The sequence below is a fragment of the Hakea prostrata genome, chromosome 1 (assembly GCF_041222555.1).
Source record: "Hakea prostrata isolate BN-2017 chromosome 1, UWA_Hpros_2, whole genome shotgun sequence".
Taxonomy (NCBI): domain Eukaryota; kingdom Viridiplantae; phylum Streptophyta; class Magnoliopsida; order Proteales; family Proteaceae; genus Hakea; species Hakea prostrata.
This window is the reverse complement of record NC_142600.1, coordinates 17967368-18235217: the sequence shown is the minus strand read 5'-3', so window position 1 is coordinate 18235217 and position 267850 is coordinate 17967368. Positions and strand designations below refer to the sequence as shown.

General features: G+C 38.3%; 15 protein-coding genes, 1 long non-coding RNA gene and 1 pseudogene across 33 annotated transcripts; 10 read left to right on the top strand and 7 right to left on the bottom strand.

Moving 5' to 3' along the window:
• Positions 1 to 944: 944 nt before the first annotated feature.
• On the top strand, positions 945 to 35642 carry LOC149028025 (TatD related DNase). Of its 9 annotated transcripts, none has more exons than XR_016175495.1 (13): positions 945 to 1082; positions 1202 to 1222; positions 1331 to 1431; positions 1542 to 1608; positions 6171 to 6214; positions 6300 to 6380; positions 19210 to 19280; positions 19389 to 19499; positions 20115 to 20197; positions 23170 to 23386; positions 33748 to 33831; positions 34239 to 34410; positions 34797 to 35642. XR_016175495.1 is itself a non-coding variant. In XM_089167974.1 (12 exons), the coding sequence occupies exons 1-12, from the start codon at positions 1061 to 1063 to the stop codon at positions 34306 to 34308; spliced, it is 966 nt and encodes a 321-aa protein (XP_089024100.1). In that variant the 5' UTR covers positions 945 to 1060; the 3' UTR covers positions 34309 to 34759. The 9 variants fall into 9 exon arrangements, 6 of the variants coding, with proteins under 6 accessions (XP_089024100.1, XP_089024109.1, XP_089024080.1 ...); XR_016175493.1 differs by having other exon boundaries at positions 34239 to 34622; XR_016175494.1 differs by lacking the exon at positions 34797 to 35642 and adding an exon at positions 34494 to 34759.
• A 5911-nt stretch (positions 35643 to 41553) lies between these two features.
• Positions 41554 to 46025, bottom strand: LOC149028024 (P-loop containing nucleoside triphosphate hydrolases superfamily protein). Its single transcript, XM_089167943.1, has 8 exons — positions 45658 to 46025; positions 45293 to 45391; positions 45152 to 45184; positions 44987 to 45070; positions 44548 to 44641; positions 43545 to 43601; positions 42996 to 43075; positions 41554 to 42905 (listed from the first exon to the last, which is right to left on the bottom strand). The coding sequence occupies exons 1-8, from the start codon at positions 45876 to 45878 to the stop codon at positions 41777 to 41779; spliced, it is 1797 nt and encodes a 598-aa protein (XP_089024069.1). The 5' UTR covers positions 45879 to 46025; the 3' UTR covers positions 41554 to 41776.
• A 4221-nt stretch (positions 46026 to 50246) lies between these two features.
• LOC149028023 (Outer membrane OMP85 family protein) lies at positions 50247 to 71777 on the top strand. 2 transcript variants are annotated; one of them, XM_089167922.1, is made up of 11 exons: positions 50247 to 50506; positions 50659 to 50725; positions 50863 to 50898; positions 51019 to 51163; positions 51374 to 51532; positions 51641 to 51711; positions 51829 to 51907; positions 52005 to 52120; positions 52215 to 52362; positions 69471 to 69540; positions 71129 to 71777. In XM_089167922.1, the coding sequence occupies exons 1-11, from the start codon at positions 50473 to 50475 to the stop codon at positions 71284 to 71286; spliced, it is 1083 nt and encodes a 360-aa protein (XP_089024048.1). In that variant the 5' UTR covers positions 50247 to 50472; the 3' UTR covers positions 71287 to 71777. The 2 variants fall into 2 exon arrangements, with proteins under 2 accessions (XP_089024048.1, XP_089024055.1); XM_089167929.1 differs by lacking the exon at positions 69471 to 69540 and having other exon boundaries at positions 71129 to 71289.
• Positions 71778 to 76341: 4564 nt separating this feature from the next.
• LOC149028022 (uncharacterized) lies at positions 76342 to 98275 on the top strand. Of its 2 annotated transcripts, XR_016175485.1 has the most exons (6): positions 76342 to 76608; positions 81356 to 81717; positions 91830 to 91891; positions 91981 to 92344; positions 95007 to 95157; positions 97071 to 98275. It is a non-coding gene; the product is annotated as an uncharacterized LOC149028022 (long non-coding RNA). The 2 variants fall into 2 exon arrangements; XR_016175482.1 differs by having other exon boundaries at positions 76342 to 81717.
• Positions 98276 to 114521: 16246 nt separating this feature from the next.
• Positions 114522 to 121884, top strand: LOC149028021 (nuclear transcription factor Y subunit A-10-like). Of its 2 annotated transcripts, none has more exons than XM_089167895.1 (6): positions 114522 to 114723; positions 115287 to 115616; positions 117747 to 117865; positions 117984 to 118052; positions 119877 to 120017; positions 120554 to 121883. In XM_089167895.1, the coding sequence occupies exons 2-6, from the start codon at positions 115352 to 115354 to the stop codon at positions 120953 to 120955; spliced, it is 996 nt and encodes a 331-aa protein (XP_089024021.1). In that variant the 5' UTR covers positions 114522 to 114723; positions 115287 to 115351; the 3' UTR covers positions 120956 to 121883. The 2 variants fall into 2 exon arrangements, with proteins under 2 accessions (XP_089024021.1, XP_089024028.1); XM_089167902.1 differs by lacking the exon at positions 114522 to 114723 and adding an exon at positions 114735 to 114945 and having other exon boundaries at positions 120554 to 121884.
• Positions 121885 to 125668: 3784 nt separating this feature from the next.
• Positions 125669 to 128128, bottom strand: LOC149028020 (uncharacterized). The gene is made up of 3 exons (XM_089147634.1): positions 127738 to 128128; positions 126363 to 126470; positions 125669 to 126260 (listed from the first exon to the last, which is right to left on the bottom strand). Exons 1-3 carry the CDS (start codon positions 128047 to 128049, stop codon positions 125946 to 125948), a joined length of 735 nt encoding a protein of 244 aa, XP_089003760.1. The 5' UTR covers positions 128050 to 128128; the 3' UTR covers positions 125669 to 125945.
• A 3723-nt stretch (positions 128129 to 131851) lies between these two features.
• Positions 131852 to 135209, bottom strand: LOC149028019 (glycosyltransferase BC10-like). Its single transcript, XM_089167882.1, has 2 exons — positions 133582 to 135209; positions 131852 to 132986 (listed from the first exon to the last, which is right to left on the bottom strand). Exon 1 carries the CDS (start codon positions 134671 to 134673, stop codon positions 133597 to 133599), a length of 1077 nt encoding a protein of 358 aa, XP_089024008.1. The 5' UTR covers positions 134674 to 135209; the 3' UTR covers positions 131852 to 132986; positions 133582 to 133596.
• A 5003-nt stretch (positions 135210 to 140212) lies between these two features.
• On the bottom strand, positions 140213 to 172936 carry LOC149028018 (protein IQ-DOMAIN 5-like). Its single transcript, XM_089167871.1, has 7 exons — positions 171440 to 172936; positions 165952 to 166071; positions 159952 to 160200; positions 158881 to 159108; positions 146364 to 146477; positions 141117 to 141603; positions 140213 to 140494 (listed from the first exon to the last, which is right to left on the bottom strand). The coding sequence occupies exons 2-7, from the start codon at positions 166033 to 166035 to the stop codon at positions 140439 to 140441; spliced, it is 1218 nt and encodes a 405-aa protein (XP_089023997.1). The 5' UTR covers positions 166036 to 166071; positions 171440 to 172936; the 3' UTR covers positions 140213 to 140438.
• A 4439-nt stretch (positions 172937 to 177375) lies between these two features.
• On the top strand, positions 177376 to 180500 carry LOC149028017 (dnaJ protein homolog). Its single transcript, XM_089167859.1, has 6 exons — positions 177376 to 177853; positions 178564 to 178729; positions 178834 to 178975; positions 179073 to 179349; positions 179474 to 179672; positions 179794 to 180500. Exons 1-6 carry the CDS (start codon positions 177704 to 177706, stop codon positions 180114 to 180116), a joined length of 1257 nt encoding a protein of 418 aa, XP_089023985.1. The 5' UTR covers positions 177376 to 177703; the 3' UTR covers positions 180117 to 180500.
• An 8818-nt stretch (positions 180501 to 189318) lies between these two features.
• LOC149028016 (RING-H2 finger protein ATL70 pseudogene) lies at positions 189319 to 189862 on the top strand (annotated as a pseudogene).
• On the bottom strand, positions 189679 to 195578 carry LOC149028015 (Protein kinase superfamily protein). 2 transcript variants are annotated; one of them, XM_089167831.1, is made up of 7 exons: positions 195383 to 195578; positions 192937 to 193192; positions 191921 to 191973; positions 191773 to 191840; positions 191519 to 191608; positions 191331 to 191400; positions 189679 to 191225 (listed from the first exon to the last, which is right to left on the bottom strand). In XM_089167831.1, the coding sequence occupies exons 1-7, from the start codon at positions 195444 to 195446 to the stop codon at positions 190933 to 190935; spliced, it is 894 nt and encodes a 297-aa protein (XP_089023957.1). In that variant the 5' UTR covers positions 195447 to 195578; the 3' UTR covers positions 189679 to 190932. The 2 variants fall into 2 exon arrangements, with proteins under 2 accessions (XP_089023957.1, XP_089023965.1); XM_089167839.1 differs by lacking the exon at positions 192937 to 193192.
• Positions 195579 to 195919: 341 nt separating this feature from the next.
• Positions 195920 to 200583, top strand: LOC149028014 (protein FAR1-RELATED SEQUENCE 5-like). Of its 2 annotated transcripts, XR_016175475.1 has the most exons (4): positions 195920 to 196045; positions 199047 to 199127; positions 199211 to 199300; positions 200176 to 200583. XR_016175475.1 is itself a non-coding variant. In XM_089167818.1 (2 exons), exon 2 carries the CDS (start codon positions 197097 to 197099, stop codon positions 198327 to 198329), a length of 1233 nt encoding a protein of 410 aa, XP_089023944.1. In that variant the 5' UTR covers positions 195920 to 196045; positions 197074 to 197096; the 3' UTR covers positions 198330 to 198908. The 2 variants fall into 2 exon arrangements, 1 of the variants encoding a protein (XP_089023944.1); XM_089167818.1 differs by lacking the exons at positions 199047 to 199127; positions 199211 to 199300; positions 200176 to 200583 and adding an exon at positions 197074 to 198908.
• Positions 200584 to 202333: 1750 nt separating this feature from the next.
• LOC149028013 (uncharacterized) lies at positions 202334 to 207037 on the top strand. 2 transcript variants are annotated; one of them, XM_089167805.1, is made up of 5 exons: positions 202334 to 202442; positions 202530 to 202635; positions 203164 to 203265; positions 205162 to 205322; positions 206628 to 207037. In XM_089167805.1, the coding sequence occupies exons 2-5, from the start codon at positions 202542 to 202544 to the stop codon at positions 206733 to 206735; spliced, it is 465 nt and encodes a 154-aa protein (XP_089023931.1). In that variant the 5' UTR covers positions 202334 to 202442; positions 202530 to 202541; the 3' UTR covers positions 206736 to 207037. The 2 variants fall into 2 exon arrangements, with proteins under 2 accessions (XP_089023931.1, XP_089023923.1); XM_089167797.1 differs by lacking the exon at positions 202334 to 202442 and having other exon boundaries at positions 202450 to 202635.
• A 1814-nt stretch (positions 207038 to 208851) lies between these two features.
• Positions 208852 to 210385, top strand: LOC149028012 (uncharacterized). The gene has a single exon (XM_089147628.1). It carries the CDS (start codon positions 208993 to 208995, stop codon positions 210232 to 210234), a length of 1242 nt encoding a protein of 413 aa, XP_089003754.1. The 5' UTR covers positions 208852 to 208992; the 3' UTR covers positions 210235 to 210385.
• A 507-nt stretch (positions 210386 to 210892) lies between these two features.
• On the bottom strand, positions 210893 to 241094 carry LOC149028011 (uncharacterized). Its single transcript, XM_089147622.1, has 3 exons — positions 240737 to 241094; positions 212143 to 212293; positions 210893 to 212038 (listed from the first exon to the last, which is right to left on the bottom strand). The coding sequence occupies exons 1-3, from the start codon at positions 240836 to 240838 to the stop codon at positions 211251 to 211253; spliced, it is 1041 nt and encodes a 346-aa protein (XP_089003748.1). The 5' UTR covers positions 240839 to 241094; the 3' UTR covers positions 210893 to 211250.
• A 4740-nt stretch (positions 241095 to 245834) lies between these two features.
• LOC149028010 (uncharacterized) lies at positions 245835 to 262099 on the top strand. Of its 4 annotated transcripts, none has more exons than XM_089167786.1 (10): positions 245835 to 245921; positions 246037 to 246194; positions 247307 to 247367; positions 247462 to 247594; positions 248059 to 248182; positions 248778 to 248834; positions 248997 to 249093; positions 253720 to 253927; positions 260364 to 260424; positions 260967 to 261073. In XM_089167786.1, exons 2-10 carry the CDS (start codon positions 246078 to 246080, stop codon positions 261030 to 261032), a joined length of 924 nt encoding a protein of 307 aa, XP_089023912.1. In that variant the 5' UTR covers positions 245835 to 245921; positions 246037 to 246077; the 3' UTR covers positions 261033 to 261073. The 4 variants fall into 4 exon arrangements, with proteins under 4 accessions (XP_089023912.1, XP_089023904.1, XP_089023898.1 ...); XM_089167778.1 differs by having other exon boundaries at positions 245836 to 245921; positions 246034 to 246194; XM_089167772.1 differs by lacking the exon at positions 245835 to 245921 and adding an exon at positions 261546 to 262099 and having other exon boundaries at positions 245935 to 246194; positions 260967 to 261072.
• A 383-nt stretch (positions 262100 to 262482) lies between these two features.
• On the bottom strand, positions 262483 to 265323 carry LOC149028009 (cation transporter HKT1;3-like). Its single transcript, XM_089147618.1, has 3 exons — positions 264211 to 265323; positions 263403 to 263621; positions 262483 to 262887 (listed from the first exon to the last, which is right to left on the bottom strand). The coding sequence occupies exons 1-3, from the start codon at positions 265290 to 265292 to the stop codon at positions 262689 to 262691; spliced, it is 1500 nt and encodes a 499-aa protein (XP_089003744.1). The 5' UTR covers positions 265293 to 265323; the 3' UTR covers positions 262483 to 262688.
• Between the last annotated feature and the right edge of the window lie 2527 nt (positions 265324 to 267850).

Genomic DNA, 267850 nt, shown 5'->3' with positions numbered 1-267850 from the left:
AAATAACTTCAATGTCATTAAGATAACATTCATATGAGTATTACAATCTTAACTATCGAGAATAGAATGATAAAAGTACACAACCGTTAGAAGTTTTATATAAGTCATTAACGCATAAGTTCATAAGACAAGTAGAGGATGATTGAGCTTTCTTTGATGTTGTAGATGTGCTAAGAGTAGTTGCAAGTGAAACTTTGGCTGAAATCTACAAAAAATTTGGTAAAAAATGAGAGTTCCAGCGAGATATGGCGAGATTTGGGGCGAAATATGGCGAGATATGGCGAGATATGGCGAGATATAGCGAGATATGGCGAGATATGGCGAGATCTCGAGCGAGATATCCCATCTCGCAGATCTCGCCCTTGATCTCGTCTCGGTTTATGAAAAAACCGAGATATCTCGCGAGATCTCCCACCATGCTCTCTGTGCTCCCTGACGGCTTTATTACAAAAAGACATGTGGGGCCCACACGGGTTGATGACGATTTTTATTTTTTTATGTTTATTATTTTTAACCTGTGGGCCCCACGTATTTTGTGGTGGTAAAGCTGTCGGGAGCACTCTTTGCTTCGAGACGATGCCGATCCGGACGAATCCACATCCTCTGTAATTCCTTTCCCTACAATTCCCTGTAATTCCCTCATAGGATTGTGCCATGTAGCATTTAAGTAATCCAAAGGTTACCAAACAAACTATAATTTAAATAACATTCAAATTTATGGGTGGGTTTAAATAAAATATAAATGTAGTTTAAATTAGGTAATCTTTGGATTACTTAAATGCCACATGGCACAATCCTATGAGGGTAACTACAGGGAATTGTAAGAAAAGAAATTAGAGAGGATGTGGATCTGATCCGGACTCCTATAATGTGACTTCAATGCTGCACATAAAAAGAGGTACCGTACGCAAAAGAAAACCAAAAACCCCTCCGCTTCCCCTTTCGTTCGCTGGGACCCGGACAAGCTGCTTCTGGGCTCTGGGGTCAAGTTTTACCCGATTAAATTGTGTTCTCGCTTACTCCATCACTGATCATTCCCAACTTCGTTAGACGCAGGACCATGGCGACTATTCGGATGATAGGCAAGCGCGTCTGCCTCTGCAACTTTCGCATTTTTAATTTATCAAGCTGTACTGTTTGTTTCTTCAGCTATGGGCTCTATCTAACCATTTCCCCTCTGTGCCTTCCTTCTATCGGAAAGATATAGCGGTGAACTTCACAGGTCAGGCAATACAACGAACACATAAGTTCTTTAACGTATGCTTCTCCTTGTTTTCGTGTTGATGAATGTCTTTATTCCTTAAGAAGCTGAAAAGAAAATTTTGCACAGATAGTATGTTCAAAGGGATCTACAATGGCAAGCATTATCACGTTGCTGATATTCCAGCTGTTCTCAGTAGGGCTTGGAGTGCTGGAGTTGAACGGGTTATCGTAAGTCCAGCCGGCACCGCTTTCCATCTTTTAGTTACGAATCACGACTCGTACATTGGTTTTGTTTGTATAATTATATTGTCTAAGATTTCGGCAATTTGCATGGCAAGGTCACTGGTGGGTCGCTGGAGGAATCAAGGGAAGCTTTGGCTATATCAGAAACCGATGGTATTGTTCGTACGTTGACTTGCTCTATTCCCGTCTCCCATACATTGTCATTAGTTGTATTTGCTAAACCAGAATGAGAAAATGCAACTAATTGAATGATCGGAGCAGCACTGGTTCCCTTGTTATATCACCACCTTGATACCTTCTGAAGGAGTGGTTAATAGGATTTGAAACAATAGTTCAGTGTAATCAATCTGTTATCAATCAGAGGCTCAGAGGTACCACAAAGCAGAACCACTTCATGAGCGTAGATGGATATCCAGAAATGTTTGAAATGTTTTACCTACCCTAGCTTGCAATCCATTATTGTCTCACCCATGTTGCCAAAAGTACTGTGTGAGGCAGGCTAAGACAGCCACCAAGTTCATTTCCCCTTTCTAATTTAAATGGGTGAAGTAACTGATACAATAAAGCTTGATTGCTTCAACAGGGCACTGATGAGAGGGCTTCGGTTTCCTGGGCCTTATTGAACTACTTTTTCAAAGGAACAAACAAAATTGGAGATTGCCAATTTCTTCAAATAATCAATGTTGGATAGCTATCGCACCATGACCTTGTAGTTAACTATAGCAATATTGAAATTTTTATAGATAACCATGTGCTTATTGAACTACCAACATGTCACTACCAGTTTGTGGTGAGTTTATACACTCAACTGTTGGGCTTCAGCTGGGATCAGCTCCCACTCTCTCCACCACAGAATCAAGTAGGACACCTACCTCTAAAAGCCTACAAGGTAGGAACCCCCTATAGTATGGTGGTGGGGGTGGGGGGTACTGTGGGGTGGGTGGTAGTGTGCGGTGAACAGATACGGACTCGTTGGGCTGTCCTCGCTCATTGATCTTTTCTACATGCTTTTTGAGACTTTCATGATAAATGCTTGTTGTGTGCTAAACTAAGTAGAACAAAGATAGAATATCTAATTCGTAACTTTGGTTATGATCGGGTAGACGATGAAGTGGCGAAACTTGATGATAAGGAGATTCTTCAAAGCGATTGTTTTAGGTACCTTGGTTCAATGATAAATAAAAAAGGTGATATGGATGATATGTTCCACAAAGAATTAAAATAGGGTGGATGAAGTGGAGAGGTGTGTTTGAGGTCTTGTGTATCAATGCAGTCCTTTAAAGCTAAAAGAAAAAGTTCTATAAGACCATTGTTTGACCAGCTATGGTGTAGAGTGTTGGGTTGTAAAAGGCATCATATAGATTAACTCAATGCTGCAAAAAATGAGGATGCTATGATGGGTGAGTAGCAAAACTAGGAAGGATAAGATAAGGAATGATCATATTAGAGCTGGTCTGGGAGTAGCTTTGATAAGTGATAAGTTACGGGATAGTCGTTTGAGATGGTACGGCTACGTTGAGCAGAGGCTTGTAAATGGCCGGGTACAGAGAAGTGATATAATCCAGATTGAAGGAAATAAGAGAGCTAGGGACCTAAGGTAGCCTTAAGAGCAATTGTAAGAAAGGGTATGCATAACCTAGGCCTTGTACCCAGCACGGCCTCAAATAGAGCTGATTGGAAGGCAAGAATCCATGTAGCCAACCCCATTTAGTTGTGACAAGGCTTCTTCTTCTTGTTGTTGTATTCTTGTCCTGTGTTGAACTCAGGTTATTCTCTCTCTACTGTCTCTCAATTTCAATTAGCAAGAATCTACCATGATCTTTCTGGATTCAGTTGAACTTGACTTTAGGATCCGATAGATTGAGACTATTCTCTGGTTTAAAGTGCATGATGACATTAGTAACATCTGAGAGATGCTTAATGGCCTCCCATGAATCCTTCGACTCCCCCTCTGATCCCTTCGAGGAACCGCTGTCCCCATCCTTCAACCCTGACCCACCCCCTTCCACCTCTCCTGTTAAGCCCTGGACTTCCCTCTTCACCCCCTCAACCTCTAGCTCCATCAATGACTGTAACCTCTCTTTCATCCCCACTGCTCGCTCATTGACTAACTCTGTTGCTCATTGCCTTGCCTATACTACCAAGGAGGGCATCCTTCTTTGGCAATCTATCATTGTGGGACAATTTCTTGGCCCTCCTCCCCCCTCCAGGCATCGTTAAAACTTCCCTATTTAAGCAATGGAAAGTTTTTGACTCTTTAGACTTCTTCGTTCTCGACGTTGGCTTCTTTCCCTTCAATTTCCATTCCTTTTAATGCAAAGCCCCTGCTCTCGAGGGTTCCCCTTGATTTGTCAGAAAATCCCTATTTTCCTCCGGCCTTGATACCCCTCAATGCCCCTCAACACGGTCGATTTCAGCACAATTCCGCTGTGGATAAATGTCCCCGGTCTCCCTCTAGAATTTTGGAACATTGAGTGCCTCAGTCACATTGGATCTACCATCAGAAGACCTCTCCGCTCTGACCATAAAACTTTGAACTTCAAAAGACTATCCTATGATCGCATCTATGTCGAAGTGGCTGCTGCTCATCCTCTCCCATCCTCCATCTCCATGGTTGATCATAATGGTCTCAACTATAGTCAAGTCATTGTCTATGACTGGGTTCCTTCCAAATGCATTGCTTGTCGGAGATTTGGCCACGAGACTTAACTCCTGCTCTTCCGCTACCCTGGATGCTCCGTCAACATCAACCGTCAAAGAATTTATGCCGATTCCTGATAGCTCCATCATCAACAACTTAGAAAATTGCTCAATTAAAACCTCTAGCAAAATTGCTGCCAAGCACCTTGAAGAGGCTATCGCCACCACCATCGTCGTTGTTCAAGACCAAGCTAGCCCTACTGCTGCTCATGTCCTTGACGAAGCCATTACCGTCATTGCTGCTCAAGTCCCTTTTCCCTCTACTGGGTTTAGAGAAATTACCTCTACTCCAATTAGAGAAAACTCTCATGTTAAGCCCTATGAAACTCCAGCCCCTTCACCCTTATCTTTTGCTTCCCAAATCACCGCCGTCATCAAGCAACTTGGCCCTTCTTCTTCCATTGAAGTTTCGCCTGACTGTCGCTTGCCGCTGGTAGCCTGCACTTACCGGAGATGTAGAACTAGGCCAAAGCCTGCTCAAACAGAGACAACTCCTTGCATAGTTCACCTGGCTGAAAAGTCCTCTGTGGATTTCTGCCATTTTATTGCTGCCGAAGACTTTGCTACCCCTGTTGAAGCCTGGGGTCCTGCTTCTTCCACAGATACCGAGGGCTCTTCTTCCATAATCGGAAACCTCCAAGAGTCGTCGCTTCTCTCCCCTGCTCCTCGAATTGCACCTTTCCTCTTCCATGAAACCCTTACAGCTGAAACCTCTGTCTCTCCATCTTCGCCTCTCCTTCTTCCTATTTCAGTGAATGACTCTTTGAAAGATGATATCACCGACACCCCTAATTCCCCTCCTCTCTCCTCTCACGATCAATTCATCCTGCCCATTTTACCCTCCCCTAAGTGCTCCTTATTGGGCCCCATGGCCCATGGGCCTATGCCCTTCAATCCAAGCTCCGCGTGTGACTCATTCCCTACCGAGCTCGATTCGGATCCTTCTTTCTCCCCCCCACGCATGTCCTTGATTGTGTTGAGTGTAGAAGGAGTAATCGCCCTACTAAGGGGCACAACCCATTTGGAGACGACTTCTTGGTTGACCTCAAGTCCTCTGGAAAAAGAATAACAAGAAAAAATCCGCAAAATAGTCTCATTGGTCCTTGTTCGGCCCATCTTCTTTGGGTCCTGCCCATGTTGCATTGTTAGTGCTCTTTAATCTTTGCTTTATTTCTGCTATGTTGTAAGTGTGTCGTTGTTTTTTAATACATTTATTTATTCATCCAAAAAAAAAAAACATCTAAGAGAGTGGAGCAATAATGAGGTTTTTGCTAAGATATGCAGGCATGCAATAGGCACATTTTATGGACAACCATCAGCTGATCATATGATCTCTTGATCAAAATAGGCATGGGTTTTTTTATTCATATTGACTTTTGACAGGGAAAAAAGAAAGTCGGGAAATCTATAGGGGCTATGCATTAGTAGGTTTACACTTCTTTTATATGCTTCTTCACCCTTCAGGTTGTGTGTTTCCTAACAATTCTGTTTTTTTTTTTTTTTTTTGGTAAAGAACAATTCTGTTGAAGTCCATATAAATTGATGATGTTCCATTTTAGCTTATCAAGAGAAGTAATGTTGCATGGTAGGGTGCAAGTAAATTGGCGAAAGAGGGGAAAACAGATTAGGAACATGTGGCTCCTATGTGTATTTCCTTTTGGTATGATCTGTAAGAAACAATGTTGCTATTATAGAACTATCAAATGTTCAATAATCAATCTGCTCTGAGGTTTAACTAAGTTGCTGAATGTGCAACCTACCCGAAGGACACTTTGTGTGATCTTGGTTTAACATCTTGTCATGTTACTTTTATTGAATTGGTTGATGGAATAACGATTTATCTTTAATAATAACGAGTTTACCTACATGGGACCAGATTTGTGGTCTAATCTTTTATCCTATAGTTGGTTGGATCACTTAATTGGATGAACCGTACTTCCTTTTAGTTTTCTTTAGTGTATGCCATGGTCTATTTGTTTCCCCCCCTTATTTTTTTTTCAGTTTCTTCTTCTTGATTATTGCAGGGAGGCTTTTCTGTACAGTTGGGGTGCATCCCACCAGATGCATGGTGACTTCTCTTCATTTGTCATATCCTGACATGTTTTTGTATCCAGAATAGAATCTGCATCTCTGACATTGTTTATATTATTCAGGAATTCGATGAGAGTGGGGATCCAGAACAACATTTTCAGGCACTTTTGTCTCTGGCCAAGGAAGGAGTTGAGAAAGGAAAAGTATGCAATCACTTCATTATTACAGTTGTACCCTTCTGGATTTTTTAGTGTATCTTATAAATTTTTAGTTCAGCCATAGGCACTTGTCCAATAAACTAATTGGATGCTACAATTCTAATGATGTAACCGTATGTTTTGGGTTAAATAATTAGGATCTCCTAGAATGGAACCAGCACTCAATTCGGGAGGCTTTGGCTAAGGGTTTTACGGTTTATAAGGCTGTTGGATTTGGTGAAACAGGTCTGAATTTTGTTGAATTTCAAAATTCAAACTTGAAAATTCAAATCCTAGGTTGACTGGGATTTGGCTAGGGTTAGGGAATGGTCTAGGTTGCTGGTTTTGCAGATCAGATCTAAGATTGACACTTCTGCAATTCAGAAGTTACCTTCAGATAGTAGGGCCTGAAACTTGGGGGTTTTGGGGTTTCCTGGAATTTCTTAAATCTACTCAAAGAAGATGAATTGCAGGAATTTCTAAAAACCAGAAAATAGGGCTGCATAGGGGAAACTAATGTTAGGAATGATGTCTAGGGGTTTCTGTGATTCTAATGATGGTAGAATGGAGGGGTTTTGGATTGGGAACTAATGAGTCCTAAAGGGGCTGGGATTGGGTGCTGCAGGGAAGAAGGAGGAAGGGGGTTGGGGAGGTTGTGCAAGGTGCAGGAGGAGGTGGGGAAGCTTGCAAACAGAGAAAGGGGGTTGAGATTGGTGGGGAAGGCGTTGTACCTTACTTGGGCTGCTGGAAGCTTGAAGGACGTTGCTGGACTTGATGATGGAGGCTTCAAAACTTGAGTGCTGGAATGATTGCTTGAGTGCTTGAAGAAGAACAAGGAATTTGAAAATTGCAGATACAACAGCTCAAAACCAGCCGCAGTTCACCCCGTGGGCTCCCACAACTCTCACAGCCAATTCTCGATCAATTTTCATTCATAACTCAAGCTGAAAATTTACATAGAAGAATAGGCTATTTATAGCCTCCACAAACCATCCTAGACTCAACTAATGAATCCTTACCAAATTGGGATCCATTTACTTACTCAATTAAGACTTAACTAAAAATAGAACTACTTTAAGATAAGGTTTCTAAAATTAGGGAACTCTATCCTAACAACTCAAGACTAACTTAAGTGGATTGTAACTATTAAACTACCGACTCAAATAGACAAACAAAGATAGATCCTTGACCCTTGGATCGAGGGGATTCTATTAAGACCCATATTTAGCCCCAAAAAGGGGCTTGAAAAATGACCAAAATACCCCTGGGATATTCAGCCAGCTTTGAATGCCTTGTTGGGTGGGCCCAATTTTAGGGGGGGCTCAACCCTGGTTACATCATCTAATCAGGAGTTGGTACTTCAGGGGTATACAAGTGATATCTTCACTTGTTAGGGTCTTATCCATACGTAAGTTATAAGCAATTTAGCGCTCTCCATTACTGCTGAATGGGTGATTAAGATATTTTCCCAATTAATTGGTAGAAGTTTTGCTCTCTCTTCTTCCAGTTGTTATTGTGGTAATTGTAGTTCTGAAACTGACACATGGTATAGAGTATTGAACAGCGAACAATTGCCATCCATCTTATTTTGATTTGGGTGTCTCATTAGGACTTTGTTTTGGTGTTCCTTGCAGTACCCTGTGCTGGGTGGAGAATCAACCTTCAAGAGGAAGACCAAGAGGTACAACCTAGACCCTAGGTAACAACAATGAGGCTGTTCCTTGGGGTATCATCGACAGTGGGGCAACAACTGAAGCCTACAGGAGACGTGGAGGCAAATGGCTTTCTATATCTGTCCAAAGATCTAAAGTTGGACATCCATCTCCTAAGGTTTTGCTCTGACCATAAGTGATGAATGGTGGCACCCTAAACCAACTTACCGATAGGAAGCAACAAGAAGCAAACAGAGGAACCCGAGAAGGATCTCAAGATCTATGTCCAATCCTGAGCAAACCCGAAAGAACGTTTAGAGTGGTGCCAAATGGAGGACGATGCTTTCCCCCAGAGAAACGGGAGAAGAGGCAGGTGAAAAACAGAGATGGTCCAAGTCTAATGAGCCATTCAAATGAAAGAGCGTAGTTGGATTAGAAGGGATATGGCAGTGAATGAGAAAAGATTGTGTAGGAAGGCAGAGGTTAAGGGATATCCAAAACATAAGGTGGTGACAGGGAATGTGACTGTTGAACCATTACCAAGGGCAACCGGGGCACAAGCTGGGAATGGGCGTGGGTGAGGTTCTAGGCTGAGGATGGGAATGTAAGCCAAATGGTTCTATACTTCTATCCTAGGGGAGGAAGGCAATTACGAGTCAAGCTGTGAAGGGGGAGGGGGAAGAGAGGTCCATAGCTGCGTGAGACTCAAAGGGGAGATGGAAGTGGGGGATCTGCAGGCATTAATGATGAAGAGAGGAGGCAGGATTTGGGGATGCGGGAATCATAGACAGTGCGAGGACTGTAGATATTATAGAGAATACCCATCAGATGCCAAGGGTCAAGCCAAAAGGAGATAGAGGAGCCAGTTGAGACCAAGGTGGTTGGAAACTTGAAGCAGTGTTAGTATGTCGCCTGTGAAGATTCTACTCTGCTGTTGCTGTCTGCATCATATGTCGAATCCAAACAGAGCTTCCATCTTTCTTGTTTTTCCTCCTTTTGGCTGCAATGCAAGATTGGACTTATCTCCTTGTCTGACCATTGGTTGTTTTTGTTACTGATTGGCCAAGTGGAAGAGTTTCTTTTGGTAGTTTCTGAATTCTGGAACTTCTTTTCTTTTTTGGGCTAGTAAACCACCATTTCTGAACTATACTTGACCTGAGTTTGGCCCTCATCCAAGGTTATGTTTGGCTGTTATTCAAAATTTCCTTTTTGCTGTTTGGTTTTATATATTGTGGCTTTGCTTAGTAGAGATAATTTGTAGTCTATGGTTTTGCCGATTGCTGCTATGTTAAGTTTTTATGAATTGTGCTCGATGTTCTGCCATTTTCATTACTTTGGTATTGCGATAATGCAATTATATATTCCTTAGTGTGTTAGAGCTATGTATTTTATGGTTAATTCAAAATATTCTATGGACTCAATGAATGTTCAAATTACATCTTGACATATATTTTCCAAATATTGGAATTATATCTCTGTACTTGGTTAATACATCTCAGGCTGGAATTGGCTAAAATTTTGTCAATGTATACTGGAAATAGATTTGATTCAGACCATCCTTAGTGTGTTAGAGCTATATATTTTATGGTTAATTCAAAATATTCTATGGACTCAATGAATGTTCAAATTACATCTTGACATATATTTTCCAAATATTGGAATTATATCTCTGTACTTGGTTAATACATCTCAGGCTGGAATTGGCTAAATTTTGTCAATGTATACTGGAAATAGATTTGATTCAGACGTAATGGTCTGGTAAAGCTCCTACAGAGTTTCATACCTACAGAATCTGACTTGCTATGTCCTCATAGAAATGAGACTTCAATGATTCAGGAAATAATGAGAATGCAAAAAACAGTCACGCTACCGAACACAAGGATTTGTGTGGTTCAGCAAGATTGCCTACATGCATGGTGAAATGGGATCTGCTTTTCACTATCAATGGAGAAGAGGGATGCAGTTACTTGTCTTGACACCCCTTTCAGGTTGCACTTTGAAGAAAAAAAACCCTCGCTTCAAATTTATAGGGAAATGCTATACAGAAATTTTTTTCTTCCAAAAAGCCTGTATAGTGCTTCCGGAGTTTTCCTTGATGGTTGCCATATGGAACCAAACCAAAACCACCCCCCCCCCCCACAAAAAAAGAAGGGTTGACCTACTAATTTATCAAGGCCTTGCCAGTATGGTAGATTAACATGAAAGGTAGGCAAATTCCTCCAGGCCGATTAGAGGCTGGAGGAATTTCTGTGTTTCTATTCCATATGCAAATTTTGCTGTTTCTATGACAGGGCCAAGTTTCTTAACAGAAAAATGTATTTGGTAAGGTGTAAATTCAGGTCAGAAAAGAAATAGAAATGCATTTGTCATTTGTAGGAATTCCTATATCTGGATCTTTTATAAAATTCCAAAATGCCATTGCATGCGAAGTTTGATGGAAATATTGGTGACGTCAGTGAAAGTAGTGACTGTGGAGGTGGATTTGTTGTTGTTGTTGTTGGTGGTGGTGGTGGAGGATGATGGTTGTAGGAGTGCAAAAGTGGTGTTTGAGGCAGAGGCAAAGGCAGAGACAATGAGATTGGTGGTGGTAATGGTGGAGAGAAGGAGGGGTGGCAGATGTGTGGAGGATCAGGTCATGGTAGAGGAGGTGGTGGTAGTGTCTCATGGAGAAGAGAGCCGTGGAGATAGGCTGATACGTCCACGTCCACTACCATCCTCTTATTTCTCTGTTCTATTTCTGGAATGGAAAAGTCCCAAGGAGCTTTTTTTTTTAATAATTCTTAACTTTTTGTTGTCCTGCTTAATTCTAGGGGAAAAAAAATTGATGTTTAGTTGATAAACAAATCTTGATTTTCTCTTGGGGTACTGAGAACCCAATGGAAAAAATAGTACTAAATATGTTATCTTGCAGGCCCTTAATGGCCCTATGGGGTCAATTCACTAGTCCAAGAAATGACAGATAAGAGATCGTACCTCCCGACTCTCATCTGGTATGTCCCACTCTCAACTCTATTCGCTTGGGGATTCCTACCCTGTTGAATTAGCCACTGGTCTAATCATGCAATTGACATCTAATCATGCAATTGACATTCAACCTCCTTTCTTCATTACAATTAATCTCAGCTCAGCTTACTGAATCTTTTGGTCCTAGATTAGTTATTAAATGAACAGATTTCTATCACTCCCTTACTGAAACTTTCTCATCTGATTCCTCCAAAAAACCAAACTATCATCTCTCCTTCTGCCTTGATATTTTATGTACCCAAATTACCCCTTAGTTTTTCTAACCTTCTCCGTATCTCTCTTTTGGCTTGAATCGGTTCACATTATTTGGTTCATGCTTGAACCATTGAACTATCCTGTATCTTCATAAAAGACTGGGATCAACCCCCACAGGCAATGCCCACAAACCCCAAAACCTCCCTCGGAAAACATTCAAAAGACTTGAACCACAAACAAAATGGAACACCTGAAGTGCCATCTTTCAAAAGCTTCAATATTTCAGAGAACCACAGCACTCGAACTGAACAAGAAACCAGTTACAGAAAAGAAAAGAAATAGCACTAAAAGAAATAAAATGAAGCTCAAATGATATGCACGAGTGTAATAACTAGTAACCATTCTTTTTTCTCTTACAGTTACCTTAGTCTGCAGGGAGAATTCTCCAGAGAAACAACTCGTGGAGATGGAGTTTCAGACTTCAGATACCTCAATAATACTAATTGAGGGCTTTTCACCAGAAATGAGTGGATTTTTTCTGGCTTTTACTGTTGTATTTTTTTTCTCTCCCTGTCCCCATAAAAAAACCCCCCCCCCAAGGCCCCCCCCCCCCCCCCCCCCCCCCCCCCCCCCCGCAACTTTTTTTGGGCCAAACCCCCCCATTTTTTTGCCTGAAATCAAATGATACTGTTAGGTACCTGAATGAGGTTACTTAACAAGGTGGAATAACTCAAGAAGAAAAACGAGACTTTGAATAAAAGTTGAATAAGAAACAATATAATCTACCAGCAGTAGGTGATTCCTACGGCTACCCAAGAGCAATGGCTCTCACATAAACTTCTCTCTATATCCTTTCTACTCATCCTCCCCCCTATTTATAGCAATTACATTCCTATCGAATTAATTAACAAAATCAGCCTACTTCGAGTAGGACTCTTCAAAAGAAACCTAACTGTAATGTAACTCTAACCTAGATGTATTATGACTCTTGACTCTCTAAATCTAATTCTAATAACCTTAACGCAGAAGGACTCTTCATGCTTCAAATTTGCCCGCTCCTTGAATGCACTAGGACTCTGCTGAAAACGACAGGACTCTCTTCACTCTTCAAACTGTCAATCTTTTCCTTGGGAGTGCTTTCCTTGTCGAATATAGACTCTTGATATCAGGGGCTTATCAATACTCCCCTCCAAAAGTTTCACCTTGTCCTCAAGGTGAAAATCTGGAAAGTGGGACTGTATTTCAGCATAAGATTCCCAAGTATTTTCACAAGGCGGCAGTCCTTTCCATTGAATCAAAACCTCCAGCAACCCTTGAGTAGAGAAACGAATGTTGAGCAAGGCTTCGGGTGTGAGCTGCAACTCGCCATTTCCCTGCAAACAAGTTGGAAGCGGCTGCGGCTTAATGTGCTGCCCCGAAGCCTCGCTTCAATCGTGAAACGTGAAACACCGGGTGGATCCGTGAATCATCGAGTAAACGTAGACGATAGGCGACTGGTCCCACTGGCTCAATGATCTGGTACGGCCCATAGTAGCGATGGCTGAGTTTCTCATTGGGCCGTTTGGCGAGTTTCTGGAAGCGATAAGGTTGTAGCTTAAGAAAAACTTCATCCCCCACTTGATAATGCACTTCCCTACGCTTTGAATCCGCGGAATTGCACATCCTATCTTGGGCCACCCGCAGATTTGTTTTGAGATCCTCCAACACCCGATTGCGCTTTCGGAGGAACACATCAACCTCATCCACTTTAGATCGACCATCCTCCCAACACAGAAGAGAGGGGGGGTCTCGTCCATACACAACCTGAAAGGGAGTCATTTTTGTGGCTGAATGAAACGTCGTATTGAACCAATATTCGGCCCACGGTAACCAATTAATCCAGTCCTTCGGTTGGCGAGCGCAAAAACATCGTAGGTAAATTTCAAGGCTGCGATTTACCACCTCTGTTTGACCATCCGTTTGAGGATGGTAGGCACTGCTGAACTTGAGGTTGGTACCCGCTAATTTAAAAAGCTCCATCCAAAAATTACTAAGGAAGACACGATCTCGATCGGAGACGATGGTTCGAGGGAACCCATGCAAGCGGATAACCTCCTTGCTGAACGAGATAGCCACATCCTTGGCGGAATAAGGGTGTGAAAGAGCGATGAAATGCGCGTACTTGGATAGCCGGTCAACTACAACAAGCACGGTATCTCCACTCTTAGTCCTGGGTAACCCACCAATAAAATCCATGCTAATGTCTTCCCAAATGCGATCTGGAATTGGTAGTGGTTGAAGGAGTCCAGCGGGTTTCATGGCTTGATATTTACTGCGCGACGACAAGCATCACAACTAGCCACAAATTCGAGGACAGCAGCCTTCATTCCTACCCAAGATACCACAGCTGCTAATCGCCCGTAAGTCCTCAAAAACCCCGAATGCCCACCGAATGGGGTAGAATGATACTCGAAAGTAATTTGGGAATTAATGGTGACCCATCGGGGATGACTAACCGATTCTTATAGAGTAAGGTGCCCTTTTGAAGCCGGTAGTCGGGGTAGTCCTGGGATCCCTTCAGCAAAGGCTTGAACGATCTTCCGGTAACGGTCCGAGGCGTGTACCGCTGTATCTAGTCCCTCACTTTCCTGCCAAGTTGCTGTTGTCATCGAATAAAGCTGCTTATCATCCTGCGACCTTCGCGAGAGAGCATCGGCGGCTTTGTTTTCGCTACCCGGACGATACAATATCTCAAAATCAAATCCCAAAAGTTTCAAGACCCACTTTTGTTGATCAGTAGCCACAATGCGCTGTTCCAGCAAATATTTCAGACTTTTCTGATCCGTTCGTACTTTGAAATGTCTCCCCATCAAGTAATGACGCCATTTTTGAATGGCAAGTACTATTGCCATTAGTTCTTTCTCATAGACAGACTTGGTTTGTGCGCGAGGGGACAACACTTGGCTCCAGTAGGCAATGGGATGGCCCTCTTGCATCAAAACCGCACCCAGCCCAAAACCCGAAGCATCGCCTCTACCAAAAACTCTTTCGTGAAATCTGGCGTCACCAATACTGGAACGGTTGTCATGGCTGTCTTGAGGGCATTAAACGCCGCCGTTGCCTCGTTACCCCACTGAAATGCATCTTTCTTCAATAAGTTTGTGAGTGGAGCGGCAATTTTACCATAATTTCGGACGAATCTGCGGTAATACCCGGTTAATCCTAAAAACCCTCGCAAGGCTTTAAGATTGGCGAGGTTGGGGCCACTCCACCATGCACTTAATCTTCCGTGGGTCCGCCGTGACTCCGTCTTTAGATATGATATGTCCTAAATACTCCAGGTGTAGCAACCCCAAACATGCATTTTTTTCGGTTGACTACAAGGTGGTGCTGTGTGAGAAGTATAAAGGTGGTTCGCAAATGGGCCACATGTTCCTCCATGGTCTTGCTATACACCAAAATATCGTCAAAGAACACCAAAATAAATTTTCGCAAGTGTTCTCGAAATACCTCATGCATTAGTGATTGAAATGTGGCTGGAGCATTCGAGAGCCCAAACGGCATCACCAGGAACTCGTAATGCCCATTATGTGTACGAAAAGCCGTCTTTTCTTCATCACCTTCCGTCATTCTAATTTGGTGGTATCCTGCTTTCAAATCAAGCTTGGTAAACACTGTGGCTCCGCCTAGCTCATCCAACAGTTCGTCAATTGCAGGAATGGGAAACTTGTCGGAACTCGTGAGTTTATTCGAGGCACGATAGTCCACGCAGAAACGCCATCCGCCATCCTTCTTTCTAACCAACGATCTTGGACTGGAGTAAGGACTCACACTAGGTCGTACCAATCCTGCTGTTAACATTTCCTGTACCAATCTTTCGACCTCGTTCTTTTGAGAATGTGGGTAACGATAGGGTCGAATATTAGGTGGGTTACTCCTCTCGGCTAACCGTATCTCGGTGGTCTTGCTTCCTTCTTGGCGGCGATTCGGTTGGTTCAGCAAATAATTGAGCAAAGTCGGTTAATAAATGTGACACTGCTTTGTACTCTCTTGTACCTCTATATCATCTCCGACGGGATGCTTGAGGTTGTAGCCGATATCCATCACCACCGCTTGAACCGACCGTAGCACACTCTTCAATGTTGTTTCTAATCGCAGCAAGGTTGGATCCCCATTTAGTTTCACGGGTCGTCCCTGCCACTCAAAGCTCATGGTTCTCAAGCGCCAATTACTGCGTACTTCCCCTAGTGTCTGCAGCCATTCTACGCCCAAGATTATATCAATGCTACCCAAATTGAAAGGGTAAAAATTTTGCACAAAGACCTCGCCGCCTAGCTGAATCGGAATCTGTCGACAAATCCCCGTACCTTTGCTAATCGTCCCATCGCCCAAAGCAACCTGAAATTTTGTTTTCTGGATTTCCAATCCCAACGGCTCCACCAACTCTTGAGCGACGAAATTGTGCGTTGCTCCACAATCGATCAGAATGATGACTTCATAGCCATTTATTTGTCCCGTTAGTTTCAGTGTGTGTGGTGAATCGATCCCCACCAAAGAGGTATGCGAGAGTTCCGTCTCAAGCACCGGCTCCATATCGTCATCATTGATCACTCCTTCCGCTGCTGCAACTTCCCGGACTATCATCGTCGTGGAGTAACAGCAACCTTAGTTGCTTCGAGAGGGCATCGATGGCCTTTGGAGTATGGGCCGTCACACCTGAAACATACCCCTTTGTCCATTTTATCTTTGATTTCTTCCTGGGATAACCAACGTGAGCGTCCTGAGCTCCCCGTCGCAGCTGTAGTTGCAGGTCGAGATTGTGAAGAGGAAGACGCGGGTTCACTTATTTGGTTTGGCCGAACTGAACCGTTAAAGCTTTGGTTCATTCCGGTTCCCTGAACCGTATTGGTTCCTTTAATATTGGTGTTGGGTGGGCTGAAGTTAATAACACGTGAGGTTAGATTTTGGGCTGATTGAGTGGGCTGGGCCAAAAGAGGTTTCTTATTTTTCCCCACTCCATTTTTGTCCTCCACGGCTTGGGCCAGGTCCATTATTTGGCCCAAATTGGTGAGCCCAAATAATCGAACTTCAGCCCTTACTTCTTCATTTAAACCAGCGAAAAACACCCCCTTCAACCATTCTCCATCTACCGCTCCGGCTGCTGCTGCTAATTTCTCAAACCCTTCTCTATATCGCTGCAAACGTTCCACTTTGCTTGTGATTAATCAATGCTTCTTGGGGAGTCTTCAGGTGTCTTTGAGTTAAATCGATAGATCATTGATTCTTTCAAGTTTCTCCATGATGACAATGGCTGCTGCGGTTCTCGGAAGCGTATCCATCCTAGTGCTGCACCTTCAAAACAAAGGGTTGCGGTTCGAGTTTCTCTTCATCGCTGAGTTTGTACGGATCAAAGTACCTTTCAGCTCGTGCGATCCATCCCATCGGATCTTCCCCCGTGAAAATTGGCATCTCAAGATGTCTAGGAAGGAAGTCTCTCGGTTTCTCTGGTTCGATTGTACGCTTGCTGTAATCTGGAACTCCATCGGTTCTAGTCACCTCCGGCATTAAGGTATGCATCTCTGCTGATTTTCCTTGCGATAACATGAACCTTAATTCATCTCTAAACTCGTCATTGGCCTTTTCTCCTTTCTCTATGTTTTGTGCTAGGAGTCCCACTTGACCTTGAATCTCTTTCACGATACTTTCCAATTCCTCTACCCTCTGCTCCATTCGACTCTTGACCATTCCCCTAGAATCGATGGCTCTGATGCCAATTTGTTAGGTACCCGAATGAGGTTACTTAACAAGGTGGAATAACTCAAGAAGAAAAACGAGACTTTGAATAAAAGTTGAATAAGAAACAATATAATCTACCAGCAGTAGGTGATTCCTACGGCTACCCAAGAGCAATGGCTCTCACATAAACTTCTCTCTATATCCTTTCTACTCATCCTCCCCCCTATTTATAGCAATTACATTCCTATCGAATTAATTAACAAAATCAGCCTACTTCGAGTAGGACTCTTCAAAAGAAACCTAACCGTAATGTAACTCTAACCTAGATGTATTATGACTCTTGACTCTCTAAATCTAATTCTAATAACCTTAACGCAGAAGGACTCTTCATGCTTCAAATTTGCCAGTCGCCTGAATGCACTAGGACTCTGCTGAAAACGACAGGACTCTCTTCACTCTTCAAACTGTCAATCGTTTCCTTGGGAGTGCTTTCCTTGTCGAATATAGACTCTTGATACCTGGCGTACCCCCCCCCCCCCCCCCCCCCCCCCACCCCCCCCCCCCCCCCCCCCACCACCACCAACACCCCCACCACCACAAAAAAAAAACCCCCCCCCCCCCTTTAAAAAAAAAAAAAAAAAATAAATTTTTTTATTTAAAAAAAAAAAAAAAAAAAAAGAGAAAAAAAAAAAAAAAACAAAAAAAAAAAAAAAAAAAAAAAAAAGGCGCCACAAAAGGTGTAGAAAAAAAAAAAAAACCCCCCTAAAAACAACCCCCCCCACAACCCCACCAAGAAAAACAAAAGGCCCCCCAAAAAATTTTTTTTGGGGGGGCCGGGAAGGGCCCCCACTTTGTGTTTCTTCATTAGAGGATACGCCACAATTTTCCTGCAACTGCTACTAAACAGAAAATGGCTTAGACTTTGGGATTTCTTCATCAAATGGGTACATTGTATACCACAATTTCTCGTGCTACTACGACAAAATGACTAAGCTACTTAGATGCATTATATGTTCGTATGGTCTTTCTCTAACTCATCACTTCCTCAATTCCCTGATTGGTAGATCCGACTTTTTTCAATATTTTTCCATGAGTTAGGGTTTTTGAACTTTTATCCTTTCTTTATTTTTTTTGTTTTCTTAATTTTTCTTCCTTTTTGTGATTGAGCCTCCCATTGTGGAAGGGTTGGCATGAGCGCTCAATCAGTCAGTAAAATGAGAAGATTGGAACACATCTGAGAAAAAAGAAAAATAAGAGAAAAAGTATACGGCCATCTTCGAGAAGATTTGAAGAGGCAAGTAGATGGTAGGGTTGATTCCAGTTTTTGAGAAAACATAGGATAGTTCAGTGGTTCAAGTAATAAGTTTGAACCAGCTCAAGTTGAAAAAGAGAAACTGATTGGCTTAGAAAAATAGAAGCATAACATGGGTATTTAAAGACATGAAGGGAGAAGAAGAGATGAGAGTGTGGTTTTTTGGGGGGAATCAGATGTGGAAGTTTAGAGTAGGGGAGTTTAGTAAATAGAGTCTTAAGTTTAGGGGAATGATATAAATTTGCTCTTGTTAAATTAAACTTGTCATGTAGTCTTCTGTTGCACTGTTTGCTACTGAAAGACTCTCTGAGATTTATTCTTACCTTAATGTTAAGCTGTTTTGTACATGGGTACATCCAACCTTTTTCGTAGCTACTTGTGCTGCAGAATAGCTAGGAAGGGGTTAAAATTTATGTGAAGAGCCACTGTACATGTAGGTGTTATATATCAGTAAAATTTAGATTTCAAGATGCATAATTTTCTTTGAACTCAGTAAAGTTTAGATCTCAGTATGTATAATTTTCTTTGGTATACGATAGGAGCATTTTAGAGGGCAGGCATTGTGCAATAGCAAGGTTGCTCCATTGTGACCTTGTGGTTGTGGTTTTCTAGCTGGGAAACGGCCTCTCTGTGAAGCAGGGTAAGGCTGTGTACGCTATGACTATCTCTGACCCATAATGGCGGGAGGCTTGTGCAATGGATACACCCTTTTTTAATCAAAGTCCATTCTTCTGGGTCATGAAATCCTGCAATATTTGAACTTTCAGGGGGAACTCAGATTCCTTTGCTTCAAGTTGAATGGCTAGTTTCTTATTGCAAGATGAATTTTAGCCTATGCTTTTTAGTTGACTTCAGGGTGTTAGTATGAGTTATCTGGCTACTCTCTTGGCTTCAAGATATGCTTCATATTTCTGTTTGCAAAATTTATGCTATTCAGGTGGTGGCTATTGGTGAATGTGGGTTAGACTATGACAGGCTTCAGTTTTGCCCTTCTGAAATTCAGAAAAAGTAAGTTCAGGAACTGTGAACTTTTATTGGAATTATTATTTAATTTAGTTAAGAGTACAACTAAGTGCTCTTTTGACATATTTTTGCCCTTTAATATGTCAACCCTAGGTATTTCGAGAAGCAATTCGAATTAGCTGATGCTATGAAACTACCTATGTTCCTTCACATGCGAGCAGCTGCTGAAGATTTCTGTGAGATTCTGGCACAGAAGAAGGAGAGGTTAGTTTCTGATATCCATAAACTGCAGCATAAATTCAGACTGAATGGATTATCATTGGAAGATGATATCAAGGCAAAGGATTCATATGCAGGATGTTATAGTGCATCATTTTATAGACAAGCCTCAGAGTGATCTGGATCAAAATAAATCTGGTCTCAAGATACCAACTATCTAATCTACTTATCTATGTAGATGTTCATTTTGTACATTGGGATGGTTTATATTGCCTGCCAAAATGGATGTACTGGATGTCATTCTCATATTTTTCTATTTTTCCAAGTGGGATATAATCTGGAAGTGGATCTAGTTGCCTTGTGTACCACATTTCCCAGTCTATTAACTATATTTGAGTGTTGCTTGTGATGAATTCAACCCCAAAAAAATGTTGCTTCTGATGCACAAATTCAGGCTGGGCAATCCATCAACAGTCTGCTTTTATTCCCCCCCCCCTCAAACAAAAAAAAAAAAATAAAATAAAAAAAGCCACATCCTTTTGATCCTTCTGAAGTCCTGGATGAAGTGTGCAGCTATTCGGAATCCAATTTTTACCTGCTTATGCTATGTAAGGTTGATGTGAATAGAGAGTACAATTTGCCTTTTTGCTTGTTTGACAGGTTCAGGTCAGGAGTTGTGCATTCCTTCACTGGGAGTGCAGAAGATCGAGATAAGCTCTTATCCTTCACTAATCTATTCATGGGTAAGCCCCCCACCCCGCCCTTTTTTTTCTTTTTCCCTGATGATGGTGCTAACAATCCATTCCGTCCCTATAGGTTCTTTGTATTAGTTGTCCTAGAGTTTCTACTTTGTTCTGGAATTTTTTTCAGTCTGCAAAGAATAGTCTGATAGGCAAAGTTGGAGGGCTATGGAGGGTCTCACTTGAAGAGATTGTCTACAACATAAGTAGGCTGCAGTTGGTATATAACCTGTACTGTAATCATTCAAACTGCGATTAGTTGTAGATCTATGGTTGTTGAGAGAAACCAACAATAACCTGTCCGGGTTGATTCTTCAACCCCCCCCCCCCCCCCAAAAAAAAAAAAAAAAAAAAACACACACACACACACACACAAATATGTATATATAAACCACACATTCTTCGGGGAGAATCGCTTTGAATTTAGTGGAACCCCATACCAGTTGCCTAGAGAACGCTTGAGGAGGTTTATCAGCTGGCGGAGGATACATTATACATTTATTCACGTAGTGGTAGGTCATCGCTTCCCTTTGGTTCTCCTGGAAGAAACTTTTTTCCCCACCTTTTTTAAAGGAACTTGGGGTGAAAAAGGGAGACCAAAGGAAACCTTTCATCTCCTCAGAGATTTCAGGTTAACCATTTGAGATTTGAAGTGGGAGAGATCCACATTTCTCAAGGGATTTTGAACAAGGAAACCCTAGACTGAAAGGGGGCACCCCAGGAAAGAAAGAGCAGTCATCCTTTACCCTTCTCCTCAACAGATTTAGGTTTTACTTTTATTGATTTCTCTCATGTAATTATTGTCATTAATTTTAGGACTGTATTCTATTGATTAGCTAGATTGCTTTACATTTAGTTTTCATGTTAGAGAAAGATCAGATTGTAGAAGGATTTTCTTTCCGTGCAAGGAAGGAACTCGGTTTCTGTTAAAGTAGGGTCTGTATCAACAAATCTGTGATATGAACGAATGAGAATAAACTTTGTATTACCTATAAGCCACAGTTACTGTGCAAGGCAGTGTGAGGTGAGAGGCCTAGTTGACTGGGAGTCTGAACCATCTATCCCTTCATCCATCCTCTAATAGCTAAAGTTGAAAGGCAAGAAAAAAAAGAAAAAGAAAGATAGCTGGATCTTTGCCCAGTTGAAAAGAAAGAAAGAAACAAGAAAAAAGATAAAGAACAGCAGCAGGTTCTGCCACACTGAGAAGAAAACAAGAAAACAGAATAAAGAAGGAAAGAAGAAAGAAAGCTGTAGAGGACTGCCAGGTAGAGAAGAGAGAGAGAGGCGGAAATTTTTGTGCACAAGAAAGTCTTTTTTTTTTCTCTTTTTCATTCAATATTCCAATAGCTTTTCTTTCATTTCCATGTAAAGTACAATACCTTTTTATAAAAAGAACCTTACCCAACCCTACATTTAAAATCCCTCAAGAAACCCTAGATGACTCACTGCTACAAAACTAGAAACCTGAAGTACACATAAGTGAAAATAATCCACGAGCGAATTATAACCCATGGATCAACCCAAAACCCAACTAAATTGAAACAACCCAAAAATGAACCAACTAAACCAAACTAACCCACAAAAAACTGAAAAGAATCAAACTGAACCTAAATAAACCAGTAAGACTACCTATGGGCGGTGCTCCTCATTAAACCAAAAGACTCTGACAAACCAGTAGCCTCTAAACTCGTTGTCAACCAACATAGGTGCTGTTGTGGTGGTTGATCTCTACGTTGGCATCGCTGATAGACTCGAAACTGTTACCTAAGACTGATGTCCTTTTCAGTTCCGTGTTTTATAGCTGTGTACACTATTCCTTCTCATCTTCTTAATCTGTTCCCCTAGTTTGTTAGTGATTCTGATCATCTGTTTAAAATTCCTTCTATTACCTTTCACAGTTCCAAGTCTGATTTAGTTTTCTGGTTTCAAAACTCATATTCCAATCGATATCTGAAGATCCATAGAACTCCACTTTCCAGATTTCTGGGTTTTTGATTCATGAATCTAGAATCTGATTCCTGATTATTTCATTTATCACTGTACCATTGCATTATTTCGATAAGATAGCTCACTCTGGTAGCTAAATTTCCTGGTATTGATCTGCTGGTCCTGGAAACCTGTTCAAGCATCCCACTCTTAGCAGCTTTTCTTAAATTTCAGGAGCAGACCTGGATGGCATTTTATAGAGTTGTCTCCCAGTTCATCACTGGCAATATGTGAATTCTTGATCCTCTAGAAATTGTGTTCTCTTGAATTTGGGAATTTCCCTTGTCTGCGGCTCTGGTTTTCTGCACACCCTGTTTATTGAGTGGGTAGATCTCCCATAGAAGTTGTTCCTGTCCGGCTTAGGAAGGCCTCTTCCTGGGTGGTGAAGTATCTCCAAAGTGGCAGGTTAGAGTTTTCCATTGGGTTGATGTGGGGAATTCTTTGTCGCAACTAGACCTAAAGGTCATATGTTCACATGTCAAAGCCTAATGGAGTCATGGAAACACACTAAGGTCTTGATGTGACATATTTCGCAATGAAACATTCGACCTTAGTGTGATTCCTTTACCGACATCAACCTAATCAACCTTGTGTTGCACTTCTATAAAAAATTCCCTTGAATATCTTTGGTTTTCTTGGAGAAACCATGCTTGAAGAAGTGGCCTTCCCACCAAGCCCCCCAAGAAAAACAGAAAACTTCTTAAGGAATATAAGGTTTGAATTGCCGCATGGAAAGTGTATTGCGCATTAGTTCCAGCCAAACTATCCGCATGTCATCAAGATCTTTTGAGTGAACCGCTATGTTTTGTTCACCCACAAAAAAAAAAGGGCTGTTACTTAGCTGTTCTGCAAAATTCGTTATGGTATATTGCACATTTCTAACCACCAACACCCCCCCCCCCAAAAAAAAAAGAAAAAGAATTTACACATTTCTCTGGTTCATTTATTCTTCCCTATTCTGTCTTATCAATTTTTTTGGTGTGAAATAGGTGTGAATGGTTGCTCCTTGAAAACAGTTGAAAACCTTGATGTTGTAAGGGGCATTCCTGTTGAAAGAATGATGATAGAGACAGATTCACCATACTGTGAAATCAAGAATACACATGCTGGAATCAATTTGGTAAAATCTGTGTGGTCTTCTAAGAAGAAAGATAAGTATGATCCAAACTGTATTGTTAAAGGTCGCAACGAGCCTTGTTTAGTTAGGTAAGTGGAAACTATTTCTCATTGGAGCCTATAAGTTGACTTCGTCTTTCTGTTATTCATTTTCATATGGATGTGTTGTTCTTCTTTTTTCCTTTTCTAGATTTCCATTAAGAAAACCCAGTAACTATTTGTACCACATTCATCAGGATATGTGCAATTCTTGTAATTGTTATCTAATTCATTGGGTATTTACTAAGCTTAACTGCCCACAAAATTGGCCTGTCATATACATTATATCATTTAGTTCAGATCCATCATTATTGTCATCCCACGACTAATTTCATCATCATCATACACAAGGTTTGAGGTCGTAAACCCCACACCCCATAATATGCTAGGCTAGAGGTTAAGTAAAGGTTTTGGACATTTTAGATAATTGTTCCAATACCTTGCATGCTGTTTTGTCCTCTCTTGTATGGCATCTAGGGATTGGAGAAGGCTTGATGGTGGCCGAGTTTAGCCAATATTAGACCAAGTTCATTTAAGAGACTACTTAATATGGATCTTTCCCACTTGTCAATGTTATGAGACATCTTGGTGGAGTTAGGGGCGGAGCCAAGTTCAAACATTGGGGGGGAGGGGGCGAATAATAAGTCCGAATCTCCTCCCTATTGAGCGAGCATTAAGCCACTGCATTGTTGGATTATTTTATCATATTTTAGTTAAATTATCTCAATAATTTTTTTTAATAGAACAATTAGTTCAATACAACTATACAAATATACAATATTAGAAAACAATTAATTCAATAATTTAATTTAAAAAATAATAATTCAATTAGGTCGTTGTTTTCTAAAAAGAATAACAGAAAAAATAGAGAGAAATATGAATTGAGAAAGAAAGAGAGAATACATATTACTTAAATAATTACTTCAATATAATGTTAGAAAAAATAATTAGTCCAGTAACTAAATTGAAAAAGAAAAAATCAATTGGTTCATGCCTTTGTGATTTTCTAAGGTTTTCTGAAAGAATATTAGAAAAATTGAGAGAGAGAGAGAGAGAGAGAGGGGGAAAATTGAGAAAGAGAAAGTGAATACCTGATAATTGTGGAGATGATTTAGGAAAACTCCAATGTGTACTAGTTTTTTCAAATTTTTCCTAACTACCTAAGCTGTTTGTGTGAGGTGTGAGGAAAGAAGAGAGAAAAAATAGGAATAAAAAAGGAGACTCAGGAGAGAATTAATAAGAATAGAAATATGAGGGAATAAATCGGGAGAAATTTATGGATTGTGGGTTAGTTTCTAATTAAGTATTAACATTTTGTTCATTAAAAGTAGGGGTTTAACGGTAACTGTTGGATAATGATTAAGAATGACATCTGTTGAAGTATACGTAAATTTGGGTGATTTTACTATTCACATTACTGTTGTGTTCACAGTTTTTACTGTTCACGTGAACAGTATTATGCTATTGTTTTGATTATATTTTCTATTTCTAATGTGGGAATCTTGCTACATAAGTTTTGGGAGTTTTTAGAAAGCATAGTTTCTATTTTGGTGATAGTTTCTATTTTCAGAACTTTCTATTTTAGGAGTCAAGAAGTTACTAAAGCTGTAATATTTTGTTTTCTTCTTCTAGAGGACAATTACTTGTCTCTCAAGTTGTATTAGATTCATTAGAAGCTATAAATAAAAGTGCTCTGTGATTCTAGACTCTTTATCTAAGAATCACAGGTCTTTTCTACTGGTTCTTCATCTCTCTTCTCTTATTCTTCTTCTCTCTTTTCTCTGTTCAAGTTCAACTGCTATTTTGATTGTTTAAAACTTGTTTTCTAACATGGCATCAGAGCTTTTTTGAATCAAAATAGTGTTGTTCTCAATATTCTCTTCTGAAAATCTTTTTTTTTTCTTCTTCTGTTTCCTTGGTGTGCAGCCACCTAATGCTGTATATTATGGACTATTAGATCAGATATTCATGTGAACTGATCTTCTCTACCTATTACCTTACTCTTACACGTTCCAAAACTTGAATACCTTTGTTACCTCTCTTTTTTCTCCTATTCTGTCCTAAGGTTGCAGAATTTTTTTTGTGTTCTTTTTACTTCAAGTTTCGGAAAACTGATTTAAGTGATATCTACCTCAGTTTAATGTCTTCACTTACACGTGACTCAGTTATGAGTACGTCTGAATCAAAAGGATCTCAAGGAGATCATGTAAACATTCAAATTACATCTATCAAGCTCAAAGTTAGTTTTAATTACTTGTTGTGGTCACAAGTGGTTCGGGTGTTCATACTTGCAAAAGGTAAGCTTAAGTTCATTGAGGATGAACCTCCTGCTGAGACTAACAAATCTTATTTTAGTTGGATCCAAGATGATGCAATCATCAAAATTTGGATGTGGAATAGTATGGAACCTGATATTGCAGCGAATGTTATGTTCCATAAGACTACAAAGGGAACATGATATGATTTGCAAGAGACTTATTCCCAAGCTAAAAATATGACTCGGATTTTTAGTATTTATGAAAAGCTATTTCAATTTCAGCAAGTTGACAAGTCTCTACAGGATTATTACAACTCCTTTAAAGGCATGATGGAGGAGTTGAATGTCTTTCAACCTCTCACCACTGATATAGAGAAGCTTAAGGCCCAACGGAATGAATTTTTTGTGTCTAAGTTTCTTGTAGGATTGAACCCTGAACTGAAATCTGTCAAAGGACATCTTCTTGCTGGTGAGCATGTCCCTAATCTTAGTGAAGCATATTCTAGACTTCAACGTATTGCCTTGCCTGAAGGGAGTTCTCCAAAAAAAAGTTCTAAAGGAGAAAATTCAGCCTTCACTACCTCTTATGGAAGGGGACGTGGTTGTTGTTCAAGGGGAGTTAGTAGGTCTTTTGGAGGTCGTGGTGTTCAACTATCTGATAAGACATCTCGACTTTGTACTCATTGCGGTAAAACATGGCACTTAATAGAAGCTTGTTGGGCCAAACATGGAAAACCAGAGTGGGACAAGCACCTTGCCAATCATGCCGTTTCTGATGGTGGTACTGATGCTGTAGCAAACAACGATAGTGGTTCTGGATCTTCTTCAGGGGACTTGTCTAAGACTCTAAGAAATGATGTAAGCCAAATCCTTCGCCTAATGCAAAATATTGAAACTGGCGCTTCCACATCCACTAGTACTTCTGCTGCCTCACTTTCTCATGCAGGTAACACAACACTTCTCACTTCTACTCCCACCCCTTGGATCATCGATTCAGGGGCCTCTTCCCATATGACTGGTAAGTCATCACTTTTTAGCTCTTTTTCTAAATCTACCACTAAAAATTCTGTTGTCATAGCTAATGGGATTTCCACACCTATTCTAGGCTCTGGAAGTGTTTCTCCTACACCTTCTCTTACTTTATCATCCGTACTTCATATTGCTAACTTTCCTTTTAACTTATTATCTGTTAGTCAATTAACTAAAGCACTAAACTGCTCTGTGACTTTTACTCCCACTTATTGTGTTTTCCAGGACCTTCACACGAGGAAGACGATTGGTGGAGGGTGTGAAAGGAACGGACTCTACTATCTGGACTATGCTACCCCTATTGCGGCTCTTTCTGATGATTGTGTAGATGCTCTCCGGTGGCAGCACCGTTTAGGCCATCTGTCTTTACCTAGATTAAAAATTTTATTTCCTTCTTTTAAATCAGTGTCTAGATTAAATTGTGAAGCGTGTGAGTTAGGGAAGCATCATCATGCCACCTATCCTCCACGCTCTATCTCTCGTAGTGAAACCTTATTTTCTCTTGTTCATTCCGATATTTGGGGCCCTTGTAGAATTAGTAATAGGCATGGTTTTCGATATTTTATTACTTTTGTGGACGATTTCTCCCGTCTTACACAGTTGTATCTTTTAAAGGATCGGACAGAGTTCTTAACTACATTTAAAAGTTTTATTCATGAAATTCGGACTCAATTTTCTCTTCCTATTAAAATTTTTCGGTCTGATAATGCTTTAGAATATGTGCAACATGATATATCTAACTTGTGTGATTCTCTTGGAATCATTCATCAAACCAGTTGTTCATTCACTCCCCAACAAAATGGAGTGGCTGAACGCAAAAATCGTCACCTCTTGGGGGTTGCACGCGCTATTTTGATTCAGATGAATGTTCCAAAGAGTTACTGGTGTGATGCAATTTTGACTGCTGGTCATTTAATTAACCGCATGCCTATGCCTTTGCTTTCTAAAAAATCTCCTTTTTCAATTGTTTTTCCCAATAGAGAACCGTTTTCAGTTCCACCCAAAATTTTTGGTTGTGTGTGTTTTGTTCACATACCACATCCTTTGGATAAACTTTCCTCCCATTCTATTAAGTGTATTTTTCTTGGGTACTCACGCACTCAAAAAGGTTTTAGCTGTTATGATCCGGTTCTTCGCAAACAATTTACAAGTGCGGATGTGAGTATTTGACCTTTTTTGAAGACATCCCTTATAATCTAAGTCAATATGTGTCTGTTGAAAACTGTGTTTTGGATGATACTCCTCCTATTCCCTCTTTAGTTCCTTCCACTAGCAATGTTCCTCTACAGGTTTATCAGCGAAGACATAAGTTGCCAGAACATATTGTGGATAGTAGAGTTCCTCCTACAAATATTAGCGGCTCTCCTTTAGTGGAACCTGAAGCTGGCCCTACGGATGTTCCTTCTTCATCCTCTCTAGCAGCGGGTTCTTCTAGTGGAAATCCCACTCTGCCTTGAGATGACTTACCAATTTCTTTAAGGAAAGGTACTCATACTTGCACTTTACACTCTAATATTGTTTATCATGTTTCCAATTTTGTTTCTACCTCTCATCTCCCTCCTAGCTTTCGTTGCCTTGCTTTGTCTATGTCTGCCGTTCATATTCCAACCCATCATACCGAAGCTCTTAAAATTCCTGGCTGGAAAGCCGCTATGGATGTGGAAATGGATGCTTTACATTCTCGTCATACATGGTCTTTAGTCAACTTACCTCCTGGGAAAGATGTGGTCCACTGTCGGTGGGTGTATACTATTAAGTACCATTCTGATGGTACGGTTGAAAGGCTTAAGGCCCGCTTGGTGGCTAAGGGCTATACACAAACATATGGTGTTAGATTATTTTGAGACTTTTTCTTCTGTGGCAAGACTTAATTCTGTCCGTGTCTTGATATCTTTGGCTGTGAATTATGATTGGACTCTTTTTTAGCTTGACATAAAAAATGCATTCTTATATGGTGATCTTCATGAAGAGGTTTATATGGAGCAACCTCCAGGGTATGTTGCTCAGGGGGAGGACAATGTTCATGTTTGCAGGCTTCATAAAGTGATTTATGGACTCAAACAGTCTCCACGGGCTTGGTTTGAGAAATTTAGCAAGACTGCGGAGTCTTTTGGTTTTGTACAGTGTTATTCTGATCACTCTATGTTTGTTAGACGGCAGGGTGATTGTGTTGTCATTATGGCAGTTTATGTTGATGATAGTCCTTTCAGGCAATGATGTTGATGCAATCCATATAGTTAAGGCACACTTACAAAAATCTTTCCAAACCAAAAATTTATGTGATCTACAATATTTCTTAGGGATTGAAGTGATCCACAGTAAAAAAGGAGTAAGTTTGTCACAAAGAAAGTATGTGTTAGATCTTTTGACTGAGACTGTCATGTTTACTTCTAAACCTAGCGACATTCCCATGGATCCTCAGTTGAAATTAGGACGTGATGATGGTGACTTGTTAGATGATGTCCTTCGTTACAGGAGTCTTATTGGGAAACTTATTTATCTTACTGTTACTCGTCCTGATATTTCTTATTCTATTGGTGTGTTGAGTCAGTTTATGCAATCTCCTAGGAAGGCTCATTGGGATGCAGCGATGAAAGTGCTTCGGTACCTCAAGAGTGCGCCCGGAAAAGGGCTCATCTATCGACCAAATCGGAGTATGGACTTGGTTGCCTTTTCTGATGCAGATTGGGCTAGATCCATCATTGATCGCCGGTCAACCACAGGTTATTGTACTTTTCTTGGTGGAAATCTTGTGACTTGGAAGAGTAAGAAACAATCCACCATTGCTCGATCTAGTGCTAAAGCTGAGTATAGGGCTATGACCCACACCGCTGCTGAATTGATGTGGCTTCGTTCATTGTTAGAGGAAATAGGATTTCCAGTTTCTGCCCCTATGAAAATGTTTTGTGATAATTAGGCAGCCACTTACATTGTTAGTAATCCAATGTTCCATGAGAGAACGAAGCATATAGAGGTAGATTGTCACTTTGTACGTGATGCAGTGAAGAAGAAGCTTATAGCAACTCCTTTTGTGAGCTCTACTGATCAACTAGCTGATTTGTTCACCAAAGCTCTGTTCAGACCAAGTTTTCAGTCTATCTGTTGCAAGCTGGGCATGGGAGATTTGTATACTCCAGCTTGAGGGGGAGTGTTGAAGTATACGTAAATTTGGGTGATTTTACGGTTCACGTTACTGTTCACGTGAACAGTAAAAACAGCTTTTACTGTTCACGTTACTGTTCACGTGAACAGTATTATGCTATTGTTTTGATTATATTTTCTATTTCTAATGTGGGAATCTTGCTACATAAGTTTTGGGAGTTTTTATAAAGCATAGTTTCTATTTTGGTGGTAGTTGCTATTTTCAGAACTTTCTATTTTAGGAGTCAAGAAGTTACTAAAGCTGTAATATTTTGTTTCCTTCTTCTAGAGGACAATTAGTTATCTCTCAAGTTGTATTAGAGTCATTAGAAGCTATAAATAAAAGTGCTCTGTGATTCTAGACTCTTTAGCTAAGAATCACAGTTCTTTTCTACTGGTTCTTCATCTCTCTTCTCTTCTTCTTCTTCTTCTCTCTTTTCTCTGTTCAAGTTCAATTGCTATTTTGATTGTTTAAAGCTTGTTTTCTAACAACATCTATATCCGTCATATTTATCTTAAAATTTTATTTTTAATATTGAGGGGGGGGGGGCAAATAGTGATATTTCACATGTAGAGTGAGAAAAAAAGGGGAAAAAATAGGGAAGTAATCAAATTTTAAAAAAAATTGGGGTGGGGGGGGGGGAAGTGAGTCAACAAATAAGGTGGTCCCAAGCGGAACCTGATTCTAGTCATCCCACACCGATAGTTCATTAGGGGCAAACTGAGCCAGGGACCATTTAACCCACCCCATCATGGCCATAATGGCCTCTGATCAATCTCAAGCATCTTAATGGATGACCGCTGTTGGTCTTCATTTTTCATGACTAGACCATTCTCAGCAATACTAATGATGTGGATTGATCTGGCCTGGCCTTAATGTGTAAGGACTACTGGTGTGGATTAAAATCAACACCACGAGCTCTAGTATTATTGGTCTTGGTGGGCCAAGGCCAAGCCCAACTTGAGTTTATGTGTTTAACGAATTTTCGGTATATGAAATTCTAGCAAGAATGTAACACTTTCTGAAAGACATAATATTCATCATTATTGCTTTTGGGTTCACCACATGAAATGATTACAACTCTTTTAGTTTATAAAAGAGAAGTGTTTCTGGGTTCATTTTATGAATTTGTTGGAGATCTATGAAAGAAATAATCTATTGTAATTGGCAGCTTGGGGTTATGTTAGAGATATGAATTTGAGATATTATGAAGTAACACGATAGGGGGAGTCCCGCTATCATGGTTTCCTTGTTGCTTTAGGTCTTCACTTATCAATGTTCTAGTCTAAGTGAGTTTCTTGTTAAGCTTTAGGCATAATTGGATAAGAATAAGGAGTTATATTCCTAATGTAATTCTACTTTGTTTATTATAAATATGTGTTGGCTGTTTTGATAGATATAGATTCTACTATCGAGCCTCTCCAATTGTATGTACACTCTTCTTCTCCTTCAGTCTCCCTACCTGGCACTGGTTACAGATCTTGAGATTGTTTGCATGGTTCATAGCTATAATCCATTGCCAGTCTGAGAGTCATTTCAGCTTTGTTGCTGCCTTATCAGCTTCTTATTTTCTTGCTTGAGTCGCAGATCCATTGTCGCTGCTACTAAAAGCTTCCATTGCTGTCAAGGTTTGCAGAACCAAGAACTAAGGTTGATGTGTGTTTCAATTTCTGGGATTCAGAACTAGGATGGTTCAATGCGTAGCCTTCATCTTTGATGCTTTTCCATTGTATCTCTTCCAACTAAATCTCAAACTGCTTCTGGAATTTCAGAGTCTGAGCTTGCATAGTTTCTCATGGCTGTGGTGTCGTCCTTTTTAACTCTCAGATTCTCCTTTTTTTTAGTAATCTGGAAATTATATATTTTTCGCCATCTTCTTGCTGTTGCTTTCGATAAGCATATGAGAAAATTTGAAAATTGAGAGACTGTCTCTGAAGAGGTAGAGATACACTGGTTGATCTCATGGTTTTGGCTATATGATATTGGCATCTATTGAGGATGTGAATAACAACTCCATTGGACATTTCAGATTCTTTGGTTCATGCGGATTTTCGCTGAGTTGCAGAATTTTTACTTTGCTTGCATCTTGTTGGAACCAATTTGCCTCCTCAAGGTTCCTTTTGTTTTCTGCTATTCATTGGATGCTGCTAGAAATCGATGGGTTGAAGACAATTTCTGCTTTGGATTCTGTTGCTTGTAGCTGGTTGTGAGTTTGAGGAAGGCAATTGTGACTCCTATTTAAAGGTTACTGCCTTGTTCCACTGGATTTTCTCCTCTTGATCAAAGTACTGAAGAAGTTTCCCTTGGTTACTCTTTTTTTCCCGTTGGTTTAGATCTTAGAGCCGTGACTATCAGAAGGTAGAAGACAGCCAACTCCAAGACCAATCCTGTTTCTTGGTTTTGGGTTAGATTCCTTTAAAGTTTTTTTAATTGATATTATTACCCCTATTCTTTCTTTTGTTCCACCTTTTATATCCCTAATTCATGATTTGGCTACATATTACATCCTTCAGATTTAATTTATTTGGTATTTATTTGTGGGATTACCATCCTTAATAATTACCCGCCTCTGTCATGCTATATTACAATCTTGACATTAAGAACTTTTCCTTCCAAGTCTGTTCTCTACCTATAAATTTGATTCCTTTCATATCCACTACTTCCTTATTTGCTAATACCCCTTTGAAGTTTGAAGAATATGGTTTTACAATATTGCCGTTATTTGTTTAAGTTGAGTGGCAATTTGCTGATTTTGTAAGCCCATAAGTTGTCAAAATGGGTTTGGAACCTAAGATTTATGTTATTTGTGTGTTTTCCAAGACTCAACCAAGGATTGAATTGGGATTGGTGGATTAATGACTAATTTGCCATTATACTACTTTGGTGGACCATGGACCTCGTGGTTTGGGATTTTATTTGTCAGTGTGAGGGGTTGAAGATATATGGGGCTCTTCTTTTGAGTTTTATTTCTTTTCTGATCATGTGTAATTTTACACATGAGGGAGAATTGTCAAGAAAATTTGTTTGGATTTTATGTACTTAAGAGTGTGATCGTTGTTAAGAGTGTCTTTCTTGGGCTAGGCTTTTGTGTAGCCACAGGAGTTGCACTTTTATAGGATTTTTTGGGCAAGCATTGGAGCTGCAATTTTATGGACTTTTATGTAGCTAGTAGGTGTTACATTTGGTGGACTTTTTTGTAAGCGTTAGCTGCTACATTTAGTGGACCTGCATGTTGCTACCCGATGCTGTATTTTGAGACCTTCACTGGAAGGGTGTTTGATGTTGTCATTAGGTGCTAGATTTTATTATTTTTACATTTATGACAATTGATTGGACTTGGAGTGTTGCTTTGAGCTTGTTAGTATCTGCTTCTTACACGGTTCAAGACCGGTGCTGCCTTTCAACTTTATCCTTATTTTTGCAAATTGGAGCTTTCTTTGTGTATACTCCAGCTTGAGGGGGGGTGTTAGAGAGAGGAGATATTATGATGTAAAACGATAGGGGGAGTGGTTTCCTTGTTGCCTTAGGTCCTAGTCCAAGTGGGTTTCTTGTTAAGCTTTAGGCTTAATTAGATAATGTTAGGACTTAAGGAGTTATATTCCTTTATCTAATTCTATTTTGGTTCATTATAGATGTATCTGTTGGCTGGTATGATAAAATGTAGATTCTATTGCCCAGCCTTGTTCTCCTATTGTTCTTTCTTCTTCTCCCTTAGTCTCTCTACCTGGTACTTGTTACAGATCTTGAGATTGTTTATAGGTTACAATGTTGGTGGAGTTTTTTCCCCCTGGCTTGTGTGGTCGTCTTACCTTCAAAACTGCATCTATTACTCCCTGTGTGTTTTTTTGTTGTGCTTCCGGACCTCTTCATGAAAGTTAATCCTTGATTGCCAATATCAACTATATGATAATATTATTCAGGTAAATTTAGGTAGGAATATATATCTTACGTGCTTGGGAATGTTTATGTTATCATTATTACCAGGCAAGTCCTTGAAGTAGTTGCTGGTTGTAAAGGAGTTGTTGATGTACATCAGCTGAGCGAGACTTTATACCACAATACCTGCAGGTAATCACATTAATGGGTTTCAAGTTTGCTTTGTTTCTGTGGATGTTTATACCTCTAAAAGTTAAGAGGTGCTCGTGCTCTTGATCTTTATTAAGAGTTAACATGATCCTAGCTCATAGTTTGTATTGTTCAAGCCTGTATATTAGAGTGTTATTTCACTATGTTCTCATCCTACCTCCAGCATTGAGAACATCTGGTAGCTTCACAGAAAGCCGAGTTTAGTGATCAATAGATTTAAAAGTTCTTTTAGCTAAATTTTTGTCTCCCGTACTTCCCTTTTGTGCACTTCTTGTATTTCCTTAAATGTCCTCCTTTTGGCAGTGAATGGCTGTGTACCTTGGCCATTATTTTGTTCAATCATCTTTTTGTTAGAAAGTTGTTCTGAGTAAAAGTGCTTTGTTTTTCAGGGTATTTTTCCCTCATGACTTAGATTCCATGGCAGATGCTCTTCTTACTGAGAGACATGATATTCAGTGAAAAGCTTCTCCATGTTTACTAGATGCAAAATGTTGCTGGTGTGCTCTTTTTCAGTTGATGTGGGTTCTGGCAGAGTCATGATATTCAGTGAAAATATTTATGGTATGCTCCTTTTCAGTTGATGTCGGTTCAGACACTAGGAGAATTGGTCACGATTAATTTTAATTATACTTTTCACTTTTCAGGAGAGAAACTAATTTTATTGGGGTTATAAAATTCTGGCATGGATGTATAATTTTTTTTTAACTATTGTATTCTGCCCTTGAGTGGGAGCCGAATTGCTTCTAGGGTGTATTTGATGAAAGAATAGACAGGTATCTCATTTTTGCCCCAGTAGCTGTGACCAAATCTGAATCAATCTCCATCAAAATAATCACTTGATTCAATTTCCATTGTTTGTGAGACAATACACCGAGTTTCTCAATTTTCTTTTTCATCTTCTTTCAACAGATTCTTCCCGTAATTATGTATTAAATGCCTTGCTGCAGGGTGGTAAAGATGGTTACTCCATGTTGATCTGCTTGCTGACCGCTCTAAGAAAGTTCTTCTGCAAAGATGCACTACAGGGATTTTATGAGCGGATGCTAGCATAATGGGAAATTGGCGTATGCTATAAATTTGACTCTTGGTGTCAGATGCCTGTGTTCAGTGTTTGTTCGGTTCAACTTCAAAGCAAGACAGACAACCTTTGGCATTGTTTTCTTGCTTGTTAAACACTAAAATCAGAACGGCTGTTCAAGTCTCAATTTAGTAGGGATGGGTTGCAAGCAGTAATCTTTGGACCAAGTGACAGCACCTAGCTATTACCAGCAAGGTTTAAAGTATCAGTATTGAGTATCGTATCGGTCAGGTGATTTTAAGATATGTATTGTCCTGTATCGAGTATTGTATCGCTTTGACTAATGTATTTTAGTGTAATTTAGTGGAGAGACGTATCGAGATGTATCGTATCGGTTGGGTCAAATATAGATACGTATCGACTAGTATCGGATGGTATCGTGGGATACTTTAAACCTTGATTACCAATACTCTTGCCTATAGAATGGCTAATAAAGCCAAATGAGGGATCTTCAAATTCCATGTTGCTGAGCACAAGTTCGCATTAACGTGTCTGAATAGTTCATTCAATGTTGTTGTTCACTTATTACTTCGATGTACTTGACAGTCCATGCTATCTAGGTTCTCGCACCCTGTTTTAGCCTACTGGGATCAGCAGCATCCGTATACCTCTGCTGGTACCTACCAATATCGCAATAACTTATGGTTTGACCCTTTATAAAAATCTTCATTCGAAAGGGGAAGGCAAAGACCTCCATTTAGTGTCACAATGAATTACGAGCAAAATGTGCAACAATTATTTAATGTCTCAATAAGTGCGCCTTTGGTAACGATCTTCTCTGAAATGGATGTTTTTTGCAAGAATCCTTATCAACAAAGAACAACGGAGGTATAAACACAATTTTGACCGTTTGGAAAACTTTGTGCTAAGCCCACTTAAGACAATGGAGACTTCAAAAAGAAAGAAAGAAAAAAGAAAAAAAAAAACTTAGGAAGGCGAGAAGGAGTTAGAAGTTGTGTGAATGAATTTTAGATTGAAAAGTCACTCTTTGACTAATTTTGAAGAACTTTTTGTTTTTGAGAACGACGAAACAAGTCAAAATCATCTTGCAAAAGCCTTTCCAAACATGAAAATTGGACCTCTTTGTTTCCAAAAACGAAAGAACGACTATTTTACCAAACGTTTTTTGGCCTTTATTAAGGTTCCGAGAACAAAAAATGCCAAAAACTGTCCTTTGGCCCGTTACCAAATGCGCCCTGTATACTCATCATACCCACAGAGAATTATGCGTTCCATATCTACTTCATCAGACCTCATTGCTTTTTGTTTAGTGACAACTTCAGAATGTTTCAAGACGACTAAAGCTGCAGTAGTAGAAGGAAGACAATGAGCTAAGAGAGGCAAAATTTTCTGTCACATTGTTTGATACTCTCCTAATGCCATGGGGATTTTTATTCAGTTGGGACTGACACTAGATTGCATTTTAGTGTTGCACATCTGGTAACCACAATAATTCATCAAATTTTTTGGCAACAATATAGTTTCAACGAGAAGTTGCATTTGCCACGTGAGGCTTACCATTTCATTAATGTAATCCAGGGCACACACTGGCTCCACTGCAGATGCAAAGGATACAATGAAATTCAAGTTGTTCCTCTACAAAAATCTCCAGTATCTCCGAAGTGGTTACCAACTCACTGTAAACTCAAATTCCTTAATCTTGACAATCAATATCAATTCTCTTCTCCAAGAGGTTCAAACAGATTGGCACATACTGTCACCGTGCAATTTTCTTTGGGCATCATGTGCTTTTAGTCTTATAACTGAATTCCTTAGAACTTCAAACAATATTGTCTTCTAGATGATAATATGTAGTCATCAGCAATCCAGAGTTCTGTAGAAGTAAATTCTATCCTTGACTGGCCCTTGCATGCTATTAACTATTCCATGAGTTTTGTAGGAACATCTAATCGTCTATAACATCAAACCGAACCCTATCTTGTTAGGGGCAGTGGGGGGCATGATCTCAAGTTTATCTCCAAACCCAATAACAAGGGCAATTCACAAACCAATCAGCTCATTACAGTACCTCATCGACAACAACAGACCTTGCCCCAACTAAATGGGGTCGGCTGCATGGATTCTTTGCCTTCCAATCAGCTCTATTGGTGGCCATACTAGATAAGGCCTAAACGATGCATATCCTTTCTCACCACTTCTCTTAGGCTGCGTTTGTTTGCAAAGGTGGGGTGGGGGAAAAAAACATGTGGGTCCCATGTGTAGTGGGGTAAGAGAGAAGGAAAGGAAATGAAAGGGTTTTGTGGAAAAGTGATAGTGGTGGGTTCCACTTTTTACTTTTCCCAACTTTCCCACAAAGTCCCACCAAATATGTGGGGTTTTAAAATGGCTTGGGATGGAAAAATTCGGTTGCCACATCACCAGACAAGTTTCCTTGATTCAAGGAAACTTGTCTCTCACTTTCCCACCCTAAGCAACCAAACAATCTACCATTTTGGGATTTAAGGGAAAAGTAAGAAATCTAAACTTTTTTCAAGAATTTTCCCACCCCACCTTTATTCCAGCAAACAAACGCAGCCTTAAGGTTATCTTAGTTCTGCCCCTAGCTTTTCTAATTCCTTCAATCTGGATTTTAACAATTCTCCATATAAGGGTATTTACAAGCATACGTTGAATGTAGCTATGTCTCATAGCTTATCACCTATTGGCTACACTCCCGTACTAGCTCTAATATGATTATTCCTTATCTTCTTAGTTTTGCCACTCATCCATCTTAGCATTCTCATTTCTTAATAACCCAATACTCTGCACCATAAAACATGGCTAGTCGTATGACAATCCTATAGAATTTTCCTTTAAGCTTCAAAGGCATACGTTGATCACACAAGACCTCGGACGCACCTTCCAACTTCATCCACCTAATTTTAATTTTAATTTTTTACGAAACATAATCCTCTATATGACATTTGTTATTTATGATTGAGCCAATGTACCTAAAATAATTGCCTTGAGGAATCTCCTCATCAAGTTTCACCACCACATCATCTACCCGATCATGACCAAAGTTACAAACTAGATGTTCCATCTTTGTTCTACTTAGTTTGAAACCTTTTCATTCGAAAGTTTCTCTCCATGATTCGAACTTGATATTAATCCCCATTTGTGTCTCATATATCAACACAATATCGTTGGCAAAAAGTACACTCCAAGGAATCTCATCTGGAGTGTTTTTGGTTAATTCACCCATTATAAGCACAAACAAATGTGGGCTTAAAATTGATCCTCGATGTAGCCCAACTATAATTGGGAATTCACCATGTTGTCCCCCCACCATCCTTACGCTTGTCATTGAACCATCATATGTTCCTTTGACTATGTCTACATATTTACTTACAATACTTATTTTCTATAGTACTTGCCAAATCAACGCTCCTGGGATTCTATTATAAGCTTTTTCTAGATCAATATAAGACCATATGAAGATATTCCTTATACCCTCTATACCTTTCCATAAGTTTTCTAATAAGGTAAATAACTTCCATTGTAGATCTTCCAGACATAAAACTAAATTGGTTCTCTGTAACTGTGGTTACTTGTCTCAAACGGGTTTTAATTACTTTCTCTTATAATTTAAAGCATGACTCATCAGTTTGACGTCTTTATAGTTATTACAGCACTGAATATCTTCTTTATTTTTGTAAATTTAAACCACGATCCTTCTCCTCCATTCATCTGGCATTTGCCTTGTGCTCATAATCTTATTAAACAACTTGGTTAGCCAAGCTAGCACATAGGTTCCTAAACCCTTCCATACTTCTATTAGGATTTCATCAGGAACTTGTGTCTTGCCTACTTTCATTTTCCTTAGAGTTTCTTTTACTTCGAACACCGAGACTCTCTATATATGTGTTTGGAAAATTGTGCCATGGCAAATGGTGTAATCATCCGAAACACAGATATCTGAAGTATGTTTGTTTAGTTGACTAGAAAAATAGATTTCCCATGTCTTCTTGATGTGCTCATGACGCACTAGTACCTTACCATATTCACTTTTAATGCATCTAAAATGGTCTAGATCTCTACTTTTCATGTCCATTATTTTACCTATCTAATAGATAGATTTTTCCCCTTCTTTTGACCCAACTTATTATATAAATCTTCATACTTCTTCTCCCTTGCTTTTTCTAAAATTTTCTTAACATCATTTCTAGCTAACTTATACCTTTGCATATCCTCTACATCTTTAGTCATTTGCCATGCCTTAAAACTAAATTTCTTAGTCTTAATAGCTGCTTGAACCTTACCACCCCACCACCAACTCTCTTTATAAGAATGAAGCTCTTGTTTTGATTCATTTATAACCTCTTTAGCCAACTTCCACGTAGCCATCTCATTCTACATTGTATTAGTGTCCCCTCAAATTCCCACTTTACTTATTTGACTACTTAATTTGTGAAGGATTTCAAGGAATCTCCTTTTAAATTCCACCATCTTATCCCAACATAGTTAACCTCACATCTTTTATGAGTTTGTGGAGTTAGGCACATATCCAAGATCACTAGTCTATGTTGTTCGGTTAAGCTTTCCCCTAGTATCACCTTACAATCCTTTCACATCAATCTATCAAACCTTCTAGCTAGGAAGAAATCTATTTGGCTTCTATGATGTCCACTTTTAAAGATAATTAAATGCTCCTCTTTTTTTGAAGTAAGTATTTACAATACACAAATCAAAAGCAACAATAAAATCTAAAATTGAGATCCCTTTCTCAATCCTCTCTTCAAAACCATAACTTCCACATACACTTTTATAGCCTCTTTCATCATTCTAAATATGTCCATTTAGATCACTCCCTATAATAATCTTTTCTCCTTGACAAATTCCTTGCACTAATCCATCCATATTTTCTCAAATTTGTAACTTAAGACTTTCATCTAGTCCTACTTGTGTATATGCACTAACTATATTTACAATCTCTTTCTCCATTATAAGCTTAATGGCAATAATCCTATCACCTAATCTCTTAACATCCATCACATCGTTCTTCAAATCTTCATCTACTATTACACCTACCCCACTTTTATTACTTTTATCCCCACTAAACCGAAGTTTAAAGTCATTTAACTCTTTTGTGTTTTTTTAACCCTTCAATCAATCTCTTGAATGTAACCTATATTAATCTTTCTTTTCCTCATAATATCTATTAATTCTAAGCTCTTACCTATTAAACATCACATGTTCCAAGATGTCAGTCTAATGTTACATTTCTAGATTAGCTTCTTTGTCTGCACTCATCCATGGAGCTGGAGCCTTTCGTACTTGTCATTGCATCTGGGCGCCAACGCAATGTGTCACTTACAGGGGAACACCCGAGCTAATCCTTTCCTACTAATCACTACATCCGGGCCATAGTGTAGCGCATTGCTTCTTTTGTTGGGGAATGCCCTAGCATAATGTTTATCATATAAGATCAAATCCATGGAAAAGGATTTCGGTGAGTTTTCCTCGTGCCGATTGCCGACCTGAAGCACCAACCCTCCTCCTTTATCTAGGCTTGGGACTAGCAGCAAACACTGGTGGAGTTCTTGAACTACAATACCTCATGAACCTTGAATTTGCTTGGTATTCCTACTATAATCATCCCATTGTAGTACTAGAGCTGTTAATATAGTGTTTAGAGACTAGAATTTGCTTATTATGTTGCATATTTGGAATTAGGAATTAATATATCTTATTCAGCTATTGTAGTTATATTATCTTATTACCCACAGTCTTTAGTAGTGTGTAGGAGTACTTATGGATTATAGTGACATTCCCATATAAATGAACCAACATGGATTGTAGAATTGGTTTATCTATAATTCTAATCTAAGGAGAGAAAACTAAGGAATATAAATTTTATAATTTTGCCTACCAGGTAAAATGGAGGCTTCTTCCCTAGGGGACATCCGTTAAATTACTTAACAGGGTAAAATGGAGGCTTCTTCCCTAAGGTGGACATCCGTTAAATTACTCCACCAGGTAAAATGGAGACTTCTTGCCTAAAAGGGATATCCATCTTCACCTGTAAGGAAGAAACACTCATTTATTCACTTTTTCTTCTCATCTTCCTTACTTCACCTTTGATCCCACTTTCTCGTCCGTCAGCCCATTAACTACAGCTTGAACTGAACAGAGATCAAACCTATAAACCAGACCAAGTCAGTTTACGATTTTGTCACCACCAGAGAGTATAAATGCAATTGCCACCATGAAATGAAGAATTGGCATTACATCCATGGAGAAAGTTCAATCTGTTCCATCATTAAATATCTGTTACCTCCATCACAATCCACAATAGACTTTATCAACCATAAATTATAAAATCGAATTCACTCTCATAGGTCTTTAGATAAAAATAATGGGGGCATGCATACACATTCACTCCTGTTGTTCAAAGATCCCTCTAATGTTGTTTGAAACCAATCAGCTAATTATCTCTTCTAAGTCATTCTGCATGTACTTACCTCTTCAATGCATCCTTGACATTCTTTCCTGATCCTCCCCTGGGAGATCCTTCAGGCAGATCTAGTGGTGTTGTCTAACTGACTCTTTCTCAGTGTTTTTTTTTTTTTTTGGTCTTCGACCCCGTTATTATATCAACACACCCCCCCCCCCCCCCAAAAAAAAACAAAAACAAAAAAAACAAAAGGCATCCTTAACCAACATAGCACAATATGAGTGGACTATAAAGTAGTGCTAAATATAACGAGCAACTGTCTTCAGCCATGGACATGCTTCAGAGATACTTACAGAGGTTACAAGACCCTAGACTAGCAACCCCAGGCGAACTTTTTCTTAGTGATCTCGATAAGTAGGCTGGAGGAAAAACTGCTACTCTGATGAGCGACTTCATCCAACCCTGAGCGGACCAGCATTCACCGTCTTCTGAAAAACTCTAACCACTGGCATTCCATCACCATCATCGTTTCTGACTCTCCATGATCGGTCCTTTTTTTTCTGCGGCTTTTTGTGATGTTTGTGGGATGTGGCTGATGGCTTCTTGTTGACAACAACAGCCTTTGTGGGCGCTAGCCCATTAGATAAGTCAAATGACCGGAGATCATCCAGCACATGCTCCTGGTTGATGCTTGATTCTTCATCTGACGGATGATCTTCATCCTCAGAGGAATCAGATTCATATTCAGCAGAGTAGCTAGGTTCAGCAGCATCGAGGTCCTTGGTGTCCCCATCCGATGTTACATTGGGCATTTCAAAGTGAGGCAACTTCCCATCAATGTAATCTTTCAAAATTAGTCGTGCAGCCCTAGTCTCATCTGGTAGTCCACTGGAAGCTACATATCCACGAGAAGCGCAGAAAGCCCTCAAAAGCTCAGATGCCAACGGTGGCCTAGATTGCAGTTCATATGACTTTGGTTTAGGCAAAGTAATATTATAGATAGTCTCGACTGCATGCCTAGGAACTTTATTGGCTACAACTTGTATGGCCTCCCTCTGTTCAGTCATCCGATCAATTGGCAACACCCCAGATGCAATCATCTCATATCTTGAGCTGGAGAAAGACGGGAACACCAAACCAGGACAGTCACACAGCATCAACTCATCAGATATTATTAATGTCTGGAAATGTTTCGTCTTCCCTGGAGTTGAGGTTACACCAGCTCGCTTCTCACCCACCAAGGCATTAATTGTGGAGCTCTTCCCCACATTAGGATAGCCCACAAACCCCACTACTGCATGCTTAGAAGGAACTGGTGAACTACCATCACTGCCAGTCTCAGCATGATTTGCACGTATATCCCTTCTTGTTGATGCTATAGCCTCTGCTTCAGCTTGTAAGCGGGCCAAAAGTTCATCCCTTCCATAAATTTTGGTATCGGTGTAATCTGCTCTATCTGATGTGGTTTGCTTTTCCAAAAAACCACTCAAATTTTTCCCTTCCAAAGCAGCAGAAGCAGCTTTTGCTGACCAGAATGCAAACGGAATCCCATGTTGATGAAAATACTCTGCCCATTTCTCTCTGCGGATTCCAAGGTCGGCAAAATCATTATAAAAATCAATCTTGGTATGAACTAGGTGACAGCACAGAAATTATGAGGGAGACTCTCACCTGGCAGAAAGGGGTAAAAGGTCTGCCTTGTTAACAAGCAGCAAAGTTTTTTTGTGTCTATCAATCTCACGTGCATATTCCTAAGCCAGAGAAGAAGAAAAGAAAAAAGAGAGATGGAATGGGATGGGGAGAATAAAGTAAGAAAACAATAAGTTAATAATGCATAAAAACATACATGAATAATTAAAAGATAGCAATCTCAAGAAAACAGCTCAAAAACAAAACCAGCTGTGACCCCCCAAAATTCTTGCAGCATATGGTAGATATATGAAATTTTAGGATGTCTAAGGTATAGTTGATAACCCATGATGCTGAGAGGTTTATGAAATGAATAAGTAGGTCAACTATTGCCTTCAGTACATCCTGGTAAATTGACTAAGAAAAATGTTAAAAACCATTAAATTTGAATAAGACACGAGTGGGCTACCAAGCTCTGCTGTACAAAATGTATTAACACAATTTTGTTTGACTAATTTTTTATTATTTATGTCACACTATGCTACTCAAAGAAACCAGAAATTTCCATAGAAAGAAAGGACCAAAAAGTACCTCAAGATCAGGGCAGCGATAGAACAATGGATCACGTGCATCAACAACCATAACAAGCTGGCAGACAAAACAGTGAGGTTAGTCTTATCATCTGGGAGTTCAGTAAAGATGGATAAAACCAAATAAAAAAAATAACACTAAAAAATAAACAACAACAACAGTAAGCCTTGTCCCAACTAAATGGGGTCGGCTACAAGGACTCTTGCCCTCCAATCAGTTATGTTCGAGGCCATGCTAGATACAAGGCCTAAGCTATACATATCCTTTCTCACCACTTCTCCTAAGGTTATCTTAGGTCTACCCCTAGCTCTTCTAGTTCCTTCAATACTAAAAAATAAAATAAAAAAGAGCAAATTGCACTTGCACACCCCAAAAATGGAGGCCTTAAAGCACTGACACCCCACTTTATGTCTGAAAAACACAGACACCCCAAAATTTGATTTTCATTGGACACATTAGTCCAATTTGTCATTGAAAACTGTTAAATCACTGTTCCCCCCCCCCCCTTCATATTTTTTGAATTGAAAGAAAATAAATAGTGATTTAACAGTTTTCAGTGACAAGTTGGATTAATGTGTCGAATGAAAATCCAATTTTGGGGTGTACGTGTTTTACAAACATAAAGTGGGGTGTCAGTGCTTTAAGCCCTCCATTTTGGGAGGCCGGTGCAATTTGCTCAAAAAAAAAAGAAACACACCTAAAAACAATAACTAAAACAAAAATAACTAGGGAAAACAAGCTGTCCAGCAAATATGATCGAAGCAAAACAGAAAGTATCCCCTTAATGATCAAGCTTCCAAATGTGCCCAATCTATTTCACTTTAACAAGGATAAGGTTTTCTTGTAACCTAACAGAATTATTCTATTTTATTTATCTTTTTGGATAAATAACTCACAGAATTATTTTTTAACAGTACAATAGGAAACTCTACAAATTACAAGTGAAAAATAAATTTCATAAAATTATTTAATCTAAACCAGTGGAAAAGTACATGAATTTTACCAAATCACTTCGTTCAAGCACCCGCCAGAGCTGCCTCCAGATATCCAGGTTCTTCTCAAAGGGTGTAAGGACAAGTTTCTCATTCTCCTCAAGTCTGAAGCAAATAAACTGTCTTAGGATAGAATACACAGCTAACTCTACATGCAGATGCAGAAAAGTCTACCATGGGCATATAATGAGCTATAAGTTGTTCGATGACAAAATCACAAGAGGAAAAATGGCCAACGATAGTGTGTGTTGGGGGTGAAGGAGGGAAGAGGAAGGGGCACATAAAGCTCGGATGCAACATCATGGAGTGTGGATGGTGGAATAAATATGTAATGGGATAATATATTTCTAATTTCATGCTTCAACCGATGGGGCGTAAGAATTAAACAACATTATTCAAGGAAACATCTTATAGTAATTTGTCAATTATTCCATTTCATATGGGCCTGACCTTGCAAGATTTCTTCGCCATATCAAGAAAGACCGTCTCTCATTAATATCAACCTCCTCCGGTGACAAAATTTTCCAAGGTGGCCTGTAGATAAACAGAGGATGAGAAAAAAGAAAAAGGTCATACCCTTAGCAGGGTTTGGGAATCATATGTTCGCAGCCTTACCCCTGTTCTCCGACAGGCACTTTCCATGGTGGCCTGTAGATAAACAGACAATGAGATAAGAAGAAGATTATTACATATAAATAGTAAACTTTCCTCATACTCGCAAATTTATAAATCTATTAGATAGAGAAAAATACATGCCTGCGAGGTACTTGAAGACTGCTCGCATACAGTGCCTCCTCCATCTTCTGTTGCTTTCTCCTTTCCTCGGGCGTCATTTCAGGTGAGGCTGCAGCATCTCTGTCCAAACATAACCAGAATATTGACATCAGAGGCAAATATCGAGGCAAGAGAAATTAAAGCAAGCGACCAAAATCAGCTCAACGACCTAGTAATTGGTCATACTAGTTGAAGGAATTAAAGAAAATGCTTGCTTTCTTCATCTTTAATCCTCCCTTTTCTCTTATTAGAAAGAGGAATTATGAAGTTCAATATATTCTGATAAACTACAAATAATAAGAAGAAGAAGAGTTAAATTGAGCATAGAAGAAACGAATTGAACTTACACGTCGATGAAGTTAGGGACGGGGTTCTCGACAGAGAAGAGGCGCTCAGCTTCTTCGGCATTGTCGATGACGGCTTCTATGTCGTTTACATCCGTCACAGACTCAAGGATTCGCTTCTGCTGATTCCTGTAGAATTGGCCCTTCTCCTTGGTTTGCTGGATCATCTGGTTGTGGTGCCTCACCAGCGCTCGCCCTAGCTTCGTCTTCTCGTTCTTCCCCATCGCTTTACAAACCCTAGAATCCACAGATAACTAAGAGATCCTCTTATGCTTCAGCCGTGCTCCCTCTTCTCGCTCGCGCCTCTCTTGCAGAGGCGATTTTCCGTGTGAAACCGTAATGAGAACTTGAGAAGGTCTTTAGAGAAAATAAAACGTCGATAAAATGGCTTTCTAGCCAAGACGCTGGAACGTCTAAAAATCGGAATTAGATCGGTTCAACCAAACGATTCGGCTCGGAATTGGACAGCAAATTTGATCCCGATTTTATAGGTTCGTCTCTATTCGATTGCTTTCTAGGGACAATGAAACCCTTCTGTAGATCCAATTCAAAGTCACAGTAAAACAGGGTTGTTTGGAGCAAGTTAATGGAATCCCACCCAAATTGGTCTCCAGCTGCTACAACTTGATTCCCAAAATCATCATCTCCAGACTTGCACTGAAGGTTAGTTCTTCTCCCATTTCCCAGCCTGTTCATTACATAAACATGGATTTTGCCAAAAACAATGGAGGTGGTTGATAAGTGAAGCAACAAGATAATTACAATGATATGCATTACCATAGTCTATCACAAAATTTAGGGTGCTTCAACAAGATTGCCTACATCCATCATAGAGAAAGAAAAATAAAAAATTTCTACCATTCTTGAAAATGTCACCACTCTGACACCTCACAAAACTTACATTTACTTGATTTGCTACTTAGATTATTCTACACTACTTTTTTTTTTGTGAAAAACATGTCAGTCATCAAACCAAGCAAACGACAGAGGAGGTTGGACATGATGAACCCCAACTTCTAGAAAGGACATGGGCCAATAGGTCCGGCGTGAAACGGGAATGGCCCTCACAGCTGGAGAGTGGGCACAACCATTCCCTATAGACAAATAAGAGGAAAAATAAGAAGCAAACTCATCTCTGAGACTTGTACATCATCCATAAAACAACAACAACCAACGAAGGTGGACCTTCACTATGACCGGCAAGGAGTTGATGCAAAGTCAGTAAAGACCTTTACATTTGACTAGCCTTGCTATTTTGCCCAACTTAGGGACTCTCTAATTGCCAATGCCTCACCTGCAATGGTCAATGCCAAAGTTGCAGGGATGGAATAGGCCACCTGAACGTCATCCAAATACCACACAGCAAAGCTCACACCACCTTCTCCCGAATATGTACAAAATGCATCATCACAATAGATGTGGCACTCCTCCCCATCCTAAACCACCCTTGACACCTCCTGTCACAGTTAGCAGTAACAACTAGGCCCTCCCCCTGAACTCCTGAAAAGAAGCATTGGCTCTAAGAGCAATCTCCATCAGTGTCTTCTTCCCTCATTTAAACAATACTTACATTCCTATGAAGCTATAAGTGTCAACAAACAAATGATAGAATGAAACTAAAATGAGTCCAAGCATCAAGTATCCCAGGCAATGGCTGCTCATGGACTGTTTGTAACCAAAATTCCAGCCAACTGCCCTACCAAACTGCTATAGAAAAATGACTTTGTATGAGAATATGATTGCTTGTTTCTTTAGCTTGACCGCACCACTTACACACAAGATCCACCTTGATTTGCCTCCTCAAGTTACTTTCCAAAGCTATGCCCTCTACGCACACTCACCACGTGGAATTGAGGACTTTAGGTAGCATGTAGCACTTCCATAGATGCTTCCAATCCTTCTTCTTCTTCATCTCATCACATCTATGACTTATAGAGGTCGATGGCCTACTTGCCATCTAAGAATCCTTGCAATTGAGAAGAAGGTGATATGTTGACTGAGTAGAAAACACTCCATTTGTAGATGCACCCCATACCAACTTATCCTCACTTCCTTATAAGCATTTAAAGGTAGAATAATTCTTTTAATAGTTAGCACCTCACTGGGATTAAATAACTCCGGCAACACAGGTGCTCTCCAAGTCATATTGAGAGGATCAATTAATTCCTCCACCAACCTCTGATCACAATCCACTGGTTTAGGAGATGAAATCCTAAACCCCAAAAGTGAGGGAATCCAATTTACACCTTATATAGGAATTTTGTCACCCTTACCTACTTGCCAAATCAACCCCTCCTTCAAAACACCTCGACCAACTAAGATGCTACTCCATGCCCATGATAGGCGATTCCTAATTTTGGCCTTTAGAAAAGTGCATTTAGGAAAGTATATGTCTTTCATAAATTGAGTTCACATTGAGTTAGGGTCAGCCCATAATCTCCATGCTACTTTAATTAGAAGAGCCTTATTATGTATGTGTGGATCTCTCAACCCAAGGCCCCCATCCTCCACATACCTACACATCTACGTCTAGACACCCAGAATCTTGTGGTCGTCCTCCTTTTGTGCCCAAATGTAGTTTACCATGGCCTTACACACCTCATCATGACGAGAAGAAGGAAGGGAAAGATGCAAGGCTACATACGTGGACAAAGCACTTGCCACTAATTTGCCCAAGGTGACCCTACCTTCGGTTGATAAAAATGAATTCTTCCAACCCTTAATTACGTTGCAAGTTTTATGGGTTACCTCCTTCTTTGAGACCCCAAATTATGTAGGTAGTCCCAAGTACTTCCCAAACCCTCTCTGTATCGAACCTTCAACACTCTAGAAAACCAAGCTTTAAATCTCATTGGTGTATTGGGGCTAAATAATTACACTTTATCCAAACTAACCTCAAAGAAAAATATTCAATCATCGGCAAAAAGAAGATGAGATATGGCTTCAGTCCAATTCTTGATGCTGTTATCTCTCACCATTTGATATGATTTTGCTTTCTGGATAATAGCTGATAAGACCTAGGAACATAGAATAAATAAGTAGGGAGATAATGGATCCCCTTGTTTGATTCCCCTGGTAGGCACAAATGAGGCTCTATCAAACGCATTAACTAACAAGGAGTAAGATATCGATGTAATACATCCCATGACCAAGCAATCCACTTTTGAGAAAATCCCAATTTGAGAAGGGTTGCACGAATAAACAGTTATTCTAACCGATCATATGCCTTCTTCATGTCAATTTTAAGTGCAATAAATTTTTTCTTCCATTTCTTACCATGCTTGATATAGTGAAAAAAAGTTCATGGGCCACAAATATATTATCATAAATTACTCTTTTAGGTGCAAAGGCCGACTGGAAGGGAGATACAATACATATTCTACGCTATTTATTTATTGCAAAACCTAAAACCCTAATCTTCAAACAATTATAATTTTATCCTTTTACAAGCAACTGACCTTAACCTATAAATTATAAACAACAAATCATAATTATATGGAATTGCAAAATTCAAGATATATCCAAACCCAGCAACACACACATCTTTTATATCAATAAAAATATCAAATTTCTAGGGTTAGGCCATCGAGAGTTCAATCTTGAAGAAAATCCATTAGAAGAAAGTACATTTTAGACTAATTGAACGAACTCAAAAATGGAAGAAGCCAGTAGACAAGCAAAGGCAATGAGTGCAATTAATATAAATAAGATTTGAATCCCTAAAAAGCAACATAGAATCGTCTTTCTACATGACGAGAGGCATGAAGCATGTCAGGTCTTTTATGAGTGAGGAGGATGGGGGCACAAGTAGGATTGGGTGAAGAGGTTCTAGATTCCAACGAGAGAGCACGGAATTTGTTGGAGTGCAATTCTTAGGTTTTGTTTTGAGATCTAGATCCTCTCCACCAAGAATCCGGATCCTCACACCGTCGGGTAGCACAGAGTGCTTCCCAACAGTTTCCGACCACACAAAACAGTGGGGCCCCTGGATGAAATTAAATTATTTTTTGTTTTTTCTAAAAAGTGTTTTTTCACCCTGGGCCCCACTGTTTTGTGTGGTCGAAAACCTGTCGTGGGAGCTGATTCGGACTCCTCCACCAAACCTACTCATGTTAGATTTTTGTGAGTGTGAGATGATGGAGCACCGGCAGATTGGGTGGAGAGAATCGCCACTCTTCTTTGAGCTTGGGGACTAGGAGAAGGTGAAATCAGTTGCTTCAAATGTTCAATTCAATTTCAGAGCATGAATGGCCAAATCACAAATGGCATTTGTGGATTGCGGCTTTTACTGAGTCGGCGAATAACGTTTATTGAACCACGGAAGACCGAAACGATTCTATTTCACTCGACAAGGATAAATGGAAAAACTATCCCAAGAAAACAAATATAAACGTGCCAAATACATTGACCACTGGATCAGAATCGGTAACAGAATATCAACTGTCAACGCAGGGCTCATGCGTTCGTTTGATCTTCTTCTTGTACGAACGCTGATTGTGATCACATTAGGGTTGCACGTGCATCGTAGTCCATACGCATCACCGTAAAGACTAATCTCTCCTCTCTGCAGGCTGATCGTGTAGGAATGAATACCCAAGAAGTAAAGCGCAAGTCACAACTGTTCCCATGGGACGGTTCTGAAGACTTCTCCCGTGACAGACGCAAAGAACAAACGCATCTCCGCTCGGAAGAAAAACGGAGCTGATAATCCTACCACCCTCCAGCAATTTAACGACACCCTCTTTCTTTCATCATTCCATCTGAAGTTTGTTTATACAAAATTGGGTTCGTTTAATTAATGGTAGCAAAAGTAATGGGATGGGAGCTCAAAAGAGCATCCATGCCGGCAAAGGTTAGTTCCCCCTTCATTACCTTCTCGGAGATGCATGGAAGATGGAGACTATGCAGGCATTTCTACAAATAGGTCTTAAAAGAAATTAGTTTTCTGGTAATATTTGTGGTTGTGGTTGTGGTTGTTCTCACGCCATTGCCGTTACTCTGCAGCCAAGATAGACGTAAATGTGGATTTCACTCACAAGCTATGTACAGCTTTATTGCTTCCTCCTTTCAGGTTTTCGTTTACTTCTCTTTGCTTAAATCCCGTAGTTGTATACAACTCATATTTGGTTATGAATTTTTTTTTGGTAATCTATTTGGTTATGATTCTCAGACCTTCTTATTCTTATGAATGTGGGCTCTTATTGTCAGGGATTCTAGCCATCCGTTTTCTCAGATTATCGGAAGGTACTGTATTGGATTCTGTTATTTTTCGATTTCCAGGAGAAACTAGGTTTCTGGGTTCATGTTCTTTTGAAGAGTTCCCTTACCGAATGTGATGGGTACATATCTTTCTACGTATTGTAGTCTTTGTATCAAACACCCCAGTTTGTTTGGCGGAAGTGAGAAGCTTGACGTGTCTGTAGATAAGGGACTGTATGATTCCAATGTCTTGATAGCTTTCAGAAGGCCGAGACCCCAGGGTGTCGCCCAGCAGTCTTTCATTGTGCAGGTATGGCTTGTTATTTTTTTAATTGCAAACACAAATTTATTTTATTTCTGTCAGAGGAATTTGGGTTACATAGGAACTTCCTGAATCATGTCTGCACAAATTGATAACTCAATCGGTTGATGTTGAGGATAATTCAGTTATAGGAATGATAGTAAAGTTGACAGTACAACGTTGGTAACTTAGAAAGTGTTTTGATTCCCCCTACCTCAGCACTCAATATCTCCCGAGATTGGAGTCCATGGGTTACCAGTCGACAATTTCTCCCGTTCAGGAAGTGGTGGTGTCAACTTGTGCCGCTTGTCAGCTGGAGTTGAGCTAAATGAACCTGCAAGTTCAAATTGGACCAGCACCACCAGCATAAAATTTGAGGTGGGTATCACTTTTTAGGATATCAAGGACTATTATGCTCCCTCACCCTCCTTATTCTCTGGATTCAGTAGCTAAGGAAACTGACTTATCCATTGTATTTTGTAATAGCATGTCAGACCAGTTAATGATGATGGCCGCTTCATAAGCAGAGACCTTGATGGGTTTCCTGTGACCTGCAGGTGATTGGTTTTCATGAATAGATAAACTTGAGGCATCATGAATGGCTTATGTATTGATTTTTTGGGATCAATTTAAAGCCTGCTGATTTTCGATTTGTGGAAATGCTTCTTGTGCAGTGGCACAACACACGACAGTATGGTGGTTCTGAAGCAGGAATCTCATTATGTGAAGGCCAATGATCATAGTTTCTCACAAGTAAACTGCCCTACTTTCTGGTCTGAGTATCTATGTTCTATTAGGAAACCTGAGGAGACTATCTTATACTTAACAAGTGTATTTATGTATCTTTTAGTTAAAACTTCAAATAGAACAAGGTATTCCCGTTCTATCCAAGTGGCTGATCTTCAACAGATTCAAATTTGTTGCATCAAAGGGGGTTAAACTTGGGCCTACATTTTTCTTGGCAAGGTGAAGGAGCTTTATTTGGTGTATTGAAGAGAAGATAACTTTTGCCTTCCTTTTTAGTCCTCCTCTGGCACTGGTCTTACCTTTTATCTTACAGCCTCACAGGTGGTTCCATTGTAGGGGACATGGCACCTTACCAAGCATTTGCAATTGGCGGTCTTGGTAGTGTTCGAGGATATGGTGAGGGTGCTGTAGGATCTGGGAGATCATGTCTCATCGTGAACAATGAATTAACATTCCCTATGGTATGATATAAGTTGGTCCTTGTGTTTCACTAGCTAGCATAGAAAGTTTTCTTCCTATTGAGTTGTATATCTATGGTCCTGGTATTCCTATCTGATTTCCATCCAAGCATTGTAGGTTGTCTTGCTCATATCTTGCTAAAGCAATGTTGAGAATTCCTGTTGTTGACATATGAAGTTGCTTCCTTGAGGCATTATCTGATATCATTGAACTTGGTAATCATGCATTCACTTGCATTGTGCAGCTAGCAATTTTGGTTATTTGGTAGTATTACTGTTCATGTTATTCTATGAAGTGCCACAGTTAGGAATATTTCTGGGGTGATAATACCTGAATTGTAGCTGTTCTCGGAAAATTTATATTATGCTTACATGGTTGTTGTCTTTGAGTTATCTGTATTTATGCTTAGAGTTGCCCAATTGCAAATTCCTATGGTCACCTCCCCAATCCCTCATAAAAAGACAATATATTAAATAAAATAACCTCTGATTATCGTGGTTTCAAAAGTGGGATTGGATAATTAGAAATGAGCTATTTGAATTGTAATTGTAACCCCCAACTCTGGTTGTTCCTGATTCTCAACAAGACAAATGGTAATGACCCAAAAAAAAAAAAAGAAAAAAAAAAGAAAAGAGCAGAGCTCTTGTTTAGTAGTCATTATTTCCTTCCTTTGGTTTACAGAAGTGCAGAAAGTGAAGTAAGGTTACCTCTTACAGTGAGACCTTAAAGGATTTAGGCCAATGACTTCAAATATCTAAGATCTTAGAAAATCAATACACTCATCTCCCAATCTAGAATTTGGCATTTCCTGATGGTTCCTGGCTGATGCAAATCAGGATTGAATAGGAACGAACGGAGTCTAAACCCTGTGCTGGGCCTGACTTTTATAATCTTGCATATTATTCTAGCCTGACCAATATGTAATATGCTGTGCTGAACCATATAAAGAAATATGAATAACAAAGAATGCATCTGGTTATGGGTTTTCTATACGCTGTAAGCATGTAAGTAATGCCTTGGTGCTCCTGTAGAGCAAATGCCTCACATGTCATGATTTGCTGGACGGAGCAGTGGGTGTTATCATGGATAACATATAAATTCCTTCCTTACCCAATTGTGGGCAAAAGGAAATTAATACTTTACAGGATTATGGCTCCTCATGTTAGAATCCCTTAGAATCTACTGGTGGTAACATTGCTAGGTGCTTCTAAACTCTCAAGACATTTCAAATGTTCGTACAAAACCCTGACTTCATATATTGCTGAAATGGAGTACCAAGTGATTCACTGACTTCATGCTTGGCTTGAGATTTGAATATCTTTTTTTTCAAAGGAAGCCCACGTAGGATATACATTCTTTCTTGATGGGATTTTAGTTTTTGAAGTCCAACATTCCTTCTTAAAATCTTATGGTAGGTCCCAATTACATGATAAACTTCATGTATGTTACTTCAATACTTTGGAATATGATAGATCCTAAAGGCTTCGCTTTTTTTTATTATTTTATTGAGGATGGTTTTGAGACTTGAGACACAAGAATATTCAGGTTTTGGGTGTTAGGTTGGAAGATTAGATTCATCAACCCTGTTCTTAAGGGAAAATAATTCTATATTTTTGTTGGGATGGGAGTCACATATGCAATGAATAAGTACTACATCCTTTTTGTTTGCATTCTCCTCCATCCTTCCTCTTTTAAGGAGTGGGAGAGGTTAAAAGCAATCCTCCATCCTTCCTATTTGAAGGTGTGGTAAAGGTTAAAAGCAACCCTCCATCCTTCCTCTTTTAAGGAGTGGGAGAGGTTGAAAGCAACTTCTAAGCCAAGGATGGGATCAAGACTTTGCAATTGCATTTCACATCAACCCTCACCTAGAGCTTCCATTATTGATACACCAACAGCAGTATTTGACTCTCTCTCTCTTGCTCTCATACTTCTCTTTTCCTGGGGAAATCTTTTCTCTTAAATAGAATTTCTTAACAACTGGCGAGATAGAGATTTGTCCTTTAAGTTGAATATTGTGTTGTATCATACATTGAAACTCCTATGTCTTAATATTGGGATATTGTTAATGCAGACAGGATGATGTAAGCAAGCCCACCCCCTCTGGCCGAACCAGCAAAATGGGCCCTAGATGCAAATCCATTGGTGCACCAAGTGTGCTGCCCAAACCCTACCAGGGGTAGTTTGGTCATTTTCTGACTTATTTTGGTTCTTAATCTAGTCCAGTAATTTTTGTTATATTTTTGTGAGTCCAGTTTTAGAATGTTCCTATTTCTTGAAAGCTTTGGCAAAACTATAATACGCCCTTTCGTTAACAGAAGCATAGACTTTGGAGAAATCGAATTTCTGGTCAAGTAGCTTCAAGTTTGGAGTAAAATCCTTGTTGCTGGGATAGCCATAAGTGAGAGACCCAACTCTGAAGGCTGCGCTAGCCCAATCCCTTACCTCCTTTCTCTTATATCTTCTCTTCTACCTTCTACTACTGTTGTGTACTCCACATCTCAAAGCAGTATTAATTGAAGATTGCTAGTGGCTCTTCTTCAATCATCAAGGCTGTGCTTTATGTTGCTAGTGTTGCTGTATCTTCCAATCAAACCAAGCTGCTGCTGCTACTTCTTTCAATCTATCCAGGCTGCTACTGTGCCGAGTTTTGGTGGATTACTGCAAGAACAGGATCTCCATCTCTTTTCCTCCACTCACCACAGCCTGTGGGTTTAAGACTACCATCCATCCTACCGTTCTTCATTCATTCCACCTATCCACTCGTGCCACCCATTCATTAGTTGTTTCAACATTCATCCAGATCCCTTGAACCTTCTATTTTCATACCGCCTCCGTTCGACTCGAAACTCTCATATTGGAGTCAAACTTGCAGCAAGTTTTCATCACTACAGGTACACCATTAGATCCAATCCTAAGAGCATTCCACTTATTTGGTCTGCTGATTCATGGTTATTAATATAGGAACTGCTTCCATGTCTTCTCATTGCACCACCAGAATATGGAAAAACTTCCAGCATATCTTCCCTGTTTTACAAGCAACATTTGACCTGACTTTGGTGCCTTTCTGCTGGCGGTTTCATATTCATTCACTAGGTCGCTAATTCTTATTTTTGCTTCTATTTTGGTTTTGTGCCTGAGTTTTCCCACTAAGTTGTTTGTGCTTGAACAATGTATGTAGGACTGCTACCATTGGGTTTACAGTCTCACATTACAAGGATTTCTAGCTCAGTCAACCGTGATTTCTTCCTAGTTGACAAACATATTTGTATCACATGGAAGGATGAGATGGGAATTCTGATGGATATTTAGGAAACATCTGTTATGGGTCAGATTTGAGACCCACATTCAGTCATTCTCCATGTAGGTTCCATGCATTCTGTCTGTCACCCTATGCATCCTCTTGGTTTCCAGATATTCTTGTTTGGGCTGAAACCTGATATGTGAGGGGACCATGGGGTAAATAGTTCTTGCCAGTCAAGGATTCACATGGAGATATGACCATCTGCATAGAGAATATTCTACCCACTTTTAACACTCCTAGAACTATGAAACAGGTGGCCCTTCAAGTTTCTGAAGAAATGTTTAAGAAACCTAAGAAACCTGATGAAATATATAAATCAATCATCATGGTGTCTAGGCAAACGACATTAAGGCAGCATCACCAAATGCCACCTGGCTGAACAAGGTGTGGAGCAAGAATTGTCAGGACCCCTAGACAACATCTTGACAACTATGATGTATATCGAATCCGGGTTGACTCAATGAAGTAATCCGGGAAAGGGTGTTTCTTATTCATGTTTTTCCCCAATAGGTCTGTAAGGAAACATAAAAGAAAGTTTAAATTAAAAAGATTAAGGTTCTGAACTACCCTAGACACCTAATTACTAAATCTAGGACTTCCTTTTCAACTATTTCAAGCATTAACAGATGACAGATTGAAATAAATTTGACACCAAAAAACGTGGATACTAATTATGATCCTGTAGGCTTTATATTCAGCCCATTAGAAATTAGGCCCAATGTTATCCCATGCCTAACAACCCTTCGTAGAGGTTCTCCTGCATCACTTGTTCTCTTCTAAACCTTGTTGAAAGGACATGGTGTGGTTTGGTGGGTCCTATGTAAAGCTGACCTTAGTCTATGTTCTCTGATTAAAGTACAGTGAGACACTGCCCAAAGATGTGGGATAGCTGTGTATTGGTTGCAGGCTTGTTTTGGATTATCACATTTGATATTTTCCTTTCATTGACCACCTTAATCTGGGAAAAATTATCCATTTGGTGGTGCGATGTGCAGGTTTTTACCTTCCCTTTTTTTTATTTTATTTTATTTTATTTTTTTGGGGGGGGGGGTTTGGTTGGTTGGGTTTTGTTTTTGGGGCCTGCCCTGGGGGGGGGGTGTCCAGACCTTTTCACTTAACCCTAGCAGTATGCCTGTGGTTATCCAATGTTTGCTTCCAGATTTTATTTAATGTGATGATTTTTCAATTATACTTCTTAGGTTGAATTTGTTCTTGGGATAAAAACCATGTGAAAGAGGAAAAAAGTTATAGTAAAATCCATTTTGCTATTTTTAGAAAATTTCATTTTATGGTTTTACCCAGATGCAAATAGAGCCTTACAGAATATCAGCTTTTTTGCTGATGTGTTGGTTTTATTATTCACTGTGGAAAAAAGTTTGTACCTTATGCACAAGGCTCCCACATTTAGCAGGTTTTGGGGAGGGTCAGATGTATGCAGCCTTACCCTTGATTCCAAAGTGACTGTTTCCAGGAGTTGAACTGGTTACCAAGTGTTCAGCATATGTTGATTTTAGTTTTCACTATTAGTTGTAAGATAATAATATATGCATTTACATGAAAAACCATTCAGCTTTATCCCATCTAAATGAGGTTGGCTACATACATCCTTGCCTTTCAATTAGCTCTATCCAAGTTGCCATGCCTGTATTTCCTCATCACTTCACCTAGAGTCATTTTAGGCTACTTAGCTCCTTTGGCTCCTTTAATCTTAGTTAAGTCACTCCTTTGTACTGGAGCATTAAAAGTTTGGAGCAAATGACTGACACTCCCCAAGTTGTACCTTTTACTCGTTGGTGCCCATTTTAAGTTTAAAATATACAAGTCCCCTTTTCTGCTTGAACTGTTAGTATTAGAGACGAGTTACACCTTTTAAATTTTTTTGGATGAATAAATAATCAATTAAAGAAACGAAAAAAAAAACAAACTACAGAGGACAAAGGGCCAGGATCAAATGGGTGAGAGGAATTGGGAGTTGAGCCCTCAGGAAACAACAATGAGCTTGTTCTTTGGGGAATCAACAATCGGGGGAAGGGAAAAAGAAGAAATCCTAGAAGATACATCAAAGCATATAGCATTCCAGATAGTGTCGATAGAGCGGGATTTGGAGTTCCAGCGTCTGAGATTATGCTCCCACCACAGATGGTGGAATGTGGCACCAAAGACGAGCCTACCAATCCGATCACAAATAGAGGTACCTGGAAATTTACTCAGAATCCAAGACTAGTCACGGGCAAACCCAAAGGAGCGACGGGAGCGTGGCCAAATGTAGCTAGGGGCTTTTCTCCAAAGAGCACTGGATAAAGGGCAAGAAAAGAACAAATGCTCAGTACCATTCTAGCAAATGATGCAATTCGGGTTCACAAGGATGTGGCGGGAAATAAGGAATGACTAGGTTGGCTGGGCTAAGTTTAGGGCTCTCCAAAGAGTGAGAGAGTGACGGGGTAAATGACCTTTAAACCAAACCAAGGGGGGCCAGGGGGAAGCGGAGGGGGAGAGAATTCTAGACTTGTGTGAGACTATGATGCGGGGAAGGAACCCATGTACCACTAGAGATGAACTCCGAGAGAAGGGTAGATTTGGGAATACGAGTCTCATAGATTGTGCGAGGGGAAAGAGCGTGAGAAGAATACCCATCGGATGCCATGGATCCAGCCATAAAGAAGTAGAGGAACCGGAAGAGATATGGGTGGTAATGGCAGTGAGGGTTCGAGGACAAAGAAGGAGGAGCTTCCTCCAAGTCTTGGAGGGATTAGGGGGGATAGAGGCAGTCCAGAAAGAGTTAGATTTAAGAAGGTAAGAATGGACCCACTTGACCCAGATAGAATCATTTTGAGTGACAATTTTCCAAATGAGTTTGAGCATAGCAGCGGAATTAACTTCTTGGATCCGACGAATTCCTAGGCCTCCTTAATATTTGGGCCGACAAACGTTGGATCAACTTATAGGGCGAAGGAATTGCGTAGATTCCTGGCCCTTCCAAAGAAAGGCACAAAAGAGAGATTCCGTAGCAGATGAGATGGCCTTGGGTATCGGGAAAATGCCACACCAATAAAGGTAGGAAGGTTGGAGCACAGATCGAATGAGTTCAACCCTACTGGCGAAGGAGAGAAGCTGGCTTTTCCAAAATTGGAGACTTGCGGATGTGATCTAACATAGGGGAACAATGATGATGAGAGAGTTTACCTGGGATGAGAGGGAGACCAAGGTAGATAATAGGGAAGGATCCAGGCTTGAACCCCGAAAGATTCAGGATATTAAAAAGAAGAGAGGCTCAGAAACTCCAATGAGGAAAATAGTAGATTTATCAAGATTGACCTTAAGGCCAGAGATAGACTCGAAGAAGGAAAGGGCAGAGGTGATGGAGTTAAGGTCGGCTTTTGAGAAAATCATGAGATCATCGGCAAAGGTGAGATGAGTGAGATTAAGGGTTTTGCACTTGGGAATGGGAGAAATCAGGAGTTGATCAGTCTTAGCTTGTAGGAGACGAGATAGGACTGCCAAAGCTAGAGAGAAAAGAGAAGGAGAGAGGAGACAATCTTGGTGAATGCCGACACTAAAGGGAAAGAAGCCTGCTTGCGAACCATTGGTAATAACTGAAAAGAATGGGGTGGAGATGCAGACTTCAATCCAATGGAAGAAGGAAGGAGGGAATCTCATGGCAAAAAGAACATCACTAGTAAAATCCCAACGGACAAAGTCGAAAGCTTTGTGGAGATCCACATTGAGGAGAGCTGCAGGGGAGTGGGAAGATCTTTCGAACCCCCTTACAATCTCTGCACAAAAGGGAATATTATCCGCAATGCTACGATCCGAGATGAAGGCTGTTTGGTTTGCACTAACTAGGTTAGGCATAATCTTTTTGAGCCGATTCGCTAGGATTTTAGAGATGAACTTGTAGAGGAGATTACAAAGGGAGATGGGGCGAAAATTAGAAAGGGAGGACGCCCCAGCCTTTTTGGGGATGAGACAAAGAAAAGTTTGGTTGATGGAAGAGAGCTGAGACAGATTGAGGAAGAAGTTGCGGACATCTCTGATAAGATCATCTTCTATGAGTTCCCAGGTATTGGAGAAAAAACCCATACTAAAACCATCAGGGCCGGGGGCTCGATTTGATTTGTGGGAACGGATGGCCTGAATGATCTCATAATGGGACGGGATAGAGAAAAGAGAGGGGAAAGATTGAGGGCTAACAAATTTGTTGATCAGGCCAGGGGGAGAGCGGGACGCGGCGGGAGAGAGGAGCGAGGGGGAGAGAGGAGATTTGAGAAGTAAGAGACAACCTCGGTTTTGATACCCGGAGGGTCATAAAATCCACACTCCATTGCTAGAGAGGAGAGCAGGAATGGAGTTAAGATTATTTCGCTCTTTAAGGGAGCGATGAAAGAAAGTGGTATTGGAGTCCCCAAGTTGGAGCCATTTGATCCTGGCTTTTTGGCGGAGGAAGCTCTCTTCAATAGAGACAAGGGAAAAAAGCTCAGAAGAAAGGTTCCTCTCACTTTCCGCAAGCAAAGGATTGAGTGGGTCACTTTGGAGGAGGACCTGGGTTTGCAAGAGATTTGAACTGCCATCAGAAACCCTAGAGGAAATGTTTCCAAAGGTGGAATGGTTCTAATGACCAAGAGCTTCCTTAGTATTCCCAAGCCGGCGAGCAAAGCCAATTAGGGGAAGAGAGTGGCAATGAACAAGCTTAAAGCTTCTCCCAGGCTTCCTTAACAGTGGGCAAGAAAGAAAAGTTGGAGATCCACGTATCAAAGAACTTGAAAGGCTTAGGATCGAAAGAAGAGAGGGGGTAAATATGGAAAAGGCAGGGAGAATGATCCGAAAGACACGCAGGGGAAAATGAGGCACGGGAATCCGGGAAAGTGGAGAGCCAATGGTGGTTGACAAGGAAACGGTCAAGTTTTGAGGCAATCCTATCCTCACCAATACAACGGTTATGCCAAGATAGAGAGTGGCCCGACCACCGAAGATCAGTGATACAATAGTCATTGAGACGAGTTAAAATTCTCAACTGCAGTTGGATTAGATGGACGCCCACCCACCCTCTCATGGAGAATCGAACAACATTAAAATCCCCTCCCACACCCCAGGGATGATTAACATGGGAAGAGGAAAAGGAATGAATGGAGTCCCATAGAGGCACATGCTCAGAAGCCCGATTAAAGCCGTAGACTGGTGAGAAAAAAGGTTAAACTGGAATTTGAAGGGGAAATAGAGAGGTGCATGAATTGGGGAGAATAATCGATGAGGGAAATATTGAGGGAGGAGGGGTTCCAAAAAATCCAGATTCTACCCTTAGGACAATGGGAATAATTGGAAAGAAATGACCAAGATGGGGCTAAGAAACTAGGAATCCGATGGGAATTCTCAACTTGGACATGAGTCTTAAGGAGGGCATAAAAGTTGGCTTTTGAATCCAAGAGAAATTTCTTGACTTCGCTCTGCTTAGCAATTGCATTCAGACCTCTAACATTCCACACAATAGAATCAGACATAAATACTACCGGGGGGGGGGGGACACTAGCAATTAAAATTGGGGTCAAGAGAGGCATTTTGGTGGGGCGAGCTTGAAGAAATAGTCTCACGCAGTGGGGAATTCTAAGGGGAAGGGGTTTCAAAGATGTTTGGGGCAATGGAAGAGGCTGAGTTGGGAGATGATGGTTCAATTGAAGGAGATGAAGGTTGGCTAGCAGAAAGCGGGTTAGTGGGGTGATGGGTTAAAGGAGGATAATTTGGGAGGGCCAAATGATTTAAGGCTTCAAGGCTAGGGGTTTTAATTCTGGAATGGACCGAGGACAAAGGAGCATTTGGGGAAGTGAGCTTAGCTTTAGAGTGCAAAGACCTTTTGGACCGAGGCCTATAGTTCAAAGGCCCAAAAGAAGAGGTAATGGTTGCGATGGGCTTTGGCCCATTAGTGACGAGTGGAATGCTGAGGGAAATAGGGGTATGGCTGTGCGATACTGAAGAATGGTTAAAAGCGGTCCCCAGGTGGATAAGGGATGGGGTATTAGAGGTGGGCCCCAGCTGGAGATATGGCGAGGGCAAAAGCGATTTAGGGGAAGCGTGAGGGTTAGGGTAAGCAGGCTTTGGGAGATTGCAGGACGAGAACCAATTACCTTTACCAATCGGTCAATAGGACGAGAACCAATTACCTTTACCAATCAAGTCTTGGGCTCGGTGGTAGCAACAACATCGTAGGCAAGGGCAAAGTCGGCAGACATCTCAGGAGCTTCGGAATCTTCATCCGCAAAGTAACAATCAGGAATTGCAGGCTTTTTCGAGTGGTCATCGTCAGGAGGGTTGACGAAATCCGAAGCAGTGATTAGAGAATCATGTATGGTAACGGCTTTATTACACCTTTTAAATTGGTTAGGATTAAAGATGAAAAGACTATAATACCCCCATTTTCTTGTTTCTCAAGTGACCTTGTCTGAATAGTGAAACCTGAAATACGAACCTGGTGGTGTTCTATGAATTTCTTGATTCTATAAGTCACAACAAAGATCAATCCAGGTTTGAGCTTTGGATATTTAATTACTTTATGGAAGTAAAGTTGTATCCATGTATGAAAATGAAAACAAAGGGATTGAAGCAAGTGATCATGATTTGATTAAGGGGGATTGATCTCAATTCTTCAGCCATTTACTTCCTCCTCTTTGTTTTTTTTGTTATCTTCTTTGATTGCTCGAACCAAAATCCCTAATGCAATGTGGAACGAATAATCTAAACAAAGATGAATAAGAAATAAGAGACGATAAACCCAGATTTGGGAATCTAATCCCTTATGGTTCAACGATCGGCAAATCCCCCAGCAAATTGTTTTGCAGGTTGCAAAGAAAGCGAATCGAGAAGAGAGATTCAGTAACCCATCTTCCCATCTAGGGTATCATTTGCTATTCTGTTTCTTAAAATTCTCTACAGAGTGATTTCAAAATTCTCTTTGTTGAAGTATATGCAAGTTTGGACTATTTTACTTTTCATGTTATTGTTCACGTGAACAGTAAAACTGTGTTACTATTCACGTGAACAGTAAAAACTGCATAGTTTCTATTTCTAATGTAGGAGTGTTGCTACATAAGTTTTGGGAGTTTTTAGAAAGCATAATTTCTATTTTGGTGGTAGTTTCTATTTTCATAATTTTCTATTTTAGAAGCTAGGAAGTTACTAAAGTTGTAATTTTTTGTTTCCTTTTTCTAGAGGACAATTACTTGTCTCTCAAGTTGTATTAGATTCATTAGAAGCTATAAATAAAAGGGCTCTGTGATTCTAGACTCTTAAGCAAGAATCACAGGCCTCTTCTACTTGTTCTTCATCTCTCTTCTCTTCTTCTTCTTCTCTCTTTTCTTTGTTCTAGTTCAGCTGTTGTTTTGATTATTTAATGCTTGTTTTCTAACATGGCATCAGAGCAAGTTTAATCAACCTAGGGACTGTTTTCTCTCTCTTGGCTGCCTAGTTTTTTTTCCTTTTTCTTATCTAGGGTAGCCCCAACCTTCGCTACAGTAATTGTGCATGGCTGTCCTTCTTCTTTAACTTTTGAAGCACCAAGTATCTATGTATTAATACTACAAAAATGCCCTAAGCTTTCTGGGGATATGTCTACCTATTTGATTCAACTGAGGCTGCTACTAGCCTACTACCCCTTTTTTTGGTGTGCAAATCTGAAGTTCAATCTGCACTATACTGATGTCTTGGGATTCTTCTTGATTCTTGCAAAGATATGCCCATAATTCGGATTGCAAGACCTAAGTATTGTCTTCCATTGTTTGTGCTATAAGTTTAGTTGCAAGTCGTATATTAGTACCCCTGTTTCATTGAATTTCTCTCTTTTGAAAAATTCTGCTGCTACCTTCTTGCTTTACTACTTCTTCCGTTGTTTATTTCAGAATCAAGTTTAGCCTGCTTTTTATCTAATACTTCTACAAAGACCCAGAGGACTATTTTTCCTTCATATCGAGATCTGTTAGAGTTTCAAATCTAGCAGAAGTTTGCTGCTATGGTCCGAGATCTGATATTATCTGCTCCTGCAGCAACTGTTATTGCACTTCTTCCGAGTGGATTGCTGCAACGACTACTGCAATTTTGAGATTCCAAGCTGGTTCAATATATATATTTTTTCCTGATCTAATTTGCTCCTGCCTAGAGGGTTGCGGTGGTCCAGAATTTTTTTCCCCCCTTGGTGCACAAGACTTTGTCCTGTGAGATGATTTTCTGCTGCTTGATCAACTTTATTGGTGAATAATACACTGCTCATCATTAATTGTCCACGTGTAATGCTACACGTGAGGGGGAGAATGGTACCTTATTCTATATTTACTCAAGATGTGCTGATGGATATTATTTGTGAAGATCTTTGTCCTCAACTTATGGCATTCTACAACGATATCATTACATGTCTTTACCCATATTGTCTTTTACCTTACCTACTTGGTCCGCAGTAACCCATACTGTCTTTTACCTTATCTATTTGGTCCACAGTAACTCATACTGTCTTTTACCTAATTACTTGGTCCGTAATAACCTATACTACCTTACCTACTTGGTCCACAGTAACTATACTGTGTTTTACCTACCTACTTGGTCCACAATAATCAATATTGCCTTTTACCTACCCATACTTTACCTATTACTTGCCTTCTTGCGAAGCATTTATTTGGACTTTGGAGTTACAATTTTGAAGATTTAGTGTGGATATTTCTCCTTACTACTGGCATTATATGGATAGTGTTTTTGATCTTGCTATACTTATGGACTTTGTTCGTCTTCAACATCGTCGATTGTTCTCAATATTGGATGGTACTATTGACATGAAGAATTAAAGTTTTTTTAAGTTGGTGTTGATTATCTCCTGGGTGAAGTTTTCTCAGTGTTTATCGACATCTACCATTGCTACACGATTCAAGATTAGTGCTACCTTTCAAGTTTATTCTTATTGTGCAAGCTGAAGTTTTCTTTGTGTACACTCCAGCTTAAGGGGAAGTGTTGAAGTATATGCAAGTTTGGACTATTTTACTGTTCATGTTACTGTTCACATGAACAGTAAAACTGTGTTACTATTCACGTGAACAGTAAAAACTGCATAGTTTCTATTTCTAATGTAGGAGTCTTGCTACATAAGTTTTGGGAGTTTTTAGAAAGCATAATTTCTATTTTGGTGGTAGTTTCTATTTTCAGAATTTTCTATTTTAGGAGTTAGGAAGTTACTAAAGTTGTAATTTTTTGTTTCCTTTTTCTAGAGGACAATTACTTGTCTCTCAAGTTGTATTAGATTCATTAGAAGCTATAAATAAAGGGCTTTGTGATTCTAGACTCTTAAGCAACAATCACAGGCCTCTTCTACTTGTTCTTCATCTCTCTTCTCTTCTTCTTCTTCTACTCTCTTTTCTTTGTTCTAGTTCAGCTGTTGTTTTGATTATTTAATGCTTGTTTTCTAACACTCTTGAAGCATGAAAAAGATGATATAGCAATAAAAGAAAAAGAGGGAACTACTATGGGAGTCTTAGGATTGTAGATTTCCTAGGAGGTCCAAAATAGAGATCAAAATCTTGTGTTTGATCAGTTGCATAACTGGAATGTAACAAATTCATTATTGGGTCTGGCCCCATTTGTGATGATTTATTTATGAAGAATGCTGGCAACAATTCTCTTCCTGAGTGAGGCATCTGTTAACACCTTTAAAAGATAATGGTGAAAGAGTGCGCAAACGTAGAAGACTGGTTTGATGTCCGGCTAAGCAGGTTCAATTTCTGCCACCAACCCATTTTCTCCTTTTATCTCACCATCACTGAATCCCAGAACTACCTTCTCTCTGTTTATCTCTTCTCATCCCTTACTTTCTTTGATTGCTTAAAATGAAAACCAAAATTCCAAAACGTTATTGTTTCTCTCCAGTTTAGCAAGTAAAATCAATGGCAGGAAGATGATGAAGGTGATGTAAACCCAGGTTTAGGGTTTGTTAACCAGGACCCTCTTAATAAGAACCAGCACTGATTAGGGTTTATGGAGGCTTTGGCTAGGGATTTTAGGGTTAAACTTTTGAATTGAAAGAACTGCAGAATGCTTGGATCACAGTATTGCTGAAGCTTGAATGAGAAGGAGAAGAACTAAAGTTGCAGAAACAGAAACAATTTTCAGCCGCAGGTCACCCTCCCAGGGATCCCACGACTATACCAGTCTATTCTTCAAAACTTAGTTCATTCAATTAGTCCAATCTGGAAATAACTTACCCTAGAAAGGCTATTTATAGCCTGAAAAAATGACAAAGACTCATACTAGGTTATCCTGACTGTTAGGGTCCCATCAACCATGGTACAACATATTGCTGAATTTCGGAAAAAATTCGCCATTTTTCCCCCGGTTCACCAAATACTGAAATAAAAAAGGCACCGAAAATTGATATTTACTAAAATCGCTGAGAAAATGGCCAGAAGAGGAAGAAAATGAAGAAAACAAAGAAAACCTTCTTCTCCGTCTCATTCACAATTTTTGGATCGAGAAGGGCGAGGAGAGTGAGGAGATGCAGAGTTGTTTTCGGTTTTCACCCTGCACTAAAACAATTTCTATCTCGACTTCAGCTCTGCCTCTTCGTTTTTGGTTGGCATCTCCCCATCAAAATGCAGAGTTGTTGTTAGTTTAACAGTTTCAGCAGTCGAAATCACAAGGGAAACTCTAGCCTCTTCTCACCTATCTCGGCCATGGCTCTGTGCCAGTTTGGTGCCTTCTGTTGGGGATTCAATACAAGACACAGAAGAAAACAGAGAGATTGGCTCTGCGCCTTCTTCTTCGCTGTGAATGCAGTTTATGAGAATTACCTGCTTGTGGGAATTGGTACAAACAAAAAATGATGCTCGGGTTTGATTCTCAGATTCTTTGAAAGCTTAATAGCTGATAAACTTGGGGCATGTATCAGTGAAACTGCTGCTTAAATGTCGGTGAAAGTTAGGCGAAATTTGCCAGTTCTCTAGGTTCACCCCTTGGTGAACCGGCGAATTTCGCCAAACTTTTGTACCTTGATCACAACTTAACTTGGACTCTGAAAAGGTATGTAATTACCATGCGATCTCAGCCCTTGGATCTGAAATCTCACTCAAGTCACCTAATGCTAATTAGGTAACAAACAAATTGAACCCAAAAAGGAAATAACTCTTCCTAATTTAAGTTATCCTTAAAAGTAGGACTTCTTAAACAGGAAACAATGCTTTCCTAAATTAAAACAACTCTATGACTCTTTCCTATTGCAACTTCAAAACAGATAACTTGACTCTCAACACTTCAAAATAAACTAAACTACTGGATTTTGGTCTTTATTATAGCTCAATTCAGGGGTAGAAATTGACCATTCTACTCTTGGGATGGTTTCAACCTCCCTGACTCACAGTTGGGCTTGGGCCCTTTTTTTTTTTTTGGGGGGGGGGGGGTTCCCAACCTTGGATACATCAGAAGGTAGCTGGGTTTCTGTTCTTTGAATGTTTAAGGCTAATAGGGTAATCTTGTGCACTTCTAGCAGTTATTCAGGAGTTATAAGATTTAAAATGACCACTAAAGAGAAAATACTAGCAGACTGAACTGAAGTGTCATTGATTCAGGTCTGGCACCAAATTGGCCAACTTTCCTTTAAAATCAACTTAGGTTTGATAGATATGGGTGTTGGGCCTTTGTTTAGTAGTTTTATGTGGTCATGGGCCAATTCTATGAGCCCATAGGTTTAGTGTTTACTTCAAGTATGAAAATAGGTTTTTATTTTAGTCTAATTGGTTTACTTACGTAAATTCTGTCCAACTTAAGTTATTAGGGCAGAACAGTCTTTTTATGTTAGTTTAAGTTATGTTTGATAAAGCTAAGGATATGATAAAGAATCTAGCAGACTGAACTGAAGTGTCATTGATGCAGGTCTGGCACCAAATTGGCCAACTTCCCTTTAAAATCAACTTAGGTTTGATAGATATGGGTGTTGGGCCTTTGTTTAGTAGGTTTATGCGGTCATGGGCCAATTCTATGAGCCCATAGGTTTAGCGTTTACGTCAAGTATGAAAATAGGTTTTTATTTTAGTCTAATTGGTTTAATCATGTAAATTCTGTCCAACTTAAGTTATAAGGGCAGAACAGTCTTTTTATGTTAGTTTAAGTTATGTTTGATGAAATTAAGGATATAACGAGTCATTTTTTATGTTTAGTTATAAGAGTCCCATTTGAATTTAGATTAGTATGTTGAGCATGACTAGGAAAGTCAGTTTCTAAGTCTTAATTTCAGTAGGACTTCTTATGCAAGGCTATTAATAAAGCCCTGGGCGTGTAACAGGACTGATTTGAGATTAGAATTAATAAAGAGTGTGTTTCTGCTTAAGAGCAAGATGTCAGTTGAGGTTCTCATCAATGGTAAGGGACCTCCATGTGATCAAGTGAGCAACCTAGGGTTTTCTATTTGAGGGGTTCTTCGTTGGCTGTGCTTTCAGCCTGCCTCCACTATTCCATCTCCATTTCAGCCCATTACCAGACTTGTATTAAAAATTCAGGTCAGATCTACTCCAATCTAACTGTTAGATCTATCCCAAACTAATTGTACATCCCTAACCCTAGATCATTAAAACCCTAACTCTAAAACCATAAAACCCTAGTCCTAGGTTCCCAAACCGTAACCCTAAAACTGGGAAACTGTTACCTGAGATCTATTCAAATCCTAACACAAGACCCTTGATACCTAACCCTAATTCCAGCATTCAAAGGGGAACAGACCAGCTTTCGGGTACCTGAAATATTCAGCAATAGGAATCCTAATCTCATAAATCAGATCCGGTTTAAAATTCAGTTCAACCCAAAACTAAGACCTGAACAAGTTCTGGCCGACAACCTTTGAAACCTAATTTGAACCTCAAACTAATGTTGGTTTTGTTAAGATCCTAGGAGAACTGGCCTTCATTCACTTGAGGCTACATCAGTCATCATCTTCATGTCCAACTTGGGGGTGTCTGTTTTTTAAACTTGAAATGGGGTGCTTGTGAGTAAAAGTTACAATTGTGGAGTGTCGCTGTCATTTGTTCTAATATTAACAGGAATTTACTATGTTCGGATAATGAGCAATAAGGAAAAGAACGTCACTAATATCAAATGTTGGACTTCTAAAATTATGATTGGTATGTCTATCTAAGCAGGGAAGTGAATAAATCAACTAGCAACTCATTGTATGATTGTCAAATTCCAATTATGTGTTGGTGAAGTTCCATCAATACTGACATTGACTTGAAACAACTGATAAGAGTTCGACTTAGGAGGTAATACCTAAAACTGACTCTTGTCATAACTGCTTGCCTTTTAAATTATCTGGGTATGGAGCCAAGATCCTGTCAAAGTCGCTTTTCAAAACCTGCCACGCTGGACAGGAAACTGATTTCAGAATAACCATGTTTTCTGTGTCTTCATTTCCAATGGAAAGATTTAAGCCTGAATAAACCATTACCTCCATGCCTCCATTGTTTTCTGTTCTTGATTTTGAGTTCCACTAACCATTGACCTCTCATTTGAGATATCAGAAACAGTCAAGATGTGAGCCATAATATGTTCAAGTTGTAAAGGATTTTTTAATCATTCAATCCTGTAGTATTGAAACTATCAAAAGGTTATCTTTTTAATCGTCTAGTAATTTTGTATATAGTATTATAAATCATCTTATGATTTTGTCCTCCAACTCTTCCAATAAAACTTGTTCCTGGTGTCTTTCTTGTGAACCCAATAACATCTTTATTTGTAAAATATACTTTGGGCTGTATAAACGTGCTAAATCGTAATTTTATTTCTTGTGGTGCTTATTTTGTTCAGAACAAAATTTTGGAAGGTGCTGTTTTCATGGATTGTGGTACGGACCTTTGCTCTGGTCGCCTTGTTCCAGGTCACCTACATGCTCTCATGATTATCTCCTCTGCTTGAGTTCTTACTTGTTATTTATATCTATACCTGCCTGTGTTTGCTAATAGTTTTGTATATGCATTTTGAGCATTCACGTGCCTGGGTAATTGCTTCTGGGTAGGAATTTACTTGGGCAGTTAGGTTCCAGAAACTCAATAAAAACTCCATTTTAATTTGGCTTCAATGGTGATTTGTTTAATCAAGAGGTTACCTGGCTTCCTTTTTCTTTATTTGGAAGAAAGTGAAGAAGGGCTATGGAGAGAGCCGTCTCTTCAGTCACCTGTTCTGCTACATGACTTGATTGGATAGGCTCAAATCTTGTGGCATTTGGCCTCTAGGTCTCTGTTTGCATGTCAAGTTTCAACTTTACAGAGACTGTCAGTGGCAAAATAGAGCTTTGAAGATCCAGGATTATGAGAGACTATGCTGAAGTGATCTTAATAGGGTAGGCTTGCATGACATACAAGTGTGTGCATGGCAAATACATGGGGGTTATGTGGTTAAATTTCATTTGGAACATTGACACGTAGCTCGGTAGCTGGACCCGTCAATCCCTGCTCTATTCATTGTCCGGAGCTGCTACATCACCCTGCAACGTGGCAGAAGTGTAAATGCAAATTATCTGATTGTCTGAGAATTCTTATGCCCAAATACATTCTTTTGAAATTTAGCTCTATGGGTTCAAATAGAAGAGAATGAACCTATGCCGCTTGTGCAATTTTAAGAAGCTCAAAATGTTCTACCTTTAAACAAAATGCAAAGATTTTTATTTCAAAGTATTTTATTTCAATGTGGTCCAAGCTTTTAAGTAGGTGAATGTGCCAATCAAAATCAAATAGATAGACCCCTGCCCACCCTCCCACCTCACCCAATATATATATATATATATATATATATATATATATATATATATATATAAAAAATATAAATAATATATAAAGCAAGGAGTTTGTGTCAGTTTGTGAAGGGTGGGATCAAGCTTAAAACTACTTGTTTCAAGCTGAAAGAATTGGATTTTGTTCAGGTTTTTTGTAGCCAAACCTAAGTAGTTGTGATATGGAGTTTTTGAGCTTAGTTTCTGTTGGTATTATAATTTTTATCATCTATCTGAATTGTTTAGTTTGTATCTCTTAGGCTCCCATTAATTCCGTTGACATTCTTTTTTGATATCAGGAATTTTGTTGAAAGAAAAATGAATTGTTTTACTGAGAGGAAATGCTAAAATTTAGAATGAAACTATCAGTTTTGTTGTGGTTCCTCCTCCCAGAAAAAATGGTTAGCATTAGAGATATTTGGTTTTTTCTTTACATTATCCTTAAAACCTTCATATTCTTCTTGTTTTTATTTTCATCTTTAAGTAGTTAAGAATTTTTGGTTTTTCCAGGCTTAGGCCAAGTAAGTTAGCATATATGTCTCAGCCCTCCTCATAGACCTATCTATTGTAGACTGATTTACAATATTGTTCAGGCTTCTTGAAATTTCAATTGATTGGATGTCTTAGCCCTTTTATTTTCAACTTACCTCTTGTGAGGGTAAAAAGATATCATTGCTGATACTCTGTTTGGTTTCAGGAAATCCTTCTCTTAGGCATGGAAAACCTGGGTTTGGAGTTGGATTCGGATATGGTCTTCGGTTAAAGTCTAACATGGGTCAGTTTCAGGTTGATTATGCCATTAATGCCTTTCAACAGAAGACTCTCTACTTTGGCATCACCAATGTTGTGGGATGAAATTTATCTTGTGTAAAGATATGTCATTGATATTTATGTTCCATTGAATTTGTATATCGTCAAGGACAATCACTTGTAAAAACAATTTTTTGAGAAATGACCTAGAAGGGACCAAAGCATTTATTCATTGAGGCTGAAAAGACCAGACCTGTGGTTTATTTCTCTACAACACTTGTGCCATCTAGATAGCGTTTGTTGATGGGCAAGTTAGCTTTCCTTGGTTTGGGAGATCGAAGCCTCACCAGTCCCTGTTGCAGCACCTCATTTCTTGTAGCTCACACGCCCTCAAATTGTTCTTATGATTGATCATTTCAGCCGACTCGGTTTCGATGCTGTAAAATCTATCTTGAAGTAATGGTCTTGCATATCACCCACAGCCCATATAAATAAGCCCAAAGCACCTTTGGTGGTGACCAGGGATATTGGTTGGAATCCGGAAAAGCAACAATGAATCAATGATGTGGAATTTTATCAAGTCCATCTTTGACAAGGAAATGAACCATTCATTTTCCTTTGGATAAATGACACATGTCCATAATGGAAAAAAATCGTTTTTGCTATGCACATCTCTTTGCTGTGCACTGGAGTCTGGAGTCTTGAGTCCGGATCAGCTACCCCACAACTTCCCAACAACCCCTCAAAAAAAAAAAAAAAAGTTATTCTATTTTTAAGAGTATTGCTTAACCTAAATAACAATAAAGTTATTATCTTATTTATGTTATTCTAATTGGGGGAAAAACTCCTAATGTACATAGCAGTACACTTTTTTATACTAAATAGGTGGCTGAAATTAAAATCTAAATTTTAAAATAAAAATAAAAAAATTCTCAAAAGCCTTGTGGTTACTTTGCTTTTTTAGCCACTATTTGATATATATGTACACTACTGTGCATAGCAGAGAGTTGTGCATAACTGATGATGTTTTTCCATTATAATGTTTGAGTATTTCTTTGGATATATATATATATATATCTTTTGTTCTTACGTAATACAACTCTTTTAATGTATAAATAATATTTTGGCTTTGATATACAAGAGGGTATTCACAAAGATTTAGTAAAATACGATGTGTTGCAATATTTCAATTTAGAAAAAATATGATAACTTAACAAGTATTGCTTAATTAACGAAAGACCAATACTTCATAATACAAGGTCAAGAGTTTAAATCCCCTTCTACCTTAAATTATACGTAAAAAATTAACATTTGAGAATGTAACAAATGTGTGGCATACATTGACCTTGTTAACTTGTAGATTACGAAATCAAAATTTACTAATCTTTAATTTAACTTACAACCTATCCCATAAAACATGCCAATTAAAAATTAAAGACTTCCTATGAATAAGGGCATCAATGGGACCTCCTAGCTTCTCTTCAACACTTCAGTTGGCTTAGGCTCTCTATGTATCATTTTCATCTTTTATTTCTACTTATTTGGTAAAAATCAACAATGAATCATTTTTTTTAAATATAAAATAGTTTGAAAACCGTATATGATATGGAATGATCAAGTGAAGAGTATGTTCGCTCTTCACATATTTTCTACCTCAATTCCTCCGGAGAATAACAAGAAAAATCTGTTCCTAGAGAGTAGAATATGGCTTGCTCCTCTTCTACTTCTCTAAAACAAATAAACAGAAACCCAAATAAAGCATTAAAAACATCCAAAATCCACGGAAACATTCAGATTCTAACAAGAGCGAAGGCTAGGGTTTTTAAGCAGATTACTCTGCTATACATACCTAACTTCACATCAAGATTTTCAGACCAACATCCCTGGACTCACTGTTTTGCTTGCATTACATTTTCTGAAAGAGAATTATGAAAACAAAAAAGAGGATTCGTTTGGGAATGAGCTATCCACCAGAAAATCCTTTTAAGATTAGTTTGGGAAGAAGATAGCTATCCACCAGAAAACATTTTTTCTTGAAAAGGTTAATTCAAAGAAAGAAAAGTAAAATATAGATTCTAAATTTACTCACTCACTGGGAGACAGTGGTCTATGATGGGCTCAATCAATGCATTTTTGTTTGAAATGAAAAATGTGAACCGAGACAGATGGAGGGAGAGATTGAGAGATTTGAGATCTAAAAATATAAAAATAATAAATAAATATTGAGATGAAAAGTTATTTGAGATTATAATAATAATAATAAAGTATTGAGATCGTGGTTTATTGGAAAAGTTGTTTGAGATTTTTTGGAAAAAAGTGATATATAGGGAAGGTGGTTTGAGATTAAAAAAAAGGGAAATAAATATTACCTTTTACTCTTATTTTTATATAAAAAAGATTCTTAGTAAATAAAATGAAAAAAAAAAAAAAAAGAAGAAAAAAAAGAAGAAGGTGGTTTGAGATTGGAATAAAAGAAAAAAAGAAATAATGAAAAAAATATTGTCTTTTACTCTTAATTCTATAAAAAAAATTATTTCTTAGTTTGAGATAGGCTTTGATCATTTAAAATATAAAATAAAATTCTATCAAAAAAAAATTATATATATATATATATATATATATATATATATATATATATATATATATATATATATAAGAGTAAATAATTATTAAAAAAAACTTCAAATTGCCGTTAATAAGAAAAACTATTTGAGAAGAAAAGAATAAAGAAAATAAAAAAGAAAGACTGAGATTGTGGCATGTAGGGAAAGTTGTTTGAGATTTTTTTAAAAAAAATTGATTTATAAGGAAGAAAAAATATTATATTTTACTCTTATTTCTATAAAAACAAAAAAGAAAGACTAAGATATCTTTTACTCTCCTTTTTAATAAATATTTCTTTCTTGATTTTATTTTATGCATTTTAAATAAAAAAAACATATGAAGGGTACCAATAATTTGTAAAAAATAAAATAAAATGACAGATAAATTAATATAAAAAATATGACATTTGATCAAAAGTAAAGGATATAATAGTCAAGTGAAAGATTTGCGAAAAAAGATAAGTATATGCTTTTATAATATAGTGTATATATATAAAGATAAGTATATGCTTTTATAATATAGTGTATATATATATATATATATATGGTAATTAATTAGTTTTCAAATTTTGTGTACATAATTTTTAATATATCTCATTATACTTTGCCTGCAGAATTTCGAACATTCAATAAAACTTGTCAAAACTAAAATTGGATCAGCTCTCAACCAAATACACCAATTACAATAAATACTAATATATGACATTAATTATAAGGTTGTTGGATGTATTATGAAGGCAAATAATATTTTGAATTGTATATAATGTGAAGTAGTGCATTAAATGAACATAATAAAATGTTTAAAATTATGATGTTTATTATAAATGCTAATTATGTGAGACATTTTAAGAGTATATCATTTATTTTTTATTGTTTCTAAGTCATTTTGAACTACTTTGTTCATACACTATGCATGATGTTTATTGGAAAAACTTTAGGGACATTTCAAGATAATTAGCGAAAAGCATAATACCCCAAAACTATGTCAAATTGGCAATGACTTCATTTTTTTTCATTAGGGGCCTGTTTGGTTACATGAATCTATAGATTTAAAATATCTGGATTCATGAATGCGAGATTTATACCCGTTTGGTCGTGAAAATCTCTAGATTCATGAAATCTAGAGATTCGTATTTTTACACTAAAAACGTGAATCTGTAGATTTATGGGTATGGAGTGAAATCCAGAGATTTCATTCCTACTATAAAAATACTAAACATTTGTGCATTCATAAAAATCACTGATGATTCCACATAGTTCATTCCACATATTCGGTTAACCAAACAGTTAATTTTATAAATTAGAACTCCATAGATTTGAAATCTCTAAATATTTGAAATCTCCATATTCATGTAACCAAACAAGCATTATAAACATTGATTTGTTGAAATAAATAGCAAATATACTTTAGTTGTATTGTTCTAGATCTTATAATATAAAATGAATAATTAAAGATAAATAAGATAAAATTAAGGATTCAATATTTTCAGGGACAACATTGTAAAGTAACAATAAATTAATAGTAATGTATGAATTATAAGATTATCTAAGGATGACTTAACGAAATTCGTTAACGGGAGTGTACCATTGTGAAAATTTAAGAAACATCTTTGGTTGTTTTTGTAAAGTTGATATTTTTTTTTGTGTCCATCATTTTTTTCAAATGTTTTGAGGTGTCTCTTAATTTTTTAATTTTTTTAAATAAATAGATTATGCATGATTGAGAATAATAAATATGTTAAGAACCAAAATGTTTGCCGCTATTGTATTTAGTTATTCTATGAATTTAGTTATAATTCAACACAATGATTTTCAATTTTTCTTTGTTTGAATAATATGATTGACATACTGGAGGAAATTGAAATACTACTAATTTATAAGAGAAAAATCTCAGGTAAATTTTTATTTATAATATCATAATAATATGAATTAAATTATACTTTTTATTTTTAATTAGTTGAATGATTTTCCAAATTCTTCAATTACAAAATGTATCATATTTCAATATATATTATGTACTTATAGCCTATTCTTTTTATTATGAATTATAACTTTGAAGTTCAACTAAAATAGAAAAAAAACTATAATTAGAGTAAAGTTATATTGAAATGATTGTGGTATAAAATTAATTTGATAAGAGGACTTCATATATATATATATATATATATATATATATATTATTAAAAATTTAAGATAATTTGAGCTGATGATCCCTAACTAGTTTTGTGGATGTTTAAGTTAACATTTTATCATGGCAATGATGATTTAATCCCTATCATATTTGGCCTTTAGTAGCAAAGAATATGGCGTTTGGTTCCGCAATTCTGTGGAATCAGATTCTAGGGAGCCATGATTCCAGAGATAAGAAATACCGTTTGGTTAAAAATTGAGTTGGAATCCACGTGATTCCGTGAGACTCAAGTGATTTTTTAGTGTAAAATGATGATTCTTTAGAAACCACCTACTGAGGTGGTTTCCAAATAGAATCACCCAATTCCAGGGTCGATATAAAAGGGAGAAAACCAGCGTGACTCCGCCCAGACTCACTCTCCATCGAACGAATTCTGGAAAGTTCTCCTCACTCCCGACTTCTGCAGTCCTCACTCCTGCTGCTGAGAAGAAGCACTTCCACTGCTTCTCCATTTCTTGATCTGAAGAAGGCGACGAACACCACCAACCCTGCAAAGAAGGATCCCTATCACAGATTCACTTTAGCGTGGTGTTTTTGGCAAATCTGGAAGAAGAACCCTAGCTTCTCTGCTCTGCAACTCCAGCGTTCCCAAAATTTTCAACTGGACTTTTGGCTTCGGCATCGAAATAGGCGGTGGAGTCTCTGCATAGTCTTGATTTTCCCTGTTTGAATTAGTTTTGTGTTGAGTTTTTTTATTATTCTCTATCTTCGTTTTACTTCTTTCCTTGTGCAATAAAGCCTTTTATTTTTGCTTTGCCTGTTTCTTGTGTAGGAATATTGAATCAGACATATTTTATTTATTCTTATTGTTGCCTTCTCTTTGAATGGTTGTCTCCGTTTTGCATTACATGCTTCTGTTTACTACTCGGATGCTTCCTTTGCTTCTCGATCCCTTTTTTTTCTTTATCTTTATCTGCATCTGGATTTTTATATACAACTCGAAGGCATGTTGCTGGACAAGGTGGTGCTGGTGAAAGACCTGGTAAAATACCAAAGCCGTGGTGCATAAAGTGCATGTATCCCGGTATCTTGAAGGTTGGCGTGGTTGTGGAGATGGAAGCCTTGGAATTCCCATGAATCTTGGTATTCTTAACTGCAAATTTGGTGGTTTTGACCATCTAGGTGTTAAATGTCGCGTCGAATAATTGGTGGCTTAACCACTGATCAAGATTTCTTGTTCCTTCTAAGTCATAATAAGCCCTTCCAACAGAGTCCAGTAAGTTAATTTTACCCAGTTTAAAATATAACTTCTCTGACATACTTTGATCATCTGTGATAGAAGTGGAGAGTTTGAGCCACTAGGATCCACCTGTTTACCCGTATAGAGTTTCATTTATATGCCTTACTGTACGCCTACAAAATTGTAAGGAGATTTGGGTTTTCAAGCTGAAAGTTGTGAAGAAAGCTTCTAATGCAATTTTGAGTGTGTTCTTCAAAAGGTCTCCATTATAAATATAAATCTTCTCCAAGTCACTGATGAAAATAGCACATCATATTTGTTTATCGACCATGTCAAATCTTCTTCAGATCTATTTTGTTTCTGGATGGATATCATATATGTTTTGGTTAGTGCAAGATGGAATGAAGTCTTACCATGTGGTGTATGTGATTCGTGGTATTTTGCAAGTATCAATGTAGCTCTCTCCATTCAGTTGGTATGAGGCTGAGTTTGTTATTGTTGTTGTTTTGTTTTCTTGTGTTTCTAAATTTAATTGGAAGCTAACATGCCTAGCCAGCATGTATTTCTTGGGACTTCTGAATGAGTAATTCTGTTTTCGGGGAATAGATTTGAGCAGATTTAATAATTTCTGAATGAGTCCCATCAGCCATTTATTCCAATCATTCCTCTTATCTCTTTCTATTCTTATCCCTGTTTCTCTTTTTTTCTTTTTTCTTTCTGACCTACTGCTGACTGTCACTCTATCAACTCATTTTGTTAGTTACTAAAACTGAAGCTAATCCTTTTCCACCAGCATTCCTGGTTGGAGTAGAGGATGTGGCCAATCTCAAGATCATGATTGAGTTGATTGCAACACCTATGGTAGAGCAGGCACCTAGCAGAATAATCATGTAAACATCATTGAATTGCTACTTACAAGCAATTTACTATATCTTTAATTTTTTTTTCCACATACGAATATGATTCAAGGCATTCAGGTGCCAATCTTGCATTTCTAGAAAAATCTCCATCAAATTTTGGTCACTCATGAACTGTATTAGTTTTTCTATTGAGGTGTTTTTTAGACTTGACTTACGAATGTATGAAGATTGAATTATGAATGTATGAAGATTTTTGAACGATAACAGCCCACAGAATTACGAATGTATGAAGATTGAAGGGTATTTATAAATGCTTTTTCTATTTAATACGTTGCGAAGCTGTTTGCCTAATAGTAAAATCATTATGTATAATGTTGATTGATTTGGTTTGTTACTGTAAAATATTGTTAGTTGATGATCCAATCATAGTTAGTGAACATGGAATCTGGAATTATTTGGATGGAAAATTGTTCAAAATAATTCGTATTGAATTTAGGGTTGGGGAATTAATCTGTTATCAAAAGATTTTGATATTCCATATGAGTTATAAGTAATTTCATATAGGTTGTTAACTGTCTCCTCTGTCTGTGTGTGAAACAAACCAAATGGGAAAGATTGACTCGGTGAGTCCTGATGTATAGGGTTGACATGGGACTTGGTTATTTATTTATTAGGGTTACATGGCATAGTTCTAAAGTCGGAATTATTTATTTATTTATTTAATTGGACTTCTCAATCTCTATAGATTTGAGCAGTAGATCATCATCAGCTTTTAGGAGGGTTATTTTTTTTTCTTTCTGGCCTATGTCTAGTGTGAATGAGAAATTGGTAGGCAATCTTTGCATTTTGGTGGACATGCTATTCCATGAGCACTTGATGTCGTTGTATTGCTCCCTTTTTTGTAGCTTATACTAATTGGCTACTCTGGAAAGATTGATTTCTTGAATCGAAGTGTGGAGATCTTCATGTACCCAAAAGCTTGCTTCTTATAAGAAAAATAATCATAACAATAGTAAATTGGGTTAGACATTGGTAGCTGGAGGGGTGGGTGGCTTGTACTATCAATGCTATGGTATTTCTACAAAATGCATATAGATATATAGAGTCTTGCTTGTGATTATCATTATCATCCTGTCTTCTTATGATATTGGGCTTATTCTATTATGCTATTGGGCTTATTCAATTTTAAAGATCTTTTCCAAACACTAAGGTCTCTATTAATAAATTCATGCATAATTAGTTTCAACCAGCTAGGACTCAGCACCTATATCAGTTCCAACTTTAATAATGATTCTCAAACAACTCAATTTAAGAGAATAATGTTTAGGTACATATAGAGACATTACCTTCCGACTCTGATATCTCCATTGATAATCCTTTGCTTTCATTTCAGATCTGTATCCAATTTTAGTCTATATCCAATTTGACTCTATATGATCACATTTCATGACCTAAATTTAGAGAAGGCATACTCACCTTGTTCAACATGAATGACGGAGAGTTGATAGTTGCTCTGGTGGCCGCATCAGTTCTCAACGTAATTGAATACATTAGAAGAACATACCTTGGGAGGCAACCATATCGAGTAGATGTCTGGTGTGGGTTTCTTGAAACGATAATGTCTAACGGGTATAAAGAACTGGGGAGGGGCTCTTCATCTAGGTATTTGGCAGCCTACATCCCATCCCCCTTTCCTTTCACCTCCTTTTTTAAGTTTTTTTAATTTTTGGACTTCCAAGAAACCCAAAATTTAAGTTAGACTCGCACCCATTTAACCATCAACATTGGACCATACTCTGACCATCATCTCTGTACGCTATTCCCTACTCTCAGACCAAGTTACAGCCTGATTCCATCATCCTAACCCTAAAAAAAAAGAACCCCCAGATATTCCAATTTAGCCATCCAAACCCAATCAAACTTAGAGGGTTATAATCGCATATCCTTACCTACATTCCCTCCAAGTTTCAGCCCATTCTGACAAGCCAAACCCTAGATCTAATGGTTCTAGGGGATATTCTTGCTGTAATTTAGGGTTTAGAATGAAGGGACAGCAGTCTTAGGTTTCCTGGTTTAGAATTTTCCAAATTCTTGCCGCAGGTAAGAGAGAAGAGACGGGGAACTGGGCGGGGCTCTACGGTTGAATTTGGGGTTGGGGATGGATACTTGCTGCTTCTTGAAGGAGAAGGAAAATGTAAGCATTTGCTAATGTTAGTGATCAAGAACCAATCAAGAATTCAAAGAGAAGACTAATTCCCCATGTACACTAAATTCCCCTTCACACCCATCACTAAACGGCAGCAACTCAAAATGCTGGAACTGAAACAACCCCATGCACTGTGTTGGATTTTGCCCCATACAAGTAAACAGAAGACTAACGATATTAAGTATCCAGATATATAAGAGCCTTATCCACTTGATTATGATGGTGATGAAGATGGCGAGGGAAACCATAGATTAATATATATGTGGTTCAATGAAACCGAAAAAGTCAGTATGAAAAAAATCATAACATTAGAGCAGTGGCAGTTGAATTTTTGAAAGTTAGACCACACAGTTGAGGGAGACTTCCAGGACATTGCATAAGAGGCTATGTATGTTACATAAGCTATTCTTGGTGAGAACATTATTGAGTTCTTGATTCCGCCTCACTATGACTCCTAAATTGAAGATCATCATAGTTATGTTGGGAGTTGGGACTGGTCAACATGTTCTTATTTAACTTAAAGTCTTATTATTAGCATGTGTCTTTTAGTAGATTCCAAATCAAGAGTTGAGGTCCTTAATAATTAAATTCCATTCTTCCATCAACAGAAGCCTCGTCAAGTACAACACCAATTCCCCTCCCACTCCCTCCTATATCACCCGCAACCTACCCCTATCCCTTCTCTTCCTTGTACAGGCCCTAGAAACCCCTCCCCCATCGCAGCCCCTTAGGAACCTGCAACACCCTTAAACCCCTCCCCCCACCTCCCCTAACTCTTGCAGCACCCCCCTAATTTTTTCTCTCTTGGCCCCCTCTCTTTCCCTTTCTCTGACTTGCGGCAAGTCTAAAAACAGATAATCGAAAAGAAAAGAAAAGAATCAAAGAGACTGCCCAAGATTCTTCAGGACTCCAAGGCTTGACTCCTTGTAATGTGTTGCATTGATGGAGAAATGTGTTTTTTTTGATATTTAACTTTTTTTTTGCAGTTTAAGAATAGATGGAACAGCACCAAACAAAAGTGGATGTCAATGTATTTAGACATACAGAAGTTTGTAGTTACTTAAAACTTGTGACAAAGTAGCATACCTTAGGTTTTTTTTAATATAATAACACAAGATTTTGCTTGCCTTACAGAAATTCATGAGGCGATCTTTCATGGATCAGCATTACCGCTGTGCTTTGACATTAAATGTTCTCAGAGATAATGGATCCACTCTCACTTTCGAGATCACGTGAAGTTAACTCATCTAGAGCCATTGCGGAAGATTAGGGACCGTGACCTGTTGTTGGAGGACGTCCAGCAGAAAATGGAATCCTCCATTTTGGAGGATTTTTTGAGGCGGCGATATTCAGTTAACCAATGCCAACTCTGTGATTATCACATGGTGGATATCAAGGCGTTTCATACCCATTTGATAGAGGATCATCCTCAATATTACTTACAGGTCTTTGAAGAATTCAAGGAAATTTATCATGATGCAATGTTGCTAAAATAGGTTTCTTCCCAAACATCTCTATCTTCTTATTTGATAAGTCTGTATGTACTATGGCCCCATTTGATCAGACGCTAGGTGGAATAAAGTGAACTGTTCACTGAAAAGTGAAATCCGAAAGAAATAGAAAAGAAATCTTAAATGGCATGCTTGGTTGGAAGAAAATACAAACATATGAGGACCCCCAAAGAAAAAGGAAGAAAAACTCGAAATGGTAAGAATGGTAAGGATTGAAAATTTTCAACTGTAAAATACAGCCCCCCCCAAAAAAAAACGAAAACATAGAAAATAGTTAAATAATGTATTTCACTAGCCATAATGACACAAAAATCACTATGTTTTCTTTCGAAAAAGGTTTCACTTCCTACACTCGTTACAAGCCACAAGTTGCATGGGGTAGTGGTCAAATAGTGCATCAGACACAAGAAAAGAAGATTCAAGTGCAGAAAAGTGACAAATTAGCATTTACATCTAAATTAAACCTGACACCCTCATATCTATGATCTATATCTGTGTGTAAGGATCATCAATGTACTTAACTGTAGGGCACCTCACTGTACCATGAAAGTAGGACAACTTGGGGCAGTGATTAGGAAGAACATGCCAGTAGCACTTACATGGCTTGGATCCGGATCAGGGAGACATTATGGCATATAACTTGGGAAGAGGACAATAATTAATTACTTAACTAGCCATTAATTAACCATTAGTCATAATCTTAATGGAGATTAGACAATAGATTGCAGCAACCCATGTTCTTATTTAACAATTAATCCTTCTTGGGACAAGAAGAGCTACTACTACTATTTGGTATTTGCTAGAGCTAGCTAGCGGTCCCAAAATGCACCAGCTTGATTGCTTAGCCCGGTCCCAATTAGACCATATTTACTAGACTGGTCCTCCTTCTTGTATTAATTATTTCCTAGCCCTTGGACCACCTTAATTAATTCTTTTCTTTTAGTTTAATTTAATTATTCTCAACTTGTTTATTTGAGTGGTGGGAATTGAGAACAAAAGGCAAAAATGAAGTTAAAGAAAAAATGAGGCCAAGATCCTATAATATTAAAACCCTATACTTCAAATGATGTATATTTACTAGTAGACTGGAGGTTCAGTAATGATGTATAACTATTTTAATTAATTAGCATCTGATAATGAGATTAAAGAAAATGAAGAGTACTTAGAAGTCAGATGCTTAAACATAAAACAACCCTGTTGGTTCATGAGACACCACAACTTCACAGGTGACAATTTTGGAGCTGAGACACCAACATGCATTCTAGTAAGCTGGTCTTTCAGAACAGCTAGCTTTCAATAAACTCCAAGTTGGATTAATTAGTCTTACTTCTTAGTTTAATCACCCCTTAAGCATTATAAAAAAAACCAACCATTGCTTGCTTCCAATTTCCAATACATATGGAGAAGAACCTAACAGACCATAAGAATATGCTTGATGATTAAACCTAGGTTTTCCACGAATCACTTTCCTTAAAAATTTCTTCATTATCACCCATTTCTTCGTTATCACCCCTTAAGTATCAGAAGAAGAAGAAAAAAAAAAACTACTTTTTATTTTTATATTAGGTTTATTATTGCTAAAGTTAGTTCTACTTCTAGTACAGTAGTGACAACCTCTTATGTAAATGCAATAAGACCAATGAGATTTTGTGTTTGAACCTCCATCCCTCCACATCTTCCCCCAGTCCTTGTGACATGCCTAATGATGATAAACTTCACATCTTATCTTATGATATTACTAGAGTTTATGCTTCAGATCTGAAGATAAATCAAGCAGAACAGTCTTTTTATGTTAGTTTAAGTTATGTTTGATAAAGATAAGGATATGATAAAGAATCTAGCAGACTGAACTGAATTGTCATTGATGTAGGTCTGGCACCAAATTGGCCAACCCTTTAAAATCAACGTAGGTTTGATAGATATGGGTGTTGGGCCTTTGTTTAGTAGGTTTATGTGGTCATGGGCCAATTCTATGAGCCCATAGGTTTAGTGTTTACGTCAAGTATGAAAATAGGTTTTTATTTGAGCCTAATTGGTTTAATAATGTAAATTCTGTCCAACTTAAGTTATAAGGGCAGAACAGTCTTTTTATGTTAGTTTAAGTTATGTTTGATAAAGATAAGGATATGATAACGAGTCATTTTTTAAGTTTAGTTATAAGAGTCCGATTTGAATTTAGATTAGTATGTTGAGCACGACTAGGAAAGTCTGTTTCTAAGTCTTAATTTCAGTAGGACTTCTTATGCAAGGCTATTAATAAAGCCCTGGGCGTGTAACAGGACAGATTTGAGATTAGAATGAATAAAGAGTGTGTTGCTGCTTAAAAGCAAGATGTCAGATGTCAGTTGAGGTTCTCATCAATGGTAAGGGACCTCCATGTGATCAAGTGAGCAACATAGGGTTTTCTATTTGAGGGTTCGTCTTTGGCTGTGCTTGCAGCCTGCCTCCACTATTCCATCTCCATTTCAGCCCATTACCAGACTTACATTACAGAGACCTAAAATTCAGATTCAGGTCTACACCAATCTAACTGTTAGATCTATCCCAAACTATTTGTACATCCCTAACCCTAGATCATTAGAACCCTAACTCTAAAACTTTAAAACCCTAGTCCTAAGTTCCTAACCGTAACCCTAAAACTGGGAAACTGTTACCCGAGATACTATTCAAATCCTAACACAAGACCCTTGATACCTAACCCTAATTCCAGCATTCAAGGGGGAACAGACCAGCTTTCGAGTACCTGAAATATTCAGCAATAGGAATCCTAATCTCATAAATCAGATCTGGTTTAAAATTCAGTTTGACCCTAAACTAAGACCTGAGCAAGTTGTGGCCGAAAACCCTTGAAACCCTAATTTGAACCTTAAGCTAATGTTGGTTTTGTTTAGACCCTAGGAGAACTGGCCTTCATTCACTTGAGGCTATATCATTCATCATCTTCATGTCCAACTTGGGGGTGTCTGTTTTTTAAACTTGAAATGGGGTGCTTGTGAGTAAAAGTTACAATTGTGGAGTGTCTCTGTCATTTGTTCTAATATTAACAGGAATTTACTATGTTCCGATAATGAGCAATAAGGAAAAGAACGTCACTAATATCAAATGTTGGACTTCTAAAATTATGATTGGTATCTCTATCTAAGCAGGGAAGTGAATTAATCAACTAGCAACTCATTGTATGATTGTCAAATTCCAATTATGTGTTGGTGAAGTTCCATCAATACTGACATTGACTTGAAACAACTGATAAGAGTTCGACTTAGGAGGTATTACCTAAAACTGACTCTTGTCATAACTGCTTGCCTTTTAAATTATCTGGGTATGGAGCCAAGATCCTGTCAAAGTCGCTTTTCAAAACCTGCCACACTGGACAGGGAAACTGATTTCAGAATAACCATGTTATCTGTGTCTTCATTTCCAATGGAAAGATTTAAGCCTGAATAAACCATTACCTCCATGCATCCATTGTTTTCTGTTCTTGATTTTGAGTTCCACTAACCATTGACCTCTCATTTGAGATATCAGAAACAGTCAAGATGTGAGCCATAATATGTTCGAGTTGGAAAGGATTTTTTAATCATTCAATCCTGTAGTATTGAAACTATCAAAAGGTTATCTTTTTAATCGTCTAGTAATTTTGTATATAGTATTATAAATCATCTTATGATTTTGCCCTCCAACCCTTCCAATAAAACTGGTTCCTGGTGTCTTTCTTGTGAACTCAATAACATCTTTATTTGTAAAATATACTTTGGGCTGTATAAACGTGCTAAATCGTAATTTTATTTATTGTGGTGCTTATTTTGTTCAGAACAAAATTTTGGAAGGTGCTGTTTTCATGGATTGTGGTACAGACCCTTGCTCTGGTCGCCTTGTTCCAGGTCACCTACATGCTCTCATGATTATCTCCGCTGCTTGAGTTCTTACTTGTTATTTATATCTATACCCGCCAGTGTTTGCTAATAGTTTTGTATATGCATTTTGAGCATTCACGTACCTGGGTAATTACTTCTGGGTAGGAATTTGTTTGGGCAGTTAGGTTCCACAAACTCAATAAAAACATCATTTTAATTTGGCTACAACTGTGATTTGTCTAATCAAGAGTTACCTGGCTTTCTTTTTCTTTATTTGGAAGAAAGTGAAGAAGGGCTATGCAGAGAGCCTTCTTTTCAGTCACCTGTTTTGCTACATGACTTGATTGGATAGGCTTATCTCTTGTGGCATTTGGCCTCTAGTTCTCTGTTTGCATGTCAAGTTTCAACTTAATGGAGACGGCCAGTGGCCAAATTGAGCTTTGAAGATCCTGGATTATGAGAGACTATGCTGAAGTGATCTTAATAGGGTAGGCTTGCATGGCATACAAGTATGTGCATGGCAAATACCTGGGGGTTATGTGGTTAAATTTCATTTGGAACATTGACACGTAGCTCAGTAGCTGGACCAGTCAATCCCTGCTATATTCATTGGCTGGAGCTGCTACATCATCCTGCAACATGGCAGAAATCTAAATGCAAATTATCTCATTGTCTGAGAATTCTTATGTCCAAATACTTCCTCTAGGGATTATTGTTCTTTTGAAATTTAGCTCTTTGGGTTCAAATAGAAGAGACTGAACCTATGCCGTTTGTGCAATTTTAAGAAGCTCAAAATGTTCTACCTTTAAAACAAAATGCAAAGATTTTTATTTCGAAGTATTTTATTTCAATGTGGTCCAAGCTTTTAAGTAGGTGAATGTGCAGATCAAAGTAAAAAATAGACAGATCTCTGCCCACCCCCCCACCCAACTCAATATATATATATTTTATAACCCGTGTTCAGGGTTAGCTAGTTTTATACTAGACTGACCTAGTTTACCCAATGTTTTACACACACACACACACACACACATACATATATATATATATATATATATATATATATATATATATATATATATATATAAAATAAAAATAATATAATGCCAGGAGTTTGTGTCAGTTTGAAGGGTGGGATCAAGCTTAAAACTACTTGTTTCAAGCTAAAAGAATTGGATTTTGTTCAGGTTTTTTGTAGCCAAACCTAAGTAGTTTTGATATGGAGTTTTTGAGCTTAGTTTCTGTTGGTATTATAATTTTTATCATCTATCTGAATTGTTAAGTTTGTATCTGTTAGGCTCCCATTAATTCCGATGACGTTCTTTTTTGTTTCACTGAAAGGAAATGCTAAAATTTAGAATGAAACTATCAGTTTTGTTATGGTTCCTCCTCCCAGAAAAAATGGTTAGCATTAGAGATATTTTGGTTCTTCCTTTATATTATCCTTAAAACCTTCATCTTCTTTTTGTTTTTATTTTCATCTTTAAATAGTTAAGAAATCTTGGTTTTTCCAGGCTTAGGCCAAGTAAGTTAGCATATATGTCTCAGCCCTCCTAATAGACCTATCCATTGTAGACCGATTTACAATATTGTTCAGGCTTCTTGAAATTTCAATTGATTGGATGTCTCAGCCCTTTTATTTTCAACTTACCTCTTGTGAGGGTAAAAAGATATCTTTGATGATACTCTGGTTTCAGGAAATCCTTCTCTTAGGCATGAAAAACCTGGGTTTGGAGTTGGATTCGGATATGGTCTTCGGTTAAAGTCTAACATGGGTCAGTTTCAGGTTGATTATGCCATTAATGCCTTTCAACAGAAGACTCTCTACTTTGGCACCACCAATGTTGTGGGATGAAAGTTATCATGTGTGAAGATGTGTCATTCATATTTACGTTCCAAGGTCCATTGAATTTGTATATTGTCCTTGCTTGTAAAAACAATTCTTTGAGAAATGACCTAGAAGGGACCAAAGCATTTATTCATTGTGGCTGAAAAGACCAAATCTGTGGTTTGTTTCTCTACTACAACACTTGTGCCATCTAGATAGTGTTTGTTGATGGGCAAGTTAGCTTTCTTTGGTTTGGGAGATCGAAGCCTCACCAGTCCCTGTTGCTGCTCCTCATTTCTTTTAGCTCACACGCCCTCAAACTGTTCATATGATTGATTGTTCAGCCTACTCGGGTTTTGATGCTGTGAATCCTATCTTGAAGTAATGGTACTGCAGATTACCCACAGCCCATATAAATAAGCCCAAAGCACCTTTGGTGGTGACCATGGATATTGGTTGGAATCTGGAAAAGCATCAATGATGCTCTCTTTGAGCCCAGATGGTGCCTGGGCCTGGGGTTTTCAAGCCCGATGTCTGCTTGAACCCAGCCCATCTCAACCCTGAGTTATTGTTATCGTATATATATTTTTTCCAGTTCAAAGATGGGCTAAAAAGCCCAAGACAAACGGAAGAAAAACCTATTTCAGATTGGGGGTTAAATCTGCCTGAAGAATCTCCCTAAGATCACAAGGGGATCTTGAAAGAATACCAGAGACAGACGAACCTAAACACAGATTCATTTTTGACATCCAATCAGCAGTTTTATTGGTTTCACGACCAACATGGTAGAACCGAACACTACCCACTCAATGACCAAACTTCGAATTTCATTTACCACCTTAACCACTTTTCCTTGAACGTGAAAAAAATTTAAGGTTAAAAATTATTTCTATGTTTCTTTAGTTACTAAATATAAAGACCAAATGGAAAACGCAAGGCAAACCTAGGTCAACTTGAACCATCTTGGCCTTAACAGTAATGGGCTCAATCCCAATATGGCCTAGCCATGGCTTGGGTGAGCTAGGAGGACCTGGTATTGGGCTGATGTTCTAATCAACCAGGTCCAATGCAGTCCAGTCATTGTGGTTATAACAACAAAGGATTTCTGTAGTTGTAGTCCAAGTTCCACTGGCAGACTAATCCTATTCTTGTTTTGAAATTTGAATTATCCTAGGTTTGAGTTATGTGAGAGTCCTTTGTAGAATGAAAGTCTTGAGTGAAGTAGGAGTTCTAATTTGGTTTGCTTTCTAATTGTAAGTCCTAGTTTGATTTGTTTTCTAATGTTGAGTCCTAGCATGAATTCTTCATGTAAGGTTAAAAATATAGCCCTTTGCTTATAAAGAAGACAGCTTATGAATTATTGAATGAAGGATTGTTGAAGGTGAAATAGTGAGAGTCGTGGATTTCCTGAGGGAGGAAGCTTGCGTCTTCTGGTGTTCTCTTATTTTCTGCAATTTTCGAGTTCCTCTCCCCCACAAGTAAGTTCTAAGATCTCCCACCCTTGCCCCTAACCTTCTTCTCCTTTCTTCCCATCGCACCTTTCTTCTTTCCCCTCGTCCTAGTCTAAGGTAACCCCTCTTCACCCCCTGACACCAGTTCTCCTAACCCGAGTCCCCTACACATTGTGGTCCTCATTCGACCCCTCCCCTAAGCCTGCAGCAGTTTTACCCCCCTTTGGCTACCCTAATTCATCCACTCCTTCCCATCCCCCAACATCACAGCCCCCTTTCTTCCTTTTTCCCTCCTCTTCCTTCCTTGTGGCAGCATTAGTTCTCCAAACTTCTAAACCCTAGGTCTCCCTTCCCTCAACCAAACCCTAAAATCTGGACTTCACAAACAACAACAAGAACAACAAGAAGCCTTGTTCCAACTAAATGGGGTCAGCTACATGAATTCTTGCCTTCCAATCAGCTCTATTTGAGGCCATACTAGATATAGGGCCTAAGCTATGGATATCCTTTGTTAGCACTTCTCTTAAGGTCATCTCAGGGGTGCCCCTAACTTTTCTGATTCCTTCGATCTGGATTAAATCAGTTCTCTATATAGGTGCATTTACAGGCCTCCATTGAACATGACGGTGCCACCCCAAATGACTATCTCAGGCTTAGACACCCCAAATTCCATGAAAAGGCCTAGATATTTTGTAGGCCTAAATCAGCTTCCTTGAGTTTAGAAGCAGAATACTGTCAAATCAACTCTTAACATGACTGAAGCTGCCATTGTATGCATATAAAATAACGAACAAACATTGCTACTACTTGGTAATTTAAGGACTAGACGACCTTGAAAATTTTCAATAGAACCGCATTCCAGTGCACCAGAAATGAATTAGAAGAATGAGTATTGTTTTAAACGATTATTTTCCACATAATAGATAAGTACATTCGTTAAGACACCAGTTGTCAATGAACTCTAAACATTAAATTCTCCCTAAAACACACTCCACTCGCTGTCTTTCCATTTCTTAAGAACTCAAGTAACAACATCCACATTGGAAAGAAACCCTAAGAGTTAAGACATCCCAATTCTTCGTCATCAACATCTCTAAGCCTTGCTGTCAATGCTCATTGGCACGGCATCTTGCTTCCTTGCTTTCTGCAAGAATGTTTGAAATAAATGTCAGCCCTAGCAATGTTGAATAAGAAAAACTTAAAAAAGAACACAGAAAAGCTAGATTTCTCATTCTAAAGGAGTCTCAGCAACATACATTTGCTTCAAGCTGCTCCAGCTTACTCATCTTGGCAAACATGTTGCCATACAACTTAGCATCCTTCTTATTTTACTCTTAGACCTTCTCCTTAAGAACCTTGTACTCCAACTTCACATCCCTGTGTTACATACATCATAATGAGAAAATCAATGCCAACTAGCAGAAAGAATGCAATGTGCAAGTCTTATTCCCAGTAAAAGATACTAGCTCTATAAATAAGATCCCAAGGTTTACACGCAGTCCCACATTATCAGAAAACACACTGTTAAATTCCCAAGCTCAGTTAAATCCCTCCTTTCAACCTTCTATTTGTATACGAAAATAGGCAGTGCTTCTGTAGGAACATACCTGTTATCGGGCTCAATTTCAAGAGCCTTCTTGATATCTAACTCAGCCAAGTCCAGATCTTCCATTTGGATATATGCTTGAGCACGCCTGTATAGGGCCTTCACATTTGTACTCTCCACCTCTAGAACCTGTTGGATTAAGAAGTTAGTATTTATTGATTCCAGAGTTACAAAACAAGAGTAACTACAAAGAGCCTTCTTTGCAACAAGAAAATGGATGTAAGCTCAATTACGTACCTTGGTGCATAGCTTTTGTGCTTCCTTGTAATGTTTCAGCTTAAGCTTGCAAGCTGCGTTGTTAAGATTACAAGAAACCTTCAATGCCTTGGCTTGTTTCTTCTCCTTCTCACCAAAGCTACTGTCATATTCAATGTACTTTGCAGCCTTTGTTCCAGCAATAAGATATTTCAACATAAAGAACATACACATCACTTCAACTACTAAAACATGGAGTACTGTAATAAAATAAAAAAAAAAAAAAATGAAACCTAAAACTGCATCGTATGCAGACAACCAGTGCATGAACTTCTTCATTGAGACTCAGCTACCTTCTTATAGGTAAACCACTTGGCAATCAAGAGATACACCAGGAAATTGATGACGCTCAGCACAGCCAAGAGCCAGTAGAAGTAGTCGAGGACCTCGAGGTGACCCCTGTTTAAGTTATCCGGTATCCAACCGAGGCTACCATGCCTAGTGGTCACTTTTGTGATTATAATTACAAGCAGAGTGCTTAAGTAGTTCGTAAAGCAGTTGTTGTGAGTGATAGAGAGCTGAACTCAAACTCCTCATAGCATCAGGTGCCTGTTCATAGAAGAATTCTATCTGCCCAACAAAGGTAAAAGCCTCTGCACATCCAATGAGGAAGTACTGTGGAATCTGCCAGAAGATTGTCATGGGCAGGTACTTGTGATCATAGTAATTATGCTCTCTCACCATATTGAGCCTTGCAACCTCTGTAATTCCTGCAGCCAACATGGCAAAAACAGAGATAACAAGGCCAATTCCCATCCTTTGAAGTTGGGTGAAGCCATTTTTGTGGCGAGTATACTTTCTAGCAAGTGGAATGATTCTTGTTTCTGCTCTTGTTTGATGAACTAGCCTTACCTGATCCATTTTATGAGTCATGATGCTTGGGTTTGTGATTGTATACTATACTAACTTTGTCGGCACTTGATATAATCATGTTTCTGCTGCTATATTTATAGAAGCGATTATCTGAACGTTTATTCTGTATGTGTTGCTATGTTTAGGACTCCAAGGCTTGATTCCTTGTAATGTGTTGCATTGATAGGGAAAGGAGCTTATTACTTGTAGTTAAGAAATGTGTTTTCTGATAATCAACTTTTTTTTGGCAGGTTAAGAATAAATGGAAGAACAACAAAGAGCAGTGGATGTCAGCTTATTCAGACATACGGAGGTTTGTTGTTACTTAAAACTTGTGACAAATTAGCATACCTTAGGTTTTTTTTTTTTTAATAATAACACAAGATTTTGTTTGCCTTACAGAAATTTCTGCGGCAATCTTTGATAGATTATTATTACCACTGCAATTTACATTCAGATGTTCTCAAAGATATAGGAGCCAATCTAATTTTTGAGATCACGTGAGGTTAAATCACATAGAGCCGCTTCGGAAAATTAGGGAACGTGATTTGTTGCTGGAGGATGTCCAGCAGAAGACGGAATCCTCCATTTTGGAGGATTTTTTTTAAGGAGGCGATATTCAGTCAATCAGTGCCAACTTTGTCAGTATCGCACGGTGGATATTAAAGCTTTTCAGAAGCATTTGATAGATGATCATCCGCAGCATTACTTGGAGGTCTTTCAGGAGTTCAGGGATGTTCATCATGCTGCAGCCCTGCTATTATAGGTTCTTCCCTTCATGATTTGTGTCAAATTTTTTTTTGTTTTTGTTTTGTGGAGACATTGTGGAAAGGAGGTAGACATCCTTAATGACCTCGTACAACTTAGCAGTATTGATTTTTTTTTTTTTTTTTTGATAGTAAATTTTTTTTTTATAAAAGTTAAGCAAAGTACTTACAGCATACATTCATGGGGCAGTCCATGTCTGCTAAACTAGCTATGATAGAGAATGTTTCCAAGAGGGTTGGGGATTTAAACATGGTAAGCTGGGTCTTAATACAATTATTTAGGTCAATCAACATGGGAATAATATGTAAGGGCCATTTAAAGTTCTTCCATCTTGGAGTTAAATTGTTGAGTTCTTCATCATTGCACCAAATTTCATGTAGTGTGATTTCCTTTTGATCTGCAAATCTGATGCCGTCAAGAATTCCACCAATTATCGCTTCTGCCCTTGTTCCCTTGCTGATGATGCCTTTATTTAGATAATGTATTGTCCCATTCCATATGATCCCAACGCTCCATGCCACTGTTTCTATCTCTGGTTTATGAACCCCTGCACACATTAAAATTGGTAAGTGGATTTCCTTAATGTTTTCACATATGCACATGTTGATATTTTTAGTAGACCACTCCAATCTCCGTTCTGTGTCTTCAAGTTGATTTGGCCAAGTTGAGTTAAGTTGGAGTTCCCCCACCCATCTATTTATGGTATTGAGTACCATATCTAGATTTGGTTTCTTTCCCTCAAAGAAAGAAATATTCCGTTCCTTCCAGATAAAATAACAAGTAACGCTAAACACTGACATAGTCCATCTTTGTGTTGTGTTATCCATCCCCCAATGAGTGATCATGGTTTCACACAGTTGAAGAATAGAATCAGACTGGGCCATGAGATTTTCTGTTCTGAGACCCAGGAGTCCTGCCGCCCATAATCTCTTGGTCCATTCACAGGAGATAAACAAATGCCAATATGTTTCATTACCTTGAGAGCATAATTTGAAATCAATAATACATCCCAAGCAGTATTGATTTTTACTTTCTTCAAAACAGTTCTGGGTTTCAACAGAGAATTTAGCAGCCTTGTATTGCTAGATATAATATTTCCGGTGTCTTTAGTTTTCCAAATTCTAAATGACCATCATATCAGATTGAGTAGAGATTAGATAATGGCATTCAGGAAAAGTTAGTAACTTGGATTGGATAATTCCATTATTCTCTTGAGTTATTCAATCTCTCTCTCTCTCTCTCTCTCTCTTTTCTTTTCCTAAATGCAAATCAATAATCATCCAGTTTGCGGCTTTGTCCTTGGTGTCTTTAATTATAAATCCCTGTTTCCTTATTTCATCATCCTGGTAGATAACAAATTACTCTACTGCGATATTCTCTGAGCTGTTTTGAAAATTCCCCCCTCCTACCAACACCTCAAAAACATAATGAACCATTTGTCTGATCTTTGTGTCTGACATGCTTTAAAGGAGTTAAAACAGTGGACCCTCTTTTCAAATTTCTGTAAGAGATGCATTTGGAAAGGAAATCAGTGAATTATCATTGCCTCTGTGCCTTAGTGTCTTCCATATGGCCTTGCTGGTTCCTGAGGAAGTTTATTGACCTCATGTCAGGTTGGAACCGTGCTTCTTTTGACAAAACAAGTAAGCTTTATGGTGATACTTTTGCCGGTGAAAGTTGCACTGCCCGTCCTATCATCAGTTATTGTGGGGGAAGGAATCAGCCTGTAATTGTCATTTACAGTAGGCAGAGCTGGAGAATATGGCCCAATAGGAGCGATGAGGAAGAAGTTATGACTGAGAAGAACGTCTTATGATAAAATTTTAGAGTTCCTATTAGCAATATCACAACTGTCATCAATGAAAGGCTTGTGGATGGCTTCTGGTATAATTCTTACCACTTTTTTGGGTGGGTATGATTTTCTGGAAGTATGAGGGACCTGTACCATGATTTGCCTTCTCTGAATTGTTGGCGTCTAAATAGTCTTAAACCACTAGGTCCTCTTATAATATGCCCCATCATGCTTTTCTCCTGTGATTAAAATTCTGTCCGTTCTAACATTATATTCTAGAGAGAATACAAAATTAAAAGAGGGAGTATCTACCCTCCATAGATCCTGTCTATAAGATTTAAACATGCCCATACTTTAAAACTAGAAGGATAGTGCATCGAAGAGTCTGGAACACAATCAGTTTTCCTGAGCCAGAATATGTGATAATACCACTAATACGTTGCCTTTAACTTGTAAGAAATTTTAGATCAATGTGTACGGTCCTTGAGGATGTTTCACCAAACAATTTTAACATTGAACTGATAGACTAGTAACTACATTGGAATGAACTTATGTCTCCTGCTTGTGGGGTGCTTTTACCTGTGGTGAGTTATTTTAATTTCATAATCACTAATAATGACATAAATTAGTTAACATTGGAACTAAGTAATGAATTTACATAGTTTTGGATATTACTTAACATAGTAATTGATGACTTATTTGCATATTTATATTTTGTTTAAATTTTATTTAGCAGAAGCAATGAGTATAGAGTTTTACATGCCCATATTTATATTTATCATATTGTAGTATTTGCAATTTCCAAAAATTATGTGTCTTGTAGCTTCTTTAGTCCAAAACGTTTGATGACCATTAATTCTGTTTGCAGGTGTTGTCAAGGTTGTGCTGTCAGCCAATTATTGTGTACATACCCGAGCATGCGGTCTATCTCTCTCTACTGGGAAAAATCTTACATAACTAATTGGTTTATTCCTGTATTCGATTCTTTGGATGAGATACTTCAACATACACATTCTTAGGTAAGAGGATAAAAAGTTAATTCAATTTAGTATCATTCCGCTGGTTCTGATTTTCTATCTGAAGTTTTTGTCACTTCTATTGCAATTAATCCGATGAGGGCAAAGTCCACAAATGTTGAGCTTATGGAGTTATGCCATTACTAATTGCTGCTTTGAATCATGGCACCTGCATATTAACTGGGATTAAATATTATGTTAACTGATAATCAGGGAGTATTCCACCTTGATATAGAACAACAAAGTTGTAAGACCTTATCAGATAGGCTGGGACAGTTATGCTTGTTTGTGGCTCAAGCAGCCATGCTAATTCTCATGCTCATAATGATGGTGTTTGCAAAATATTTCAGTTTCGACAGGACTAACTGAAACAAGGGTTGATTCTGCTGCATACCTGATCTTTGACTAATATTATTGGTATTTCATCCAAAATTTCAGCCGAAGTTGTCCATTTTGCTACAGAGCCAAGGCTTGCTAATCAACTGTGGAGCATCCACATTAACAGTTGGGTGGATTTGACACATTCCCTTAGCTAAACTTCCTCAAATTTCAAAGTTACCACATACAGGGCTCTTCTGATGGACTTTGAGAGATTCTTTACACAAAGGATAACATGGCCACCATAGGTCATAGGTGATAGGGCCAAAGCTAGCCTACTGCTTAGGGGGTTCGTGCTTCAAAATATGTAGATATGCTTAAGTTGGCGATTTTATTAATCATCTACGACTGAATCTCTTTTACATCAGCATATGTAAATGTGATTTCCCCCATTTTAATTAACTTGACTTTGGTTGAGTTTTCTAGTTTCAGGTTATGTAGAATAGGTTGTACAAGAGAAAGGGTCTGTAGCCAAATTACCCTTCCTTTTAAGTCCGAAAGATTTTGGCTCTTGTCAGTGTTAAAACCCTGTTGAATCGAGATTCTGAATTATGGTTATGCATTGGAATGTACTGGTAAATATAGAAACTTGATTCATCCCAAAAAAAAAAAAAGAATATAGAAACTTGTATAGTGCTGAATGCAGATAGGTTTGCTGGTTTTAGACAGCAAATGGATGCTCAACATGACAACATACTGGCTTGTCAACAATTCAAGTCTTCCTAATAGTTTCAGGAATTTGATGAAGAACAGAAGAAGTTGTTACTGAAAAAAGGAAAAAGGACAGAAGAAATATAAGATCACATAAGCTGATGGGACTGTGATCTAGCTCTGTCCTGATCCCAACAGTTGATACAAAGAGAATGTTATTTATCACTTAAGATATTTACTTTTGATTTTAGAAAAACAATTGGCACATCAAATGGGTAGATTATGTATGATTCTCCATGAACATCAGACAACTATGTAATAAAATTTGATGCTCGTTTAGTTTGTGTACATACCCTAAATGATATTGGCATCCCAGCTTTGCTTCCTGACTTGAAATTGCCAGGATGTGATCTCAAGTTTTTGGTTTTGAACCCCTCAATTTTTTGTCAGTAAAAACTTCAGAAACTCTTAATTTCCGCTTAGAAAATGCGCTTGGTAGCTAATTCCCTCTAATATTGGAGGTTGAAGCTGTTACCTCATCCTTCCCTGCACAACCCAGAAATGACGATTCCTTTTTTTTCTTTCTTTTTGTCAGGTTGAATGTTCTTTTTTATCTTGCCATTTTCGAATAAAAACAGAAATGAGATGGTCACTTCAATAATTTGTGGTATTTTTCCTTGTGACAGCATGAATACAAGGTTCAAGCTTAAATTTTTTCGATATACTTTACATAAATTCAATACTGAACGTTGAATGATCTTCATGGTAGAGAAAAGATGATAACATGTTAGATTGTGTATCATTCTTCAATCCTATTAGATGGCTTTAGAAATTGTTTCATATTATTGCCCATCTACTTGTAATATATAACTTTCTGTAACTTGCAGCACACAATGGGGAGGGGCAGTGGTTTTATTCCCATTGCTGAATATGGAGCTGAGTTCAGTAAGGCATCAAAGAAAGAAAAGGCAAGGAAGGTGGTGAAGCTTCTGTATAGTGGTAAGAACCATTATGATCTGCTTGTCTGATGGATTGTTTAATTAGAAATGATGTATTAGGAAGAGATGAAAATTTCATTTTTAAGGCCTTACTGAGCTGAGTCATGTATACTTGACTGCTGAAACATCATTCAGGATGTCATCTTTACAACAGTTGAGTCGGATTTATAGTTTCAATGGTGCGAAGTGTGCTGTCATTTCTGGATCATTTTAATGTTTTATATAATATCAGTAATACTTACCTATTTGATAGGAGGATCTAACATGCAAGCTACCAGGTTATAATAATGAAATATTTGAAGACAAGATGATTATCAAATAATCAGGCCATGACTTGATGGTAATAGTCTATGTCCAGCAGTGTTACCTGCATAGCTTTGAACTTCATAGAAAATGTTAGTGGTTTAGAAATAGTACTTGTATGAAGTGAGATAGCAACAATTTCTGTAAAGCACAAAGAAAAGCATCTGCAGTGCATGAGGTTACCACCACTGCAGGGTCTGGGCAGGGTCACAATGCTCACAGCATTGGTCCCGCTTTTTGGAGATGCTGTTTTGCAATTAGAACCTGTGACCACTAGGTTGCAATGACTTAACCGTACTGTTCTTCCAAAGTCTGTACTCTAGGTTGTATAAACAATAACACAAAATCTAGCTTCGGTTGTGCTATGGTATTTATGGACAGCCTGCAATGATCTCATCTTCAACAAGCTTTGGAGGCCCCAGGATGTTATTGAGAAAGCGAACGGGGCCATCTGGAATTTTGTGAGGCCCAACCCACTCATAGCTGATGCACCCCAGCTACTATCGTCTGTGCAAATGAGTGGCCATTTCGAAGGGCTCATCATCTGGTAGGCTGGGTTTCGTGATTAGGGACCACAAAGGAGCTTGCAAGCTGAGTGTTTCTTTGCCAGCTAACTTCTAGTGCCCTTTCATTGGGGAAACCATGGGCCTTAGGCTGGTCTTCTTGATGCGATGGAAGAGTGTTGGGAAAAGGTAGTTGCAGGAGATTGCTTGGAAGATGGTGTTGATTTTGGGTCAAGTATATTTGCACAATTTAAAATGTTTTAATAGATGGAACCAGCCCATCTCAACCCTGAGTTATTGTTATCGTATATATATTTTTTCCAGTTCAAAGGCGGGCTAAAAACCGAAGAAAAACCTATTTCAGATTGGGGGTTAAATCTGCCTGAAGAATCTCCCTAAGATCACAAGAGGATCTTGAAAGAATACAGAGAGATGAATCCAAACACAGATTCAATTTTGACATCTAATCAGCAGTTTTATTGGTTTCAGGACCAACATGGTAGAACCCAACACGGTCACCAAACCTCGAATTTCATTATTAACCACTTTTCCTTGAACGTGAAAAAAATTTAAGGTTAAAATTATTTCTATGTTCCTTTAGTAATGGAAAACGCAAGGCAGACCTAGGTCAACTAGAACCATCCTGGCCTTAACAGTAATGGGCTCAATCCCAATATGGCCTAGCCATGGCTTGGGTGAGCTAGGAGGACCTGGTATTGGGCTGATGTTCTAATCAACCAGGTCCAATGCAGTCCAGTCATCTCTAGCTGTGGCCGCGTGCCTTGGCTCCTAGCTCATCGCCCTTGGTACATACAATGGCTCTCGCCCTAGGCTCTGAAGAGATCTGAACTCTTGATCTCAATCTTAAGTTTCACTATGTATGCATTGTGAACTATAATGCTCCACCCTACTCCACTTACCTGGACATGGATTGGATGAGGGTTGCAAATTGGGTTAGGGTTTTGCTGCCTTGGTCGCTTTTTGCATAGCCACTCTGAACTCTTATTGGTCTGCAACCTTGACTGACATAATGGGCTAAACTTTGGTTCTGAGATAGGTTAGGTATGTATTGTTGGGTGAACCATTAATTCAATGTTTCACTAAAATTATCCAAAATCATCAAATGGCAAATAAATCTAAAACAAGTTTGTAACTGTGCCTATTTCTACTCGTTTGAAGCAAAAATCATGCCAAATGAGGTGCATCTCTGATCCTCTACCACATATACTAAAGGTGTCAAGGGGCCGGGTTAGGTTGGGTCAGTTTAAACCCATTTTATCTTAGGGACCTAAAACTCAAACCCAAACCCTACTCTGTTAGGGTTTTCTTAAGCCTAATGGCTCAATCCATGGTTTAGTGGCACCAAAGAGATTTGAACACTAAGTAGTTTGTGTTTACCAACTAAGCTGATCCCTTGAAATGATTAATAAGATTTGGTTAAGTAATTATTCAAACTCAATCTATATCTAATGTTCGTTTAACTAATAAAACCAACACATGGTCAGGTAGGGCTGGGCCGGGTTGGCCCAAAGGCTAAACCCAAACCTATCTGTTCCTATCAGGGTTAGTTATATTATAATCCAACTACATCGTTCGGGTTAAAAAGTCATGCCGAGCTTAGGTCAGACTCAGAACGGGTTTGAATCGATTTGAACTGACAGGATTTTATTGACACCTCCAACATATACCAACCAATACATGCTATTAAAAAAAAATTAAAAAAAATAGAAAATAGTTAAATAATATATTTCACTAGCCATAATGACACAAAAATCACTGTGTTTTCTTTCGAAAAAGGTTTCACTTCCTACACTCATAACAAGCCACAAGTTGCATGAGTGGCCAAATAGGGCATCAGACACAAGAAAAGAAGATTCAAGTGCAAGTAAAGCGACAACCAACTTAGCATTTACATCTAAATTAAACCTAACACCCTCATATCTATGATCTTCTATATCTGTGTGTAAGGATCAGGATCATCAATGTAATTAACTCTGGAGGGTAGGGTACCTCACTGTACCATGAAAGTAGGACAACTTGGAGCAGTGATTAGGAAGAACATGACAGTAGCACTTACATGGCTTGGATCCGGATCAGGGAGACATTATGGCATATAACTTGGGAAGAGAACAATAATTAATTACTTAAACTACCCATTAATTAACCATTAGTTGTTATAATCTTAATGGAGATTAGACAATAGATTGCAGCAACTCACGTTCTTATTTAACAATTAATCCTTCTTGGGACAAGAAGAGCTATTACTACTACTATTTGGTATTTGCTAGAGCTTAGCTAGCGGTCCCAAAATGCACCAGCTTGATTGCTTAGCCAGGTCCCAATTTGACCATATTTACTAGACTGGTCCTCCTTCTTGTATTAATTATTTCCAAGCCCCTGGACCACCTTAATTAATTCTTTTCTTTTAGTTTAATTTAATTATTCTCAATTTGTTTATTTGAATGGTGGGAATTGAGAACAAAAGGCAAAAATGAAGCTAAAAGGAAAAATGAGGCCAAGATCCTATAATATTAAAACACTATACTTCAAATGATGTGTATAAATTTAGAAGTAGACTGGATGGAGGTACAGTAATGATGTATAACTATTTTAATTAATTAGCATCTGATAATGAGATTAAAGAAAATGAAAGAGTACTTAGAAGTCAGATGCTTAAACATAAAACAACCCTGTTGGTTCATGAGACACCACAACTTCACAGGTGACAATTTTGGAGCTGAGACACCAACATGCATTCTAGTAAGCTGGTCTTTCAGAACAGCTAGCTTTCAATAAACTCCAAGTTGGATTAATTAGTCTAACTTCTTAGTTTAATCAACCCTTAAGCATTATATAAAAAAACCAACCATTGCTTGCTTCCAATTTCCAATACATATGGAGAAGAACCTAACAAACCATAAGAATATGCTTATATATGTTTCAACCTAGGTTTTCCACAAATCACTTTCCTTAAAAATTTCTTCGTTATCACCCCTTAAGTATCAAAAGAAGAAGAGAAAAAAAACTATTTTTGATTTTTATATTAGGTTTATTATTGCGCTACAGGTAGTTGTGCTTCTAGTACAGTAGTGACAACCTCTAATGTAAAAGCAATAAGATCAATGAGATTTTGTGTTTGAACCTCCATCCCTTCACATCTTCCCCCAGTCCTTGTGACATGCCTAATGATGTTAAACTTCACATCTTATCTTATGATATTAATAGAGTTTATGCTTCAGATCTAAAGATAAATTGAGCATGAGATATGGTCGACAATGGTAGATTATGCACTCATCATCCCTTCACTACAAAAATTGAAGTTTCAGATATTTTGATGCTTCAAAACTAAAGATAAATCAAGCATGAGATATAGTTGATAACGGTAAATTATGCTCTCATCATCCCTTGCACTACAACTCGAAGTTTCAGATTTTTTGATGGTTTTATTAGTCAACTTAGTTTATTTTGAAGCTTGACATATAAGTAGGAGACATTCGGGCCTACTTGTCTTGTCTACTCTTAATTAGATGCATAGAACCTGATATTAAGTCTTCGCTTTTAATAATAGAGAAGACTTCTTCATGAGGTCAAATGTGACATCTGATGTTAAAATTTTCACAAATATTATTTTAAGTGATAAAATCTAAAAGATTTTTTTTGCATTTATTTGTTATTTTGGATTTACTTCCATTAACCATTTCTTGTTTTTAGAGGTTCTCTATCATATAAGTATTCTATCCAACTTTAATAGAAACAAGATTCTAATTGTGAGATCTACAATTGTTAGAATTTAAATACTTTGCTTTTCTTTTGTCTTTTTGTAATTAAAAAGTGAATACATCATTAACTCCTACTAATTCTTTATTTGTTAAGAAATTATAATTGTCATTTTTAGGTAGTTGAAAAGTATTTTTTTTTTTAAATATCTGTTGTTGGGGTTTTCTTTTCTTCTCTTTTTTGGTGAAGAGAGTTTTCTTTTCTTGTATCCAAATAAGAAGACGTGAGAAGCACTAGCTTGCTTGTTGACAAAAGTATTTATTAAATGTTTGAATTTGAATGTTTTATGGTATATGTAATAGTTCTCACCTCTTAATATAAAGTTTCTAGTTTCAAATAAAAAAATATTTAAATTATAAAAAATAAAAAAAAAAAAAATAAAAAATCTACAGCATAATAGGGAGAATAATTGGATTTAGCTGGCCAATTTTGTATAAGGATTTTTAGTTTTAATAATTGGCCTATTGCATATGTTATAATCTACCAATTCTTCTTTTACAAGTGTCATATCCAGATTTGAAAAGATCAAAAAATTAATCAAAAAATTAAATACATTAGGAAAAAATTGCTTCTATAATCTTTCTCATTTCCCCCTTCTAGATTCCATGATCCTAGGAAAGGAAAACATACTACATATGTATAATGGAAGAAACAGATCGTTTGTTGATTGACTTTTAAGTTCTAACATCAACAGCAACAATTTTTTTTTGTCAACTCAACAGCAACAGTTATTAGAAAAGGAATTGTTGTTAGGTTATACTTGTAGCTATTGTATGAATGTGAAAGTCAATGAGGTATTCTATAGAAGCATTCAATAAGAAAGGAGATTTTTCATTTCATAGGGGTTAGGTGATCAGTTCTCTCTTCTTGTGTTCGGGTGCAAGCATAATGTAATAAAATAGAAATAATTTCTCCTCTAAGAATATAATATAAAAGGAAAAAAATCACTTTCATCAAGGGCTCCTCAAGATCAACTTTTGTTGATTATCTGAAAATTTTCGTTCTGAGGATCGTCTTAGTCAAGTTACATGTACTTCGACAACATTTTTAAGATAGCTTTTTGTATATAATTCAAATGTACGGCAAGGCTTCGCCTTTGGCTCCAAGAAAAGCGTATGAATTTTTTTCAAAAAATACAAAAATAATGTAAACTAACTCAGCTAAGTCATTTTGAGACCTAGGGATATGCTTAATAGAGATGAAGTCAAACATTACAAATAATGATCTAATAAACTCGGCTAAAAGAGTACAACTCCATTCTAAAGTATCATTTGACCCTGAAAGACTCAACACCGCCCGGAGGTAATCGGAAAATGAGGAAACCTTCCTGATTTCAATTGTAGTAGCAACATGAAGTATGTCACAAATTGTCTCAAGCTCAACCTGAATCGATGAATATGATTTCTCTGCCTTCACTTTTGCTGCTATTTGCCATTAGGTTGCCAAATGATTCCAGCTCGACCTCCCATACCATCCAAAACTCTCCACGCACCATCAGTGTAAATTGTAAACACACCAGATTGGACATGACCCTCTATTTTATGTGGATGTTGTAAGCTATACATGTTGGCTTCGTTTTACATGATTGATACCCAGATCACCTAATAAATTAGAAAAACTAATTAAAGAACTGTGCAAAGAAGGAGCAGTACCATTAAACAAAAAGTCATTTCTATCTCTCCAAATAACCCAAGCAAGGAGACTCCACATGTTATTTATTCGTGGAATATCACTTGAAGAACTGAAATAATTTTCAATAGAAGTCCACCACTGTATCATGTCATCTCTCAAAAATTGATATAGTATATCCAATCTAAGGGAGAATTGAAGCTCTCCAAACTTGCTGTGCATGATAGCATTTAAAAAGTGTGAGTGACTGGTAAGGCTCGAATTTTCCATATTTTCCCCCAGAATGCTGAATTCTAAGATGAAGAAGCTGAGAACACTGCAGTTGCACATTGTTTAATTCCATGGCATAGGCAGACCTCACAGTAAAGTAACCACTTTTTGATTTACCTGAATGACAGCAATTTCCAATGAATAAGGTCAGCCACCAACTTGAGTCCTCCTTGGATTTGAGGAGTAGATATGCATTTCCAAGGCAATCCAGGAATCCATGGATCCTTGTAAATCAAAGTATCTTGACCATTCCCAATTGCCTTAATCAAACCCTTTCTCAATGTTTCCTTTCCCTTTAATATGCTAGCTCTTCCAACCCCATGAAGCTCTTATGTTACTGGGGGCTTCAAGAAAGGTAGAATTTGAAAAGTATTTTTTTCTCACAACCCTAACCCACAAGGAATTAAGATTGCTTAACAGCCTCCATGCTTGCTTTACCAGTAAGGCTTCCCTCATTCTTAAGTCTACAAATTTTACCCCAACCCAACCCAACAAACTCCTTTCCTCTCACCATTGTCCCACCAAAACTGTCTTATCTGCTGATTCAGATTCTCAGTAAGCCCTTTGGTAGAAAGTGTGACAGCATTAAGAAGGGAGGGCCGTTGCAACAGCTTTTATCAAGACTTCCTTTCCTGTACTTGATAAGTATTTACCCTTCCATAGGCCAACTAGTCTTTTGGTTCATTTTTATTTTGAAAGAGCTAAACACTTGGATTTGGATCTACCAATCATAGATGGCAAACCCAAATGGACACCATGTGTAGAAACTTCCTTAATTTTTTAATTTTTGAGGTGCTGACCATCAAGTTACGGTGGAGAGAGGAGTACCTTTACTGAAAAGAAGAATTTTGAGAATTAATATACTGCCCTGATAAATGCTTGTACTCTTCAATAATGTAATTGATTTGGTGAGCATTCTCTAATGTGGCATGGGTGTGTAGCAAGCAATCATATGCAAAAAAAAATAAAAATTAGATGGTTAATGTCAGGCCCAGATCTTAAAATTTTGATACCTGGTAATCTAGAAATTCTCTACCTGCATTTAATCTTTTTTAGAGATTCATGACATAAAAGGAACAGATATGGACTAGGACATGCTTGCCTTATTCCTCTAGATTAAATTACTATATCAGATAGAGTTGCCATTGATTTTTATCTTGAATTGTACTTTGAAATACATTGCATTATCCATCCAATAGATTTCAAATTGAAACCTAAGAATTTCAGACATTTCTTTATAATGCCCCATTCTATTTTGTCATAAGCTTTACATAAGTCAAATTTACCATATAATGTCTTAGATCTTTTCATAAAATGCAGATATTCATGTGCTAAATAAATAGACATTATCCGAAATGGATCTATTTGAAGCAAATGCGTTTTGATTCTCACTTATCATGTTCTTGAGAATGGATTTCAGCCTATGAATAATGCATTCGTCTATTATTCAGTAGAGAACGATGCATAGACTAATAGACCTAAAATGACTGACTTCCTGAGGGACTTTCTCTTAGGGATTAGAGAAATAATTGTTCTATTGAGGTTTTCTAGCATGAATCAGCTCCTAAACAGATGTTGAATCCCTAGTATTAGGTCATTGCCAATGGTCTCCCAGTGCTTTTGATAGAAACTAGGTAGAAGAGCATCAATACATGGGGATTTGCTCCCTTTCATCTGGAATAAAGCAAATTTAATTTCCTTTGATGACATATATATCCCTGCTAATTCCATAATTATCATCTACATAAACACTAGGAATAGAAAACTCAATCTCGAAAACTCTACATTGCAAATACCTTTAAGCACAACAGGCACTAAAAAAAGGCTTGACTCAGCAACATGTCCAGTACAATCAGGTGAGGCTTCTTCTTCAAGAACAGGAATGCACCAAACTTTTTCCAGAAATGCTTGGGAAATAGGAAACACCGAGAATGTTGCAAATTATTTTTCTTTCAATTCATCTACGATCCCACCTTTTATTGGTCAACCTGTATCTAAATCTTATCCTGGTCTTCCATCCCTCAGAGAAGGTTGAAAATGGTTTAGAGCTCGTGGGAAAAGGACTATCTTCTCAAGAAGCATACCTAGTTCATCAATTCCTACCTCTGTTCCTAATTCATCTTCAAATGTTTCTTTAGATGATTTTGAGGAAGACTTCCTCAAACCTCATAATAGCTTAGACAGTGATTCAGACCAAGCAGGAGACACTTCACTGGTTAATCCTTTGGTGTTGGAAGAAATCCTCGTTGAAGATGAGAGATTGAAAATTTTATCTCAGGCTACAGAAAATCAACATGATCTATCTGCCAACATGGAAAGATTTTCTATGGTTCAGGAGGTTGCTAACCCTGAGGGGTGCTCTCACGAAACTGAAAATGAGTCAGCTACTTTGCTTAAGCCTGAAAAGATAGTCTTAGTTATTACTGATTCACATAAGTCTACATCCTCATCTTCGATTAGTTGTAGGACGGTGGTCGCCGGCCAGGGAGGGTTGGGGTGGTTTCTGGTGGTGGTGGATGGTGGTTTGGTGAGGTGTAGGTAGAAGATGGGTGAAGGGAGACCCACCTAAGGGTTGGTTGTGAGAGAGTTTAAATAGGGGTAGATTGGTCATTATACCATAATGAGGGCAATATGGACATTTCACTCTTAACTTAATAGAATTTTGGATAGAAAGTGTTGAGCATGCAATTTGTAATTTAGGGCATTAAAGCGTGTAACCTAGAGTTTAAGCTTCACTAAAGCGTGGAATATGTAATTTACTCAAGAAAATATTGACTTGGTGTTTTGTAACGTAGGTTTATTATAGTTGTGTCCAAACATCCATGCACATAAATGGGCAATGGCGGGTCAGACCATACCCCAATTGATTTCTCTAGGTTTGGGACATAGGAAGCTTGTATTATTTCATTATGAAGAGAAATGGGAAAATCATCTAGACCTAACTTTGAAGATTCAACAAGGGTTGGAATGATTCTTTCTTTCACATCACCTGAAATGCATAATTAAATTTGAGAAATGTGCTGACCGTCATTTTAGTTATCCCCTAATATTAATGTCGCTTTCTAAATTATCTAATTTATCAGCTAGACTCTCTTTTATTAATATCGTTAGTCTCAATTAGTTTTTATTTTATCTATTTTTAATAATATTCTCTCATCTTAAGTTTAAAAGACTATCCATGGATCATATCTCCCAAACTTTATGAGAATTTATGATTGAAAGAGGAAGAAGCTACAGATAGTAAAGGAAGGTGAAAAAACGAGCTAAACATAAGGTTTTTTTGTTCAGGATTATTCTTGTCATTTTGAAAAGTTTAATTTGATTACATCAACACTTAACTATGATTTTCTAATGAAAACTAAAACCAATCTTGTACATAAGTAGAGCTGTGAAGGACGTATATGTATAGGGGTACGTATTACACTAAATATGACTTTAGATAGAACCCTACTAGAGGACAATGATACATGCAGCAAACCCATTAATTTAGCTAAGTTTCTCTTGATTTCTTACATATATCTTCCAATATTCATTTTCCATTCTCAAAATTTCTCATCATCTCTTTGTCTTATTTTTCTATTTAGAAAACAAAAATATGACTATTCGTTGTCAAACTAATTACTAAAAGTTGATGCAGTGTGGTTATTTGTAACCCATAATATATTATAAAATGGTAAATATAGTTCGACCTAAAACCTGAGAATCGTGCATGTAATTAATTCTTTAATTAACATCTTACTATTGCATTGTTTTTAAATTAAGAGATAATTAAAAATTAGAAGAGAAGTGAGGGTGATCATAAGTGATAACTGATTGACTTAATTAAGAGAAGTGAGAACTGATGAGAAACAGGAAAAATTTAGAAGAAATGCTTAAGGGGACCGCTTGCAGAGAAATATAAAATTTAAAGACGTATAAGGATTGGAATACTCGCCGCATCCCCACCCTACTCTACGTTTCCTTCTCTACCATTTTTCTAAGAGAATTAGGAATCTGAATTCTTCTTCTTTTCTGTCTTCTCCTTCTTGTGGGAAAAATGATAATTAGTTTACATGCATGTTCTCTCTGTGTGTGTATATTTATATACAATATTGAATGGAAAATTGAAGAAATATTATGATTTATATGCTGAGATGACATGGTTTAGCTGTGGTTCTAGTCTTTAGCACGTCATGTCTTTAATCAAACCTTCCAAGACTAATGTGCATCATTAGCATTATCATTATCATATAAAATAAGAACAAAACAAAAAAGAAGGAGACCCACTTCCATGATGGGGTAGATCTCTCTCAATCACAAAACAAAGTCATCAGAATATTTTCAATTGCTAGAAGAGATTCTAAATGAGATGAACAAGTTATATTTTAATTCCTGGTTGTCATGGATCATGATATATACATCTAAGGGCTTGAGGTGATCTATAAGAAAATTAATAATATATTAAAATGCATGATAATCCACTAGCTTACTTAGTGGCGAGTCCATGTCCTTGACTCCATCCACCCTGGGTAACTTTCAAATGAATTCTTTTAGTAAGAAAATAGTTAATATCTTGCCTTTACTCATTTGTTTAAGCAAAAGAAGAGATTAGTGATGATATTCTCTATATAATTAATTATATTAACCTTAGATTTGATACTATATCCAACCCCACCAAACAAAGTTTTGAGCCTTAAACATATCAAAATATGAACCCTCCCGTGCTTATGTTTGCAAGCACTTCCATATCATCATTTATCAGCAGTAGTAATGATTCATTAAGCTCCACCGTATAAGCAGTTTTTTGCTACTGGATTTGATCAGCCCATTAATTACTGGAATCATCAGATGTGTATGTTTCATCAGCTAGAACCATGACTAAATTAATGCTTGGCAAGTTATCAAGATTTGACCAACGCATCAAGCATGACCTTCAATCCACAATGAATTAAAGCCTCAAAGATTTATAGTTGTAGTTCAGACTTTCTCTTTCTTTTATCTTTCATATGGTAAAGCTATCAATGTTGTCGTTATTAAGGATGAAATTGACTTAAGGTTTAAGTTAAGCTTAGGATTAGTTGGTGAAGGCATGGTTTAATCCAAGCTTTTTCTTTTTCTTTTTCCTTTCAAGCTTTACCCAATACTTAGTCTTATTCATATGAGTCAATAAAGATATTTATCAAGCTATGTTACTGTGAGAATTGATGGAAAAATAAATAAAAGAAGAAATGTGTGCAGGGCAGCATATGATGAGAAGTAGAAAAAGAGAAAAATACAACAGGATTGGAGTATAGTAGACAACTTTCGATCCCCCTCTAAGAAAGAAAAACCCAAAACACATAAAATGAAAAGAAATTATAAAGGAAATGTATTCTATCAATGCATTCAGTAGCTAGTTATCCGGTAAAACATAAATTTCCCAGCTTTCTTGTCATTTTTTTGGCATTGTCTGCCATTCATAACTTAAGGGTCTTTTCTGACCCCAACTGCATTGTTTTTTTCTTGGTAGCTGAAATAGAACACCCAGAAAGCCAGAACCGTTTACATCAAAGAAGCTATGAAATGTGAATGCATAGCTAGTTTTCCTTATAAGATTTGGATTGATATAGATGTTTTGAGAGTGGGATCCACCACTACTTAATTTTTATTTGACATTGAAATTGATTTCAGACTCTAAATGCCTGGCTTGATGTGAAATATTGTGCATAATGGAAAAATAAATATACACATTAAACAAAAGACAAACAAAGACATGGCGTCATCAGGTAGGGGACCATGGTTCAACTTCAGTTTTGATTTATTTTATTCTGTTGGAGACTAGGTTGAAGATGAAACCCAATTAAGTGAGATGAGGTAGGGAGAAGATTGAATTAGGGGTCAAGATGGACTGGTTAGTAATTGGATCCTAAGATCTCGTGAGTTCATCATGCATTTATGCTTGGCCTTCACTTGATCATGACTTTTATATTACTAGTGCGCGCCCAGTTACAGTAGATAACTTGCTTCCTTTGCTAAAACAGCAGCCAATGGTCCTCAGATTCCTCTTTGTGAATTCTAAGGTAAATTACCTCATGAAGTGACTCAGTTATCATTTCATGTCTTGTTCCTTTAATCAAAGACTAGACAAAAGGACTGCCTTGTTTACAGTAACTTCTTCTTTCCTTGAGCTTAAGTATCTGTGTTTTCTTGGGTTCACACTTCTTCTGGGGTTGAGGTTCTTTAACTTGTTGGGCTGATGCGGATCTGCATATTATCTCTATTGTATTTTCCTACATATCTGGTTATGTTACAGTGGAAGATAAGAAATTGGGCAAGCCTGGAAAAACAAACAACCATAGTAAATCAAGCTCGAAAAACAAGTTCTTAACAAGACAATTCTCCAGAGTTCTCCAAGAAGCTAGTGTGAGTGAGTTGACAATTATTTTGTCTACACATAAACAGTGATGGAAGACAAGAACCGAGACATGGGATTGATGCAAGTCCATTAAGATAGGAAAGACCAACCATGGCCACCCATAAAAAGATGTGATTATTCAGCATATCTATGGAGACAGAAGAAGAGTAATATCTTTAAGGCCGCGGCTCCTCGTTGCTTTCAATTCATCTAAATTGGTCACCACTTCAGCAAACTTTGATATTTATATGTTTGGAGCTATGATTTGTAAAAAAAGATGAAAAACTTAAGACAATGTAGAAACGAGTGAAAATGCTGCACAAACAATCACACAATGCATATAACACATTATATACATGATTCAATGAGTTTGTCTACGAGATCTACCATCGAAGGGTTGCTTAGTCATTATCGACTAAAACCTTTTAATGAAGAGGTCATCGGTTCAACTCTCTTGTGGTATATCTAATAGTTGATAGTTCCCACCTCCTAATGTAAAGTTAACAATTCCCCCCCCCCCCTCCCAAAGGAGGTCATAAAAAGAGTCTAAAACGCTTCCATCACTATAAGACCAAAGGACCGAGTGTGGTAGTGAAAGCAACATAGCAAAACAAAATAGAACAAACAATTTAACATAAGGATCTTACGTGGATCATCCAACAACGGTGTTCACATCTGAAGAAAAATGTTAGTTTTACTATGAAGAAGATTAAAAAAATGTAGATACAAAACTAAGTTTGTTTTATCTTGTCAAAATAAAATTACAACTATACTATTAGATGAGTTGCTCAGTCGATAATGACTAGTACCTCTTAGACAAGAGGTCACGAATTTGACACTGCCAATGGTATATGTAATAGTTCCCCACCCACTAATATAAAGTTACCCATTCCAAAAATAATTAAATAAACGAACTTACATCTATGTAAACCAAAGTAAATAAAAACCCTAAGTCCTAAAATGACTAAAATGCCTAAAATGCCCTTGACGAAACTACATGTCCCTAACCAGCTGATCGCTTTTAAATATTTTTGCTACCCAGCCGCATTTAAACCCTAAAACGATCTTACTATTTTTGATTGAAAATTTTTATCTTCACCAATAACATCACACCTTTAGGTTGATTTGTGGTGTCGAAGCTTGCTAAGTAACGATGTGGGTTAGTATTTACTCTTTCTTCTCTGGCTGCATGAGTTCTAAATTTTGAAGATAGTTTCACAGATGGATCGGAGAATATTAAATGGCTCCGGCTGAGGTGGATCACAAATCCAATACATTGCATGGAAAATGCTCTTACGTACACGCCTGTACGAACCCTATCGAGAGGAACCCCACCTGGACGTATCGTTTGTGCTTTACAAGCTAGCCATATATATTGGCAATGGCCTCCATATGATGATCAATACAGGATCTCTCTTTCTCTTTCTCTCTCTCTCGTATATTCTGATCAAGTAATAGTGGAGGGACTTTTGTCTTTTACATAAAAAAGTGTAAATAGAAGCACAGAAGAGAGAAAAAGGAGGAAACAGCAGCTAGCAGAGTGACCAGCACGGTATAGGAAATAGATTCCACTAAGAAGGGGACGAATCAGAGTCTTCATGTATGATCTCTAAACGACTAGTTCTTGGGTTTCGCTTGAAGGAGAGAAAAGAGAAGATAAACAAATAACAAAGCTGGTAGATCATGGAGGGGACCAGAGATGCAATGGAAGAACCCTAGCTAGCTTTGCAAGGTGTTAGGCGTGTGCTTGAAATATTTTTGCAATTTTCAATTCGAAACCCATCTGTGAAACAATGAATAACCCAAGTTCAGATCATCATTTCGAACCCAATAAGGATTTTAGTTAGTTTGTATATCCTCACTAGTAAAGAGAGAGAGAGAGAGAAGAAGGTATGGTGACAAAGTTCTTCCATCTTAAAATAATTTTCTGCTTTGGGAGTATTTGCTGCTTAACTAATGGAATAGGTGGGGTGGTGGCCTAAGAGTGTTTGACTATTTTTAATCTATTGTGCTCAAAGCAAGCACCATTGCTTTACAGATTTGGCAATGGAAATTGCAGATTTGCAGAGATTATATAGAGCAAATAACCCTGCTAAGCTATGCTACAGGACAAAGATTCTAAAAGAACCCACTTTAATCCAGAATAAAGGTGTACTTGCATTGCCTCGATTAGGTATTTCTCTCTCTCTCTTTTGAGTATATTTGAATGTTATTCTGAAGATTTAATCTTAGCTTACCTCTGATCACTTGATTACAAAGAAATACATTTCTTTTTTAGGACTAGAGCTGTAATTAGTGGAATAAACCCCCAAATTGAGCAGTGTGAAATGATAGAAAATTCTAGTTTCCAAATGCTTCAATTATCTTGGACTTTCGTCTCTTTAGAAGTGACAGTGTAACTTAAGAAGAGTCCAAAATGTTTGAAACTTTTCCAGATTTTGGTTTTGACAGGAAAATATAGGGTACATAGTACATGGTCTTTTCATTGGAACACCTCACCATAAAAATCTATTAAAACTAGTTTCAAAAAAGAAAAAAATTCAAATTGTATAACCATGGGAACATTTACTTTCAAGATAAGACAAAGGAGATCTCACCTTCGAGCCTCTATCCCTGCACATCTTTTTCTTCCTTTCCCTCTCTTGAACTTATGGATCTTGTGATCCCTGTGAGTGAGTTGATGATGACCCAAACAAATATTTTAAAAAATAAAAATAACTGAGGATACACTTGGACTAGAAGAGAAGGATTAGTCACCTGTTTATCGGTGGCCCCCCCACTTACTGCAATTAGAGTTGAACTTTCCCCACCAAGGTCCAAGCATTATTTGTATAAAATAATAGAGATGCTAATTAATGACAATGGGTGGGCACAATTGTTCTGCAATAGGAAAGAACAATATGATACATAATTCGAATAGTAGAGTATAGGAAATGATCTGGATGGGTCATGTGTCAAATTCGAATAATTTACCTACCCTAAAATATATATGTATCCTTGAATTCCTCATGGTTATATGACTTTTGATTGAATAAAACTTCACATTTATAGTTTAATGTTAGGTCATAATTAAATTTTCAACTTCCAAATGTCGATTGCATTCACCAAACCACTCCCAATATATAAGAATAGGTACTAAAATAGATAAAATGACATTCATCATTTGGAGAATTCTAGTAGCAGCTTAAATTTTGAGGAGAAAGAAGGATATTTTCCAAGTTGGGGTAATTTAGTGAAAAGGAGTTTGTGTTGATCCAACAAGTCCTATGATGCATGCGACTCTTGTAACTGTTTGAATCGAGAGATCTTTTTATTTCTTATCATTATGTTTGTGGGGAGACAGTGAGATCTTTTTCTTTCTTATCAATATGTTTAGTTTGTTCATGTACATCCATCAATATGTTTAGTTTATTCAAGTGTACTGCTTCTTTATTTGTCACAGGGTAGTTTATTCGTGTGACAATTACCAAAAGAAGAAGAAGAAGAAGAAAGCATCTTATTAATACAATTTCAATTTACAATCACAAGAAGAAAAGTGGGTTCTTATAGAATCGAGTCAGAAAAATGATTCATAGAAATAGAAATAGATACAGAGGACCGAACAAGCATCTCATGTGGGCTCTTATCTCCTTTTTACAATTTCAACTCAAAATGATATGGATATGTTCAATGTATATTTCAACCTAATACCTCAAAAGATAAGTCTCCAAATATCAAATGCGAGATGTTAATTAAGATCAAATTTCTCATTTTTAAATCGCCTTCTTTTTAAGCTGCTTGTATGCATAAAATCTATGAACTTTTAATTTTCATTCTTTTTTCAATTAAATAATAACATTGAACTAAAATAAAAACAATCTAGTCAGACTATGTACCAATCAATTATCCGAAAACAAGATCTCATGAATCATATTGGAAGCCAAAAGCTAAAAGCAGAGCCAATATTAGGTTTGATTGGAAGTTGAAATTAAACCATACATCTATAGAATAATTGAACCAGTTCCATGAACTATACGAGTTTAGTGAGTATCAATGAATCGTAATCTCTCATGTTAATCACTAATATTAAGATAATTTAATTTTTATTATTAATTGATTTTAGTTTCCTTTTGATTTAATGGTCCATAAAAGACAGATCAATGGTTTGGCCATTTCCCATAGTCCTATTATTCTTTGGCTTAATTAATTAATAAAAAAAAGTATAAAATCCAGCCAAAGAAATTCATTAAAAAAAAAAAAATCCAGCCAAAGAAGAACAAAAAATATATAATTTTTCTGAAAAGAATCCAACTTGGATTAAAGCTTGGGTTGTGGGAAGAGTAAAGAAATGCATTAATAGATGATAAGCAATGCTTACAGCGAATGACTCAATTACACATAATACAAAGACTCGCATGAAAGCTCTAGCCCATTGGTCACTGTACTGTAGTTCCTGTTTAATATATGAGATAGCTACGCGTTACACGCTCGTCTCTCTCTCTGTGACTTCTCTCTCCTCTCTCTGCTCTCTCTCCCTTGATATTGAATCGACACGCGCTCCTGCCAAATGGGGTTTCTTCCTTATTGTGTGTAGGATTCGAAGCTGGTTCTACTACTGAAAGGAGTCCTTCTACTCCAACCCCAACCTTTGTCTGCTTCTTTCTTTCTCTGTCAGAGTCTTCAGTTGTTGACCTTTCCTGCTCACGGAGTAATTTCTCATCTCCTGTTTCTTAACTCCTCGTCTTCATTGCTTCATTCGTTTTTCATGGTTTTGTAGGCATCTGGGCTTCTTCTTTTGCGATATTTGATGATACCCTTGTTTTCTTTTGGAGTGAACTGGGTTTCAGTAAATTTGAGTCTCCTTCGTTCTCCTGTGTTTCTCCTGTGGAGATACTGGAACGGGAAATTTGTGTTTGCACTTAAAACTGATGTGGGTACCTGAAATTTGCTTCTTTTGGAAACCCAAAGAAAGATAAATATTTTTCTGCATTTGAGTTAATTGCCACTTCGTCCAGTTTCCTGACATCTGGCCTGTGTGGATTTATTATTATCTTTTATTTAATTGTTTTTTTTTCCAAAATTTCCCCAATCTTCATTCCTTGTCTTTTACTTCTGCGTGTCCCTCTTAATTGGATAGAGAACTGGCAGAGTTACCTGTACTTGGTTTTCTCATAGTGAATTGATTTCAAAGATTACTTCTTCTTGTTGGAGGTGACCCATGTTTGATTCTCACGTTTAGGGAGAATTTCTGATTGGAATTTGGTGTTGCAGGTAACACTGTTCGACTTCTGAACAAGTTTGGAGGTTTTGATTTGTTAATTCTGTGGATATCGACGATGCAGACCATTTCTGCCAAACAACATCATGGAGGGAACTTCAACAATCCCATTGCCCAGTTTTCGTCAGTTGCTTCTGTACCTTGGTGGAGCGCTCTTGCATCACAACCAATCTACCATGGTCAGTCGTTTGGTGTGAAGTCACTATCAGTGGGTCCTGCAACTGGTGGTGACCAAATTCAGGCTGGTTCACGACAAGGACACCATGCTACAGACCCTGCGCCACAGAAGGAGCATAACACTTCTCAATTCACTATCGTTTCTGGTAATCTGTGATTCATGCTTTGTTGGTAGCATCTCCAGTATCATATTTGATTGTTAATTTGTTTTAGATTTATGGGTTCGGTATCTGAATCCCGAAAAAGGAAAAAGAAAATGAAAAATTCTGTGCATGCGCTTGATTTCCATATTGACCATTTCTGTCATCCTCACATGATCTTTGATAGTCTTTACGTTTATGTTAAACATCTCTTGTTCCCTTCCCTTGCATATCCGGCCAATAAACGTCACTGATCTCCAGTCTTATTGCTAATAAACGGGTTAAAGTCTATCATAAATCACATGAAAACGTGTTCAGTTGCAAGCTAAACAAATTCTTACCTTCACATAAACCTGTTAGATACGTTCTATAATCTAAATGTTGGCTTCTTCTTTTTCTGTGCCTTTGTGCCTGTGTATGTTTGTCTGTCTTGGTTCCTCTAGCTCTCCAGCTTCTTTATTGTAGTTATTTGCAGTTTCCAAAGCTTGATATGGAAGTTTCATATAATGACCCAGGATACTAAAGGTAGTCAGGACAATGGGTTAAACAGTCAGTATCTTAATGGAAGTGCTTCACGAGTTGGAATGGCTTTATTTGAACAGATTTCTGGTGAACTGTAAATGAGGCTGGGAAAATGGGTTGTGTTGGGGTTTTGGTTTATAAAAGAGGGGGAAAGGGAGAATTAAATGTTAGGAGGAAGGGTAGAATGGACTATCTAATGTCTATGGTGTTTACCTTTACTCCCTAATGTCTTGACAAAATCAAGTCATAGCAGAGGATTTACAGCTTGACTGAGCAACAACTATGTTAACTTCCAGAACTAATAGTTGACATTCTGTGTTTATGTACACTGTCATATGGATATATGTTGAGGTAAACTAATAGCTTCATTGCTCTTGATAATTTTAGCTAGACATTGGAATCCTATTGATTTCAAGTATTCCCTATTTGCCTATATATTTAACCTTCTATCCTCTTGGAACCCAATAAAACTTTTGACAATGCAGACTTACTATAAGAGGACCATATAAATATTAATCATGTTCTATGGTTCAGAGTGAAAAATGTAGAGCTGGACTTATAAGAAACTTCTATGTGCATACCCTTTTTTTTTTTTTTGGGGGGGGGGGGGGGGGGTGATAAAGAAATTCATTATCAAACCCTGAAATCACATTTTTTTAAGTTGGTTGTGTTTAAGAGCTGGCTCTATCTGTTACATAACTGTACGAAAATCAAGACATCTTTAAAGTTGCTGAGGAAGGCCTCAAGTATACCTAATGGAGATGCTGGTTTCTAACATCTAGGCTTTGCTTCAGAAATCTGTGCATGTTTCCATGCCACTTTCAATTTCCGGCGGAAGCAGACATATATATATATATATATATATATATGACATTAATTATTTTCTTGAAGCAATTTAAATCATCTCATGTACTAGGACCACAGACAGTGATCAGGAGAACTGCTCTTTATCCTGAACGAATCATAATTTCTCAGCAGGATTCTTGGGTTATTTACCATGATGGTGCCTAAGAGAGGATAACCTCAGCATTAGAATCTTGTCCAACATATCCATGGGTGTGTCTCTGTGCGTAAAAAAGGGAATTATTCTGTTTATATGAATTGTTGTAGTCCTTAACAAGCAGCTTGAGATTTTGTGGGTAGTCTGTCGTAAAACACTTCACACGAAAATGTGAAAGTGGAGGATATTAATACCTTATCTAATCCGGCCCTCTTGGGTATGTTCACTGGGTTTTGTCTCTGATATTCTTGCTTATGTGTATCCATGAGGAATTTTGAGCTTGAGTTTTTCTCTTGGTTGTGGCAGAGGTTTGTTTCGTTTTCCTTCGCAGAGTTTTACTAAAAGGTGGAATATATAATGGTTTCTTATAATATGTAGTAGATGATGGTAATGTTTCACTTGAACACTTTTGACATATAAAGTAGCAAAAAGTTTTCTTTCAAATAAAGAGGTGAATAATGACCTAAATTTGTAAAACTTAGGCTGATGAGTTTATTTAAGTAGAATGTATTATTCTTCTAGTCACTTTTTGGATGTCTCACTACCATACCTGGTGCTCCTGGTGAGAGAAGGTATTGCTACTGTTATTGACCATCTGAGAATTTCTTATTCAGGTGATGGCAAAGACTCTCTGAAGACCCAAAAAGTTCAGCAACTTCCATCAATCATCTCTCGGCAATCATCTCTGCCTGAATACCAAACTCGTGTTGAACTAGGACTTGCTCAACCTATGGTAACTTCCCACTTTGCCTAGCCTTTTCCTTTGATTTGATAAGTTTCTTGTTTTTACTAGTTTGGGTTTTAGTTTCTGATATTGTTCTCTTATGCTTCTCTCTGTGGATGATCTGTAGATTTGCACAAATTATCCCTTCATCGATCAATGTTATGGTGTGTTCACACCTTATGGAGCTCAAACAGCGGTTCGTTTTTATTTAACCCTTTTTTCTATTCCATTTTTGCTAGTGTTCATCTCTGTCTACTAGTTTCTCATTTTCTTATAGTGTGGTTCACCTGAATGAAATGATTTAATTAAAAATTTTGGCCATTGTTATGCTGTAATCTGAACTACGGCTTCTGGAGTTATATTTCTGTGGCTTTGACGAAGCTATACATACCTTGTCTTTAAGTGCATATCTTGATGGACCATGCAAAGATGCAATGGAAATATGGCACCAACGGATCCAATATATGCACTGGGGACAGATTTTGCATTGGACAGAAGGGGTCAAGCAGGACCATACCAGCTCATGAATTAAAAAATAATAATACTAATAAAAAAATAGAGTTAGAGACTCAGAAGCTGGGATAAAGGACCTAAACCCTATGGAACTCAGTTGTGGTTCTCTTGTATAAATGAAATGTCATTTTTCTTTTTCATTTTTATTAATCATTAAATGGTACATGCTGCCTGAATCAGTGTATTTTCATGTTTTAATCTCAATAACACTTTCTCATCCTGATGGGGCAGAAAGCAAAGCAAGTACAAATAATAATGACATTGCAGAAATTCACTTCTCTCCATTTATATGTTTGCTTGTGCTAATTGTATTTTTTTCTGGGAGAATGAAGGATTTGCATCTTGGATACAATGCTAGTATAAGGATAAAAACCATCAACCTTATCATATTTGAGAAATATCTTTACAATATACATCAACTTTATCATATTTGAGAAATATCTTTTCAATAGAAATTTATTTTACTTTTCAAATTTGAGGAACTTTAAAGTAAGTTGAAATTTAATAACCAGTCTTGGATATTTGGTTCAAGCATACCAGCATGGGAGGCAACGATATAAGAAAATTTAGCTCCCTGTAAAGTTCATGTTTTTGTGTTTGCCTAGAGTTCCTGCCTTGGGAACTTCAGAATATGCTTTTCTCTTTTTCTATTCACTCAAAAAAATGATATGCACAAATTTCCACATTAGTATTTATTTGATTTCACTTCAATTCCCTTTATCTCGTTTGTCTCCTAAGGAGTCATTTGTTAAGTATCCATATTGACTTGAAAATGAACAGTAGAGTGAACCCTGACTTCAAAAGATGACCATAGTGACTATTCATTTCTTATTACCAACAGAAGAAGCTACCATTAGGCCTTGTATGGGTAGTAAGCATCTGCATACTTTCTATTGAACATGATAAGGATGAAGCTGACACTAGGCTGAATCTTGTGTTTGGAAACCATATTTGAGCGAATAATTTAACAGTTCTATTGTCTTTGCATGGTTTGGAATTGAAAGTTTGTGTAAAGTTGAAGTCTTGAAACCAATTAACTTATGACAGTGTGGAGTTACACTTAATATGATGACTTCTAGTCTAACAAAACAAATAAGGAAAACTTGCATAGTTGACTCCTGGCAGAGCACCAAGAATATGTGAATAACCCAATCTAGTTCTCTTTGTATTTGTAAAGAGTTTCTGATGAGACTCACTGTCTGTGCCTGTCGGCATCTCATGCTTAATGGATGCTGTGCTACAAATTTCTAGTATCTGCCATAGTATAACCAGTATCAAGTTACTAGGAAAATAAACTAGAGAAGATGGCCTTGTTGAAATATGTTAATGTGCCCAAACTTACTGAAATTTGAGTTTTATAGTTCAGATCTGCTCTATAGTTTCCCCTAATATTTTTTATGGCTTTTGTATATCATTCAATTAATCACTGGCTTTAAGTTATTTGTGATCATTTTATCTGGACAGGACATATGTTTTGCTAATTCCTTCCTATTTCACAATGCTGCAGGGGCGCATGTTATTGCCGTTAAATATGACAGCTGATGATGGACCAATTTATGTAAATGCTAAGCAGTATCATGGAATCATTAGGCGCAGGCAGTCTCGGGCGAAGGCTGAGATGGAAAATAAAGTGATCAAAGCTCGGAAGGTACAGTATTTTTGTCAGATTAAATCTGTAAATCAGACCCCAAATTCCAAAAAAAAATAGAATTTTCACTTATTTTGTGGACATGACTTATCTTTAAGAGTTTTACTTGCTATGATATGGAGCACTGGAATGTCTTTACATACCTGTGCATCCATGTTCTTCTGCATGTGGTATGAAAGCATAGAATTAGGTTGAACGGCTCGAGTATTGATATGCAGATGAGTAGAAGTATCTAAGATGTGGATTTCTTTCTTCCATTCATTAAAATATTATATCTCCAGTTATCCAGAGGGGAAAGGGTGATGGGAGACCAGCGAGAATACATTCTTTTGCAGACTAGCTGTTCTGTACCTGTGAATAGCCGAAAAATTTTAATGTGTAATGCTTGGTTTGAAATGTTCATCCAAAGAGGCATTGCTTGTTTATCACTTGAATAGCATGGTTTGGTAGTCATGCTTATTATCCTTTTATTTTGTGAATGTTCAACATTTTTGTCAATTTTTCATTGATCTAGGCTTGCCTTTTCTTCCCCACAGCCTTATCTACATGAATCACGCCATCTCCATGCGATGCGTAGAGCAAGAGGATGTGGCGGTCGGTTCCTAAACAAGAGTGCAAAAACTGGGAAGGATGGGAGTGATACTTGCAAAGCAGCTGAGGGGCAACATTCGAATTCTGATGGCTCTCTTAGTTCTGAAGTTCTGCAATCTGACAGTGGCAATCTAAATTCATCAAAGGAGGCATCTGGTGGTGGATCAAATATATCGGGGTCAGATGTAACTAGCATGTACTCTGGAGATGTCAACCAGTTTCAGCTTGACCATCTCCACTCAGCTACCTTCCGCTCTTTCTCAAACATTATGAGTAGTGGGCAAGGTATCAATATGCCCAACAAGTGGGTTACAGCAGATGGCTGCTGTGACCTCCTCAAAGTTTGAATGCAGGGTTGACAATGGGGTTGTGTAGGTTGTAGCTACAGTTTGTCAGCTTTGCAGAAAGCACTAAAGCTGAGGCTGAATCCTACTAGAACAACCCCATCCCTGCAGCAGCTAAATGGAGGGGCTATGTTGCAATGCTGTTTGCGGCTGTTGCAACGGGCTCTGGTTGTGTGATTGTCCCACCACCATTTTGCTGTTGTCAAAAGGCAATTCATTCTTGGCTTCTACATTAAGGTTCTTCTGGTCGCCCCAGTCTTATGACTGTTGATGGTGCTGAGGAACTTAGTGTATTGTATAAAAAACTCTTCCCGTCTGACGGGATGAATCAGTTTCCGGTAGAATCTGAATATTTGGACTGTTATGTTTGTGATAAAAAAAAAAATTATGTTTGGGACTAAGTATGTTTGGTCGTGTTAGGTTCTACCATTTATTTTTGTTATGTGGGTGTGTAACTCTTTAAGACCATATATTGTATGAAAACTTCGGAGTGTTGTGTGCCATGCCAAGCATCATGTTTTCTGTGTGATTATCTGCATTTTGCAGATATGGTAGCTGACTATGATTATGAGAACCCTTTCTTGTATGGTTTCAAGTTTCCTGCTAATCCCATTCTAAGCCAACAGTAATCCTAAGAGACACACCTTGCAGACTGACTAACACATTGCCAAACTCAGATCTCCTGACCACTTATAGACTAAGCCAACCTCTAATTTTAGGGCTCAGATTCAGATCTTCTCACCATTCATGGACATTCGCAACAATGGCAGAATAATAGGCTGTGATCCTAATACTAGTGAGATTCTTGGTGTTTCCTTCATGGGTGGCAGCAAAAGTTTGTTAGAAGATGACGCTTTCCTTGCGGGGGCCTTCTGCCAACTGGTGGAGAAGACATGTGTATTGTGTTGGTAAAAGCGAGGTACTAAGCATTCTGTAGATTTTATAATGCAAAATAGAGAAATTGATAGAGAGACTTGCCATCTCTAACCCCAACCCAATGGCATTCTCTGGCACCCTTGAATTTGATTTCAGAGGGTTCCCACTTTCCTGCTGTGAAACCAAAGTGGTTTTCAACTGCGTTGAATAAAATCATATGTTGGAAATCTAAACCAACATGTTAATCGCCCTTGGGGCCAACCATACCTCCGGCACTAGCACTTACTTCACTAAGTCCCTAACCCCTGAGAGAACTAGCTAGAACCTTGGCTTGTATTGCTCCTTGTTTGATGCTTTGTCATAGTCCCCCCCTATTTATGGTGAGGTGGATCATATGTTGTGATTTGTCAGTGTCTGAATCTAATGTTAGGAATATTCTGTGGTCTGATTTTCTGGGATATTTCTAGAGCAAGATACTTTATGATGTAGATTCCTCTGTCTCCCTCCCTTCTAGAATGTGGGCTGTGTACCCATTAGTGTTATTTCTAGTTGGGCTGCCCTGTGTGGCCCTGATATTATCCATTGGGCCTATGATATTGGATCTTGTCATTCTTTGGGCCGTGTCATTCTCCCCCACCTTTCCGTCGACGTCCTCGTCGTGTTTTCTCGTGGAACCTCCTTATATGTTCTTGGAATTGCCACTGCTTTCGGTTCCCAACTTGCTTTACTCTCGGGCAATCCCTTCCACTTCACCATACTCTCGACTCGGAGGCACCCCGCTTTGCGTATTCTCGGTCCGCCTTATATTCTGCCTCCTTGTCTGGATGTCGTTCGCTCGTGTGCCCTTGTGAGTCCCCGACTAGGATCCTCCGCATCTTCTTGGTAGGCTTCAACATCTTGCATGGAAGCGGATGGATCTTGAGCTTTGGTGGGAGGTCTAGTTGGTAAGACCTTACCCACCTTCTTCATGATCTTGACGGGCCTTCATCCGATGAACCGGTCCTTTGTGTACCTTTCGCAAGGACTTGAATTGTTGGGGTAGTAACTTCACCATGACCATATCCCCGTTCGGTTTGTGGGTCGTCTATCCTTGTCGGCCCACTTCTTCATCTTCTTTGTGGCTTTGTCTGTATGACTTAGCCACGTCCAACCTTTTCGCCTTGGTTGTAGGCTTTGGGCAACTCGGGGGCATCACGTCCTTGAACTCCTTTAGAGTTTTCTTGACCTCCTTCGGTCTGGCTGCCTTGGGGACATCCTCCTTGTCTTCCAAGAGTGCTGCCAAATGTGTGACTTGCCCCTCTTCGGCTCCCTTCTTCAATTGCATGGCCGAAAGAAGCTTCGGCCCCTCCTTAGTCCCTTGTATCGTTGGGACCATACAAGGTGCTCCTTCCTCCATAATGCACACCTTGTTTAAGAATGGCATAGGTACGACCTTGACCCGTGTCAAGAATTCCATGCCAAGCACCAAGTCGGTCGTCCATTGTCACGACCGACAAGTCCACGGTGCCTTTCCAAGCCCCAATTGTCATCTCGACTCCCTTGGCAACTCCCTCGATAGGGCGTGCCTTCGAGTTGGCTGCTTTAAGGCTCCCTCTTTCCTTGCTCGTTTTGAGCCCCAAACGCTTGCCTCCTCCATTGAGACAAAGTTGTGTGTTGCCCCGTATCAACCATGGCCCTTGCCATTTTGCTGTTGATATGCACCTCTACGTACATCAACCCCTTTGTTGATGTAGGGGCTTTGTCTTCTTTGGCCTTGATAGCACCAAGCCGCTGCAATGATCCCATGTGCACCTCCTCTTCATCCGTGTCTTCGAGGAGTGCACTTAGGGCCTTCCGTTTTGGGCAATCCCTAGCCCAATGTGGTCCATCACAAAGGAAGCATTTGTCTTTGGGTTGAAATTTCTTCTTCTTTTCTTGCTTGCCACCCTCCTTGTTCGAAGAGAACTTGTTTGTACCTTCCCTTGTGTGGTCGGTCTTCGACCCCTTCTCTCCCCCACCTTTGCCATTATTGCTCTTCTTGGCCTTAGACTCGTCCCTTCTAAACTCTATTAAGGACTCCGCCGCCGCTATAGCCGTAGCAAGATCTTGTACACCTCGCGTTGTGCTCTTGCGAGGCCCAATTTGGAGCCCATCCATGAAGTCGAAGAGAGTTCCTCTTCGGTCATACTCGGACCTCCAACATGAGTGTTGAGAACTCCTTCACGTAGTCTCGAATCGACCCCGTGTGCTTTAGCTTCTTGATGTTCTTTCGGGCCAAGAATGCAGCATTCTCTGGATAAAATTGTTTCTTAAGCTCTTTCTTGAAGTCTTCCCATGTGTCTATGGTGCACGTACCTCTTTGCATGTCGTTGTACCTTCGTCTCCACCATAGAGCTGCGGTCTCGGTGAGGTAGAGTTGCACGGTCTTGATCTTGGTAGACTCGTCCTCCATCGCGTAGCCTCGAAATACCGCTCCATGTGCCATGGAAGTTGTCAACCTCCCGAGCATCTCTTGTTCCCTCGTGCCTTAGGCTTTGGCACCTCCACCCTCGGTGCCTCACGCCACACATTCCCTCCAATCGTGGTTCTCCCGCCGTTGCTACCTCTCTACTCAACTCATGCACCGAGCTTCCACCGTGGCGATCCTTTCCACTACTTGGGTTTGAAGGGCCTCAAATTGTTGTTGTTGTTTGTGCTCCATGGTGTTGAGAGCACCCAATAGGAACTCCTTGAGCTCGTCCATCCGGCCATCAAGCTCATCGGTCCTTTGCTCCCCAACGTCAGGCGTTCCCTTGCCTCGGCCATCGCCAACTCCACCCGCGTTAGCGTGGCTCCTAGTTGCACTAACTCCACGGACTTCTCCTTGCCCTTGCGCCTATCCTTGGTGGTGTGGTCTCCCTCCCCGGTTTAGCTCCTCTTGTGCACCATTGAGCGTCTCGGACTCGCTCGTCATCGTGTTTTCCCCACGCTGCACCCCACCGGCTCGATCCACAAATGTCCGGCCTTGTTATTGCTGCCCCGTGCCGGCACTTAGCACTTCTTGCACTAAGTCGCCTAAAACCCCTGGGAGTGAAGAAAGCTTGGCTCAAAGAGAACCTTGGAGACTTGTTTGCTCACTTGTTTGATGCTTTGTCAAATGAGTCCCACCCCTATTTATGGTGGGTAGGATACATGAATGGTTGTGTTTGTCGTGTCAGAATCTAATGGTTAGGAATATTCTAGTGGGTCTGATATTTCTGGGATATTTCGGCGATCTTTATAGTGTGTTCCTCGTCTCCCCCTTCTGATGTGGGCTGTGTGCCCTTGTGTTATTTCAGTTGGGCTGCCCATGTGTGGCCCTGATATTATCCTTGGGCCTATGATAAATTGGATCTTGTCATTCTAATTGGGCCGTGTCATACTGCTCGCATATGATCCCGAACCTTGCTGTGTATGTAAATCTTTTATGATGAATTCATTAACCAACAACCAGCGAACAGATCCCTTCTCACCATGTATGTAAATCTTGTTGAATTGTTAAAAACCCTGGTTGCAAATTAGGTACTGGCAGTGTTGGATCTACGGGCTTATCAAGATTTAAATCCTTTCTCGTATATCTCAGCTAAGTGTACTTGAAAAGCCCACTTTCCTCAAATTACTCGTCTCTTCTTTATTTTCCACATGATGTGATTCCCAACACTTCCAAATAACCAAAGGTAGTCCGAAAGGTCACATAAAGTTTATAAGGTGATTTTTCCAAAGTCATTGCTTCAGTATCAAAACAAGATTGTGGCCATTACTAAATACCTATTTTTGAACAGGGTTGGGGAGGGGTAGGGGAAGGTGGAGGAGAGAAAATAAGAGCAACCCAGAAAGACCCAATACATTCAATATCAAGTTTAATAATCACAGCAATTCTGAGATCTGATCTAGTTAAATACCAGGTAAAGAGAATATAAGATCCTGTAACATAAATTTACAGAGAATTTTCAGTATAGACAAATACAGAAAGGTTAAAAGAATTATATGTATAGAACAATTTACACCATGAAAATTTTCAAGAAAAATGACAGTAAAATTCACCAAGCTCCATCCAAACCTCCACAAAAGTCAAGTAGCATCACGAGTAATGGGCAAAATTTAGGCTCACACCAGGCATCTAACCGAAGATACTGGAAAACTGGCTGGTGAGTGAATTCTTCAGGTTTGTGTATAGGTTGTACAGGGAGTACTGTCGAAGGTTTGCTACTTCATACCATGAGTTGAGTGCAACATAGTTCTTATCTATGCCTGAGAAAGTCAACTGTATCCCAAGGCTACAATCTACAGAGCCTCCTTGGCCTATACAGCTAGAAGTTTTGATTGCACAATCCTGGTTGTTCAAGCACACAAAACTTGAATTTGAAGAACACGAAGCACATCCATCTCTTTTCCAGTACAAGTTCTGCAGCTGACCTATATTAAAATCAAGAACCTGCATTCATAAGATCAAATTAGACTCATTCAACACTCAACCCACCCAAAAAAAAAAAAAGGAGATCAAATTAGATTCTGATAAACAAGAGCAGATGCCTACCAGAGTAAAACTGGTAACAATATAAGTACTGTTTGCAACAAAAGCAGGGATGGACACTGCTGCATACTTCCGACCAGCAAATGCCACCATGTACCCACCATAATTAGCCTGAGTGACAGTAAAATTACTCAATTTAGATTGATTATCAACTAAAAATCAAATGAATTAATGAAAGGAAGAAAAAAAATGGGTGTAACAGCACTTTTCCCCTCCAAAAAATGATGAAGCAATTACCATAGCATAACCTGGGAAGCAGTAGATGAAAAATTATATAGATAACACCATCCAAGGGATAAACACCTTTCTCAACTGACTGTTCCAATTAATCTGAAACCAGTCTGTTGTGGCCTAGTAAACAGATCCACAATTTACAGATAATATCCTTTCTTGATAATAGAGACAGAGAGTCTGTATCATCTGAAGATTCCATTTAATGCAAAGCAACCACTAAGGCCATTCTACCTCAAGGACCAAAGGACAAAGTCCTCCAATCTTTACTTTAGCTTATAGATGGAAACACCAAGAAAATTCTGGCAAGGAATAAAAAAAATTTCAAAGTATTTCCAAAAGCTTAAAATGGAGCCGAAGGTAACACACCTTCAGCATCATCTCTGCAAAGACTTCCACTTATTCAAAATATCCAGTCGTCCTTGGATAATGTTATCAATGATTGAAGCATGGCTGTCTGCATGCCTGGAACTCTACTTATCCAAAAGAGACTTAAAGTAGGGAGATGAAAGGTTTGCATCAGCAGTAAAATAATTCAAACTACCTTTCAGAAAATTATCAAAATATTAATTTCAAATCAAGGAAGCAGATAGATATGAAAAATACTGAATATCAGAATCATGCAACACCTAGCATATGAGATCAAATTATCAATTGTTCTGATAACAGAACACCTGAGGCCATATGTGTAGGGTAGTAAGGTTGCCCTTGGACAAGTGCCCTGAACTTCACCTTTAGTATAAGTGTAAACAGAACTGGCAAGAGAATTATCAGGTGCACTATTGGTTGGAAAAAAATTTTCTTGTTCCAAGTCATCTATTGTTCATTAGCATTCATTGGTGGTTCACTAATTTTGTCTCTAAAAAACTATGTTCCCTCAGCAAAATCAGTGATCCTGGTACAATTCCTAAAATTATGATTTGATAGATGATGTCAGCACAGTGTAAGATCAAAGAACACAAAATCTTCTAACCTTGACCCACACAGAAGAAAAGAAATAAGAAAGTCTAACCCTAATAAACTGTTCAATAGTCTTGAATAATGATAACCGATACCACGGAAACAGAAGAACTAGTATCTGAGAGAGAGAATCAAAACGCTAAAACCAAAGATGAAGAATTCAAAAAAAAATTAAATAAAAACGTACCGGGAAGAAGTTACTGGTAGTGTTAATGGTGAGGAGAGAGATTTCATCGACCTTGGGCCTGAAGATTGCAAGCTGAGAAGTGGCAGTAGAAAGGCTGAGGCGTATATCACAGGGAGAAAGCTGCGTCTGGTTATAGTAAAAATTAGTTCTTGAAGCAAAGGCAATTCCGAAAGTGAAACCATCTCCTATCTGCACCGTTGTATCTGCACAGGGCTGATAAACCTGATTTGTATCAGCTGCATGGACCATCACCATCGTCAAGAACAACATCATCGATAAAACCATAATCGCCTTCATCTCTATGGTCTCCATGGTTCCTTCCTTCTTCTTTCTTTCTTTCTCGTCACTTCTTCTTCAACCAAGTCTAAGACGCAGGAACTGAAGGAACTGAACTAAGACTACCGTTTTCCCTTTTTTCCTGCCAAGACTGGATATGAATTTAAAATGGTCCGTTGGATTCGAATCTTAATATTTTATAATTGTAAGGGTTGCGTGAATCATCCTTTTATGAAATCTGACGGCTCAGAATTAAGTTGTACCTGCCCCTCTCCCACAGCCTTCACTGGACAATTACTCCCTTGGACGATTTTCTTTAACGTGTAAAAGAAAGTAGTTGAAGCAAGCAACACAAAACAAAAAGAGCTGCGAGTCTGGGATTGTTTTTCTTTTTCTCCATTTGGAACAGATGTTCTTCGGAGCAGTTTATGCATACTTTGACTACATCTTCATAGGATAGTTTTTTACATATAATTTAAATATAAAGCAGAGTTTTTCTCTTGATCCCGAAGGAATGGAGCCTGGATTTCTGGGTGTCACAAGGTATTCAATGCCAATATTGCCATTGATTGAGTTGGGATCACATACACATGCTTCTTGCACGGTGATGACAACCTCTTATGTAGAGATAGTAAGATCAATGAGGTCTTATGTTTGAACCTCTATTTTTCCACACGCTCCTTCATCCCATCCCTTGAGCTTATGGGTCCCAATCCATGTGACTAGTTTGATGATGATGAAAGATAAAAGTTCGGATCACCTTCTGTTAAATGTATATCTTCCATTGAACCATTAAGGGGTGGTCTAGTGGAGTCCTAAGCTCACTCCCAAGCAATTTGGTAGCCTCATATTTCAAGTTCAAATCCCCTTAGTTCATCTATTTCTTACATTGGGCAGTTGTGTGTTCTTTGGCCTAGACATGTGATAACTACTGGCTTCTGTGGACTATTACTAAGCCTTCAGTGGGGCTATTATGATGGGGCCAATGTTTGTGCTGGTAGTTCATAAGGTTATTTTTTGCATAGATTGAACTCGAAAGTCTAAACATTGTATTGTTTCTTTTAGTGTTCCTCATGATCATGATCCCCTATAGATTTAGGGGAGTCAATTTCATGTTTGGTTGCATACTTTACTATGTCGGTGCAATTGCATGTTCATCTATTTTAGTCTTTTCCTACAATCTTTTGCATGTTGATAAGCATGTTGGGCAACTTAACTGAATGAGGAAATGTATCACTTCATAAGAGATGAGACATGCAATAATCTTAACCTTACCCTAGCTCGATAGGGTGAACTCCATGAATCATTAAGGCTTAAAGAAAAAAGTCAAAAAACACAAGGGGGGGGGGGGTAATAGTAACAAATTTAAACAGATTTAAACATGAAAGAAGATAAAGTAGGAAATGAAGTCGAAGTAGTTGGTAACCTAGAACTAGGGGTGTAAATGGTATCCGAATTCGTCCAATTACTAGTAGGATATGGATATGGTAGACCCCTTTCTTACCGATTATTATCTGTCCGATAAAATTATCCGATTAAGTTACTTATTTTGATTTTTTTTTTTACTTTTATAAAATTTTTAGCTGTGATATGTGACTATTTTTCTAGATTTTCTACTAAAATAGATACCAAAGCTGTTAAATTCTTAAATTTCAAACTTAATCCTCACAAATAAAATGGTAAAGACGTAAGCAGGTAGTCGAAAATTTGTATTCAATCTATGTTCATATCCATTTAGAAGAATATAGTTAAGAAAATAACCATCAGATTATCATCCGAATCCGACTGAATCCGTCTGAAAACTGACGGGATGTTATTCGAACCCGTCCGAATATAATAGGATGCGGATATGGTATTACCACTATCCGATCCAAATCCGGTCTGTTTACACCCCTACCTAGAACATCCTTTTACATAGGCGCAAAGGTCTTAATCTTCCAAACAGCTATATCAGGAAGCATACGAGTATCTAGTATTACCACAAGCATTCCTTTCTTACTAGCTTTTCATCAGTAATTCTAGGCCTACTTTTACTTATTTTAGCTCCATCTAATTGGATTTGATTAGTCAATATATTTATATATTGGGTGATGTAGTTCAAAAAGTGAAAAAAGAAAATCAAAATGGGTGGTTAATCTCGACCACCACTTTAAATCTGAACCATTCACAACTTAGTGCTATACAACACTAAAGCAATTTCCCTTAGCCACACATCCTTCCAAATATTAATGTCTAGTACATTCATTTGGTTTATCTGGTTCTTATTGGTTACTTAAATTTCTCTCCCATAGATCATAGCTGATATGATAACTATGTATATAATTTCTCCTTGAGTTCATTACACATACATTTATCACGTAAAACTACTTCCACCATCCAACCTTAATCTTGTGAGAAATGTCATCTTTTGAAAACATAAACATAATAATAAACACATAAAAGCACTACCGCTGGCAACAAACACTAGCAATATTCTTACACCGTTTTATACAATTAAATATATCATATTTAAAATCTAATATATTTTTATTGTCTCTTGTCCTATTTCAAAAGGTTTTTGAACTTTTAAAAAAGGAAACAAAGTGTATATCAAAAAAGATTTCTTTTAAGAGCATGGTTCTTGCATAATTAAAGTTGTTGAAAATAATTCCAAAATAATACATAATTATATTATTATTATTTGTCATCCTCATATACAAATTTTCAACACCATGTAAAATGACATGCCACCCACATTGAAAAGGAGGAAACATAAAATAAAATAATTTTTTTTTAAAATGTCTTTTTTCAATAAACTGTTGGGTTTAATTGGTTATTGCTTCTTATCGAAGTTGTCGAAGTTGGGCCAGTAGATCAAATTCCATGAGATTGAAATTGTAATTAAGAACCTGAAGTGAAGCCTCCGTCATGGGGACCAGATCCATGGGTGGGTCTGAGTGGGCTTAGGCCCTTTAGTCCAACATGTTAGGACATGATACATGAATTTGACACGTGGCAAAACATAATCCCAATCGTTTTTCACCTGAAATGTGATTCTTCGATGGCATTACAACCACAGATTACGAAAAATAATAATAAAATATTTAAAAAAATAAATTCTATCACCCTCACTTTGTGGGCCCTCCTATAATACATGGTCAATAGTCGTTGAGAGCATAGAGTACTCCCACATCAGGGAAAATGATCAGGGCGAAAATTAGTGTGACCCCAAAAAAGGGGTGAAAAATCAGAAAATAAAAAGAAACGAAAAAAGAGAGGACCATGACGGGGAGCACAACCCAGCTGAAAGGGAATCAAAAGAAAGAAAGCCCACTATCCTAACATCGCATCAAGAGGTTAAATTTACAAATTACATCAAAAAGTTATGATTAAATCAAAAGAAAAAATTTGATGTGACTTGTGAATTTAACATCATCCATTTAATGTGATATTAGGATACATGACATACATTTACAAGAAAATGAACCATTCATTTCTTGGATAAAATTTCATCCTCAATCACATCAAAATTTTCTTTGATAAAGAGTCCGTCCACATCCACCAAGTGTGTACTGTGGAAGACGTCCACCGGCAACAAGAAGGAAAAAAAGAAAGAAAGATTCAATTTAGATCAGGTCAATGTGAGACGGTATTATCTTTAGGAATCCAACCAATGTATTGGCAGATTGAGATTTTTTGCTCCCAACTTAACTCGGCCCCCATGCCAATGTGACACAGTATCTATCTTTTGGGAATCAAACCAATGCATCGGCGGATTGAGATTTCCTGTGCCCAACTTGACTGTGCCTCTATACCCCCACACTCACATGAGTATAAGGTCCACACCGGTATCGGTCTGCCCATTTCAAGTCAAGCAATGTCGAACCCACGCTAATGTGAGCGTGAGGCATGGGAGCAGGTCAGTTGGAGGTAGAGGATTATTTTTTATTAGGAAATCGAATGCACCCAAGCATCAGGTTGCATAGTTAGTATTACATCCCTACTAGTTGTAGACAAGGTGCTCCACCTGTGTCTTCCCTCTCTCATATCCAAAACCAGCATGCAGGAGAACCGAGGAGGTAGGACACAACTTTGGCAGCTCTGCTGCTAATAACACAATTCAGGCCGTCAGAAAATTCATTAGACATGTCAAGCAACTCTCCACGGTTGCCATGTGATCCTTGGCCAGATCCACGTTGCTTTCCCTCTCCACACCTGCCAAGTCCAACCTTGTATTTATCTCTGAATCCAAAATTCACAAATGCTGAGCTGCGTGAGCAACATGTACTACTACGTTTGAGCACCTCTTTGACTTGGCCTTCCCTCCCCAGGTCTGAACCGAGATAAACTCTACAGGGTTGGAGTTAGGAGAGATATCGATCTCAGCCCAACTTCAGTAAAGGCTTGTGCTGAGGACGCACAGTCAATTCAAACCTGTCACACGCGCACGCCCCTAGCTGTACAGCCATACATGAATGAAGTTTAAGAGAAGACCAAGTCTGAAATGGTACAAAACTGAAGAGAATAGGGAGGAAAGAGAAGCAGGAATGCTAAAGAAAAAGGATTATCCGAGGCACTAGGGATTTTGTTAACATTGGATCTCTTGGTGACTTGGTGTTGGTTTACAATCTTGAGAAAGGGGTATACATTTGATGATTTTCATTTTTCACACTATGGAAACAAAGTTACAAAATATATACAAACAACATTAATGGGTAGTGAGTCACAGTGTCAGACTCAGACCCCACCTTACTGACTTCCAAGTTCCAACTACAAATTTTAGTCACCAACCAAAAGCCACCACCTTCACACAAAGCCAAAAACTTCTTTTGGGCTTTTGAGTTGGGGCTGCTCCATAGTCCATACTCTCTCTCTCTCTCTCTCTCTCTCTCTCTCTCTCTCTCTCTCTCTCTCTTTCTGAATATTCCCTCAACTCTTACCATATTTGATTTGCGTTGAGTCTGATGCCGCCGCTGACTCGCTCCTTTCTCCACCTACCAAAACAAAAATCAATAAAGAGTCATGACCCGGCTAAGTTGGCAACTCTACCCGCTCAATAAAGTCAACAAACAAACAAACAACCCCCGCCAAACACCCCCAAAACCCAAAAAAAAAAAAAACAGTATAGCAGCACAGTTTCCCGCCAATTTCTCACTCAATCCCTGTCCAACTGTAGTCGATTCCAAACCGATTCTGTACAATCTACTCCTTGAAGAACACACCGCGCCAATTTCTTACCACAATTTCAGCTCCACCGACACTACCCATTAACCCATCCAAGATTCATTACCGACAGCTAGTAGCAATAAGTCGGCAGATTTTTTGTCCAACCAAGTGCTCTCAATTAGAATACACCCAGCATACCAAAAAGAGGGTTCAACTCATAAGAATCGTCCTGGGTGATGAAGGTAAACAAATCTTCTTCCTAAACACAATGCCGGGTCAATTCGTGCACCCGAGTCAACTAGTCAAGTGAGCAGAACAGAAAAAATCAACCCTACAGTTTCCCCAGATCTCCGGGGAGATCAGAATTCCAGATAAGAAAACAACAATGGCTACACGAAAGTAACGAGAGAGATAATTAATTACCTGTTGGGTTCTACTTCAATCGTGGAAAATGACGGAATCTGCGATCTCCAACAAGGGTTGCAAACAATCCGGCAAGAATTTCCGGGCGAACAAGTAGGAGTAAGTCGAGTTCGAAATCCTTAACCTGTACACTAGCTCCGGAGACACTTCTGATTTCTGGTAGGTATGAGGATGACCATTTACGCTTGCCGTCCAATTTACATTTGTGAGAGTGTAGTGGGTGCAACCCTTGGGATCCTCCATGGAAAGCAGAGTTGGAAAGTAATGCTCTTCTGGGTAGCAAGACTCTCTTTTTATACAGGGTAACCTGAATTTCCTCCACAGCTTCCGATCCTTAATCACCAGCAACGCGTGCCGCCTTGTCAATATGAAGAACTGCGACCCAACTCGGAAATCTTCGAATTTTACCTCCGGCATCATCACATTCTTTCCTCTCGCTGTGTATCTGTCCCATAGCGCTGGCTCTTTGTCCAGTATCTCTATGAAGCTACGGTACTTGACTCGCCGGAGTCGGTTCCAGTAAGAAACAGAGTCACCATCCGAATCGACAACAGACGAAGCGAAGACAGAATGGTAGGCATACCTGAACGAATGGAGTGGGATGCAGTTCTGGGAGAGCAGAGCGAAGAAGGCATTGGAGGGGTCATCCAGGAGTGCTGTAGCCAGAAGCCTCCGAGCGGCGGAGATTAGAGTTGGCGACGCGCGTTGGGTCTTCTTCGCAGAGATGAATCGTCCTTCGAAAACCCCACCGGGAGATTTCACCTTGGCTGATGGATCGGCGTGGATGTAGATATTGTAAAGGCGTTCATTACCCTTGAAGAAACCTTCCCACAGGGGAGCGAAGGGGAGGTCAGAGTTTGTGAGGAACAAAAAAGCGATCTTTGGCCGTGGATTAGTAGTGCCCAAGCGTGAAAAAGTGGAGGCGGAATGTGAGGAAGGAAGAGCAGCTCGGCGAAATAGGGCGAGATCGTCAAGTTCGTCAGGAAGAGAGATCGGAACGTCTCGAGGAGGAAGGATTCGAGGAGCCAAAAGAAACAAGAGAGGCAGAGAGAGTAAGAGAGCGAAGGAAAGCACAAATGGGGTTGAAAACATGGCTGATAGAACCAACAAAACACCCCAAAATGCCGATTTTTATCTGCTTTTAGGGTTTTGGACAAACAGCTAATTGGCGATTTGGGGCTTTTTCTTGATCTTGCTGCTCCCTCCCTGTACAAGTGAAGAACAAGTAGCGTGATCGTATTGCAAAGGGTAACAAACAAGATAAGGACTTGAGCAGATTAAATCGTTAAATAAAAAAGATGAGAAAGCGGGGAAGTTAGGGCTTGTTGGATTCTGGCAGTTGCAGACATCATCAAAAGGTCAGAAGATGAAAATTATGCGCTTTCCTTGTGAACCCAATCGAGTATAAAAATGGAAACTAGGGTTATTTTCTGTTTTCTGATCTCTGTGTGTGAGAGAAGTAAAAGAAAGGTTCGAGAGTGACATAACAGTAAAGAAGAGGGAAAGATCAGGAACACGGCAGTCACGAAAGAAATGGAGATGGAGACAGGAGGAGCTTTGCCTTTCTGCTCTGCTGCTAATTGCTATTGTTTGGGACGAGAGAAAGAAAAAAGGGAATTGTCAGCCACGAAGACGAAGACTCTTCTTTCTTTTCCTTCCCACCCCTTTTCACAACGATTAACGGCGTCAGTAGGGAGAGTTTAAAAAGTTATAAATCACACGCAAATACGCAATGAATCTTTGAAAGCACGACCCAAAAAAACCCATAAAAAAACAAAAAAACGAAATCCACCTCAAGGAACTCGAACCGGCCCCCTCCGACTCCGGTCACACCGATTCCGGATTCATTCTTTGACTTTGACCGAATTTATGCCTTAATGATAAATTTTAGAAAAGAAAAGAGCAAAAGATACCGCCACGCTGGCATTGACCATTCATCAACCTATACCGTTTGGGTCTTTTGGGAGCAAAAGAGATCACCATGCTGGCATCTATATTTGAGGGCTTAGACATAGAAACAGAACTCTATTATGAGTGTGGATCATCTTCCGTGACGTCTGACGGAAAGCACTCTGTGCTCTTCTGATGTCCTGACAACCATAATTATGTGGGGTTCACAAGTAAAAATAATAAAACAATAAACATCATCATCCTAATCCTTGCAGTCCCCCCTGTAATTCGTGGTCATCATCCTTCGGAGAACACAGAGACGATTCAGACTCTTTTATTCTTCTTTCTACCACACATATAGAAGGGGACCCATCTTTAAACATTTGCAAAAAGGACAAAATGATCATTTTCTTTTGTACACAGTTTGAAAATAGAAGAAGTTCTAAAATTGGCATCTCCATTCTGAACAGGATGTTCAAATTCATTTAATTGGTTGTGGTCTACCCTCTCTAGCTGGAAAAAGAAGTTCAACTATTACGACATTTTTCACAATTCCTTGACACAAATTTCTTTGACGAAAAATAATAAAAAGAACCAACCATATATAGGGTTCATACCTTGAGACTATTGCCCCTAAGTAAGCAAGCTTCATGCAAGTAGTGAAAATGGGAACTTAGGAGTTGAATTGGATAAGCAACCAAAATTAAAAATTAAAAATAATATATATATATATATATATATATATATATATATATATATATATATATATATATATATATATATATATATATATATACGCAGAGGAAGAAGGGAGAGAAACCACACTAAATTAGGCTAGCCAGCATTGTTTTACAAACAACTTGCATAATAAATATGGAAAAATATACATTTAATTATTATCATTAACAATAAAATAAATTGACAATCTAGAAATAAAATAGATAGAAATTAATTAATTATATATACATGTAAATACCTAGATTCTGTACAGACAACATATTTAATGAATTCCAGTTTTTTTTTGTCAGGCAATAATTGGTTTAATTTCAATTTCACTTTTGCATGCTTTAAATAATGTGGGCTTTTGCGATCGTGCCTCGGTTGGTCTCCTGCTTGGTTTTCTTGTATCGAGGTGCTGAATCATGTGATGCTGGTGTCAATACTCTTGTTTATCATTTACTATATATATATAGATATATTGATATCCTTGCTTCATGGCTCTGAAGCATCAAAACAAAAAGCAATTCATAAATTAATAGAGTTGGAATGAACTTTAGTTGGTAGAGTCTGTTGAAAGCCAATAATTCAATCAACCAAGTGTGTAGTTTTCATGGATCAAATTGGATAGTGAAATTTTGTTTTAAAAATTTAGGGTAGAGATTCCTACTCTGAAAAGCTAACACATTGAAATCGTTAATTTGAAATATATATATATATATATATATATATATATATATATATATATATATATATATATATATATATATATATATATATATTATATATATATATATATATATACAAAGGAGCTGTTAATATAAAAATTGGTTTGATAATTAGTTTATGCTTTTGGGAAAGGAATTTGTATGGGTGATTTTTCCATCAAGTGTGTCATTTGGATGCAAAATATATATTTATATTTTTTAGATAAAAATTTATGTTAATCACTAATATCTGAAAGTATTTAACTGATGAGATCGTGTATAAAAACTTTTGTTAATTCCTTTTGTATCCAAATTATAGATCCAAAAGTCTAGGCATTAACCTTCGGAAATTTTGTCAACCGAGAATTTACATGTTAGGTCATCTTCCTTCTGAGATATGGAAACAAACCCTAGTAAGGAAGAAAAAAGAACCCTGTTTTTCTCGAGCTATGACGAATGAAATACACTAAATTTGTTGGGTTCCAAATGTAAATAAAGCCTAAAATCTTACAACGAAAAATTTTATTTAAGAAAAAAATATAATTAGACTCAACTTTGATGATTTAATTTGTGACCACTGCATGAAAACTCTCAAGGACCTTGTACAAGTCCTAAAAATAATTAAATTGAACTGGATTAGTAATTACTTGCTGCTCTAATATGGATAATGTGCTGATGATGAGATTTGCTCTTTCTATTGAATGGACTATCTAAATGGTATTACATTAGTAAATATATATATTTATATTACATAAAATCTTTTTTATGATTATTTTAAAATATTTTTAGGTGATTTTTTTTTTAATTCAACTAAAGAATAAAAAGAAAAAAAAATTTAGTACAAAACTTGGGTTGTACAAGAATCAAGAATAAGAAAAGAGCAGCAAGGTCGGTGGAGTTACAAGTATTGAAAGAACAAATTTTTATCAAAAGATACAATAAAAATGTTATATTAAAAGGCAAAAGGACCATCCCACTTTTCTAATTCAAAGAAACTTAGTTCATTGAATCTTTAAATATCATAATAAAGATGAACATATCAATACAAATCACTTGTATTAGATTTCTGGTTTTTTTTTCTTTATTTGAGTGAGAAATCAATAGATTAAGTGTTTAATTCTTGTGTGTGACATGACTCACATTAAATGTTATACTATTTTTCATCTTTAATACAAATGACTTTAAAAAAAAAAAAAAAAAAAAAAAAAAGCATTATCAATCATCTTCCAAAACTAAATAGTATGAACTGTATATTAATACAATCCTTGGATTCTCTGTCATTGGATTCTTGTCTTAGATACTTACTTACTCTGTTACCTGTTCTGTTTGCACTATGTTTTTATTTTATTTGAATTTGTCATAGATTACAGAACCCCATTGCTCTCAGATCAGTATCCAATGTTATAAAAAGAAAAACAGAAAGAGAAAAACAAAGAAAGCTTCACATTGCTCTCTTTATTAGCTCCTTTATTTTATGTCTTTATATAGAAACCACATGTGTTATACAGAACCCTGAATGCACCGCCATTAATATCAATTAAGAGAAAGCCTCTCCACACCTGCCTCGTGAGGAACCTTCCCCTCAGAAAGAAATTAGGTCAAAGAAATTAGGTCAAGGAGTTGGGTGACACTCAACAACCTTCATCCATCCCAAAACGACAATGTTTTTGTCTCTTTTTTTTTTATTAATTTTTGTTCTAGAAGTGGCTTTTGATTAATAAATTTAGATGGAAAACCCACCTGATATGACCGAGTCCGGATCATCTCCTCTTACAAGCTCCCTGACCGCTATTGACAATAAATTACAGAGGAGCCCACAAGATTAGAGTGATGTTTTTTTTTTTAAAAAAGTGCTAAATTATTTTTTACTTGTGGGCCCAACATAGTTTGTGGTTATAAAGCCGTCAAGGCAGTGCTCCATGTCAGAAGAGATGGTGCACATTCAGTATGACTGATTTTGCTTCAAACCTGCACCATAATAGAACGATACTATCGGCTGTTGGATTAGGATCTGGACAAAATTTCGACCGAAATCTCGATTTTGACCATTGATTTTCGATGGCTCAGATCAAGATTTCAACCAAAATCTCGATCCGACGACCGATATGAAAGCATGACCTTTCTGGTCTGGGGCAAAATCCCCATATCACCTAGGTTAACCCTTTTCTTTTTCCACCGAAAACCCAAAAAAAGGGCTGTCCACTTTGGCTGCTAGACGCCCTAAACTGCTCTGTCTTTTGACCAAGAGAAGACCAGGTTTCATGTTTTATTGATATTTAATTTTTTGGGTATTCTTTAACACCCAAAACAAAATAAAAATGGGTAATGGACTTGGAAGGAAGCAAGGAATCAAACCCACTTGTAGCCTTTATTGGATTGGGTCAAATTTGATGGTAAAGGACGGATGGTTTCTTTTGGCTGATAGGAAAGAGCTTTGCAACTTGCATGATGTGAGGGGGAACACTAAATGTCATTTAAGCTTTGATTGATTATGGACTAAGGAGCTTTCAAATAAAAGATAAATGCGTTTTCTTTTATGAAAGTCAAGATATTTAGATTGAAATTTACGTAATGGGAACACCTTATACACAAGCAAGGGCACTTTCATTTGTATTCTTGCTGCCACTTGCTCTAGTGGCTTAAATCAGATGACATACAGTGGATGACAAATTCGAACTTCAGCTATGTAAGGGTTCTACAGTATTTCATGTGAAGAGATAGGAAATGGAAAGAATAAGATGATGATGTTGGTGGCAAATCACATGCTTTCCCTTCTACCTGAAAGTGATTCACACCATTAAACATGACAAGAGAACTCTTCTGGCCTTCTGGGTTCCATCAGAAAAATGAAAATAAAAACTGACAGTACCTGAATAATTCATCCAGAGGCATTTTCACAGTTATCAATGAGTGACAAGAGAAACAGGCACTGGGTAAAGGGAAACTTGGAACCACACATATGCAGACCCCCAATTAGACAAGCCAGCTCTTGGGAGAGATTGCATCTGTTTGGTAGCATGAGACAAGCAAGTTTTCACCCTTTGAGAGACCTAAAATGGTCGCTTATTTACCAAAACAAAACAAAACAATAACAGAAAAAATGATCACTTGCACTCCTGGACAATTGGTAAGTGGTCTTCCAATACAGGGATGATAACAAGAACCTCAAAACAATGGATTAACTACACGAAATAAATAATAATGACATATAATTACAACGACCAAACTAAATTATCCTTGTAGTACTGTGGATGACAATGGAACCTGTCTCCCAATAGTCCCCCCCCCCCCCCCCATATGACAGACAAAACTGCCAGTGGAAGAAAGGATAAGAACAATATGATCACACCCCCAAGCTAGAAGGGACTCTGTAATCTATATATACAGATCAGGACATCAAGATTGCTACTCGGGCTGACACTACTATACTCTTCAAATTGATCCTCAAGTCTGAGGCTCAGCTACCTGCTGAACACCATTGGTTTGCCAGGATCCATTCAACCCATTAGATTTGGTTGTATCCTCAATGCGTTTCTGTGTATCTCATGTTCTGCTAGCCGTCTTCCTAGTGGGGTGCCTGGCTGTTTCTCCTCCAATACCTGTTCATGACCACATTAAAATTAGGAAGAAAACAATTCAGGGACCCAAGGAAATTGCTATGGAAACCATCAGAACTCTAGTATTTGCTACTTTACATGCTAATAGAAACTAGTTTGGTATGGGCATAGCTTGGTTATGCAGGTAGCTCTGAAAAACACAAGGCTACGAGGACCAATAATGGCGATTAGATCCAACCCACGCTTTATGCACTCATAGAAACTCAATATTTTATGTGCATAACAAAAACTGGACAAAGTTCACACCAACTGTTTCACCTACGCAATGGTAGCTTAAGTATATACATCAAAACTCCACGCATCTGTAGACCAAGATCACATGGTTCCTTGCACGTGACCAAAATGACATGGCACCTAGGGAGAACAAACCTAGGGAAAAACTTTCTGATGCACTTCCCACGTTGAACACATGACCTCCCTGCTCTTGATACCATGTTAATTACAGTTTCACCTAAAAATTTGAACCACAGTTGAAAGGTAGCTTAACATATACATTAATAAACCGTTAATTGCATTAGTTTACAACACGGGCATCAAAGTAGGTTGAGAAAAGTTTGAACAAGATTACATACATATATTATGCCTATGGATCTGAAGGACTTACCACTGTTTGGTAGGGACAACCGCTTCATTGCCTGGGTATCTGATTGTGAAGGTCTCCCTTTAGGATTGCTACATGATCTAGCTCCATTGCTGGAAGGCCTAGAGTTGGCCTCTTCAACTAGGTCCTCTGACCGCTTAGGTCTTGGCTTAGCTGATGCTGTGTATGATGTTGCTTGCACATTAGCTGTCTTGCTCGATGAAGAACCACTACCGCCAGAATGAGATGTGGTGGTGTTCTGATTTGAGAAATTTGAGTGGGATTTCAATGAAATAGGCTTCTTGCTGTCATATATGAATGGGGGTTTTGTGCCAATCTTCCCCTCTGCTAAACCATTCCCCTGGATCATGACTCCTTTGTGATTGATGTCAAGGAACCGATTCTCCCATGGACGAACAGCCATCCATCTCTCCAACCAGTCCCAGCCCCAGTTGCTCTTGTCTGGTTGATAACCTGTAGGGGCCGCCTGCTGCCTTGATCCTGCTTGCCACTAAAAAGTTAAATTATCATGTCAATGAAGCATCAAGAAAGCATGAAGAATAGACTATCAGGAATACTCTGAAACACAGATTAAGAAGCTACATGTTCCAAACTGGGTCCTTCAAAAACTCACAAACGTAAATCAAGTCTATTGTAGGCTCGGTACTCTTCCTACAAATACTTTACAGGATTAATCTTAAAAGCAAAGTTAGTTACAGAGGAAGAAGTTTCTAAATGTCATTTAAATGTCACTATGCATGCAAATATGTCTTAACAAGATGAAAAAATCTGGATAAACAACATTGCAATTATTTCATGGATATTGGTTAAAAGTGATTTCATTTAGTTTAACCAACAAGGACCACCCATGAGTAATATTGCTGCATCCTATGGTAGGATTTCCCCCCCCCCTAAAACTGATCATTGCCACTGCTTACCTGTCATGTCGAATCAAGGGAAGGTGGGGGAGAGTATATATATATATCACAAGAATGTCTTCAAAGCAAATTGTATACATATAAGACGGGGAAGATATGCCAAAATCCAAAGAAAGAGTGCCTACAATTTAAGTTTTTCTGTTGTTTCCATAAAAATACAAAGTGATACTGTTTTGGTCAATTATAAAATCCATGGAGGGCACAGCCCCAATATATGGCTGAGTCCTTTTGCTCAACCAACACTGTCAAACATGCTTCTTTGCACAAATTAAAGCTATGTTTAATTGAAATGAAAAGTAAATAAATAAATAAAATCTATTTGTTTGGTTAACATAGAAATGAAAAGAAAAAGAAAATATTGATGAGTAAATCCAAGATAAAGGAGACTTTTGAGAGAGTGACTGAGGGAACCTTGTAAGATTCGCAAACTTCTCAAATTTAGAGTCTCTTCTCACCAAAATGTCCCAAGCAATTTCAACTTCTGAATGAATTTTATATTCATCTCTAACCCACCAAATGCAAAGAAAATTTCAAGACCTAAGAAAAAAAGTACAAATTCTATACCTTTTTCTTTTCTTTTCTATTCTTATCCAGACCATGGTTTGAGAACTCCGTTTTGGAGGACAACTAGTCAGTCCAAAAAAGCAAGTTGGACCAAGGTCTCGGCAGACAAGTTGGTACACCTTTTTTTTTAACTGACATTCAAGTCAGGTTTGGGTGGGAACATAGAAAACAGTAAAGTTACGAGATATATTGACCCACTAACTTGCAGGGCATCTTGTCTCTTTTTGGTAAAGGAAATTTTTTTTATTGAGAACTAGAGTTGTTACAAACGTTGACATCCGAAATACATAAATTCAAAGTCCAATGATCGGTTTCCTGCCAAACTTTCAGTAGCTCAACTGAAAGGAATCTGCCACAAAGTATGAGTTCCCTGAAACAAACTAAAGCAAATAGACTCAAAAGAGCTTTTCAGCTGACAGATATTTGATATCACCGGTTCCGATTAGAAGTCTAAGCAGGGGTTCAGATTTATCTGCTGAATCAAGCCACTTGAATCTGACTCTGCCGCTAAACAATTAGCACCGATTTTAATAGCATGCAATAAACCCTCTCTGATTGCAAGTGCTTCGGCTGTAATAACTGAGTGGCATATAGTTCCAGCAACGAAGGCTGTGACCAGATTTCGAGCTGAGTTTCTAATCACAATACCGATCTCACCCTTCTTAGGTTCAGGTACCCAGACAATTTAATTTAAACCAGTCTTGGGGAGGTGGGATCCACCCAGATTGATTCACCAAGTTTGACGGCAGCAAAACTTGAAAGTTTTTTAGATTACCTAAAATAATAGAAGCTGCAACAAATTCTTCAAAAGCCTTAGTCGGTATTTTTTATCACATCTTTTGGTTTCCATCTACCATTGTTAGAAACGAAATTGTTCCTTGATTTTCATATGTACTAGATGAGAAAAGAAGCAAGTTATAAAACCAATTCTACGTAAAGGATTTATCAATCACGAACATTTGATCCCAATTTTTCCACCATTGCAACATGGAAAAAGTTCCATCAGCTCGGAGGTTAAATGTTGTTGGTATTGGTTAATGGAGGAAGCAGTAGTAGAGGCTGCACCGACAATAGAAGACTGCAAAATACGTCATAGAGTAGCTAATTCCAATTGTGAAAAACCAATGTTTGCAAAGGGTGTTGTTGGAACAATCTCAGAAAGATTAGCCTTCGGTTTTCCTCTTCTTTGTGCCCTTTTCTGCTCAAAATTAGTAGTCTTCTCATGGAGCATCCAATAGTTGGCCTTGATATGATATGGTTTGTGACAATGCTCACATTTGACAATTTCCTTGGTCAAATCAAATTTGATAATGAAGGGCTAATATCTCCACAATAGGAGCATGAAGCATGGCTAATCGACGGCTTTCCTCACAATGAACAAGGGCATAAGATTGTTCTAATGTAGGAAAGGGAGAACAACTCAATACTTGTACTCTGATCTGACCATACTCCACATTCAAACCAGCTAAGAAGTCTTAGACCCAAATCTTATCAACATGCTTCCGATAAGTACTCACATCATCTGGATTAGTGGGGTGATAATCCCTATAATGATCCAACTCCCGCTAAAGAGATCGCAATTCAACATAATATTGGGCCACAGTCAATTCCTTTTGGGTAGTCTCATGAAGCTTCTTCCATAGCTCATAAACCTGTGCATTATTCCACAACTGTCCATATGTTTCTGTAGTAGCCTTTCAGATCTGGGTTGTAGTATCAAGTAATCGGTATTCACGACAATATTTGGATGCATGGAATTTAAAAGGAAAAACATGATAAGAGAGTCATTTGAGATCCATTTATCCTAAGAAACACCTGTGGTGATAGGCTTGATAGTGATGCATGTAATGTGTCCAACAAGTCCTTTTCTAGCAATAGTCAGGTATGCAGATTGAGACCAGATCAAATAATTTGTTCCATCAAATCTTACCGAAAGAGGAGGAAGAATAAGATAATGTTCGGAGCCAATGAGAGCAATAATTCCATCGGTGGTGCCATATTTGCAAAAAACTTGTTGTTGTTCCTCAGTCTCCACCCTTTTTAAACGACTGAAACGTTGCAGAACTAAATAGCCTGACCACCCTACTAAACCTAGAGATTCAGGACAAACAACATCTTTTTTTTTTTAAAAAGGAAAAGAAAAAAGAAATAGACCCCCAGACATATGAGATTTCACGAAAGGGACCCCTAGATATATAGGAGATCACAAACAGACCCCCGGATACATGCAAATTCACAAAAGAGACCCCTTGATATATGCAAATCCATAAAAGAGACCCTGGATATATGCAAACTCACAAATAGACCCCTAGTCTGGTTTGGTCCGTGTGGGTTCAATGGATGTTGGTTTGGTTTGCTTTAAAATTATAAAACATCGTCTTCTACCTTTGACAGAGAAACTATTAAGTCATTGTCATCTAGAAGGGGTTCGGTGGAGGTCATCAATCGTTTTGGAATGGGATTTTGTTGGAGGCGATGGATCTTTAAATTTGGTTTGGCTTGGGTTACGGATTTTATCTTCCTCAAAAGGTATATATTATGGGTTGGAAGTAACGATTCTTTAAATACATCGGGGGTGAAGCGGTGATGGTGGGGCGATGGCTACTTGTGATGATGGTGAAGTATCAGTTCTTCAAAATATATCAGATGCAATGACTGCTGTTAAAGGAGATGGCTGCTAGGCACAAGCGGGGAGAGGAGAGATCGAGAGAGATCAGCAATAACGCCTTCGTTCTCTTGTTTCTTCTTTCATTCTTTCTTTTTTTCTTCTTTTCTTTTTCTTTCCCTAATAGATTTTTGGCTCTAATGCCATGTTGAGAAAACCGATTGTGGTAGAATGGCTTGAATAGATCAGTGTGATTCTAAGTCCTTTATTTATAATAAAGTGGAAAGAGCACTATTACATAAATACCCTCACATGGACAGTAAGAAATAGAAAATTACATGAACCAAAGCTCCTTACAGAATTGAACTCCTAATAGATTTCAACCAACAAATGCTAAAGGAGATCCAAAGCACACGGCCTCTGGAAAAGGGGCAATTCAAAAGAAAAACGATTAACAAATTCCAAATCTTCTCCACACCTTTTGCAAGTTATATCCAGCAAAATTCTTATTTTGGCAATTTCCTCTCCCATAGCTATTCCCTTAGCTAGGCATTTCCAAATAAAAACCTTAGTTTTAGGGAGCTTTTTGACATTCCATATTACAACAACAACAATAAGCCACGTCCCAACTAAATAGGGTCAGCTACATGAATTCTTGCCTTCCAATCAATTATGTCTGAGGTCATGCTAGATACAAGGCCTAAGCTATGCATATCCTTTCTCACCACTTCTCTAAAGGTTATCTTAGGTCTACCCCTAGCTCTTCTAGTCCCTTCAATTTGGAGTATATCACTTCTCCGTACATGGGCATTTATAGGTCTCCATTGATCGTGGTCGTGCCACCTCAAACGACTTTCTCGAAGCTTATCACTTATAGGAGCAACTCCAAAACCAACTCTAATATGATCATTCCTTACCTTATCATTCCTAGTTTTTCCATTCTTCTATCTTAGCATCCTCATTTCTGCTACATTGAGTTTGTCCATATGATTATTTTTAATAGCTCAACACTTTGCGCCGTACATCATAGCTAGTTGAACAACGGTCCTAAAATTTTTTCCTTTTAAGCTTTAATGGAATACGCCGATCACACAAGACCACGGACGCACCTCTCCACTTCATCAATGATTTTATGCTGCAAAACAAGCTTCTATAAAATTTTACCTGATGAGCCAAAGCATATGCCATGGCTCTCTCACGCTTGGCTGCTGCCTCTTGTCTCTTTAATAACTTGGCCTGAATCTCCTCCACAGAGCCAATACTATCGCACCACCCTTCCTGCATCATGCGATCAATCAAATAAGAAACAGTCACTCAACACACTGACTATACAGTCAGCACTTGAAATCAAATCGGAATGTGAGAGTGGAGAAGGTGCCATAAAATTCATATGATAAGATCATAGTCATACAACTTTTCCAATCAAAATATCCTATGAAAATGGAGGGGAAAAAAAGTGAAACTGACAGCATATCATCAAACCTGTAAGAATGAAAACAGCACTACTTACATAGACAAGTTGTCTCAGACTCAACTTATGAACCTACTTTTAGCTACAATCCTGAAGTCCAATGTATATAGTCAAGTAAAGAAAATTCTCAGTACCATCAGTCAATAATGTTATCTGAGTACTAGTACAATTTGTTCCATCCTAGTTCCTAACTGTCATTCTGGAGTCTGTTACTGGTGCATGCCTTCCCAGGCTGGGCCAAATAGAAAGCTCATTAATTTGCAGTTTATAGGTTTCACCCTAGGTAGCTGTAGCAAAAGCATTGTCCTTCTACTTGTTTGATTTATGGGTGTATGATAATTGATTCATTCTAGGAAACTGACTGGCAGATGATGTTTGATAGAAGGTATTTGGGCAGAAAAAGAGCCAATCAAGAGTTAGTGCTAGGTGCTAATTCTCAATGGATAACTGCTGTAGCTTGAGTAGAAGTACGATTTCCAATCCTTCTCTTTTTTGTTATTTGTTTTCCAAGCGTTCTATTCTGATTAGGCATGCAAGATGATCCCATCAATGAAGCTAGAAAGCATTGGAGGTTTCAGAAGTACTGTGGGCTCTTCTTCTCTGCTTCTCTCTTCCTAATTTTGAGTTCTATTTACATCTTCTATGGTTTTTTTGCCACCTTGTGCAACAGCACTCCAACCCTAGCAATGGAAATAGACAATTCTCAGCCTCCTTCTTCAAAGCATGCCAAAACTAGCTGAGAAAAACAGAAAGACACATAAAGGTATAAAGGTGTGGACTAACAACACAATTCTGTTTGATCAGAGGACCAGACTCAAAGTAAAAGCTCAATCCAGTCGTTCCCACTTGACTTTCTTCTGACATAGCCAATATCAAACTTAACTACTCCAATTAAACTGAATGTTTTCTGAACTGCATGAAATTTAGAAGAAATAACCCTTTGTTAGGCAAGCTGTACTAGAAAGCTCTTCTGCCAATATGTGATGCATAAACCCAGTGTCTTTAAGCAGACATTTTTATTGGTATAATCATGGCAAGAACCACCCACAAGAGCTGAAATCAATCGGTTAGCCGCACCCTTGCAAATAACATAACGAAGACACATATTCCCCTATTGATATTAATTTTTATTTTTAAATTTTTGTTTATGGGTTGATGGAGGGACCCTAAAATCCATGTGCTTTTGACGGACATGCAGGGAACATAGAAAGATCCAATCTTTTAGCGTCCCCCAGCGATCGTTTCCATCCACACCCACCAGCCAACACAACAACCACATGTTACCATGCCCTTATGAAATGACAGCTGAAAGGGTAGAGTCAAACATAAAACAGGAAAATGATGTTCAAAGCAATTTCTATTGATATTAATTTTTATTTTTAAATTTTTGTTTATGGGTTGATGGAGGGACCCTAAAACATTGCTTTTGACCATCAGAACAAAGACAATCTTTTGTGAGGTGGCCCATTATTGCCATTGCGTTGAAATGCCAGATGAAAGGAGAGTCAAACATCAAAAAAGATGTTCACTAACTGAAATACTTTAGTAGTCCCACCACAACCAAAGCCATTGATGTAGAATTTCACTAAATTGGGGTTCTTGGAAAGGGTCTTCGGTTGGGTTCTATACATGTGAGGTTTTTGATCCCATGGGTAATTAGGTTGCATACAACATCAGCCCCATACTTGTGCTTTATATTGAACCAATTTGGCTTGTTTGATCAGATGGTTCAATTTAAGTACTTCTGGAATATTCTCTTTTAGGTTGTAAGTTGTAACTGACTCAATTATGAGTCTAGCTCAGTTTCCTAGTTAGTTGAAATTACCTAATAAGTTAAGGACTGGGTCAAGCCATTTCCTTTTTGTGTGGGAGTCTATATTTGAGACTTCTATATAAGGTTCTAATCAGGGCAAGTATCGAAAACAAATTCATGAATGGAATTTTAGTTTTGTTTATTGCTACAAGGTAAAACAGAATAGCATGGTTGTATATCTTCTTCACCCCCTCTTATACGACTTTTCTCCCTACGTTGCTGAAATGTCTCGCAAGTTCAAGAACACTCTCCATTGAACAAGCTACTTGAAGGTGAGTCAGAAACAACATAAGTTGAAAGGGTCCCCAGCCCCATGAGTTTTCTACTAATCCTCTAAATCCAGTCCAACCTTTTCCCTCTGAATTTCGTTTTCCCACACAAGGCCAGTCATGGACCAAATTAACCACCAAAACATCCCTAAATCAGATCAGAAAAACCCCTCCATCCCCTTGACCTTCGATCCAAAATTAGTCCACTTCCATGAATCCGTTCTGCAAAACCCTAGACTTCCTATCACCTCTCTAACCTTCTAATTATGTAAATCTAGAATTATTTTTTATCCAGCCATCAAATCCTTCCTAGCTTTGACCGCATCATTATCCAACCATAAACAACACTTGATCCCCTTTGCTGCCCAATCCAGTGACAAAAACCCTAATTATCTGATGCAGCCCTAATTGAGGAGTCCCAACAAATGAAGCACCCTTTCAAGACCTTCAACAAAATCAGCCCAAACCCACATCTTCAACTAAGCCGTAGAGGGGTATTTAGGGTATTTCCAATGGTTGGACTTACATAGAAGAACTTTAAGATATTCGTGTGCAGGTCCTAAGGATGAAACAGTGTGAAAATTAGCTAAATATGATAGCTAGTTTGAGACTCCTAAATTCAGTAGGACTTTGGATCCTAGTAAGACTCCTGTGGTTAACGGATCTAGAGGAACTAGATGGAGCTGTAACTTGAGGAGAATGTGACCTAATATGAGGGAAGGATTCCTCCAAGTTTGAGCCAATTCAAATGGTCAGATTTGCATAGATCAACTTGAAAATTTTGATGTCCAAGGGAATCTGAAAATTAAGAAAAAATATAGAATACAACAAGAAGAAGAAGAAGCCTTTTCCCAACTAAATGGACTTAGCTATTGGATCCTAGCCTTCTAATCAACTCTATTTGGGGGCATAATAGACACAAGGCTAAAGCTATGCATATCCTCAAACTTCAATGGGAGGTGGAACGTTTGAGCCTTTCTCGAGGAATTTCAAAATACCTAGAAGGTCTAGGATCTTTTTATATTTTGGATGAATAAAATTATATTAAAAAGAGCAGTAAAGGGAAGAGAATGTACAATTGAGGAAATTTAAAAGGGATGGGGGGGGGCTGGAGAGGAGAGCAAAAATCACAGGTAACAACAATGAGCTTTTTCCTTGGGCATCAACAATAGGGAGGTGGGGGATAGACTGAAGCTTAACAGCAACATCAAAGTAAATGGCATTCCAAATCAACTCTAAAGATCTAGTTTGGAAGTCTATCTCCTAAGGTTACGCTCTCACCACAAGAGGTGGTCGAAACAACCAAAACTTCGACCAAGATCTTGGTTTTGAAACTCTAGGGGAGTCGAAAAAGAACAACGTTTCAACCTAGTCAAAAAAGTAGAATTTTCCCTACTTCAACAACTCCTTTGCTTTCAAACACATCATTTAATCCTCCTTTGGGGATTTTGGGAGATTCTTGCAAAGTTTGTTCCACCCTACCAACTTTTTTATTTTTGTTTTGTTCATGGCTAAAATGATCTTATATTGCTTTGAAATTAATATATGTCTAGTCTAGGACTATGATCTTGATTGCATGTTGTTAAACTTATCTTTTTTATTAGTGCTACTTTTTTTTCTGATTTTAAAAACTATTTTCTAAATTATGTATTTTGAAAAAAAATACATATGTACACATGATGTATGGGATTGAACTTAATGTAAATGAAACACCATCACTCGATCTATCTCTGTGATGGTGTTGAATTGATTTGAATTTATTGTTGTTAATTATCTATTTTAATTATTTGAACCATTATTAAATATCTTCTAAAATTATTTAAAAATTCAAAAAATTAATAAGTATTTTCTGTTTTATATTTAAAAATAGGAGAATATTAGTAGAAGCATGCATGTACTTTTTGGAGTTTTTGTATTGTTTTTTAAGATAATTAGTCTGTATTTCTTGTAATAGGCATATACTTTGAAAAATGTCAAACATTGCTTGACAAATAAGAAGTCTGAGCCCAATTATTGCAAGAAATAGATAGGAGGAGGTGGGGCCACTAGATTAAAGTGGCATCTAGCTAGGGGAGATAGGATTGTCACAGGATGTGCCAAGGTGCCTATAGAGGTCAAACAGGCAATGGCACAACACTTGAGGGGTGGAAAGGAAAAGAGGAAGAAGAAGTGAGTACAAAGGGAGGAGTTCGACGATGCTTGCCTAGAGGACTTTCCTAATCTAGGAGAGTAGGACTTCGACCAGGAGGAGCCAGGATAATATAAGGTTTCTAAGTCCAGGAACGCAGCACAGATGAGGAGAGCCATAATGATGAGCAAAGGGCAGCAAAGGCACAATGACTTGAGGAGGCGGTAGAGTGCCATGGGAGTTGGGTCCTCTAGAGAGCCAGAGTTTCTAGGAGGCAAATTCCAACCCATGAGGAGGATCCAGATTATCAAGGAGGAGCCTAATCCCATCTCTCCCCCACGTGGTTGAGCTTCATCAGCAGCAACCACAGATCTAGATATTCAGATTCTTAGCACAAATCTTGCCTTATTTACGAGGCCAGAGCATAAACAGAGGAAGTTGAAGAACACGTGGGGCATCCAAATGGGCCTCAACCACAACATTCTAGTAAATGAGCCCAGCGGCCCTACTATAGGGATATGTGTAAGGAGATCAGCAAGGCTTGGAGTGGTGTGCAAAGGCCAACCCCACAAGAGCTCTAAAATGTATACTTACCAAAGCATAAAGAAGATTTGAATGGATACATTACATGATTGAAGCCTATGTAGGCTCACTACAGGTACTTTTATGTGTTATGGTTGGACTAATCCTACAAAACAGTCCATCAATTTCATGTTGAATTATGATAGGAGGAGAATAGGGGGGGGGGGAGGGGGGGGGGGGGGGAGGTGAAAATTATGTAAGGGGGGGGGGGGGGGGGGGGGGGGGGGGGGGGGGGGGGGGGGGGGCCGGGGGGCCCCAAAAAGGGCCCCCCCTTAAAGGAGGGGGGGGAAGGGGGGGGGCCCCCGTTAAACATGCTTTTACCAAATACCACTTGTTAGGGATATAGATGCACAACCATGAACGAATAAGAACGTAAGCAAAATACACACGAGGTATTTAACGTGGTTTGGCAAAACACTGCCTACGTCCACTAGAGAGAAGAAGTTCCACTATTTCCAGAAAACCTCACACAACTCTCACACCTCACAAAGTGCTATCCCTTTGCTTGCCCCCAATCCCTATCCCTAGGATGGGTTCCCCAATCCCCTACAAAGATCGATGCATCTAGACTATCTCACAGAGACTATTTATAGGAAAACCTAAAACCCTAATCCCCGTATAATTACAATTACTTTCCATTGAAAAGTAAGAACTCTTTTGAATAGGAAAAATCAGAAGCTTTCTCTTTGGATTGAACCGTGACCAGCAAGTTAGATCTCTTGGGTTTGGGGCTTATTCCAATAGCTTCCACACATGAGAGGACAATTGCATAAGTGGGATAAGGACGACATTGTGACAAGTATTAGCAACACGACATAAGCGTAAGGTAAGGTGTTATAGGCTAATGAAACGGAAATTTCTTATAACTCACGCTACTGGGAATATTTATCTTTTTTACCACCCACAATGTACCGATCTTGATCAGCCATGCACAAATAACAAAGATCTAGAAAGATCCTCGACTCCAGGGGGAAAAATGATCGGTTCTAAGTGTCAAAGAGTATAGGGATTAGGGTTTTAGGTTTCTTTATAAATAGTCTTTATGGGATAACCTAAATGATTCAATTCTTGTAGGGGATTGGGGAACCCATCCTAAAGATAGGGATTGGGGGCAAGAAAAGGGGTAAGCACTTTGTGAGGTGTGACAGTGTTGTGAGGTTTCCTCGAAATACTGGAACTTACATTGCGGGATTGAAGCCTAAGTGAGCTCACTACGGGTACTGTTATGTGTGATGGTTAGACTAATCCTTCTAGACAGTCCATCAATTTCATGTTGAATTGTGATGGGAGGACGATGTTCCTCAAGTCAGTGGATGCATCCAAGGAGAAGAAGGATGTAAAATACAGATATAAGTTGCAAAAGGAATTGGTGTTGAAGGATGGAGTGGATCATGTGGTCCAAATTGTCACAAATAATGGAACCAACTTTAAAGAAGCTAGGATGAAGATGATGGAGAACCCTAGGTATTAAATACATGCTTCTACCAACTTCTACTAATGCTAGCCTGATTTTTAGCATTACTTTAACATTGTCAACCTTATTCTTCCTCAATCAGGCATATAAAAAAAATGTGGCATACAACCTTACAACTTGCAATTTAAAAGGAAAAGGGACTCCTAAAATAGAAATAATAAAAGGAAACTCACTCTTTAATTAACTCTCTAACAAACTCCTTTCAGACTCCGACACGCCTTTTTTTTTTGACAAAGGCCGGGAGAATAGGAGAATGAGAAGAAGAGAGAAGAGGAGAAGCCGAGAGGGAGTTCAGATAACAGAACTGATATGTAGCTCGACCACTCCAAAGAAACAGAAGGAGAAGAAACAAGGAGAAGAAGAGAATCAAAGGGAAGAGAGAAAGTTCGACCCAACCTCGTGAGAGAACAAGAGAGGAAAAGCAAAGGGAAGAGGAGGGCAAATCTCAAATCTGAGATCATGATGGACCTAGCCTCTGCAAAAACAGCCCAGAGGGAGGAGAAAGGCGCTCAAATAAGAGAGCATGACTAGATAATTTTCGAAACAAAGAGGAGACGATGAGAGGAGAAGAGCAAAAGGAGGAGAGGGTGGCGGAGAGACACACGGCGGAGGACCACCAGAGTTTCTCGGCCTCCAAAGACACCGGTCGAGGAGAAGAGTGAGAGAAGAGAGAGAGGAGAAGGGGAGAAGGAGGTGGAGAGACACATAGTGAAGGACCGCCAACATCTCTCCGCCTCCAGAACCGCCAAACGAAAACCTAGTCATCAGCTACCAAACAGTTGTTAGCTTTTCTATTTCTTCCTTGAACCACTATAGATCTGGCTTTACTATTGTCTCCTCATAACCCAAAGGCGTGAAGGCCTAGATCAATGGAGTTGCAGCTATGCATCGAAGGATTTTTTGCAGTCATTTTGATGGATCCTTGGTGTCAAGGGAAGCCTTAAGGGGTATCGTTGTAGTCCTCTCCGACTTGAGTCCGAACTCTGATACGGATTCTTCTCCTCTCTTTATCTCTCCTTCACTCTCCCTCTCCCCTTCCTGTTTTTGGGATCAGCTTCATTTCGTTGAGGATTCTTTTCCTCTTTGGCCTCTTTTGTGTTAGGGGGTAAGCCATGAGAACCATCGTTTTTGGTCTCTCTGTTTCAGGCTCGACCTTAGATTCAGATTCAAATTCTTCTCCTCTTCCCTTCCTGTTTTTGGGGTTTGCTTCAATTCGTCGAGGGTTCTAGCCATTGATGGCTTCTCTAGCTTTGGGGGAAAGCCATGAGGACTATCGTTGTTTAACTCTCTGGAATGTGTTTTGAACTCGCTATGTTCTCTTCGTTCTTTGTTTGAATCTTGTGATGCTAACTTCATTGCAATTGTGGTGCTACTACATAGGTGATGCAGAATTGAAGACATATTTACGAAAGAAGAAGCCCATTGGGTTAGGCCCATCAAAGGCCTAAAGTTGTCACCTGAATCAGCCTATGGTTTTCATGGGCTAGGGCTGTTTTTGTGGGTTAAAGTTAGCCCACATATGTTGAACTTCATAGTCTAGACCTAAGCCTAAATCTAGTTTTTGGAAAGTCAATAAAAGAGGCTTTAGTTTGAAAATAAGAGAACTCATTGTCAATGGAGTTCTCCTTTGTCAAGAGTTAGGTAGTAGTTGAGTTATTAATAGGTAGGTGGTGTTAGCTAGTGATTAGATGTTGCCATTAATGTTTATGTCTCTTTAGAATGCTATATAAAGAGACTTATGTAAGTGGTGAAGAAACAACTCATCTATTGAAATCAATTTGCTTTGTTAGCATTCCTTCTCTTTGGAGAACCCTTGTGTTTGATCAAGGTAGGTTGGTGTTCGATCCAATCGATCCACCTTAAGGTGTGAAGCCCGGGTGTTACATGTTACATTGTTATTGTCACTTTCTTCATTATAGTTCTGCCCTTATTTGAAGATCTACTTAGCCCATTATAATACCATTCTAGTTTCAGCCCTTTTCCCATCTAAACTCTGTTTCACTTTAAGTCCATCAAATTTGCAATTGTCTCCCTGTGAAAAGATCCTATTTGGGTATTGTTTTGATCAATCAAATCGGTATCTACATTAATAGGTCCATGTGCATTGTTATAAGAAAGGCTTCTCATGGATAGGATTGAACGAGAGACTACGTCGGTTTAGCTGGGGCCCTTTCTATGTATGGCTACGGGCCTTTTGCAATGTATAACTAGTTTGCTTTTATTGTTGCTCTCAGATGGTTGCTAGGCTCGATGCCTCTTACTTTGGCATTGGGCCACTTGTGCTTGTGTGTCGAGTTCGCTTTAATTGTTGCTCTTAGGTAGTTGCTTGGTTCAATGCCGTTGCTTGTTAGTTGAGGCACTTTGTCTAGGGTTTGTTGCTTATGCTCTTGTATTTCCTTTTATTCTCTTTGGTAATGAATTATTTAATCATCCAAAAAATAAAAATAAAAAAACAGACTCATGACTCTTTTAAAACTAACTTGATTTAAATTATAGACTAGCAACTAACCCATTTAACCTAATCGTGTGATCACTTCAAAGTGGATCCAAAAAATGAAGTTAATTCGTGTATCTTTGTAGAGCCATTGTTTCGGGCCCATGAGAAGGTTCACTGGTAAATAAACCAATGGACAAGGGGCCCAATCCTGACGTGACCATCCCTGGGCTTATTCTTGGAGGAAGCAGGCCCAAAAAGATGTTGGATCTGCATCGCTATCTCCATCTTATATTCTTCCTAGGAAACCTTAAATTCACCCCGCCGAACCCATCAGAATTAAATACAATTCTGACCGATTATTCCCCCCATACTCCCCTAACAACACCAATCAAGCTTGGCTGCATCCTAACCAACCAAAACCCTGTATTCCCCCATTCTTCACTCCACAAAAATCCGAAATCCTAACCCTAATTTTTTTCCAAAAAAAAAATTTCAACAATATTCAACAATTCATGAAACCCCAAGCTTCACTGATAGACTCCCCTTCATTCACCTAACATAACTCTACTATCAAATCCTACATCTGATCAACCCTATCCTAGTTTTGACCCAAAACCCTAAATTGACAAACTTGAGTTGCCTGTCTATTGAAGATCCTGGTTGTTGGCTCTAGTTGATTTCCCATGATCCCATCTATCTAGAACTACATCAAACTCATTTTATCATCATAATAGCCACAACACTTAAGGAATTGATTCTAGAGTGCATTCCCATTTAAGCCCTACACTCACCTTTGCATCAAGACTAAGAAGCAACATTCCATGAGGCCTGTACTTAACCTGCCCCTTACTATTTGTAAAGAAACAGGTTTATGCACTAGATGATTATCAAACATTAACTGGCTTCTTTGTTTGTCCTTCATGCAGGTCCTAAGACCTACATCCCCAAGAAGAAGAAGCCGAAGTGATGCCCTTAAGCTTGCTCTAGGGCTGCCTCCAAGCAGCACTTGTCAGTCTACTAGTACTTACTCTACTGAATTTTTTCTGCAGTCATGTAATTTCAGTTGGGCAGTTTGTTGGGGGCAAACATGTATATCTGCCTAACTTTAAGTAAGGGGCATAAATGCCTCCAAGTCTCCTTATCCCTTTTTTTATAGCAGTTGTATACTTGTATTTTCAGTCATATAACAGCCCATGAATTAGGATAACCAGTCTTCTAGGAGTCCTAAGTTTAAGTCCTGAGTATAGTCGTTTTTAAGTCCTAATTCCAATAGGACTTCCTATGTAAAGCTATATATAAAATAAACCCCCCCCCCCCCCCCCCAAAAAAAAACAGCTTCCCCACCTCTTCTTTCAGGGAATTCAACAAATCAAAGTACAGATTTTCTGTTTCAGCTTTGGTGGATTATTAGGCTCTTGGTGAGTTACATCCTTGATCCTACTGCGGTAGACTTAACCGTCAATTGGTTACTTCATCTCCCCCATCACTGAAGTCAAGGCCCCCGCATCAAGGTAAGCTAGAGGCCAGCACCCCATCCCCTTTCCTAGTCACTTTTTAGTTTCCATTTTCACTTCCAAAACCCTTGTTTGGTCCCTTCTTCCAGCCAAATGCATAACTCATCAACCACCATTAGATTTAACCCTAACTTCATATGCTACAGCCCCCTATACCTGGACCACTTGATTCAAACCCCATCCCTCTCCAGTAACAGTAACCCTAGAAACCATGAAATCACAATTGAAACCCTAACTACTTGACCTAAAATCAACAAATCCCATATTTATCCCAGCAGCCATCCAAATCCACTCAAATCTGGAGAGCATCAACCCACCATAAACCCCCTACTCTCTCCAAAACCCTTTACTAATGACACAATAACTCCACTAACCCAATTGCTGAATCAATTGATACCATGAAAATTTCTGAAGCAAAGACAAAAAATAATAATAATAAATAAAATAAAATAAAAATTTGTAAAAAAATTGTTTCTTTCATTCACACATTGGATCTCACCAAAGGAAAATGACTCAATTAACAAAAAATCTCTATTATTTCTAACTGTGTTGACTAGAAGAGCAACTATTGAATTATAATTCCACTTCTTAATTCAAAAAAGAGAAAGCAATCTTTTTCTTTTTTTCTTATTTTTATTCTACAAAGATTAGAAAAGCCAGCATTTTCTCATTTTATTTATTGTCTTATTTACCAAAATTTCTGAAGGAAAAAAAAAGAAAAGTATTCCGTAAAACATTGTCTCTTTCATTCATAATTGTTTCAAACGAAATGACTCAATCAATATGTGATTGTTTTAACAAAAATCTCTTTTTTTTTTTTTTTTTTTAAATGTAATGACAAGAAGAGCCACTATCCAATTATAATTCTTATTCACTTCATTTTTTTCCTTCAAAAAATAAATAGTAATGTTTTTCATTTCTTCACTCTATAATGATTAGATAAGCCAGTAATTTTTCTTTTTATTTTGTCTTATTCATGAACTATCGTTAATCTATAAAACTAAGTAGATAGAATAGCCTTAACCTTGTCATCTGATTCTAAGATATGTGGGTACCTTGTGATGTGTGGAACTTAGTCAAGAGCATGTAAACATATAAACATTGTTCTCTCATCTCGTTGGGTCACCCTTTTTTCACAAGATAAAAAAGACAAAACACAACAGCAGCATCTCGATGAATTTTTTTTTTTTTTTTTTTTTTTTTTTCCTTTTTTTTTTTGGCCGTTTGAAAAATGGGTCAAAATAAAACATTAAAAGATTTTCAAATGATAAACACTTGCGGCGGGGGGGGGGGGGGGGGGGGGGGGCCCCCCCAGGGGGCCCCCCCCCCCCAAAGGGCGAAACACCGGGCCCCCAAACCCCCCCCCGAAATCCAACCATATCAATAAACCCTCCAGTAGCCAATAAACCTATACTAAACCAATCAATCTGAAAACAGTTGAACCTGCCCAGTTAGCATCTCAATCACTAACCACAAAACCACAAAGCAAGCTTTCAAACAGGAGCCCATTTGAGATCAACTCATAGGAGTCATCCCCTACACCCTACTGGAACCTAACCTAACCCTCTTATTTGGCCTTGGAGTTGGTCTTGAATCTTCTGACACAAATCTTGGTTGAATTGGGCCTCAACCTTGCGAGACTACATTTTAATTTATAAACAAAAATTGAAGCCCAAGGAAGACTGAAACTTAAACTATAGTGGGCTCACTCTTATTCGAGTCATATTGAACCACAAACATATAAATCAAATCTAAACAAGACCAGAAAGTTTTGAACTTCCACCAATGCACCTGATTAAGAGAAATAAATGGCTATATCAGATCTTAATACATAACAAGGCAAAGTTAGTTAATAAGCATATAAGAAGCCAATGAAAATTCAAACAAAGTTTCAGTTCTCAAAATGCTCAAGATGCAGGATCTTCTTAATCTGTGCAGAAAAACAAATGGACATGGTCAATTTTCACTCTTAACTTTAGAAGGTTTATCTTACCTCAATTTCCTGAACGTGAGCCTCATGTACAGGCTGTTGCTGAAGTTTCTGCTGTGTCATCTGGCTTTCCAATGCCATACGAACATGGCGTGCTCGAACACGAGCCTGAACTTTCACCAACGCTTGCATGCAACGAAGGGTTATAGCAGCTTGTTTCCTCACAGCATGACCCCTAACAAGGGCTTGAAGTCTCACCAATCCTTTCAAAGCCCTAAGTGCTCGTCTAGACTGGGAATATCAACCAAAGATTGCACTCATATTTCAAGACCAATAACACTAACAGTTAAACACAAACTAAAGAAGAGAAAATTAATTTATGAACTCAAAGGAGAGAAAACCAACATCTTGCAGCAAGATCATCAGTAAATAATCAGTAAATAAATTGGTTCCTAAATATAATATGTCATCCAGACTCCAGAGATAAGGACATAAGGAAACCAAAATAGTGACTCAGCAACATATAATTGACTCTCAATAAATTAAATGTAATACATGCTTCTATCCAGGATATTGATATTGAGATGGTTTCCAATCATTCATGTGAGTTTTAACCCACCACATGTTTTTCTTTTATTTACAGTATTAGCATTCAGGATCAGAGTTACAATATAAATAAAGAAGCAAACTAATTAAGGAATTTAATTAGACATAAATAATGAGCTTTTCAGATATTAATGTAACCTCGAATTTGATGGAAATTGACCACCAATTTTTATTTAATTCTTTTGGTGTTTTTTTTTTTTTTTTTTGGGGGGTGGGGGAGAGAATGAATAAATCAACCCCAACTTTGATTGCTAATTTCCAAATAGCAGTAAGAGGTGCCAATGCAAATGATTCTTCAGATATTACAGGCTACAGCAATATGAATTAAAAAAGAAACTTCAACACCAGAAATTCTGAATAATGTAACCTGAATTTGGTGGCTCCAATTTTTTTTTTATTTGGGGATGAATAAATCAAACCCAATTTGATTGCTGACGATTTCCAAATAACAGTAAGAGGTACTAGTGGAGATGATTCTTCAGATATTACATGCTACAGCATATGAATTAACAACAGATATTTTAATACCAGAAATCCTCTAAATGCTGTTTGAATGCAGGTAGCAGCCTCTTCTTCTTTGACATTCTTTTCAACTGGAGCAGCAGGCTGTATTTGTAGTGAGCTAGCAGGGGAGCTAGACGCATCTGAACTCATTTGGACCTTTGTGTCCCCTGTTAACGGATCTGAGCTGTGAACAAACTCATCTTCAAGAGTATGACAATCGATGTCCACAGAATGTCTTCTCCGGTTCCAAAACCGATTAACAGGTGCTGACCTCTACATCATTCAAAAATTACAATAAATGCCCTCAACGATGGAAGAAAATGTTACAAAGAAAGTTCACCACGTCACTATAAGACAAGATTTCATTATACTAGCAATATTGAGCCTACAGCTCAAGTTCATCATGTGATCTAAAAAAGAAGGGAAAAAAATCTCCCAGAGCTCTAAGATTTGCTAAAGGGATCAAATCCATATTGTGAATTTATACGACAAAGATTCTCCATCAGGACACACCTTCATCTAGGACAGTCCAGTGGTTCAAAGATATAGTACTGAACTGCCAGAAAAGCATGTTTGGAATAGGTTGAAAGTAGAAATAGATTAGGGTTTACTGGAAAGAAAAATAAGAATATGATGAGGGATGAGGGACTGTCATCGATCAGTAAATGGAAAACACAGACAATAACTTTGCCAAAGGATAAAAGAAAATAGAACAAGAGAACCATCACCACCTTACTATCACAATGACAATGGAAAAGAAATAAAAGAAAATAATACATGAGAGGACCAGCTGATGGGCTGGAGGAATCGGGAGGATTGTTGGCCTTTCAAGTAAAAAGCACAAACGGCTTCCATGGCACGGTTTGTAGCTTTAGGGATAGAAAAGATGTTGAACCAGAAGAGTTAGGAAGATTGGAGGATAGACCTAATCAAGACAGCCCTACCAGCAAACAAGAGAAGCTTGCCTTTCACAGAGGGGGTTTTCTGCATTTTCGACCAAGCATCAGAAAGCAGTGCTGGTTAGTGAGCTTGTCAGGGATTAGGAGCAGCCAAAGGTAGGTGACAGGGAGAGAACTAGGGAGGAAACAGTGAGATGCAGGAGGGCGGCGTTTGTTGTGTCAAAGACACCAGCCAAGAATAAAAGGGATTTTTCTAGGCTAACTCAAAGGAAGAGGGGGAGGCTTTGGAGAAAATCATGATATCATCAGCAAAGGCATGAGTTAATTTATGGGCTTTACACTTGGGGATAGGATGATGCTGATTGGTTTTGGATTGGATAATTCTGGAGACGACTTCAAGGGATAAGGGGAAGAGGTAGGGGAAGAGGGAACAACCTTGGCAAATGCCAACACAAGAGGGAAAGTAGCCCGCCTAAGAGCCATTGATGATGATAGAGAAGAAGGGGGTGGAGATGCAGACTTCGACAAAGTGGACAAAAGAGGGGAAACCTGATGCAGCACAACCAGAAGCTATTGTTCACACTACAGTAGCATGAACAGTAACTTAGATGATAATTTCATATTTGGTGGGCCCCAAGTCCAGCTTGCATGGAAATAGATTCAAATTTGGTGGGCCCAAACTCCAGCTTGCAAAGAGATAAAATAGGAACTGTTTTTTGTGGGAGTTCTAGAGATAATTTAGAATTTTGTTATTTATTATTGGGATAATCATGTAATCAAAGTTTTTATTTGGGTATGATATCTAGGATAAGTTTTAGTTAGTTTTAAATTCCTAAGAGTCCTAGTAGGATCAGTCTTTTGTTAGTTTTAAAGTACTAAGAGTCCTATTATAGTTGTTTTCATATCCAGTATATTTGTTTTGTTATTTAAACACTTGTAATCAGCTTATTGAGAATGGAATAGAAAATAAGAATTGAAGCTTTAGCTTTGTGCGTTTGCAGCAGCCCCCCCCCCCTCTGTCTCACTCTCCTCTTTTCTTCTTATTCTTATAAGTGTTCTTCTCCTTCCTCTCTTTCTTCAAGCTTGATTCTTCTCAGATTTCTCCTTCTTCCCCCTATCTTCTTTATATCCTTCTTTCTACTCTATTATGTCCCCCATTATTTGGTATTAGAGCCCAAACCTGGATAGATCTCTTCTTTATCTCATGGTTTGTTCAACCTTCTTTTCTCTCTTCCTTGTTTTATTTTCCTCCTTGAGATCTTTCTATTCTTCATCCTTGCTTTATTGCCCCTAATTTCTTTTCTCAGTAATTGTGAACAATGCTACAACAACCTATCAAATCCTTTTTTTTATGGTGCCAATCGTGAGACAGATTTTTTTCTATGAAACTCGAGGACGAGTTTTTTTTTTTAAGAGAGGGAGAAATTGATGCAGCACAACCAGAAGCTACTGTTCACGCTACAATAGCGTGAACAATAACTTAGATTATAATTTCATATTTGGTGGGCCCCAAGTCCAGCTTGCATGGAAATAGATTCAAATTTGGTGGGCCCAAACTCCAGCTTGCAAGGAGATAAAATAGGAACTGTTTTTTGTGGGAGTTCTAGAGATAATTTAGAATTTTGTTATTTATTATTGAGATAATCATGTAATCAAAGTTTTTATTTGGGTAGAATATCTAGGATAAGTTTTAGTTAGTTTTAAATTCCTAAGAGTCCTAATAGGATCATTCTTTTGTTAGTTTTAAATTACCAAGAGTCCTATTATAGTTGTTTTCGTATCAAGTATGTTTGTTTTGTTATTTAAACACTTGTAATCAGCTTATTGAGGATGGAATAGAAAATAAGAATTGAAGCTTTAGCTTTGTGCATTTGCAGCAGCCCCCCCCCCCCTCTCTGTCTCTCTCTCTCCCCTCTTTTCTTCTTCTTCTTATAAGTGTTCTTCTCCTTCTTCTCCTTCTTCAAGCTTGATTGTTCTCAGATTTCTCCTTCTTCCACCTATCTTCTTTATATCCTTCTTTCTTCTATAAACTGTCCCCCATTAAAACCCCATCAGGGTTAGAACATCAAGGATGAAGTCCCATCTAAGGGATTCAAAAGCTTTGTGGAGATCAATTTTCAAGAGGGCAGCTGGGGAGTGAGAACTGCAATCAAACCCCTAAAAATCTCAGCACAAAGGAGACTGTTATCAACAATGCTCCTACCCGAGATGAAAGCAGATTGGTTTTTTCTGACAATGGAGGGAATGACGTGCCAAATGTGATTGGGGAGAATCTTGGCAATGAATTTATAAAGGAGATTGCAAACAGATATAGGCCCAAAGTTTGCAATAGAGGAAGCACCAGGTTTCTTAGGGATAAGACAAAGAAAGGTCCGCAAGAAATTGCAGCTTTGGAAGGGCAAACTTCTATCCTTTGCTGGCCGAGTGGTCCTCATCTGATCTATGCTCCAATCCACTTATCTTTACTGGTGTGGCATCTTCTCCTCCCCCAAAGCCACCATCCATGCGATGGAATCCTTATTTTGTGGTTTCCTCTGGAAAGGGTAGGAAGTCTCTCGCCCATCTACCCTGTCAGTTGGTCCTCCATCTACCGCCCCATATCTAAGGGGGGCCTAGGTATCCGCCGGGTCTCTGATGTTAACTTGGCCTGCCTCCTCAAACTATCTGGAAAATTGCCTCAAAGCATGATTCTATTTGAGTTAGGTGGGTATATTCTTATCTTCGGACTATTCCTATGCCCTCCAATCCTTCATGGGTTTGGAGGAAAATCCTTCTCCTCAACCCCCCAGGCTATCTCTGTCATCTCTATCTTCATCTCTACTGGATCTTCCACTTCCTTTTGGTTTGACCCGTGGCATCCGATGGGCATTCTCTATAATCACTTAGGTCCCCGCACTGTCTATGACTCCCGTATCCCCAAAACCACCCCCTTATCAGCTTTCATCTCTAATGGGTCTTGGACCCCCCCCCCCTTCCCATGCTCACACAAGTTTGGGACTCCCTTCCCCATCTCTCCAACTCCTCCCATGACATCACCATTTGGCTACCATCCCCCACCAAATCCTTTACCACCTCTTTGGCCTAGAACCTCCTTGGACCCCATAACCCTAAACCTCCCTGGCCCCCCTTGGTCTGGTTCAAAGGCTTCATTCCCCTCCACTCCCTCACCCTCTGGAGAGCCCTCAACCAAGCCCTCCCCACCAAGCATTCCTCCCTGACCGCCACATCCTTGTTAACCCCAATTGCATCCTCTGCTGGTCCGCTTTGGAAAACTTTGAGCACCTCTTCTTTTCCTGCCCGTTTTCCAAATCTATCTGGGAAAAAGCCCTCTCCTCCATTTGGCCCTGTTCGAAGCATTCATTTGGATTTGGTCGAGATTGGTCCTGGATTTTGATAAACTTTTCGAGTTCCTCCATTTGTGATCGGATTGGTAAGCTTGTGTTCTGTGCCTTAGTCCATCATCTATGGTGGGAGCGCAATCTTTAAAGATGGACTTCCAAATCTCGCTTTATAGATCAGATTTGGAATGCCATCTATTTTGACGTTTCCTCTAGATTGGTAGCTACTCCCCACCCCCCTGTTGATGATACCCCAAGGAACAACCTTATTGTTGTCTCCTGAGGTCTTGGTTCTCCTTTTCGGTCTTCTACTTAAAGACCTTGTACTCCTTTCTCTTTAATACAATTGTTTATTCATCCAAAAAAAAAAAAAGACAAATAAAGGTCTAGTTGATTGAGAAAAGCTAGACAGGGTTGAAGAAGAAGCTACAAACAGCACTAAGGAAGGCCTCTTCAAGGAAACTCCACAAGGCTTTAAAGAAGCCCATACTAAAGCCATCTGGCCCAAAAGCATGGTTGGGCAGGTGTGGACTTGATGGCAACGAACAATAGTACAGGTTTATTAGGGGGTTAACAAAATACACTATGTATGGAATTTCCTAACTAGGGTTTCTATTGTTGGATACCAATGTACATGATTTCTAAAGATACTGTCTATCATGTTGCTGTGGTGCATATACTTTTTTTGACTTAGGTATTCTGTATCTGACTGATAGGCTTATATAATTAAAATGAACTAATGCATAGGCAAGATAGTGATTGTTTGCATGTCATCCTCTCACTTTAGTGGAACTCATAATCAAGGAAATTCTATTTTTGATATTATTGGATGAGACGGACCACTATTGCCAGATGATATGCACAGCTTGGATTCTGAAACTGATGATGACTATTTGGCAACTAAGTTGAAGGACACAACCCCAATTGTCTCTATGATGTTTGTCTCTTCTCTAGGTTTCGCATGACATATTAGGGTGATCCTTTTTCAGTACTTTTGAGTCATTAATATCAGATAAATGGATTTTATATACATCTTGTGTAAAGCAACACAGAAAGACTATTGATGTACCTTAACACCCAGTCTTCCACTAACAATAATTTTATTAACTTATGTCTATTTTATTTATTTTTTTGGACGAATAACTTTTGTCTTCTTGTTTCCACTGCATTTTGATTAATGTACTCTAGTTTATTGTGAGATTCAAAATATTGAATCTGTGATCTTGATGGGTCATGAGGATGTCTTAGGGCATCACAATCATATTTCAACCAGGGTTTCAGGTGGGGGTGTCAGAGCTACAAACCACATTAGTGTCACCACTCATACGTCAATAAAAAAAATTAAAAATTAAAAAAAGAGCATGTCACAGTACTCCAGTCAACCCAAATCAACTTGCAAGTGAGGTAAGGTTCAATCAAGATGGTAGACAACACTTACCTGAAATCCACCATGCTGAACACGTCAATGACAAAATCAAGACTTAGAATGAAAAGCTAGCATAGGAACAGCCCAATTTACCAAGAGGACAGAGTGATGGACAAATTCAATGACAACACCTAGATCTCTCTTTTATATATACATATGGTTTGCTCAGATTGTAGTCTAAGAGTAATAACTGCTGATCCCCTGCTGCCAAGGTTGATTAAGTTTCTAATTTATACAAATCCATAACTTAAGAAAAAAACAGCATGCCTTCAGGGATTTCTGCCTGGTAAATAATAAGATGACAAAACTCGCAAATAACAATTTTGTAACCAATACTTCAACAGAAAACAGTATAACTGACATTCTCATCCTTATCCAAAGATTGTGACTTTTCTGACTTCCTTAAACCAATCAATGTTCTCAGCCACTTCCCAGAGCCACCCATGATGACAATCACTCTATCTCTAGCAGACACAAAAACCTGCAACAGGCCACTGAAAAATCAGCTGCTGTCCTGTAATTCTTTTGTGAGACATAATATCAGCAGCCAAGCAAACATTTTGTGAAAAGATGAAGGATAAGCTTGTATTGGAGTTACTTGATAAACACTAATTTCTTGAAAATATCAAATTGGTTCTCAATTGTACATATCCATAAATATTAAAACAAAAAAAATTGTAATATTTATTTCAGACATAAAGTACAACAGAAATATCTCCATGAAGTGCATACATGATTGATCTGCATTTTTGCATTTTGAGAGCAAAAGATTCAGTGGGCTTACACAAGAATTACCTCCAGTTGGGGGGGGAAAAGGAAAACAAAACAAAACTACACTAATTAGATGATCATAACCATGTAATCCTAGCTCTTTTGGATGGTATATTCTCTTTATTACCCATTCACCTACCTATGGATGTATACTTATCCTTATGAATGTATGCCCCATATAATCACACCATATTATATACAATAAATCCCTAATATACCAACTCGTACAAATTCCTGTCAGTAACCCGACTTGGTCCCGAACCAGTGGGCCGACCAGGTCCATGCCCTCTGACTAGGAATGTTTGAGTCAGCCAAGGGACTTGACCCTATGTCCTCAGGAGAATATAGAGATAGATCAGGACAAGAGATCGAGATGCTAACCTGAAGAAGAAGACTTGTACCCTTCTCAGGAGCAACCCCACGTGGATGAAGCTTGGGAACACCCAAAGCCGTAATTGGAAGGGGCTCAAGAATCTAGCCCCATATCTGCATTATACGAGATACTCAATGCCATGTCAGCGTGAATGACACACCAACCAAGGAATTCGCTATATAGTTATAATAGCCGTTATACCATGCTAACACTTACGCCAACTCCAATGTGTCAAGCTAAGAGAAGATCAAGACCAGCGTGGAAGATCCGATGGGCATTCTACATCAAGTTACTCTATATATGGACAAGAATTAGGTCCCTCGTGATCCAGCTTTACACAAGGGTTGCCTTTTTTTTCTTTTTTTAAAAAGACCAAATCAGCATTGAGTTTAATTCAAGAAAATCCTGCCTAGGGCTAGGCCTGTCATGATCCAGCTTTACACAAGGGAGTGTCCCCATCATGGGGAGTCTTAGTGTTAGAAATTACTTTTTTTTTTTTTTTTTTTTTTTTTTTTTTTTTTTTTTTCTAGTTAGAACTTACTATCCTAGTTATGGGAGGACTACTGTCTGTTGACTATTAATCTCTTCTTTGTCCTCAACTTTTGTGTTTCCTTGTGACTACTGGTTTCCTACTCGCTATTCTCAGGAGAACCAACTCACATTAGTATTCATCATTAACTTGCCTTCACTTTCTTGTTGAAATCATTGAAGAAAACAACAGTATTTGATGATGCACACAAGAAAAGATTTATTAGTCAACCAATTTAAAGCGTGGAAATGGAAGGAGGTCTTCTAACCCGAGTTTTTTCAATACTTGCAATGTGGATCTTGAGGGAAAAGATACTTTTGTCAACATGGGCCTCCCAATAGACCAGTGGTCATTCTTAAAGATGGGGTTCGCGAGCCTAGCTCCCCACTTCATGTGAGCGAGGGGGAGGGTGATGTGCCAGCAGATGCAGAGCAGCAGAAGGGCAATCAGGTTGGAGCTGATGACATTCCTATAGATCATGTGGTTACTGAGGATCCTATATTGGCTTCCTCCAAGGTTCCACATTCACGATTCAAGTTTGGGGGCGCATCTGAGGATACTCCTAGTTCTATGCCACCTCCTCCCCAGGTCAGTCCTATGTGGCTGGATGTAGTTGTTTGCCTCAATCAGTTAAGCAATGCAGTTGATCGTCTAGCGGAGCCCATCAACAATATAGATGAGCATCTCAAGAGGAAGGAGGAGTTCCACCAATGTTGGGACTAGACCTGTAAATGGATAGCCAAAATCCGCCTCCGAATTCACATTCATATTCGTTTTAGAGTATCCATATCCGGAACTTTTCTTACTGGAAAATATCTGCATATGTCCACTAAGCAACCGGATTCGGATTCGGATAATTGATTATCGGATCGGATAATATCCAAATAAAAATTTATCCAGATAGAGTAAAGTATTGAACATTTTTTTCTTTGAAAATGGATGATAATTGGATTCGGATACCGGTAATCGGTAACCGGATAATCGGAAATTGGATATTATCCGGTTAAAGTAAAGTATTAAACACATTTATCTAAAAAAGGGGCTAATAATCGGATTCGGAAACCGGTAATCGGTAATCGAAAATTGGAAATCAGAAATAAAAAATTTAAAAAATGACAATCACCAATCAATAATCGGATAGTTTATCAAATCAGATTATTATCGGATATCTGATAATATTTTGGATTCGAATTCGGATGCCTTTTATACATTTCTACCGGATTCGGATTTGGATTCGGATCGATCGGGTTTTGCTATTCGGATTCGGATTCGGATACTAGTGTATCCGAATCCGAATCCAATCCATTTACAGGTCTAGTTGGGACCAGCACTTCCCACAGGTGGCACCGGGCTCTTCCACACCTTGTTATTTCTAGTTCAGTTAGCTTCATATCTCTGTATTTTGTTACTTATTCTCTCGGGGTTTGCAGATTTGCAAACTTGTCTACTAGGGTTGTAATTTCCTGCTGTTATTAGGTCTCTATATGAAGACTTGATGTAATCCCCATATTAATATCTTTTGCATGTGGATATTATGGCTTTTGTTTAGTTCAGTGACTTCTTGTTCTTGCATCTACTTATTCTATGTTGTGCTATGCTATCATTTTTTGTTCTAATGTTTTCGCTATTGTTGCATCAGTTTTGGCGCTGAAATTATAAATGTATAGCTGATTAGGGCAGTAGCTCTGATACCAAGCTGTCATACCCCGCCCTAGGCATGCTGGATCTACCCAAAATACCCAGAGTCTCTTACACAATCCCCTATCAGACCACCAGATACGGTACTGTAGTCAAACATCATTTATAATATCCACGCCATTGAGTAAAGGAAAATGAATCATTAATAAGGTTCTAATGAAAGTCAATATGTAAGGGGTCTTACCAAATATACCTTAATCATTACGATTATCCCTTGAAAATGTTAATGAAGAATCTTTATAATGAAATGTATATGAGTAAGTATGCCCCTCCCTAAGATATATGAGAACCATTGGAACACATATAACAGCAACATAACACATCGTGTACAAGCACAAAAGGTTCCCCAAACTCCACATTTCTCACTTCCCCAGGTTTGTTCATCTTCAGGTCCTTTGACAGCATCTAAAACAGAAGAATTCCTTAAGGATGAGTTCCACCAAACTCGTGAGTGGAAGCAAGCACATTCATCATGCATCACACACAATTCCTACAAGCTATTTATAAACATATATTATCATGTAGGTCTCTGACTATTGTACCATGCTTTAAAGTAATACCGATCCTCTATGGGACGGCCACACTCAATCCATGACTGGGGGTTAGGGGTAAAGGCCACACTCCGCACCATGACCGGGATCAATGGTCTCTCAATCCGCTCGAATCTCATCTCACCATCATCTCATTCCCTCATCGTCTCACCACTCTCTCATCATCATCAGCACTTAAGGAAAAGAAAATGCACAACCATTTGTATAGAACCAACACGTGTTAGGGACTTGTCCTAACCCAATGCAAGGTCCTCTACTCGAAGTACAAATCATAATTAAGTGATACCACCCTCAAGGACTCACTATATTGGCATTATATCCCCCCCCCCCATTCTAGGAGTATAGATCCTTCAAGGATGTACACTCCAACAACCCTATGTCAATAACTCAAGCACCTACTATCTCGACATGACATGAATGGTACATTAGTGTGCTTAATGTCCCCTCACAGTCTCCATTCCGCTTATTGGGAGCCCACTAAAACCACTACTCCATACCACGGGTTGCCAAACCTCAATACCCCTGTTGATAAGGTGGTTATCCTATAGGGTTTAATCCCACCCAATGTAACTATATGAGGTTTATGCATATACAAGGATGCATGAGCATGTGAGATGCATGAGCAGTTGGAGGCGATAGCCGTAGCCACTGCCCCATGTATATCATATAGGATGCAAATTGCCAACCTCGAATATCATTTCCATTCCATTGTGTCATGAGAAGAAATAAATAAGACTTGTATAATTTTGCAAGATAATGTCATATCACAACCACCTGCATGAATGCGCCCCATAAATGTGTACACTACTGTATTTACATTATACAAACATGCAGCAATTGATACAATTCAATAGAAACAATTAGAATGCATAATTAGGCCTAAAGCTAGCATCCAAATTCCCCTCACCTTGCTTTGGTATTTGATCCAATCCAAATGATATTCCAAATACAGGATTATGAATTCTATCTTCAGCCAAATCCCCCTATTTACAATGTGCACATGTTAGTCGTAATGTGGGGTGAGTCATTAACCTAAAACTGTCCCCAAATCCTATATTTCAACATACCCTGTCAATACTTAGAAATGAGCCAATTGTTACAGCATCGGCTGGCTGTAGCAACCGCCTATACTACTGACAAAAATCCCAATCCGGATTTTGGGGCTTTTCTTCCCCAATTCCTGGATTTCCCAAGGAAGTTTCCCTACTATAACAACATTTTTTTGACATATTTTCCCCTCAAATTGGTCTCTAATCTATCCCCTTGCCTAAGGTTTCCAAATCACCCATTCAATTACATCAATAGATCATTTTAAACACAATAAACATGCAACAACTATTAGATCTAAAAAACCCTTTGGTTTCTTCCCATTTCTTAGCATCAGTGGACCTATTGATAGTTCCATTCTTGTCCAAACTTAACAAAAAGTATATGTGGAGGTTGAGGAGAGTGAGATTTACCTTTCCCCACTGTTCTCCTTGCAACTCAGTAGCCTCCAACTCAATTTGGCCAGCAACCCTGTAAAACCTTGGTCTCCTCCTCTCTCTTTCAGGTTCTATTTTATACTAAATGATATGAAATGCCTATTTTCTTGTATTGGGGTTATAATAGGGGCATGAGGGTCTTTTCCCAAATTACCCCGCATAATTATTATTGACCGGTTTGGCAAGGCAGTCGATAGTGTGTAGACCTCATTATCGACCAGCTGGTCTTGCTGTTAGCATATGGCTTCTGTAGATCCCAGTTTTGGTCTACTCCCCTTCCCTTATAATTTCATGGTTCAATTCCCTTCTTTACCTAGGTTTTGAGCCCATAGGTTGTTCATTAAAGGTATGTTGGGGTTCCTTAGAATTACTGCTAAATACGAAAATGTGTACATACATAACTAAGTAATTAGATGGGTAAATTGCATGTGATGGGATTTTACCCAGTGGTGTCATCTCATAGGTGTCACCCCCGAAATCCAACTGCCCATCTCCCCATTCCATCTGAGTGTGAGTTACTACTCTTGTCCTTCTCTTGTATAGCTGCCTGAGTTGGACCTTCTATCTCCATGTCTACTGGTTGACTCGTGAGGACCTTAGGGTCCACAACATGGCTGCACCAATTCTTCCAGATTCTGGGTCTTCAATGCTTACTGGGTGAGGTGAGTGGGAGATACCACACACCCTCTAATAAGAAAACACAAATAAACAAAATCTTAATATTCTGCAAAGCAGAACTGTTCCCTGCTAAAGGAACCACACGTCATCTCCCCAAGAAGCATCCTTCTCTTTTCACATCTTTTCTTTCCTGTTGTTACTTAATTGCATAGAAGAACCGAAAGAAACTGAACCAGGTCTGCTCCAGCAACAATATCAAAATGTGGGTTGGTTTTAGCTGAAAGTGAAGAGTATAGACCATAAACTGAATTGACTTACAGAACTACCATAGCATTCAAAATCTAGTACAACAGGAGAATTCGTGTGTACAATCAGATACAAATTGTCAATGCATTGAACAAAAGAAGAATCTGCAACGTACAAGTCTCTCTAAATATCAATTCATTGTTGACCGTTTCGCATCCATGGCAAAAATTAACCCAGTACTCTGAACTGCACACCCCAGCCAAAAAATGAAACGAGAATCATCCATACAAAATCAGAGACCATTTCGCCAAAAGAAAAAAGACATGAATTCTGAAGGTAGAGACGTGGTTTTTCAATCTGCAACAACTCTATAACACCCACCAACGATACTAACAAATTGAAGTGTATATACACAATTCGATGCAATACTTAGCAGATCTCAGATAATAAGCTCGACAAACGGCGAAACATAACACACTTAGTTGCCATGAAGCCGAAAGAGATGATCAACCAATCTGACCCGTGAGAGGGCTTGGAGGAGTAGGATTTCGAAACTCATACCTCATCTGATATCCATGGAAACGCCACTAGATAACACACATGGAAGCTGAAGCACAGTGTTGAGACTTGAGAGAGAAATGAAGCCAAATTAACTTTAAGATAACAAAAAGCAGTGAAATGAAATAACCGTTTGTAAAAATCAATCCCTAAACCAATTAGTCCAACTCAGTCTCCCCTTTTGTCGATCTTTTCGTTGGTCAAGTAAACTCTGAAGATCCGAGCTGTTGTTCGTCGACCAAACGGTTCCAACGCAATCGACATATCTTCCCTCCCAATTGACTCTCACTGACTGGTTTCACACTGTTCTTTCTCTTGACTGTATCTCCTGTATTTTTTTCCCGTAGCATGTGTCTCCAGTGATACGTCGCAGTGAAAGAAAAATACAGCGGCATCGATAGAGACAAAGTCTGCTACAACACGCCAGGGGAACAAGGCTTGGGAGCCTGACACGGTCGTTCTGAAATCAACCTAGATTGCTGAGTGCACTGGGCCAGCGTGCACAGAGGGGTTTGCCGCTTGCGCATGTCTTGTCGTGGTCAAGCGGTCTCGCCCTTCTGGCCATTATCCTAGGTATAGAAAAATTAGAGGGAATTTGAATTGAAAGTTGAAACTTTAAGCGAAGGGTAATTGAGTCATTTTAATATATTAGGGTATTTTGATTATATTTTAAAATTTACTTGATTTCTATGAATTTTTATTAATTTTTTGATTAAATGGGGAATCACAAGTTAGGTGGGGGTATGTATGTAAAAAAATTAAATTAAAAAAAATGTAAATTGGTTATAGAAGTTATAATTTGTCATTAAATTGACTTTTTCTATAGCACAAAAAGAAACAAATGTAAAGTCTTAGTTTTTTTGGACTAAAGATAACATAAATCAGACCTCGATGGTCCAATAAAAATTATCAAAAAATAAATAAAGCCAAATTGGTCATAAAAATGATTATTTGTCCTTAAATTGACTTTTTCTATAGCACAGATGAGGCAGATGCAAAATAGCAATTTTTTCTAGACTAAAAATGACATTGACCAAACCTTACAAAATCCATATGAGGAGTGAAACTTCAAATCAAAACCTCAATACACATTATGGGCCATTCATGTACAAAATCAACCTTATGATATACAATTCTAAACCCAACACGTAACACCAAATTATCGGTTATCATTATGGTCATTTAGGGAAAATAAATTGATGGGATGGTTCGTTGCTTTTCTATATGAATTTACAGAAGAATGCATTGAACACATTCTCTAAATAATCTAGAATTCTAGATCAATCACCATGTATTGGCCATAAAAATTGATGGCTGGACATGAGTAGCCCTAATAACAATAGCTAAGGTCAAAATATTCAAGTTAGTCTTAAGTTGTTTTCGTACTTTCTGCATCATCATTTTTTTTAAGTTCATTGGTGTAGATGGCAATGCTTATCTTCACAAACTTTGCATTATCATCAAGCTTGGGTAGAGAATGTTTTTGAACAATTATTATTGAAAGTACACAAACAAAATTAATCAACAAAAAGAGTAATGGAATAAATACTCAAATACTAATTAACCTAAATGAAAATAACAGAAAAATGAAGAGACAAAAAGAGAAGAACCTCCACTACTATATCAAATTATATTAAATTTTAAGCTTGAATGTGTAGTTTCTTAGTTCTCAAGCTCATTTCCAAGGCTTCACCCTATTAGATTGGGAGAAGATGGATGAGAAGAAAGTAGATACTTTAACTTGTTTTTGGCGAAGAGAATATGCTCAGCAAAACCGTCCCTGCCTTGTAAAGTCCAGTCTTAGCCACCACACAAGTAATATCCCTCTATATAGGCTTCTTTTAGAAGGCAATTAGCTTTTTTTTTTTTTTTTAAAGGAAAAATAATATAAAAAGTTGTTTATTAACAATTCATTCAAGAGAGGGAGAACCATTGTTTTGGGGATAATAAATGTAAGATGTAAAATTACAAGTGTAAACATCATTTAGTCAATGTTCATTAAGTTAATGAGTAAGGACTTTTAAGTAAAAAAATATAACCATGTTCCTTAAGTTTGTGGTTACATAATAGTAGTATGATAATATGATCTAATTTTTAGTTTTTGTTGAATTTCTTATTTATGAAAATCCAAGCATTGTTCACACATCTATGTCACTCCCTTGGCATCCCCCTCTACACGAGGCTTAAAGATCAAGCTAGGAACAAACATTCGCCCGATCCATTGGGTGCACCTCAATTTGCTAATGTGCCCACCCCCCATTTGAAAGGGTCTGAAAAGTTGTCCTATACCAACTCCAAGGGGTTTATGAGGCTTATATGCTAGAATAGACAGTCATGTGGAATAACTTTATCTCCAATGCACTATTTTCTACGTCACCAAATATTAGTGAATTCCTAATTCATAGCCTTTGAATACAAATTTTTTATTAACCTTGGTTTATGGAGATGCAAAGGCAAAAAGGTGAGCAACCATATGGCAGGAGCTCTTTTAGTTGGGAAGTGGGGCGGACCTATGAAGGGGCCATGGCCCCCCCCGAATTTTTGAAAATTTTATGCATATTCCTTTAATTTATTTAATTTTTTTCAATTTTTTCTTTTCCTACATGTAAAATGTCACTATTTGGCCCTCCAATATTGTGAACAATTTTTAAAATTAAAATGATGGGTATAAATGTCATTCATAATAAAAAACTAATTCATCAATCTTTATTTATTCTCTCCTCTTTTCTCTCTTATATTTTCTTCCTATTTATTCTATTATGTTTCTATAAACGTGGGTTAAAAGAAATTTTTGAAAAAAAAATCTTATTAGGTATTCAAAAATCAAAATGTTATTTCTAATTAAAAACTAATTATTCAATCCCTGTTTATTCTCCTATCTCCCCTCTCCTTTATCCTCTTTTTTTTCCTATTTATTCTCTTCCCTTTTTATAAGCGTGGCTTAAGAAAATTTGGAAAAAAATCTACCGCACAATTAGGTCTCTTATCTTTCTTAATTTATTTATTGTTTCTCTTTTTCTCTTTTATTTTTTTGTTATTTTTTTTATTTGATTTTATATTCTATGTTTCTTTATTTCTTCTATAATTTTTGTCATTTGATTTTGTATTGTGAATAAAATGTCTATAGTTAGTAGGTAACTAACTACCATTGATTTGCATCTCTTACCTAAAAAAATATTTTGGTTTACATCACCTACCAAAGAAATTTTTTGTTGCATCTAATTTTTTGAGGTTGAAATCCTGTATATATATTTTTTTATATTGTTGCTTTAATTTTACCTATGTTTTGTCAAAAAAAAAATTATTATTAATAATGTCTTTTTTTTTCAAATATATGTGGGCCCCACAAAATATATGTGGATCTATTATTTAATTTAATAAAATAATTTAGAGGTGAGACCCCAAATGGGAAGGTTATCTGGCCTACATTCTTCGGCCCCCCACTATGCATCCTGGGTCCGCCACTGTTGGGAACTACAATTTCTTCACCATGGTTGATAACGAGGGATTTCAATGAGATTTTGCATGGAGACGAATTTTTATTTTTTTTGGTGGAAAGAGGGGCTGTAGGCAAAAATTACAAGCTCAAATAGAGAGAAGTTTAGTAATGCAATACCTGCGTGTTCTCTATATGAATTCAAATGTTTTGGATTAATCTATTATTGGTGTAGTAAGAGGAGAGGTGCAAGCAAAGTACGAGATTTCGCGTTTCGCTGGTTGTTGAAACTAGCAAATTAGTGAAATATTGTTGAGATTTCTCTGATGTTTCCTCAATTTTGTTTTTCCAAATCCCAATTCTCAAATCCTTAACATGACACCATGTCACTCTTCAAACTTATCTCACACGCAACCGCACCCACTTTGAAAAGAGAAGAGTTTATTTTCTCTTCAAACTTCAGTGAGGTTTTAAACGGAATAAAAAGAAAAGAAACATTGAGAGAGGAGGTGGTTCCAATGATTCAGGCGTTAAGATAAGAGAAAAACAACAGAAGATGGAAGGGTTTCAATTTTAAGGCATATTTCGCACCTTCTAAAACTAGATTTTGCTGTTGGAGTTTGAGTTGCAAAGTTGCAGAGTTGCAATATTTGATTTTTTGCAGATTGAGTTGTAGAGGATCAGCAAATATCAGGGATGTGGTTGGATTTTTCGTTTTTTTGAATTGCAGGGTTGCAAACAAAAAAATATCCTGCAATATTAGCATGATTTTCCTATGATATTCCGGTGAATTTTTGAAATTTCATTTTTTGTGCGATTTTTGTATTGCTAATTGTCTCGGTGAATTTCACCATATTTCGGGCAAATTTTGCCGAAATTTTTTACCATGGATGCTAGGCTAATTACCAGGAATATTGATAAAAGCCTTTTTGTAAAAATGTAATGATATACACTTTTATTGAAGATAATGCAAAGCTTTGGGACCAAGTACAACAAGGGTTTTTTTTTCTTTTTTTGAAGGGGGTGTACAAGAGTGTTTTTTCATATGTAGAGAATGAAGATATTACATATGCCATCAGCAATAGCTGAACCTATGAGCTTTAACTTAATAGGTGTTGATCTTTACCAATTGAGCAACCATTGGCGATAAAGGTAGACTTTGTCATTGATATTCATCATCGACCATAGATGTAATTGATAGTAAATCGAAGGTGATACATGTAATTTACTCAAAAGAAAATTTCAATTTTCACACTGATAAATGAGAATGTAATTTAGGGAAAAGGTATAAAAAATTATTGAAGAAGCATCGATATTTCCTTGGCGAAGTAATTTCTCCGAAGCGTCTGGAAGGAAAATAAAAGCCGCCGATAAAGGATCTATCAGACCGAAGCAGTTTCCCACTTTCCCTCCACATCTCTCGAAGACTTTCGAGGGTTCCAGAGTCTTCTCTAATTGGGTTTCTAGTCTAGGAATCAATCACCACCGTCCATCCAAAGAATAATATTACAGTAACGGAAAGCATAAATTAACACCCATTACAGTCTCTTTGCCTTCGCTTGGCGTCGTGGAACTAAGATTTCCTAAACCTCGTTTTCTCTGTTGTGAAGATTTTCTAGCTGGATCTTGTTAGGGTTTCGTCATTCCATCTTCCGTCACGAGTTAGGGTTTCTCGACCTTGTCGTGAGAATTGGGATTCGATTCGATCCATTGTCTCGCGTTCTTGATAGATTGGGGAGTTTCAACTTACTTCTCTGTGTCTGGTCGATTTGAATAAGATCGATCAGGAGATCGTAATTGGATTTTAATTTTGGAGGATTTTGTTAAGGCTCTTTGAACATCTGCAAACATGTTCGGTCGTCCACCGAAGAAGAGCGATAACACTAGGTACTATGAGGTCCTTGGGGTCTCAAAGACTGCTTCACAGGATGATCTGAAGAAAGCTTATAAGAAGGCAGCAATTAAGAACCACCCGGATAAGGGCGGAGACCCTGAGAAGGTATATTGTAGTTTCCCGTAGCTGTATTTACTTTCTTCTTTTTAAGTTAGCCTTAATTTCTTGAACGATCCTGGTGTGGATCTTTGTAATCTCCCCTGTTTTCAATTCTTCTACATGAGATATGGAAACTTTTTTTCGGAAGAGTCCCTTTTATTTTTCTGTTCATTATATATTTTTTTAGTATTTTTAGATGTATACTTCTTCACTGGCACTTCTTCCCTTATATCAGTGGGGTTGGAAACACGGTTGATTGTTTCTGAATCTGAAGGCCTGTGTAGTTTCAGCTTCAGTTGGGGCGTTTTGAATACTCAACTCATTCATTGGTTCGAATAGGTTAAGTTTCCTCGATGAACAAATTTTACTTGAACTTTGTTATCATCTGATGAGGACCAAGACCGAGTTCTCTAGGAGTTTTTGACTCTAATCATATGTAGCAGAAGCGTGATTAGGATTTCCGTGCTGGACCTCTGGGCTGGGCACAATTTATATATTACTAAATTGTAAAATATTGGTCTGGTCTGGGATATGGTGTTCTGTTTCTGTGTATCTGCATATGTTTAGTAGAATACTTTGTTCTTTGTCTTGCGGAGTGCAGTTTCTAAAACTCGCTATTTAAGGAATCGAATTGCTTTCCATATGATTCGTTGTTCTTACACTTCTCATTGTCGCTGAATTTGATATTGATGTGTGGGGTTTCTGTGTTGTGGCAGTTCAAGGAGTTGGCTCAAGCTTATGAGGTGTTGAGCGATCCTGAAAAGCGTGAAATATATGATCAGTATGGAGAAGATGCTCTCAAGGAAGGAATGGGTGGAGGAGCTGGTGCTCATGATCCATTTGACATATTCCAGTCATTCTTTGGTGGTAGTCCGTTTGGAGGTAATTTCTTGTTATCTATCTGAAGTGCTCGATATCTGGTAGAGTCATTCTTTGATTTATCAAATTGTTCTCTGTTGGCTATAAGCAATGTATGTGCTGTCCAGGTGGTGGAAGCAGTAGAGGTCGCAGGCAAAGAAGGGGAGAGGATGTGATCCACCCCCTGAAAGTAACTCTAGAGGATCTCTACGTTGGGACTGCAAAGAAGCTTTCCCTCTCGAGGAACGTAATCTGCTCTAAGTGCAAGGGGTAAGTGCCAGAGGACTTACAGTCGTTGCATTCTTTAGGGCATGTTTGCTTTTCATTCTTGATGTGATTGATGTTTTGTTTGTTTGATGAATTCCAGGAAAGGATCTAAATCTGGCGCCTCCACAAAGTGTTCTGGTTGTCAAGGATCTGGTATGAAGGTGTCAATCAGGCACCTTGGGCCTTCCATGATTCAGCAGATGCAACACCCATGTAATGAATGCAAGGGTACTGGAGAGACCATCAATGACAAGGACCGCTGCCCTCAGTGCAAAGGGGAGAAGGTCGTACAGGAGAAGAAGGTGCTGGAGGTCATTGTCGAGAAGGGAATGCAGAATGGGCAGAAAATTACTTTTCCAGGGGAAGCTGACGAAGCGGTAAAGAAAATTCTTCTTTCCATTGCAGTTGTGCTTTTGTTTTTTTGGTGTAACAGGCTCTCCCCTGCTGAGAAAGTTGCTGAAATACTAATGCTTGTATCGTATGATCGGCAATGTTTTGCAGCCGGACACAGTCACGGGAGACATCGTTTTTGTCCTACAGGCGAAGGATCACCCCAAATTTAAGAGAAAGGGAGATGATCTTTTCTACGAGCACACATTGTCCTTAACTGAAGCTCTCTGTGGGTTCCAGTTCATATTGACCCATTTGGACGGCAGGCAACTCCTCATCAAATCTAATCCCGGGGAAGTCGTTAAACCTGGTAAGTGCTTAGAGAGTCCTGAGAATTCATTTCACTAGTTGTTGATGATTATGTAGCACTCCTAATGATTCACGATGGCTGATTGGTTAATTTATTTATGTGTAATTTATGGTGGTATCAGATCAATACAAGGGTATCAACGATGAGGGTATGCCAATGTACCAGAGGCCATTTATGAGGGGGAAGCTGTACATTCACTTCACGGTGGACTTTCCCGATTCTTTGTCGCCTGAGCAGATCAAGGCCCTGGAGGGTGTGCTTCCTCCGAGGTCGTCATCGCAGATGACGGATATGGAGATAGACGAATGTGAGGAGACTACATTGCATGATGTGAACATTGAAGAGGAGATGCGGAGGAAGCAGGCACACCAGGCGCAAGAAGCCTATGACGAAGACGATGAAGGACATGGTGGTGCCCAAAGGGTACAGTGTGCCCAGCAGTGATTATGATTATAGATGGGTGGGTGTGTCGTGTGTGTGCGCGTATAGGAATTTTTTTTTTTGGGTAAGAAGCGTATAGGACTTAGGGAGCCCAAGTATGTGTTAGAAATTAACTGGGTTTATGAAAGTGCAAAGAATCTAAGTGGGGAAAGGTTAAGAGCGGGACGCTTGACGATTTGCCTTGAAGTCTGTTGCATGCCTGGTGAGTGTTTTGAGTTCCATTATTACATCATGTGAACTTGGTGACAAGGATTTACCCCAAGTTGTCTGAGCCATGTAATTTTGTATTATCAAAGACAATAATAGTTAATTTTGGATGCTCTTTCAATTTTAGTGTTCGTCTACCAGAGAAAAGAGATTACCGAAATTCTTGGAAGGCTGGTGAAGTGGTCAAGACAGCATTGAAGTTTGAAGTTTATCTCCAGGTTTATAAGTTGCTGAACAAAACTTACTAGTTGATTATTTCTTTATTTATTTTTTTTTTTGGTATAACACTGTCATTCATTAGCCAGCCAGTGAAACACACAAGGCAATTGTTCTTACAAAGATCCACAAGCCAAGTGGAGGAAATAGGCCACCGAAACTTAGTAGTTGATTACATAGCATGGAAGGCGTTTTTTTGTTCATGTGAAACATCTTGGCCCATTTCTAATTGGTGAATCTCTGATCTTTGTATTTGAGATTTCATTGCCTATTTCACATGAGGATTTTGAATAAATTTGTTTCCCTAATTAAAAAAAAAAAAATTATGTTCACCAAACACTCAAATAGCCTAGATTAGTCTTAATATATGCATTTGCATTGTTCACTTCCATGTTTGTTAGGTTAATAAAATAGTTTAGAGCATATAGCTTGTTTCAGTTTTGTTAGTGTATCTAGTAGAAGTGTCAGGTGTTGCAGTGGTCACGACTGTTCTTGTAGACTTTGGGAGTAAAGTAATAATTCTTTTGTCATTGCACTATATGTGTGCAATGGATAGGTTTTCCTTCTTTGCTATCTCTAGCATTATGTTTAGTGCAAAATGGATGGCTCCAATCATATCATTTTCGTCCAAGCATCTTGCCCTTGCAGTCGCATTCCAGCCTACTTTCTTTAAAGATTCATTTTGCACAAAAATAAAACTGGTGTGCACAAAAATAAAACTGGTGAGTGAAGCATAGATAATTCTATAGATATGTGATGGGCTTGTTGATTAAAAGTGGGGTTGTCTTTAAAAGATTGTTGAGGTGCCTGTCGTAAATCTAGATTTGAAAACCCCAGATGAAACTTAGTGGCCCATTGACAAATATTATTGAGGACTCTATGTGGGTTAGGATTTTGTTTATTAAACGTCACATGATTATTCTCTATCCATAAGAAATAGCAAGTGTTAATAAATTTGGAAAAAAAACCAACAAGTGGCTCCTATGTCTAGGTGCGTCTCAACCAGAAAGGAAGCACTAAGGGGAGAAGGGATTCTTTGGTCAAGTGTTGAGTTTCGAGTCCCAGAGGTTTTTCGTCCAAATCCTCTTGGTCCATTCGCAAGGTAAGAAAATATGTCATAGAATCTTTGCCTTCTCTCCACATAGTTCACAAATAATGTCTATGTATGACCATCAGAATAAAACATACTTAACTTGAAGATTTTACAACTTGTTAGGTATTTTTGTCTTTGCAATGCTTGCCCTGCCAACTTAGTGGAGAACTTATCATTGGAAGAGACTTTTTTGATACCCACCTATCATTAGAAGATGTTAAAGAAACATGAGAAACGACATAATGCGAAAGATTAAAAGTTGAGAGATACTCTCTGTGGAGTTCTAGATTTCATAAAATTTTTGCAACTGTGGTTTTCGGTGCTCAGATCGAGAGACCATGGTATTCATTAACAATGTATGTACCCTCGGAGAGCTAGGGGTCAAACTAGAAACAAGTTTTAGTTTCATTTTCAATCCTCGGATTATGACGTAGATACTATTCCAAAGCAAAGAACCTTTTTTTCTTTCTCACTTTGGGGTTGCACAGAGAAGGCTTTGGAAAATATTTAGCTTTAAGTGTCAATGCCTATAGATTATTATACTCGTTAAGGAATTGCCACCCCTAATGGAGTAATTATGTCAAGTTAAGATCTTCCATTCTTATAAAACCCAGACCTCTTGTTGGGTTGGCAACGCTTATCCCAGCTAGTGAGGTTAAGAGATGCTTAACTTGAGAGGGTTGTCATGCCAAAGTCTTTGGTATAAGGAATCAAGTTTTTTGTATAATTTTTTGGGGAAACAGAAGGATTGCATATGGTAAACCGATAATGGTGGTAAGGCAGATTTAATGAGAACTTCTAGTATAGCAAATTGCACTGGCACCCCAAAATAGAGATTTTAAAACAATGACACCCCAATTTATGTTTAAAAAACATAGACACCCCATTCATTAAACATAATAAAACATTCGGTTAGTAAAAACCATTCAACCACTGTTTATTTTTTTTAATTTAAAAAATAGCCTTTATCAAAATCCGAGAAAGAAAAAAAAAGCCATTAGATTGTTGACACGTATTCTATTCTTTTTCCTCATCGGCTCACCTTTGCTTCACCCTCTCCAGCTTCGGGGCTACTGGACCATCAAGGATGGCGAAAATTGCCTCAACCATGACTGCATTGCCTAGGTTTGAACCTTCCATCTTCCTCTCCCTTGTCGGAACAAACACGTTGCATTTGGTGACTCCATGGCCAAGAATCGGTTGGAGTGTCTCATGTGCTTCGCCTCTTCGGCTTTTCTCTCCGGGTTGGTCTCCGTTCCTCGAGTGATCGAGAAATCCGAAAATGGCTTTGATCACAAAGAGCTCTATTTGGACACCGTGGACAAACATTGGGCTTTGGAACCATACCAGGATGAGAATGAAAATATTAATGCCAACCCGAATGGGTGCGAACCCAAGACCTCCCGTGGGAGGTCTTTAACCGTTTTACTAATCCACCATTGACTTTCTTTTTTTTTTTTTTACCTAAACCTTCTCTCTCTGTAACCGCAGGTGTTCTATAAAATTTGAGATTTAAATGTGATCAAAAGAGCAAGCTGGAAATTAAAGCAGCCAATTTCCAAGAAGTTTGAAGCTGTTGATGCTTTTGGCTATGACCGACAACTTTTTCTCCCCATTTGAATAAATTTCCTTCTCTCCAGTCGCCAAAAGCTAACACAAAAAAAGAGAGGGGTTTTCAAGTTCTAGCATCTCCGGTTTTGGGTTCATCCGTTCATTTAAAGAAACAGTTTCTGAAATTTTCAAGTTCGATCTTCAGCTCTGCAAGGTTAAACATGAGGTGATTATCTTACCTTCCAAGCACAAGCTCACTAGCCCTTCTGCCATTCCAATTTCTCTTTTGCTCTCCCAGAGGTAATTAGGGTTTAGGACCCCAAGGCTTTGGAGTTTAATATCGATATTCTGGGCTCTTGATGAATTCATGGGTGAGACTTTTGGTTGAAGACAGAAATCCAATTTGGGAGTCGGAGGAGGAAGACGACATCGTGATAAGAGTGGAGCTAGGGGTGTCAATCGGTACGGTAGCAACGTTGAATACCAAAAATCACAATCGTACCTTCCTGAATTTACACGGCACGGTATGGTTTCGGTATTTGCAAAAACAGTTCGGTACTATTTTGGTGCGGAAAAACGGTTTAAACAGGGTAGTTAGTGCAATACAATTTTTGTATTAATGAACCTATGTCATTTTTGTTATTAGTTTATTTAGATCTTAATGAAATTGGGATGAAACAATCGATAGAATCTAATATTAATAGAGACAAAACAAATGAATCTAATTAATAGAAACAAAACAAGTAAGTCTAAGAAGATGAGTGAATGACTAAACGAAAAAATGAAACAAGGAATTAGGACTATATTAAAGATAAGTGTTTTAATTGTAAAATTATATTTATATCCCTTAATTTGGTACTATATCAATTCGGTACAAACCGACGGTATGAATACCTAAAACCAAAACCGTATCGAACTTTGAACGGTGCAGTTTTAGATAGTGTGGTTCGGTATTAAACGGTTTTGGTACACAATTGATACCATTAAGTGGAGTTGTTGTGAACAATGGACTGTGAAAGAGGGAAGAGAGACATGGGAATGAGGTAATGGCATTTAGGTCTTAACACATCTCATGATTTAAAAACTTAACAATCAATTGGTTAAAAAGTAAAGTTGGGTTTTTTGAAGGGGGTGTAAACCGATCATATTCATATCGGATAGTGGTAACACCATATCTGCATCCTATTATATTCGGAGAGATTCGGATAATATCCTATCGGTTTTGGGACCGAAAAGTTGGATTCGGACGATAATCGGATAATTATTTTCTTAAATAGATTATTCTAAATGGACATGAATACAAATTAAATATAAATTTTCGATTACTTGTTGACATCTTTACCATTTTGTTTGCGAGGCTATGTTTGAAAATTTTGAATTTAGCAACTTTGGTAGTTTTTTTTTAATAGAAAACCTAGAAAAATAGTCACGTATCTCAAGTAAAAATTTATATAAATAAGAAAAATATATCCAAATAAGTATCTTAATCGGATAATAATCGATAAGAAAGGGGTATACCATGTCCAATCCTATTAGTAATCGGACGGATTCGAATACTGCGAAATGGATGCAGACGCGAATTCAATAATATGGACAACTTCTAATATTGGTCACATAAATGGCCGAATCAGGACTTAGGCCCAACTTAAGTTTTTTTTTTTAGTAAATGACAATATGCTTAAAGGCGAAACAAAATATCGATTACACCAACCAAGAGGGGATTTTTATTTGCGGCAGCAGCCAGCGCTCTGATAGTGCCACGTCATTAATATTTGATCGAACGGTTGAAATTCAAGTAATGAATGTTTATTGTAAATATTGATTTTTGTATTTGTATTTGTATTTGTAATTTAAGGGTTTAAATTTTATTAATTTACAAAGAAAGTCCTTCACTTACCTGACAGCCATAACCCTCTCTCATTTTCACCGACGCCATTTGGGAACACCCTCTCTCATTTGCCTTCTCATCGACGCCATTTGGGAGCATGATTCCAAGAAACCATAGCAACGGCCGTCATCGATTGCCGTTGAAATGCTGAGTCGCTTCCTTGGAGCGTTGTATTGGACAGATAGCTGAAGATCCAGCGAACTTGGCCATGACAAGATCACTCTCTCTTCCTCTCTCTTCAGTTTCTTGTAAATTCTCAAGATCTAAAAGATGGGAAAAGACTAAATTTCAGTCGTAGGGTTTGATGGCTAATGTCTTGTGAGAGCTTGATTTAATGATTATTTCTTTACTTTGCCCTAGATTTTCACCTTTTTTCCCCTTGTTTTGCCCTAAAATCAACAGCACCAGGCTGACGGCAGTAGTAAATTCGCCGTCGTTGATGAAATCATCATCTTCCATCACGCAGTTTCTCCAACCAAACCGATCATCGGTTGAAACCGTTGTTGTTATTCGCGGCTATTTAGGCGGTGGCGAATTCAGTACTCCATAATAGGATTTTAAAGAGATAAAATCATCTTCACTTCCACAGGCGTGCTAAGCCTCTCTGTGTTCTTGAAGAAGAACGGTTTGAGTCTCTCCGTGTTCTTGAAAGGGGGAGGGCTCGTCTACGGAGACAACAGAAAGCAACAACACGTTGCCGATGAAGAAGGAAGGAGATGAGGGACATTTTTTGTAAATTAATAAAATTTAAACCCTTAAATTACAAAAAAAAAAATTAATATTTACAAATAAAACTTTACTTGAATCTCAACCGTTCGAAATATTAATGACGTGGCACTATTAGAGCCGTGGGCAGCAGCCAACAGTTGCTGTCCCAAATAAAAATTCCAGAACTATTGACAAGAAAGCCCGTTATTTTCACTCCACGGGTGCAAGTCTGACTTCTTAATTTTATAATTAAATTTTGTGGTGCCCAGAAGTCTCAATATTGATAAGTGAATATAAAAAGAAGAAAATAATATTATATGAATAGAGAGTAACACCTCTCCACTTACCCAAAAAAAAAAAAATAACACCTCTCCGAAGAGGTTGTGGGTTTGTCCGATCATATATTATGTAATAATTTCATCTCCAACAAATAAAAAATATCGCATATTCTAAACTACAAAAAAAAAAACAAAAAAAAAGTACAGTTGACTATAATGGTCGAGCATTGAGAGGCATGAGGAGAAATGGCACTAGATAAGAAGACAAATGATTAAATTTGCTAAAATATACACCAATAAATTAGGAATAAAAATGAATAAAGATAAAAATAAATTAAAAAAACACAAAGATTTAATGTGATTTATATACCAACCTTGCATTTTGCTATGTCTATAAGAGAATATAAACTTTCACTATGTAGGAAGAAAATTACAATGGAGATTTTTTTAACCAATTGTCGCCATGGAATTACAAAACTTCGACCTTGGTGAAAATCCCAAACCGCATGATGATCTCATAAGAAAGAATATATATTTATAGAACTTAAATCAGGTCAACCCATTGGGTCAAATAATACCGTGCCGACCTTCACCCTCTACTTCCATCATTCATCTCATAAATCATGTTATGTGGATTATTCAAATATATAAGTGCATGTCCATCTTTGATGCGAAGTATAAAAATTCAATTGAAAAAAAGTCAAATCAAATAGTCTTCTACATACTATACTCTTCCTAGGACTACTTCCAGGGAATGGGATATTAAGTAATTCTTGATATCTCACATAAAAGAAAAAGAATATACAAAAAGCAAGGAAATGTCTTTTCATTATATTTTTTGATTTAAGGATGGATTGGGGTTGATTGTTAGAGACTCTATAGGAATGCCTTTACTGGCGCTGTCTATTCCAGCTAGCTTCACGGAGGTGATTGAAGGACAAGCTTTAGCTTTGCAGGAGGGCTTGCTCCAGTGCTTGACAGAGGGGTTTGAGGTTATTGAAGCATAGATAGATTGTTTGCAGTTATACAATGCTATCAAAGATATGGTTTGTGTTATGGCATATTTAGTACTTGGCTAGAAAATTTGTAGGTTGCAAATTTCATTTTTCTCCTAGACAGACTAACAAATTGGTTGACTCTCTAACACGAAAGGGTCTCTCCTTTTCCGGAAGGTTAATTGGCCTATTTCCATTACTTGGATTACTAGACTTTGTAGTTTGGATGTTTGTTGTCTGGTTGTTTTTGAGGAATGAAATTTGGTTTACCAAAAGAAAAAAAAAAAAAAAAAAAAAATTATGTTTCCAATGTTTGTCACGCTTCATTAACACCCCTAATCACACCGGTTTTTATGTCATTCACTAGTAGTACCTTCACCGAAAGCATCTTATCCCCATTCCCTTTGCTCACTTCTGACTTAAACCCTTTGTCTTATTGTGCTGTTCCTTAAATAAAATAATAATTAATTCATCATTATACATCCAACTGGGTTATTTTATTAATGGTTAGACAAAATTCTACAAATATTTTATCTCAAACATTAATTCAAAAAGGGAAAAATAAACGATGAATGTGCAATTTGCCACCACACTCTTATTTTGTTAATGATCAGTAGATGCAATTAGTTGCTGAATGTTTCTTTTCTCTTCATATTAAATAATAATAATAATAATAATTATAATAATAATTATAAAAATAAAAAATAAAAAAAAATTAAGCCGTACTCATCGACTTTAAGAGTGGATGATAGCCTAATAGGTGAAGACCACGCATTAGTTATCTTCCAAAGCTTAAAATAGAACTAATCTATATATAAAACAACTTAGCTTTGCTATGCTATGCTAACTCCCAAACAGTTGTTGTACCACCAGTTCTTACCAACCATGCTGTTATTTAATAGTTATTTTTAAACATAGTGTGTCGAGAGCAGAGAGGGATATACAGAGGAGCTGATGATATTGTTACACATTATACGAAAAAACCTGGATACCCTATAGGAGGCAAAATCCTCCAATCCAAATTGAAACAAGTTACAACCTGCTTGCATATCAGGTTTTAGAATAATTCAAATTTTCAAAACAAAGATTCAAAAAATGGTCAAAACTAATAAGATTGAGAAATGCACAGGAGAGGGAATAACAATAGTTAGAAGGTTAAGTATGAAGTAAAGACAACCCTAACTTTTTGAACCATCCCATTTCCAATGATCAGAATTATCAAATCAATCTTTTACCTTATAATAGAACATTTTCCCTGTACATAGGTATCTCGTAGACTGAATTCCCCATGATATTTATATCTGTTTTTCAAAATAAATAAACACTGAAAAGGGCAAGACGAAAAGATTAAAGCCCCAAGATCCAAACCAGAACAAGGATCTGAGTCACCTTAAATATATATATACAAACATAAATGGTTTTTAGGTAATGGTAAGGAAATATATTGCTCCTATGTTATCTGTATGGACTATATAGCGGATACCAAATATTAGCTTAGCTCCTATTTGGCCTCCAATATTAAAATTGGGAGAGGGTTTTCTGGTTGACTCTGTGATCCCTGTCTGAGCATAAGGGCCAAACACAGGACGTGTGGAGCATCAATAGGGGCTGGGCAGTTGGCCCACACAACCCAGCCAGAGTTTTCTTAACATTATAAATATAAGCAAAGACAATTGAGATGACATAGAAGATGAAGGAAGTGACAACTAGTCGTGTTCTGAGTGCCAATTCAGAAAGAGAGAGGTGGCATGAAAATGATAGGGAAAGACAGAATCGTTTTCCACAATCAAATAAACCAATAAGCTAGTAGAAAAGACTAGAATATTCATAGGTAACAGGACAAGATTATAAAAAAGATTTTAACAATTAAGAGTGATCCAATGAATACCTTCCCCATTTGGAGTAGCAGTTGACCTTTCCAGCATCCAGTAGAGCAGTAGCAGACAGGAAACATCACACGAAAAGCCTTAGAGATTTTCTTATGTAGCGTAAGTTATACAGATATATATTCAAAGAGGGCCCAATTTCTTAGCTTCTCTTCCTTCGAAGTCAAATATTTCCCCCTCACTTGAAACCCCACTAAAGCCCCCCTCCTCTCTCTTCCTTGTTATTGTTGACATCTGAATCCGTTGACAACCTCCCCACCACAGCCTCCTCTCCTCAAATGACAAGCAGCTTCACCAGGGCCATGGCGTATTATAGATCCTAAATCTCATTCAAATTTCAACACTGGTACCAGCACCAATCCTCTTCAAATCTCTTCTAGGAAATGAACAGCACTGGTGTGGATACTTATAGTGGGGTGCTCAGCTCATCAAACTTTGGGGGATTCAGCTATGGCATTGGGGTCTCCATAGGTATCATCCTCCTCATCACCACCATCACCCTCACCTCCTATTTCTGCACACGAAATCCGTATCCTGAAGCAGAAGGCCACATAGAGCTTTCTGATCAACACTGCATCACAATTGAAGAAGGTTTCGATGAGGCTACACTCCGGAGCTTCCCAAAGGTCCTCTACTCTCAAGCCAAGCTCAGCAAGGACACCACCGCCTCCTGCTGCTCCATCTGCCTAGCAGATTACAAGGGAAATGATATGCTCAGGCTGTTACCTTATTGTGGCCACCTCTTTCATGTCAAGTGTGTCGACCCATGGCTGCGACTACACCCCACATGCCCTGTATGTCGAAATTCTCCAGCCCCAACTCCACTGACAACTCCTCTTGCAGAGGTGGCCCCATTGGCTAGTCTGCCTGGATGAAAGTAGGTGTTCAAAGCTAATGTCCTCTCTAGAAACTGTAAACTGTAAAATTTCTGCCAATTCATCACAAAGCTCACCTTCTGGTGGAGCCCTGTATAATATCTTGTATCTTTGTAGTTTCATATTTTGCATCTTTTTTCAAGGTAACAACATAACCAGCAAGCACACATGAATCATGAGATCATTCTGATGCAAAAGAAACGCTTCTGGAAGAGATTAAGAAAACCACTTACATGCATGGACAAGTAATTCCAACCAATAAGAGAGGCGAATGAGAGGTAGCTAAATCAGGTTAATGAGAACTGGAAGGAATATTATACCTGGATGAACCCTGAGAAAATATACAGGATCCAGTCTTCTAATAACAGAATGGTCATGGGAAAGAATTGGCCTAAAAATTCCTCAAACCTCCTAAAAGATCCGTTAAAATTCTTCAAAGCTCTAGCAATGTTTTAAATAAGTTTGAACCAAATGAAAAATTATGATCATGGAGCAGCCAATAGAAATTCAAATATATTCAGGACCACCATAGCTTATAAAAATTTCTGTGGCATAATATATAGAAAAAGGTTCTCTAAGATGCTATGGAAGGGTGCACTAGCACCTTGGTGTTTATCTCTTCTTCTCAAATGAGCAAGCTTCAATACCTTAGATCTCTGTGACTAGCTTCCTCATGGTGTAAAGTTCACGAATTTGATTTTCTCTAAACTAGTAGTTCATTAATTAATTTCCAATTATTAACTGCAGATGTTTAAGGAATCCATCTTTTCTCAAAGCCCTCTATCAGTGTATAATTCGTATGCCCCCTCTTAGAGCTACAAATTTTTCATAAATGTAAAAATTCTTAATAGCATTTTTAGATGAACTAATTTAGGTATAGTTAGAGATAAATTCCAGATCTTTTTATTTTATTTTTTGGTAGACGAGATATAAGCAGAATTAGAAACATCAAAAAGTGGCAAGGAGCTCAAATTTTCATAAGGTTGCTGCTTCCATGAGTCAATAATTATATTGCAAATCAGATGGACTTAAATTGGGTTTTCTTTTCTTTAGTTTACTTTAAACATACATAGCATTAATAAGCAATCAAAACTCTGGTGGAAACAATTAGGCAAACAGAACTTAGTATTCTACCTTTCTTTGGAGATACCAAAGTATCTCTCTGACATATTGTGGGTTGCCATCAGTTTTGGTACACAATCTTGCTACAGTTAAAAGAGTTCTAAGCTCTATAAAATCATACGTATTTCCAAGGTCTGGGTCTACCATCTTTTGCATGGATCTCAGAAAGTTTGAATCCTGGACCCACTTGACCAAGTCACTACCACCATCTTCTGAAGGTTGACCAGTTATTAGCTCCAGAATCAGCACTCCGAGCTGAAAGATTATGTTTCTGCATTCCTGATTCATGCAACCTGGAAGGAGGGAGAAAAAACAAAATGAAAGTGTCAATAGTCAAATGAAAAGTTGAAATGTAAACATTGGAAAGTCAGTAGTTCATTACAGAGGTCAGGCTTCACCTCTAGAACATAAAGAATGTGACTTGGCAATATGATTTCCAGAAGAACCCACAAGACCAATATCAGACAGCTGCAAAGAAGGAAAGCCAATCACTTGACACCACCAGTAGCACACAGGAACATATGAGAAAAAAACGAACCTTTCACAAATCAACAATTATGTGCAGCATGCCCATATAATCCCTTACCTTGGCATTGAAGTTCTCATCCAACAAAACATTACTTGAATTTATGGATACATGATAGACAGGTGGGTCACAGAAGAAATACAAGTATTCCTGCATTATCCACATGGATAGATTGCAATTAGAAATATATACAAATATATGCAACAGGATATACATGTAAATGTATATGCACGTGATGTAAATGTATATCAGATAAGTGTGTTTGTATGATTATCTTTATACCCCCCCTGAGGGGAGAGGGGTAGATAACCTACCAATGCAGCTGCGACTCCTGTGGCAATCTGCAGCCTTGTCTTCCAGTTCAAGGGAGTCTTGAGAGGGTCTGCTCAAGAGAGGTTCCATCATATCATTTTATAGCAAAACTACAAGTTGCAATACAATATAAGATTTCTGAGGTTGTACCAGTAAGATGCGCCTTCAGGCTCCCATTTTCAATGTATTCCAACACAAGAAATCTGAAAGCATTATAGCATAGAACAGAGAACTTTTGAGTACATTATTATAGAACTGATGTATTCCACATAAAAGGTATGGAAATGAGACTATCTTTTTACCCTACGGAAACATGACCTCATTTTAGGTATTACTGACAAGAAGAAAAGCATGATACAAAAACTTTTTCACCCAAATTTTTTAACATGAAAATCTGACAACAATTTATCATGAAGAAAGATATACATAGAACATAGTCACTATAATCTAAATTTCAGGAATTGCTAAAAGGAGGGACCAAGGGAGGGCATATGAGCAAGCATCATGCAGCTACAAGAAGGCAAACCAAACTAAGAGCAGGAGAGAGTCCAGAGGACAGCCAGTGCTGGGATAAATGAAAATCCAGCTGTGACAAGTAGCTTCTTTGCCTGTAGCAATGCCAGAGTATAGGTAGATTCGTGGGTGCCAGATTGAGTAATAAATTTAGTTCGCTTTGTTTGTAAAAACTTGAGAATAATATGTAGAAATTGTAAAGTTGAATCATCCAGCATCCCAATAAAGTTTTCTGGTAACTTTAGAGAAATCCTATTTTTTCCTTTTATACTAAGTTATGGTATTGGTTATTTTACTCATAGTTCAAAAACCAAAGTTGAAATTTTGGAAACTTTTGATTGTTCTGTATTTTCAACAAGGCCAAGACAAAAGAGGATGCAAAACAAAATAAGCACTGGCGTTACATCAATTTTTTGGTCATTTGTTTCAGTATTTCACTCAATTAGGGCATAATCACCATTCCAGTAATTCACTCATCTCAGTCTGACCTAAACAATGAAACAAATTAAAATTTTAACTGTGTTTTTTCCACTACAATCTTAGAAAATTCAAGATTTTTAATCCCTCTCCCCCCCCCCCCAAAAAAAAAAAAATAATAATAATAACAAAAAATTAGAAACTTCCATAGAAGAGAACCCACGGTGGACGCTAACCTCTCACGTCCTGCGGAAAACCCTCTCAATCCAACTAGGTGGCAATGATTTAAGTGGCTAAATAGTTGGATCTCTCTATAAAAGGCATTCTTTCCTCGAGGAAAAGCTTTCACTTCTTTTACCATGGCAATGAAGCCATCTTGAAACCTTGCTTCATAAATTGGACCACTAGAAAGGCTAGCGATGATTCTACTGAAACCATCTGTAGCACTTTTTATATCCTTGTTTGGGAAGCACCGTAGGAAGGATAGTTGGCCTGTGAAAGATAGATGGAGACTTTAGTTCTAGAGTCATTTGGATAACATCTATATGTGTATTTCATTCATTTAGATATATATATATAACAAGCTTCATCCAAACACAGTGTATCAAAATCCTGGAAAGAAGAGCCATATTGAATGAAACAGCACAGTTTGATTGTTCTTACTAGGTATTGTTTAAAATGTTATCATACTTAAATTTAAGAAGAAAATTATGGTTTTATATTAAATAGAGAAGAAAATTATGGTTTTGTATTAAATAAATTTTCAAATGCACTCAATAATGATTTAAAAAATGTGCAAGCATTATGAACAAACTAGACAGAAGTATGGTCTAAATTGTCAAGTCTGTCATAACTCATCTCTCTCCAGTCTCCATTCACTAAAAGTGTATGGGATATAACTAGAAGAAGAGCCAGTTTCATAATGGATTTTATGTGATAAGGATGAAATGTTGCACAGGCTATTTACTGAGTAAGGGTAATCATCACTTAATAACTTCTATATGACATTTAGATACTATACTCGAACAGGCACATAGGCTGTGATGTGAGATAGAATATCAGTTTTACACCAGATGTTCATTGAGACAACATTTTTATGAAAGAGAGGAAACTAGGTTATACTTGAAGGCACCATATACAGGAATAAACTCATTCCTGTTTCCACCACAAGTTGTGAGAAAGGTACAGAAATCCGATAGAGAGACTGCAAGCAAGCAATCTTTCTGAAAGTAAATTAATCAATTTGATCAAAATGCATGTTACATACATAGAGGATCATAACAAACTCCTATTTTTCGATAACTTGTATATGGTAGGCAAATATGATTGGATCAATCATGTATCTGACCATCTTCTGAGTTAACAGTTGATTATGAATAACACTCCCTGGATGCACCCTGTATCAGTATTAGAGGCAAAGTAGCCATTTTTGCAGTCCTCCCAACTGTATTATTCTTCAACTGTTAGCAGTATTGATTTTGTTGGACTCTCAATCAAAGTAGCCATTTTTGCTTTTTGCAGCAGCTTCCGGTTGTGGCCTCTCAATCAAAGCCACACTTTTTCTATAATACTTAGGCTTTCAGCATTTGTCTCACATCGTAAAAAGTCTAGTGCTTCTAAGCATCATAGTGATCATACCATTGGAGAATAAAATCCATCACATTACAGGAATTTTTTTGGCTTCTCTTTTCCTTTTTCTTTCAGTACCTCAGTAAGTTCTCGACAACTAAGGAAGGGAAAGAAAGATAGGGGACAAGAAAGGATTTTTTTTGGGGGTGGGGGGTTGGGGGGGGGGTGTTTTGCAAAGCAAGAGGGCAACAGAGACCAAAAGAAAAAGGTATGGGTTAGGATAGGGTCGAAAGAAACTAAAATTAGCAAGATGAGAAATAGGAGGCAATTTTTCTACCAGAAGTCTTACAAATCCATGGGTAAGCTTAGATCTCCTCCAATCAAGTGTACTACCAAAAACAATTCAAAAAATTCAACAACTCTTCAAATTCTTGGATTTTCACATGTCTATAAACCCCCACCCCCGCAACTGAAATAGCAGGACTGAAAATTATTTATGGTCCAAAGTTGGAGGTGAATCTCAAAATTTGTATCTCCTGACACAAAACAAAGTGTTTTCCCCAGGTTATCCATTAAATTCTCCATAATGTTCATATGATAAGGTAATCCGAATTGAAATCTATTGAGATCAGCAGCCTGCAAAAGTGAAGTGCAATTAAGCAGTCTTTCTTCATGAAAGACAAAAAACACATTACAGTGTCTGATTAAATCTGATAATGAACATAAAGTCCATTCTCAGCGTTGGATGCAAATTTTCTGGCTCTGAAAAAACTATCTTTAACATTAATCCAGATGCGAGTATCGACAGAAAGTTTGCACGTAGAAGAATACGAACTCGAACTCCATGATATTCTTAAATAAAAAGCACAATTAAGTAAGCAGTAGGTAAAGCATGAAACCACAGTTTTTAGCCACCAAAAGAACATCAAAGCACTTTCAGTAAAATTCTATAGGTAGTTTCTTAGTTCAAGTTGAATTTTGCATCAATCGTTCAAAATGAACCACATTACAGTCATTAACTGCGTAACTCTGCAAGAAACCTTTCTACGCTCAGAATCAGACGTAAAAGAAGGACAAGGATATAATAAGTAAAATGACATGGGAACTTCTTACCTGAACGAGCTCGACGATGCCATGGAAGCAGAGAAACCCTAATTTTAACGATAAAACCTCGCATTTTCGCAGAATCAGAAAGGTTTGAGAGAGAGTTCCTGTACTGAGAGACTTCAGGTATTGATAATTTCCCCTCCAAAACTCCATCGTTTCGTTTTAAGCTAACTGTGTGACACTATTAACTAACTTTACCTTCGGTCGGTAAACCGTAAAAGCAAGAGAAGAATTGTCAAAAGCTAAACAAGTTGTCCAAATTAAAGCGTAAAATGTGTCACGGCCGTACAGGACCAACTCATAAGTGTGGGCCACCATCTATCGTGCCTGGTTGAAGTGTTCGATGACGAGGTGCAACCAACGGCTGGATGGAAGTCATCGAATAAAAGTTAAATCTAAGCCGTTTAATTAATCTACATGGGAATGTAACCCAAATTAAACCGTCGACTCGAACCATCCAAATGGACCGAACCAACTCAGCTTATTTCAAAATCCAAAATTTAACCCTAATATTGCTATTCGTCTTCATTTCTTGGCGGGAGATTAAACGCAGACGGTGTCTTCGGGGACTTCATTGCTGCTCCTCAAATCTTCGACGACGACAACGGCAACGTTCCATCAGTCTTTCCGGCAAAGAGACACAGGAGCCAAGCTGCAGTGCTTAATCAGGTTTGTTTATCCTCGTATAGGGTTTATGTTGCATAGATTTGATTTTATGATGGTAAATCAGCGAAAACCAGAAAGAAGTGAAGATTTGAACTAAGAACTGAATGGTTGGTTCCTGAAGGAACAGAAGCGGTTTGTTCAATTGCTTATCCTATAGACACTGTGACTATTTTATTTTCTAAAACGTAATGAAGCTGCCACAACTTTTGCTGAATGGGGGTTAGTTGTTCTTTGGTCTTCTTATCTTTGGAAAGGAAGCACCCGATGACTTTTATAGGATCCGGTGTGCAGATTTTCTGCTTACACTGCTCAAACTGATTCTGGATTGAACTTTTGAGCTTAATAAAAGAAAAAAAAAACTTATGTTTTTTAAGAGGGTGGGTGTGGGGGACCGAGAGAGAGGGGAAGTGAATAAAAATACTTTAGTTCTTCAAAATCCCTCAAACAGTCCAGGTTTGAGGGATTTTGAATTCAGAATAATCAAGGGAAGTTAATAATACCCACAAAATCATGGTTACCTTAAAGGGCAATGCGTTCCACCTGTTCTTGGGTCATCTATTTTTCTTCCTAGAAGTTGTCTTAGCTGCCACGTCAGTTACTTTAATGTAATTGCAAAGAATCCTATTACTAATAGGATCTGCAATCTCATTTTTAGGTTTATAGTCTTCATTTTCCTGCTAGTCCATAATAGAGCTCTAACATCATCTATTAATGTAATTTTTGGCAAACTGGAGTTTTCAATTTTGTTAATGTGCAACTGTGTCTAGATCACCGTGGCTGATTGTAAAAAAATGCATGTATTACTCCAGTCGTGCACAATTACCTTCCAATGATTTTGTTGTATTTATGCTAGGATGCCATATTGGTTATTATGCTTAGGGTGCCATTTTGTTATATTATACTTTGATGATTTGTGTGCTCGCTTGAAGTAATAAACTGAATACATATGTATGGAAGGTGGCTTTACTCTTTTCTTTGTTCTATACAAATGGTAGTTTTTCTCTAACTTTTTTTAAAATGAATTTCTGTAGTGGGTTGTCACACTTGGTTGGAGATGGATGGGGACCAAGATAGCCAAGCTACTGAAATAGATTTGGCTGAAAAATCTGGAATGGGGACCAAGATAGCATTTAATCAATTGGATTTGCAAGTAGGAGGTAGAGAAAATCTTGGATTCACCCAGAAAAATCTTCAAAATTATCTCATTACCAAACGTCAACGTGATTTAGATTATGGTGATGTTGGGAGGTTGTTGCTCTATTTTGAAAAACAACAATGCTTAAACCCATCTTTTGTGTATTCTATACAAATGGACAACGAGGACAAGATAACAAACATATTTTGGGCTGATCCAGGGATGCAATTTGATTATGGGTTGTTTGGTGATGTGGTTATTTTTAATACTACTTACTGTTCAAATAAAGAATATAGGCCCTTTAGTGTGTTTGCGGGATTCAACCATCATCAGGGTGCAGTTATTTTTGGAGCTGCTTTGCTTTATGATCAGACAGTTGAATCATTCAGATGGTTATTTGAAACTTTCTTTAGAGTTAATGGTGAAAAGAAGCCAAAGACCTTTTTTACTGATCAGGATGTTGCAATGACAAAGGCTATAGCCAAGGTTTCTCCAGGTACGCGGCATGCATTGTGCACTTGGCACATTTGGCAAAATGCAAAGAAACACCTCAAACATCTAATGCGTAAAGGGTCACCATTCTATATAGGTTTGCAAAAATGCATCTGGGATTATGAAGAAGTGGATGAATTTGAAAATGCTTGGAGGAGTTTGAGAGAGAATTATGAAATTCATAACATTAATTGGTTGGACGGGACATATGCATTGAAAGTAAAATGGGCGTGTTGTTATATGAGAGATGTGTTCACAATAGGTGTGAGGAGAACACAACTTGCTAAAAGCATCAATGCTGATTTGAGAGAGTGTTTGAAACCTAGGTATGATCTTCTACGGTTTTTGGATCATTTTCAGGTGGTTGTGGATGGTAAACGTGCTAAGGAATTAAAAAAAGAGTTTGATGCACGAAATACCATACTTGGGAGTTCACAATCAAGGATACCAATGGTGAACCAAGCTTATAGAGTATATACTCCCGATATATTTAAGGAGTTTATGGAGGAGTTTGACTTGGTGCATGCTTATATTCTCAAAAATCACAATGCAAATCATGAGTATACCAAGTATGTGATCTCTTTGACGGATGAGCATGGGCGTTCTATAGGAAGGGAATATAAAATCTTGCATAATCTAGTTGAGCAGAGCATAATGTGAGTTGCAAAAAATTTGAGAGTTTTGGCATCCTTTGTAGCCATGTTTTGAAAGTCTTAAGTCACCTTCAAATAATGTGCATTCCTGATAAATATATTTTGATGAGATGGAATAAGGCAATAAGAGAATTGTCAATGGATGAGAGGAGAAAAAGGGAAGGTACTAAAGTAGATGGCCAATTAAGTCACTCACAACGATATAGGATGATTTGTCCCATGTATGTGGAACTTATTTACCAAGCTTGTAGTACAGAAGCTGGTTATAAGATACTTTGTGATAAGACTATTGTGTTGCGTAAAAAGCTCCAGGATCTACTTGATGTGGAACCTATTGAATATATTTCAAAAGAATCTCCTGAAACATATGGACAATTACAGCTCAAAAGGAAAGAACATGAGAAAATTGGATCAAAAAGGGATAAGCCCTGGCATGAAAGAAGTTGCAAACAATAATAAAAGGAAAATAGTAGTGGAAGGGCAGAGTTCCATTGAGGTAACATCATTTGGATTACCATCTTCAGTGAGCACATTGGGTTTGCATGAAGGACCAAAAGATGTGTCACAATCTGGATTCATATCACTGTTACAAGTATAATTTAAAAAATATATTTAAAATTAGAGTTATAAATAAATAAATAAATAAATAAATATATATCCTTATATATATATATATTCCTTATATTACAATAATGTTGCTTATATGTGTTGTTGGATTTTACAGCAAGTAGGTGCCTCACAAGATTCAATAGTGTCTAGATTACAATCACATCAAGGTTCTGATCCGTCTCAATGTTCAAGTCAGGTGAATGTGTATATTCTCTTGATTTCTATTGCTTTTATATTTATTTGAAAAAGTAATCTTATTTAAACCATTGGTTATGGCAGTACATGCACTAAGACAAGTTGGGAGATTGGTGAATCATGAAGGGTTCGTGTAATACCAGTGTGAAGGGTTCTGATTTTGGACATGCTATGGTAATCTAATTATTTTGTTTGTAATGTTTTTGGGTTCTATCAAATAGTACTAGATGACACTTAAGATGAAAGGATGTATGCCATGTCGAACAGGTTAATTATTTTTTTCCTTTTTTTTGGGTGCGGTGTGGGGTTGCCTGTCCAGTTGTCTAAATGTTCACACTATTGAAATTCAAGTGAAAAGTTGAGAAACAAAATAAAATTCTGGGTTGATTTTTGGGGGAAATGGAATTAGTGAAAATAACATGTCTGCTACACCCATGGAAGAATAGGAAAAACTTGGGTTTTTGTGACTTTTGGCCAAATCAGTCTAATACAGACATGGAAGTATTAGCACTCGGGGATGGGAGAGGGGTGAGTTGTACTCTTGACAACCATATCTTTGACTCTCTGATGATCCATGTATAACATTTGATAATTATGAAATTTGTTTTTGTATGTCTTTTCATTCCTAGTGCAGATTTAAGTTGTTTTAATTGAATTTTTATATCTAGTCAAGGTACTTAGGCAATGGCTTGAGGCACTTGAAAAATATGGACTGAAGTGCTTGCATGAAGTAATAATAAAAATATAGCTTTTTTCTTTCTTTCTTCTTCTTTTTTTAACATTAGGAGTGGAAGCAGAGGGTTTTTATTTTAAGGATAAAGCATACATGAGAATTAACCCAGAATTCCCTTCAAATTGTGTTACTAGAAATGTCTGTGTAAGCTTCATATTTCACAGTTTCAGATTTTGACTGGCTTTTCTAATTTACTCTGTTTGATATATATAATGGGTTTGGTTGTTATATCTCTCAGCATACTGTTCCCACCCAACCTCTCAATAGGTGATTCGTTGCTTCATTCTCGATCTTTAATAGCTGAAGCTTGTCACAGGTGGAGGTACTTGGAGCTTCTCTTCCTTGGAGTGGCATATTTACACAGGAAGGTCCTAGTGTGAAGTTTTGGGCCATCCAAGAAATGTCAGAAAGAAGCCAACCCTTTTTTATGTGATGCTGATAATAATCCATTTGGTGCTGCATCTTTACCACTTGCACAACCTATTGCCTCAGTGGATCTCTTGACTGGAGATCACAGTTCCAGAATAAAACTGATGTCAGCTAAGGGTGACAGTTTCAGGCTATGAAGATCCAAACAAAGTCTTGAAGAGGATTAAAAGTACAGGAAAGAACGCAGAATTCTGGCCTAATGTTCCCTACAACTTGTCCATATGTAATTTTGTCCGTTAAGGTTTCAAATGCTGTACCTATATCATCTTGAGTTGATACCAGTTTGTATATGGATTATATATTTCTATGTAGCAAATTGGTACTTGTTTTCTTTTTGGATTGGTATTTAACTCACTAGATTGAAGAGATCTTCTTCGATCTAGTTTGATAACTGAATTCCTTGTTTTCTTATTATGTTCAATCAGTTTTCTTATTATGTTCAATCAATAAGCTCCAGGGTTCAGGAGAACAACAATCCAGTCCAGCTGAATCAGAGAATGATTCTGAGGAAGTTGAGTTGTCAATCCCAGTTTCTTCTGGTCAAGGTACAGAAGAAGATCAATTCTTTGATGATGACCTAGCTTCTGAAGTTGACTTCAGCACTTTAAAGTAACAAAGAATATCAGATTTTAATCAAGGAGATAATAGAGGATAAAGAGAGGGCCTGTGATTTCTGCTTTCCACTTGAAGATGATCAAGTTCAACATCAGATTGCTCAGAGTTCGTCTAGCATTCTATTGAAGTGTATCTGCACCCATTTTCTTTTCCTCTTTCTAGGCTCTGTGAATTTTTGACATTAGTACTTGAATGTTCTAGGATTGAGCTAATATCAATCAGAAGAACTACACACTAGTCAATTGAAAATGATGAATCCACTCAAGGAGAATTTGAATTACTTATACTGCTCTAAAGGATGAAATAAGTTCAGTATTCAAACGGAATTGGTATTTACTTTTACTGTCCATTGTTCCATCCTTTGATGACTCTTTTTGGATACATTTTTCTTTTATGTTCTTCGTACATTAAATTATGGTTGTAACGCTGTTAGAGAAGTATAAAGTGATCCCCGTCAGAGAAAATGATCCACACTCCTTATGATCTACCTCTATAAAGAGGCAAAAGTAAGGGGCTAAAGAATATAAATGAGATGTGGGCGTCCAAATAATTTTATTGTCCAAAAAAGTTGTTACCAAACTTAGCATTTGAATCGCGTACACAATGCAACCCATTGCTCCATTATTTGACTCTTCAATCCAAACTCCATCAAAATTAAGTTTAAAGTCTGCATCAAGGTGGCGTTCATCTAAAATTAATGGCATCATCCACAATCTCTTTCCACCCAATTATTTGTCCTTTCATTCCTCCACCCTTGCACATGGGCCTACCCTTGAGTACATAGTAATATGGATAAGCCCTGTTTCAAGCCTTATGTGAATGTGGGGAATGAGGGGACACCAGCTGCGTGAGGAAATCTCCGCTCTAACTTGGAGGAGTCTGTATATTATAAATTTCCTTTCTTTTTATTTTGATAAAAATATAAATTCCTTTTTTTTTTTTGGTTCAAATATAAATTTCCTTTCGGTCATTATTTCTTCTGTTCAATTTTTTTTAGTACAAATGTTCTTTTTATATATAAAGAAATTGTGAAAAGAGGTATTACATATGCCCTTAACAAGGATGGACCTCTGAAAATTTTTCATACTCAATCGACAAGCAACGTAGGGTCGAATAATGAATCCGCTTTTTGAAATTTTGGGGGTAAAATGGCATCGTAGGAAAGAATATTCGGTTTCCATGCTCATCGAAAAGCAACGTCTTCCTATTGGTTGTAAGCTTAAACGTGGTATTAAATTCAAATACATTTCTATTTAAAAATAAAAAACAGCGCAATTTCCAACTAGTTCATGTGGGGTCGATGAGACGTATTTGGTACCAACCGAGATTAACTCTGGTCAGGGTGGCTGACACGTCATTTCGATAAAGATTAGGGCTATAAATGAATAGCTAAAATAATTATTAAGCTGGAAAAGGACAAATGAAGGAATTGAATAATGTTTACTTCCTTGGTTGAAGCCGTGAAGGCGCCAATCAAACGGAGAAGTTCCAAGAACTCACGTTACCTTCTTTTCAACGCCTGCAACAGAGATTTTTGAGGTTTCTCTCTCTCTCTCTCTCTCTCTCTCGGTTCCTATTGTTTTCACCTGAGTATTCAGACTCTGATCTTATCAGCGTTCTTCACAGATCTGTAAAGCCATGGAGTTAATCCAGCTCAAGTTCCTTCTTCCACTTCTTTTTGCTGCCTTTTTGCTCATCCCTTCGATTCAAGCCAAGCCAGTTCGCTATTGTGGTGAGTTTCTTCGGTCGTTGAGTTTTTTTCTTTCTTTTTCCCCCCTTTTCGAATACGATTTATATGCAGTTTTCACTTTTCAGCTATTGTTTGAATTTTTTTTTTATATTTTTAATTGTAACTGCTATTGTATGAAATTTGCTCCTTGGAAATCGCTTTGTGGTTAATTTTTAAGGATCGTAGAATTTGAACGCATTACTTACCAAACGAAAAAGAATTTGGACGCATTGAATTTTTATTTGGTATGTGTTTGAAGTGAGAAGACTGTTTCTTCCTTCATTCTGTAATGTTCTGCTCATCAGGTGAAGACGCCATCGAAATTTTACTCTTCCGGATTACTGACGAAATTGTATCTCTCTGTCTCTTTGCTTGGAGAATTGTTCTTTATGTTTGATTGAATCGATGATTTTTGTGAAAAAAAATGATTCTTCAAGCTTTGATTGCTTAATCGATGGACTTACCTAATAACTGTTAGTGGTAGAATGAATTCGTTGTTGAATCATGCTCGGGCTTGTAAATTGAGTGCAGATAGGAAAGGAAATTATGCCGTTAAGGTCTCTGGAGTTGAGATGTCTCCAGACCCTGTGGTGAGAGGTCAGGCTGCAACCTTCAGCATCATTGCTTCTGCAGGTAAAGCCACTGCTAATTTGTATTGGATATGTTTGTGCTTCCAGTGAATCTTTCTTTTAGAATTCTTTTGTGTGTTAACCTCTTCCTGAACAGAGGATGGTTTTCATGTAAATTCTTGCAGATTAGCAATTTCCATTTAACATACATAATGTACTACGATATATGCTCTAGTTTGTATTAATGTTTCTGTCAATTTGGGCAATATTAACATGAATTCCATAGAAATAGAGAGAAACTGTTGTGCTGAAGTAGAGTGATCTACTGGAATCTTTTCACCCACTCCAACTTCTGGACTGTGATTGAACGGTGACTGTGCTTTATAGAGGATGGTTTTTGTGTAAATTTTTGCAGATTAGCAAATTCCATTTAACATACATAACGTAACTATGATATGCTGTACTTAGTATTCATGTTCCTGTCAATTTGGGCGCTATCAACATGAATTCCATAGCAGCAGAGAGAAAAACTGTAGGGCTGAAATAGAGTGATCTACTTGAGTCTTTTCACCCTATCCTACTGATGGACTTTGGTTGAACAGTGGGTTTGCCTTTTATAGACAACAAAGGTTTAAAAAAAATTGAAGAAGTCTAGAGTTAGTTTATTTAATTTTAGCAGCTTCCTTCTTTTCCTTTTCTAAATGGCAGAATGAGGGTTTTCACTATTCTGCATAATGACATTTTTTTCTGTTCATTATTTGTCACTAAGGTCTAAAGTAATGGTGTCTTACTTTTAAGATGACTACAGGTTAAACGGATGCTGTACATGATCCTTTGATCAAGATTCCATTATGGATTCAATTTTTGTCCCCCCCCCCCCCCCCGCTTGTTCTTGTGGCTGGTTGTTACGTTGATTCCTTGGGCAGTATGTCAAGAGCAATCTCAAAAGGCAACTGATTCTGGTAATAAGGAACAAGGAGTCAAGAGTAGAGTCATAGCCAATGAGCGATGAGTAAGCTACATAACTGCAGGGGATGATGAACAAAACTATTTGATGTGGTGTATCTGAATTCCATATGGGGTCTACGACTCTACAACCTAAGTCTAGGTCAACTCATGCCAGTAGGCTCCTGAGTACTAAATGTGAAGCTTTATGGTCCGAAAACTTGTTGATTGAACCAGCGAGGACATTCAGAATAGGTGAAGGTGGAGTTATTGGCATTTTCTGTATCAAAATTATGACTAAATATTAGCTTTGCTCACCCAAATAGAAGAAGAAGAAAAAGGGGGGAAAAAGAAAAGAAGAAGAAATGACTACACTTCTTGGATTTTTCTGGATGAGGTAGGAACCCTATTTCTGAAATTCTACCCATTTGAACCTCCCACTTTTAGAAGTTGTTTTTCAGTGAAAGCTAATCATTAATGTGGTGGAGGGCCTTGATATTGACATCAGCTCTTACAAAGAAACAACTTTCTATCCTGTTTATGATTTTGACAACGTAATATTGCCTGTTTAATACTCCGTGGATGAATGATATGGAATACCTTTTCCATCATTTTTCTCATGAGTTACTCGCCGAATATTTAATTTACATATGCTGGCTCTGTGCATTTAAACTATGTTATTTCTTGTTTTCTTTAGAACTATACCTGCTGAATCTCTGTGATTTAAAAGAATCACAGATGTTTACACAAACACAGATAAAGTAGCCAGTATTTACTTGGTGCATTTCCACATTTTCTTTTCTTATGTGTATCATTTGTTTGTGTTTCACCTTATTTCATTCGCTTCTAACACTCTTTCACCCTTCCCCAATTTTTTTGGTCTCTCTCTGAGAGTTTCATCATGTGTGAATTTGTGCAAGCCCCATTTGAGGACTGGCGGTTTTGTTGGGAGTTTCATTTTCAAATGGTTTATAGTTTTTACTGAAATTGATGTTAATAAATGTACTCCATGCAGCTGAAGGCATTACAGGTGGGAGCATGGTGATTGATGTTTCATATTTCGGGGTCCCCATTCATAAGGAGACCCATGACCTTTGTGCAGAAACATCTTGCCCTGTTTCAGTTGGCAAATTTGTGATATCTCACACCCAGGTTTTACCAGGATTCACACCACCGGTTAGTTATCCTTCCTACTAGTTTATAACTTTAATCATTAACTCCGTACACTTTCACACCTCTAGGTATAATGGCATGCTGACTCATAAGTCAAACTGCCACATTCAACTCAACTACCAATCATTGTAGACTACCAAATATTAATGCATGAAGTTCATTGGTTGAACCCGGTGCCAAAGGTTTATGTAGAAGCATTCTTTAGGGCCTTACCTCAGCAATTTTCGCTGAGAGGCTGTTTCAATGTACTGACGTCAGGCTACAACTGTGGTGGTCCACTGACCATTTTGTCAAGGCCAGCCCCTTTATGAAGTTCATTAATTATGAAAATTAAATTTTCATTTGCAAAGCCCCCATTATCTGAAGCAGCCCAGCCCAGCACGCCTAAGAAACAAATTTTTATTTTTTATTTTTTGGTGGGGGGGGGGGGGGGGGGGACCCCTGCTGCTGTGCCAGGGAAGTTAGTGTTGATGCAAAAGAAGCAGCGTTATCTGGTCGAAGTGCTTTTTGGTCTAATGGAGGGTGGAGAACAACAATGAAGGGTCGGATGTTGTTGGTTGGTGCTAATGGTTTAGACATGATCATGAAACAGCAAAGAGAAAAGGTGGGAAGAGTGAGGAAACTAGAAGTAGACTACAAGAGGGACTGAGGGTGATGGTGGTTTCTCTATATGCTAGCCAATGCTTTTATGCAAATTTTGATGTGCAACAGTTCCGGCAATATACCTTTGACACTCTTGTACCATAGTGAAGGAGTAGGTGAACAGGGGGAAAAGGAGGAAGGATGTGGGATCAAGAAGAGAAGAAAAAATATTAGAATTTTGGTCATTGAGACAAAAAGAACTCCGGTGGGATTTGGAAGCAAATACAATCGTACTCTCCCCACTGGGGCATGCACAAAGAAAGAAGTCCTCTTTTCATCAGGTGGGTTTTAAGCAGGTCATATTGCAGAGGGTTTCCAAGTCTGCTTAACACACAGGTCATATAGGTGTTGGTAAGAACTTGTTGGTGGAGGTTGTATACGTTTGGCATGAATGGAGGGAAACTCAAAAAGAGAAAGAGAGAAGGGGGGGGGGGGGGGAGGGGACAGAGGTAGCCAGTTTGATGGTTATTCATTTTCCATGTTTGCAAGGATTATAAGCTAAGTGACCTTCCTGGGCCTTGTTAGTTCTTGTAGCTAGGATTTGGCGTAGAGTTGCATACCAAAGGATTGAATGTCACCATTCAGTGTATAATTGAATCTTTGAAATTGAATCAATAACAATGAATTAAGATGCTTCCAGTCTTTGACAATTTCTTTAATTTGCAGGGTTCCTACACACTAAAGATGACAATGAATGATGCAGATGAGGATCTGTTGACTTGTGTTACCTTTGATTTTCGTATCAAGGTGGGATCATCAGTGGCTGCTATTTAAGTGGTTGAACATGGTCTTTTAATGTTGTCTGTTACACATCTACACATTGTAAAAAAAGATAAATCCCTTTTGAGCTTTCATGTCAAAAGGTACATACTGTCAATTCTCTCTGATTTTGGGGTCATGTAGTCCTCCCATTTTGGGATGAGATTTCCAGCGTTCTAGTTATTGCCATTCTCATATATATCTGAAAGCTGAAATAACTGTTTATGAATGTCATTCAAATTCAATAATTTGACAAATGACTCAAGACAAAGGTAGCTCTGGCTAAAATCAAAGGAACATGCTTTTATTCTTATCATTATATTTCATCTTGCCAGGACTTTGTTCTCATCGCTGACCTTCAAGCCTTTTGCATCTGTAAATTCTGACCATGTTATGAATGAGGTTATAATGAGAATCATAGTCAGGAAGCTGGTTTTTAGGAGGTAGATATCGATTACAAGGACGATTGAGGGAGGGAAATATACTGTCGGAGTTTGGTCTCATCCTAACTGATTCAGCTCAACTCCAAGTCTCCAATGTGGATTCTGAGTTTTGAATCCTTGCACCAGATAGCCTTTTGAATGGAGAATTTGTGGGGAACAGGTGAAAATTGTGGGCATAGTTGAATGGGAGAATGTTGGTGGATTGACTACCATGGCACCACTGGAGATAAACAACTGAGAGCTCATGGAGTAGTAAATCATTCAAAAGAAGTTGAAGATGTAATGTGAGAATGACAAATGGCCACTAAGAATTTACAATCTGAACAGACTAAAGGAAATTGCTTCACAGAAGCGTAGCCTGCATATATTTTCGTCAACCAGGTAAAACCTGGATTTCCTGAACCCCTAGCTGTGTTTTCCAAAAACCCGCTGGAGAAATCAAAATTGGCAGGAAAAGAATAATAAGAAAGAAAAAAAATGCTTAGAATGATCCGTCTATAGGTAACTTTGAAATCAGCAGCACAAATCCTGCAGATCTAAGTTAAGGAACCAGGCATTTTGCCCAAAGCAATGGCCCTTGACCCTAGCCAAGATGTCATGACTAATTATTATTAGAGATTTTTGCCTGTGAGTCCCTTTAAAAGTAGACCGAAAGGATGAAACGAAATCCGCTTTCGCATTCGTATTCGTTAAGGGTATCCGTATCCAAAATTTTCTTACCGGAAAATATCCGTATCCGTTCATTAGCACCGGATTCGGACGGTTGCTACGGATCGGTAATATCCGGATATTATCCGGTGGGTATTTACTTTTTCTTTAAAATAAGTGATAATCGGTTCGGATCCGGCGGTTCGGTCGTTCGCCGGATTAGATTTATAATAAACATGTAAAGTGACAATTATCAATAAATAATCGGATTTTTTCGGATCGGTTTTTCGGATATCCGTAGTTTCGTTCGTTCGGTGCCTTCTCTTTTTGCCGGTTCGGTTCGGTGCGGTTTGTCGGTCGGGTCCGGTCCGTGGCCTTTTGCCAATTTTTTTTATTTTTTGGTAAAGACAATAAACAAATGTTGAGTCATGTTAATGCAATATATTACGTACGTGTCTTTAGCAGACTAACACCGTTAGCCGCATGACCTCTTCAGCAAAATGTGACGATTATTACAGATTTCTAGACCAAAAAGGATCAACTGAGCTACTTTACGATGGTACAAGCCATGATGTTGTTCGTCTACCTAGTGACAACCTCGTAGTAAGAGACAATAAGTTCAAGAGAGTCATGGGTTCAAATTTCTATTCCTCTCCACACCTTTTTTCTCACCTCCTATCCCCATGTTTGTGGGGCCCAGTCCTTGTGACTGGTCTAAATATGACAAAAAAATTTCTTTTTTTGAAAATACTCGGAATTTATCTCAAAAAAAATCTGAATTTTTTTTTTTAAAACCGAAGCCCACTGATGCCAAAAGCTGCCCTACTTTGCTCGTAACAGAACTGCTCAAGCTAAAACGGGCCTTGGCCAATGAATTATGATTAGTGACCGTTCCCCATCCACCACTCTCCTGATCCCAACGCAGCAGCTGTGCTATTTTGCATTTCTTGACTTTTTTTTTTTTTTTTTTTTTTTTCTTTTTCAAATTTAAAATGTATATTACGGTTTTCTAGCCGTTGAAACTCAGAACAGCACAGGAAGTTCTCGTTAGTCCTCCTGCAAACTCATCAGCAGAATTCTTTTTCGTTCCTTGTGAATTTATCTTTCAGGATTCGACCTCGTTAGAGGTGAGAGGAAGAAACTGAAATTAGGTGTTTCTTCCAGAACTTCAAGAAGAAGAAATGAAGGCCATGAAGGGAAGATGCCTGAAAAAATTGAAATCGATTCAACCTATCACTTCCTTGAAAGCAGGTCGAGTTCTTCAGCAAAAAGTCACAGATGGGATCTTGATTTCCTTCCTTCCCCATTCTGTCAACTGGGTACCTCAGACTCCACCTCTCCGGAAAGAACAAGATGACAGAATCAATCAAAGCAATCAGCCCAAGCTGGAGCCCTACATTGTCTCGGAGCCTATGGAAAACCTTGAAGACGACCAAGAAATCGAGCTCAGTGTACAGGATAATGGCTACAAGGAAAACATCAGGCCCCCGATCAAGTCTTCGAAAGATCACTCTTTCGCTTCCATCAGGCAAAATCAAAATCCAGAATTGCCTATCTTCTTACCAGAGCCCGCAAACTGTCGTCTTCAAAACGGTACCTCGACGGAGCTCGATGCCTCAACTTTCCGGCGACCAGACCCTCCAACTGTCGGTACCAATTCAGAAATTCCAGAACCCGCAACACATCCAGGCACCGTGGCAGAAATAGACATTTCGTCTTTCCGTCGACCGGAGCTGAATTCAGGAAGTCTATTTGATCCCAAACTTCTTGCAGCCTTTGAGCAGGCAGTGCAAGATTACTTCAGCGCCCAAGAAGCAGAGAGAAAAGCAAGAGATGTTGCAGGAATGGGTACAAAAGAAAGGGAAATTGAACCTGAACTTGAACCTGAACCTGAACCTCCTTCAAAATCTCTCCAGACGGAAGAAGATCCCCTGTTGGAATTTGAAGAGAAGTGCCCACCTGGAGGAAGTGATTCCGTGATCCTTTACACCACAAGCCTCCGAGGGATAAGAAAGACGTTCAGCAATTGCAACAGCATCAAATTTCTGTTGGAAAGCTTCAGGGTTTTGTTCTTTGAAAGAGACGTGTCGATGCACTTGGAGTACAGGGAAGAATTGTGGAGGACCTTGGGAGTCGGAGTAGTCCCTCCAAGGTTGTTCATTAGGGGAAGATACATTGGAGGAGCCGATGAGGTATTGGGTTTGCACGAACAAGGCAAGTTGAGGCTTCTGTTGCAGAGATTACCGACAGATAAGTCTGAAGGCCCGTGTGAAGGGTGTGCTGGAGTACGATTTGTGCTCTGCTTCAAATGCAGTGGCAGCCGGAAGGTCATTTCAGAAGTAGCAAATGAGGAGGAAGAATTACCCATCAGGTGCCCTGAGTGCAATGAGAATGGATTGATAATTTGCCCCTACTGCTGCTGAATTTCACTCTGTTTCTTCTGTTTCCTCCAAACTTATTTTGTTACATATTATTTAAACTCTTTGGGCTTGAGGCGTGGAGTTGAGAATAACTGAGCTGTCTTTCTATGTGTTAGCTTTGTCCATATTCTGGGGATTAAAAAACACAGTTCTTATCCACTATTTCATAATTTCTTTGCTATTTGCAGCAGAAGTAATTTAATAGGCTTCTTGATGAGTTCTCTGCGCAGATAAATCCAAGCAACCACTCCAGATAAATAAGTTTTCCATCGTCGAGCTTTGTGTATCTCTGTTATTGGATTGTCTGTATCAATTATCTAATGACCCAAAAAGATCAAGCACCAATAAAGGCCAGAAGAGAGAGGGGGGATTGTTAGAGGAGGGGAAATGAAATAGAATAAATGGAAATAGGGAGAGACTTTTAAAAAAATCCAAGCAACCACTCCGGATAAATTAGTATTCCATCATCGAGCTTTTTGCATCTCTGTTATTGGATTGTCTATATCTATTATCTAATGACCCAAAAAGATCAAGCACCAATAAAGGCCAGAAGTGATCTGCAAGTAATCCTAAGAGTTCTGTAGCCAAAATATGTCTAGGAATCATGCAAGAAAAGGTGCCATGCCACACTAACTCACAAATTAACACAGAAGGACAGAAGCATATGGTTTACTAAATCTATCCATGGTAAAGAAGGCCTCCCACCAAGATCTTCCAGCAAAACTCCCTGGATCCCATTCGCAGTTTAAGATTCCAAATTATACACCATACCACTAAATTATCCAAAGTTGCTTACAAGTTAAACTGATGATGTCAGAGCAAACTATATTGCAATCACAACAGCATATTAATAAGATACAAATGGTCTATGCCAGAAAGCCACAAGAAACCCTTATGACAATGGCAATAGATGGTCATTGGGTGTAGATCCTAAATAAAGACCACAAAATCAAGAGGAGAAAATACATATGGATCTTCAGCAGCTACCAGAAGATGCCTTGTTTTGATGCTGTGGATCTTCAGCAGCTAACAAAAGATGCTTTGTTTTGATGCTGTGGATCATCACAATTTACTAAGCATCTCTCTATAGGTTCTATTTTATCCTGGCTCTGCTTATGGATTACATTATCTGGTTGATTATCACCTAATCTGGCCTCTCCCTCCTTGGTGTCCTGAATGTTGATAACTTTCTCTGCTTTAGTCTCCCCAGGGATTGTCTCCTGTTCTGGTGCATTGACATATTCGCTATAAGATCCCTCCTCTGCCACTTTGATTTCTTCAACAGAAAACACCTCTGTTGCTTTGGTTTCTTCTGCAGAAGTCACCACCTCAGCAACTTTCGACTCTCCTTCTGAAGCTGCCTTCTCATTGGGAACATCTGTTGAGGGCAGTGCCTTGGATTCTGCTGGCTTTTGCTCAATATTTTCCTTACTTTCAGACAGCTCAGGATTCTGAGGCTTCTCCGTACCCGTTTGCTCAGCCTTCTCCTTGCTAGTCTGCTGAGAATCCTGCTTGCAAGTATTATCAATCATTAAAGCAGCATCAGTAGCAGCTGCATCCTTCTTCTTTCCTTCATCCTCTGCCTCATTCATTTCCACATCTGCATTTGCTTTAATTTCTTCCAGAGCTGAAGGCATAACATCTTTCTCTCCTGGAGCATTGCCTTGATCACCACCACTATCTTTTTTCTCTTCTGCTTCTTTCTTTGAGTTTGATTTTCTCTCTCGCTTCTTTGGAGGTTCAGCTTCTGGTGTGATAGAAATCCTTGTCTTTTCATTAATTCTTGCAGAACGCCTTGGTGTATCACCTGTTTATTAATCAGAAAAAATATTACAGTTGATTTCACTTACATGCAAATCCACATCCATGTATCTATTTGCCATGGGCAGAGTGAAGGATTAAAACACGTACCAGTGCCCCAGTCAAACTCACACAGAGACGGCCCCCCAGGGTGAGATTTGAGAAACTGCTCTAACTGTCTCTTGTTCTTAATCTCTTCACCAGTAGGTGATATGAAAACTATTTCATTCCTCTTTGGTGTCCCACCTTTCTTTGGAGTGAACTGTAGCAGAAGCAACATACATATAAATGGAGAATACAATGGAAGGAAGAAAGGTGACAAGAAGCAACATACATATAATGGAGAATACAAGGGAAGGAAGATAGGTGACAGCATGACTACATGCTTAGTTAAAAGTACTCAAAATATCACATAAACAAACTAAAGTAAATAAATGAAAAATAGGTGGCCCCATATCTCAATCAGTTTATGGCAAACCAAGAGGAACCCAACATAGATCTTATGAACTGTTGAAAAATCCACCTATTTTCATATACAACAATGTTGAGAAAAGTTCTTACAAAAAAAATGTTTAAGGGGAAAAATATACCGAAATTGTTTTTTGACAAAGAAGCAATTTCACAAACCCAGAAGCCACTCTTTGATATTATTGTGTATTTGTTATTCTCAGACCACTACATATCCAGAAGTGATGAGTAACATCTCAAGAGTACATTCATATTTCAAAGATCATATCTTGGAAAGCCATAAGACCTTTAGAGAACAATTAGTTTTGAACTTTAACAAAACCTAGGACCTTAACTGCATGATGAAACAAGCAAAAATCCATGAAATGACAAGTTGAAGTAGCTGCCATGAAAGACAACAGTTGAAAGATGGTTCACAAGACATGCAATATTAAATTCAATAATGAATGAAGAGCGTGGGTCCAAAATGACCATATTGTCTTTCTAAGCAAGCCATTGTACTACCTTACATCGCTAGTTGGTATCAGATGCTTAGGAAGCTCCAGCTTCACCCACTCCAAATATCACTCTGCAGTGAGGGCATGCACCCAATGGCTACTTTTTTTTTTTTTTTTTTTTTTTTTTTTTTTTTTTTTTTTGCCCCCCCCCCCCCCCCCCTTTCCCTTTTTTTTTGTTGGTTTTTTTTTTTTTCTCTTTTTTGAAAAAAAAGCGCTTTCTTTTTTTCCCCCCCCGGGGGAAGGGGTTTCGAGGTTGCCCCCCCTTTGGGGCCCCCCATTTTTGGGGTTTCTCCTACATCACTACTACATGTCCTAGATTACTCAAGATGAAAAGGTTAATGAAACATATCAGAATGTTACAGAGGTGAATATCAACTTGCTGTGGATCTCCCATCCTCAATTCCTCTCCACTGTCTCCTTGGCTAGTCCAACCTCCACAACCCCATCTTCCCTCTGAATCTTCTCTCCTTCGCCAATATCCTTCGCTCCATCAAGTCTGCCCTGAAAGTCTAGAACTCTTCCACTTTTGGCAATATCCCTGACAAGGTCTCCTCTTATAGTTATAACCTCCCCCGCATCCAATCTGACCTCTCCAACCCCCTTCTTGACTTGGAAGAGAAGCGCCTTTCTGCAGAACTGACCACTCCCATCTCTTAGAAGAAAAATACCTCCGCCAAAAAGCCCACATCAAATGGCTCCAGCTTTAGAGACTCTAACTCTGCTTTCTTTCATTGCTCTCTCAAGGTGCGAAACAATTTCAACTCCTTCTCTCTCCTCCTTTGCAGTGACAGGTCTCCCACTGCCACTGTGTGGGGCATCAAGGAGTCAACCCCCCCCCCCCTTGCTCCTGTATCCCCTCCCATCTCATCAAAAAATTCAGCCCCCCCGATCTCTGGCCCTCCCTCAACGCCATTCTCTCTGACAAGGAAATTGCTGCTATTGTCCAATCCCACAAAAGCAATTGGGCCCCCAGCCTGGATGGCTTCAGTATGGGCATCTCCTTGGCCTACTAGAATCTCATCAAAGACTCTCTCTTCAAAGCTACTAAAGCTTCTTCTTCAACCCTAACCTCCTCCCCCTATCAACCAAACTTTTCTTTGCCTTCTTCCCAAAGTTGTGGGAGCCTCCCCTCTCTTTAACTTCAGGCCTAGGACCAATATCCAGGAAATGGACCATCCATTCCTTGTAGATGTGTGACATGTGTCCCAACATCACACCAAAAGGTTGAGGTCCATTTACAAGTAACATCATTTTTTTTAATTTAATCACAACTCTTTGATGTGACTTACAAATGGATTTCAACCATTTGATGTGATGTTGGGGCACATGTCATACATCTACTTCCTTCAGGCATATATCTCTCTACAACCTTCTCTATGAATTCATCCCCAAAATCCTTGCCAACTGTCTCCAAAAGGTTGTTTCCCTCCTAGTCAATCCCAAACAATCGGCCTTCATTGCTGGTCGGAGCATCTTTGATAACATCCTCCTCTATGCCGAGGTAGTCCAAGGCTTTGACTGCAAGCAATCCTTTGCCCTCCTTATTGACTTCCATAAGGCTTACAACTCCTTGAGATGGGACTTCATCCTTAGTGTCCTCTCCTAAATGTTTGACCCTCTCCCTTCATCCATTAGATCCACCCTTGTACTTCCTCCCCTTCCTTCTTTGTCATCGTCAATGGATCCCTTACTAGCTTCTTTTAGCCGAAAGTGAGCATCCATCAAGGGTGTCCTAGGTTCCCTTTCCTCTTCTTTCTTGCCCTTAAGGTTCCTCTCCCGCAGTCTCCAAGCCAACACTAATCAACACCTCATGTCTACCCTTCCCAAGTGCAAAAACTCTAACATCACTCACCTTTCCTTCACTAATGATCTCAAAATCTTTTGCAAAGCCAACTCTTCCTCCATTTTCCTCTACCTCTTTATATCCCTCTCTAGCCTTCGGGTCAATCTCTTTAAGTCCAAACTCTTCCTCTCTAGAGTCTCTAAAGATGTCTCTAACTCTCTTATCCTTCTTACTAGCTTCTCCAAAGGCTCCTTCCTCATTAAGTACCTCAACCTCCCCCTTATTCCCTCTCACCTTTGTGGCCCATCATTGTACCCCCATATTGGACCTTATCAATAAATGCCTCCAACTTTGAAAAGGCAAATTTCTCTCCTATGTTGGTCGTGTAGGCTTGATCAAGTCCGTCCTAGGGCTACAATAGGTTCAGGTTGGGCCGGGCTTTTGCAATCCCAAGCCCAGCCCTATGTATTTAATCTAACCTATTCCCGCCCTGACCCTAATTCAGGGCAAAGGGTTATTGTCCCTAACCATAAGCCTTACAGGGTCAAGCCAAGCCCATTCTCGTCCTAATTGGCCCTGTCCCTAGCCCTGGCCCTGATTGGCCATATCCTTGTCATTGTTCCTAATTCTTGAGATCAAACATCAGGGTCCAAATTAGGGCCAAGATCAAGGCTAAGGTCAAGGCTAAAAATAAGGGACAGGTCAAGACAGGCATGATGGGCCAAAGAGTAATCCCAAGCCCACCCTTGCCCTAGTTAGGGCCATAATATTTTGGCCCTAACCAACCCTCAAGGCCAAAATCTTGAGCCCAAACCCTGTTAGGGCTTAGGGTGGGTCAGGGCCATTAGGGCCAAACTTACACCCCTAGTCTGTCCTATAATCCTCCTACATCTACTAGTGTGGCATCTTTTATGAAACCCGGCCCTAACCTTAACCCGGATACTCTTTGATTGTAGGTCCGAAGACCCGAAGTAGAAGTGAAAGTCAACTATGGGCCATATTGGTAGAAGATATAGTGTTCGACTCCGAACCTATGGAGATTGAAGATGATGCCCCATACTTGAAGTCAGTGTTAGATATAGAGAAGAGACTGCACCTTGATGAATAGAAGATTAGTTGATGACCTTAGAGCTTGGTGGGATATGATTTAAAGCCATTTTTCCATTCTAGGTATGTTATAGAATATGTGTTTAAAGTTTCGTTTGATTCCGAGTAGTGGAAGACCCTCAAATCCCTATTTTTGGCCTTGCTATCAGCCTGGGTCGAGTGCTTGGGTCGACTGGCCAATGCTACCCAGCCAATCGACCCAGAGTTGCTGAACTCGAACAGAATCTTCTGTTTTGAGAATCTTGCTATATATACCCCATGACTTCGTGATTTTAGTATCCCTAGCCTCCATAACACTTAGAGAACGAAGGGAAACCATCTCCAAGCCTCCAAGAGTGAAGAAGAAGACCTAATCTTGCAATCTTGCAAACTCTCTCTGTTCTTCATAGGTAGTAATCTATCTTTTATGTTAATGATTTATTCTTTCCATGATCACTCTCATCTCTCGAACCGAGATTATGATGAAGATGCTGCAACCTTGTAGTCATATCTTTACAATCTCTTTTCATTCTCTTGTACTATGATCATCTCATTCATTCTTGACATGATTCTTTTGATTTCTTCTTAAACTATGATAATATTTCCTATTTTGATTCATTCTAGCATTATAAATGCTTCTCTATGATTATTCATACCTCTTATCTACTGTGTTCTTGTACTAGAATGAGATCTAATCATCTCTAGTTCATCTCTTTCATTCATAGCATGTTTCCAATGAAAACTATGATTTTTACCAAAATAGAAACTATGGTTCTAAATTAGTAAGTAATGTTTTAATGGTGGTTTGATGTCTAAATTATGCTTTTTAGGCTTAGACTACTGTGTTAAACAATCCCTCCAAGTTTCGTCGCATTCCGGTTTGTGTAGCATAGGTTTCGGATCAAGATTCCCTTTTTATTTTCGGATTTGCTCTTGGGCAGACTGCCTGGGTCGACTGGCCAATGCTACCTAGCCAATCAACCCACAACAGCAGAATCTGTTTTCTTCGTCCGATTTGATTCAAATCATGCTTATTCTTTTAGGACTACTTCCTAATGATTGTGTGATGCTATTCTAGGGTTTATTTGTTAACATCCTCTTGTCCGTCCGGAATATTCTCGGATCTATTTAAGGTAAGGAAAGTTGTTACCATATTAACATAGATTTGCATAGATTTAGTTTCTAATTTGGGAACTAATTAGATTTGCTACTGTTATGTTAGTTTCTATTATGATATGAATGTTGCAAGTACATTAGAATCTTATTTCCTTATTTACTTCATGTACTTGATTATGTATGAATATTTTCTCATGTATGTTTCCTTATTTATTTAATCTTGACTTATTATACTCTTTCACATGATGAGATATTTGTCGTGGATGATATGATTGAATTATGATTGTGATTGCTTAGGTATGGTTTGGGATTGGGGAATGTCCTTTTGACATTTCTGGCCTTGGACCTCATTAGGAGTAGTATGGGATATTTCCAATGTTGCCCTTTGACGCTTTCCCGAATTATTGGTTTTCATACCTAGGACTTGTCTACCAGTGTTTGGCTAGGTTATTACCCTTGTTATATCAGACCCGAATCAGAAGGGTATTGAGACCGAACGACCCGTGGTAGCAATGGGGATTCATGGGTGCTCAAGACCGGTGAGTTATATCCGTGAGGGGACATGAATCACATTGTGGGGACCATTTGTGGGTAGAGTTGCATATGGATAGACTTGGGCTCATGGGCGTTCAAGACCGGTAACCAATCCGTGAGAGGATATGAGAGCTTCCCGTTTACTATATGTGGATGACCTATAGGGTTGATGAGTCCGTATTTGAGAGAGTCGGATATGGTGACTCTAGTGTGAAGGATACCGGAAAGGATCCCGAGAGGGGAGGAATGGACGTATCTGGATCTGAGTTGATATGACTAAGTAGAAGACTTGCATTGGGCTAGGCTTTACCTTGACATGCGCCAATACTTAGACCAAACGGTGATGTGAGAGAGAGGTGACTTAACCCCTAACCATGGATTGTCCAAGATGGATGAAGGACCCACTACCAACCGGCGTTGTGTGATGAGACCTACCCAAAGAAGTATGGTGCTATGACTTAAAGCATGTCTGCCTATAGAGACCAGCATACATAGAGTTAGATTCATACATGCATTGTTGTCTCATATCATATCACTTATTGCTTTGTTGTGATACTATGTTATTTATGCTATTATGGAATAACTTGCCTTGCTGAGTTTCTTTTGAAACTCACTCCTTTTGTACAATATCTTTTGTTAGACTATTCTACAGGTTTTGATGGCTATGAAGCGCAATATGAGGAAGCGCAAGATGAAGAAGCGTACCATACGCAAAGTGTTGGCGATTACGAAGATTACTGTGAGGATCCCTCGAGTGGTCTCTCTTATTTCCAGGATTAGCCCTACTGTGGAGTGGGAGCGTCTGAGCATCATCGATGAAGTCTACGTTTATGAGGACATCCTTTATAAAGTAGAAAAGACTCTAGTTTAGTTAGATTATATCTTTCTTTCCTGTCTTTAGAATCGGTTGTAATCCCATTTGATTTTCGAACTACATTCCGTTGTACTCGTGGAGTGAGATTCCGCCTCACTCTACTTTTGATTTATATATCTATTGGTATCTTTTCCGCACTCTGATGATTATCTTGTTACTTATCTATGATTCATTTGAATAATATTGTTAACATTGATTTAGTCTTGTTCTTGATTATATTGTTGTGAATGTGGGAGGATGATTTCACTAACTACTAGATCTTGTGGACTGTGGATCACACACTCGGGTATGCCAGATAGGGTACCGGCTGGGTGGATGTGACATCTTTGCTCTCCCAAAAACCACTATCTCATCTATTAAGTCGCTCTTTTGCAGGTTTCTCTGAAAGGGTAAAGAAAACCACTAGGTTCCTCCACTATATCGGTTGGAAAGTTGTCTGTAAAGCCAAATCGGAGGGTGGTCTCAGCATCCAAAGAATCAAAGGTTACAACATGGCCGGCCTCTTTAAGCTCATTTGGAAAATCATCTCTAAAGAGGATTCCATTAAAGTGATTTGGGTTTTACTCTTATCTCATTAGGCGCGACTTCTTTTGGTCAACTCTAGTACCTCTCAATCCATCCTAGATTTAGACAAATTTCTTCAATCTTAGGCCTCTTGCCTCCTCATCCATCTTTTTCCATATGATCGATGGTTCCTCCTCCTCCTAGCTTGATCCTTGGCGCCCCGCCAGAATTCTCTCCTAGGTTGTTGGTCCTTAAGCTCCTTACTCTTTTGACATTCCTAAAGATAAACCCCTCTCTTTTCATCTCCTCTAACTCATAGTCCCTTCCCCTAGCTATATCCCCATCCTTAAACAGGCCTAATCCCATAAGATCGAGTCATTTGGCTCCCCTCCTTCAATAAGCTATTCACCACCTTCAGCTTAGAATCACATCCATTCCCCTTCCCCCTATTCCCTATGCCAACTTAGTTTGGTTCAATGGCCACATCCCCAAGCAAGCCTTCACCACCTAGAGAGCTCTCTCCAATTCTCTCCCTACCCAGTCCCTCCTCCTTTATCGTCATATCCCGGTCTCCTCCCAATTTATCCTTTGCTCGTCAAAGACCTCCCTAATCTCTTTTTTGCTTGTTGTTTCACTACCCATATGGTGCTTTGCCTTGGCTTTTATGTAGGCCTCAGGCCTTTGACTTAGAATCCCACTAGGTCCTTGCTACTTCAAGGGTTTCTCTATTGCTGACACGGTTGCCAAGCTGGTTTTCAGCTTTTGTATCTCCCATGTTTGGCTTGAAAAGAACCTTCACAAATGGACTTCCAAATCTAGATCTCTTGACCAAATTTGGAAGGCCATATACAAGGGTGCTTTAAGATTTTTATTCTCCCCCATAAGCCTTTTGTGGATACCCAAGGAATAGACATGTTGTTACTACCTTCAAGCTAATGTAGCCCCCCCCCCCCACAACCCCCTTTTGTTTATTCCCCTTCTCTTTTCTATCCTTTTTGGGTAATATATTATTTATTTATCCCAAAAAAACTTGCCTATCTACTAATGTGATCTATTGTAAAATTAATTTATAAGCATTGACTTTCTTCACTCTATCCCCTCGAATGATGAAATCCTCTCTGCAGTTAGATCCCATAAATCCAACAAGGCTCTTGGGCCAGACAGGTTTAGTATGGGATTCTTCCACGCTGTTTGGGACCTCATTAAGAGGATCTTGTCTGAGCCATTCATAGCTTCTTTCTCAATCCTTCTCAACTCTCCCCCATCAACCAGACATTCCTTTGTCTCATCCTTAAAAAACCTGGAGCTTTTTCCCTCTCTAATTTCCATCCTATATCCCTTTGTAATCTCCTTTACAAATTCATCTCCAAGATCCTCGCCAACCGCCTCAAAAAAGTGATGCATTCCCTTGTTAGCCCCAACCAATCTGCCTTCATCTATGGGCATAGCATTGCGGACAACATCCTTCTTTGTGTGGAGATTGTGTAAGGCTTCAATCAAACCTCCCACTCCCCTGCCACCCTCCTGAAGATGGATCTCCACAAAGCTTTCGACTCTCTTCGTTGGGACTTCATTAGTGATGTTCTTTGATCAATGGGTTTCCCTCCTCATTTGTCCACTGGATTGAGGTCTATATCTCCTCCCTCGCTCAATCATCACCGATCCACCAATGGCTCTCCTATGGGTTTCTTTCCTTCTCTTGTTGGTATCCGTCATGATTGTCCTCTCTCTCCCTTCCTCTTCTTTCTTGCCTTGGAGGTCCTCTCCCGCATCCTACAATCCAATATTGACCAACATCTTATCTCCCCCATTCCCAAGTGCAAGGGCCTTAACCTCACTTATCTCACCTTTAAGGATGATCTCATGGTCTCTCCAAAGCCTCCCACTCTTCTTTATCCCCTATCCTCTCCCTCCTTTCCCTCTTTCAACCCCTCTCCAAGCTCTGAGTCAACTTAGAAGAATCTACCTTGCTCCTCTCTGGAGTCTCAAACTCCACCCGGGACTCCCTTTTACATCTCATGGGGTTTTCCCTTGGTTCCTTCCCCGTGACCTACTTGGGCCTCCCCCTCATTCCTAGGAAACTTAACACCCACCATTGTGCCTTGACGTTAGACCATTTCCACAAAAAACTCCAAGTTGTTGAAAGGAAAGCTTGTGCTCATCCATTCGGTCCTATAATCCTCTTATCTCTACTAGTGTAGCATTTTCTCTATTCCAAAGTTTACCATCCATGCAATGGAAGCCCTCTTTTGCTCTTGTTAGAAAAAAAGCATTAAATAATCAAAACAGCAGCTGAACTTGAACAAAGAAAAGAGAGAAGAAGAAGAAGAGAAGAGAGATGAAGAACTAGTAGAAGAGGCTCGTGATTCCTGCTTAAGAGTCTAGAATCACAGAGCACTTTTATTTATAGCTTCTAATGAATCTAATACAACTTGAGAGACAAGTAATTGTCCTCTAGAAAAAGGAAACAAAATATTACAGCTTTAGTAACTTCCTAACTCCTAAAATAGAAAGTTTTGAAAATAGAAACTACCACCAAAATAGAAACTATACTTTCTAAAAACTCCCAAAACTTATGTAGCAAGACTCCTACATTAGAAATAGAAACTATGCAGTTTTTACTGTTCACGTGAACAGTACTTCCGTGAACAGTAAAAACAGAATATTTACTGTTCACGTGAATAGTAACGTGAACAGTAAAACTCTCAAATTTACATATACTTCAACACTCCCCCTCAAGCTGGAGTGTACACAAAGAAAACTTCAGCTTGCACAATAAGAATAAACTTGAAAAGTAGCACCAATCTTGAATCGTGTAGCAATGGCAGATGTTGATAAACACTAAGAAAACTTCACCCAGGAGATAATCAACACCAACTTTAAAAAAACTTTAATTCTTCATGTCAATAGAACCATCCAATATTGAGAACAATCGACGATGTTGAAGACGAACAAAGTCCATAAGTATAGCAAGATCAAAGACACTATCCATATAATGCCGGTAGTAGGGAGAAATATCCACACTAAATCTTCAAAATTGTAACTCCAAAGTCCATATAAATGCTTCACAAGAACGCAAGTAGTAGGTAGGCAAAAGGCATTATCCACATAATGCCGGTAGCAGGGAGAAATATCCACACTAAATCTTCAAAATTGCAACTCCAATGTCCATATAAATGCTTCACAAGAAGGCAAGTAACAGGAAAAGTATGGGTAGATAAAAGACAATATTGATTACTGTGGACCAAGTTGGTAACGTAGTATGGGATACTACGGACCAAGTAGGTAGGTAAAGGACAGTATGAGTTACTGTGACCAAGTAGGTAAGGTAAAGGACAGTATGGGTTATTGCGAACCAAGTAGGTAAGGTAAAAAACAGTATAGGTTACTGCGAACCAAGTAGGTAAGGTAAAAGACAGTATGGGTTACTGCGGAACAAGTAGGTAAGGTAAAAGACAGTATGGGTTACTGCGGAACAAGTAGGTAGGTAAAATACAGTATGGGTTACTGCAGATCAAGTAGGTAAGGTAAAAGACAATATAGGTTATTGCGGACCAAGTAGGCAAGGTAAAAGACAGTATGGGTTATTGCAGACCAAGTAGGTAAGGTAGTATGGGTTACTACAAATCAAGTAGGTAGGTAAAAGGGCAATATAGGTAAAGATAGGTAATGATATTGTTGTAGAATGCCATAAGTTGAGGGCAAAGATCTTCACAAATAATATCCATCAGCACATCTTGAGTAGATATAGAATAAGGTACCATTCTCCCCCTCACGTGTAGCATTACACGTGGACAATTAATGATGACCAGTGACAAGCATCTTAAAGTATGAGCACAAAAGAAACCCAAAAAGGAAAAGTAGCAGCCACAGAGCAGTGTATTATTCACCAATAAAGCTGATCAAGCAGCAGAAAATCGTCTCACAGGACAAAGTCTTGTGCACCAAGGGGGAAAAAAAATTATGGACCACCGCTAACCTTTAGGCAAGAGCAAATTAGATCAGGGAAAAAAATATATTGAACCAGCTTGGAATCTCAAAATTGTAGTAGTCGCTGCAGCAATCCACTCAGAAGAAGTGCAACAACAGTAGTTGCAGACTTGCAGTAGCAAATAATATCAGATCTCGGACCATAGCAACAAAATTCTGCTAGATTTGAAACTCTAACAGATCTTGATATGAAGGAAAAGTAGTCCTCTAGGTCTTTGTAGAAGTTTTAGATAAAAAGAAGGCTAAACTTGATTCTGAAATAAACAACGGAAGCAGTAGTAAAGCAAGACGATAGCAGCAGAATTTTTCAGAACAGAGAAATTTATTGAAACAGGGTACTAGTATACGATTTGCAGCAGAAATTATAGCACAAACAATGGAAGACAATACTTAGGTCTTGCAATCCGAATTATGGGCATATCTTCGCAAGAATCAAGAGGAATCCCAAGACATCAATATAGTGCAGATTGAACTTCAGATTTGCACACAAAAAACAGGGTAGTAGCAGCCTCAGTTGAATCAAATAGGTAGACATATCCCCAGAAAGCTTAGGGCCTTTTTGTAGTATTAATACATTGATACTTGGTGCTTCAAAAGTTAAAGAAGAAGGACAGCCATGCACAATTACTGCAGCAAAGGTTGGGGCTTGCCCTAGATAAGAAAAAGGAAAAAAAAAAAAAAAGAAGAAAAAAAAAACTGGGCAGCCAAGAGAGAGAAAACGGTCCCTAAGTTGATTAAACTTGCTCTGATACCATGTTAGAAAACAAGCATTAAATAATCAAAATAGCAGCTGAACTTGAACAAAGAAAAGAGAAAAGAAGAAGAAGAGAAGAGAGATGAAGAACTAGTAGAAGAGGCTCGTGATTCCTGCTTAAGAGTCTAGAATCACAGAGCACTTTTATTTATAGCTTCTAATGAATCTAATACAACTTGAGAGACAAGTAATTGTCCTCTAGAAAAAGGAAACAAAATATTACAGCTTTAGTAACTTCCTAACTCCTAAAATAGAAAGTTTTGAAAATAGAAACTACCACCAAAATAGAAACTATACTTTCTAAAAACTCCCAAAACTTATGTAGCAAGACTCCTACATTAGAAATAGAAACTATGCAGTTTTTACTGTTCACGTGAATAGTAACACAGATTCTACTGTTCACGTGAACAGTACCGTGAACAATAAAAACAGATATATTTACTGTTCACGTGAATAGTAACGTGAACAGTAAAACTCCCAAATTTACATATACTTCAACAGCTCTTTCCTTTGGAAAGGACAAGAGGTCTCCCGCTTCATCCAACCTATCAATTGGCCTGATATTTGTCATCCTAAAGTTGAGGGAGGTTTAGGCATCCGTCATATCCAACACTTCAATATAGCATGACTTCTCAAACTCATCTAGAAGATTGCTTCAAAGCATGAATCTATTTAGGTTACCTAGGTTTACTTTTATCTCCTCAAGTCCAACTCCTTTTGAATTGCCCCCATTCCCTCCAACCCTTCCTAGGTTTGGAGGAAGTTCCTCCTACGGAGACCGGTTGCTCTCTCTGCTATCTCCTTCCACATCTCCTTTGGTTCCTCTATCTCTTTCTAGCTAAGATCCGTAGCATCTGATGGGCATACTCTACGCCCTTCTTGGTCGGCATATTGTGTATAAGTCTCGTATCCCTAAGTACATCCTGCTTTCCACCTTCATTATTAAAGGTTCTTGGTCTTCTTTGCCTCACCCTTGTCTCACAAAAATTTGGACTTCCCTTCCCCCCTCTCCACAATCCCCTAATGACCTCACTATTTGGCTTCCTTCTCCCTCCAAAACCTTCTCCTCCTCTTCGGCCTGGAACCTTACCCACTCCCCCTCCCCCTTGGTTCCTTATCTCCCCTGGCTTGGTTCAAAGTTCATATATTGCGTCACTCCCTCACTCTTTGGAGAGTCCTCAACCTTGGACTTCCCACCCACTCCTTTCTTATTATCCGCCACATCCTCGCTAACCCAATTACATCCTTTGTTGGAATGGTTTAGAGGACCTTGACCACTTTTTCTTCACTTGCCCCTTTTCCTGTTTCCTTTGGGAAGGCCCCCGCTCAAGATGCCCCTTTGGTTTTGCTCCGAGAGTGACCTTGGATTTTGAGAGCCTTCCTTGGCTCCTCCATTTTGTGATTGGGTCGGTAAGTTGGTTTTTGGTGCTACTATCCACCATCTGTGGTGGAAGCGAAACCTAAGGAGATGGACTCCCAAATCTAGGTCTTTGGACATGATTTGGAAAGCTATCTCTTTTCATGTTTCTGCTAGACTTCAACATATCCCCCACCCATGTTTTGGATACCCCAAGGAATAGACTCATTGTTGTTACCTAGGGTTTAGGATCATCCCTCCAGCCCCCCCCCCTCTTGATGGCTGGTTGTCACCTCCCTCTCCCCCCTCTCTTGTACATTCCCTTGCTTTTTCCCCCTCTTTGGGGTTTTTTAATGATATCTTATTTACTCATTATATATATATATATATATATTAGGATCGACACTAAAATCAAAGGAAACAAAATATAAATAAGGACAACTTTCATCATAAAAGTTAAAAACCAGAAAATTGCTTTAAGAAGCATTTCCAATCATATCACAGGAGAACAATATTTCATCTTAAACTCCCAATTGTTCATGACTCTAAGCTCCACCCACATTTGTTTTACATCATCAATTCATAGCAAAAGCCTACATCAATTTCTAAAGTTTACCATTCAACAGATGTTCTGAGGCACAAAATAAAACCTTTTCTCAGGGAAATATAAACCCATACATGAAACATTCTCAGATCCCAACATGAAAGGGGGGGGGGGGGGGGAAGATAATACAAATGGTGGAGCAGAGATGTTCTTAACCTTCAGCATGTTTTGCATGACAAGGACATACTTGGTCTTGACTCATTTCTTCATCCTTGCAGCTTGTTTGTCAACTATTAGAAGAATAGAGACATAGCAGAGTCGAGAGGAAGAAGAAGAGGAGAAATTGAGAGAGACTTAGGAGACCTCACTCACATTGTGATGGACTCTAGTGAACCACTATTTTATTTACAGAAAAAATAAAAGGAATTACACATGAAATAAAAAAAAAACCTAAAAAGGTGTGTCCCATATTTCTTTTTTCTTTTTTCTTTTTTTAAAGAAAAGGTGAGCCCGGCGCCAAAGGTTTTCGGTGCAATCAGAATCTGGGGGCAGGTTTCCTACGGTCTTACCCCAACAATTTTTGTTGGGAGGCTGTTTCGATGCCTTGACCTCGGGGCTACAATTTCAGTCAGCCAACTGTTGTGCCAACTGTTAGCGCCAGCTGAATCTCAAGACCTATTGGTCTTCCAGAATTGCCCTAAATAGAGTTTTTACTGTTTCGGCAGCAATGGCCCCCAAAGTTGTAAATTCTGCACCTATGGGTCAAGGTTGACCAAAGTTCCCCAAAAAAATTTGAAATATTTTGGTTCTGTTTGAACAATTCAATGGAAACTTAAACAATGTGTAAGTTCTTTTTTTTCTTTTTTTGGTCAAAGGATAGTTGTTTCGGCAAAATCTGAACCAAATATACCATTTAGATATCACTTCAACTGAAATAATCCATTTTATTAATATAAAATGAAATGTTTCAAAAAAATGGATTGACCATCTTTGATGGTTTCAAGATAAATGGTTGGGAAACTTGGTTTATTTGTGATTTTAGCCTAAGCACTTCCACACAAGTGTGGAACAAGTAATTGGGTAGTAGTGGAGCCATGAGCCTGCTTGCTTCTTTTTGGATGATTTGTGGCAACCTTGCATGAAGGTGTCTGCTTCCCCGATTATTTCCAAAAATTAGGGTATACTTATGGTTGATATCAAACCTATCGGCGGCGGCGATCCAGCTGGGGTTGCCGTGCTTAGGCCCGGTGATCGTGATATTTTTTCCCCTCTTTTCTGCTTTGTTGCTATTTCCTTTATCATCGACCAATTTATTACCACATCAACTCATAGATATCAGTTATCAACTGCCACATCAGTCATGGTATCATGTTATCCATATCCCTATATGGCCCACGAGGTGGCTACTCGCAATCGTTGCCCTTGTCATTGTCCCCCCACTGGTTATTTTGATACTCTACGCTTCCCTCCTCCAACACCCTCACTTTAAGGTAGTAACTACACTTCCCCCTTCAGTTTCACCTTGCCCTCAAGCGAACTCAACCTTCCATCTAGGGTGTCCACTTCCGTGCTTCTCTCTCCCTGTCCCTCCATCGTCCTCGTCCTCCTCCTGCGTGCACTGGACCTGGTTGCTTGTGGGCCCGGGTAGGGGCGCGTCCGGACATAGCCCTTTTTCCATTTTTTATTTATTTTATCTGGCATCAACCAACGAGAGCCATTACGTTGGGCGTTAGCCCACCTGAAGCAACTGCATTTATGTTTAAGTAACATTGGGCCATCTCATCTAAAAACAAGTTAATGGGCTGGTTGCTACTGGATTTCCTAGGCCCATGAATGGCTTGATTTTTGGATCCACGACCTGGGCTAGGTTCATAATCTACGAATGTAGGTAAAAAACCCTAACCTCTGCCTCTATCTCATCCACCAGGCCCGCCATGAAACCTCCTTAAGCCATGTTTCATTGCCCTCTCCGGCGACGTCAGGGTTTCCCCTATGGTCTACAACTGACCCCATTGACAAAGATCAATCAGCGCCTCTTGTGGTGACCTTGATTGCAACGACCCAAAACGCTTTGTTAGTTCCTCCTTTAGTTCTATGAATCTATCCATGTTAAAAATAGGTTTCTGCAATTCTCTGAACCTTGTCCAACCTAAACTAGAGCCATCAAAACATATGGTTGCAGCTCTGATGTAACCTAGATTCTAGGGTCTAGGAATTTTGATATAAAACCCTAAATTGGGTTCACTCTAAGATCCTCTCCTTGTGAACCAGCAATGCTAAGCAACCTAGTAGTCTGTGGATTGTGTGGGATGAGATTTCAGAAAAAATAAGATTTTAACAATACCCAAAATGGGATGAGATTGTGGAGGATTAGGGTTTTGGGATTGAATTGGTAAAAATTATGCTCACCAATATCCTAGGTGGGTTGGGTTAATGTTTTATGGTCAACTATATCAGAAGATATGAAAACCAAACCTATGGGATGAATTTCTTGAGATGGAAAACTGGGGTCTATAGGTATCGAAATGGGTTGAAAATTGGAGGAATGTAGGTAATAATTGGTGGGGTTTGTATTTCTAAATTAACTTATATGAAGGTTCTTGTTTTTAGGGTCTTGGGAAGTACGAAAATTCAAGAAAATAATTCTATGTTGAAATTGGACGATGAGAATGGGGTAAAATTGGGATCTAAGTCACTAGGGTTGAGGGAATGAGGCTCTTAAAGTTTGGGACAGATCAACTGGTTAGATTGGTGTAGATATAACCTTGGAATGTGGGTCTCAAGAAAAGTCTGAAAACAAGAAAATTCAAGAAAATAAAAAAGGAGGTGGTGATGGATGAGGGAAGAGGAGGAAAGGCTAGGAGTGGGGAGGGGAGGAGCTATACTTATTTGGAGAATCGTAGGAGGCTGCAGTGGTTGTTGAATTACTGTTGGAGCTTGAAGAACAATGCTAGAAATTGAAGAAGATGATCTAATTATTCCGTTGTGGCCCTCCCAAGAAGACCACGACCTGGATTCCCTCCAAACCCATATTTGTATTCAATTCAACTTGAAAATTACATAGTTGGAGGGCTTTACTTATAGCCTTCAAACAAGAAATAGAAAAGGACTCTGAATTGGTAAACCAACTAGAACTCTAATTGGCTTATCCAAAACTAGCTCAACTTCAACAACTACTCAAACTACTTTTGACATAAAGAAAACTCTAGGGGACTCCAATCCAAATTCTAAGAGTAGATACAGAGACCTACAAATAAGGAGATTAAAATGGACTCAAATTGTTGGATCCCACCTAAATTGGGAATCTCACCTAAACAAGGACTCTCAAATATCTTACAAAATAATAATCAAGGAAATAAAATAAACATAGATCTAGGGTCCAGACAACACATTAGACTCAATGGGACACAAATTTTGGAAAAATGACCATAATACCCTTGGAAGGTTTGGCCAACCCTTTGGCACATGTATTGGGCTCCTGGGCCAGCCTTTGCTGGTTCTTGGAGGGGGCTAGTTTTGGTTACATCATGCTCTCAATTTCTCCTCTACATTGAGCCGTGGAGATCCAAGTACCTTTCTACCCAACTGCCCAATCAATGGGATCCTCTCCATTGAAAATTGGCATTTCTAACTGTTAGAAAACAAGCTTTAAACATTCAAAATAGCAGTTGAACTTGAGCAGAGAAAAGAGAGAAGAAGAAGAAGAGAAGAGAGATAAAGAACCAGTAGAAAAGACCTATGATTCTTAGCTAAAGAGTCTAGAATCACAGAGCACTTTTATTTATAGCTTCTAATGAATCTAATACAACTTGAGAGACAAGTAATTGTCCTCTAGAAGAAGGAAACAAAATATTACAGCTTTAGTAACTTCCTAACTCCTAAAATAGAAAATTCTGAAAATAGAAACTACCACCAAAATATAAACTATGCTTTCTAAAAACTCCCAAAACTTATGTAGCAAGACTCCCACATTAGAAATAGAAAATATAATCAAAACAATAGCATAATACTGTTCACGTGAACAATAAAAGCTGTTTTTACTGTTCACGTGAACAGTATGTGAACAGTAAAACTCCCAAATTTACGTATACTTCAACACTCCCCTTCAAGCTGGAGCATACAAATCTCCCATGCCCAGCTTGCAACAGATAGACTGAAAACTTGATCTGAACAGAGCTTTGCTAAACAAATCAGCTAGTTGGTCAGTAGAGCTCACAAAAGGAGTTGCAATAAGCTTCTTCTTCACTGCATCACGCACAAAGTGACAATCTACCTCTATATGCTTCGTTCTCTCATGGAACACTGAAGAGTACTAGCAATGTAAGTGGCTGCCTGATTATCACAAAACATTTTCATAGGGGTAGAAACTGGAAATCCTATTTCCTCTAACAATAAACGAAGCCACATCAATTCAACAGCAGTGTGGGCCATAGCCCTATACTCAACTTCAACACTAGATCGAGCAATGGTGGACTGTTTCTTACTCTTCCAAGTCACAAGATTTCCACCAAGAAAAGTACAAAACATGTGGTTGACCGGCGATCAATGACGGATCCAGCCCAATCTGCATCAGAAAAGGCAACCAAGTCCATACTCCGATTTGGTTGATAGATGAGCCCTTTTCCGGGCGCACTCTTGAGGTACCGAAGCACTCTCATCGTTGCATCCTAATGTAAATTGACTCAACACACCAACAGAATAAGAAATATCAGGACGAGTAACAATAAGATAAATAAGTTTCCCAATAAGACTCCTATAACGATGGACATCATCTAACAAGTCACCATCATCACGTCCTAACTTTAACTGAGGATCCATGGGAATGTCGCTAGGTTTAGAAGCAAGCATGCCAGTCTCAGTCAAAAGATCTAACACATACTTTCTTTGTTACAAACTTACTCCTTTTTTACTGCGGATCACTTCAATCCCCAAGAAATATTGTAGATCACCTAAATCTTTGGTTTGGAAAGATTTTTGTAAGTGTGCCTTAACTGTATGGATTGCATCAACATCATTGCCTGAAAGGACAATATCATCAACATAAACTGCCATAATGACAACACAATCACCCTGTCGTCTAACAAACATAGAGTGATCAGAATAACACTATACAAAACCAAAAGACTCCACAGTCTTGCTAAATTTCTCAAACCAAGCCCGTGGAGACTGTTTGAGTCCATAAATCGCTTTATGAAGCCTGCAAACACGAACATTGTCCTCCCCTGAGCAAGATACCCTAGAGGTTGTTCCATGTAAACTTCTTCATGAAGATCACCATATAAGAATGCATTTTTTATGTCAAGCTGAAAAAGAGTCCAATCATAATTCACAGCCAAAGATATCAAGACACGGACAGAATTAAGTCTTTCCACAGGAGAAAAAGTCTCAAAATAATCTACACCATATGTTTGTGTATAGCCCTTAGCCACCAAGCGGGCCTTAAGCCTTTCAACCGTACCATTAGAATGGTACTTAATAGTATACACCCACCGACAGCGGACCACATCTTTCCCAGGAGGTAAGTTGACTAAAGACCATGTATGACGAGAATGTAAAGCATCCATTTCCACATCCATAGCGGCTTTCCAGCCAGGAATTTTAAGAGCTTCGGTATGATGGGTTGGAATATGAACGGCAGACATAGACAAAGCAAGGCAACGAAAGCTAGGAGGGAGATGAGAGGTAGAAACAAAATTGGAAACAGGATAAACAATGTTAGAGTGTAAAGTGCAAGTACGAGTACCTTTCCTTAAAGCAATTGGTAAGTCATCTGAAGGCAGAGTGGGATCTCCACTAGAAGAATCCGCCGGTGGAGAGGATGAAGAAGGAACATCCGTAGGGCCAGCTTCAGACTCCACTAAAGGAGAACTGCTAATATTGTTAGGAGGAACTCTATTATCCACAATATCTTCTAGCAACTTATGTCTTCGCTGATAAACCTGTAGAGGAACATTGCTAGTGGAAGGAACTAAAGAGGGAATAGGAGGAGTATCATCCAAAACACAATTTTCAACAAACACAGATTGACTAAGATAATAAGGAGTGTCTTCAAAAAAGGTCACATCCGCACTTGTAAATTGTTTGTGAAGAACCGGATCATAACAGCGAAAACCTTTTTGAGTTCGTGAGTACCCAAGAAAAATACACTTAATATAACGGGGGGGGGGAGTTTATTCAAAGGATGTGGTATGTGAACAAAACACACACAATCAAAAATTTTGGGTGGAACTAAAAACGGTTCTCTATTGGGAAAAACAATTGAAAAATGAGATTTTTCAGAAAGCAAAGGCTAGGCATGCGGTTAATTAAATGACCAGCAGTCAAAATTGCATCACACCAATAACTCTTTGGAACATTCATCTGAATCAAAATAGCGCGTGCAACCTCCAAGAGGTGACGATTTTTGCGTTCAGCCACTCTATTTTGTTGGGGAGTGAATGAACAACTGGTTTGATGAATCATTCCAAGAGAATCACACAAGTTAGATATATCATATTGCACATTTTAAAGCATTATCAAACCGAAAAATTTTAATAGGAAGAGAAAATTGAGTCCAAATTTCATGAATAAAACTTTTAAATGTAATTAAGAACTCTGTCCGATCCTTTAAAAGATACAACCATGTAAGACAGGAGAAATCGTCCACAAAAGTAACAAAATATCGAAAACCATGCCTATTACTAATTCTATAAGGGCCCCAAATATCAGAATGAACAAGAGAAAATAAGGACTCACTACGAGAGATAGAGCGTGGAGGATAGGTGGCATGATGATGCTTCCCTAACTCACACGCTTCACAATTTAATCTAGACACTGATTTAAAAGAAGGAAATAAAATTTTTAATCTAGGTAAAGCCAGATGGCCTAAACGACAATGCCACTGGAGAGCATCTACACAATCACCAGAAAGAGCCGCAATAGGAGTAGCATAGTCCAGATAGTAGAGTCCGTTCCTTTCACACCCTCCACCAATCGTCTTCCTCGTGTGAAGGTCCTGGAAAACACAATAAGTGGGAGTAAAAGTGACAGAGCAGTTTAGTGCTTTAGTTAATTGACTAACAGATAATAAGTTAAAAGGAAAGTTAGCAACATGAAGTACGGATGATAAAGTAAGAAAAGGCGTAGGAGAAACACTTCCAGAGCCTAGAATAGGTGTGGAAGTCCCATTAGCTATGACAACAGAATTTTTAGTGGTAGATTTAGAAAGAGCTAAAAAGTGATGACTTACCAGTCATATGGGAAGAGGCCCCTGAATCGATGATCCAAGGGGTGGGAGTAGAAGTGAGAAGTGCTGTGTTACCTGCATGAGAAAGTGTGGCAGCAGAAGTACTAGTGGATGTGGAAGCGCCAGTTTCAATATTTTGCAATCGGCGAAGGATTTGGCTAACATCATCTCTTTGAGTCTTAGACAAGTCCCCTGAAGAAGATCCAGAACCACTATCGTTGTTTGCTAAAGTATCAATACCACCATCAGAAACGGCATGATTGGCAAGGTGCTTGGCCCACTGTGGTTTTCCATGTTTGGCCCAACAAGCTTCCACTAAGTGCCATGTTTTACCGCAATGAGTACAAAGTCGAGATGTCTTATCAGACAATTGAACACCAGTACACCACGACCTCCAGAAGACCTACTAACTCCCCCTGAACCACGACCACATCCCCTTCCATAAGAGGTAGTGAAGGCTGAATTTTCTCCTTTAGAACTTTTTTTTGGAGAACTTCCTTCAGGCAAGGCAATACGTTGAAGTCTAGAATATGCTTCACTAAGATTAGGGACATGCTCACCAGCAAGAAGATGTCCTTTGATGATTTCAGTTCAGGGTTCAATCCTGCAAGAAACTTAGACACAAAAAATTCATTCCGTTGGGCCTTAAGCTTCTCTATATCAGTGGTGAGAGGTTGAAAGACATTCAACTCCTCCATCATGCCTTTAAAGGAGTTGTAATAATCCTTGAGAGACTTGTCAGCTTGCTGAAATTGAAATAGCTTTTCATAAATACTAGAAATCCGAGTCATATTTTTAGTTTGGGAATAAGTCTCTTGCATATCATCCCATATTCCCTTTGCAGTCTTATGGAACATAACATTCACTGCAATATCAGGTTCCATACTATTCCACATCCAAATTTTGATGATTGCATCATCTTGGATCCAACTAAAATAAGATTTGTCAGTCTCAACAGGAGGTTCATCCTCAATGAATTTAAACTTACCTTTTGCAAGTATATACACCCAAACCGCTTGTGACCACAACAAGTAATTAGAACTACCTTTGAGCTTGATAGATGTAATTTGAACGTTTACATGATCTCCTTGAGATCCTTTTGATTCAGCTGTACCCATGATTGAGTCACATGTAAGTGAAGACATTAAACTGAGGTAGATATCACTCAAATTAGTTTTCCAAAACTTGAAGTAGAAATAGCACACAAAAAAATTCTGCAACCTTGGACAGAATAGGAGAAAAAAAAGAGGTAACAAAGGTATCCAAGTTCTGGAACGTGTGAGAATAAGGTAATAGGTAGAGAAGATTAGTTCACATGAATATCTGATCTAACAGTCCATAATATACAGCATTAGGTGGCTGCACACCAAGGAAACAGGGAAAAATATATATATATATCAGAAGAGAATATTGAGAACAACACTATTTTGATTCAAAAAAGCTCTGATGTCATGTTAGAAAACAAGCTTTAAACAATCAAAATAGCAGTTGAACTTGAACAGAGAAAAAAGAGAAGAAGAAGAAGAGAAGAAAGATGAAGAACTAGTAGAAAAGACCTGTGATTCTTAGCTAAAGAGTCTAGAATCACAGAGCACTTTTATTTATAGCTTCTAATGAAACTAATACAACTTGAGAGACAAGTAATTGTCCTCTAGAAGAAGGAAACAAAATATTACAGCTTTAGTAACTTCCTAACTCCTAAAATAGAAAGTTCTGAAAATAGAAACTACCACCAAAATAGAAACTATGCTTTTTAAAAACTCCCAAAACTTATGTAGCAAGACTCCCACATTAGAAATAGAAAATATAATCAAAACAATAGCATAATACTGTTCACGTGAACAATAACGTGAACAGTAAAAGTTGTTTTTACTGTTCACGTGAACAGTAAAACTCCCAAATTTACGTATACTTCAACACTAATTATTGCGAGAGGAAAGCTCACTACCCATTGTGGTCGCATCCTCTGTTCAGATCTTCCTGGAACCTTTACTGCAAGTTATCCCCATCTAGGCTTGTTGAGAACTAACAACTCTCTCCACCATAACCTTTGGTGCCTACAATGCTATCTACCCATTGTTTTCCCTTTCATCAAGTATGCCCTTATCTCATTCCTAAACTCTAGATTATTCTGCTTCTCCACTATATGTTAAACTAGGGAACTAATCTTAGAATCCATCATCCTCGTTTGTACTCAAAATTTCCACCCTTGTAGTTTTGAGTTCTTCCACTCTGAAGTCCATTCTACTAGTAGCCATACCCTGGGCTCAAACCGGCTTCGATCGGACTCCATATTAACTCTTGGCAGCCTTCCACGAAAATTGTCCCTTATGGATTCAACTCAACTAAGATACTGGATGCCAGACTTCAATCCCCTACAAGCCCCTAACTGAGGGTCTTTCCTCAAGCACTGCTTGTCCCTTCCCTTATAGAATTCTTCCCCTCCCCCCCCCTTGCCTACTCCCAATCGCCACTAATATAGGCCCAACAATCCCCAAAAATATCCCAACTACTTTCCACATAGGCTAACATGAGAGTGGCCGCTCCACAATAGGACGTTGCCACTTGTCCTTGTCCCACATGATTATTTTGATACTGTACCACTCCCCTACCCCTACACGGCTACACCTTAACTTTATTTAGGGTCTTAACAGGGTCATACAATGCACGAGCACTATGTAAGATTCTGGTAGATGAGCTAGGGGCTGTGGGAGTGGAATGCCAGGAACGGAAGCTCTGGAAAGAGTTTGGGGAGGCCAAATGACTGACATGGAAAGGCAGTATAAGCGAAATGTGGGTGGTGCAGATGGAGTGTCGGTGGTAATGCTAATGTATCAAAACTCTGATGCTACAACCTGATATTATAAATACGTGTATATCATAAACTGAACAGCCACGCACATACAGGAGAGAAATACTATGTGATGCGTCCAAAATCTGCTTAGCCCTTAGATCGCGTAAGAATGACCTGCAAAACAATCATCAGATGTGGCCCGACCGTGGTGGTCGGGAGTCCACCTCCGAAGGCTAAGTCAGTTGATGAACTGATCACAAAGGCTCTGCTTGAGTACAAAGCAGAAGTATGAATACGAATATTGGGAATACGATTCAGTTACCTTTCTCGTACATAGGTCATGTCTTATATAGTATTTACCTTCGAATCTCCTTCGTTGGATTTACTTGAGCCTTCTTCGGGTGGCCGTCCGATCATAACGATTAGATCCGTTGATAATAGATCCGTTGGGTGGGATAATGGATAACTGCACGATCATAGTGTGGCAGTTATCTGAGTAAGCACGATTGTTTGCTCCCGTAAGTGCCGTTAACCGTCTCTTTGACGATTAGTCCACTCCGATAATTACGGATTCGGGTGTGCCTTTTGACTGAGTCAGGTTTCTTCCTCAGTAAGCTATCTTTAAATCCGGCCCGCTCAAATGCAAGTCGGTCCGTTTCTTCCCAACCGGAGTCGAGGGTCGAACCAAAGGCGGACCCGGTTCGACAATGATTTTTCCCGTATCACGAGCCCCCCAGACCAAGTGTTCGGGCGATTCCGAGGGCTTGGTTTGATCTGGACCCGCTTATCAAATGAGGATTTTAAATAATCCTTCGCTTATTAAATGTCGAATCACATTTAATGTTGCTGCATCACTTTTCCCTCGAGTTTCGCGAATGTCTTCCTTTTATGGGGGTGACACCACGTGTCCTTTGTAGCTGAAATCATCATTACTCACGAAATCGAAACGACGGTTTCTCAAAACGTCTGTACTGATTCGATTTGTTCAAACTTTTTTGAAACGTCTCCCGATCACGATCGTTGATCCTGAACTTATCCTGATCGTACACGTCCTTGACTATCTGGGAGTTTAAAAGCTGTTCGTTGTCTTCGCATGTTTCATTCTCTTTGTCTGAAGTTTGAAACTTCGTCGTCTTTCCTACGCCCTAACAATCTTCTCGCTTTTACGCTCTCTGCTTCGGTGAATCAATAAGTTCACTAACTCTTTTGTATCCTTTATTTGTCTCGATCTTTCTTTTGGCTTTCGTCTCCGCTTCCATTGAAAACCAGAACCAGATTTTTCTAGTGATGAGAAGTGGTAGGACTTTTGATGAAGGTCCTTCTGAACATAGCACCGGTAAGGGCGACTCAGGCGGTGAGGCTTCTGTCTCTATCCCCATCGAACAATCAGATAGTGACAAGTGAACTTTGACTGCCATTTGGGGTGAGTTCGAAGAAGTGAGCCATCCGAAAGTGTAGGGAAAAGTATTGAAGTTTCTTCCGCGCCTCTTGGGTCTGGGCAGTCCAGAACACTTAAGGCGACTGCCGAGGCCCCTCGTCAATTTAAGCAACCTAGCAGACCCAAGGATGAACCCGGCTCTGTTCCTTCCTCATTCACTAAAGTTGAACTCCCTTCAGCGATTGAACCTTTCGACTTTCCTCCTTCCTACTTTTTTAGAGCTCCCAATCCTGATGAAAGGGCCAATTCGAACCTACCCAAAGAGTTCTCTTTGTATATAGATACTCTGGAGAGTGGAGTCCGTTTTCCGTTCTTCCATTCTTTGTTTTCTGTTGTTTTGAATCATTGGGACATTTGTCCCATAATGCTTCTCCCCAATAGTTGGCGTCTTATCATTGGCTTTTTGGGTTTGTGCTTTGAACTTGGCATCGAACCTTCTCTCCCACTTTTTGTACATTTTCATGCTTTGTCTCTTTCCCACCCTTTGGGTTGGGTTTTTCTTTCCAAGCGTAACAAGGTTGAGCTTAAATGGTCGAGCAATATCCTTGCTAGGGGAACCTGTCCTTCCAATCACAAGGGGTGGCGCAGACGGTATTTTTTCTGCCGAGCGCCTCAACCAGATATTAACTTCCCGATCACCTGGAAGCTGCTTACTTCATATTCTGAGGGTAACCGGGTCCTTCCCCTATCTAAGGCCGAAAAAGCAGCTGCCAAGAAGATCAAGTCAATTCCATGGTCTTGAGATGGAATACACCCCGATTCTTCAATATTGAGGGCTGGCTTGTTGTGAGCTTCCAAACTGTTGTATTTGTCTTTTTGAATGTATTGCAGCCTTATTTGATTTTCTGACTTTATCCTTCTCTGCAATGCCTCCCAGAATTAACCCAGAAAACCTTTGGGCTAAGGCAGCCAAGGCAATTGTAGCTACAGAGCAAATGTCTCCTCGGGCACTGATGGCAGATGAGATAGCTATTATTCCTCCTCCCGACCCTTCTTATAAGGGTATAAGGAATTTTAAACCAGTGGTTGAAGCCTCTGGGAGAGGGAAGAAGCCAATTGGAGAAGAGGCAAAAGTCCCCTCTCCAGCCCGAACCAAAAGGAAGCATGACCCAACTGAAGCTTTTGTCCCGAAGAAATCTCAGAAGAGTAAAGACTCTAAGGAGATTTCCGTTCCACAATGGACGTTGAGCGTGTCGGATCGGGTCACGCAAGATCATCAAAAAGCTGCTGAGTGGAGTTCTCTTAGCTTGATGCCAGCCAACCGTCAAGCTCTTGAGTCTTTGAGTGACGATACACTTGTTCATCTCTCTACAAGGTACTATTTTTTCTTGATCCTCTGTCGTCTACTTCGTGACTTTTTAGGACTTCTTGACGATTGTCTGCTTTCTTAGGACTGTCGTGGTGAATTTCTACCAGCACATTGAGGCTCTGAATCGAATTGGTCGTGGTGGCTCTCGACTCCAAAGTTGTGAGACGCAGTTGGTGCTGGTGAATTCTGAAGTGGAACGGTTGAAGAAGGAAGCTGCAGTGTTGAAGGAGGAGAATGCGAAAGTCGACACCTTGAAAAAGGACCTTGACTTGTCCGCTAGCCGTATTGGTGCTTTGGAACGTGAAGCGAAGAAGCAGAAAATGCTCGCCTCCGAGTGTAGCAATAGGGTTAAGATTTTGGCCCTTGAAAATGAATGTCTTAAGAATACGATCGTTCCCTACAAACCTAAACATCTCTCCCAAGATCTTCGGAGGAACTGCATTCGCAAGTACCTGAACAGCGTCCCCTTCAGCGATTGGATGGTTCCTTACAATCTTCAAGCCTATCGAGCGAGACAAAATGATGTATGGAAAGCTATCCTTGAGGCAGACCCTACTTTCAATACCACTCCTTTTCAGGGTGTTTGCCATAAAGAAGTCTTCAAAAGCTCGAGCTACCTTTCCCCGATTGGGCTCAGGAAGAGGAAGATCTCATTCCGGCGGATCCAAATATCAAGGAGTTTCTTAATGATTCGCCACCTCTTCCCGAGGAGCCTCAGCAGCCTGCCCCGGCGTGAATCCTTCTTGCGAAACCCGTCCAAGAAAAATAGGAAACTGTTTTTTTTTTTTATTTGTAAGGGTTGGCCCCCACGGTCTTTGAAAATGAAATGAATCTTTGCTTTCTTTATCCTCGAACTCTTGCATTAGTTGTTGTGACGAACTGATAAAACTTTCTTCCTACAGACGGTGCCAGATAATGCGTCCAAAATCTGCTCAGCCCTTAGATCGCGTAAGAATGACCTGCAAAACAATTGTCAGATGTGGCCCGACCGTGGTGGTCGGGAGTCCACCTCCGAATGCTAAGTCAGTTGATAAACTGATCACAAAGGCTCTGCTTGAGTACAGAGCAGAAGTATGAATACGAATATTGGGAATAAGATTCAGTTACCTTTCTCGTACGTAGGTCATGTCTTATATAGTGTTTACCTTCGAATCTCCTTCGTTGGATTTACTTGATCCTTCTTCGGGTGGCCGTCCAATCTTAACGATTAGATCCGTTCGTTGGTGGGATAATGGATAACTGCACGATCATAGCGTGGCAGTTATCTGAGTAAGCACGATCGTTTGCTCCCGTAAGTGCCGTTAACCGTCTCCTTGACGATTCGTCCACTCCGATAATTACTGATTCGGTGTGCCCTGTTGACTGAGTCAAGTTTCTTCCTCAACAACCTATCTTTAAACCCGGCCCGCTCAAATGCGAGTCAGTCCGTTTCTTCCCGACCGGAGTCTAGGGTTGAACCAAGGGCGGACCTGGTTCCACAATGATTTTTCCCGTATCATTATGTACAAGAGCAATTCAAGGCAACCAAGCTTAGTTCATTAGTGCTTATTAAGGGTGTCAATCGGTACAGTTTCGGTAATTCGGTACGGTTTCAATGCGGTACCAACTTTGAATACCGAAAACCAGAACCGTACCGTACCGAATTTAAACGGTACGGTTTCGGTATTTACAAAAATGGTTCGGTACGGTTTCTGTATTAAATCGGTAAAAACGGTTTAAACACGGTATCTAGTGCGGTACAATTTTGGTACGAATGAACTTATGCTACTTTAGTTATTAGTTCATTAAGATCCAAATGAAATTGTGATCAACCAATTGATATAATTTGAAATTAAAATAGATAAAGCAAATAAATCAAATTAATAAAGACAAAACAAGTAAATCTAAGAAAAGAAGTGAATGATGAAACGAAAATTTGAAATAGGGAATTAAGGATAGGGAAAAGATTAAGTGTTTTAATTGTAAAATTACAATTTATATCTCTTAATTTGGTACGGTACCAATTAGGTACAGTTTCGGTATGTACCGACGGTATAAGTACCTAAAACCGGAACCGTACCAAATTTTGAACGAGCACGGTGCGGTTTTAGACGGTGCGGCTCGGTACAATTAAACGGTTTCGGTACGCAATTGACACCCTTAGTGCTTAGCAACTAACAACAATTGAAGTACCGAAACCTAAGCAATTATTCACTGAAATAAACCCAAAAGAACTCCAAAGAAAGGGGGAAAAAACAAAACTAAAGAACTACAATACAATTATTCTAAAACCGAAGTACAAAAGTTATAAACACAACCTAATTCTGAGCTACTTCATAGAAAACCCTAGCAACAAAATAACAAGACCAGGACCAAGAAGACGTGATTCCAAAGCAGAACATTAATAAATAATAATTTAGGGGAAGAGAACATTAAATGAAAGAAAACCAGACCTTCTTATTCCATCCTTTCGGAGCAGGGAGTTCAACTGAGACGACCGATTCTTTATTTTCTTGCTTCTCGAGCTGAGTTTCCTTATCTGCAATGCTCGCCATGCTCAACTACCGTATCTCTCCGGAAGAAGAAGAAAAACGAAAAGGGTCGGTTCCCGCTTTCGCTACTCTGAAGTCTGAGCCAACAGAAATCTCAAATTTTATATCACGGAATTACATAATAAAGCCAAGCAGAGTCAGAATATTTGTAGTTTACGAATGCCGACGTTTTTTCGCTTTTATCTCTGGGTGGACTTGTGGCTATACTAGATTTGCCGCGCAATAACTTGTCATGTCAAGTGTCAACTCGTGTTTGAAATTAATTTGAGTTTCACACAAATATTAAATATATAACTTCCAATCGTTGTTGATTGGTTCACAAACTGCATATATAATGGGGGAGCGTCGTCGTTGATTCCCCGCGGTCAGCGTCGTTAATTCTATTGGTTTAATTCAGGGCTACACGTGGGAATATTGTCTTTATACTTCTACTGCTCTACATCAACTTTACCAAAGAGGAACAAGATTCGAATCTCTACGTCCAGAAAATCTGTTCGTCTTTCAGTCTTGGATTTGAATGTGTTCAATAAATTGTTTATATAGTTTAAATTTAGGGTAAATATCAATTACCTCCCCTCTTAGCTGGACAAATAGCACTTACACCCCCTCTTAGCTGGATAATATCACTTACCTCCCCTCTTATCTAGCAAATATATCAATAACCTCCCCTTTGTTAACTTTCTCGGTTAAATTTAACTTTTACCGTTAAATAATTTTCTAAAATCCTAAACTGCCCTTAGCTAACTATATTTTTTTTTATTTTAAACCCTAAATTACCTTAATTACGCTAACAATTAAACTACTAAATTTTCCTCAATTAAAAAACCAAAATACCATAATTAAAACTTAAATTATTAAAAGCCCTACATACCCTTTTTTTTTTTTTTTTTTTAACACGTCTTACTATTAAAAACACTTACTACTATTTTGGGTTTTTGTTAATTGTTTGATAAATTTTTTGATATATTGGGCTTTTAATAATTAAAGATAATTTGGGTTTTAACTATGGTATTTTGATTTTTAACAACTATTTTAATTGAGGGTAATTTAGTATTAAATTGCTAGAGTGATTAGGTAATTTAGGGTTTAAAATACAAAAATATTTTTAATCCAAGGGTAGTTTGGGGTTTTAGAAAATATTTAACGGTAAAAATTAAATTTAACCGAGAAAGTTAACAGAGGGGAGGTGTTTGATATATTTGCTAGGTAAGAGGGGAGGTAAGTGATATTATCCAGCTAAGAGGGGGTGTAAGTGCTATTTGTCTAGATAAGAGGGGAGGTAAGTGATATTTACCCTTAAATTTATGATTATTATAAATATAGTTTTTTTTTTTTTACCAACAAAAAAAAATGATTATTACTGTTTTTTGATAAACAAAATCTTTTTTTCGGTACAAAGACGGGGCTAAACAACCCAAATGAACAAACATAAAACTTAACTTAAACAAGACTCTCTATCCACCATGAGAAATCCTTCTAACCCAGCTAAAGGATCTGGAAAAAAAGCTCATGGGTCTAAGGGACAAAGTTGCACCAGATAAACAAATTCTTTTTTTCGGTACAAAGACGGGGCTAAACAACCCAAATGAACAAACATAAAACTTAACTTAAACAAGACTCTCTATCCACCATGAGAAATCCTTCTAACCCAGCTAAAGGATCTGGGAAAAAAGCTCATGGGTCTAAGGGACAAAGTTGCACCATTCCATTAAACAAATTTATGAATTTTTTTTTTTTTTGCCAACCCCGGTTTATAAACCATTTGTTCGACCCGCGTCGTACACCTGGCTGTGGTGGGTGAGTCTCCCAGCGGGGATTTTTTGCATCTACAAGGATTCAATATTAGAACCTTGCTTAAGCGAACCAAGCTGCTTACCAATTGGATCAACCCCCGTTGGTAGGGGCAAAGCTATGAAGGGGCCGAAGGGGGCCATGGCCCCCACCCGGATTTTTAAAAATTTTATGCATATTCCTTTAATTTTTCCATTTTTTCTCTTCTCACATGTGAAATGTCCCTATTTCCCCCCCCCCCCCCCCAAAATATTGAGAACAATTTTTAAAGGTAAAATGATGAGTATAATTGTCATTCCTAATCAAAAACTAATTCATCAATCCCTATTTATTCTCCCCTCTCTTTTCTCTCATCTTTTATTTCTATTTATTATCTTCTATTTCTATAAACATGGGTTAAAGGGAAATTTTTGAAGAAAATATCTTATTAGGTATTCAAAAATCAAAATGTTATTTTAATTATAAACTAACTCTTCAATCCCTATTTATTCTTCTATCTCCTCTATCCTCTATCCTCTATCCTCTTTTCTTCCTATTTATTATCTTCCATTTCTATAAGCGTGGCTTAATAAAATTTGGAAAAAAATATACTCCACAATTAGGTCTCTTTCTCAATTTATTTATTGTTTCTCTTTTTCTTTTTTTTTTCTTTTTTTTTTTGTTATTCTTTTTAATTGATTTCTATGTTTCTTTATTTCTTTTGCAATTTTTGTTATTTGATTTTGTATTATGAATAAAATGTTTATAGTTAGTACCTAACTAATTACCATTGATTTCATGATTTGCATCTCTTACCTAAAAAATTGTTTGGTTTACATCTCTTACCAAATAAAATTTTGACTTGCATTTAACTTTTAGGGTTGAAGTCATGTGTATATTTTTTCTTTATATTGTTGCTTTAATTTTACCTATATTTTGTCAGGAAAATAATATCATTATCAATAATTTACCTTTTTTTCAAATATGTGTGGACCCCACAAAATATATGTGGGTATATTCTTTAATTTAATGAAATAGTTTAGAGGTGAGACCCCAAATGGATCTTATAAGGGCCCACACAATATGTGTGGCAAAAACATTAGTGTTTCTTCAACGGGAAGGTTATCTAGCTTTCATTCTTCACCCCCCCCCACTATTGCATTCTGGGTCCGCCCTTGCCCGTTGGTAAATTTATGATTATTTGAATGTAAATATGAATATGATGTGTTTTATACAATTTTATTTTAAAATAATTTAATTTAAATCTAAATTTATAAATAGATCAATGACTGATTATGATGTATCGACGTAAACCGTCAATTTTTATTTATGCAGAGGACTGTTAACTATTTACTACTATGAAGTGATGTGTATTATTTCATGGTCATTTATGTCATTTTAGTTAGAGTTAGGACTCAAGTGTCTTACGTATCTGTTAATGGGGGTGGTGTGGGCATTATATATCTATACCTTTTTCTATTTTTAGGGTTTTATTATTCATCTATGGTTCTTAAGTCTCTTAAGGGTTTTGCAAGCTTATCTAGTGTTTCTTTTATGTCCATGGTGCTTCAATGGGGTTTCTTAGCTTTATCTTGTGTAGAAGGATGCTGGTTTGTGGTGTTTTTTGTTCACGATGAAGAGCACAACAAGTCCTGGTGTTTAATGTGTATTATTGACTTATGTTTTACTATAACTTTTAGTATATATATGTTGAGAGTTAGAGTTGGTTGATCTTAGTTCTGTAGCCTTGTTTATTGATGATGGATAGTGTGAATCTGGTGAGTTTTCGAACCCATCGTTGGATTAGGTCTTACGATTAAACCAAGTAAATATTAGTGTGCATTGTCTTTGTTGTTTCTTCTCTATTTTGTATTCCTTTACTATATTAGATGAGGATCTTAACATCAATAAACATGTAATAACAATTTAACTCGGGCAAATTAATAAAATTATTAAAATTAAAACAAACCATTGTTTATCTCTCTCTAGCATCCAATTTGCTTAGGGCCTGTTTGGTTACATGAGTCTGGAGATTTCAAATATCTAGAAATTTCAAATCTAGGGTTATAATTTATAAAATTAATGTTGGTGGGAATGAAATTTGTGGATTCATCCTAAAAACTATTTGATCGCGTGATTTTGTGAATTTTGCTAGTGCTTTTTGAAACTCTGTTTCTCCTCCCTAATCTATGATTCCGTTTGTGAAGGTGAATCTGACTGATCGATTCCCCGGGTTAACCGGATTATCCCGCTGAAACTCCGGTTCAGCCCGCCTTACATCTTCACTTTAGTAATAAACTAAATTTTGAAATTTGCCCATTGAGTTATCCTCTAAAATTGATGCCACCATGGAGTTACTCAATTTATTAGTTAAATCTCATATTTCTAATATGGTTGGTCTCAATTAGTTTTTATTTGTCCATTTTCAGTGTCCCAACATCAGAGGAGAAGAAAATGGAGGAGAGGAAAACAAAAATATTCAACAAAAAAACCATCTAAAAATGAAAGAAGAGTAGTTGTAGATGATAAAGAAAGACAAAGACCATGGTATTATTGTCTATTTAAATATTTAATTTTTTGATTTTTATTTTTATCCATAAACATTTATTAGAAACATATAATAAGGAGTGTTGTTAATATTCTTTTATACAGGGTCTAACTGATAAATTAAATAACTCAGGGGTAAATTAAGGCATTTTCCATAGTTTATACCAAACCCTTTCCTATTGTACAAGTATGTGCCAGATTGAAGGAATCCGAAATTACCAGTCAAGAGTGTGGATCATCTCCTACTTTAGAATCACAAATTATGTGGGGGCTCACAAATAATAATAATAATAATAATAAAATCATTACTTTTTGTGGGTTCCTCTATCATTTGTGGTCAATAGCCGTCCGGGGCACTATCAGTGCTTCCAGTCGGGGGAGATGATTACGACTCGCAGGAGAGATGATTAGGACTCGCCGTCCATCACGTGTGGTATTTTGTTGGACGGAGTCTCAAAAGAGTGACTGAGGGTAGCCACTCGGACCTATAATCTAGTTTGCCTAACTTCCCAGTTCAGGATATTCCGATCGTATGAGTTTTTATTGTTGGGTCGAAATTTGATATTAGGGCTCGACTGATACTGTTAAGGGGGAATGGGTATCCATTAGTTTAGGTAAGGATCCACAATGGCGGAGGAAATTAACTATTTATCCTTTTGATTAATCGTTGGCGCTGTTATCTAATGAATTATCGTTTGGGATTCCATACCATTCTTGGCATCAACTGTACCTGCGGACGATATATACCTAGCTATAAAATAAACAACAGGTTCCTCAGAATTTCCTTTTAACAATGGTGGATTCACCTTCATGTTCTGGCATACAGTGCTTGCATACATTCTTATCTGAGTTACCTGAAGTTCTGTTCTATCTGTGTAAAGTAGGGTTTTCTTTGCAAAGAGAAGTGTTCACAGTGAAAACTGGGATGGAGAAAGCTGAGAATTCGCCGTTTTCAGGGGCAGTGGTGGAAGTGGTCGATGATCATCAGTTGCTTGAAAGTAAAAAGACTGCAATCCGTGATGCTGGCACTGGAAAACTGCAGGTTCCTTTTCGTTTTCTAGTTGATTTTGGATTACAGTAAGAGTTTCAGAAGTTGTTCGTTACACACAATGAGCTTGACGATATTTTCACGTAGGAGTATTGTTTATTAAATCTTTGAAAATCATACATGGTAGGACACACTTTAAGGGAACAAACATTTTTTCTTAATTGTAGACATGGATAGTCTCTAGCACCACATGTAGAGAACTCGAGGGATTGCTGGGACTGGGCCAGTTAGCCACTCTTCTTAAGACTATCGGCACCCGCTCGTGGTACAGACCAGGTTTTTCTAATCAGATTTCTAGATTAACAACAAAAATGAGGCAATCTAAAAGTGATGCACCAAGAATGCCAAAAACAGAAAGGAGATTGTAGAAAACACTTTCCTCTTTATGAAGGAGAATAAGAGGCTTTTCCAAGGAATATCTTCAATGGATACCCCACAAACCATGTCTTTTCCCACTGGCTTGTTTGAGGGCCCAAAAAAAAAAAAGAGTCTTCCCAATAGACACACCTATTTGTCCTTTATGTGTATTGGGGAAGACTCAATTTTCCTAGACACATTTATAAAACAAAACAATGTTTTCACCTTTTAAGTTTAAGACGTCTAAAATTTCCAGCATTGCTAACTCCCTCTCTCTATCTTCAAATGTTTAAATGTAATTAAGTCTTGGACTTGGATACAATGAGAAATATTTGAACAAAGAGGACAGTTAATAGTGGCTTTTAGTGTGAATGGTTCTCTGAGAGAACTGTGAATATCAGTAAACCCTCAAGTTAACAGTTAGACGCTTTGTGCCCATGTCATCATAGACATTCAAGTGAGAAAGCCTGCCTGGAAAACTGGTGAGTTTTAAGCATCAGCCTTTCCAAAACCATCTGTTCTTTTGAACATTTCTTCAAGCGAGCTGGCAATCTTTTTGACTCTTCAATAAGATATTGTCTTATTCCACTGACAATAAATGGTATATGTTTTTTTTTCTTTGTAAAAAGAATAGTAAATTCTTATATTTGCCTTTCAAGTTTCCTCCAACTTCATTAATTTTCAATGTATCAGGCAAATATTTTATGCTAAGATATACATAGTTGCTTTCATATGCAATTTAATGTCAGGTAATTGTGGATTTCGATGCCACCCTAACAAAGTACTGGGTCAATGGTCGCCGTGGCCAGAGTGAGTGGCTTGTGTTGGTGTTCTCTTCACATATTTTATATTGTGTATTATCTCTACTGAAGTTACTTTGAAATTTCTCTGATAATGTTATTAGGCAGTCATAATGTAGTAAAACAGAACAATCCTGAGTATGATGCCAAGAGGCAACTGTTGTTTGAATATTATCATCCACTAGAATTTTCCCCTACAATTCCTGTTGAAGAGAAGACAAAGCTTATGGAGGAATGGTACGTGGTTCATTCATTCTTTATCAACAATAGTGTGCATTGTATCTGTAACCTGCAAATCTCTTTGGCTTCTTTTCATTGCCGTTAGCGTAAGCTACTACAGTGGCATCTAAAATCTAACCAAAATTTTTAAGAGCAAATGGCACGGACCTAAACCGACCCCCAACAAACACACGTCCTTTTTAAATTTTTTTTAAAAATGATAAAAGTTGCATCATTTCATGTCAAGGGTATGACAGTCTTACAAAAAATGATCCAGCCCTTCTTATTGATTGGGCCCTTTTTTTTTTTAACATAAGTGGGGGCGGTAAGACCCCCTTTTTGGGGTCCCGTGCATTTTCCCCATTTTTTAATTTTTAAATGATAAAGCATCACGGGATGAGTGCATGGGAGGCTTTGTTTTACTATACTCTCAAATTTAATTAGTTTTTAAGAACCTGAAGATTTTATGTTCATCGATGCAGGTGGGGAAAGACCCATGCTCTTCTTATTGAGGGAGGCCTTAACTATGATGACATAAAGAAGTCTGTAGCTAATGCGGTTCTTGAATTTAGAGACGGTGTGGTTGAACTGTTTACCTATTTGGAGGTAGATGTTTCACTCGTGCAACCTTTACTGAGCTTTGCTTTGTAGTTGGTGACTTATAGTTGGCTAGATCAAAAAGAAGAAACTTCTTGGTCCCTCTCTCTGTCCACCGCTTCCCACACCACCACCCACCCCCCTTTTAAAAGAAAAAGATTAAAGAAGGAAAAAGATTAATCATATAAATCAAATGCACTTGCTGCTGGATTAGTTGTTTTTAGCAGTAGAATCAGGAAATATGACTTGAATAATTTTTACAAAATTTGAAGATTAAGGCCGACCGATAGTCTAGCTAGTTGACATGCAAAGTCTTCAGTTGATGAATGTGTTTACAGTTCTCTCCACCCCAGACACCCCCCTCCCCAATTTCTGTTCACTATGACTGGCTGCTAGGTGTTAGTCCTAAACCTAGTTCCAAGAACTACCCTATCTGGCTGAGCAGGAAAAGGTCCTGCCTATTAGTGAGACCATCGTGGGATCAGCCAAGTGTTTTTTATCCTGTTTCTCATTAACCTCTGTTACAACCTCTTTTACCCACCTTCTGTGTGAGATAAACTTTGGAGCTCTTTCTCACTTTATTTTATGACCTTTTGACTCACAGGAGAGAGATGTGCCTGTCCTTATATTCTCTGCAGGACTTGCAGATGTTATAGAAGAGGTTAGTTTCAAATATCTGTATTCTAAATGTTGTTTTTTCTCGTCCTCTTTTTTCCTTTTCTGTTATCAATTAATTACAGGCATGACTTGCTTCGCCAATCCCCTTTTATCTTGCCTACCAAGGTTCCATATAATAATGCACCTAATTTTGTTGCTTTACCAGGTCTTGAGGCAGAAGCTTCATAAATCTTTTAAGAATGTCAAGATTGTGTCTAATCGGATGATATTTGATAATGATGGGAACCTCATGTCTTTTAGAGGTATCCTCTTGATAAATTCCAGCACTAGGATCATTTGTCTAAAAAATGTATTCATTTTGCACTTTTTGACTCTTCATTCAGGCTTATCAGAAAACTTTTTTTTTTTTTCTTTCTTTTTGCACTTCCAAACCTAACTGATGTAACCAAGGTTGGCATCCATAGGGCACCTCAAATTTTGAGCCCTAAAACAGATCCCAAAAGATGCACCTATAGGCTGGCTGGGCCATATTAGGGGCACAAGTGGTATTTTACCACCCCCATTTAGAGTCCAAAAGGGTCCAGTTGAGTCCAGAATAAATTTAGGATCCAACATCTACTTTTTAATTTTTGATTGAACAAGTGGTTAGAGTCCCAGTCTAGTTAGGAGTCTTAGTTAGAGAAGGATCTCTCTGGTTGTACTCCACTTTCTACAAGGAGTTTAGATCTTTGAGTTTGAGTCTTTGGTTAACAAGTTATTGAAGAGGCTTTGTCTGAGTAGGTCCTAGTTTGAATCCAATTCTTAAGTAGGATTCCTTTGGGAAGTTGGTTGTTTATTTTGCAAGTTATCTTTGTTCAGGAGTTCTTTAGTGGATTCCTTTCTAGTTGTTTTAATAGTCATTTTTCTTGAAGTTGTTGAGCTGTAATTGGATTCCCTAAGTTGAATCCAAGTAGGTTTTCTAAGTCGAATCAAATTGGTTTCTTGAGTCCTAGTTATTTCCTTCAATGTAATATGACTATAAGTAGAGCCACCCCCCATGTAACAAGTCAGATTTGATGAATTGAATAAACAAGTATTGAAGGAAGACTTGTAGTCGTGGGAGAGCCCACGACCTGGGTTTTGAGAGTTTTCTTATTTTTTTGCAATTTCAAATATTGTTTCTTCTTCCCTAAGCCTGCGGCAGCCACTGAGTTCCTGAATTTCTGCAAATCCTCAAGGTACTTCATCCACAAGTACGGGCCTTTTCCAAGCCCTTCCCATCATCTCCTACCCCTTCCCCTACCCTAATACCCCCTAACCCTTGCAGCAATCTGAAAGCCCTCCCCAAAGGTTGCAGCAGCAGCAGCCCATCCCAATCTCCAAAACCCTTAGGATTCAGTACCTCATCCCCTTTCCCCTTCACCAATAGGATCGCTCCCTTCCCTTAGTCCTAATCCTACTTCCATCTCCATCAGTAGATCTTCATTCCATTAGTGCAGAATTTTCTACAATTCATCTTCTATCTCTGGAAATCATAAACCCTAGTTTCACTAAAACAAACATAACTCCTTAAATTCTCATCCAAAAGTAGGAAACCTAATTTTGATTTTGAACCCCAGCCTTGGGGGATTATTTGTGAAACTATTAAATAACAAAATCAGAGATTTGGAGTTAATTCTAGCCTAACCGAAGCTTGAACCATTCCATACTTAACCCTAGAAACCTTAAAACATACAAACCCTAACTTGTTAGAATTCTGCATTGCATCTCTGTTAAAACAGAGTACTTTTCATTAATTCTGGCCTTAGACCTAACCTGGCCGAACCCTAAAACCCCTTCCTGATTAGTTTTAGTCTTTTAGAATACCCTATCTTAACACTAAAACTTGGGCTTCAAAATAGCTTTATCCGCAAGATGTTTGGAGTATTATTTGCTGCTGTCTTTGAGATTTTGACCTAAACAGCAAGGTTCTAACCAAGGTCTGATTTTTCAGCAAGAATCAGGGTTTCACCGGCTGGCAAAACTGGTGAAACCCCGAAATGTCGCCAAAATTTTGGCGACATTTGGAGGGGTTTTAGTCAAGTTTCTTATTTTATAAATAGTAATTATATTAGAAGGAGATAGATTTCTAATTATAAATTTTAGTCAATCTTACTTTATAATTTCAATTACATCTTTGTTTCCAATTATAATTTCAACCAACCTTACATAATTTCAATTTCGTCTTTGTTTCCAATTATAATTTCAATCAACCTTACTTTACAATTTGGTTTCCAAATATAATTTCAATCAATCTTATCGGTTTCTAATTATGCATTTCAAATTTTCAATCAACCTTCCATTACTTTGTGTGTTTCGGTCAATCAACCTTACCTTTCACCCTAATTTTGTATATAAATGACAAAAAATTGCCGAAAAAATTGTTTGACAAAAAAAAGATGAAAAATTGCCGAGAAGTTGAATTTTCACCAATATATGGTATATATCGTATCGGAGGAACATTTCGTGTCGCCTCCTTCCAAAACGGTGAAATATCGGGAAAAATCCTACCTGGTTCTAACCCTATTTGCACTGCTAGTTCTAATTGAGAGGATCCTGCAGACAGGCCTGAACCCTAGGTTACATCACTACATTTTGAACATTAATTGTTCGCGTTTGTTTATTCTCGTATGGGGAAAGCTTTTGTCGCTGTATCTCCAGATAGAGGCGGAGACCCAAGAATATTGGAGCCCTAAGTTTTGAAAAAGTGCTCCATGTTCCACGGATCTTGTGGTTGGAGGACTACTCCAACCATTCGGACAGTTGATCATATTATCCTTCCTGAAAAAGTGAAAAAAAGAAAGAAAGAAAAATCATTCATTCTCAAAAACCTGAAAAGAAAATAGAGGGTGTTTGCATGGATTAGGAGCTGAAGTTGTTTAGTAGTGAAGGAATTGTCACTTTCAACAGCATGATTATTTAGACCAAATGGACAAAAACTTGGAATATATAGCACACTTTCTGTTAATCAAGTTCTATCTGTTGTACTTGACAGTCCTGATTACTGGACTGGAAAGCTGGACTATTGCCTGCGCAAACTAGTTAAATTGTTAGCTCACTTAATGCAACCTAGGGTCTGGGTTAGATCTTCAGGATTCTTCTGTGAAAGGAACCAGCACAAAACTAGATTTTCTGGTGTTTCAGCTAGGGGTTTTAGGGTTTCTAAGCCTGTTGAATATGGAAATCAGATCTGAATTCTATTGAATTTCAAATTCAGATTTGAAATTTAAATTCTAGGGCAAGTTAGGGTTTCAGTTAGGGTTGGGATGTGGGAGGGGTTAGGCTTGTTGGTTTTGCAGATCAGAACTGTCTTCTGTTGTAGTTCTTCAACTAGACTAGGATCTAATTGATAGAGCTTAATAAAAATTCAGATTATCGTTTTCCTGAAAATTCTGGAAAACTCAAGGAAGAAAATGAAGTGCAGGGTTTTAGAACTTAGGGGAATAGGACTGTTTTGGGGAAACTAAGAGTAGAGAAGAGGTCCAGAAGGTTATGCAATCCTAATGGAGGGGAGAATGGGTTAAAACAGAGTAGGGAATAGGGGTTTCCTAAAGGGAGTGGGAATTGGGAGCCGTGGGGGTGCTAGGGAAAGAGGGGGAGGGCCTTGGGAAGGTTGCAGCCAAGAGAAGCAGGCTGGGGTGGGGTGGGGGTGCTTCTCTGGCTTACTTCGAATGCTTAAAGATGGCTATACTTGAATGTGTGATTAGATGCTTGATTACTTGAAGAAGATGAAGTTGTTTGCTGGAATTTGGGAATTACTCTGCAGCCTAGGCCGTAAGGGTTTCCTTCCCCTCCGCCCAAGCCTCTGTTTAACTCAAATAATCCCAATCTGCTTTATTCAGAAATAAAGAGGCTATTTATAGCCAATTACAAAGACACTTCGACTCAACTTGGGATTCCTTATCTATTAGGGATCCAACACTTTTGAAACAAACACTTACTAAAATAGGACTCAAATTACTAATTTCAGAAATAAACAAATTCTGAGTGATAAGAAGCTCACATCACTAAAATAGAAATACTTTAAAAGATAAGATCCCCTTCTAGATGGGAATCTTATCCACAGTTAACTAATTCTACGTAATTTTAAAAGGACTATAACTCTCAAACAGAAAATCGAAAGTAGATTCATAACCACTGGATTGAGGGGATTCTATCAAGAACCATATTGAGCCCCCAAAGGAGGGGCTTGGAAAATGACCTAAATACCCCTGGGTATTCGGCCAGCTTTAAGTGTTTTGTCCATCAATTTTCTGAAGAGTTGCTTTCATGGTATTATAGTGCGAGAGGGGGAAGTTTTTTTCAAGGCTTTCTTGGTAGTGGTGGGCTTCCACGTCCCATGCCTCCAACTTTCTAGGTAGTTGTTCTCAGCATTGGTGAGCCTAAGTTCCAATTTGGGCATAAGTGACATTGATGCACCAACCAACTCTGTAATTACTGATTTCTTTTTATGTCCTATAGATATTGTGTTGGCAGTCAATTAGGTTATTTCTGAACCCTATTGATCTTCACTCTTTTCTCCACCGTCAGCTTCTTTTGGTCTTGATAACTATTGAATATTGTTCTGATGTAGTTACCTACCTTATTGGTGAAATTAGCATGCTGTATATTCAGTATTATGTAAAGATGTTTATGATTACTTATTAGACTAACATTTTGGAATAGATCTTTCTGGTGACCATTTACTGGTCATGCATGGTATACATATGTATGATGGGAACAAGTGAGCCTTCTTCATCTAGCTCTAATGTTACTTCCCCCCCCCCCCCCCCCCCACAAGTCCTTTTTTTTTGCTCAGAAAATCTGAACGAAATTATTTTCTTTGATATAATCAGTCAATTGGCTGGAAATCTGCTGGTTTATTTATGTTTCACTGTTTTTTTCCTGGCTTTTGCTGGTTTTGACTGCAGGGAAAACTATACATGTTTTGAATAAAAATGAGCATGCTATTGATATGGCTGCTCCTCTTCATGATCGGTTTGGTGTTATTGATGGTCCTACTGATGATAATGAGTCCGTTAAGAAAAGGACCAATGTGCTGCTTCTTGGTGACCACCTTGGAGACTTGGGCATGTCTGATGGTTTGAACTATGACAACCGGATCACTGTGGGATTCCTGTAAGCTAAAATTATTTACTTCTCATCCATGAAATATTCATTTGCAAAGTTGTGTGGTGTTACATTGCATTTCTATGGAAACTAGATTTCACTCTGCCAATCATGCAGCTTTCTGGTTGCCTAAGCTTTTGACCTGAAGTGGTTCAAAACCCACAGAATGCTTTCAGAACTGATATGTGACTTTGAAAAAGAATATTAACTGTAGTTACTCTTCGTTAATGCATATTTTGAGTGAGCTTGCTGTAGTGTACATCAGATTTTAAGGTTTTGAGAACTTTCCTTGGTACTTGATAGTGATGAATCATGATTGATCCATATTTTCCATTCTAGGATAATCTTAATGTCAATTTTGATTAATATGCATACTAATTAAATCCTTGACAGATATTCTTCTTCTTTCCAAAGCATCGAAGATTTACCTCAATTTTATTGGTTATAGTTAAATAGTTTTAAAATTTTTGGATTGCCATGCTTTTTAGGATACTAAGTCTACCTAAATTTAGTTAGAGGTTACAGGATATTAATGAGTGATGGTATCAGATTAAGGTAGGAGCAGATAATTGTACACAAAATTTACATTTAACAGTAGTACTTGTCTTTACTAGCATTTCATAAACAATCTCAGTGCTCTTCCATGCTGTTGCTCATCTAGATAATTGAATGTGTCGTCTTGTCACAGCCAGACTAGTGTAGTTAATGTACAATCACATCTATAACCAGATAAACTGATGCAGAAGCTGAGCAGGGGTTCTATTCTGGAACCTCTTGAATAGGACGTGCGGTAAGTTAAGGTTGTGAAGAAGTTATTTATAGGCACATGCACGTAGGGTTCCTTTGGTGTAAGGAAAGAGGATGAAGAATGGATATTCTTGACTGGATGGAAAACTAAGCCGAATCGGTAAGGTATTAACCAAAACATTAAATTTGGATTTGAATTTGGGAAAGAAGGATTTCTGTGATTGAACCATCAGGTTGATAGCTTTTCATTGTCATGCTACAAATTTGGTTTGTGTTGTGAATTTAAGAACTCAAAAACTATCTCCTCAGAGTTGTTACTGGGAAAAGTGGCGTTGATTATTCTGGCTAACACCAGCTGCTAGGTGTCTGAATTTGGGTCCTTTTGAGCTTATCTGCCAGCCCTGAACTCAAGGGTTTATGGCTATCTCCTCCTCAAGTTGTTGTTGGGGCTGTGAAGACAAATATTTGGGATAAGTTAGGTGTTGGAGAGAGAGATCGTCAATATGATTAATGCTTATGCACTTCTAGTAGGACTTGATGAATGTTGCAAAGTTATAATTTGGGAATACAGAGATGGATTAATGCCAGGTTTTAGTCGAGGAGAAAACGAAAATATTATGATGGGGGCTATCTGAATGGAAATGTTGGCAAGATTGCAGAGGCTATGAAGGTGTACATGGAGGATATAGTATAGAGGAATGAGCAGGGGTTATCAGTTTTAGATTTTTTGGGGGCTTTTGATTTATTCATTGTAAACATTTACTTTGAAAAGCAAGGAACATTAAATTACCTTTAAAAGTGGTACTATAAGTAGCCAATTAAATTTCTTTTTAACTAGAAGGTTTGGTAGATTGATATGTAAGGACAACAAGGTTATACTAGGGAAGAGCTCATCACACTACATAGATTAGCGGTCATGGATATCTGCATCATTACATGGGATTGTAAAAACGGTGACTATTTGCCTAGGATAAGGTGCTGGAGTTTAAAAGAAGCTAATTTGAAATCATTTATTGATGAGTAGTCAAACAAAGAAAGTGAGACTTTGAAGGATACACTAATATAATGTGGAATGTGATGGCTACTTTTGTTGAGAAGTTTGCTGGAGATACCCTAGATGTTCCAAAGGAAAATGTCATTCCTCTAGAGAGACCTAGCGGTGGGATGATGTGGTGCAACAGTGCAAGTAGCCATTAAGGTTAAGAAAGCATTTCTAAAGACATGGCAAAGGATTAAGGATGTACAGGTTTTACAAGGGTAGAAGTTTCACAAAAAATGAAGCTAAGAAGATTAAGGGAAAAGTAAGGTGTGGAGAAATATGGAGATCATTATAACAATGTAAGCACGATGAAAGGGAAAAAAGCTGTCTAAAAGATGAAGTAGGGGAAAGAAAAAGTAGAGATCTCCCTGTTAATTGTATCAAAAGTGAAGATGGTAAGGTACTAAAAGGATGAGGTTATTAAGAAGACATGAGAGTTCTTTTTGGTAGCTTGCTTAATGAAGGCACTCTGACTGATAGTGTTTCAGAAAACTACATCACCCACCAGGTGACAACATGTTATAGATATGATCCCAATAGAAATGTAGAAGAGCTTTGGAATCTTTGGTTTTTCTTGTCTAACCAAGCTGTTTTATAATATTATGAATACCCATGTAAATGCAAATTTTATGGAGGAGAAGCATCATAGTCCCAATTTTGGTTTTTTTGGGGTAATAATCATAGTCCCGATTTACTAAAACAAAGGTGATATGTAGAGCTGCAGTAACTATAAAGGCGTAAAACTAATGAGCCTACTACGGAACTATGGGAGAGATGGTGCAGATGGAATATTAGACCTGAAAGTATGGATCAGATATGAAATAAGGGGGTTGAAAATAAAATAAAGGAGGGGGCGACAGGTAACTGGAGGTGATGGAGAAATTGAAAGGTTAGACGAAGTTGCAGTTACAATGGATGATACTGTATGTTCAAGAAAAAAGGTAGGTTCAAGTTAAAGAAGGTAAGCGGAAGAAGATAAAGGAGAGAGATAAAATTGATATGAGGGAGAGGAGAGGATTAGAAGGTGATAAGAAACCTGCTGTTTTCATTAAAATCCAATCTTCAGTTTACTTTTCAAATCTTGCTATCATCATTGGATTAGATGAGTATATAAAGAAATTAAAAATGACTCTTAGACTCAAGCACTGATCTCCTAGAAGCTAACTCCATTAAAGGATTAAACCAAGAAATTACTAGCTAGTAAAATTAACTACTCAAAACTTTTGGACGCATAGATAGAAACTTATGTGACCCAGCTTGAAAACTGGAATGTCTAATTAAAGCACTTAGAAAAAAGTAATCAACTCATTAACCAAGCCTTGGAAAATGAAATATCACATTGAAATATTTAAAGGCACTTTAAGAAAATTGAACTCCGGCCTGGTGGCTCTTTGGAGTAGACTTCATGGGCACCACTAGCAATAATATCAGAGGGGCTAGCTAGCTAGCTTAACAAGTGGCTGGTTTTTGGCCCTGTGGTTTGGTCTTAAGACCAGATCCACGGGGATCTGTACTAAGAGCATTAATGAAATCCATTTGAGTTAAGAAACTATTATCATGAAGAACCAATTTTGGTTTCATTAATGCTCTTACTGCAGATCCCCATGGATCTGGTCTAAGACCAACACCCAGGGCCAAAAACCAGCCACTTGTTAAGCTGGCTAGTTAGCCCAAGAACCAGTTTTGGTTTCATGCCAGTAAGATCCACAACATAGCTATTTACCTGGGAGACTCATGAAAAGATATAGAGATTCCAAGGCGGATCTTTATATGATTCTTATTGACTTAGAAAAAAGCTTATGATTTGGTTCTTAGAGAATTACTCTAACAGGTGCTAGGGGGGAAAATTGTTTCAAGCAAATATGTGAACGGAGTTAAGATATGTATGATGATGCAGTGAGAAGTGTAAGATTTGTGTGAGTTGATTCATATTCAAGGAACAAAAAGAGCCAAGATGGACCTATAATGAACCTTAGGAGAAGTGTTGGGGAAAGACACGCATAGCTTTGGCACTTTATCAACTATGGCCTCAAAAAGAGCTAATTGGAGGGGCAAAGATCCATTTAACCTTGTACCTTTTGTTGGCATAAGGCTGAGTTGTTGTTGCAAAAGCCATATGTGGCTTCCACCCCCAAGTCCGTGAAGACAGTCCTTCCATGTGTCACGTTAATTTTATCATTTTGTTCCCCCCTGCATTCCACATTCATTTATTATTGCCCACCCAACTTGAGGCATGTTAAATAAGCGAAGGAAGAGCCAAATCAGGCACTGAGGGGATTCTGATGCTTTTTTCATTTCTTAAACTTTGAGCTTGTTCAAAGGGGTTGGCTATTTTTTGATGGACGGAACACTTAGGGAAATGTATAGTTGGCCTTCTAGAAAATCAGCTGCCTCATTACAGATGTACCGGAGTATTTACAGGTATACATGAGTTAGCTGGACTCGCAGTTTTATGTAAGGTTTGCCTAACCTTACTGTAGAAAACTTACTGGAAGTTCAGTACCCTTGTTTCTGCATACATTTCTTCCATCCATATGTAGCCCACATTGTGTGGGTGATGATACACTGGTGGCATAGGAACTTCTTTTTGGGATGAATAAAGAAGTTTGTTGTTCCATTGGCCTAAAATGAAGGTGTTGTCATGTTGCACAAGTGGTGAAGTACCACATCAAAGTTCAGAAATCCATTCATAAAACTCACCCTTTGGGGCTCGTCCGTTTTGTACCTCTTCTCGGTGTCTCCGTCCGTTGCGTTTTCTTCCTTGTCTTTCCCGTGGGTTGTTTTGTTCTTTCTTTTGTTCTCTTGTTTGTGTCTTTTTTCTTTTTCTTGGTCTTTTTCTCTTTGGTTTTTTTGGGTGTTTTTTTTTTAAGCGAAGAAAAGAAGGGAACATGATTGTATGGCTTTTTAAAGAGAGAAAACTGAAAAAGATTGAAAAGAGAAGAAAAAAAGGTTGGAGAAAAGGAACGTATTGTTACCATGCATCTTCCGTTGAGGTACCCGTTTCCAGTGATTGTCTATTATTTTCTAGGTTATGTTTAGTGATGAAGAATCTAGCTCATGAATGTAATTTGGGGAACTTGAATTATTGGTTTACATTGTGACCTGCGTTGGAGCTTGTCGGGGGTTGGGGTTGGTGCCCTTGTCCATTGCATTTGACTAGCGGGGATTGGTGTTCCGGCTGTTGTGCAGTCAAAATATCTAAGAGTGTATTGAGTAATATACCCCTAGGTTGGGTATTATTCCGTGGATGTAGGCAATTTGGCCGAACCACGTAAACTCTGGTGCATTGCGTTTTTGTTTATTTTTCTTTGTTGCACATATTGGAGTGCCTTGATTGCAGAGTGGTGGTACACTGTCTGGTAGACCCAACCACATTGTGGTGAATTTTTGAAGCCCGTTCACCCCCTCTCGGGTCACGGGTCAAAGTTCATTACCAAAACCCTAACATGGAAGAAACAAGGAACATACAAGGAGCATTGTTGTCAAAGCGTTCGCCTAGGCGGCAAGGTGGTTTTTCAACCGCCTTGTTTTGAACTGCTTTGTTAACATGCAGTTTTTTTACTGGTTTTTCACTTAATTGCCACCTTGTGCCCCTTATTGCCACCTAGACGCTAAAGCGGTCACATTTTTGACATTTTGTACATCATAATATTTTTTCTTATTTTTTTAAAAATCAAATTTTATTCTACAAAGATGTATAACGAACTTAATAGTTAGTCATTTTGGAATTGGGAATCAATGAATCATTAATGGATAAGACACTTATTTGGCATCACACTATCATAGAGGTAAGTAAAAATGTAAAATTACTACTTTCATTTTCATACTTATAATTTGATATAGTTTATAGTCATATGTTATGATGCTTGATGAGATGAACTTATGTTCGTGTTCTTTTTTTAATAATCTTTCATAATTATGATTCTTGAATGCTTGTTTTTTTTAGATGAATGTGATTCTTGAATGTTTCTTTATCTTATAATGGAAATTTATCAGCATAAAAGTAGTCGTATTAAAAAAAATTGACCCAACTGCTTTGGTCACCTTATGGCAGCCTAGCGCCGCTTTATCGCCTAGTCGCCTAGGCTGAGCCCCAACTACTTTGGTCGCCTTGCTGCCTTGACAACCTTGACAAGGAGAAAGAAAAAGAAGGGGGTGGGTGGAAGATTACATTTGACTAAGTGGCAGTAAGGGGGAGCCTACACCCTAGGTGACAAGCAGGTTTTTTTTCTTCTTTTCGGGTGGTTCAAGGGGGGAGCATCTGAAGCTTAGCAGAGATGTCAAATGCTTTGACTTTCCAAATCAAGTACAGAGATTTGGAGTTGGAGATTCTCATTAATAATATTAATATTAGTATGAACCTTTTGCCACCTCTCAGTGAGAAGCTGGAAACTGGACAAGTTTCCGAGCTGGAAGATTAGGAATGTCATAAAAGATGAACTTTTGGTGTCAGCTTATGTAATGGATAACTATTTTATGTTAAAGTTTCTTCCCTTGCCTTGCACATATGTTTCCTTTTTTCTTGAATTTCTCACGTTTTTTATGGGCGGGTATTATGCTCTTCATGTAAAAAGTTCCACATGCTCTGAAGAATCTTTAGAATGAAGAGTAAAGGTTTGTGGTTTTGTGTTTATAATTCTTGGGTAATTCCTGTTGCAGGAACCATGATGCTGAGAACTCTCTGGAAATCTACAAAAAAGCGTTTGATATTGTCTATGTGGTTAGTTGACTGCCAAATTTACAAATTCACATAGTTATCTCCCTTCATTGAGAAAAACTGAGATGGCGTTCACAAGAAAGGAACTCTTCACTTCCTGAACCACCATAAGACATGACACATGGGGAGGCATGGAAGTAATCAATCAAATCATCTCTTGTAGAGATTCATAGGTGAAAGATGTAACTGATTCTCTATGACATGTTCAGGCTGGAAAAATGTTGTGAATATTTTTTTTGTATTCACACGACATTTCCTGCTGCGTTGCTCTTGATTCTAAGACATCTCCTGGATTGAGTGGATAATGGGTCCTGGCGTTGAGTGCGCTTACCATATGTGGAGGTCTATGGAGTTGTGAACACGAGGCAAAAGATATTGCAAATTCCTCTCTCTTTTATTTCTTCAATGTTTGTCTTAAAAGAATGTTCTCCATTTTCTATGTTAGGGGGAAGTGGGATGGCCTATACTTTTCCTGTCCTCCCTAACATGCCGTATGCCCTATACTTGTCCTGTCCTTCCTAACATTGTTAATTTTTGTCCTGCAGAATGATGCACCAATGTGGGGTGTAGTTAAGCTGGTTGCTGAACTCTGTGCAACTGGAGGACACTGAACTATTTTGCTATTCTTCACTCTGTCTCTTTCTTCAGAAGGTACCTGTTCCCATGAACATCCAGTTTAAATATTTCCTACCCAGCTGCACCATGCGTGGACTCTGTGGGGTTTGACTAGGACTGAGCATCAAATCATCTGGTTCAGTGTGCTTATCATGGTATTGGTTATAGAATTCAGGGAACTTCAATGCAGTGAAGGGATATCTATAAGAGGATTATGAAAATGATTTACTGGAACAATATAGTTCATCTTCTTTCACCCTTTTTTCTACTGATTAATTACTTTGAACAGAGAGGGAGAGGGAGAGATGGAATGTACTCACAACTTGTAGTGATACAAACTAATGGCATTTCTATTGCACATGGAATTGTATGGACAGTTTTGTTTGCTGAAGGCATGGGTCATAAGGTTATCACTTGTAAAATGTAGCGTTTTTCTGTGATGTGAAAAGGATTTATACAGAATTTCGAGTTTAGTGTTTGCACTTACCAATTGTGGTATTCTTTTGAAGGGGAAAAAAAAAGTACTTGGGACTGAAGAATTCGGACAGCTGAACAGCCCTGACTGACTTTGTTAATGGTCGACGGGAGAGGATTCTGCACAAAGGGGTGGATGTAGAGTCTTCATTTCAGCACCAAAGTTATGCAACGTGCATGGAACATTGGATTAGCTAATTTCTCTAACCATGACTGAAGGTATCTAGTTGAATGTTTTGGAATTTGATGTGTGAATCACTTCATTTCTTCATGTGTGCCTTCACCAGATTTGTCAGAAATGAAATCTTTCGTCTAAATTGTCTATTATACGTCACATTTTATTATAAATCTTCTCATAAAACCTCCATTCTATACCTAAGTTGACCCAAACAAATCTCAGAATAACCTGTATGACTGAAGCAACTTGTCAAAAGGGTTTCGCTGATAATTGTTAATAACAAAAGCGATGTAAACTTTGTCAAAGCACTTTGAGCTTCTCCCATTTCACTTCAGAGGTTTCTGAAAGTGGCTCCAAACACACTTCCACGACACGAAATGTTTTTTCAAATTCTGATGAATCAAGCCTGCACTTATTGCTTTAGACTTCCCAAACACTCTGTAAGGTGCACAAGCTGACTACTAATCAAGGTGACGTTGCAACTCAACAAAATGGCCAAACTACTCCTATCACTCTATAGTTGTCTGTTTGATCATTCTAACTCTTTTGAAACTCATCACAATGAGATCAGTATGGCCATAAATGTTGCCATTAGTGACAACACTACACCGCATGGCTCCAAGTGCCCAACATTCTCAAATGATTTGTAAATAGTAGCTTTCTTAATGTTTTTTTTTGCTAAAAAGATGTCTATGCCCTTTATGACCTAAGTTTAACATCTTGAGCCATCGCATCTTTTGGATCAAACTACTTTTTTTCCCAATGAAGAAACACCAAGTAAAAAGGGTTCAAAGTATGCCAAAAGCCTGGTTCATGCTTAAAAAATAAAACATGATTTGAGCTGTTTTCCCCCTTCTTTTGGGGTTCCAAAACTGTATAAAAAACATTAGAAATGTTATTTTTGGACATTACCATACATTACTTTGAGTCATAAATTTGCTTCCTTGTTCCTCTACAACACTTGGAAGTATTCATATTTTCTATACAAACTCATGTCAAGTTACCGGAGTTTCCAAGCTTTACACCCTTTCATATTGAATTTCTTGAGTTTTCCAAAAACCATGACTAGGATGAGTACCATCTTCCCTTGGTTGCTCCATCTCCCTGAGAACCCATACCATGCATCCTTGCAGTGGCCATCAGGCTTCAATTGTCTTTCACAACTATAACCCATTGTAAGTCCCACATTTCCATATGCACTGCATATCATATGTAATCTCAAGTTAAAACCCTAATTACCAAAAATAAACAATGTGATAGCCAAGTACCCAACTAATGTTTGATTGAAGAAAATACTACTTGAATCAGGAGTGACAAGAAAATCTGAGAATAGTTACAAGGTGGTAACCTTGTAGTGACCATTTGGCCGTATTATTATTTTCACTAAATGATTTTCTCCTCTATTTAAGTTGAATGCTGCACATTTAATGCGTAGCCACTAGTTGAGATCAAATCTCGATCATCTATTTCGTAGGTGTTGAAAACCGAAACAGACGATCGAGATTTAATGTGCAACACTGAAGTTGAATCCCTATTTGAAACCCAAAACAGCTTCCCTCCCCACTCTCCTTTCCCAATTGGATACTTTCAAGATAGAATCATTTTGGGAACATACTTAAAATTACCATCTTATACCCTTAAAAAAGTAAAAATTCTCAAATGCTCTATGCATCTAGATATGATGACCATGCCTTTTCCAAGAAAGATAGACTACCTGATTACTTCTATGATTATGTTCAACACATTGAAGTTGAGGGGATCTTCTCTCAACTTTTTCCTCTCAGTGATGCAAACCAGAATAATGAATATAGCCAAATAGGAGAGCTGTGAAAATACGAGGCTGTCCATCTGCCTTTCCTTTTTCTCACAACTTCTAGTAGTATTCTGTTCATCTTCTCTTATGGGAAAAAAGGTAGTGTATGGAGGGAGATACCTGCAAAATATTAACCCAAATGTGATTAATTTGATAATCATTATTATTATTATTATGTAAATAAACACATACTTTCCTCCTAGTGGTTGAAGGTAAAAGGTCTTGCATACGACGTCACTTGTGAAAGTCTTTCTCATAATGAAACTAATGTTTAAACAATAATTATTGAAAAACATGTCCCATATAGTGAATTCCATATGATTGGTTTCATGGAGATGCCTAGAGAATCTTCATAGGTGGGTGGTAAACCAGGAGAGCATGTATAATATTCTAAAGGGAGGGAAGAGGAAACTTCATAAAGTTCCATTTTTTTTTTTGAGATTGTACTTCACATTCAAATTAGTTTCATGCACTTAAGAAACAAAGCCTACATCAACAGATGTTTATTCCATCACATGATTCGAGATAGAGGATTAGAGGTTGAATTATTGGGTCATCAAGAACATTTCTGTTCTCCGTAAAATGCAGCCACAGAATGGGAAAGGTGGTTATTCCCAGCCAAGGACAACAGTAACATTCCAGTAACCCAGTTTGAAAGAATTTTTTTTTCTTGGGCAGAGAGAGAAAGAGAGAGAGAGAGAGAACTAACATCATTATAAGATATAGGACCAGGATCGCCGGCGAGATGATTGAGAGATCAACGATGTTTTCGCCTGCGTGCCTCGAATTCACGGACTGGAATAATGCAGCAACTAGCTTTTGAAAACAATTCAGACCATTCAAGGCTTCTGAATTCCATTCCATGCTACAGAACATAATGAACTGAATCACTATGAACACAGAGACTGTGACAACCAGAAGGCAAGAATGCAGAAAGGGTAGTAAGTGAAAATATTTTATTTCATTGGTTTTCCTCAATAAGTAATTTAGTTCTACTTTCTTTGTAAATCGCTCTAAGACCCATATCAAAAATCGCAAAAAGGATGGAAACAATGTGTTTCCAAGAAGAATTTGAGGTATTAGAAGAAGCAGCAGCCCTGAGTTTTTTCTGAACACCACCATGTTCTCATTTGTGGGAATGAATCCACAATTTGTAAAGGTAGAGACAGTGGTGAAAATAGAGAATGTAACCATATGAATACCCTTCTTCTTAAGTACATCACTTGCACTAGGAACAAAGCTCATATATATTGATATCAATCCAGACCCAACTACATGAATAACCAAGAAATAGCACCACACAACATAACCCAAATACCTGATTGAGTTAGACCTCAAGACATCACTAACTGATGAAGTCCCTTCATCAGCCAATCCTAACTCAAGTTTAGAAGAACTTCGGTTGTGGGTACTTACTGATTCTGCTCCGTTCTGGGTTTGTTTTTTCTGAAACTTGGTATAAGACCAACGGAGCTGAACCAGTGAAATGAAAACCTCCCCACCTAGAAGCATTAAAATGGTTAAGACAATAAGCTGGGAATTAGAGAAAAACTCCATTTCAACAGTAGACATGCTTGAAACAGTTGAGGCTGACACAGACATAAAAAACATATCTAAGTCGCTTGGCCTATACAACTCAGTTCTTGGTTTCAAAACCTTCAAAACTAAGAAACCTACTGCTGACACAGAGACAAAATAACAAAGTTGAAACAAAAAAGGGTTTACACGGATACAAAGACACTTGAATTTCTTCCCTAAACAAACAAACTCACTCATCTTTACAGTCTTCATTCAAGAAAATGGTATATAAAATGTGATGGTAAGTTTGAATGTAGGTGAGGGTATATATAGAACTGGTTCATGTTACTATGAAATCATTTTCTCTTTGACATATGTTAGCTCAGTCAAATCAGCATGCAAAGAATACTAAAAGGGGGAACCCAGTTTCACAGAGTGGAGGAAAAAAAAGATATTATAGAGCACCAACTTGAACTATGTAGTGGGGTTGTTCTATATGCCTCAGCAAATGACAAATTATGAATGAAATTTTCAGTGTTTATTCCTTTCCTTTCCCTCTCTCTCTCTCTTTTCCTCAAGCATATGTCGCATATCCTCTTGACCCACCACTAGCACTTCTCAGGCATGTGCTAGTAGGGTGTACATGTTTGTCCTAATGGTTAGGGGAAAGCACCAGAACGGAGGAGAAAGAGTCTTGACAAATACTATTGTTTCACACTTGAACCAGAATTGATGTTGACGAGGATCTAATTGATGAGAAGCAATGAAGGAAGAAAATTCTCCATTGCATCTCTTATTATCAGTTGTAACATCTTGATTGCACTTATTCCCAGATCTTTGGTACTGGTGTGGTCAACAACACAAGAAAGGTAAAGAAAGAAGCCTTGAAGTGGAAGGGTGAGGACACCAATCATGGTTGGCACTTGGCACAGACCTCCACCGTCCCCATTTCCTAAATGGGTAAAGCGCGTTCAATGAGACATCTTTGCCTACCTATAAATATGGAGTTAGATTTAACCATTAAACAAAGCCAGAGAAGAGGAAATGGTTTGAGTGTCTTGAATGTTTTGAATTGAATGAATTCGTTACCTGTCATCTGAAGTCTTGAACCTAACCTCGAAGATCACTGTGGCCATATATTTTGGTGGGTGATTCAAATGATTCATTTTATGAGATCTATGATTGGTCAACTTGTTTGTCCGATTGAAGTTCTCTTACATACACACCTTTTACTGTTCACTTATGAGTCATGATGAGTTTCGAGAATTTTTGCCTTACGATTTTGGGTGAGAGTTTTTAACGATTTGTTATAAGAAAGTTGATCATCAGCTTGTATTTTTACCATTCTATTTACATCCAATTTTCTATCAAAGATTTGGGACCATTGCATTTCTTTTAATGCATCAGTTTCAACTGGACAATTTGTATCCCTATATGACAATTCCATGTTGCATAATATTATAGTTGAGGCCCTTTAACATGCTATGCTAACCCAACCATGTATATATTCTAATTGCAATTGCTGTTATTAAGTAAGTTAATTAGCATATGCTTACATTATCATTGACCATTAAACAATGTTGAAACAAATCATTGAGCATTTTAAATCAAATCTTTCATGGGATGCCTAATAAATGATAGTTCTCAGTGCTGTGAAAGTGTTTTTTAACACTGATTAATGTAGGTTACATGCACTAATATAATCTCATCACTTGGAATTCTCACTGTTCACATTGGAGAATATAATCATAAATCTTTTCTTGAAAAAAAATCTATCTATACCTTATCGATTGTAATCACATCGCATGATTCTTTCTTCAAGATTATTTGAAAGATAATTATGAAAAAAGACAAATTAGTGGCAAAAATTCCCATGATCTATGGATGAAGTTTCCATGAAAATTGAACCATACGTTTCTAATTCTTTTTATGTTATCTCTTTCTTTTCTTTTTTGCCTTAGTACTTTTGAAGTTAAGGAATTATACCTAGACATCAGACTATATAAAATTATTAAATAAGTTGATATGTATTTTTATAAACAAGATATAGCTAGGAAGTAATCTGTTGTTAATCTTTTCTTTGGTTCTTTTTGTTTTTGTGAAGGAGAGGATCAAAATATTTTTGTCTCATAAATCATAACTCATTTTTTTTATAAAAAAAGAAGAAGTTATAATTCAAAACCTAACACGTACCCATTTTCTTTTTGGGTGTAAGATTGAAAATATAAGCAGAAGTGGAAATCTCTTTCCCTATTCAAAGAAGAACTAACGTTTTTTGCACCATTAATGGTAGGTAAAAATGTTAAAAGTTGGGTATGATTTGTGATTAAGAACAAGTTAAAAAGGGAAAAACCAATGAATGCCAAAGCTTACAACCATGAACACAATATAATAAATATTTGTGGCCAAACTTTTTTGATTTTCCTATATGTTTGCAGTCAGTCAAAAAAGTTAGAAGCCCACTTCTATTTTTAAGTGTTTAATAAAGACAAGACACAACAAGTAAGGGTTAAGATATGTGATGGGTTAGGTTCTCATGTGAGAACCATTCTTATGTACTTTTAATTGATGCACTTTGGATCTCATTTGTGGGTATAAGAATTTATGCACTTGAATGGTTCTCATTTGAGTTACTTATCCTCTCATGGTGTTGGCACAAGCTCATGAAAGCTTACTTAAGATATATATTCTTAAAATTTATGGAATTTCTCACAAGGGCAAATAGAATCTTTCCAATAGAGATTAGTTATATCGTGTGGAAGATATAAAACACTTGACATCTGATCTTCACGGTTGTACTTTCCACTTTATTTCCAAGGACGGCAATTGTG

Bases quoted from the DNA above. Each gene is read 5' to 3' on its own strand.
- LOC149028025 (XM_089167954.1), top strand. From the start codon at position 1,061: ATGGCGACTATTCGGATGATAG. The intron at 1,432-1,541 runs GTAAGTCCAGCC...TTGCATGGCAAG, and splicing joins CTGGAGTTGAACGGGTTATC to GTCACTGGTGGGTCGCTGGA. The intron at 6,215-6,299 runs GTGACTTCTCTT...TATATTATTCAG, and splicing joins TGCATCCCACCAGATGCATG to GAATTCGATGAGAGTGGGGA.
- LOC149028024 (XM_089167943.1), bottom strand. From the start codon at position 45,878: ATGGGGAAGAACGAGAAGACGAAGCTAGGGCGAGCGCTGGTGAGGCAC. The intron at 45,185-45,292 runs GCATGTATTTTT...GTTTATCTACAG, and splicing joins AGTCTTCAAGTACCTCGCAG to GCCACCATGGAAAGTGCCTG. The intron at 42,906-42,995 runs GTGAGAGTCTCC...TGGAATCCGCAG, and splicing joins CTTTTACCCCTTTCTGCCAG to AGAGAAATGGGCAGAGTATT.
- LOC149028023 (XM_089167922.1), top strand. From the start codon at position 50,473: ATGGGAGCTCAAAAGAGCATCCATGCCGGCAAAG. The intron at 52,363-69,470 runs GTATGATATAAG...TATTTTGTTCAG, and splicing joins ATGAATTAACATTCCCTATG to AACAAAATTTTGGAAGGTGC. The intron at 69,541-71,128 runs GTCACCTACATG...GTTTGGTTTCAG, and splicing joins CTCTGGTCGCCTTGTTCCAG to GAAATCCTTCTCTTAGGCAT.
- LOC149028021 (XM_089167902.1), top strand. From the start codon at position 115,352: ATGCAGACCATTTCTGCCAAACAACATCATGGAGGGAACTTCAACAAT. The intron at 118,053-119,876 runs GTTCGTTTTTAT...ACAATGCTGCAG, and splicing joins CTTATGGAGCTCAAACAGCG to GGGCGCATGTTATTGCCGTT. The intron at 120,018-120,553 runs GTACAGTATTTT...TCTTCCCCACAG, and splicing joins AAGTGATCAAAGCTCGGAAG to CCTTATCTACATGAATCACG.
- LOC149028020 (XM_089147634.1), bottom strand. From the start codon at position 128,049: ATGGAGACCATAGAGATGAAGGCGATTATGGTTTTATCGATGATGTTG. The intron at 126,471-127,737 runs GTACGTTTTTAT...ACTGTCACTCAG, and splicing joins CTACCAGTAACTTCTTCCCG to GCTAATTATGGTGGGTACAT. The intron at 126,261-126,362 runs GTAGGCATCTGC...TTATGAATGCAG, and splicing joins TTGTTACCAGTTTTACTCTG to GTTCTTGATTTTAATATAGG.
- LOC149028019 (XM_089167882.1), bottom strand. From the start codon at position 134,673: ATGTTTTCAACCCCATTTGTGCTTTCCTTCGCTCTCTTACTCTCTCTG.
- LOC149028018 (XM_089167871.1), bottom strand. From the start codon at position 166,035: ATGGGTGGCTCTGGGAAGTGGCTGAGAACATTGATTGGTTTAAGGAAG. The intron at 159,109-159,951 runs GTATTAAAATAT...TGATATTCCCAG, and splicing joins CAGCATTTAGAGGATTTCTG to TCTAGACGAGCACTTAGGGC. The intron at 140,495-141,116 runs GTAAGTCCTTCA...GGTCATGAACAG, and splicing joins GTTGTCCCTACCAAACAGTG to GTATTGGAGGAGAAACAGCC.
- LOC149028017 (XM_089167859.1), top strand. From the start codon at position 177,704: ATGTTCGGTCGTCCACCGAAGAAGAGCGATAACACTAGGTACTATGAG. The intron at 179,350-179,473 runs GTAAAGAAAATT...AATGTTTTGCAG, and splicing joins CAGGGGAAGCTGACGAAGCG to CCGGACACAGTCACGGGAGA. The intron at 179,673-179,793 runs GTAAGTGCTTAG...TGGTGGTATCAG, and splicing joins CGGGGAAGTCGTTAAACCTG to ATCAATACAAGGGTATCAAC.
- LOC149028015 (XM_089167831.1), bottom strand. From the start codon at position 195,446: ATGCGAGGTTTTATCGTTAAAATTAGGGTTTCTCTGCTTCCATGGCAT. The intron at 191,841-191,920 runs GTACAACCTCAG...TCTCTTGAGCAG, and splicing joins CCTGAAGGCGCATCTTACTG to ACCCTCTCAAGACTCCCTTG. The intron at 191,401-191,518 runs GTAAGGGATTAT...CCTTCTTTGCAG, and splicing joins ATGAGAACTTCAATGCCAAG to CTGTCTGATATTGGTCTTGT.
- LOC149028014 (XM_089167818.1), top strand. From the start codon at position 197,097: ATGGATGGGGACCAAGATAGCCAAGCTACTGAAATAGATTTGGCTGAA.
- LOC149028013 (XM_089167805.1), top strand. From the start codon at position 202,542: ATGGAGTTAATCCAGCTCAAGTTCCTTCTTCCACTTCTTTTTGCTGCC. The intron at 202,636-203,163 runs GTGAGTTTCTTC...AATTGAGTGCAG, and splicing joins CAAGCCAGTTCGCTATTGTG to ATAGGAAAGGAAATTATGCC. The intron at 203,266-205,161 runs GTAAAGCCACTG...TACTCCATGCAG, and splicing joins CAGCATCATTGCTTCTGCAG to CTGAAGGCATTACAGGTGGG.
- LOC149028012 (XM_089147628.1), top strand. From the start codon at position 208,993: ATGAAGGCCATGAAGGGAAGATGCCTGAAAAAATTGAAATCGATTCAA.
- LOC149028011 (XM_089147622.1), bottom strand. From the start codon at position 240,838: ATGGCGAGCATTGCAGATAAGGAAACTCAGCTCGAGAAGCAAGAAAAT. The intron at 212,294-240,736 runs GTCTGGTTTTCT...CTTCTGCTACAG, and splicing joins CGAAAGGATGGAATAAGAAG to TTCACTCCAAAGAAAGGTGG. The intron at 212,039-212,142 runs GTACGTGTTTTA...ATTAATAAACAG, and splicing joins TGAGTTTGACTGGGGCACTG to GTGATACACCAAGGCGTTCT.
- LOC149028010 (XM_089167772.1), top strand. From the start codon at position 245,946: ATGGTGGATTCACCTTCATGTTCTGGCATACAGTGCTTGCATACATTC. The intron at 248,183-248,777 runs GTAGATGTTTCA...TTTGACTCACAG, and splicing joins AACTGTTTACCTATTTGGAG to GAGAGAGATGTGCCTGTCCT. The intron at 253,928-260,363 runs GTAAGCTAAAAT...TTCCTGTTGCAG, and splicing joins CGGATCACTGTGGGATTCCT to GAACCATGATGCTGAGAACT.
- LOC149028009 (XM_089147618.1), bottom strand. From the start codon at position 265,292: ATGAAGACTGTAAAGATGAGTGAGTTTGTTTGTTTAGGGAAGAAATTC. The intron at 263,622-264,210 runs GTTAGTTCTCTC...AATATTTTGCAG, and splicing joins GTCCTATATCTTATAATGAT to GTATCTCCCTCCATACACTA. The intron at 262,888-263,402 runs GTAGTCTATCTT...TATGATATGCAG, and splicing joins ATAATCATAGAAGTAATCAG to TGCATATGGAAATGTGGGAC.